This window comes from Carcharodon carcharias, chromosome 7 (assembly GCF_017639515.1).
Source record: "Carcharodon carcharias isolate sCarCar2 chromosome 7, sCarCar2.pri, whole genome shotgun sequence".
In the NCBI taxonomy this organism is placed as follows: Eukaryota; Metazoa; Chordata; class Chondrichthyes; order Lamniformes; family Lamnidae; genus Carcharodon; species Carcharodon carcharias.
This window is the reverse complement of record NC_054473.1, coordinates 130,102,545-130,351,307: the sequence shown is the minus strand read 5'-3', so window position 1 is coordinate 130,351,307 and position 248,763 is coordinate 130,102,545. Positions and strand designations below refer to the sequence as shown.

The window sequence follows — 248,763 nt, the reverse complement described above, 5'->3', positions numbered from 1 at the left end:
TGGAAAACCGTGCTGGAGATATACATGATGAATGCAATGTAAAAGAATTTTAAAGGAAAATGGGTACAACTTAAACATGGTTTAACTTCTGAGTCACTGGTATCTTTTGGGAAGACCAAAGTATAATTTTAAAATCGTGAACTATTTTTTAATGTTACTAATTACCCTCAGAATTTATATATTCTTTTTAATAGCAATGGTGATGAAACCACATTTTAATATGTTGGCCTGGAAATCTGCCTGTGCAGCACTTGTCTTTTGGGCACTAACACAGTCTCAATTCAGCAGGCTGGAAGCACATGCACTATTCCAGCTGGAATTGTCCATTATCCTGCATCAGTTATGATTCTTTCATCCTGTGCCAGCCCTTTACCTTACTTTTATTCCAACCAGGCCACCAAGTTCCAGGATAGCTATTGGGCAACAAGGACTAACTGTCTGGACATGGTTCATTGTAGGCCTGCTTCGCAGCTGTTCCTGAAATGAGAATCATGATGCAACAAGAACCATCATCCAGCAAACATTTGGCAAGCTCAAGCAATGCTTCTGTTGCCTGAACAGTTCTGGAGAAGCTTTGGTGCACAGCCCTGAGCAGCTATTCAGATTTGTGGCTCCCTGTTCCACGACCCGCAACTCCTTCATCATGACAGATGAGCCTTTACCACTGGGCAGCAGCAAGTAAAGGAGGAGACAACATTGTGCCTCGCTTTCTATGCTGAATTCATTGAGGAACACTTCACCGAAATACACCAACAGTTCTACAATCCTTATCACTGTCCTTACAATCCGATTGCTTTCCTTTAGTTCAGATTTATGGATCATGCCCTCACTTCACTACAAAGATAAGCAGCAAATCCAGATCAGAAACCAAATTTACCAATCAGCTCAATTACATCTCTACTAGATTACATAAATAATTAAGAATCATCCTTGAGCCTGCCATTATTTAATGCCTCTCTTTCCATATCCTCAAACTTCTCCAAGATGTTTCCCTAGTGGCTGCAGCTTGGGGAGGTGGAAGGCTGCTGAGCTTCCAATGAGGACCCAGGATGGCCATGAAAGACAACCTTGAGTTCTCGGTCTAGTGGGCTCAGCTGCAGATTACAGCATCTCGACATGGGCCAAAGTAGCCTGGCCTTACTGCCTGTGTGGCACTAACTGCTTGGGCTCGGGGAGCATCTGGCAGAGGAGGATATCCTCCAGATTGTATGTCTTTCCCATGGAGTCAAGCTGTCATCTCCTGGAACTCCTATGGCTCTGCCCGAGAACAAGGTGCAGGCTGCTATGGGGCTTTAAAGGCCCCTGTCAATGTTGGCCTGCAGAATCAAGATGTCGACCATCTCAAATTATATGGCAATTGTACAAACTGACATTGAAGCTGTCTCTGTTTCCATGGCAGTGGCTCGTACCATGGAATCTGTCAGAGCCCAGTAGAAGTCCCTTCAATGATGGGTGTCACTGTGTTAGTGGAGCTGACCACTTGGTTCATGTATACATTAGAATGTCTCTATATTCAGCGAAAAGCCATGAGACAAGTTAGACCTGGAATCCTTCATGCTCCATGAAATTGTGTGCAAGTTCACCAATAGGCTGCCCAGTACACCTAGCATTACCTGGCAGATCCCTGTCAAACGTTTTTGGTATCCAGCCCCTTGAAATAAGCATCTGGATCCTCTGAAGCAGAACTAACATGAGTACCTGTGGCATTCTATTCCCTCCCTGAGCTCCTGTGGACTTATGCATGCTGGTTCACAACATATAGGTGCCTCTTCTGACTTAAGCTCTAAAATTCACAATGCCAGTGCTTGTGAGATTCAGATCAAGTGATTAGTGCATCTCGCTGAAGGCTCACCTGCTCTTCCTCCACTGGCACAGGGGTTTCTACATTCTCAGAACCTGAAATGAAAGAGATGAGGGTTAGCTGGGGTAATGAAGGAGAGCAGAGAGAGAGAAGTGGGTAGTGTAAGCTTCTACAGCTTGTCATGTAGAATGTGATAAAAGCCAGGTGGGGCAAAAGGATAATCCAGCATTGCCAGTTGCCACTACCTTGATTCTGCCCCTCCCCTTGATGGCAAGCATGCTTCCTTTGAAGGGGAAGAGGATATGCAGGCAGCCTTTTACTCCTCTGCAGTCTGTCTGCTGCCTGGAGTTCTGCAAAAAAGAAGGGAACGTGTTACTGACAGTCTTGTGGAGCGTTTTGAGAATACACCTGTCAAACTGTAATAGCTGATAGTCTGTGTGTAAGTATGAGTTCTGGGTAAATGAGGGTTGTATTGGTGGCAAATGTGTGCATATGACAAAAAGGTGATGTGGTGGTTTGCTTTTGTGATTTTAGGGAGCCTTGAGTGCAGTGAGTCTGTGATTAATGTAAGTAGTGCTGATGTGAGCAGAGAGCAAAAGAGTTGCAATTCCTACCTTAAGAACTCCAGTGAGATCACTGAATTTCATGCAGCATTGTAGCCTTACTCTGCAATCTCTTTCCACTGATTACAATTGCTTAAAATTCCCGTTATATCACATTGAGCTCCTTGGAAATGACTTGCTTTCTCGACGTGAGACACCAATCACTAAAAGTTGTGACGCGGGTTATCAAGGCTATGTAAAAAAAAAAAGCAAATCAAGCTTTAGGCTTATTCCTAGAGGGATGAAATTGAAAAGTAGGAATGTCTTTAAAATTATGAAAGGTTTTGATAGTGGATACAGGACAATATTTTCACTTGTGAGGAAGAGCATAAACAGAGGTTATTAATATAAGATAGTCATTGCTGAAAAAAGAGACATGTTGAAGCTTTTCATCTTGCATTCTTCAGGACACTTCAAGAATACCAATATAGAGGGAAGACAACATCCCCTTATATTGGTGTTCTTGCGAAGTGTTCTGAAGAGGGCAAGACAAAAAGCTTTGGCATGTCTCTTTTTTCAGCAATACTCACGTTCTGTACTACCAAGAGACCATAAGATAGTCACCAAGAAATCCAAATAGGGAATTCAGAAGAAACTTCAACCAAAGAGTGGTAAGAATGTGGAACTCACTACCTCAGGGAGTGGTTGAAGTGAATAGTATAGATGTACTTATGGGAAAGTAAGACAAGCATATGTGGGAGAAGGAAATAGAGGGCTACAATGGTAGATTTTGACGAGGAAAGGTGGGAGGAGGTTCTCGTGGAACATAAACGCCAGCATTGACTGAGTGGGTTGAATGGCCTGTTTCTGTGCTGTACATCCTATGTAATCCTGTGAAATAATCTATGTCTATTTCACCATGTAGCACAGACATAGTTTCCTTTATTCATATTTTGATGTAGTAGATCCAGCTGTATTAATAATTGTAATAAACTGCATTTGGCAGCATTCAACATAAATCAAGATTGCCTTGTAGAACTCTCTAAGCAAGTGTGTAGACTTGTGACTTCCAGTTGGCTACCTTATATATAATAAGAAATGCAGTGATACCAACATATGACAATGGTATGTGTTGCATAATGGCATGGAGTGACAGAGCATAGATTTGCAATTTGTGAAGAGCAGTGCAGAATCAAGCTGAGGTACATCTCCAGCACACCAGGCAGCCAGCTCTGAGAGACTAGGCAGGGAAGTGGCGTATAGGATGCACGGGCACGAGATGGTGAAAGAAGCTCCCTAAAAGCTAATAGAAAAATTAATGAAATATTTAACGATTAATAACCCTAAATGTTTATTTTGCCTCATTAAAGCACAAAACTTAAACAAAATTACCAGCTTCATGCAAAGCCAGATTTTTTTTTTAAAATCACCACAGTTACATGGAATAGATTTTATCCAAAGGTGCTGTTGGAACCATAGCATGGTTACAGCATAGATAAGGCCATTTGGCTCATTATGTCACTGTCAGCTCTCTGCATAAGTAACTTAGCTAGTTCCATTCCTCAGCCTTTTCCCTGTAACCCTGCAATTCTCTGACACTACCCTTAATATCTAAGGAGGATTGGAAGATTATGGCCAGAATCTTCGCAATTTCCACCCTCCCTTCCCTCAGCAGCTGATTGCTTCTTATTATACAGCTCTCTCATTACCAATCCCATTAAGTTTTACTGGCAGATTTGGGACTGGGTGAGGCTTCCATGATTTTGAGTTAAATCGTTGTCTAATTCTGGATGATGTCAATGGAGTGTGACTATTACATTTTAATGAGGCCCATGCCAGCCTGTAACTACTGGGCAGTTCGTGTTAAAATCGGCCTTAAAAGAAAACGTTAGTCTTTAAGGATGAAATTGCTAAAATATCAGAGGTGCATGTTGTACCAAAAACACTGCTTAGACCAAATAATTGTCAAATTGAATCTTTAGCTGAATGACATTTATATCTACAATGCACAGAACTTACTGTACTCTTCAATATTTTGTTTCAGTAAATGCTAAGCTAGTACATTAAAACCAAAATTTAAATTATGGCAGCAGGAAGTGGATGGTTTACAGCAATACACGTGCCAAATTTGACAATACAGACTGAGTAGCACAACCCACTAGGCTGCATCTGGCAACTTCCCTGTAGGAAGACAGCACAGTATGTCACTACTTTAAAATAGAAATAGAAAAGACCTTTGTGCAATCAACTCATACATGTTTTATACTTACTGAGCACTAGGCAGGAATGAGAATCTAAATGACTTTTGTTGATCACTGTAACCCATGAGCCTTGAAGCTAAATTAGAGCATCTTTCCCATCAGCCTGGCAAGATCCGGCAATCGCAGAGACCAATAATCAGATCTGGGAATTGCTTCATCTGTATGGCTCAATGACTCACTACCTGACCCTGCTGAAACAACTATATGTATTACCTTTGCAAAAATCCAACATTGCTATTCAATAACGAACCAGAATTTCAGGCCCGCTTCCCTGGCATTGATTATCCTGAGGCAGTTCCATTCATCAGGGTCCACGACTTTTGATGTTAACCTGGAACTGTCTGCCTCAGACAACTCACAATTAGCAGATCATACAGAGTACCCAGCCACCAGCATGTTGTGCATTTAATTTCCTGTCTGGAGCTCCTCTGATCCTAGTTTAGCCATCAAAATGAGTCTGCTCCTGCTGCACAGGAAGAGTAGAAAATATACTTCACCTGAGACAACTATTGCACTACTCCCAGGCTTGTGAGTGGCTAAGCAGCAAAAACTTATTTGGGTTAATGCTCTTATACCTTTGGAGGTTGAAAGGAAATTTAACGGAGCTTTTATCTCAAAGGTTTAGCTTCTGGTTAATAGCCTCTTTTAAAGATTAAATGGCTTGGTAAGTCTCAATGTTCTATCAACAAAATCATAGCAGTAAACCATTTCTGACAGTGTTAAATAATGTGAATCAGACAAGGTTGGCCTTAGACTCGATTACACAATGTACAGCACAGACATACGCCAACTGGTTCACGCCTGTGTTTATGCTCCACAAGAGTTGGAGCGAGTCATACATGGCCTGTGAAAAGAGTACATTTGATGACTGAATGATCACTTCTCATTCCATTTTATCTTACACTACTATATCTTGTCACAAAATTATGTATATAAAGTGCAATGTTAGACATTATTTTTTCTGAACAGTTTCATTTATCTTCTCATACTTTTGGGAAATCTAATCTAACATCAACACTTCAAAGAGTTTTGTTTGTTTACAGAACATGTAACTAGAATTCTGCAACCAAAGAAAATAGAGTTTATGAAGAAAGTGAGATTAACAACGAAGTGTAAATCCGAAGGGAAAATATTGGTAAGTTCAACAATGTTTGAGTTGTTCTGACAACTGATGCATAACACTTATAGTGGGACCTTGTACTCCGTTAACTAATCTCCAGACTTACAGGGTGGTTTGGTGGGGGGGTGGTGCTGCAGGTGGCTTCATTGTCACATGGATATAGAGAGAAAAAAATAAGAGAATGGTTCAGCTTCAATGCTCTTCAAAGTTGAATAACTTTCCATTTTCTAGCTTCAATCATGGAGGTGGCCATTTTGGCAGGCAATTCATCGACATACAATCATTCCTTCAGCGAAAGATTCAAGAAAATTGTGAGGGAGAAAGATTTCAGCTAACATAGGGAGTTGACATTTATTCTGAATGTTATTTAATTATAATACAATATCCCATATTAATGTAGCGCACCTTAGACTGGTGGACTGAGCACTGACACTGAACTAATACTCAACTGATCTTACCTTTGATGCCCAGTTCTAGCCAATTGATTGTTGTCCACAATGCCCAGGTAGGGTGAGGATTCTTGCCAATAGGACACAGAAGCTTCACCTTGGATTTAATGTCAATGTCCTTTGTTGGATTTCTATCATTTGTAGAGTACAAGATGATACTCCTCATCTCCACTAAATTTAGAATACAAAAACCTAAAGGCAGCCATCCGGAGGGAAAAAAGCTAGAAGGAAATATCATTTAAAGACGTAGTAATTTTTAAAAAGTTATAAACTACAACTTGAATGGTAATCCACTATGGAGCCTAAATATATTTATTTTACTTGCAAGTATTTAATTGTATTTACCATTTTAGAAGTTAGATGAAACTTCCTTCAAAAAGCAAATACAGGCTCTGCTGATAGCAATGAGATTTTCACCACTGAGTAACTGAACCATTGAGACCAGGGAGGTCACAGATTCATCTCTAGTCTGTACTGAGTTAACTGATCTCAGTCAGGACTGCAATACAGACATCACAATTGGTGTCAATACCCTAGGCTAGGGAGGATTGGGGATACACCTGATTACTGATCAAAACTTTGTTTTGCTGGAAGTTTGCGCAGATGGACAAGACTGAACTGTGCTTTGGTGACTGTCTGACAAGACTCGCTGTCAAATCTCACACATGACTATTTGGCACATGGCCAAGAGGAGGGAAGTGATGGCATAGTGGTATTGTTGCTAGGCTAGTAAACCAGCGGCCCCGGGTAATGCCCTAGGGACCCGGATTTGAATCCCGCCGCAGTGGAATTTGAATCCCATAAAAATCTGGAGTTAAAAGTCCAATGATGACCATTGCTGATTGTTGTAAAAACCCAATTGGTTCATGAATGCCCTTACCTGGCCTGGCCTACATGTGACTCCACAGCAATGTGGTTGACTCTTAAATGCCCTAGCAAGCCACTCAGTCGATTAAACCACTACGAAGTCTCAAAAAAAGAATGAAGCTGGATGGACCACCCAGCATCAACCTAGGCACTGGAAGCGACACTTGCAAACTCGGCCTCCTCCTTACTAACATCTGGGGGCGAGTGCCAAAAGTGGGAGAGCTATCTCACAGACTATTCAAGCAACAGCCTGACATAGTCATCCTCATGGAATCATATCGTACAGATAAAGTCCCAGGCACTACCATCACCATTCCATCCCTGGGTATGTCCTGCCCCACCAGCAGGTCAGACCCAGCAGAAGTGGCGGCACAGTGGTATACAGTTGGAAGAGAGTTGCTCTGGGAGTCCTCAATATTGACTCCGGACCCCATGAAGTCTAATGGCATCAGGTCAAACATGGACAAGGAAACCACCTACTGATTATCACATACCGCCCTCCCTCAGCTGATGAATCGGTGCTCCTCCATGTTGAACACCACTTGTAGGAAACATTAAGGGTGGCAAGGGCACAGAAGGTACTTTTGGGGGGGGGGACTTCAATGTCCATCACCACGAGTGGCTCGGTAGCACCAAACTGGCCAAGTCCTAAATGACATAGCTGGTAGATTGGGTCTGTGGCAGGTGGTGAGGGAACCAAAAAGATGGAAAAACATACTTGACCTTACCCTCACCAATCTGCCTGTCACAGATGCATCTGTCCATGACAGTATCAGTAGGAGTGACCACCGCACAGTCGTTGTGGAGATAAAGTCCCGTCTTCACATTGAGGATACCCTCCATCATGCTGTGAGGCACTACCACTATGCTATATGGGATAGATTTCGAACAGACCTAGTAGCTCAAGACTGGGCATCCATGAGATACTGTGGGCCATTAGCAGCAGCAGAATTGTACTCAAACACAACCTGTAACCTCATGGTCTGGCATATCTCCCACTCTACCATTACCACTAAGCCAAGGGATCAACCCTGGTTCAATGAAGAGTGCAGGGGGGCATGCCAGGAGCAGCACCAGGCATACCTAAATATTAGGTGTCAACTTGGTGAAGTTATAACACAGGACTTCTTGTGAGCCAAACAGCATAAGCAGCAAGTGATAAACAGCGTCCCACAACCAACGGATCAGATCTAAGCTCTCCAGTCCTGCCACATCCAGTCGTGAATGGTGGTGGACAATTAAACAATTCACTGGAGGAGGAGGCTCCACAAATATCCCCAGCCTCAATGATAGGAGAGCCCAGCACATCAGTGCAAAAGATAAGGCTGAAGCATTTGCTACAATCTTCAGCCAGAAGTGCCAAGTGGATGATCCACCTCGGCCTCCTCCGGAGCTCCCCAGCATCACAGATGCCAATCTTCAGTCAATTCAATTCATTGCACGTGATATCAAGAAATGGCTGACGGCTTTGGATAGTGCAAAGGCTATGGGCCCTGCCAATGTTCCGGCTATAGTACTAAAGACTTGTGCTCCAGAACTTGCCGCACCCCTAACCAAGCTGTCCCTGTACAGCTACAACAGTGATATCAATCCGGCTATGTGGAAAATTGCCCAGGTATGTCCTGTGCACAAAAAGCAGGACAAATCCAACCTGACCAAATACCACCCCATCAGTCTACTCTCGATTATTAGTAATGGAAGGGGTAATCAACAGTGCTATCAAGTGGTACTTGCTTAGCAATAACATGCTCACTGACACCCAGTTTGGGTTCCACCAGGGCCACTTGGCTCCAGACCTCATTACACCCTTGGTGCAAACGTTGGCATAAGAGCTGAACTCTCGAGCTGAGGCAAGAGTGACTGCACTTGACATCAAGGCAGCATTTGACTGAGTGTGTTATCAAGCAGCCCTAGCAAAACTGAAGTCGATGGGAATCAAGGGGAAAACTCTCCGCTGGTTGGAGTCATACCTAGCACAAAGGTAAATGGTTATGGTTGTGGTTGTTGGAGGTCAATCATCTCAGCTCCAGGACAATACTGCAGGAGTTTCTCAGGGTAGTATCCTCAGCCCAACCATCTTCAGCTGCTTCATCAATGACCTTCCTTCCATCATAAGGTCAGAAGTGGGGATGGTAGCTAATGGTTGCACCATGTTCGGCACCATTCATGACTTTTCAGATACTGAAACAGCCCATGTCCAAATGCAGCAACCTGGACAATATCCAGGCTTGGGCTGCCAAGTGGCAAGTAACATTCACACGTCAAGTGCCAGGCAATGACCATCTTCAACAAGAGAGAATCTAATCATTGCCCCTTGAAGTTCAATGACATTACCATCACTGAATCCCCCACAATCAACATCCTGGGGGTTCCCATTGGCCAGAAACTGAACTGGACTAGCCATATAAATACTGTGGCTACAAGAGCAGGTCAGAGGTAGGAATCCTGTGATGAGTAACTCACCACCTGAATCCCCAAAACCTGTCCACCATCTATAAGGCACAAGTCAGGAGTGTGATGGAATACTCTCCACTTGCCTGGATGAGTGCAGCTCCCATAACACTCAAGAAGCCTGACACTATCCAAAACAAAACAGCCCTCTTGATTGGCACCTCATCCACAAACATTCACTTCCTTCACCACCGATGCACAATACTAGTAGTGTACCCCATCTACAAGACACACCGCAGGAATTCACCAAGGTTCCTTAGACAGTACCTCCCAAACCCACGACCACGACCATCTAGAAGGACAAGGGCAGCAGATACATGGGAACACCTCCACCTGGAGGTTCCTTTCCAAGTCACTCACCATCCTGACTTGGAAATATTTTGCCGTTCCTTCATTGTCGCTGGGCCAAAATCCTGGAACTCCCTTCCTAACAGCACTGTGGGTGTACCTACACCACATGGACTGCAGTAGTTCAAGAAGGCAGCTCAGCACCATCTTCTCAAGGGCAACTAGGGATGGGCAATAAATGCAGGCCCAGCCAATGAAGCCCGCATCCCGTAAATGAATTTTAAAAAAACATGGCCAAGATACTAGAAAATGGCTGCTGTCCAAGAACTGGCCCCAAGCAAGTACTCTCTAATACCTTCCAAGAATAAATTTGCAAGGGGAAATCAGTGAGTGTAATTATTGTCCTTCATTTTCCTTCTTAAAACAAAAGTCATGCATGCAACTGAAATAAGATTTAAGGACTATGAACTCATTGTGTTCCTCCGTGAGCTGTACTGAATTGCACACTGTGCTGACATATGTGACTTAGGTTTGTCTGCAGGAGCTGAGAGATTTGATGAAGTAAATAATATATGTACTGAGGTTTAATTGTTTCATGGTGGCTGATGCCTGTAATCTTTATTAGTAAAGTTCTGGTTTTAACCACTCTGAACATGTGGTTGAGGCAAGGTGGTAATGTGCACTCAGTTCTCCTGAGCTACAGCAGACGATGTGGAGATGCACAGTGCAAAAAGAAATCTTTAAAGATTAGCATAATCAAAAGATATTTCAGCAGCACAACCAAATGGTGTACAAGATGGGAGAGCACTGCTAAGTACACAACACAACATGATGAGGAGGTTCCAATCTCAGTTGGTGGAAGGTGGCAAGTGGAAGGCTGGAAACAAATACAGATAATGTTATTACACAAAAAAGCAATAGAATCACCATTCTCCCACCACTTCTTGCTTGGAACTTACACAGACTGTCTTCGCCAGAAACCTAGAATTGTGTTCCCTCTTTGCTCCTTAGATTAGGGAACGGTAGAAGAGGGAAGTTCTTTTTTAAAGAAAATGATTTCGAGTCCTTTCAATTTAAGGTTCTTATTTCATCCTCTTCCGCCTCTCTTGAACCTTGTAATAATATTTGATAACTTCTATCTGCAAGAGGTTCAAACTTGTCAGTGTCATAAAGCAGCCAGAAGGAAGCCAATTTTAAACTAAAATTTATGCTATTATTTCAAGTATTATGAAACTCTGATTCGTCATGTTGGAATGGAAACACCCTGACAGCATAATGGGTGGGTCTGCCAACAACCTTCCTGTTTGATATGATTTGGCCTCCTCTAAGGGTCTGAATATCAATCCTCAACCTCCAGTGCGATTATTATTGATTGAAATCTGAATATTTGATTACATTGAATCTGGAGATCTTTATCTGTGACACTAGTATACGCAGACATTGTATACGTTTGCAAATGCATACATTTTTTGTGTGGGAAGTCATACAAACATACGAATTAGGAGCAAGAGTAGGTCACTCAGCCCTTCAAGACTGATCCGCCATTCAATATGACCATGGCTGTTCTGATTATAACCTCAACTCCACATTCCCACCTACCCCAGATAATCTTTCACCCCCTTGCTTATCAAAAATCCATCCACCTCTGCCTTTAAAATATTCAAAGACTCTGCTTCCACTGCCTTTTGAGGAGTTCCAAAAACACACAACCCCATGAGAGAAAAAAATTTCTCCTCATCCCTGTCCTAAATGGATGACCCCTTTTTAAACAGTGGCCCCAATACTGGATTCTCCCACAAGAGAAAACATCTTCGCCCCATTGACCCTGTCAAGACCTCTCAGGATCTTATGTTTTGATCAAGTCCCCATCTTACTCTTCTAAACTTCAGCAGATACAAGCCTAGCCTGTCCAACCTTTCCTCATAAGACAACCTTCCCAATCCAGGTATTAGTTTAGTAAATCTTCTCTTAACAACTTACAACGCATTTACATCCTTCCTTAAATAAGGAATCCAATACTATACACTATTCCAGATGTCGTGTCACCAATGCTCTGTATAACTGAAGCTTAACCTCCCTACTTTCATATTCAATTCTCCTCACAATAATGATTAACATTCTATTAGCTTTTCTAATTACTTGCTGTACCTGCCATCTAGCCTTTTACGATTCATGCACCAGAACACCTAGATCCCTCTGCCACCCAGAGCTCTGCAATCTCTCACCATTTAGATAATATGCTTTTTAAAAACGTTCCTGCCAAAATGGACAATTTCACACTTTCCCACATTACACTCCATTTGCCAGGTCTTTGCCCACTCACTTAACCTTTCTGTATCTCTTTATAGCCTCCTTATGTCCTATTCACATCTTGCTATCCTAACTATCTTTGCATCATCAGCAAATTTAGCAACCATACCATCGGTGCCTTCATCCATGTCATTCATATAAATTGTAAAAAGTTGAGGCCCCAGCATTGATTCCTGTGGCACACCACTCATTACGTCTTGCCAACCAGAAAAAGACCCATTTATGCCTGTTTCTTGTTAGCTAGCCAATCTTCTATCCATACCAATATGACTTTTATTTTTCCCAATAACCTTTGATGTGGCACTTTATTAAATGCCCTCTGGACATCTAAGTACAGTATATCCATCAGTTCCCCTTTATCCACAGTGTATGTTGCTTTTCCAAAGAACTCCAATCAATTGGTTAAACATGATATCCCTTTCATAAAACTATGCTTACTCGTTCTGATTGCCCTGAAATTTTTCAAGTGCCCTGCTATAACATCTTTAATATTAGCTTCTAACAATTTCCCTCTAACAGGCGTTAAGCTAGCTGGCCTGTAGTTTTCTGCTTTCTGTCTCCCACCCTTTTTGAATAAAATAATTACATACATTATTTTCCAATCTAATGGAACCTTCCCTTAATCTAAGGAACTTTGGAAAATTAAAAGCAATGTATCAACTATCTCACTAGTCACTTCTTTTAAGACCCTAGGATGAAGTCCATCAGGCCCCAGGTACTTGTCATCCCTCAGCTCCAACAATTTGCTCAGTACCACTTCCCTGGTAATTTTCCCGACTTCCTCTCTTCCTTCCAATTCCTGATCTCCAGCCATGTCTGAGATGTTATTTGTACCCTCTGTAGTGAAGGCCGATGCAAAATATTGGTTCAATTCATCTGCCATCTTTCTATTTTCCATTATTAATTCTCTAGACTCACTTTCTATTAGACCAACGCTCAATTTGTTAACTCTTGTCTTTTTTAAATATCTATAGAAACTCTTACCACCTGTCTTTATATTTCTAGCCAGCTCTCTTTCATACTTTAATTTTTCCTTCCTTATCAATCTTTGGTCATTCTCAGTGCATCTGTTTTCTTTTCAGATACAGAGCCTTTTGATGCTGAACTCTTCTTCCGCCGTCTTCGTCTCCAAGCTCACTTCTTTGGGCAGGAGTCCTCTCCCAGTTCAACGGATCCTTTTACCCATCTCCAATATTCTCCCTCCACATGGACACCTCCCTCTGGATTCTTACCTTCTCTTGATCTTTTCATTGAGAACTGTCGGTGCGACATTAGTCGTCTCAATTTCTCTGCTCCTCTCACCCATTCTAACCTGTCTCTCTCTGAACTTACTGCACTCCATTCTCTCAGGTCCAATCCTGACATTGTCATCAAACCCGCTGACAAGGGTGGTGCTGTTGTTGTCTGGCGCACTGACCTCTACCTCGCGGAGGCTGAGCGTCAACTCGCAGACACTTCCTCCTACCTCTCCCTGGACCATGACCCCACCACTGAACATCAAGCCATTGTTTCCAGGACTGTCACTGACCTCATCTCCTCTGGGGATCTCCCTCCCACAGCTTCCAACCTGATAGTCGCCCAACCTCGGACGGCCTGCTTCTATCTCCTACCCAAAATCCACAAACAGAACTGCCCCGCTAGGCCGATCGTCTCAGCTTGCTCCTGCCCCACAGAACTCATTTCTCGTTATCTTGACTCCCTTCTCTCTCCCCTTGTCCAGTCCCTTCCCACCTACATCCGTGATTCCTCTGACACCTTACGTCACATCAACAATTTCCAGTTCCCTGGCCCCAACCGCTTCCTCTTCACCATGGACGTCCAATCCCTCTACACCTCCATCCCCCACCAGGATGGTCTGAGGGCCCTTAGCTTCTTCCTCGAACAGAGGCCCGAACAATCCCCATCCACCGCTACTCTCCTCCGTCTGGCTGAACTTGTTCTCACGCTGAACAATTTCTCCTTCAACTCCTCTCACTTCCTCCAAATAAAAGGTGTGGCTATGGGTACCCGCATGGGCCCCAGCTATGCCTGTCTCTTTATGGGGTATGTGGAACATTCCTTGTTCCAGTCCTACGCCGGCCCCCATCCACAACTCTTTCGCCGGTACATCGATGATTACTTTGATGCTACTTCATGCTCTCGTCGGGACTTAGAAAAATTTATTAATTTTGCTTCCAATCTCCACCCCTCCATCATTTTCACGTGGTCCATCTCTGACACTTCCCTTCCTTGACCTCTCTGTCTCAATCTCTGGTGATAGACTGTCCACCAATATCCATTACAAACCCACCGACTCCCACAGCTACCTCGACTACAGCTCCTCACACCCCGCTTCCTGTAAGGACTCCATCCCATTCTCTCAGTTCCTTCGCCTCCGTTGCATCTGTTCCGATGATGCTACCTTCAAAAACAGTTCCTCTGACATGTCCTCCTTCTTCCTTAACCGTGGTTTTCCACCCACGGTCGTTGACAGGGCCCTCAACCGTGTCCGGCCCATCTCCCGCGCATCCGCCCTCACGCCTTCTCCTCCCTCCCAGAAACATGATAGGGTCCCCCTTGTCCTCACTTATCACCCCACCAGCTTCCGCATTCAAAGGATCATCCTCCGCCATTTCCGCCAACTCCAGCATGATGCCACCACCAAACACATCTTCCCTTCACCCCCCCTATCGGCATTCCGTAGGGATCGCTCCCTCCGGGACACCCTGGTCCACTCCTCCATCACCCCCTACTCCTCAACCCCCTCCTATGGCACCACCCCATGCCCACGCAAAAGATGCAAAACCTGCCCCTTCACTTCCTCTCTCCTCACCGTCCAAGGGCCCAAACACTCCTTTCAAGTGAAGCAGCATTTCACTTGCATTTCCCCCAACTTAGTTTACTGCATTCGTTGCTCCCAATGTGGTCTCCTCTACATTGGAGAGACCAAACGTAAACTGGGCGACCGCTTTGCAGAACACCTGCGGTCTGTCCGCAAGAATGACCCAAACCTCCCTGTCGCTTGCCATTTTAACACTCCACCCTGCTCTCTTGCCCACATGTCTGTCCTTGGCTTGCTGCATTGTTCCAGTGAAGCCCAACGCAAACTGGAGGAACAACACCTCATCTTCCGACTAGGCACTTTACAGCCTTCCGGACTGAATATTGAATTCAACAACTTTAGGTCTTGAGCTCCCTTCCCCATCCCCACCCCCTTTCTGTTTCCCCCTTCCTTTTTTTTTCCAATAAATTATATAGATTTTTCTTTTCCCACCTATTTCCATTATTTTTAAATATTTTAAAATCTTTTATGCTCCCTCCACCCCCACTAGAGCTATACCTTGAGTGCCCTACCATCCATTCTTAATTAGCACATTCGTTTAGATGATATCACCAACTTTAACACTTGTGTTCTTTTGTTCTATTGTTGTTGACATCTTTTGATGATCTGCATCTATCACTGCTTGTTTGTCCCGACAACCACACCCCCCCTCCACTTCTCTCTCTCTCTCTCTCTCTCCGCCCCCCCCCCACACACCTTAAACCAGCTTATATTTCAACTCTTTCTTGGAATCGAACTCCCAAGTTCTGTCGAAGGATCATGAGGACTCGAAACATCAACTCTTTTCTTCTCCGCCGATGCTGCCAGACCTGCTGAGTTTTTCCAGGAAATTCTGTTTTTGTTTTGGATTTCCAGCATCCGCAGTTTTTTTGTTTTTATAACAGAGCCTTTTATTATTTTTGTAACCTCTGGCCTTATCAGATTTGTATTCCCTGTCTCTCCCTGTCACAATCTGTTTATGATTTCCCACATTAATACCTTTTCTCACTTGTCTTTTGACTTAGAACACCTTCCCAAATTTGATCCCTTTCCCCACCTATTTAATTTAAAACCCTCTACTTTCCTAGTTATTCAGCTCGCTAGAACACTTGTCCCAGCGCAGTTCAGATGTGGACCATCCCAACAGAAGAGCCCCCACTTTCCCCAGTATTGGTGCCAGTGTCCCACAAATCAGAACCCACTTCTCCCACCAGTCTTTGAGCCATGCATTATTCTTTCTAATTTCATGTACCCTATGCCAATTTGCACCTGGCTTGATAATCCAGGGATGACCTTTGAGGTTCTGCTTTCAATTAAGACCCTGAACTAAGTGGTGTGACTGCCTCCTGGTACAAAGCATCCAGATAACATTTCCCATCCCTGATGTGTCGCAGTGCCTGCAGCTCAGCCTCCAGCTCAATGACTCTGAGCCGAAGTTCCTCGAGCTGCAAATGCTCACTGCAGATGCAGTTTTGCCCTCAATCACACTGGCATCCAGGTGCTCCCACATGCTGCAGCCTTGACACATCATATGGAAAACAATTCCAAGTAGCTGCCACATTATTAAATAAACACTTTGAACGCTGATTACACTTCTGTGAAGCAAGTTGGGACATTTTCCTATGTTAAAGGCACATCATAAATGCAAGTTATAATTGTTTTCATCCAGGAACATTACACAGTAATGGTGGCAAACCCTGTCTATTAGATCGATGCATGATTGACTGATAAGATGATTCCTAACAGGATCAAAATTAACGATCAATTGAAAGATTTCCATCCTTAATGTGCTTTAATTAATTAATTATGTTATTCACTTATTTATTTTCCCTTTTTATATATTTTATTACATTTATCACCAGTTTGAATACTATTTTAAACCTTAGGACTGGAATAGACCTTAACCACTTACCAGGTACACACCAAACAGCTAGCTTATTTCCCTGTAGTAAAGAACTAATTTCTACAGGGTGAAGAAGGTTGAAAAAGCAAACAGAAGGGAACACCTCCTTCCCCCTCCTCACCAAACTCCCCATTTACCAAACTCTCAGGTATGCACTCAGTTCCAAAGCTGCACTCGTTTCAGTCAACTGTTACAATGCAAATAGCCTGGTGGCCAATTGCCTGACCAATATTTCTGTATCTCCTGATCACCAGCTTCTAACTATTTTTGCAGTAATCTGATTGATTGCTCCAATCATGTATGTCTTCCTCTTCCATTAGACAACTGTTCCCAGGCCATTAGTAAGAAAGGTTGGGTGAGTGGAGTGGGCTGAGTTTGAAACACTACCACATGGCATTGGGTCTCAGGAATATAAATTGCTGTAAGCAACGTTTTAAGCAATCGTTCAATGAAGCTTCCTGTAATTAAATTAATATTTTAAAACTTTTTTTAAAATTCACATTCATTTTAAGAAGGCTTTCTGAAACAAATTTATACCATTCATAGTTCACTGACAGTATTGGCAGGCATTGATTCAATGAATTCCATGCAGTTGATGTTTTGGTAAATTAAATGGGTCACCCAGGATAGTAAAGGATCGGATTACTGTTACATTCTGAATATCAATGCTCAGTGGTAAATCGCTGAAAAGATCTATTCTGATTCTAGAATGGATCAGCCTGCTTGTTAATGGACAGAAAGGCCAGAATTTTCCAGCCCCCGCTCCCCCCACCCACAGCTAGTTTCCCTGCAGCAGAGCCAACGAGCCACTGAAATTTCCATTCACCTCGGCAGAACCGGAAGATCCCACTGGTGTAAGGGGCAGGAAAATTCCGGCCAAAGTGTCAGCCTTGGCTCAGTGGCAGAGCTCCTGTTTCTGAGTCAGAAGGTTGTGGTTGCAAAGTCTGCGCCAGAGACTTGCACACCTAATCTGGGATGACACTTCACTGCAGTAATGAAGAGAATGCTACACTGTCAGAGCTGTTGTTTTACAGGTGAGATATCAAATTCATGCCAAAGCAAAACATTGCGGATGCTGGAAATCTGTAATAAAAACAGAAAATGCTAGAAATACGCAGCAGGTTTGGCGGCACCTGTGGAGAAAGAAACAAAGTTAGCAGACTGACTTTTAGCGCAGGCTTCAAGACCCTGATATTGGGACTAAATAAGGATCCTGAGCTCACTCTTGCTGTGAACCAAACAGGGTAAGTTATTTTCCTGCAGGCAATCTCCTACTGGCCAACTTCGATCCATCCAATTAAGGAGAGCAGACATGTTCCTAATGCTGCTGGCCTGATCAGAGAACCGGCATCTGGCTGAGGTGTGGGCACTATCTGAGGCTGCTTGAGGATCGAGAGGATCCCTCAACATGGAGGTGACCTTGGGGAGGTAATTTAAAATAAATGTTCAGAGGATCCAATCAGCCCTCCAATCAGAGACGAAAACCCTCCTGATGGCCCACTGGAGCTGTGGGAGCAGCCTTCCCTGCCCTTGGCCCCACTTTGGAGCTAGGGGGCCTCTGGCTCTGATTGCCCCTGAACTTCTGCTGGAAGGCAGCCTCCATGTAGGTGGCAGCCTCTACATGTGATGGGGTTGCTCTGCCACCAGTAAGATGCTGATGAGTGCAAAAAAAAAAGTCACCTCTAATTATTACCTGAATTGGTTGCCTGCCTCTGCTGAGCAGACAGCCGATCAGCATGCTGCTCCACTCCCAGAAAACTTCCCTGGCATTGGGGAGCCATCCCTATGTGGCCCCCCACAATTTTTCTGGTCCCTCCGCCTCCCAGCCTACTACTCCGGGGCCAGGAAAATCCTGCCTGTAACATTTTAGGCATGTGACCTTTCATCAGAACTGTTCAGGCCCTGTCTGGAATCTCCGGTGAATATGAAAGATCCTATGACAGTATTCAAAGAAGAATTGGGAGTTCTCCCAGTGTCCGAGTCAATATTTATCCCTTAATCAGAATTTAATCAGGTACCTGCTGATAGGTTCATGACTGTCAGAACATATGAAATTAAGAGACAACTAACAGAACAAATAGCAAGCTGGAAGCAAAACAGAAAACCGTGTAGGAGATAAAGGCAGCAAACCAGACTGCCAAAAGATGGGGAGTGGTTTTCTATATAGACTGGTGCTGCAATCATTGTTGTTCACAATTTACATTAACAATTTGGATTTAGGATTGGGAAGCACAATAGCTAAAATTTACAACTGCAAAAAAATTGAGGGCTGTAAGTAATACAAAGGAAAATTGTGATAAAATACAGGGGGCACACCCAGCAGAAGCGCTGAGTGCTCCCTGTGCAGGTGGGGTGGGGGTTGCTTGACCCCCGAGTGTGCTCTTTCATGCATGTGCGCGAAAGAGCGCAGTAATCTCCCTGAGGCACAGAGATGCCTCAGGGAGATTAGTTTTCAGTCCAAAATGTTTAATAAAGTAATGAGAAAATTTTTATGACACGTCCCCTCATGTGAAACTGTCACATAGGCCAGGATGTTGAGGTCGGGGGGGGTGGGGCCCGCACGCCGATGCGTAAAATGATGTGGGGGGGGTGGGGCCCGCACGCCGATGCGTAAAATGATGTGGGATGACATCGGGCAGAACTCCTGACGTCACCCTGCGTCATTTCAATTTTCAGGTTGGCGGGGGCACACCCGAATCAGCTGTGCACCCACCGACCTGTCAATGGCTAATTGAGACCATTTAAAAAATAGTTCAGTTAATGGACCTGCCCGTCCAACCTTAAGGTTGGCAGGCAGGCCGGGAGCCTTGGCGGGCTTCCGAAAAAGCATGAAACCTCATCCACAGGTGGGATGAAGTTTCACGAGGGTTTTTAAAAATTGAATAAAAGTGATGGACAAGTCCCAACTCATGTGACAGTGTCACATAAGGGGACATGTCAGGGATATTTTACATTTGTCCAATGACCATTTTTAAATTTGGTGCTGATCTCCCTGAGGCAGCACTTAGCCTCAGGGAGATGAGTGCACTCTTTTGTGCGCATGCACGAAAAAGCACATATCCCAGCTGAGGAAATTCGCCCCTCACCCCCCCAACCCACCCACCGCCTGCATTGGGAGCGCATAGCACTTCCTGGTGGATGTCACACTGGGCGGGCTTTAATTGGCCCACCCACATAAAATAGCGGAGTGCCCCCAATTGAGGGCACTGATCGGAGGCGCACCTGCATGCATCCTTTCCTGCACTTCTCTTCCCCCCCCCCCCCCACCGCCAGCAGGGCAAAATTCTTCCTACGAGCTGGGACAAGTGCATTAATTTCAATAAAAATTTTTGTCAAAATTTAAAATCGTTCATGAAACCTCATCCCGCCCGTGGATGAGGTTCCATGAAAAATGCAAAGGCCGCCTGGGCTCTTCGCCTGCCCAGCAACCTTAAGATTGGACAGGCAGCTCCGTTAATTATTTTAACTGAGATTAAATGGCCTTAATAGGCCTTTGACAGTTCCCGACCCGAGTAAGCTGTGTGCCCGCCAAACAAAGTCTGAATGACGCCGGGGCACATGCCCGATGTCACCACGCATCATTTTACACCTCGGCGAGCAGGACCCCCCCCTCAGCTTGCTGAGCCGAAGATTCAGCCCAGAAAGACATTAATACACTTGCAGAATGGACATTTAATTGGCAAATGAATTTCAATATAGATTAAGGATGGAGTGGTGCATTTAGGCAGGAAGAACAAAGAGGTCACGTACTGCTTAGACAATAAGAGTCTAAATGGAATAGAGGAGCAAAAAGATCTTGAATACAGATACACAAATCACTAAAAGTAGCAACACACGTTAACAAGGCCACAAAAAAGCAAACCAAGCACTTGTGTTCATTTCTAGAGGGACAGAATTGAAAAGCAGGGATGTTAAACTTGTATGAAACCTTCATTAGTCCACACTAATCAGTTCTGGTTCCCAAATTATTGAAATAACAGAGGCATTGGATAAGGAGCAAAAATTACTTACAAGGACAATATTAGGACTGAAAGGTTATAATTATCAGGAAAGACTGGAACTCTTCTCTCTAGAAAAAGAGAAGGCTGAGAGGTGACCTGATGGAGGTCTTTAAAATGATGAAGGGGTCCAATAGGGTATGTTTCCACTTGTAGGGTATTCAAAAATCCAGAAAGGAATTCTGGAGAAATTCCTTTACTTGAAGAGCAGTTAGACCCTGGTATCAAAAGTTTCTAAACAATTTAAATGGATCGTTCTACCCAGTCAAGAATAATGCAGGATAAAAGGCAATGGTTTCCCTCTTCCACCATCTCCCTAAACACAAAGGTCTTGCACATCATCAGAATTTAGCACTTCAGTATTAAATAATGCTACAAAAGGTACCAGAGACCAATGCCAGTAAAATGTAGATTTTTTTTAATATCTTGTAATTATCCCATTAATTCTAAATTGGCAGTTTCTTGAAGCCTGTGTATTGCTGTTTAGTTATAAAACTTTAACGGAACCTCATCTTTTCAATATTGAAGTGCTGCGAAACCCCTGAATTGTCACTATTGAGAAAGGCGGAATATATATCCCCTCAGTAACAAGGGCACCACATGCTGTACTGCAAACAGCAGAAAAATGAATCTGTTTCCTGAGCTGCATCATTTCATAAGGGTCAGGAAGTGATGGTGCGGTGATAACAAGTTGGGGGGTACAAGTTCAGCTCCAACCTATGATCTCACTTCCTTCTCAGATGTTCCCTTATATAGTAAAGATTGGTTGAGCAAACAGCATATCTACAGCCTTAAGTAAGCAGTATTTATGCCTGCAGCAACAAATTTAACTTAGCTTCTTAATATATGCATGACATCGCAGGTATTATTACTTGAAGGATTTCTTTGCTGGAAGCATGCGCAATCAAAAACATACTTCCATCACATTAATATCTAGGTCATAGAGCATGTCCTTGAAAGTAGGCCATCTCTGGGCTTCTTACAGTTGCAACACAGTATACTTTTGTTTTACAAAGCTAAGAAAAGTTCAGATTCCTTTGCAAGATCTTGTATCTCAAGTGACAAGGTCACATATGAACTATTATAATCCCCGTGCACTTTAGGCAGAATCTGGATGAAGTGAGCTGTGCTAGATTTAGACTAAAATGGCACAGATGGTGACAATGACCACAGTTACTTGTGAGCAAAGCTGTCTTGCATAAGGCAGTATAAGAAGCCAATGCCATAAACTATATGATTAATGTTTAATCATTATTCATATAATCCATTAAAATACACAAAATAAATCCATGCGCTGTCAGTCAGTTCCTGGCACTACAGGGTTATTTTGACTTTGAACATTACCCTTCCTTTATTATTTGTCTGTAGGATGCATGTGAAGCTGTTGAGGCCAAATTTATTGCCAATCCCATTTCAGTCAGTATTCCTGAGCTTGGACCTTGACCCGGCAAGCCTGTTTGTTTTAGAACTGAGCACTCCCATTCCCCTGCACTCCTTCTTCTCCCCAAACAATTCTGGGACTAAAATTACCTCTTCCTCTTCTGGGAATATATAATTGGGCTTTAACATCCCTCATCCCCAACTCTTGCAATTGCTATATTTGTCTACAGATTTGACTTCTCATGAATCTACAGTGGCATCATCACAAACATCATTGGTGAATACTGCAGGTTTTAGGTTTAAAAATAAAGGCACAATTTATCTGTGATTTTCCAACCAACCCTTCAAACCTGTTTTTATGAAGGCCTGCCACATGTAGGCTATTTGTACCCTTGTTATGACTTTGTGGGAATCTTACCAGAATGATTATACTTAAATGGACCATGTCAGTGCCTTGCAGTGACGATGTGTTCCTGCCTATTCATAGGGAAAACTATTCCAAGTAGCTGGTGCATTATTAAATAAACACTTTGAATGCTGATTACACTTCTGTGAAGCAAGTTGGCACATTTTCCTATGTTAAAGGCACAACATAAATGCGAATTATTATTATTATTTTCATCCAGGAACATTGAACAGTAATGGTGACAAACCCTGTCTACTAGATCGATGCATGATTAACTGATAAGATAATTACTAACGGGATCAAAATTAACAATCAATTGCAAGATTGGGAGGATGCTGCTTCATTCTTAAATTTTATTTTGGCAGGAGGCTGCGGTATTCTTCTGGTAATTCCTGATCATATCACATAATCAGCTGTCGATCCATTGCAAAAAACCTGCAAGGACCTGAAAAAATGTCCCTTTAAACAATTTTTTAAAATAACAAATTATTTGAGGTTCTTCTACTGGGCTTTTTAAAATCACAGTTATTAATGAAAATAAAAATATTTTATTCACCTACCTAAAGCGTGCATTTTATAGAGAGACTGCAGAATACTTACAGCTTCCTACTTTTGCATTGCTTTCAGTTGTAACCCCACAGGTTTAAATGGTAACACTGGCTTAAAATCCAAACATACAACCCATAACAATAGAAGGGAGTGAGTTAAGAGATATACTTAATCACAGAGTTTCAACTAAGTTTATAAACTGCTAAAGATTTGTTACTCAATATAATCAGAGCACACACTGTTCCTGGATTTGATTAAACTTCATAATCATTCCTTATTGAGTGGTTCTCTGTTCCTTGAAATGATTGAAGTAGACCATTCTGGTCCTCAAAAAATTGCTTTTTGTAGTCCACTTCAAAAATAACTTGAGGCCTGGAGATTACTTTTATTTTGTTGCATCATTTTCCCCTATTTCCTCAATCTCACCCTTCACCTGTGCTTTTTAATTTTGATAGAGGGAGGGGAAGCAGTCTGGCACCCAAACTCCTCCACTGGTTTTTAGGAGTTCTCTGTCTCTTGCCAGACTTGAACCAGGCGTGCACTCTTGTGAAATTTCAGAGCCCAACTTGGAATTAAAAATGAGGAGCGGTGTATAACAAGCAGCTGGATCAATATCATCCATTTTACATCATCAGACAAAGGCAGAATTACCCCATTTTTAGTGTTCCTTTCGAGATGATAACATTCATGCCATTATCCCATCTCGCCGAAGGTGTGCACTTAAGCTACCTCTTCAAGGACAGGTAACCAGGATTGTGCTACTATATCTTAAAAATAAAAAAGAGCAGAGACTGTGCAATTGGATTGGGCACTCCTCAGGCAACAAGGGATGAAGTACTGCATTCTACTGCATTCGTTGCTCCCAATGCGGTCTCCTCTACATTGGAGAGACCAAACATAAACTGGGCGACCGCTTTGCAGAACACCTGCGGTCTGTCCGCAAGAATGACCCAAACCTCCCTGTCGCTTGCCATTTTAATACTCTACCCTGCTCTCTTGCCCACATGTCTGTCCTTGGCTTGCTACATTGTTCCAGTGAAGCCCAACGCAAACTGGAGGAACAGCACCTCATCTTCCGACTAGGCACTTTACAGCCTTCCGGACTGAATATTAAATTCAACAACTTTAGGTCTTGAGCTCCCTCCTCCATCCCCACCCCCTTTCTGCTTCTTCCCCCTTCCTTTTGTTTTTTTCCAATAATTTATATAGATTTTTCTTTTCCCACCTATTTCCATTATTTTTAAATCTTTTATGCACCCCCACCCCCACTAGAGCTATACCTTGAGTGCCCTACCATCCATTCTTAATTAGCACATTCGTTTAGATAATATCACCAACTTCAACACCTCTATGTTCTTTTGTTCTTTTGTCTGTGACATCTTTTGATTATCTGCTCCTATCACTGCTTGCTTGTCCCTACAACCACAACCCCCCTCCACTTCTCTCCCCCCCACTCAAAGCACTGCACCCATCCCCCCCCCCCCCCCGCCCCCCCCCCCCCCCCAACCCCGCCATGTTAAACCAGCTTATAGTTCACCCCTCTCCTTGGATTCACCTAGTTCTGTTGAAGGGTCATGAGGACTCGAAACGTCAACTCTTTTCTTCTCCGCCAACGCTGCCAGACCTGCTGAGTTTTTCCAAGTAATTCTGTTTTTGTTTTGGATTTCCAGCATCTGCAGTTTTTTGTTTTTATTTTTGATTTTATCTAAGGGATGAAGTACAAACTCACATATGGGGAACTGGCCATTTTATATTTAAATACAGCTTCAATGCTTATTTTAGCTAGGAAAGGCTAATATTATCAACTGAAGAGCAGCATTTAATACTGTAATTTTGAAATCCAGATGAAGAACACGAAGATTAAAGTTTGATTTGCCTAAGTTTTTATTGCTCCTCTGGACCACCAGGACACTTTTACACAAGTATCCCAGATTAGGGACATGTCTACATGCTGTCATTTTTCAGGGGAACTGTTTAATTACACACTTTGAGGCCAATGTGACCCAGCACTGGGCAAAAGCAGCTCACGTGAAGTGTGTTCCAACTCACCAGGCCCAGGTCATGTTCCTGGCCATGAACACAGACTGGGGAATCTCCCAAATACACCTCACTGCTAGTTAGACAGTGCCAGAAAGCAGATCGAGAAACAAAAGCTCAGTGACCAACTTAATGCTGGTACAGTAACAGGGAAAAGGTCTCATGGCACAAAGATCATCCTGGGGAGTTAAAAAATAAACACCTTCCCTCCTATCTTTGATGTGTTCAAATATCTCCACGGCCTCCCTTCTCCCTGTATCTGTAACTTTCTCTAGCCCTACAATTCTCCGGGAACTTTGCATTCCTCCAACTGTGATCTCTTTTGCTCCTCCAACATCCTTTACTCCTCCATTGACAGCTGTGTCATCAGCAATCTAGGGCCCAATCTCTGGAATTTCCTTCCTAAACGGCCCCCCCTCTTTCTACTCCTTTAAGACCCTCCTTAAAGCTGAACATGTTTTCAGTTACACCCCAGTGTCAAATGTGTCTGATTATACTTCCATGAATTATCTTGAGATATTTTCCTATGTTAAAGGTGCTACAATTACAAAATGTTCTGTCACCAGTTCCCAAGACACCCAAAAGCCATCTATTCTGTGGAGGTGCTTTCTGTTGTTCCTGAAGCCTGTCTCTGAATCAATGCCTATGCTTTATAAACCAGGTTATGTGCAATTCTCAAGATCTACAGGGCATGTAACTTTCTGTAGTTTAATTGAAAAACATAACTTCAGAAGTGATTTCACGGTACATCAGCAGCAACTCCTCTACGTCATCTGGTTTGGTTTCTGCTGCAGCGTTCAGTAGCTTGCTAAGAGTTTGTACTTGTGATGATTATGGCAGCATCTCTTCTTGTTCACTCCTTTGCTAGTCTCCAGGCAGAAGTAAGTGTATGAGGCAAGTATGGATTAACAAGGTGCTACACTTCATCAAGGAAGTACCGCAGCTGGCCTGTGAGATACAGACTGGCTACTGCAAAATAGGAGAAAGTTAAGCCTGGATCTTATAAATGGCAGATGGCCTCTCCATCGTTGCAAAAATTGTAAAAGAGGCTGAAATCCAGAAGTCCCATCCCAGAACACAGCACCTGCCATTTTCATGGGAGCTGGAATAGGCCCAGATCAGGACTTGCCTATGTGTGTTTCGTAGAAACAGGTGCTCATATAAAACAGCAGCTGCCTCCAGATATGTCTGATATTCATTAGGCAGGAGTGGGAAACATGACGTGTGCAGATTAGACCTGCTAAACTTGGTGTCATGAAGAGATATTAATGTGTATAATATTACTGGAAATTATTTTTAAATTGGAATTGTAGTGGGGTCTGTGTCTATGTGTGTGTGTGCGTGAGTGTGTGGATTAATTGGATTAAAGCCAGCTAGTCTGGTGCTTTGATGTATAGTAGTTTTGAGATGTTAATTAGATACACATAAGGAGGAAAAGATAAAGTGTAAATTTGCATTTTTAAATAAAGCATTCAAGAGTGGGAGTAAAATCTTGCACCTAGCTGGGAGTCGCCAAGCAATGTGTTTATATTACTAATAAAATTGATGGAATGAAAGGGTTATTGTTAGGAGAGGTAAAATTTTTTGAAAACAATGGAAAATTTACATTCAAAAGGAAAGCTAGGTATAAACCAAAAGGAGCTTTGTGTGTGAAGGGTAGAGGCACTTAAGATCTAACCAGCCTGTAAGCTTAGGACTGTGTCTGCAAAGGAAACAAATTGAAAGGAACCTCATTTTGAATTTGTAAGGTCAAAAGTGCTTTGCCTGGGGTCTGTTTAAAGTCTGTGAATTATTGTTGCCTTGGTGAAGATTTACCTGGGAGTGATTAATTTGGGGATTTGTTTAAAAGTTATTATGCTAGTAATTTGTAGAGATGCGTAAATTTGTTGTTAAATTAATACATGTTTAATTTAGTTTTATATAAAAAAAACCTCTGGAGGCTTGATGGTTTTATTTCTGAATTCAGAGCTGCATCTCAAACATACCAATTGAAAATATAGGTTATGACAGTTCTTCAAGTTTACCTCTGGGATTTAAACAACTCAGCCTTTACCAACCGCTGTGTCATTACACTTGATCACTCGATTACCAAAACACCGTTATTTTTCTTAAACCTTCCCAAGGCATCTCAGATGGACAGTGAGAGGAGGGGAAGGGATGGTGAGAATTAAAAGGGCACAGCACATTCCTGCAGGTCTAAACTTTGCAGGGTCCTTTGGGGAGGTGGGGTACCCTTTTGGAAAGTTAGGATACCCCTTTGGATTAGATCCTGGGACATCTTTGGGGAAGGTCAGGTGGCCCTTAGGCTTGTCAAAAATAGGCATGAATTTGCATAAAAAGTGCATTAACTCAATAATTGTCTTTCTTATTGGAACTGTCAAAAATGTCAAATCAACTGTCAGAAATTACTATCAAAAGTGTCAAAATGAACTGTCAAAGGCAACTTTCAAAAGCGTCACAATCAACTGTCCAAGGCAACTATCAAGCTGTCAAGGGATTTAAAACTCCTGCCCTTTAAGTCTTTGAAAAAACTGTCTGAAATGTTTAAAAAATATCATTGCTTGCTATTTCACTCTGTCTGTTGATAGAGGGCAACATTATTGTATTAGTGCTGAATGACTGATTTGACAACATTCCATTATCACAGTAGGGTTCCTTGCATTTCACAGTTTGATTGGCTAGAGACTCTTTGAAGTGGGAATATGAATTCAATTGTTTTTTTATAAGGGATAGGCACTAGAATGGAATGTTTGTTGTTATAAGGCTTTATTTAGTTGAAGGAATGTAAATGTAGTATAATCGGTTTTTATGAAGAAGAGCTTTTTCAATTTAGGAAATTCTGCAAAGACACAGAATTTTATTTTATAGAACTTTATTTTATCTAATCTCTGCATGGGTCCTGAGATCTGCCCATGGTGGATACTAGCTGAGTTGGCATGTTAGGTGTAAGGGCAAAAATGGTGATTAGGGGCATAGATTGGCATGAGTTGGCACTAAATTGGCCTAGGGCGAGAAGGGTCATGGGGTGGGTAGAGGGGCATAGCTTGGTATGAAGGGTATGGCAACCATGGGGATGGGTAGAAGGGCATAGGTTGGCATAGCAGCTATAAAGGGACATGGGGGAATAGGTTGGCATGGAGGGTATGAGGGGCTGGGGTAGAGAGGCATAAGTTGGCATGGGGGTATGAGAGGTCATGGGAGTGGGTGGAAAGGCATAAAGTGGCATGGGTTTGATGGATGGGGTATGGTGAGTATGTGGGTGGTGAGGAGTGAGGGCTGGAGGGCTGTTTTTTATTTTATTGCTCTTTTTAAAAAATCTTGGACACAGTGCTGAGCACATAAGGCAGGGCTTCCGCACAGCCAGCAGCATCCAAACTCATTCCAGGGGCAGTGGGCCTGACTTTTAGAGAACCCTGCCAGGTCAAAACAAAAATTCCAACTTCTGGGGCATTTTTCTCTGGGTTGAGTTTGCAGAGCCAGGAATTGTCCCGACTCTGTGCTCCTGACACAGGAGTGAAAATCCAAATCTTTATAATAACAAACAAGATAATGTTTAAAAAACACATGTTACTAAAATACTATAATTATTTTATATTCACTGTTTAAAAGTATGTAGAAATTGGAAAGGAACCCGGGTTTTGATTTGGTATTCACGTTTCCCAGGACGGTGGGTGTAGACTGTATGTATTATGATTCATAAGTTAGTACAACTGTGTGGGACAGGCTGAATGGGGCAATAGGTTTTTTTTCCTGTCCATCACTTTTGTGTATGTGATATATTTTGCATAGCAAAAGTCTGGTATTTCTTAATAATAGGTGGCTGGCATATTATTTAATCTTCTTTATGTTTCAGGCCTTGACATTGTGGAGAGCATTTCTGCTGCCTGTTCGACTCCCTGCCAAGGTAAGCCCTGAAGGCTTCTTAATCCTTGTCCTTGTTTTCCACACGTTATGCAACACTCAGAAATGTTTTCAATCATCTTCATATTTGAATACAGATGTTTAAACTATTAAGCCAATGGTAATCAATAAGCCAAAAATTGCTTTATTGTTAATATTTCAATACCCTGATGTGGCAGTAACAGATATCATACAGATTTTCCTCGAATTACCCGATTTGACATTCATCTCATAGCCTCACTCTAATGCACTCTGGACACGTGGAAGAACTTCCAGGGTGACTCATGGACCAATAGTGTTGAAAGGTGGCCTGCATCACATACTGGTGCGCCATCTTAATCTGCTGCAATTGAGAGAGGGGCCAGCCAACTTTGGTTGATCTGTGCCTCTCTATGGTCAAGAAATATCCAACCAGATGAATGTGAAAGTTGTTAAAATCTCACAAGCAGCCCTTGTGTTTGAGATGTTAATGCTGGAAACATAGAGCCCGATTTTCATGTTAGAGTCGGGAATCACGAGTCGGGCCATTTCCTAACGTCGCATTCCCAACGCCTAAATAAATCCGCACACACGTGTTATTTTCCTCCCTCGGGTTGGGGTCAGGACATTTGAAGCCACTGCATCCTGTGGCAGGCCCGAGGTGGGATGAGTGGAGGGCAGATGCTGAGGCTGACAGGTCAGAAGGCCTGCTTCCGTTCACTGAGGCATCAGCCCAGTTCTATGCAGGACTGTTGGATCCCCTGGTCATCATTTCTCACCCTCCCCCCACTCCTATCCAACACACCCCCTGCTTATCATGCATCCTCCATACCCCTCGTAATCCACTCCATGCCCCCCATAACCCTCTCCATACCCCCTCATAATTCCACACTCCCTCCATTCCCACCATGCATTTTCCATACCCACTCACCCAGTATCCACTATGAACAGAACTCATAAGAACACAAAAGACAGAATCAGAAGTAGACCATGTGGCCCATTGAGCCTGCTTCACCAATCAATACAATCATGGCTGATCTTGGGCTTCAACTCCACTTTGCCACCCACTCCCCAAATCCTTTGATTCACTGAGAGACCAAAAACTGTCTATCCTAGCCTTAAATACAGTCAACAATGGAGCTCTATAATAACATTGGCAAGTCATTGAAATGCTCATGAAAACATCAAAATAAACAATCATCTACTCAAACTCCACTGGAAACCAATTGCTCCTCTTAGAAATTCATAAACTGTCAATCAAACACATAACCATTCAAGATTCACTTGAAAAAAACTTACACCCCTTCTCATAAATCTGTCAAAACAAACAACCATTCAAAACAACTTCCAAGAAATAGAACCCTAGTAAATGGTCATAAAACTGTCAATCAAACAAAACTCACAGTCCCCTTGACAGCTGTCTAAACAATCCCTGCTGAACTAATCCATTAGTGAGTATTCTAAATGAAAACAAAAAATTCTGGAAAAACTCAGCAAGTCTGACAGCATCTGTGGAGAGAGAGACAGAGATAATGTTTTGAGTCCGAATGACTCTTATTCAGATCTATTCTAACTCAGTGTGTATATTCTAACTCAGCTAAGCATCCATAGTGAGATTCCAATGCACAATAGTATAAACAGTCCTTGCACAGCTGAATAAAATTGAGCCTTTGAAGTTGCCTGATCAAATGGCTAGCTATCTGGTCAGTTTTTTCATAGGCTAAACTGCTGTCTAGGCTTTAGATCAATGTAAAAATCAAAGCATAGGGTCCAGATGATACATTCATATCTGATCCTCAATACTGTTGAGTGCATAAGAGCCCTTTATCCACTGCAGCAAGTACTCTAATGCATTTGAACACTTACACAATGCTGGTCAATTTAGTGGCTACTTACCTGTTAAGGACAGAGCCCTGTGACCAATCACTGCATTAAAAAGATTTAACCTCATGGAAAATTATGAAAAAACTGAAAAGAAAGGAGAGCCCAGGAGAGGCTATTAAAGTCTCCAGAACACAAAATAGGACAGAGTGTTTGGAAAGGACTAGGAGTCTAACTTCAAACACATCAGACAAAGGGACGACAATGAGAAGGGGGACGGAAATACAGGACTGAAGGTGTTTTATCTGAATGCACGCAGTATACAAAATAAGGTAAATGAGCTTGTGGTGTAGATTAAAATTGGCAGGTATGATGTGATGGGCATCATGGAGACATGGCTGCAAGGGGATCAGGACTGGGAGCTAAATATCCAAGGATATACATCCTATCGAAAAGATAGGCAGGTTGGCAGAGGGGGTGGGGTTGCTTTGTTAGTAAGAAATGAAATTAAACTGATAGCAAAAAACGATGTAGGGTCAGATGATGTAGAATCTGTGTGGGTAGAGTTGAGGAACCGCAAAGGTAAAAAAAACCATAATGGGAGTTATGTACAGGCCTCCGAACAGTAGTCAGGATGTGGGGCACAAGATACACCAGGAGATAGAAAAGGTGTGTAAGAAAGGCAAGGTTACAGTGATCATGGGGGATTTCAATATGCAGGTAGACTGGGAAAATCAGGTTGTTAGTAGATCCCAAGAAAAGGAATTTGTGGAATGTCTATGAGATGGCTTTTTGGAGCAGCTTGTCGTGGAGCCCACTAAGGAACAGGCAATTCTAGATTTAGTGATGTGTGATGAGGCAGATTTGACAAGGGAGCTTAAGGTGAAGGAACCCTTAAGAGGAAGTGACCAAAATATGATAGAATTTACCCTGCAATTTGAGAGGAAAAAGCTGAAATCAGATGTAACGGTATTACAGTTGAATAAAGGCAACTACAGAGGCATGAGGGAGGAGCTGGCCAGAATTGACTGAGAGATGAGCCTAGCAAGAAAGACTGTAGAACAGCAATGGCAGGAGTTTCTGGGAGTAATTTGGGAGACACAGCAAAAATTCATCCCTAGTAAGAAGAAGCATACTAAAGGGAGGATGAGGCAACCATGGCTGACAAGGGAAGTCAGGGACAACATAAAAGCTAAAGAGAAAGCATACAATGTGGCGAAGAGCAGTGGGAAGCCAGGGGATTGGGAAGCCTACAAAGGCCAACAGAGGACAACTAAAAAAGGAGGGAGAAGATAAAATATGAGGGTAAACTAGCCAGTAATATAAAATAAGATTACAAGAGTTTTTTTTAGATATATAAAGGGTAAGAGAGAGGCAAAAGTGGACATTGGACCGCCGGAAAATGACGCTGGAGAAGTAGTAGTGGGGAACAAAGAAATGGCGGAGGAACTGAATAGGCACTTTGCGTCAGTCTTCACGGTGGAAGACACGAGTAACATCCCCAAAGTTCAAGAGAGTCGGGGAGCAGAGGTAAGTATGGTGGCCATTACCAAGGAGAAGGCGCTAGGAAAACTGAAAGGTCTGAAGGTGGATAAATCACCTGGACCAGATGGATTACATCCCAGAGTTCTGAAGGAGATAGCTGTAGAGATAGTGGAGGCGTTAGTGGTGATCTTTCAGGAATCACTGGAGTCAGAGAGGGTCCCAGAGGACTGGAAAATCGCTAATGCAAAGCCTCTGTTTAAGAAGGGAGTGGGGCCAAAGATGGGAAATTACAAGCTGATTAGCCTGACCTCAGTCATTGGTAAGATTTTAGAGTCCATTATTAAGGATGAGATTTCAGAATACTTGGAAGTGCATGATAAAATAGGGCAAAGTCAGCATGGTTTCATCAAGGGGAGGTCATGCCTGACAAATCTGTTAGAATTCTTTGAGGAGTTAGCGAGCAGGTTAGACAACAGAGAGCCAATGGATGTTATCTACTTGGACTTCCAGAAGGCCTTTGACAAGGTGCCACACAGGAGGCTGCTCAGTAAGATAAGAGCCCATGGTGTTAGAGACAAGGTACTAGCATGGATAGAAGATTGGCTGTCTGGCAGGAAGCAGAGAGTGGGGATAAAGGGGTCCTTCTCAGGATGGCGGCCGGTGACTAGTGGAGTTCCGCAGGGGTCAGTGTTGGGACCACAACTTTTCACTTTATACATTAATGATATAGATGAAGGAACTGAAGGCACTCTGGCTAAGTTTGCAGACGAGACAAAGATAGGTGGAGGGACAGGTAGTATTGAGGAGGTGGGGAGGCTGCAGAAGGATTTAGACAGGTTAGGAGAATGGGCAAAGAAGTGGCAGATGGAATACAACGTGGGGAAGTGTGAAGTCATGCACTTTGGTAGGAAGAATAGAGGCATAGCCTATTTTCTAAATGGGGAGAGAATTCAGAAATTTGGAGTGCAAAGGGACTTGGGAGTTCTAGTCTAGTTTTCTCTTAAGGTTAACTTGCAGGTTGAGTCGGTAGTTAGGAAGGCAAATGCAATGTTGGCATTTATTTCAAGAGGACTAGAATATAAAAGCAGGGATGTGCTGCTGAGACTTTATAAGGCTCTGGTCAGACCACATTTAGAATATTGTGAGCAATTTTGGGCCCTGTATCTCAGGAAGGATGTGCTGGCCCTGGAAAGGGTCCAGAAGAGGTTCACGAGAATGATCCCAGGAATGAAAGGCTTAACATATGAGGAACATTTGAGGACTCCGGGTCTATGCTCGATGGAGCTTAGAAGAATGAGGGGGGATCTGATTAAAACTTACAGAATACTGAAAGGCCTGGATAGAGTAGACGTGGGAAAAATGTTTCCATTAGTAGGAGAGACTAGGACCTGAGGGCCCAGCCTCAGAGTAAAGGGATGACCTTTTAGAACAGAGATGAGGAGAAACTTCTTTAGCCAGAGAGTGGTGAATCTATGGAATTCCTTTCCACAGAAGGCTGTGGAGGCCAGGTCATTGAGTGTATTTAAGACTGAGATAAATAGGTTCTTGATTGATAAGGGGATCAAAGGTTACAGAGAGAAGATGAGAGAATGGGGTTGAGAAACTTATCAGTCTTGATTGAATGGCCAGGCAGACTCGATGGCCTAATTTCTGCTCCTATGTCTTATGGTCTTATGGTCTAAAAACCTGTCAAAATATTTATTATTCCACAACAGCTTCCCCCAAGATTCATGAACAAATCTGACCTGACGTGATTCACACAGGCTTCAGGAACCCACTGGCCTTGTTGAAGATCTCGAACTCAGGGAAATTAAAACTTGAGGCAGGCATTCAAAAGACCTTTGAGTGCACTTTGGGTGGTGACCTGCCACGTTTCCTGTGTCAGTCAAAATGGCAATGGCAGGAACGGCTGGGAAATTTAAACTTATAATTCTCCCACCTCCATTTTCTTCTCAGCATCAGGAAGGCAATTCATTTCATTAGAATCTAAAAGGTAAAGATGGGTTGACAACTTGGATGTGATCCTTTGTCACGATGGGCTTGGACAAGTACAAGGAGAGCATTTGTCTGGAGTTTAGTTAATGATATATTAAAAGTTAGTCACTCCGTGAATTTGTTGAAAGAGTTTTATATAATTAAAATCGTTAAGCTATTGCTGGAGTCTTGACATTGTGAGCCAAATTTACTCTCTTAATCAATGTACTTAGCCAATGTAACATATCGGGTCATGCGATACTCAGTAATAATCATTACTTTATATGTCTAGATGGATTTCAAATCTAGTTCAGTCTTTAAAGGGGTTTCCCTCCAAAAATACTCAAACTGAATGACCAGTGACTTTGCCCATAACCATCAACCAAGGTTCTGTCCAAGGACATCTTGGATAGGCTCTGAGACCCTGGCAAGTTTGGAAAGGCGACCTCACTGATTTCAATGCTTAAAAATATTTAGATCTCTGCTTTAGGTGATTAATCTGGAAAAGCTAGTAAGTGTCATGGTACCGTAACTATTTGGGCCACGTTTGCTACATACTACTGTATATGTTTACAAAAGTCTGGCTATTTACCTGACTCAGACTGTTGAATCAATAGGGTGGAAGTTTGAACAAAAAAAATAGAAATTTCTGTAAACATATAGGCCTGAACTTTACCTTTGGCGGGCACACACGATCTACAGGCTCGGGAGCAGCCGGGAAACAGATCACTGACGGCGATTGGCCCCCAATATCATCTTGTGCGATTTTATGCCCAATCGGGTTGGGCGCACACCTGGAAGGTAGAATTCTGCCCACAGTCTTTCAACAGAATCTGAAAGGTAAAGATGGGATGATATCTTGAAATAATCTTTTGTCACAATGGGCATAAGCAGACAGGAGAGAACCTGACTTCTGCCTGTCTATACTGTCATGACCAGGTGAAAAAGGGCTCCCCTTTTTTCAAACTCCTTGGTTTGTCACAACGAAGGTTTAAGTTTCTTTTTCGCAAAGATATGCCTTTTCCAAATCAGAATGTAGTTAACTATTTAAGCTGTGTGCAATAAGGAGCCAATCAAACAAAGGTTTTCTTGAGTCAAAGGGCAAGCTTATTAACCACTAAAGCCAAGAAAAATAATAAAAATGCGATATCAAGCATTCGGCCCTCATGCAATCATTGGGCACTCACACAGGCACACGCAAGCTCAGGTATCGGAAATAAGGGGAGTTAGAGTCCAATAAAATGAGGTAAAAGAATATGCCGTTAAGAGTCCTTTAATTGACCTTGAGGAGTAGATTTTGAACACTGGCCAATTTAGGTTACAAAAACAGAATTACCTGGAAAAACTCAGCAGGTCTGGCAGCATCGGCGGAGAAGAAAAGAGTTGACGTTTCAAGTCCTCATGACCCTTCGACAGAACTTGCGTTCGAGTCCAAGAAAGAGTTGAAATATAAGCTGGTTTAAGGTGTGTGTGTGGGGGGCGGAGAGATAGAGAGACAAAGAGGTGGAGCGGGGGGGGGGCGGGGGTGTGGTTGTAGGGACAAACAAGCAGTGATAGAAGCAGCTCATCAAAAGATGTCAACGACAATAGTACAATAGAACACATAGGTGTTAAAATTAAAGTTGGTGATATTATCTAAACGAATGTGCTAATTAAGAATGGATGGTAGGGCACTCAAGGTATAGCTCTAGTGGGGGTTTTTTTTTATATAATGGAAATAGGTGGGAAAAGGAAAATCTTTATAATTTATTGGGAAAAAAAAAAGGGAAGGGGGAAACAGAAAGGGGGTGGGGATGGGGGAGGGAGCTTACGACCTAAAGTTGTTGAATTCAATATTCAGTCCGGAAGGCTGTAAAGTCCCTAGTCGGAAGATGAGGTGTTGTTCCTCCAGTTTGCGTTGGGCTTCACTGGAACAATGCAGCAAGCCAAGGACAGACATGTGGGCAAGAGAGCAGGGTGGAGTGTTGAAATGGCAAGCGACAGGGAGGTTTGGGTCATTCTTGCGGACAGACCGCAGGCGTTCTGCAAAGCGGTCGCCCAGTTTACGTTTGGTCTCTCCAATGTAGAGGAGACCACATTGGGAGCTACGAATGCAGTAGACTAAGTTGGGGGAAATGCAAGTGAAATGCTGCTTCACTTGAAAGGAGTGTTTGGGTCCTTGGACGGTGAGGAGAGAGGAAGTGAAGGGGCAGGTGTTGCATCTTTTGCGTGGGCATGGGGTGGTGCCATAGGAGGGGGTTGAGGAGTAGGGGGTGATGGAGGAGTGGACCAGGGTGTCCCGGAGGGAGCGATCCCTACGGAATGCCGATAAGGGGGGTGAAGGGAAGATGTGTTTGGTGGTGGCATCATGCTGGAGTTGGCGGAAATGGCGGAGGATGATCCTTTGAATGCGGAGGCTGGTGGGGTGATAAGTGAGGACAAGGGGGACCCTATCATGTTTCTGGGAGGGAGGAGAAGGCGTGAGGGCGGATGTGCGGGAGATGGGCCGGACACGGTTGAGGGCCCTGTCAACGACCGTGGGTGGAAAACCTCGGTTAAGGAAGAAGGAGGACATGTCAGAGGAACTGTTTTTGAATGTAGCATCATCGGAACAGATGCGACGGAGGCGAAGGAACTGAGAGAATGGGATGGAGTCCTTACAGGAAGCGGGGTGTGAGGAGCTGTAGTCGAGATAGCTGTGGGAGTCGGTGGGTTTGTAATGGGTATTGGTGGACAGTCTATCACCAGAGATTGAGACAGAGAGGTCAAGGAAGGGAAGGGAAGTGTCAGAGATGGACCACGTGAAAATGATGGAGGGGTGGAGATTGGAAGCAAAATTAATAAATTTTTCCAAGTCCTGACGAGAGCATGAAGCGGCACCGAAGTAATCATCGATGTACCGGAGAAAGAGTTGTGGAAGGGGGCCGGAGTAGGACTGCAACAAGGAATATTCCACATACCCCATAAAGAGACAGGCATAGCTGGGGCCCATGCAGGTACCCATAGCCACACCTTTTATTTGGAGGAAGTGAGAGGAGTTGAAGGAGAAGTTGTTCAGTGTGAGAACAAGTTCAGCTGAACTTGTTCTCACACTGAACAACTTCTCCTTCAACTCCTCTCACTTCCTCCAAATAAAAGGTGTGGCTATGGGTACCTGCATGGGCCCCAGCTATGCCTGTCTCTTTATCGGGTATGTGGAACATTCCTTGTTGCAGTCCTACTCCGGCCCCCTTCCACAACTCTTTCTCCGGTACATCGATGATTACTTCGGTGCCGCTTCATGCTCTCGTCAGGACTTGGAAAAATTTATTAATTTTGCTTCCAATCTCCACCCCTCCATCATTTTCACGTGGTCCATCTCTGACACTTCCCTTCCCTTCCTTGACCTCTCTGTCTCAATCTCTGGTGATAGACTGTCCACCAATATCCATTACAAACCCACCGACTCCCACAGCTATCTCGACTACAGCTCCTCACACCCCGCTTCCTGTAAGGACTCCATCCCATTCTCTCAGTTCCTTCGCCTCCGTCGCATCTGTTCCGATGATGCTACATTCAAAAACAGTTCCTCTGACATGTCCTCCTTCTTCCTTAACCGAGGTTTTCCACCCACGGTCGTTGACAGGGCCCTCAACCGTGTCCGGCCCATCTCCCGCGCATCCGCCCTCACGCCTTCTCCTCCCTCCCAGAAACATGATAGGGTCCCCCTTGTCCTCACTTATCACCCCACCAGCCTCCGCATTCAAAGGATCATCCTCCGCCATTTCCGCCAACTCCAGCATGATGCTACCACCAAACACATCTTCCCTTCACCCCCCTTATCGGCATTCCGTAGGGATCGCTCCCTCCGGGACACCCTGGTCCACTCCTCCATCACCCCCTACTCCTCAACCCCCTCCTATGGCACCACCCCATGCCCACGCAAAAGATGCAACACCTGCCCCTTCACTTCCTCTCTCCTCACCGTCCAAGGACCCAAACACTCCTTTCAAGTGAAGCAGCATTTCACTTGCATTTCCCCCAACTTAGTCTACTGCATTCGTTGCTCCCAATGTGGTCTCCTCTACATTGGAGAGACCAAACGTAAACTGGGCGACCGCTTTGCAGAACACCTGCGGTCTGTCCGCAAGAATGACCCAAACCTCCCTGTCGCTTGCCATTTCAACACTCCACCCTGCTCTCTTGCCCACATGTCTGTCCTTGGCTTGCTGCATTGTTCCAGTGAAGCCCAACGCAAACTGGAGGAACAACACCTCATCTTCCGACTAGGGACTTTACAGCCTTCCGGACTGAATATTGAATTCAACAACTTTAGGTCGTAAGCTCCCTCCCCCATCCCCACCCCCTTTCTGTTTCCCCCTTCCCTTTTTTTTTTCCCAATAAATTATAAAGATTTTCCTTTTCCCACCTATTTCCATTATATAAAAAAAAACCCCCACTAGAGCTATACATTGAGTGCCCTACCATCCATTCTTAATTAGCACATTCGTTTAGATAATATCACCAACTTTAATTTTAACACCTATGTGTTCTATTGTACTATTGTCGTTGACATCTTTTGATGAGCTGCTTCTATCACTGCTTGTTTGTCCCTACAACCACACCCCCGCCCCCCCGCTCCACCTCTTTGTCTCTCTATCTCTCCGCCCCCCACACACACACCTTAAACCAGCTTATATTTCAACTCTTTCTTGGACTCGAACGCAAGTTCTGTCGAAGGGTCATGAGGACTCGAAACGTCAACTCTTTTCTTCTCCGCCGATGCTGCCAGACCTGCTGAGTTTTTCCAGGTAATTCTGTTTTTGTTTTGGATTTCCAGCATCCGCAGTTTTTTTGTTTTTATCCAATTTAGGTTAGCTGGTTTCTTGCAGACGGTCAGATGTCGAAGATGTTGCAATTATTACAAGATCTCAGTTCGCTGGTAAGTTTCTGGTAGAGTTGGCTTCTTGAACCAGACAATACTCTTATTTCAAAAGATAGAGAGGGAGAAAAAGCAGCCTTCAATCTGTTTCCTCTGCTGAAGACCTTCCTGACACTGCATGTGTCACTTGCAATCTCTCTATAGTGGCTGGGCAGCCTTGCCATGAAATACTTCACCCATTGTGTATTTCCAAGAGGTTTTGGGTGTGTTTGTCTGTGGCAGCCATTGTTTCAAAATCCAGTAGGACTTTGCATTTTAATATCATTTCCTTAGACAGTTACATGGGTGTCTGGATTACAGGTAATGTCTCTCTCTTCACACTCTTGAGGATGATTTGTTTGTTTCTCATCCTCACCTAGGAATGTGGTCTTACACTTTTAAGCAGTTTGTTCTGCCTCAGTCCAAACTGCAAAATTTCTGGTCAGTTGAAAGTCGAAAAATCATATTTTCAAAAATAAAGGGGCGTAGCCTCATGACAATACTTAACAAAATAGGTTCTGCCTGCCTGGTCAATCTTGGAGCCTAACAGCAGCCTTTAGCCTTGAACAAGCCATTAACAATAAACCACAGGCTTCCCTAAGGGTAGGGGTGGGGGCAGGTGGTGGGAGGGCATTTCCTCCTCTACAATGGCTGTCTGGCAGCTGTAGATGTGTTTATTTTCAAAATTTTTGGAAGTGTTGAAAGGCCGCCTCCAACTTGAGGCGTTCTCTCTCTCCCTAACCTGCACTCAATCAGATCCAACAGAAGAGCTAAGAAATGCTATTCAGCAGCAAACACTGGCTATGTTTTCCACTGAACTGAGAGGTTAAACATCAACTCATGGAGCTTTTAACTGGGAGTGGGGTTCAAGGCAACATCAAGCCATCTTGATGTCATCAATTTGAGGCCCTAACCATTTAACTCTTAAATCTCCTTTACAGCCCATCGGCTGAGTGCCCGCCTGAAACAAGCAGAGAGATAATCAGTTGGCTGTCGGTAGGTGAAGATTGAGTGCCTTCAGAGGCTGCTTGCTGACACTGAGTTAGGTTGGGGAGAGGTAGGGTTATGATAGGGTCTTGTGGGTGGAATGGGTAGTAGACCAGGGTAGCAAAGGTCCAGATTTTCCTGTGGAGCTTGGAGCAACAGGCTTGTTCCTCATTGCCCCACAGTGTGTAGTTCAACACTTAACTCCTCAACCCTACTAGACACCTTGCTCAGCCAACAGTTACAAATCATTGGACTCCAGTTTGCACATATCGCTGAGGCTTCTGTCTGAGGCAGGTGGGCACCTTGGCTACCTCAGAAAGCACCAGTTAAGGTAGTGGCAAGCAGGATTAGACTGAAAATGGGGCCATAACTTCTCAGAATTAATTTTATCTGTGCAATCACTCCCATTACTGCTCGGAAATGTGGGTTAAAATTGCCCCATTTTTTTCTGTCTTTAGGTTACTGGATAGACAATGTGATTTGCTGACTTTAGAAAGAAATATGACAAAAAACATTTTGGACAGAGATACACCCTATAAACTACCAAGCAGACCCAGGCCAGATTTTAAGGCCCTGTTGACATCATGCATCATGGAAGGTGGGGGTACAATATGGTGAGAACGTCAAAAATAAGTTTCATGCCGTCATGAAGCCAGTTTGCGATTGTCCGCTCCACCTGTTAATGGCTGGCCGCATTTCCCACCATTGCACGTTGGGAACCTAATTTCAATATTTTAGTGTTCAAAACTATAGCCCTGCTCGCCAGAATCACTCCCCACGCACTGTATCATCCAGGCATGTCAGCATGATTGCACACCAATATGTTTCATAAATGTACATAAGCAACATGCAGCTGGTGAGCTGCACTTCACTCGGGACTTCAAGGTTTGTTTGCCTGCCTCGCTTCGGTCAGCACTCGCAGTCATCAGCGCCAGGCTTTGCAGGCAAAACCACATCACTTTTAGGGCTGGGGGGGGGGCTCACAGGACGAGGGCTGTACTGGGGAAGGGGGATATCCCAGGTGTGTGTGGGGGCACATGTTGATCTGTGCAAGTGGCTTCAAGATGGTGAGGGCTGAGGAGGCAGTCTCCAGGGGAGATGAGGCCAGATGGAGATGTGAGGATGTGTGGGAGAGAATGAGTGGTGATGTCCATGATCTGGCAGTGAGTGAGATGCCAGTGAATGTTTGATGAGCTTGTAAGTGTGTGAGTTTAGAGTGATGAGATGTTTGCCTAACCCTGGCGACACAGATGAGATCATTCATCCATTTTCTGCACAGGATGGCTGACCTCTTGTGTGCAGCATTGACACTGTCCACCTCTGCCACCGTCTCCCAAGCCAGAGTGGTGAGACTGATGGGCCTCCAGCGGCCAAAGCGGGGGTCAAGGATATTGCGGCATGCCCCTACAGCGTCCAGAAGGCATCCCAGGGTCTCCACTATTCTTGGTTTTTTGGGGCCGTGTCTTCAACGGAACAATCCTGGGCTGCAAGCATTGAGAAGTGTGCATGCAGCTGCAGTTTAAATGTGGTGCCCTGCGTGAGGAAGCGACAAGGCAATAGTGTGGCAGGCAACTTGGAGGCCGTCCGCCAGCGAGAGTGTGTTTCGTGTAGCTGCATAATTAATGAGGTGGGAATGGGACGATGCAGCATGAAAACCTGCCATCGCGGCTGGCTGGTAAAACGACTTTGTTCCTGCCCACTACCGCACTTTGTGCAAATCTGGGATGATTCCACCCCCAGTGACAATAATAGCAAAGATAGACACATGTTAACAGTAATATATAGAACCTAGCTGCTCCTTAGAATATAGAAAATCACGAACAGTTGCGCCTGCCCTGCTAAAACTCAACGCAAACCAACCTGACATAAAGGGATGAATTTTGAAGCTCGATGCGGGCGAAACTGGAGACAGACAGGCCCAGAATTACCCACTGCTGGCTGGCGGACAGATTGTTGGAACAGTCCCACCCCAAGACGTTTTCAGAAAGGCTGGGACAGGGCGAAACAGCTGTTCACTTGCAAGTAGCCAATAAAGGCATTTAAAGGGGTCCATTAAAGTCCCTCCCTTGCACCAGCTGGAATTTTCCAGTTGGCAGGCAGGCCCCTTACAGTGGCTGAAACATGGCCGGTGAGAGGAGGCAGCCTACCATTAGTGGACCAGGGGGCTAGCGTTCCAGTGGGCTTTATAAAATGCCTCGTAGCCACAAATTATAAATTATCACAACTGCGGCCACAGGCCGCCCTGTAGAGAGGCTCCCTCTCCACGATCAGGGTCTGGCAGCTGTGGGCATGTTTATTTTCTCTCTCCCTTATCTGGTAGGCTGCCAGTCTCTCGGTTCTGGAGGGCTTCCTATTGGGCCTCCAGCACCGAGCTCCCACTCACTGTCCTTAATTGGACTGCGGGCTAATTGGCCATTCCTTGGAAAATCGTGTTGGGGTCTACTTCCAATATATGGGGTTGGGACCTAGAAATGAACCCAATGTCGGGGTCCTGACCCCAGGCTGAAAATCTAGCCCAGTTTCTAACTAGACGTTTTTGCGTGGGTTAATTTCTAACCTTCTGCAGAGGCAGTTGCCTGTAAGTTTTGTCCGTTTGTCTGTCTCTCTCTCATAAATTCTGTATGGGGTCAGCTAATTGTAAATGTATGCAAACCACCAATAACTGCTGAAACAATCTGATTGGTGCTAAGTGATACAACAGGGTTATAAACTAAGGTAGCATCTGTGAAAGCTCTCTCCACAGATGCTGCCAGACCTGAGTATTTCTAGCATTTCCATTTTTTATATGTAACATAAGGTATTTGCATATTATTATTTCTTTGGTACTTAACACAAAAGAATTTTCCTTCCTGAGTGTCAGCTGGGCAGCTGATAGGTGCAGCATATCAGAAGTAAGCTGTGCCTATCACAGGATTTGGCTTTTGTCTCGTGTCTGGTGTACGCCTGGCACAGATTCAAACCATCGCACTCACTAACCCTACACCCACAACCCCGCTGCCCTCAGATGTACTTTGTGTCTTAAAACTGGGGAGGAAATAGCAGTGCAATTGTACAAGGACCCTCAAGTCTCTTTGGATCTCCATTGTTTCTAGCTATTTCACCATTTTGAAAGTATTCAGTTTTACCCTTTTTAGGCCCAAAGTGAATGACCTTATATTTGCCTGCATCATAGTGCCAGCCACAGCATTTGGTGGTGCTCTTGCCTCTGAGTCAGAAGGTTGTGCGTTCAAGTCCATCTCCAGGACTAGAGCACAAAAATTAAAACTGACATTCTAGTGCAGTACTGAGGGAGTGCTGCACTATCGAAGACACTGTCTGTCAGATAAGACATTAAACCATGGTCCCATCTGCCCTTTCAGATGAACATAAAAGATCCCATGGCACTATGCTGAAGAACAGGGGAGTTATTCCTGGCATCCTGGCCAATATTTATCTCTGAAACAATATACAAAAGCAGATTATCTGGTCATTATCACATTGCTGATCGTGAGAACTTGCTGTGTGCAAATTGGCTGCTGCATTCTCTACATTACAACTGAGACTACCACTTTATTTGTACTTGGCTGTAAGGTGCTTTGGGACTTCCTGTGGTCACGACAAGATTTTCTTTCTCCATTTAAATCCACTTGCCACAGTTTTGCCCATTTGCTTAATCTATTAATGTCGCTTTCTAATTTTATGCTTCTATTATAATGTTTGGAATGCTGCCAATCTTTGCCAATCAGTGGCAAATTTTGGTATGTGGATCTCTAACCTATCATCTAAGTGATTAATAAGAACAGTGAATGGTTGAGGCCCCAACACAGATCCCTGCAGAGCCTCAGTAATCAATGAAGAGTATTAATCTACTTCTTTTGTAAAATAAAGTATACTGGAAGTGAACTGCATTCATCATGCAAAGTATTGTGGAGAAAGCAGGGAGCGGAGACATGTATTAGAAAATGCTGGTTTTTCTCTAAGGAGAGCTGATGCATTTTCTGGCCAGCTTAATTAGCCACTTATATTCCTGATGAGCTAATTAGACATTGACTCTGCAGTGAAGTGCATGTTTCCATCCAAATTTTTTTTTCCATCCTAAACTTCCTCTTGACTCATACACCTGGAACAGCACCTCACAAGTGGTAAAAATTTGTAATACATTTTCTGAGCGTTGCCTTTTCATTTAATTTATCACTGCACCAGTTTTTAAAATGGAAAAGGAGGAGCTGATGCACCCTTCATTTAATACAATATAAACAGTTCAGCACCAAGCTATTGCTGCTTATGGGAGCATTCAGTGGAAAGTGGTGCACAGCCAAACAGCAGGAAATAATGCAAAACAAAATCAAACAGACATGCTACGTCTCACACAAAAGCTTTGAAATTTTTTTGTTTTTAACTGGTTTCATACTTGCTAACAGAAAGCAGAAGGAAAAAGGGGCACTGTCTCCTGAGTGCCTTAACCTGCAATAATGTGAACCATTTCATTAGACAGAACTGAAACCAGTTTTACTTAAGATATGGTATGTTTAAGGCATGATTTTATATGCTTAATGTGTATTTCTGTGCTCCTTTATGTTGAAGAAAATACTGTACATATGGAACAGATTCCCAATAAAAATAGTGAATGCGTTGGTTAACTCATTTTAAAAAGAAATAACTGGTTAGAATAGGTTTTAGGAATTTAAGAACAGATGTACACTGAGATCATCAAATCCTCTGTGCGATGTAATGGCTCTAATGCTGTTAGGATGCATTGGAAAACAAACACTCAAAGCTAAAACATTTATGTCAGCTGTGGCTCAGTGGTAGCACTCTCCTTAGAAAGTTGAGAGTTAAAATCCTACTCCAGGGACAAGTATAAAATTGCGGAGACAGGGGTGCAGGACGTCCTGGATGGGAAAACCGGAAACACAGGCTTGATGGACTTCCTGGTCAAATTAACAACAGGATGCCGTGATGGAGTTCTGTTTCCATTAAAATGGTAAATAAACCTTTTCCATGGGGTGTAACTCATGAGAGCTGAATTAATTAAGATGGTCTTTAGTTGGTGAGATACTCAGATGGTATGCCACCTCTTGTAGAAACTGCAATTGAATTCTTGAGTGTCAGTACTTCTAGCTAACAGGAAATGGTCATCTCTGAAGAATAAATAACTGCTTTTTAACTGGCTCACTGAAATATTGTGATGGAGATGACGCATCAGCCGGGATCTTACTGGCACCCCATGGTCCTGATGTTGGGACAAAATGAGGCTCCTGAGCCTGCACGAGTGAACAGCAGGACCGAGATGGCAATTTTACTAGTCGAGCCCAATCAGAAGGCTGGCAGCTCTGCAGTCTTTGGCAGCTACACCAATAGAGATAGCCACTGCTGAGGCTACTGGGGTGGAGAAGCGCCACTGAAGGCCTGGTACAAGAGTTACCAGGAGCATAGGCCCCAGCAATCAGAGGGGTGAATCCTCCAGTGGTGTCGGAACCATAGGAACAGCCATTGTCTCCAGGGACCTTTCCTTGGACCATGGAGCTTCTGGAAAGGAAGACCCCTCCCCTGGGAAGCTGTTGGGAGGCAGACTCAATGTAGTTGGTGGACTCACCATTTGGCAGGCAGGGGATTCTGCCACTGGTAAAATCCTCTAGGCCTGGTTTAATGGCTGTCTATAGGCCAATTAGTTGATCGCTCGCTTCCAGTTAGTGGACGCCAGACATGTTGCTGTTCCCGCTGCTAAAAAGAGCCCCTGGCGGCAGAAACATTTTGAGCTTCCGTTTTGATGCCATTCACTGCCATTTCACCACTCCTCCTGCCTCCCAGCCCATCTCCAAGCAGCTGGTAAAATTCCTGCCATCATATCAACAAATTAACAAATAGAGAAGTAAACAGTCTTGATCTTTAAATATTCAAATACCAATAATTGAGCAAAGATCCTTCACTTCCTCTACTTTTCCTCAAGCATTGACAAATATAATGCCTTATTGCAAAGGCCCAATTGCTGCAAAATGTGAACAGTCTCTGATTAACCACAGTTCGGAGTTGACAGGGGGTAAGCTTTATGCAGACCACAGTTCTATTTATATGAATGCTAACAAACAAAGTGACCTAGGTCAAAGTTAGCTACTAAACCCAGTTCAAAGTTCCAAGCAGAAAATGATGTTGGCAGCAGCCAAGGTGCAAGAGACTTATTGGTAGTAGAGAAAGCATAATAAAGTGTAAGCATCCCAAAGCAGGGTACAAGATGCTCGAAACATAGAAAGGTGGATTGGTTCATTGCTGCAAACCTGCCTATGTCCAGGCTATTTCTTTAGTTGCTTATTTTCATGCAGATATGCTGCAAGACTAGTATGAACTATCCTGTTTGATCTCCTGCAGTGAATGAACCTTTGAAATCTGAAAGATAGATTCTAATGAAATGGGGCCTCCATTGTCAATGATGTCAGTCACAACTTTATGGGCAAATATCCAAATATTACACTGTGTAGGTGTAGAACAGCTACCTTCATTTAACAGTATATAGCCATTCATACAGAACTTTAGACACATGTTTTTATATAGCTTATTTCAGCCCAAAAAGAGCAATTCTAACTTGCTCCATCTGGTGCAAATAGAATGGGAGTGGCTAAAAAATTGTGGTGCTGTTCTTATCTTATCTTCCCATTCTAATCCCAATGCCATGTTCACTATCATTAGCAGATCTGCCTAGTTTACAAGAGTAAGTACACTTTAAAAAAACTTATTTAGCTGTAAAGTACTTTGTGTTTTCCGTCACAATGATGTGATTTGTGCATGAGCGATATTAATCTATATTGATGCTACCATCTAGAAGAACTAGGGCAGCAGACACATGGGAAAACCACCACCTAAAGATCCCCTGCAAGCCACTCACCATCCTGACTTGGAAATATATCGCCGATACTTCACTGTTGCTGGGTCAAAATCTTGGAACTCCCTCCCTCTCAGCACAGTGGGCGTACCTATCCCACATGGACTGCAGCAGTTCAAGAAGGCAGCTCACTACCACCTTTTCAATGGCAATTAGGGAGGGGCAATAAATGCTGGCCTAGCCAACAGTGCCCACATCCTATGAATGAATTTTAAAATAATTCACCAACTGACCAAACATATACTGAACTGTTTAAAGAGGACTTTAAAAAAAAAACAAGAAAAGACATTGACTAAAGATGGCTGCTGCAAGTCACCTGACATCTGGTATGACAAAAACAAAAAACTGCGGATGCTGGAAATCAAAAACAAAAACAGAATTACCTGGAAAAACTCAGCAGGTCTGGCAGCATCGGCGGAGAAGAAAAGAGTCAACGTTTCAAATCCTCATGACCCTTCAACAGAACTGGGTGAATCCAAGGACAGTTCTGGATGAAGGGTCATGAGGACTCGAAACGTTGACTCTTTTCTTCTCTGCCGATGCTGCCAGACCTGTTGAGTTTTTTCTGGTATGACAAGTTGACCAGGTTCTGGAAAGTTCCACTGTGAATTCAGATATCCCACAATATCCTTCTCTGGAATTTCACACCTGAGGGTATCAAGAACCATTTCAAAGAGATTTACTGAAATGTACTGGATATAGCATTTACATTCCAAAAGACTACCTCTCCAGCAGGCACACAGTCTGCTAGAACCATGGTTATATGGAGATATGTCTTCCTATCTCGTCAGGATGGATAATGATTAATTCAGGATGTTAATGGACTTTTGGCTGGGCTGTGGCATTGCCCACAGCGGGTCTTTTGTTGCTTTGCTTGTTCCATTACACTCCATCTGAGCTTGCATTGTGAATTCTTTTGTCATTTAATTTCTCTTGCTCTCCCTCTATCACAGACCTTTTTTGTTCTTTTTTCCACCCTCTCCCCTTTCACTTGCTCAAAATCTATTGCATTTCTAACTTTTCCCAGTTCTGGTGAAAGTTCATAGACCTGAAATGTTGGACAGTGGGCTGCAAGGCAGGTTGGCTGTCCATTCCAAGGAGGCAGGCAACCAATTAGCATAATCAAATGACCTATTAAGGCCATTTTAAGGAGCTGTTGACGCTTGTGGCCCCTTGCCACGTGGGATGGCTGCCAGCTTCATGGAAGTGTCTTCCCTGCAGCAATACAGGGGTGGGGGGGTGGCATGGTGGGGGTGTCATTAGAGCTGGAAGCTCCATGTCCAACAGAAAGCCCATGGACAGGAAAGACAGTGATTGGTGAGGCCTTCCCCTTTAGCCATCTGCCTGAACTTTATTTGAACTTACTGTCTGAGGGTGCCTCCATGATGAGTCACCCTCTTGACCCTCGATCTGCCTCAACAGTGCCTATCTCTTCCGATGGCATTGCTGTGGCTTCAGTGCTGCCAACCCTCAGGAGCCTGCCTGCCATCCTTAATAGGATGACAAATTAGGAAGCAGCCTCACTGAATCACTAAACCACTCTTACTGCTGGCAAGTGTGGGCTTGAGACCCATTTCAACCTGGCATCAGGGTCCTGAAGCCCATGATAAAATTCAGCTCATTAATTTTCCAGAGATGCTGCCAGACCTGCTGCATTTTTCCAACATTTTCTATTTTTATTTCTTTCTTTACTATTGGCGTTCAACATGAAATAGCAGTTGGGGTTATTATTTGAAAGGGCGTTCACCTTGTAAATACTCAGGTCATTAGTATCTGTGTGCATATCTCCTGGCTGGATTACTTTAAATTCCCATGGAGAGACTTTCAATGATTTTAATTCCTTCCCTTCAAACCCCACAAGAGGTCTGGGACTCAATCATCCTGCTCACTCTACTGTAGTTGGAGGAAAAAGAGTCAAGGGTCAAGGAACCTCAAGGATCTGCAGCTAGGGCTGTGAGGAGACCACACAAGGTGCAGGCTACTGGCAGATGTCCTTACCCTGCCCATAGGGCTTTCTGGGGTGCTGAAGAGGATGTTACAAACTTTTGCCCGGCTCTTACCACAAGAGCTGGAAGTCACTCTCAGCTTGCAACACATTGTCTTCAGCAGTTAAGCTGACTATGAGCCATATTTTCTTTCCACGTTGGGCTATTTCCAAGCTGCAGCATGTATCTTCAGTGCCATTAGTCAGTCTTTATCCATGCCTGCATCAAACAGATCACTGATGCTTTCTTTGCTAAGGACACCAGCAGTCAGCAGAAAATGATTGACATAAGATCACATGGGATATACAGCACAGAAACAGGCCATTTGACCCAGCCACCCTGTGCCAGTATTTATGCTACCCTCAAGCCTCCTGCGGTCTTTCCTCATGAAAGTATTCCCTATTGGATTTCCTGGTGATTATTTTACATTGATAGCTGTTGTTTTGCTCTTCCCTGAAAACGGAAACATTCTCCCTGTGTCTATTCTATCAAAACCTTTCATAACTATAAAGATTTTTGCTGGCATCCCTCAAGGTCAGGCTGTGAATGATTGCACTCAGAAAACCATCAGGACACTTCCCTATGAGTCAGCCACCTTCATGAATAGCAAGTGATCACCACCAGTGTGTTGTACTGGTATGCACCAACTTTCCTGGCAGTTGTCATGATGTCTCCATATTGCACCAGATGAACAAGAGATGTGCCCTCTTGCGGTTGATGGAGGTCCACATGGAGGAAGAGAGGTATTTGGAGAGCTGGGGAGGGGGAAGTGTTGTAACCCAGGTCTAATACAGCAAAATAGAGTTAGGAAGTTATCATTCGGACCCTTGCTGTTCAGGTCAGGCTGTTGAAACACTTGTGGCACTGAGTCCCTGTCCCAGGTGGTGCTGCAGGTGTTGACATTGTTGTCACCTTCTTTAGGATTGCCTCAGCGCCTGCTTGGGCACCTTATTGACACCTGAGGTGAACAGGACCTGCTTGTGTGTCTCTATGAGCTCCATTAGTACCTCCTCCTTTGTCTCAGAATCAAGACGACCTTGCTTGCATAAAAGGATGGTTTATCTTTATGATTTTAGATGTACTATCTATTCATCAGATTCAATAAGACTTTTAAAATGTTGAAGTCAAAGGTTCATAGATTTATTAAGCATAAACTATATAGAATGGTACTTAAACATACACTTAAAAGATAATAGTTGGCAATTCAGTATTACAGTGATACAGTATTTTAGACTGATCAAACTCCTAAGAATGAATGCTCATTGCTAACTGCCACTTTGTATACATTTATTTCACTCTGGCTGTGTGACTATTAATATGTTTCTTAATTACATGATTATACCAAAAGCTAAAATACATTTCAATTTAAGGAGAGTTTAATTGAATTTTTTAGTAAATTCAGCTGGTAACCTGGTTTCTTTACTAGCAAGTTCTTCTTGCAGTTCAGCTCTGTGTAATTCCCTTACTTTGTTACCAACAATTTTGCTCTTAATTGCGATTCAACCAAATGAAGCCTTCAATTATAATTTTGGCTTTAATCCTGTACAATTCGGCACCAACTCACTCCTTTCTTCTACAGAAACTCCAAATGTTTTTTGTTTTACCAATACCTTTTCTTTTGCAGGACTAACTGTTACAAACTCGTACAAGTTAGGAACCTGTGTTCAACAGTATCTCTTCATTAAGTTCCCTTATTAAATAGGTGATTACTTTACATTCAAATTTACCAGTAAAGTAGGGTCAGCCTTCGTTCAAAAGTTCAACGTTCACTAGGTTAAAATTTAATAATTCTTCCTGCTAATAAAGGCTAAAAGCTAACATTTACGGCAATATAAAGAAAAATCAATCGCTCTTTAACATGAGTGGACTTCAAGTCAGTCAGTTTTGCATACACTAAGATAAAAGCAAAATAATTGCAGATGCTGGAAATCCAAAACAAAAACAAAAATACCTGGAAAAACTCAGCAAGTCTGGCAGCATCTGCAGAGAGGAACACAGTTAACGTTTCGAGTCCGAATGACCCTTCAACAGTTCTGAACTCACCTCTCCGCAGATGCTGCCTGACCTGCTGAGTTTTTCCAGGTATTTTTGTTTCAGTTTTGCATACACGTTGCTTCCCAGAAGCCTGTCCGTTGCAGCACAAATTTCCACAGGATTGAATGACACCTCGTTTCAAGCCGTACCCTTATTCTTTAAATGGGCACTGGGCTTAGTGGGTATCCCACTTACCAACTGCTAGAAGCCCGAAGCTGGAATCTTTTGGGGATTCTCAATTGATTGTACTCCAGGCTACATACTTGGCAAGTATTTGTTTTCTTGTTTATTCAGATGCATCTTTGCGGTTGCGATTTGCTGGGAAATTCGACCATTAAACTTCAACATTAAAACGGTACAGCCCATCCGCCCTTTGCCCTGCCCACTTTCCACCCAAAAACATCCCATGGTTAAAAAAAAGAAACTGACCCTGTATTTCCTTCGCTGTGCATCCAAAATGAAGTAGTAACCCTGTAATTTCTATTTCAAGGAAATCAGGCTTTCGCTTCCCACACTCCTCTTCCTACGGTGCTTTCTCTACGTGTCAAACATAAACAGGTTGCCATAGGGCAATGCTATTTTTGTAAACAAATGACCTTACACTTAATTTGTTTAGCTATCTAAACACAAAGTAACTACCAACCTCCATCAATTTTTGGTATGAGTTGGTTGCGTTGCTTGGCTAGGTAGGTAGCTGATCTGATGGAAACCCTAGTTTCACCAGTGCGAGAATGATCCGTTAAGAGCCTGTGCTCCCTCATGATGAACTGTTGTTTGTGGTTTTCGTGGAATTGATCGACATTCCGTCCTCTCTGATGTACCCTGCCTACAGTTCTAACAATCCATGCATTCGCCTTTGCTTCCAGGTAGAAAGTTCTTTCAATTACTTGGAGATCAACGCGATCAATGCTATCGACCACACTCAGGTAAACACATTAATCCTTACGTAGAATGTTGTTAAGTAACCCCCACTATTAACACTGAAGGGGTTCTGAAGCGCAGCTACATGTTTGTATTCAATAATCAAACCCCGTGAAGAACGTGACAAAAAGGTGCTAAGATAAGATGTCAGATTTTTTGTCAGCCCTTAAAATGTGCAATGCATTTTATGTAAATTTGCAAAAGACTCCTGCGTAATCCACCTACTATCGCGTTTTTAATCTTAACTTTCATGAGAGTTGTGAACATTTCTAAGAAGGTGTTTGCTGAACGTTTCGGCTAACATTGCTTGCACTTTTTTCCTACACATTATTGAGGAGAAAATATATTTTCGTTGCTTATATTTAAACCTGTCAAGGGTAACTCCTTGTTAAAATTAATTATGATATGGTATATGATGTAGGATGGATACAACAACCTGCTGGGATTGGCTAGCATTTAGAATGTTTTACCATAAAATGATGCTCTGCGCTGCAAGAAATTGCTGCTCTTCCTACCTGCTGCATTTCCCCAATCAACCAATGCAACTACCTCACGTGCTTTTTGCAACACTGGCCATTTTCGCGCAGTCTGGGTTTGGGTTGGTTAGAGCGTAGTTAATAAAGGAAGAGAATTTGCATGTTACTGTTAGAAATATTGCATTCTCTGATTCGTCTAAATAAATTTAACAGTAAAATGTAGATTGACTTCATTTGTATAATGTGCAAAGCCCTTCCAGAATACAAGAGCAGGGTTGCAATTGTCTAGACACTGTGACAAGGTAAGGGAGTTCGCATTTATCTTTAAATGCTAATGTTAAATGTTACACGGACAGGTCAATTAGAAAGATCTGTATCTGGACTACAGAACAGTGATAGTCACTGGTGCAATTTACAGGTAGCCTTCTAAATTGTCTACTGCCTTTTTTACTCCCCTAATTCATAATTATTTTGCATGTTTAATGCTACTGTAATGGGATAAACTGAATGAGAAGCAAAAGATAACAAGAGCCCCAAGCCAGGAGGAAGCTGCAATCGCTTTTATTATGGAACACAACAAATGAGAAGATAAAAACAAAAAACTGCGGATGCTGGAAATCCAAAACAAAAACAATTGCCTGGAAAAACTCAGCAGGTCTGGCAGCATCGGCGTCAGGAGGACTCGAAACGTCAACTTTGTTCTTCTCCGCCGATGCTGCCAGACCTGCTGAGTTTTTCCAGGTAATTTTGTTTTACAACAAATGAGAAGCCATCCAAAAGGCACTTCAGCTGTTGTAGTTATTTTCACATTTCTGAAATTTGTGAAAGCAATGGTACAACTTACAGACAAAACCTGAGATTGTGTCTCCTGTGTAAACCCTACGGTGCATAGTGGTGTGTAATCATGACTCATTAAAGCTGGGTACAATTGAGATGAGCAATATCTTGCTAAACCTAATGAGCCAATTTAGGGTTTGGGAAAAGTAACAACATTGCTAGTTCAGTTGGTAAAACTGAATCTGAATTAACAAACCCAATGGGGTACTATAGTCTAATTGACGACTGTCAACTGTCTTTTGTTTAATTCATTCATGGGATGTGGGCATTGCTGGCTGGGCCAGCATTTATTGCCCACCCCTAATTACCCTTGAAAAGGTGGCGGTGAGCTGCCTTCTTGAACTGCTGCAGCCCATGTGGTGTTGGTAGACTGACAGTGCTGTTAGGGAGGGTGTGCCAAGATTTTGACCCAGCGACAGTGAAGGAACAACGATATATTTCCTAGTCAGGATGGTGAGTGGCTTGGAGGGGAACTTCCAGGTGGTGGTGTTCCTATGGCCCGAGTTTTCAGCTCAGTGGGCGGTCATGATCGACGGGCCCGGGATCAGCCAGGAAATGGACCTCCGACCGTGATTGGCCCCTGACTGCGATTTCGTGCTAGCTGGCCAATTAACAGCCAACCACTGTGAAATGCGCTGAAAAGCTCAGCGCTGCTGGGGTGGGGGTGGGAAGAGGGCAGGCTGTGATGTCAGCGCAGGCCTGGGCCAGCCTGATAGAAAGCTCCCTGTAGGCAGAGAGCTGAGGGCCTGAAACAACAAAAATAAAGGTTTCAAAACCTGAAAAAAAGTGTCATCATAATCCATCACCTGGGGGAGAAATATTCAGCTTGGTGGGTGGGCATGCACCTGACCTGCTTGAGTGTGAAATGACGTATGTTGACCTCAGCTGAGCATCCCAAAGTCAGTGCACAGTCACGCAACAGTTCCGTCGGTGGGTGTGCGCTGGAGCCCACTGACAATTAAAAGATCTGTTAAGGCCATTAAGTAATCAATTTCGCTGCTGGTCCAACCTAACGGTTGGCGGTTAAGGAAACCTCATCCACGGGTGGGCTGAGGTTTCCAAAAGCAAATAAAAATAAAATAAAAACTTTAATTTTTCATTAGTAACATGTCCCTGCTCATGTGACAGAGGGACATGTTTCATTACATTTTTATTTATAATTTTTTTTTCATATCTCTTCATCTCCCTGAGGCAGCTCCATGCCTCGGAGATTATGAAGCACTTACTTGTATGCATGCATGAAGTTCGCACTCAGCCTGCTTGTCCTCCTCACCGACCCCCCCCCCCCCTTGCACAGGCAGTGCTCAGCGCTGCTGCTCACGTTTCACGCTGGGCGGGCATTAATTGGCCTGCCAGCACAAAATCGCGGTCCAGTGTTGATTGCAGGTGACAGCTGGCTTCCTGACTGCCCCTGCCCGCCCCCACCCAGCTCCCCTCACCAAGGGCAAAATACTGCCTCTGAAAATTTAGCTAATGAAAATGCCGTCCACAGAAATTTATTTATATTTCATTTTATCATAGACATCTCATTCTGCCTGTGGATGAGGTTTGATGAAAAATGCAAAGGCTGCCTGGCCAATTCACCCGTCCGCTTACTGTAAGGTTGGACGGGCTAGGTAAAATGACAGACAATTGCTCCATTACTGGGCTTAATTGCCCTCTTAATTGTCGGTGGGCATGCTTCTGACTTTTGTGCTTTCCTGCCGACCGAAATATCGTGCAAGTGCGGAATGACGTCAGGACACTCACCTGACATCATCTCACACAATTTCACGTGTAATCGGGTCAGGTGCACGCCCGCCCGATCAGCATAAAATTCAGCTCCATGTGTCTACTATCAAGCAGGCAATGCTGTTGACTTGCCCTTTCTCCCTCTGGTGAAGTGTATCCCCTTCCTGCAGCACATCTACCCATCGTCGGAGGCAAGACCACCATCCTATATTTGAAATACTGATGATGAAGACTAATACTTGTTTCAGGAATTCAAATGAAATTGTTTACCTGGCCATTGTTTATGTGGGATTCTTAGCAGTGTCAGCCAGCTATCCAACTGCAAGGACCATCACAGCTGAGCCTGACCCTGTTCTCACTTGGCATCCACACCCATGGGGCTCTGTGAGGGACTTTTGGATAGCAATCTGCAACAATAGCCCTGGATAGTTTCTCCTCACCCCAAAGATATAGGGTGTTATGACATGGCGGATGATGTGCACTAGCTGGATCAAATCCATGAAGGAAACTTGATCACACGGTCACAACTGTTTTGCAATTTCTAATTTATTTTGAGATGCATGCCCTGAATTCAGAAGTAATAAAACTACCATGACTACAGAGGTTTTTAGAAAACTAAATTAAACGTTTATTGACAAAAGAAATGATTTCTACAAATTAGTACTATAATACCTCCTAAAACCCCTAATTACTCTGGTTTCCAGTTACACCCTCTTTAAGACAACAGTAAAAACAAATAGATTTAAACAGATCCAGGCAAAGCCACACATTACCCTGAATGGTCAAATTCAAAGTGAGTTTTCTCAGCTTCAGTTCCTGTAGACAGCAGCTTGATGCACAGAGGCTGGAGGCTTTTCACACTTGTGTAGGTACCAATGACATAGGTAGGACTAGGAAAGAGGTTCTGCTGAGGGACTGCGAGCACCTCGGGGCTAAATTAAAAAGCAGAACCACAAAGGTAATAATCTCTGGACCACTACCTGAGCCAAATGCAAATTGGTGTAGGATAAATAAGAGTAGAGAGGTAAATGTGTGGCTCAAAGATTGATGTGGGAGAAACGTGTTCTGATTCATGGGGCACTGGCACCAGTTCTGGGGAAGGAGAGAGCTGTTCCATTGGGACAGGCTTCATCTGAACCATACTGGGACCAGTGTCCTGCCGAATCACATAACTAGGGTATAGATAGGACTTTAAACTAATTAGTTGGGGTGAGGGTTCAATTGACGGGAAGTTTAAAAAATCAAAAAGAAACAAGAGGTGCAGGGTAGCGAAGAGGCGAACGATAATCAAACCAAAGAAAGGGGCAGAAAATATAAGCAGAAGAATGCAGCAGAAATTAGAACCAGAATGAGTAATAATGGTAACAAGTCAAAGCTTAAGGCTCTTTATCTGAATGCACGCAGCAGATAGATGAGTTGACGGCACAAATAGAAATAAATGAACATAACTTGATAGCTATTACAGAGATGTGGTTGCAGGGTGAACTCAATATTCAAGGGTATTCGACATTGTGGAAAAATAGCCAAAACGGAAAAGGAGGTGGGGTAGTTTTGTTAATAAAGGAAGATATCAGTGTGGTAGTAAGTAGAGATATCGGTGCAATAGATCATGATGTTGAATCAGTTTGGGTGGAAATAAAGCATAGCAAGGGGAAGAAGTCACAGGTGGGAGTCGCCTATAGGACCCCGAAGAGTTGCCTCACTGCAAAGTATAAATCGGGAGATAATGGAGGCATGTAAGAAGGGCGCTACAATTGTCATGGGTGATTTTAATCTACATATTGACTGGACAAATCAGATTGGCAGGGATAATATGGAAGATGAATTTGTAGAGTGCATCAGAGATTGTTTCTTAGAGCAATATAGGCATAACCTACCCGGGAACTGGTTATTTTAGATCTGGTAGTATGCAATGAGGTGGGATTAATAAGAGATATCGTAGTTAAGGATCCCCTACGGGATAGCGATCACAGCATGTAGGATTTCAAATTCAGTTTCAGGGCGAGCAACTCACGTTTCAAACCAGTGTCTTCAACTTAAATAAGGGCAATTACAGAGGTAGAAAGAAGGAGAAGTCCAAAGCAGGCTGGGAAAATAGTCTAAGGGGAAAGTCAGTGGATGAGCAGTGGGAGACATTTAAGCAGATATTTCATAACGCTCATGACTTGTTTTCCCTCGGTCCTACAATCTTGCTTCTATTTTTATTTTAATTACATTTTTACATTTTGTAAAATTTACTTATTTCTACTTTTGTTTTTATTTTAAAATGCTAAGTCTTAAACAGTTTCTAACATCCATTTTTTGTAGCCAGTTAAAAGCCTGATTAACGAATGACGTTGTTATGACACAAAGATAGATAGGAAAATAAGTTGGGAAGAGGACATAAGGAGGCTACAACCAGATATAGATGAGTTAAGTGAGTGGGCAAAGATCTGGCAGATAGAGTATAATGTGGGAAAATGTGAAATTGTGCATTTTGGCAAGAAGAGTAAAAGAGAAGCTGGTTATCTAAATGATGAGAGATTGCAGAGCTCTAAGATGCTGAGGAATCTGAGTGTCCTAGTGTTTGAATCACAAAAGGCTAGTATGCAAGCACAGCAAGTAATTAGGAAAGCTAATAGAATGTTATAATTTCTGGCAAGGGGAATTGAATACAAAAGTAGGGAGATTATGCTTCAATTGTACAGGACATAAGTGAGACCACATTTGGAGTACTGTGTACAGTATTGGTCACCTTATTTAAGGAAGGATGTAAATGCGTTGGAAGCAGTTCAGAGAAGGTTTCTCAGACTAATACCTGGGATGGGTGGGTTGTCTTATGAGGAAAGGACAGACTAGGCTTGTATCCGCTGGAGTTTAGAAGAGTAAGAGGTGACTTGATTGAAATATATAAGATCCTGAGGGGCCATGACAGGGTGGATGTGGAGAGGATGTTTCCTCTTGTGGAAGAATCTAGAACTAGGGGTCACTGTTTAAAAATAAAGGGTTGCCCATTTAAAACAGAGATAAGGCGAAATGTTTTCACTCAGTGTTATGAGTCTTTGGAACTCTCTACCTGTAATGGTGGTGGAAGCAGAGTCTTTGAATATTTTTAAGGCAGAGGCGGGTTGATTGTTGGTAAGCAAGGGGGTGATAGGTTATTGGGGGTAGGTGGGATGCAGATTTCAGGTTACTATCAGATCAGCCACGGTCTTATTAAATAGTGGAGCAGGCTCAAGGGGCTGAATGGTCCACTCCTGATCCATGTTCGTATGTTCATATGCACTCAATATGGTCAAATATCAAAAATGTGTCAAAACAAGAGGAGCAGCTAATGGACTAATTTACTGATCAGAGGCCCACTGAGCTGCACGTGCACTTTACACTATGCCGAGGATTGAAGAGTCTTTGCTCAATATGATTTCATATTTCATAGTGATCCATCACATTCTAGCTATTAGAGTTAGACTTTCTTTGATTAGTTCTGCAGAGGATGTGTAAAAACTGTTGTCCACACTAAACTACTCATCAGTTCTATCAGTTCAGCCCACACATAGACTGTAAACTCTGCCCCACTCCAGCACTTTATAATGCATCATCTAGATATAGCAATTTCAGAAGTCAATGGTCAATGCCTGAGGTAAGGAGTGAACAGTAGGAGGTAAAGCAGAGCACTGGATAGATCATTTTTTCCAAAACTAATAACCATGGAATGTACGTAAGTGTAAGTATTTGAGGCTGGAAGGAGAATATTGTTGGAGTATCCCAAGGATTGGTCTTGTGACTTTTACTATTCTTAATGGGATCAAGAACCTGTAATTCTGGCAGAAGTATGCTGGAAGGACTTGACAATACATTGGAACCCTGATATTCCAAGTCCTGGCCTACACCACAATTTGCAGCAAATTTTACAAGTAGATGTCTTGAATGCACATTTAGTGGTGTGGGCAACCACTAATGGCCTCCGAATCATGGGACCTTCCAGGATAATTCAACGCAGTCAGCAATGAAGGTCAGTGGTGAGTCAGAACCCTGATTTAGCCTAAATGCCAAAATCAATGGCTTGCAGACTTTCAGGCCAAATATATTGACATCTTGGAGGAGGGCACAGTAAGCAAAATCTCCAATTTGTAGCCGATACAAAATGAGCAGACAAAGGTCAATAATGAGGACCAATGCAACCAGGACCTGTGGAACCTTAGATGGTTTAATGTGCAAAAGGAGGCTGTTCCGTCAATGTGTCTGTGGTGGCAGTTTACGGGAGCAATCCAAAAATAATCCCTTTGCCCTGTTCTCTCTGCATATAACTCTAATATTGTGTTTCCTGTCCATCAACTACCTTTCTATTGATATTCCTATGTGTCCTCTTGTATCACAGCTGTAAATGTTTGTAAAAATCTCCAACACACCTTACTGTAGCTGTCTTCTGAAAATTCACATATGTTATAGTTACTGCCATTCCTTTGTCTAACAAATCTGGAACTTCTTAAAAATACTCTTAAATTTTTCTGACATGAATATGCTTCACCACCTCTGCACTGGTTGTTCTTGATTAACCTATGCATCTATCTGCATACATTAATAAGGATTTGGATCTTAAAGGTAACAAGATACAGTTCAATATAGGTAAGCTTAAAATAATTATGATGAAACCAAAAGAATCAATTTATGTTAAATGAAGGTGATGCTTAATGCTGATTAGAAAAAGGGTTAAAAGGATTAGAAAATGGTTAAATTAAAGAAATGATGACAGTGAAAAATGAACTGTAGAATATTTATATTGTTGTGCTATCAGATAATAGTCCATCCTCTTTTGGAATGCTGTATAGTTATGAAGTTTTGGTTACCTAATACAAAGATATGAAAATGGTAAATAATACATAGCTTTTCTTTGCCTGCAATTTAAAAACAAAATGGAATTCTAGACACAATTTCAGTCCACAGAATGTGCAAAGTTAATTGATTTTAGTTGGGGTGATGCTGTGGACACTGCAGTTTACTGCAGCAGCCCCAAAGAAGCAGCTGAGCCTTACAGGTGAGGAAAATACCAAGTTTGCACCCGGTCTCTGTTGAGTTGGCTATAATTGGCTTCAGTGCCTATGTTTTAATAAATGAAAGCAACGCCTGGGTTCTGCTTCTAATTGTTATCTGCCGGCCCTCTGCAGGAAAGTGTAGATTTATGCATTGTGGTTTGGCCTGGCGGTGATCTCCCATCCACTTCACAATGGAACAGCCTTTGCTGATGCACTCAAAAAGATCACATAAATAATAGCCGTTCAGGTGAGGTATCAGCGGATGCCTGGTCCACAGAACCACACCCAGGCAACCCCTAGGGAAGGGTGAAACATTTGTGGATAATTCTTTTTTAAATTACCAAACAAATGGACCCTTTCAAGTGAAATGCCATCCTGTTAAAGTACTGTACCATTCAAATTTTGTGGTTTAGAATTCTAAGGGACAAAAAAATTATGAAACAAAAAGTTCGAGATGATGTTCATTGATCAGGATGACACTTAGGTCGCAATAAAACCACTAAAATGGCAACATATATGTCTGTTGATCTCAATCTGCAATGTAGCAGGAAATAATGAGCTCGGGTCAAAAGATTTTATCGTTTACACAATGGAAAACATACTTATTACCTCTTGGGCAGACGTGCGTCACACTGCTTTGCATAACCACTAATTTTACTTAAAAGTTCTCCCTCTCTTGATCTTTGGTAGCTCTGTCCTTGAACATATAATTTAGGCAGTTTATTCTGCAACAATTTTCAACCAGGTTGTTTTCTTGTTTAAAAAAAGTTCTCTGAGTTTACAAACATGTGGAAATTCATCTATGATGTGGGGATAGTAGCACATTATAGATCTGTTTTATGAAATTGCACTTCCTTTGTTTGCTGGAGTGCATATTCTGATCTGCAGCCTATTATCTTCCGACATGCACAAACATTCTTAAAACCAACCCTTAACGTTCTCTTTTGGACGTGGATAATTCAGTATTAAACAACCGATGTTCCTTGTTTATTTTTGCTTATTTGAGAGCATTTTGTATCTTAGTTCCACAAGGCACTTTTAAGCTGTTGAAATTTTTTTAAAAAATCCTCTTTCGCCGGTTTACTCCCTTCCCATGAAGGCGTGGATTCTTTGCTAGTGTTTGGCCCATTGGGCCCAGCCACTATCCAGTAGCTTGTCCAAGTGACCGTGCTGCTTGTTTGAGTTCAGACAGCGAATGTTCAATGGCATTTGATGTGTGGCGGTACTGCAGCCAGGTTCAATCCTATTCTTATATAAAAGCAAAAAACTGCAGATGCTGGAAATCCAAAATAAAAATAAAAATACCTGGAAAAACTCAGCAGGTTTGGTAGCATCTACGGAGAGGAACACAGTTAACATTTCTTGTCGGTATGACTCTTCAACAGAACTAACAGATCCAATCCTATTCTTCCTTGATGTCCAGACATGTAAACTTTCCAGCAGGAATAACAGGATATCATTCAGGTTTGGGGAATCTTGACCTTTTATTTTTTTTTTCAGCTCAAGGGCATTGTATCGCCCTTTATTTCCATACAGACAAGATCAGCTAACTCAGCACAGACTGACAGTTGAGCTCGAGACCTTCCTGCCCTGTATTGTTCAGATACATAAGTGCCGTGTAAGATATCACACCAGCTAATTAACATGTTTTAGATTGAACGCAGGCAAGGAACATAAATTGATCAATAGCAATATCTGCTCAAAGTGGGATGAAGAATATCTTTAGCCTGTTGCTTCAGACTGTTAAATATTCCAAGGACCTGATTGTTTCAATTCTTCAAGTAAAATGGCTGACGTCTTTTCCACTATGTCTGAAATTACAGATTTATAATCTATGTATTACTGTGACTAAGGTATCAGTGATCAAGAGGGTGTTACTCCCTTGATAGCCCAATGAGCTTACTCACTAATAACTGAGCAATTCACACTCAGATGATTCCTTAGTCATCCCTGGTCTGTGCTGAGTTAACTGATCTTAGCCAGGGCAGCAGTCGGGACATTATAATTTACCTGTGTTGGGAGAGGAAAATTAACCAATGCTCCATTCCTGATTGCTCTTCAGCATACCATCCAGAAGGACCCATTGGCATTGGGCCAGCAAGGGGTGGGCTCATCTGTACTGGACCTTCATAGTCAAATACACTGTCAACAATGATTCGCAAGGATCACCCAGGAACAATAATTACTTAAACAAAGCACCCAGTAACTGTTGATCCATGCAACAGCAAAGAGTCAGTGGCTTTGGAAGAGGGGAGAAAAGTGGGAAAAAAATCAGTGAAAGAAATTAGGGACTGTATATTACTTAGGCAATAATATATAGATTGATGAAATTTTAGATTTTAATCATTGAGAGTTTACCATCTAAACTGAAAAAGGATTATCTACTAATCAAGGATATAGCACAGAGCTAATCCCTACATACATCTAATCCATGCAGCTCAGTCAGTTACACATTTACCATTTATGTTAATTGTGCCCATGATGTGTTTTTTTCTGAAATCCCAGAATGAAGTTTTTTTTATATAAGAAACAAAAAGGGAACTGGTAAATTGGTTGTTAGAAAATAGAAATAGATTAAGTAAGTTTATTGGTGTTTGTGAGTGTAAGGAATGAGTTATCTTAATGTATCTGTGTTAAGAAAAGGTCAAGTTAAGTTTTAGTTTCACTTTAAAACCTGCCAGCATTTCTAATGAGAGTTTACGACTGTAAGAGAAGTTAAGCAAACATGAGTAGAAAAACTGGGTTTTGCCTAGCAACAGGGGTTCAGAGAAGCAGGCCCCTCCCACAGACACACACACAGATAGACAGAATTAAAAACAGCAGTTTTTGGGTTCAGTTTTGAAGACAGCTACCAGGCAGCAGCAGCCTAGAAGGGGCAGAAAATCCTCAAATCTAGGGGAGTGGAACAGGAGAAAGTCCCAAACAGACCTACTAGTCAAAGGAAGGACAGGAACCTGGAAAAAGTTAAGTTAAGTGAAGTTAAGAGTGAGGGACAGAGAAAGGCTCAAGCTTCAAGCTCCAAGCTGCAGGAAGCAGAATCAAAGCGATATAAAGGCTTGTGAGAAGTCAGAAGGTCCAAAGAGACAACTGAAGGTCTGTAACTCTTTGCTATGGGCACATGAAGCAGTGGTGTACTGTTAACGGCTGAGTCAGTGAGAGAGTGCATGGAAGACAGCTTGAATGCAGGTGGTGCCCCATGGGAGAGGAACATCAGAAGGACAGTCCGAAACCCTGGAGATGAACCTTTGCGGAAGGTATCTGCGAGAAAGTGTTGGTTTGGAAAAGATTCCAAGGCATGTTCTTGGAAAGTGGAGATTGGAAACCCTCAGTGTGAAAGCCGGAGTTCAGTGAGACTGGTTGGCTCATGATATAACAAGCATCTGGGGGCGGAAGTTGAGGAGAGATCCTTAGCATTTGTTTGGGGTGGCATCTGTCACTTGGGGGAGAATTTTCTCCCCGTCGGAGGGGTTGGGCGGGGGCAGGAGTGGGCGCAGGTGGGCACGCAGCTGATCGCTGCCCGTGATTGGCTGCACGTTGCCATTTTAGGTGGATGGGCCAATTAAGGCCCGCCCAGCATGACACACACCCGGAAGCGCTGAGCGCTCCCTGTGCGGGCGCAGGGAGTAGGCTGAGTCAGGGCCTGTGTCCTATCGCGCATGTACGTGAAAGAGCTCAGAAATCTCCCAGAGGCAAGGAGCTGCCTCAGGAAAATCAGTTTGATTTTTAAACATTTTAGTAAAGATTAAGACATGTCCGCTCATGTGACAGTGTCACATGAGCTGGAACATGTCAATGAATTTTATTAAATAATTTTATTAAACTTTAAAAACCTTCATGAAACCTCATCTCGCCCCCACCCGGATGAGGTTTCATGATAAATGCAAAGGCTGTCTGGCTCTTCGCCTGCCCGCCAACCTTAAGATTGGACAGGCAGCTCAGTTAAGTATTTTAATTGATATTTAAATGGCCTTAACAGGCCTTTGACAGTTCGGCGGGCGTGCAGCTGACTCCGGTGCACTCCCACCAAACTGAATATCTGAATGATGCACAGCGACATCAGGACGCACGCCCGACATCACCGGGCATCATTTTACGCGTCGGCGAGATCAGCCCGTTCCCGCTCGCCATCCTGAAGATTCTGCCCTTGGTTTCAGACTGTGGTGTGTCTGACCATAGGTCGCTAATTGATTTACTTAATGTACTTACTGGACTGTACTTACTGTGAACATTAGAGTATAAGGTAGCTTTTGTAACTTATGAATCTGTATATATCTGTAAAGGTACAGTTGTGGGTGAAGGAGTATTGTAAAATAGTTCACCTTGTCTTGTTTAATAAAGGTTTTATGCTTTTGTTAAAAGTTCATTAGCTGACTCTGTTCAGTAGCTACTCTCCACATATCTAAACAAACAAATAGAAGTTAGGATCTATCAAGCTGGGTTCCACTGTGGGATCAGGCTTGTCCAGTGGTAACCTCAGCTGGGGATCGTAACAGGGTTAATAATTAAGCAGGAATTGATTGAACTGTCCTTTCACCATAGGTTGTCATAGAAACTGAGAAAATTTCATACCATCTGAAACTCATGTCCCTTGAAGACCTGGAGCAGGTGGTTAGTCATGTCACCGCATCACTCAAAAAAATATTTCCAGATTCATCACCTGGGTAAGTCATTCCCCACATGGATGCTTTTTGTGTCTTTCCTTCACTGTTTTGTGTTTCACGGCAGTGCTGTGTTTAAACAGACTCTGCTGTTTATAAACCTATTTACAATACAGAGAATGAAGGTGTTGAAGGAGCCCCTTGATTTTGGCAATAGTGCTGTAATGCAAATGAAGGCAATGCAACTGTTGCAGGAGAAGCAAAGAGCCACATCAAGAGACTGGTAGGCAACTGCTGCTTTGTAGGCAAAGCAGTCACACATATGAGACAGCTGCCACCCCAGCCCTTAGGCATTCTGGCTGTGAGATAGGTGGATGGTTGACCTGCTTCTAAGAGGCCACTGATATGATTTTTCATGTGTAGCTGATTTTTTGTAACTCTTGGTGCTGTTGATCCCACCCTGCAGCAGCAGCATCCACAGACTGCTTTGACTAGAGAGCACGGATATTTTCAACCTCCCCCTGCCACTTCCTTCCTGCCTCATTTGCCACCACATCCTTACAAAAACTCAAAGCAACAGTAAGGGATTTGCAGATGGTTGCAACTGATTCCATACTGAACTCCCTCGGGTACTGCCCAGGGGAACTCCTTTTTGTCAAATGCTTTTCTGGCAGGCCGCTGGTTCTGTAGATTTCCAACCTATCTCGAAAGGCCCATGCATTTTGACAATTCTATATCAGGCCACCGTGTGCATCCCCGATTCAAATTAATCAGTCATTCCCCATAAAGCACCAATACAAGAGCAGTCTAATACCAGTCAGATGCATTATCAGCATTGTGTACCGCGATTGATTAGGTTTTTTCTGTGTAAAGATCTCAGCAACAATTACTCTCCAGTAATAACTCTTCAGTAGCTTTTGACTACTTTGGGCAGCTCATGGCTGTTGCTTAGTGCTAGACAGTTGGTTATTCATTTGCGTGTAACCTGGTCTCAAGATGTCATTCACTTTGTTATTTAAATAAGAATTTTGAAGAGTAAGTTGATTTTCAGTTGCCTTTTAAATTGATCCATAAAGATGACATTGGGTTTTGCCTCATGTCATCAGAGAAACAAATTTGTACATGCCTCTTTGTATTAAGAAAGCACAGTTAACAAAAAAAAAATTCAAGCATAAAGCTCAATTTCAACAGAATTAAAAGAAAATTTATAAAACTAAATCATACTGTTGTTATGCCTGTCTATTAGATACTCTATTCCCTGCCATGCCCACTTAAGCTCTAACTCACCACATGCTCCCTCTCCAGGGCTATCCAGGCACAGAAAATACTGCAGAAGAGAAGCAGGCAGAGCGACCCCTTCCCACTCCCCCATGGGCTGGAAGATAGCTTTATTTAATTGTTCATTCTGCCAGAAATTATGGCCAGGATTTTATGGCCCCGCCACAGTGTGTCTCCCCACCCTGGCGAATGCGGCGAGCCATTTAAACCTTCATTCAGTTCGGTGGGACCATAATGTCCTGCTAGGCGGAAGGGGCCATAAAATCCTGGGCCATCTTTTACCCAAAACTGGTATAAATTAGCCTACTGCTTCACTTTCTTTAACTAATGTTTTCTTGCATGTTGTACCATAATAGATTCAAGAGGAAGAATGAGTGAGTACAGGGCCTGACTACTTTCTAACTGATAGTTATATTTGGGAGATGATTGTGTGTAGTGCCTGGCATGTGGTGTGAGATAGTCTTCACTTTCATGGTATTTCGTGGACTTCAGCTCAAAATATTTTAGTCTAAGGCTGTCCTTTAGGTAGTGTAATCCACACTTGTGCTCCACGTCCTTGATGAGGCAAAATTGGTGCAAATTAAATTGTGCAACGGGCATCAGGCCCTCAGAAAAATTCTGTTGGTCCTGTTTGTTGTTCCTATCTCCTAGCTGAAAACAGGTTGAACAGCAGATTATCACAGTTCAAAAAAGTTTGTAAAATTCCTGAATCTGATAATGCCCCACGGGAGAGGTGTCAGTCGGATTGGGAGAAGAAATGTGGGGTAAGCCTTGCCTTACCGTGTTAGGGATGTTACTGCACTGTTTATGCCCAGTGATGTCAGTGAAAATCTAGCCTGAAGCCATGTGTGTAAAGATATCGTAAAGTTTCCAACACAGAGAAACATAACCCAGCATGAAAGTCAGCACGTTATGGAGCAAAAATAAAATGGAACACTAATTGATAAAAAGGGCGAAGTCTAAAGTTTCAAATGACTTTTGCAAACTGCTTACCCCTTGATTAAAATATAGCATTCTAACCATCTGTTATTTTATGTATAATAATTCATGTAAATATCTGATAAATTCAGAGAACACTTAGTTACTTTAAGATTGAATGCTGATATAAACTGTGACAATGATTCCCTTCTCTTTTTTAATCCATTTTCTTAGAAAGTTACTCAAGAAGAATTCCCCTGAGCTACAAGAGAGAATCAAAAAAATCACATTAGCACTGGATGAACAGACTGACACTAATCAGGGGCCATGTGGTATGTAAATGAGCTAATTCTCTACGGAGTCAACAGTTAATCTGTATTGTGGGCCCAACAAATTGCGTATGTCTGATAAAATAACAAGAAATTAAACTAAATAATCTAGTAGATTTACCATACCAGTAGAGCATTGTTTGAAAGTGTTCCGAGAAAGCAAGGCATCTCATTAAAGCCAAAACAAAAACAGAATTACCTGGAAAAACTCAGCAGGTCTGGCAGCATCGGCGGAGAAGAAAAGAGTTGACGTTTCGAGTCCTCATGACCCTTCAGCAGAACTGGGTGAATCCAAGGAGAGGGGTGAAATATAAGCTGGTTTAAGGTGGGGGGTGGGGGGGCGCGGTTTGGGTGGAGGGAAAGAAGTGGAGGGGTTGGTGTGGTTGTAGGGACAAGCAAGCAGTGATAGGAGCAGATAATCAATAGATGTCACAGACAAAAGAACAAAAGAACACAGGTGTTGAAGTTGGTGATGTTATCTAAACGAATGTGCTAATTAAGAATGGATGGTACGGCACTCAAGGTACGGCTCTACTGGGGGTGGGGGGGCATAAAAGATTTAAAAATAATGGAAATAGGTGGGAAAAGAAAAATCTATATAAATTATTGGAAAAAACAAAAGGAAGGGGGAAGAAACAGAAAGGGGGTGGGGATGGAGGAGGGAGTTCAAGATCTAAAGTTGTTGAATTCAATATTCAGTCCAGAAGGCTGTAAAGTGCCTAGTTGGAAGATGAGGTGCTGTTCCTCCAGTTTGCGTTGGGCTTCACTGGAACAATGCAGCAAGCCAAGGACAGACATGTGGGCAAGAGAGCAGGGTGGAGTGTTAAAATGGCAAGCGACAGGGAGGTTTGGGTCATTCTTGCGGACAGACCGCAGGTGTTCTGCAAAGCGGTTGCCCAGTTTACATTTGGTCTCTCCAATGTAGAGGAGACCACATTGGGAACAACGAATGCAGTAGACTAAGTTGGAGGAAATGTAAGTGAAATGCTGCATCACTTGAAAGGAGTGTTTGGGCCCTTGGACAGTGAGGAGAGAGGAAGTGAAGGGGCAGGTGTTGCATCTTTTGTGTGGGCATGGGGTGGTGCCATAGGTGGAGGTTGTGGAGTAGGGGGTGATGGAGGAGTGGACCAGGGTGACCCGGAGGAAATGATCCCTATGGAATGCCGTCGGGAGTGGGGGGGGGTATGAAGGGAAGATGTGTTTGGTGGTGGCATCATGCTGGAGTTGGCGGAAATGGCGGAGGATGATCCTTTGAATGCGGAGGCTGGTGGGGTGATAAGTGAGGACAAGGGGGACCCTATCATGATTCTGGGAGGGAGGAGAAGGCGTGAGGGTGGATGCGCGGGAGATGGGCTGGACACGGTTGAGGGCCCTGTCACGACCGTAGGTGGGAAACCTCAGTTAAGGAAGAAGGAGGACATGTCAGAGGAACTGTTTTTGAAGGTAGCATCATCAGAACAGATGTGATGGAGGCGAAGGAACTGAGAGAATGGAATGGAGTCCTTACAGGAAGTGGGGTGTGAGGAGCTGTAGTCGAGGTAGCTGTGGGAGTTCATAGGCTTGTAATGGATATTGGTGGACAGTCTATCAGCAGAAATTGAGACAGAGAGGTCAAGGAAGGGAAGGGAAGTGTCAGAGATGGACCATGTGAAAATGATGGAGGGGTGGAGATTGGAAGCAAAATTAATAAATTTTTCCAAGTCCCGACGAGAGCATGAAGCAGCATCGAGGTAATCATCGATGTACCGGAGAAAGAATTGTGGAAGGGGGCTGGAGTAGGACTGGAACAAGGAATGTTCCACATACCCCATAAAGAGACAGGCATAGCTGGGGCCCATGCGGGTACCCATAGCCGCACCTTTTATTTGGAGGAAGTGAGAGGAGTTGAAGGAGAAATTGTTCAGTGTGAGAACAAGTTCAGCCAGACGGAGGAGAGTAGTGGTGGATGGGGTTTGTTCGGGCCTCTGTTCGAGGAAGAAGCTAAGGGCCCTCAGACCATCCTGGTGGGGGATGGAGATGTAGAGGGATTGGACGTCCATGGTGAAGAGGAAGCGGTTGGGGCCAGGGAACTGGAAATTGTTGATGTGATGTAAGGTGTCAAAGGAATCACGGATGTAGGTGGGAAGGGACTGGACAAGGGGAGAGAGAAGGGAGCCAAGATAGCAAGAAATGAGTTCCGTGGGGCAGGAGCAAGCTGACACGATCGGTCTACCGGGACAGTTTTGGTTGTGGATTTTGGGTGGGAGGTAGAAGCGGGCCGTCCGAGGTTGGGCGACTCCCAAAGATCTCCAGAGGAGATGAGGTCAGTGACAGTGCTGGAAACAATGGCTTGATGTTCAGTGGTGGGGTCATGGTCCAGGGAGAGGTAGGAGGAAGTGTCTGCGAGTTGACGCTCAGCCTCCGCGAGGTAGAGGTCAGTACGCCAGACAACAACAGCACTACCCTTGTCAGCGGGTTTGATGACAATGTTGGGGTTGGACCTGAGAGAATGGAGTGCAGTAAGTTCAGAGAGAGACAGATTAGAATGGGTGAGAGGAGCAGAGAAATTGAGACGACTAATGTCGCACCGACAGTTCTCAATGAAAAGATCAAGATAAGGTAAGAATCCAGAGGGAGTGGTCCAGGTGGAGGGAGAATATTGGAGGTGGGTAAAAGGATCTGTTGAACGGGGAGAGGACTCTTGCCCAAAGAAGTGAGCCCGGAGACGAAGACGGCGGATGAAGAGTTCAGCATCGTGCTGAGCCCGAAATTCATTGAGATGAGGGCGTAAGGGTATGAAACTAAGTCCTTTGCTGAGCACTGAGCGTTCAGCGTCAGAGAGGGGAAGGTCAGCGGGTATAGTGAATACACGGCTGGGGCTGGGATTGGAAGATGGCATGGGGACAGAGGGACAGGCAGGGGTGGAGGGTCCTAGATAGGTATTGGTTTCGATGAGTTGTTGGAGCTTGCGTTCCTTAGCACTTGAGAGAAAGAGAAATAGTTTCTTGTTGAGGCTATCAGCTTCCAACCTGATAGTCGCGCAACCTCGGACAGCTGCTTCTACCTCCCACCCAAAATCCACAAACAGAACTGTCACGGTAGACCGATCGTGTCAGCTTGCTCCACGGAACTCATTTCTTGTTATCTTGACTCCATTCTCTCTCCCCTTGCCCTGTCCCTTCCCACCTACATCCGTGATTCCTCTGACACCTTACGTCACATCAACAATTTCCAGTTCCCTGGCCCCAACCGCTTCCTCTTCACCATGGACGTCCAATCCCTCTACACCTCCATCCCCCACCAGGATGGTCTGAGGGCCCTTAGCTTCTTCCTCGAACAGAGGCCTGAACAATCCCCATCCACCACTACTCTCCTCCGTCTGGCTGAACAATTTCTCCTTCAACTCCTCTCACTTCCTCCAAATAAAAGGTGTGGCTATGGGTACCCGCATGGGCCCCAGCTATGCCTGTCTCTTTATGGGGTATGTGGAACATTCCTTGTTCCAGTCCTACTCCAGCCCCCTTCCACAACTCTTTTTCCGGTACATCGATGATTACTTCGTTGTTGCTTCATGCTCTCATCGGGACTTGGAAAAATTTATTAATTTTGCTTCCAATCTCCACCCCTCCATCATTTTCACACGGTCCATCTCTGACACTTCCCTTCCCTTCCTTGACCTTTCTGTCTCAATCTCTGGTGATAGACTGTCGACCAATATCCATTACAAGCCTACCGACTCCCACAGCTACCTCGACTGCAGCTCCTCACACCCCGCTTCCTGTAAGGACTCCATCCCATTCTCTCAGTTCCTTCACCTACGTCACATCTGTTCTGATGATGCTACCTTCAAAAACAGTTCCTCTGACATGTCATCCTTCTTCCTTAACTGAGGTTTCCCACCCACGGTCGTTGACAGGGCCCTCAACCGTGTCTGGCCCATCTCAGGCGCATCCGCCCTCATGCCTTCTCCTCCGTCCCAGAAACATGATAGGGTCCCCCTTGTCCTCACTTATCACCCCACCGGCCTCCTCATTCAAAGGATCATCCTCCGCCATTTCCGCCAACTCCAGCATGATGCCACCACCAAACACATCTTCCCTTCACCCCCCCCCCGGCGGTATTCCGTAGGGATCATTCCCTCCGGGACACCCTGGTCCACTCCTCCATCAACCCCTACTCCTCAACCCCCACCTATGGCACCTCCCCATGCCTGCGCAAAAGATGCAACACCTGCCCCTTCACTTCCTCTCTCCTCACCATCCAAGGGCCCAAACACTCCTTTCAAGTGAAGCAGCATTTCACTTGCATTTCCTCCAACTTAGTCTACTGCATTCGTTGCTCCCAATGCGGTCTCCTCTACATTGGAGAGACCAAACATAAACTGGGCGACCGCTTTGCAGAACACCTGCGGTCTGTCCGCAAGAATGACCCAAACCTCCCTGTCGCTTGCCATTTTAACACTCCACCCTGCTCTCTTGTCCACATGTCTGTCCTTGGCTTGCTGCATTGTTTCAGTGAAGCCCAACGCAAACTGGAGGAACAGCACCTCATCTTCCAACTAGGCACTTTACAGCCTTCTGGACTGAATATTGAATTCAACAACTTTAGATCTTGAACTCCCTCCTCCATCCCCACCCCCTTTCTGTTTCTTCCCCCTTCCTTTTGTTTTTTCCAATAATTTATATAGATTTTTCTTTTCCCACCTATTTCCATTATTTTTAAATCTTTTATGCCCCCCCACCCCCAGTAGAGCTGTACCTTGAGTGCCGTACCATCCATTCTTAATTAGCACATTCGTTTAGATAATATCACCAACTTCAACACCTCTATGTTCTTTTGTTCTTTTGTCTGTGACATCTTTTGATTATCTGCTCCTATCACTGCTTGCTTGTCCCTACAACCACACCACCCCCTCCACTTCTCTCCCCCCACCCCACCCCCCCCAACCCCCCCCAACCCCCCCCACACCCACACACACACACACACACACACACATATACACAAACACACACACCCCCCCCCACCAACCCTCCCACCTTAAACCTGTTTATATTTCACCCCTCTCCTTGGATTCACCCAGTTCTGTTGAAGGGTCATGAGGACTCGAAATGTTAACTCTTTTCTTCTCCGCCGATGCTGCCAGACTTGCTGAGTTTTTCCAGGTAATTCTGTTTAAGTTTTGGATTTCCAGCATCCGCAGTTTTTTTGTTTTTATCTCATTAAAGCCAAATTTGTTTTTTGAATTGCAAAACTTCTTCTGTATTTGTGTTTTGAGAGGCTTAGGACAAAAGAAACTAAACCTGTGGTGGTTTTAAAGCTGCAATATACTGTCATTATATTTTACTGATATAGAGGCTTGAAAGCATATATTTATTCAAAAAAATCTTCCTCTCACAATTTGTTAAAAGTATCATCACAGTAGAGGTGGGGATAAAAGTGCAACATTTGTGTTCCACCTTGATTGTGCCTTTGTAACTGGAAGAAACTGAGATGCAAAGAGGTCAGCAACATGAGTATGTCTCTGTGTTCATGACCTCAATCTCATCTGAAAAATGCACATTTTCAGAATCTAATGGAACTAAGCAGTAAGTTCATTAAACAGATGAGAAGAGATCTGATAATATTAGATTTGCTTCCCTTTGCTACACTGGACAGTTAAGCCCACTTTTTCAACCAGTACCGCCTCCACTATGAGGATGTTGGAAGTCACTGTAATGATAAAGGGCAGTCCACATCCCTCCAATTTTTCTTCTTTAACCTATTAATTTTCTCTAATAAATGCTGATGGGTTCCATCACTACTGGGTTGAAGAGAAATTTTTCCTGTTCTTTATTCAGCTCAGTACCTTGCCTGTGCTGGACGTTGCTCCTGCCGACCCAGCTGAGATCAGCATGTGGTTAAGACAAGGTTGTGAGAGGGGGGAAGGAGAATGGCTATTTTACTTGCCTCCATTCAATCCCTAACTGCCCTCTTTGCATTGCTCAACTTTTATCTGGTGGAATTCCTGTCTCCAGTCTGCTCAGTAACTTTGTCCCAGTGTCTGCTGCACTGACCAAGTTTAGATCAGCAATTTGGAAGAATAGGGGTATGAATCTATGTCCATTCAGAGCAGAGTTTTGATGTACTGCACCACAGACTGGCCAGCTAGTCTCATGTTTCTATTTAAATTGCAGGTGGCTATTCAGAGACTTACGCTGCGTTGTGTGATTACAATGGGTTTCCCTTCAAGGAAGAGGTCCAGTGGGTATGTCTACATTAAACACAAGTATTTCAAAATAGCCAGCTAGAGCTACATAAATAAGTGCAAAATATGCAACGATCATGTTATGAAGGAAGTGAGGAGAATGAGGATGACGTAACTGCTGGCACAGACACATGGAAACATTGCATGGTACAGCATGTAATTACCACTACAATCTTTTGTATGATCAGACCAACGGGGAATTTGTCACAGTAAAAAAAAAAGTTGGGAAACTTGTAGAATGAAAGATTAAACTACTCTTCCACATTACTCCTCGGAGTCTGTTACAGATGGGTATGGGGCAAGGCCTTATAATAATAATGATTTGCATTTATATAGCATCCTTCAGGATCATATGACACCCCAAAATACTTTTTTGAACTATGGTCACTCATGGAATGTAGGAAATGCAGTAGCCAATTTGTGCTCAGCAAGATCCCACAGATAGCTGTGTGATAATGACCAGATAATCTGTTTTTATGAGGTTAATTAAGGGATAAATATTGGCCAGGATGCCAGGGATAACTTAAACAAAAACAAAAATACCTGGGAAAACTCAGCAGATTTGGCAGCATCTGCGGAGAGGAGCATAGTTAACTTTTCGAGTCCGAATGACCCTTCAACAGAACAGTTCTGTTGAAGGGTCATTCGGACTCGAAACATTAACTGTGCTCCTCTCCACTGATGCTGCCAGACCTGCTGAGTTTTTCCAGGTATTTTTGTTTTTGTTTTGGATTTCCAGCATCCGCAGTTTTTTGCTTTTATGCCAGGGATAACTTCCCTGTTTTTCTTCTAAGTAATGCCATGAGATCATTTACGTCCACCTAAAAGGGCAGACGGGACCTCGGATTGATGTCTGATTTGAAAGATGACACCTCCAACAGTGCAGCACTCCTTCAGTACTGCACTGGGGTATCAGTCTTGTTTTTTGTGCTCAATTTCTGGAATGGGACTTGTACTCATAGCTTCTGACTCAGAGGTGAGAGGGTTTCAGATTGAGCCACAACTGATACTCTAAAGTAGTGCATATTTCATAATCAGAAGAGTGGCTAAAAGTTGGAGGGAAAAACAATCAAAATATTAAGATTGGCCAATGTGGTGTAGAAGTTACATATTTCCTGTAATTGAGAATTTCCTGAAGATAATGAATTCTCATCATTTTCTCCTGTAGGAGCCCATGATGAGGTTATATTTCCACAGATGCTGGCTACTCTCCAGTAACTTTTATTTTCTGTGTGGCAGTGAGTTTTCCAGCTGTTTGATCATATGGCCATAACAGATAAGCCCAAACCTAATATTACCCAATGCCCCACTTTTTATTAGGGTTCACTTGATAACGATGGTGAGCGAGGATGCTGGCTATGATTTTTTTCCCTTTCATAGGCTCGAGGTGTGAGGTCAATTGTAGTACTTTAACTGAAATCAGCTGAATCAGCCCTGGTTGACGATTTTTGTCCAAGGTTAGTTGGTTCACAACATTTCCTACCACAGCAGCAAATATTTACATGCATTCGTCTCATTTAACATTTTTCTTCGCTCTCTATTGCACTGAGTTAAGTTCAGAAATGAATTGAGAGTGAATTGTCAGTTTGACAGCTTCATAAGGAACTTAGTAACAAGAGTAGACCATTCAGTTCCTTGAGCCAGTTCTGCTATTCAGTTAGATCATGGCTGATCTGTATCTCAACTCCATTTACCTGACTTGCTTCATAACCCTTATTATTCTGGCCAACAAAAGTCTATCAGTGCCAGTTTAAAAATTTTCAATTGACTCCCAGCCTCAACAACATTTTGCAGGAAAAAATTCCAGATTTCCATCACCATTTGTGTGAAAAATTACTTCCTGCTTTCATACCCTAGCTCTAATTTTGTGGTTATGGTTCCTTGTCCTGAACTTTCCAACCAGAGGAATTGAAAATTTCAAAACTGAGATTGATAGATTTTTGTTGTAATAAGTGAGTAATAAGGGTTATGGAACTAAGATGGGTAAATGGAGTTGAGATACAAATCAGCCATGATCTAACTGAATGACAGAACTGGCTCAAGGAATTGAATGGTCCACGCTATCTGCCTTAGCAAATCCTTTAGTCATCTTAAACACTTCACTCAGATAAGCTCTTCATCTTCTGTATTCAAAGGCTAACCTTTGTAACCTGTCCTCACGATTTAATCCTTTCATCCCAGTATCATTCTGTCTGCGCTGCACTCCCTCCAAATCCAGTGTATCCTTCCTGAAATACAGTGCCCAGAACTGAATGCAGCACGACAGGTATAGGCTAACCAGAGCTCTGTACAGCTATTGGGGAGTAAAGAGCAGTGGGGCATGAAAATTCACGCTACCATCTGGTGTGCCATTTGCTGGCGCCATCCCACACCCTGGGCATTTTCCCAAAGATGGAATCAGCAATGGAAGGGCTACTGACTTACAAATGGCAGATAGGCAATTATTTAATTTAATGGCCTCTTAATGTCAGCCTATGCGTTCCCAAAGTTTCAGGGACTAGGATAGCTGCATGATGGTGTCCCTCCAATGGCAGACCCCAGGTGCAGCCAGTGCTGTGGGCAGTCTTTGAGACCCTCCCTGGCTACCGCAGCCACAGGTCATCCAGTGGAGACGCAGGTCCCTGGCTGCTGACAACATTGTTTAATTTAAAATTTTCTGATGTTGCAGAGAGTATGCCTCAAGATGGAGACACCCTCTCTGTCCTATCTAAATGCAGGCTGCAGGCTCTTTCCATGCTGGGGGGGGGGCCTCTTCTTGGCCCTCCAGCTTCACGAGACCACCAGCAATGAACCTGCCATCTGGCCAGTAAGTAACCAATTCATAGGAAATCACTCCCATTGACTATTTCCCCACACAGTGCAGGTTTGTGACCCCCATTTCACCCTGACAGTAGGGCCCTGACCCAAAACCCAAAACCTGCCCATAACTTTCACCCTTTGCTTTTCATCCATCTTGAGATAAAGGTCATCATTCCATTAGCCTTTTTAAATTATTATTTGAACTTGTTCACTAACATTTAGTGATTTTTGTACCTGGACCTCTAAATCTCTCTGGTCACACACGTTTCCTACCGTGTCATAATTTTGAAGATACTCTGATCTATCTTTCTTAGATCAACAGTGAATAATCTCACACTTACCCCACATTAAACTCCATCTGCCACAGTTTTACTCACTCACTCAACCTAGCTTCCATCTTCTGTTGCCTCTATTGCCTCCAATGTGCCAGGTCAGCCTTTGACCAACTGAGGAAAAGAGTATTTGGGGACTAGGATCTCAAACCAAAGACTGAGGTCATGGTTTACTGGGTAGCATGATCCCTGCACAACTATATGCTGTGGAGACTTGGACAACTTACAGCAGACACCTCAAAGCATTTGTTATGATTCTGTTAGGGACCATTAATGTTTAAGAAGAAATCCAAGCAATCATTTTAATCAATATAACAATGCCACCAGATTTCATTATTTTAAACGAAACACAAACTTTATTGTATATAAAAGAATTACAAATAGTTGTTTGGTAGTACAGAACTTGTGTATTGCTGAAAAACGACACATTGTCGAAGCTTTTCATCTTGCACTCATCAGGACAATTCGCACGATTACCAAATGTAAAGGGAACAACAATTTATACTTCATGAGAATTGGGTGCTGATTGATTGGCAAGTGAACTCTGATCGGTAGAGGTGTTGCCATGGAGAATGCACCAGTTTTGCATCACCAATAAAATAATTAAATAAAAGAAGCACTATTATCTTAACAATATGATCTATAATCATGTATGTATGCACTCTGCTTTACTTCTTACTTATCCCAAGAATTCTCTTATAAGACACATCAATCTTAAAGTTTATTACTTCTGTAGGGATCACCCACAGTCCCTTGGAGAATTCTCCTCAGTTCCAACTATTCTCAAAGGTTCATTTACCATCTCTTGACTGAGGATGCATCAATACTTCCAAGCTCGTCTGCTTATTGCTTTCTTTACCAAATGATTTCCTTTCCCTCACAAAATTTAAAATGAGATTAAGCCTCATCCGCTTCCGGATTGAGGCAGGTTGAATCTTGTGCTCTCACTGGTGGCAAGCTTGGAGGTGGGAAGGGCATATACTTAGGCTGGATGATGGTGTAACGGAATCCCACTGCTCTCCTGCCTCTGCCAGAATTAAGTTCTGGGCGGGTTGGCCCAGGGTTGAGCTTACCACCCCACCTCCAACTGAGGCCCTTAAGTGCTCATTCAGGGCCTCATTCTGCTGCTGTTGGTACTAACCCAGTGGTGGGTGGGCCTGTCGCCATGCGGCCTGTGCAGTGGCTAAAACAGTGCAGTCAGCTTGTCACTTCCGGGGTAGGGGGGGGTGGGGTGTTGCTTCGATGAGAGGCACTCAGTGCCTGAATGAGAGACTGGACATCAGAAAGTGGGAAGCTCACAGAGAGCCACCCCCATGCCCTTGCTGCCAAACCCCCCTGCACCGCTCTCCTCATGAACCCCATCCCGCGAAAGCCCCTGCCCCCCCTCTCCCCACCCCACCACATTATTTACTTGTGGCCTGGGTCCCTGTACGATCCTGGGACTCCAGTACCTGTCCTTCCGGCAGCAGCCATGGCCTCCCCACTGACGCTGCTGAGCACAAGGGCTGCTGGTCTCCGATTGCCTGGCCATTCTTGGTAGGCAAGAGTTCCACCCCCAGGGTCTTGTTTCTTGGAGAAGGCCGCCTGATTGGCATGTGATTCAGAGGGCCTTGCTGAAAAAAGGCAGCGCGGATTTATCACTGGCTCTCCAGCCAGCAGGTGAGACCCTCACTGCTTCAACAAGATTCCGGCCTGTGAATGATGAAGTTAGGTTTTTACTCTGCTTACAGTGCAGGTCTATCTAACTGTCATTTACTTTGGCTACCTTCTCTCAGTGAGCTGCAATCCACACGAGGTCTAAATTGCAACTAACTTTTACAGCAAACACCCAGATAAATTGAAACAGAGAACTTTTCCAAGTTCCACCTGTTCCCATAGTAATTAAGCTTGCTCTGGGATGTCCTCAAACTGACCTTTAGATAAATTATCCTTCATGTACAATTTCTTCTTTGATCTGATGAACAACCTTCAGGGTTTAGTGAATACTTTTAAGTTAAATTAGTTCTAAGTCCCAAAATAAAAATATCTCTCGGGACTGCACTTCTTACAAGCTTTTCAGACATCACAGCTCCAGCTCTTTAGCTAAGTAAGCCCACCTGCTGCCTTATGGCTCTATCTGTTCTATTCTGACTTTATTAACAAACCTGGATCATCAACTGCCATTTCTTGAGCTTCTGGCAATCAATAAAGTCCAACATTTAATTCACTGACTGTACAACTTCAATCTTCCCAGAGCTAAAAATTATCTCTAAAATATTAACAACCATGAACTAGATATTTGCAACACAATGGAGTACTAACACCCGTGGTGTCTATGTAAGATCCTTCAAATCCGATGGCAAGAAAGGTAGTCCAACAAAAACGTCCTTTCCCAAGCCAAGTTGCACAGCATCGAGGCATTGATCACTGAAGACCAGCTCTGCTGGACAGGACATGTTGTTTATATGCCTGACACCAGACTCCTGAAGCAACTGCTCTCCTCAGAACTTGGAACCAGGAGACTCCCAGGAAGACAGTGGAAACTCTTCAGGGATGTCCTCAAAGCATCCCGCCGACTCATGGGTGTCCCTGGCTTGTGACCGACCAAAATGAAGAGGGCTCATTCAGTAAGGCATTGAACACATCAAAAGACTTCATTGGGTATGTGCAGAGGCAAAGTCGAGGCATCGGAAGGAGTGCACAAACCTCCAAACAACCCATCTACCCAACCCTTCAAGCACCACTTGCCCCACTTGTGGCAGAGTCTGCAGATCGCACATTGGACCTATTTGTCATCTCAGAACCCATCGAACCGGAGTGGAATCAAATCATCCTTGATTCTGAGGGGCTGCCTAAGAGAAGAGCTCTTATCTACGTAATTTACTGTGCCCGCCTATCTTAGAGTCATCAGCAAACTCAGGTATATGGCTATTTCTTTATCCAAGTCATATATAAATACAGTGAAAAGCTGAGGACCCCAGTACAAGATCCATGCGGGAATCCTCTAGTCATATCCTGCCACTTTAAATACATATTCATTATCTCTAATCTCTTCTTCCTACCTACTAACCAATTTCTCATCCAACTCAATAACTGGTGTCTCATTCCAATTTTGTGAGGAACCTAGTTGAATACCTTCTGGACCCATATAAGTAACATCAATGGACAATCCCTTAACCACCATGTTACTTACCTCCTCAAAAAATTCTGCTAAACTCGTTAGACCTGGACTACCCTTTATAAATCTGTCATCAGCTCATATTTGTTCAAACGTTCAGTAACTGTCCCTAATAACAGCTTCTAGTAACTTTCTCACTGCTGACATTAGACTAATGTGCCTATAACTTCCTAGTTTATCTCTCTAGCCCAGGTGTCTTCAACATGACCTTCAGAAAAGTAAATTCTCTTGAAGCTGATATGTGCAGTTAGTCTATCTTCAGCGCTGCAGCTTTTTGTGACGCAGTTCAAATGTGATCAGTCAACTGGACTCTCTTTATCTCCCTCAAGGATGTAGACACCATCTACCATAGCCAGAATACCAAGGAGTTTAATCTGCTAGACTTCAGCCACTTGGATACTAGGTGAGTTAAAGCCAATTCTTCCTTTCAGATCACTTGGGTGAGCTAAAATTAAAAGTAAAGTTTCTATCAATAGGCTCAACCTAGATCAGAGCAGAAATTTGTCTTTGTTGGTAGCCCAAAATGGGTAGTGTTGCCCCTCCCTATATTGAGTCCCATTGACTAAAGGTGGGTACTGGGTATCACATAGTCCGTAATCATGGGGTGACTAACACTAGAATGAAAAATAATTGAAATATAGGAGGATATTAGTAAGTGTAAAAGGTGTACAAAAATGTATTCCCTATACCAGATAGTTATCTGAATAGTATTCATTTCCCCCCACCCCGTTTTATGCTGAAGGTGGCCTTGTTGTTGATACGATTCCACTGATGCTGGCTACCCTCCAGTGGACATTCTTTATGTCTGAGTTCTATCATGACTGGACTTACTGTTGTTTCTGATGGTAATCCACTGGCACTTATGTTGTGCAAACAACAACAACTTATATTTATATAGCACCTTTAACGTGACAAAATGTCCCAAGGCGCTTCACAAGGAGCATTATATAAAGCAAAGAATGACACCAAGCCATGTAAGGCAATATTAGGTCAGGTGACCAAAAGCCATTTCAAAGAGCTAGAGTTTTAAGAAGTATTTTAAAGGAGGACAGTGAGGCAGGGAGACAGAGAGGTTAGGGGAGGGTATTCTTGAACTTAGGCCGAAGCAACTGAACGGTGGAGCAATTATAATTGGGAATGTGCAAGAGGCCAGAATTAGAGGAGTGCAGATATCTTGGAGAGCTGTGAGACTGGAGGAGGTTACAGAGTTAGGGAGCATTGAGGTCATGGAAGTATTTGAAAACAAGGATGAGAATTTTAAGACCAAGAGTTGTTTGACGGAGAGTCAATATAAGTCAGAAAGCACAAGGGTGAAAGGGGAATGGGACCTGCTGCGCATTAAGACATGGGCAACAGAGTTTTGGATGACTGTAAGTTTATGGTGAACAGAATGTGGTAGACCAGCCAGGAGCACGCTGAAATAGTTGAGCCTAAAGGTAACTAACGCATGAATGATGGCTTCAGGAGCAGATGAGCTGAGAGAGGGCTGAAGTTGGTTGATGTTATAGAGGTAAAAATAGGCAGTCTTAGTGACAGTGTGGATATGAGGCCGGAAGCTCATCTCAAGATCAAATGTAACACCAAAGTTATGAACAGACTGGCTTCATCTCAGACTGTTGCCAGGGAGAGGGTTGGAGTCAGTAGCTAGGGAACTGAAAATAGTGGCTTCTGTCTTCCCAATTTTTAATTGAAGGAGATTACTGCTCATCCAGTACTGATGTCGGATAAGCAGTCTGATAATTTAGTAACAACGGAAGAGTCAAGAGAGGTGATGGTGAGGGAGAGCTGGGTGTTGTTTGCATTCATATGAAAACTAACATTCTGCCTCCAGATGATGTCAAGAAGTAGCATGTAGATGGCAACTAGGAGAGAGAGCCAATGATAGATCCTTGGAGGACACCAGAGGTAATCATGTGGAAGCAGGAATAGAAGCCGCTGCAAGCAATATTCTAGGTACAATTAGGTAGATAAAAATGGGACCAGTGGAGAGATGTTGGAGGAAAATGGTGTAGTCAACCATGTCAAAGGCTGCAGGCAGGCCAAGATAAACAAGGATAAATAATTTACCTTTTTTATAATCGTCATTTAGAATGTTCTCTACCACTTCTCAGCCTAAGCTTATGTGTTATCCAAGTCCTTCTATAGGCTGATCTGGGTAGTTTCATCATTGGAGGAGCTATGAATGGAGTTGAATGACCCACTCCTGCCCTTAGGATGGAGAAGACTGTAAGAAGATCACAGGTTACTCTCTAGAGGGAGGGAGGAAAAACCAAAGGAAAAGTGATTTTAGGCCGTTCTCGAATCCCTCATGAGTAGAGCAGTTGGAGTAAAGAGACTAGAAACACCAAACAGAAAGAAGGCCTTGCCAAAAAATCCCCCAAGCGGCTTCTCATTTATACATTCAACCATTATTATATCTTCACTCTTTGGGAGGGGGAAAGTGATTCCTGGTGAAATTACATTTAAGTAGATTGGAAATTTAACTGCAAAGTGATCCTCTGAATCCATTAGGCTTGTCTGAATACGTTTAATGATGTTTATTGTCTTGAATAAACATGACTAACTTTCCTGTCTAACAGAGATGTGGCGTTGAGTGTGGCAGCCTTGGCATTTAACCAGTGGTTTACAAAGCTATTCTCCAAGGATTTACGGCTGGTGAGTCCGATTGGAACAAATTGGATGTTTAAACCAAGAATTAGTCAGGCAAATACTCTGGGTAGCATTACAGTAGAGTCCTGAAAGCAATTATGTTTACAGCCTGGTCATTAGTGGCTTTAAGTCCAAATTAACTGCAACTAAATACAGTGAGTGTTGTACGCCAAATTATTTCCTTTGTGTGACCCACTGACGGACTGTAATGAAGGAAATAACTGATACTTGGTTGATGCCAATACTACATATTCACACTACAAAATGTAAACTCAGCATGTAAATAATGGCGAGCCAATCTCTTGTAGTAACCTGATCCATACAGCCCTGTTTTGTTCTGTTTCTCCAAAGTCCAAGATAATCTGAGAAGTTATATTTGTCCCTTAACTCAAAGAAATATAGTCCAAGTATTTTAGTGTTGTTTGCCAGCAACAGAAGATATCCGACCAAAAACTAAGTAACTCAGTGACATTTCCAAAACTCTGTGGTTCCCATTCCAAATCCAAATGTCCAGCGAGCACTATTCTACACAAATTAACATTTATAACTGCTTCTGAGGTGAAATAGATCCTGCAAAAAAAATTTCACTTGGATTGTGTTAGAGGAAATTGGGGGAGTGAGATCTTCAAGGAAGAGATTCTCATTTCAAATTGTCAAAATTCAGCAGTCTGCTAACAGTCACATATTTTAGGAGGTAAACTTTCTTTTATGTTACCAGTCAGATCAGGTGAACTACAATTAACATTCAGGAAAGGCATGTCTGGGCAACACTTGCTTTACTTGGAATCCCTTTAGTTTGGGTGGAAGTGGACTGAAGGAGTTATTATAGCAGTATATGCAAATTCTAGTTTTGAAGGCTAAATTGGTTGGGGCTAATTTGCAAATTTGGGGATCACAATGTGTGATTAGCCACACCTGTTTGACGTGATGCAGGTAACTTGCAAATGTAAAGTAGGACCACTAGGATAGGCAAAGACACCTGCAAAGGAAAGTACAACCTTAATAGTTGAGATAGAAGTGTTGTTGGAATAAATTGTTATGGAGTAATTTTGTAGAGGCTTTCATTTTGAGATTTTGGCCAAGTGGACATTGTGAATGTCCATAACAGCAGAATGGAAAGGTGGGAAAGTGAGGAGCAATGGTGCTGTGGGAATGTTTTCAGAGAATCAAAGTCTGAAGAGCCGCTCATGAAAAGCCTGTCTGGAGTGATGATGTCCCAATTGCCTCCTCCCTTCATCCTCCTCCCTTCATCTTCCTTCCTTCCTCCTCCCACCCCCTCTTCCTTCTGAGGTACTTGTCAAAAGTCTGGTGGCAAGGGCTACATCCTTAAGATTACCAGGTTGTGCAGGACACAGCAGACCAGTAGGAATTTGGAGACACACCCCCGTGAGTATTGAAGGGCTCTCCAGAGTGGTCCAGGTAGAGGAACTGTTGATGGAGATCACTGATGGTTAGCTCCATAACTTTTCTGGTCTCAGCATGGCTCTCATTGTGTGAGCCCTGTCCACCCATGATCAGGTGGTGAAAGGGAGTTATGAACCCAGTGTAGAGTGGTAGCCCTTCTCGCCTTCTTGTTTATTGTGGTGGCTTGAAGATAATGTGATCAACTGACTACCACAGGATAAAAACACTGGGGGGTTCTGCCAGAATAGCCAGCATTTACCAAAATGATTCTCCGTGCATGGTCACACGCCAACGGCACATTCAGGGAGTTGTGACTGTGGTGCATCTCCCCATTGAAGTGTGGACCCACAGACCTATGTACGTGCAGCCACTGGTTCCCTCCACCATTGCGAATCCCACTATCCTGGCAAAGTCACAGGCCCGCTCCTCCTGTTTCTCTCTGATTAGAGAGAAAACCGTAAAATCCCCTCTCCTCACATACAGGATCTCAAAGATCTCCCAGATGCAGCGAATCACAGCAAGCTGAGAGATGTTGGTGATGTCACCAGCTCCAGCCTGGAAGGATCCTGAGGAGTAGTAATTGAGGGCGATGGTGACCTTGACAACCACTGGCAGCACCTTGGTCGCTCTGCTCTGCGGCTGCAGATCTGGTTGGAACAGGTTCTATAGTTAAGTGACCATCTTCTTGGTGAAGTGGAGCTGCCTCAGACACTACTGCTGAGGGAAGACAGGAGGAGTGCTCTCTGAGAACCATTGGTGGCTTTGTCCTTCTGTGGATCACTCTCCCCCTCCTCCTCCTCCCTCTGTGCACAGCTTCTCCTCTATGCTCCCGTGCTCCATCTCCCCGTGGTGCTGCAGCCCAACAGGAACTACAACTGTAGCCCCCAGGACTGAGAGCAATCTTTCTGCTCAGAGACCTTCAAGATCCACACAATTTCTTGCAAAGGTTCAGCACCACTTCCCTTCCAACCCAGAGAACCTGTGTGGGCTCCAACAACACAGTACACAGGACTTCCACTAACTGTGCAACTGTCAAAAGTCAAAAACACTTTACTTGAAAATCTAATGCTGATGCCTTTAAATATTTTAAGTGGGGAGTCCTTGTGAAGTGGCATATTCAGCTGTGCACATTTAAAAGGAGACATTAACAGGACTTGTACTGTTAAAAAGTTGACATGGCAGGCACCAAATCAGCATTCGACACTGACTGGTGTCACAATCTGCCCAGTCTGCATAATTCTGTTGTGCACATGGCATGTCCATGGCGATCAGTGTGCTTTACGCCATACATTACCCAAAGCAGACCCTCCACCATTTTAATCACATCCAGGCTTCTGCAGCACCGAAACCAGGGGTGCCACGGAGCTGAATGTTACAATCACTGTATCTAATTAACATCCGACCAGTGACCTGCTATTGACTGAATTGTATTTTTTTAAAGGTAAAAAATATTACAGTTAAATTTTAGTAAATTTAAAATGCAATTGCTATTTACCACTGAATTTTCACCTTCACCCAAATTCCTATTTGTCCAGCCAATCCAATTGCCTGGACAATATGTGTCAGTATAACTGGAGGGGGCTGCAGCCTGGGCTCTGGAAATCCAGGGAATTGGCCAAGTGCTTCCTGAGTGTATTTGATTATGAATGTAGATTTAATCTCAATTCTACTGACTTACACACGGGGCAGGATTTTTAGGTCAGCGGGCGGGCGCGATTGACAGGCACGATTGGCAGGCCTGGGAGTAGCCGGGGAACGGACCGCCGACCACGATCAGCCCCGACCGTGATTTCACGCTGGCTGGCCAATTAACAGCCAACCAGTGTGAAGCGCGTGCTGGAATGGTCAGTGCTGCCATGGTGGGGGTGAGAGAAGGGTGAGCGCTGAAGTCAGCGCAGGCACGGGGAGCCTGGACTGAAAGCTCCCTGAAGGCAGAGAGCTGCCTCAGGGAGCTGAAGATTTCAAAAGTATTAAATAAAATCAGAACAAAAATGTCCAAGCATCACAAACAGTCACCTGAAGATATACATTATAAAAATTCTGTCCATAGGTTTTTATATTTTTTGTTTAATAACGGAAACCTCATCCCACCCTTGGATGAGGTTTCATGAAAAATTTAAAGGCCGTCTGGCCAATTCGCCCGTCTGCCAGCCATAAGTTTGGATGGACCATGAAAAATCGGGAACATTTACACCTTTAATGGACTTAATAGCCCTCTTAATTGTCGGCAGGCATGCTTCCGACTTTTGCCCCCACCGACCGAAATATCACGGGCTGTTTTACACTTGAGTGGGTCGGGTGCACACCCGCATGCCAACCTGAAAATTCTGCCCATGGTGATTGATTAGTCAATGTGATTATGATTGATTCCTATGACAGACAGCTTGTCAATGTAAGATTAATGTTTACATGATACTCAAGTTTCCACACATGAGACCAAATACTGGGGAGTCCATACTCGGTCTATTTTAAGCCTATTGCACCCAGACCTCTACGGGGACTTACTGCGAGTCTGATTTAATAGTTCTATAGTGAAGACAGTTCAAGCACAGAGCATACTGGAGTAAGTGAGGACTTTAAAACAGGAATTTGGTGAGAGTGGAAACTCAGTTATAAATTGTATGTAAGTAGTACATCAATTGTGTTTTTATCAAACTAAAATTTAGCAATTTGTTTTTTAGCTTAAAAGCTGAAAATCAGTTGCCAGTCAGCTGTCGGTAAACCAGTGGCCAGGATTTGTGTATCTGGTTGCTGACTGACCAGCCATCGTGGCAGTGTCTGAAAGGTATTTAACAGAGGGAAGAACGTTCAGCACAGTGAGCTGGGAATGTGAGTGAGAGAGATGGTGGAAGCAGATAGTATTGATTCATTCAAGTGCAAATTATATAGGTATAATTCGGGATATGTATGAGTACTTTGAGGTGTGACATGTGGTAATTATAGCAGGCTTGGGAGGAATAGGTAACTTCGGACTTACAGAGCTAGAAATTTGTTGCCATAGCAGCGCTCAAGACCTACCTGCACTTCCTGGTGAAGCAATGCACCACTGGCCACTTGCTGTGTTGCTGATGTGATATTGCTGCAATAGAGTGCAGACCCGTCCCATTGAATGGTTGCAATCCTGAACTCACATAGCTGAATTGGCAGATGTGATGACATGATCCCTAACTCCAATTAATAACCAGTTAAGGGTCTCCTCCCACACAAGAAGTACCTTACCAGTGGCAGAGAGTGCATATGTCACGTGGTGAAACCCAGCGGCATTTTTGTGGGCTGAGGTGGGACCCTCCTATTTGGGCACCTCCCCAAGGTACTTCCCACCCCCTCACTAAGTGTTCCCTCCTTTGCTCCTAAACCTGGTCCTCCACACTCCCACCAGCAGGGCCTGCCAGACTAGCCCCCAACAAAATCCAGCCGCTCATCTTTGAATCTAGCTTTCACAACTTCTTGATGTTGAAGACTATCTACAATCACAACCGAGGCCTCTGCTCCTGATGGATCTGCTGGGACTAAAGAGCTGCCAACCATCTGATTGGTCAAAAGCTCTCAGAGGCAGGACTTTTTCCTTGATAGGGATGGAAGCCTCACCCTGAGCCAGTTAATGCTTCAACGGCTGTAAAATCAACTTGGGGTGACCCAGCCAAGCAGAGGCGGGCTCACCCCCAACTTTTAAGGGGCGGGGCCACCACCGCTGTAAAATCCTGCCCATGGTGTTCACTTTGCAATAAATTACATTGCAGCAATAATGTGCTCCCTTTAGTGTACAGCCTGCCCTTAAGCAGAGCAGGCTAGCTGGACCACTTGGTCTGCAAACAATTCTGCTGGGGCCCTTTTCACAGACGCTGCAGACAGAATGGAGTACAGGAGAAGCAGTGGTGGAGCTGCACAAGCCAATGCAACAATCATTCAGATGAGTTCAAGTTTATGGGCTAGATTTTACCGTTGGCGAGTGGGGGTGGGGCCCGCTTGCCGACACAAAAATGATGCGCGGTGATGTCGGACGGAACTCCCGACATCACCACGTCCCATTTAAATTTTCAGGAAGGCAGGGGCGCAGCAAAATCAGTTGCGCACCTGCTGACCTGTCAGTGGCCAATTGAGGCCATTGACAGAGCAATTAAAGTAGTGGACCTGCCCGTCCAACCTTAAGGGATGAGGAGTCATGTAAGGTTTTAAAAATTTTAATAAAGTTTTTTTGGAAATTATGAACATGTCCCAACTCATGTGACATTGTCACATGAGGGGACATGTAAGGTAAATTTTTTTTCTCTTTTTAATATTTTTGAAAGTAGAGGCAATCTCCTTGAGGCAGCACTTAGCCTCAGAGAGATGAGTGCGCTCTTTCGTGCGAATGAGCGCACTCTCGATTTTAGGCATTCCCCCCTGCCTGCACAGTGAACGCATAGCGCTTCCCTGCAGACGTCACGCTGGGCGGGCCTTAATTGGCCCGCCCACGTAAAATGGCAGCGCACAGCTGATCACAGATGGCGATCGGCTCCACACCCATTCCCGACCGGCCTGCCCGTAAGGGAGAATAATTCTGCCCCATGTTCCGACATTCATCTTTACCACACTACATTGTTAGACCATATTTTTGCAAACCTTCTGAGCCAAACCCACAGGGTTACAATATGTTCGGCATTGCTTAGAATACCATTTCCTGTGCTTTTACCATCATCAGTAGATCTTATACCACCACAATGTTGAGCAGTCTAGCTGTGCAATTTAAGAGGTTTGACTATACAGTCTAAACTTAGAAATATTTGCTGGTCCTAGTGCTGTGAGCTACCAGTGTTGGCATTCTGTGAAATTTTTGGTTTCTGACAGAACAAAGGAAATTATTCAAAAGATACAAGATCAAAAGAAATAAGAGTAGGAATAGGTCATTTGATCCTTCAAGTGCACTCCACCATCCAATAGGATTGCGCCTGATCTTAGACCCACATTATCCCCATATCCTTTCATTCCCTTTGTAATCTCTCTTGAATATATTCAACATATGGAGAAGAAAATGTGGAGCCAGTATTTCCAAGGGGTACAAGAAAGAGCAGCAGACACATCTAAACAAAGTAACAAAATTAAATAAAATAACTGAACAGAAGTTGTTACTTTCAAATAATTTTATGTTAAGTATGAAAACTAGTTCAGCCATGAGACATGATTTAACTTTTTACTCAAACAGTCTGCAGAGGTGGTGTTTCTGAGCTTTGAAATCTTTCTGCAATTGGGACTAAAAGCCAGTGTCAACTGGCTGCATGGCATCATGATCTTAAAGGAGGCGGCCCATTAAAAGGTTGCCTTCGTGTTTGCTGTCCAATTTTGGATGGCAGGCGGGTTCCTGAGGCGGGAGACCCAATCAGACGGCCCATAGGTATGGACGGCTCGCAGCCCCATCAGGAGAGATGGATGCTGCTGAGGCAGGTAGGAGACAGTGAGGCAACTTGCAGTGGCTCAAGAAGGCAGCTCACCACCACCTTCTCAAGGGTAATTAGGGATGGGCAATAAATGCTGGCCTCACCAGCAAAGCCCACATCCCATGAATGATTCCTTGTACCTGCAGACTCCAGGCTCAGTGAGAGGACCATCCAAGGACCATTCGGGAAAATCCCGACAATGTCAGCAACTTGTCCCATTTGTTTCGCTAATTGACCTATTGTCTACTTGTTACCACTGGGCAGGTAGCTCCTCACATGTCGATCCCACCTCCAGCAAGATTGCTCAGAGACAGGTAGGCCAACTGACCCAATGTGCTATGTTCAAATTTTGCTCCTGGTTCTGCATCTGCGGGACTGATAAGATTCCACCCTCCTCTCGCTGAGGCTGGAGCCTGCAGGTTCATGGAAGCAGCCTCCCAATCCCATCCCAGATCAGCATAGATCGAAGTTCTACAGCTGCAGCCACAAGCAACACCTGTGGCTCCCCTGCACAACGATGAACTTGCAGCTGCGGCTATTCCTGATTTTTAAATTTTCAGAAGGCATCAGAGAGCAAGCAGCTCCTTGTTGAAGCTAATTTTTATTCATTCATGGGATATGGGTGTGGCTGGTGAGGCCAGCATTTATTACTCATGTACAGCAATTTACCAAAAGATACCTGATAATAAAAAATAACTAATAATCTCAAAATTATTATGATAACTGGCAAAGTTATTTTGAATGAAGCTCAAAGTAGATCAATTTACAGAATTTGACTTCTTCCTTCACATTTAACAGCCCTTGAACTCCCATTTCTTCCCAATGTAATTCAGATCTTAATGTCTTAATGTAGCCATTTTTTTTGTTCCAGTTTCAATTTTTTGCCCATTTCTTGGGGAAGAGAGAAATTTACCGCTTTATGAGAAATATAATTTTAGTGTTTGCCAATACTTTGGACAACCTGTAACTGTATCAATCAATCAGGAAAACTGGCAATTGACAAACCTGAATACAGATGACACAAAAGTGGGTAATGAAAGGAAGAAATCTACCTGATGGCATTGCTAATGATGTATTCTTTTTAATATTCTCTGTCTCCTTCAGAGCCCCGATGTGATAGAGCAGGTCCTCTACGTGATCAGTTTGTCCACTAAACTGGAGGAGCTGGTTTTAGAAAATGCTGGAATGAAGTTGTAAGTAACCTATCGGATTAAATTGTGTTTCCATTATGTTAACAATTATTAATGCATTTTTCTTCCCACTTTTATCTTGCAAGTTACTTCCTATTTTGATGCAGTCCCATTGGTGTTTCCTTGTATAACATTCATACATGCTCACTCTGGCAGAGGTTGTGAATAATGATAAGTGGGAATTTTGGCTGCTATGCCTGAAGGGATTGAATCTGAGACTATTCAGATCTTAATAGTTTAGCTATTCATTGCCTTAACCAGCTGAGCCATTAGTGTAGCCCCAATTGCTCATAACTGTCAGGAATAATGGACCTCTAGTTCAGTTTGTGAGGTGACAAAAGGGTAATGAAATATTCACTTGGCCTATCTATCTCCAAGAAGAATGAAATCGTCCATTGTCACCCTGTCAGGAAGATATAATAATTCTCATAATATTATTGGAATTTATTGTAAAATAGAATAATAGTGGGATGTGTCCATGTGTCTGTGTGTGTGTAAGACTTAATTGAATTAGAGACAGCTAGCCTGAGTGCTTTGATGTAAGGGGAGAAGTTAGGTTTGAATTGTTAATTAGGTAAACATAGGGAAATTTAGAAACTTAGGTGTCAAGGGAAGATTTGCATCTTTAAATAAACCAGACTAGGTTGTTTTCAAAAGATAGAGTGAAATGTGTCATCTAACCAGATGAAGTTTAGAAACAGTGTGTTTATTTTTCCCAAAGATTACTGGTGAAACTTAGTGCAATGAGAGGTTTTTATTATCAGAGGCATGAAGTACAAAGACATAGAGTGGAATTTTCCCAGAATTGCAATAAGTGCGGTAGCGGGCAGGTAAAATGGAGTCCTACCTGCTGATGAAAATGGCAGGTTTTCACAACGTATCTTCCCAAGGCCGCCTCATTATATATCCACTCCCACGAAACACGCTGTTTCCATGGCGGGCGGGCTCTCATTTGCCCGTTCACCATCACCCCGCTGTTGCATCACTCTGGCCATCATCTTTAAAAGGCAGCTGCCAGCACAGCGCTCATTGCCACCAGCTCACCACCGCTGCCCAGGAGACATGGCCAGCAAAGGCAAAAAGACTGCAGCCCCCTGCTTCAACAACAGGTCCATCGAGCGACTGCTGGATGTCGTGGAGGCCTGATGGGATGTGCTCTACCCCCACTCTGGCCGCAGGATGGGTAGCAATGTCACCAACCCGGCTAGGGAGGCGGTGGTCAGCGCGAAAGCCCTGCAGAGGAGGACAGCCACCCAGTGCCGCAAAAGGATGAATGATCTCCTCCATTCCACCAGGGTAAGTCACTGTTTTCATCACTCCCAACTCACACACTCACAAACCCATCACACATCCACAGGGCCCTCACTCACTCACTCCAGTGCAAGGGGCATCACCATTCACCCTTTCACATGCACCGTCATCGTCTTCGTCCTGTCCATGGGACCACTCTCCACCCACACAGGCCAGGCATACTTATCATCTGGGCCAGCAGGCATCCTGATCCACTCTCCCCATCTCTATCCATGCAGGACAAATTGGCTGACAACAGGCGGGAAAGGTCGCAGACAGGTGGAGGGATGCCGGAAATCAAAATTCTGACAGAATTCGAAAACAGAGCCATGCAGCTGGCCGGCGATGACTGGGACCGGTGCTGTGCTAACGGTGAGGTCGGCGCTGCTTTGCCAAGTGAGGATCCAGCAGTGCTACATCCATCAGACAACCATGCTGTGAGTGATGTGTCCTCTTTCACAGGCCACTGCCATGCATTAATTATCTCCCCTTGCTTTCGCAGGCACATCTGCCAAACAGCCGACAGAGTCCATGACCCAGGGCGTCCAATAAAGCTCCGAAGAAACCTCTGAAGAGGAATCTGAAGGCACCTGCCCTGAAGTCCTGTCACAGCGCTCACCCACGCCCTCTACCAAGGCAGAGACACGCACCTCGGTGGGGCCTAGTTTTAGAGTAACCTCGGGATCACAATCTGGTGAGCACATTGCACTTTCTGATCCACAGCAGGTGGAAGCAGGGACTTCCCAGGTGCCCGGCACTCAGACGACTGCTGGAGGCCAGAATGTTGCTGAGTCCGAGTCAGATGACGAGCCTCTGGACTCGGTCATGTCTCCGTTGCTGAAGCTGCGAAGGCAAGCTTGGGAACTTCAGGAAGTGATGTCTGCTGCACTCCTCAGATTGCAAGGCGCGATGATTGATTCCATCCATCTTCAGGCTGAGGTGTTAGCGCTGGCATTGCAACGCACCGAGGTGAACACTGGCAGGATGGCAGCCACCATGGAGACCTTGGTCCAGGACATCACTCCTGCACTGCTGCATGGGCTTAATGCCATCAGTGATGCCATAGTTGGCCTCCAGCAGTGAGTACTCAAGAGGGGTGCTGGGCAGCTCGATCTCACTCTCCAGCTACCCCTTCCATTCACTGAGTCAGCCTGGGGCCCTCGGGCACCCATAGGGAGGAGGATCAGCAGGTGCACGCTCTGGGGCCATTCATCCAGGTGACTCTGGGGGTGACCAGCCCATCTGACTCCCCTCTTCTTGTGACCTCCGCAGCTCCAGCTCCACAGGCCGAGGAGGGTGCCACTGCCACACAGCAGGTCCCCGAAAGTAGGCCGGGGCCCTCCAAGTCTCAGCCCCCCAGAGGATGCCCACCAAAATCATCACAGACAGGGTTTCACAGTCAGCAGGCTGCCTCCACCTCCGCTGTGGATGTCCGTGGAGCAACAAGATGTAGCGGCAGGATTAGGAAAGTTAGGTAAAAGTAATTGCACAGCCTGGGCACGGGTGTTGATCACTTGTACTTCCTGTTCACTATTGTCAATAAACTCCCAAGAATGTCACCCTGCCTGTGGCTCCTTGTTCTGATGAGCAATGTTCTTGTCACTCAGATGTGAAACTTTTCTACACAAGATAAAGGCAGGTGTCTCAGTCCAGGGTCTCTTCCCTTTGCTCTGTGCAGCCTTCAGACCACAATGATGGTCCAGTCGCACACTGTCTGGAAACATTACTGATGCCTGCACCTCAGCAGTGCTGGTCATTACTGCCAGAATGTAGGGGGCAGGTGCCAAGAGTTCTCTCATTCTTTTTGTGTGCTCTCAGCACCTTTAAGGTGGGGCTGGCCCCCATCACACCAGCATCTGCAACCACTGATGCTGTGCACCATCTCCTCAAGGGCTGAGGGGCTGGAGCTGGACACAGCAACAGATGCATCTAAGGTTTCATGTCTGCGTCTTTGAGATGGCCCTGATCATGGAACACACGTGAGCTGCCCTCAGCCAGAAAGGAGTCAGACATTCTCAGAGGCTATGTGAAGATCTATGGAGTGTCCTCACTGCATGTTGTCATCATCCTTCTGCGATCAAGCGACTATTAGGGCCTCCACCGCATCTCCATGATAGGAGCATTCTCACAGAGGGTATTGGTGCTGCCATAAGCCAGGCTGCAGTCAAGCATTCACAACTGTGATGTGAGAATCTTTGGGGACACCTCACTGCATGTCATCATCATCCTCCACAAATCTGGCAGCTATGAGGCCTCCCAAATGCGCCTGCCTCGTCTAGCCCAGTGTGAGAGCCTCATCCCCATTGTCGTCATCACAAAGGACCCCCTCACCCTCATCCCTATCAGCATCCTCCTCCTTGGAGGAGGCGTGCAGCTCCCCCATCTCCTCCTCACCCTGTTGCAGCGCCAGGTTGTAAAGGGCGCAGCAAACGACGACGATGCGTGACACCCTCTGTGGACTATATTGCAGGGTACCACTGGACCGGTCCAGGCATAGGAACCGCATCTTCAGCACCCCGATGATCTGCTTCACCAAGTTGTGAGCTGCTGCGTGAGCCTCATTATATTGTTACTCTGCTGCAGTCTGAGGTCACTGCATGGGTGTCATCAATCACGGCCTCTGTGGGTAATCATTGTTCCCAAGGAGCCAACCCTGCAGCCTCTGTGGATCCTGGAAAACTGCAGGGATTTGTGAGTGACTCAGGATGTAGGCGTCGTGCACACTCTCTGGAAACCATGCACACACCTGCAGGATGCGTTTCTGATGGTTGCATACCAGCTGTACGTTCACTGAGTGGAAGCCCTTGTGGTTGATGTAATCCACCGAGTGTAGTGATGGAGACCTGAGCACCACATGAGTGCAGTCAATCGCATCCTGCACCTGTGGGAATCCCGAGATCAGGGCGAATCCAATGACCCTTGTATCCTGGCTGTCCCAGTCCCGGGCGAAATGCCATGGAGAAGATGGCATCCATGACCTCATGGATGCATTTGTGGGTGGCGGATTGTGAAATCCAATAGTGGTCCCCTGTGTATCCCTGAAAGGAGCCACTGGCATAGAAATTGAGCGCCACAGTCACTTTCACAGCCACTGGCAGTGGATACCCTCCATGTCCCCTTGGTGCCAAGTCCTGCAGTAAGTGGCAGATGTAAGCCCCCAGGTCCCTAGACATGCACAGTCGTCGGTGACACTGGTTCTCAGTCATCTACAGGAACAGCAGGCAGCATCTATAGACCCTGGATGTCGCTAGGCGCCGACCAGCCACTGCTCACTTTCTCATGGGCAGCATGTGTGGGAGCACCTACTGCCCCTTCTTCATGAGGTTGCTGCTCCTGCCTTTGCACAGCCAGGAGCCTCAGTCACTGTCCTCCATCTTCTATGGTCTCTGTCAGCCATCAGGCATACAGCTAGGTCACCAGGATCCATGATCCTGACATGGTCCTCCTGCAACATGAAAGAGAGAGAGACGTGGTTATCATGGTTGTACTTAGCACCTTTCCTGGCTCTGTGTGACTGCCCCTTCCTGCTTCCCAGAGAGTGAGGGTCACCTCTCGGATGGCCAGAGATGAGTGCACTGCATGGCTGCCTTGTCAACCTGTGACATGGGGGACATTGGTCCAAACCAGGATGCTGAGATTGGAAGGGGCTGTGATTGCCTCCAGCAGTGACTGCTACGTGGCCAGCATTGGTGAGGAGATTGTACAACGTGTGCAGTCCAACTGCTCCACGGTCCAATAAAGTGGTGGTGGACTCGAAGTCTGTGCTGGGTCGGGGGGATGGAGGTATGTAATGGAGCGATTGGTGGCCCTTTGGTGCCTCCGCGATGCTTGCATGGGCAGGCAGGCTAGGAGCCTGACCCCAAACAAATCACTGTGGCTGCGGCTGATCTGTCTTAGTTGCAGAGGCATGGCCAGTTTATACAGGTGTCCCTAATGCGTGGCCACTTCCCTCACTTACCCTGCCCCCCAACCTGTGCATAGGATGCAGTGTCATGGCAGTACTTGACACCAACCCCCCCTCCACATTCTCCTCTGAGGCTGGGCCAGCACTTGCCCCCCAGACACCCCCCACCCCTCAGCAGTCACCTCTAGGGCCAGGCATCAGTTTCCTCACACCACGGGCGCCTCTGAGACCTGTAAACAGCAGGCGCGCTGTGGAGAATGCTGCTGCTCACTCACCTCAGTTCCCCCAAAGTGAAGGCCACCAAGAGCACGTTGCACTGTTATGAAACAAGTCAGCGTGCTTTCCTGCCCACATGGACGGACGATAGGGCAGGGTTCCAAGAGCCTGGTGGTATGGCCCTTTAATTAGATGCTGATGCATTACAATTCACTCCCCGCCAACCGGGAAACGCAGCCTGCTGTTGGTGGGCTGAGCAGAAAATAGCGACCTGCCTTCATGCTGTCATGAAATGGGTCTCGCCATATTTTCTGCACACGCCACCAATCACACTCACCACCAGCGGGCTCGGAAAATTCCACCCATAGTGAAACAATGGGTATTTGCATTCAAAGGGGAAAATATGTATAAAGAAGCAAAGGCTGTGCGTAAGGGTCGGCATTTTAAGATGTTACAAGTGTGCGAAAAGCCTTCAGCATCTATGCCTCAAGCTGCTGTCTTCAAAGGACTGAAGTTAAGAAAACTCACTTTGAATTTGACTTGTTCAGGGTATCATGTTTCTTTGCCTGGGTCTTTTAAAATCTATGCGTCTTACTGTTGCCTTAACGAAAGTATAACTCGGAGGTAGATTGATTAGGGGATTTAGAAGTTATCATAGTAGTAATTTGTAGATCCATGTGTGTATTTAAAATCATTTCTCTTAAAAGTAAATTAAACATTTATTAATATAAAACCTCAAAGACTTTGTGGTCTTATTACTACTGAATTCAAGGCATGCATCTCAAAATTTATACAAACTGAAAACAAGTTGTGGCAATTTGTTTCAAGTTTCCCTTTGAGATTTGAACAACTCAGCATTTACCATCGGCTGTGTCATAAGACACCCACCCTATTCAATACCCTTATCAATGATGTACCAAATGGCATTAAAAGGGATTACACTGGAGTGTCTTTTCCAGGTACTTCTGGAGCAACCTATTTAATCCTTTTAAAAAACCTCACTAGTCTGTTGTGGTTTCACAATCACAATAGCTTGATTTTAGCTTGAAATGAAATTATATTTAACTTAGTTAATGGTTGAACATATTAATTTTTACTTTATACAAATAAACCATTCTTTACATCAGTGTAATTCAGAGTGTGGCTCAAATGGGCAAAGCTGTTCGTACAGGTGCTGTTGGGAGAAGTTATTTTAAATAATTAAATGCCAGGCCATGAATTTGCGTGTTGCCTGCATCACCTCAATCAACCATAGGGCAATCACACACCGTGATACCTGTGGCAGCAAACAAGCCATATCTAATTTTTAGCCCAAAGTACCTTCACTGATTGGACTTGAGAGAAAGATCTTCACATCTCACTGCATGGGATAAACTGGGTACTTCCTTGAGTTTATTCCAGCGAAATTTTAGTCTTGTGATCTAGCAGCAGCTGTAGGTTATTCCTTTTCTTCATTTTCGACTGTGCGCTGTCATCATTCTATCCTAAGTAAAAGAAGGAAAAGAGTGATCCAGGGTTACAGGCCCCCAATTTTTATGTTGCTGCAGTTATGTTGCGTTTTAGTCAATCAATGTGTATGTTACATCATGTCTTACTGTTTCAGTGATGCTGGGCAGAAAATAGCACTGGCTCTAGAAGAGAATTTCCACCCTGTGCTTCACACGATAAACCTATCAAACAACCAGCTGGAGGATAGAGGTAAAGATCCTCACTTTCATTGATTTATTTCTTACCGGTAAAATTGTTACACAGCTATTTTGATACTGGTCAGAATTTTTTCCAGTTTTAGTCCAGTTCAAGAACAAATTTACCACCATGAAAAAATTCCATGAATGCAACTTTAGGAACAGCCAGTAGCAACCATACATGATACAGGTCAACCTGGACAATGTCAGTCCCAGTATCCTCATAAGTCAGCCCTCTCCTCCATTTGATAGAGAAGCAAATCCTTTGTATTGCATCCAATACTAAGGAATTCTGCCATCAAACTGGGAATTATAAATCTGACTAAGAGGCAGTCCAGAGACTTGAATCATTTCCTTCTGGATGAGAGTTAAGCAGCTGAATTACCAGACCTCAGGCATCAAACCTTTCCAGAACTTTGTGTCTAAATTCAAGCAGCCACTCCCACATGAAATTTGCCTCAGCTAAGGTTGGGCACAGCAGCTTTGGGTTGAAGGAAAGATGCATAGAACAACATGGCTGCTGTAGGACAAAAGCAAAATACTGCGGATGTCTGAAGTACAAAATAAAAAATCAGTTGTGATGAAAGGTCATTGGTCTAAAACATCAACTCTGTTTCTCTCTCCACAGATGCTGCCAGACCTTCTCAGTATTTCTATCATTTTCTGTTCCTATTTCAGAATATCCATTGTCCACAGTGCATTAGTGTTTAATTCACTGCCACGAATCCCCACCCTGAGAAAGTCCTGTTTTTCTCTCTGATGGGATTTCCAATTGTCTCATCTACCATATGTTCACCTTCAAAGCTTTCTATTTCCCTTCTCATGATTATGATTGGTTCAGTAGACTGCATGCAATATTAGAAAAAGGGTTATGTTAGAGACATGAATACGCACACTGTTTTAGAGCATAGTTGTGGTTTCTAGTTACAAGAAGGAAATTTCTAATGAGAGCAAAACTACTGAGAGATCTTGCTGATAGCTATGGTTCTTAATTGGCTTTTTGAGTCATTGTGGATGTGATGGAGGCCTGCAGTGTTAGCAACAAGGAGGAAGCTGGATTTCAGTCTTGCAAAAAATGTGAGCAGCAGATTGTGGCTTCACAAAAGCTCACAGAGCCCCACAACACTTCATGGAAACCTACTTGTTGCTTGAACTGATTTCAGTTAAACTGTGCCCATCCATTTTGTTCATATACTAATTGGAAGGAAGTCCACAGGGTGACTTCTCCTCCATTATTTTCTTCTTCCTCCCTTCCTTTGCTTTTGGAAATATTCAGCCTATTGCCTGCTACAATCGTTACCCTCGTTCAGAACTCAGACTGTGAGGATCCTATGGTCAGGCACTTATCTTACCAATTGTACTTGCTTCCCTAACCTGTTACACTACCAAGTCACGTTTTAAATATCTATAAATGGTCCCATTAATGAGTTAAGAGAACGTATGCTTACCTTGTTGGAGTTAGCAGCTTTTCCTTCTATTTTAGTTCTTGCTCTTTCTGTGGTCAGTTATGTGTTAAGACTTTAATTGTATTTCATGAGAAACTAGTTTCAATGATGGCTAAGCTTCAGATGGGCACTCCCATGTCAAGAGTGACATAAAGGTAGATGAGATATTCACTTGACCGATCCCTCTCCAAAGAAGAGTGAAATCATCCACTGTCATCCATTCAATATCTTCATCAATGATGTATCAAATGGCATTATAAGGGTCTACACTGGAATATCTGCTCCAGGCACTTCTGAAGGGTTGCAGTGCTTCCTTTCAAGGATGATATTGTGTTGTTAATACATTCTCCTAGGGCTGTAATACATTTAACTTACCAGTTCGATCAACAGGCTAAGCAATGGAATATGATGTTGCTTCATCCGAATGCAATATTGTAGGTTCAGATGGTTAAACTCTAGCAGCATTTCTATAGAAACTTGGGTGTCCCTATGCCTTGACTCTGTTAACGTGGCAGTGGGTTCCTGCATGTGTCAGACACATAACTGATCACAGAAAGAGTAAGAACTAAAATAGAATGAAAAGCAGATAACTTCAACAAGGTAAAAGGATGTTCTCTTAACTCATTAACTGCAAGAATTATTTATTTTTTCATTCATTCACGGGATGTGGGCTTCACAGGCTGGACCAGCATTTATTGCCCATCCCTAGTAGCCCTTGAGAAGGTGGTGGTGAGCTGCCTTCTTGAACTGCTGCAGTTCATGTGGTGTAGGTAGATCCACAGTGCTGTTAGGAAGGGAGTTCCAGGATTTTGACCCAGTGAGAGTGAAGGAACGGCAATATATTTCCAAGTCAGGATGGTGAGTGACTTGGAGGGGAACTTCCAGGTGGTGGTGTGCCCATCAATCTGCTTCCCTTGTCCTTCTAGATGGTAGTGGTCGTGGGTTTGGAAGGTGCTGTCTAAAGAGCCTTGGTGAATTTCTGCAGTGCATCTTGTAAATGGTGCACACTGCTGCCACTGTACATTGGCAGTGGAGGGAGTGCATGTTTGTGGATGTGGTGCAAATCAAGCAGGCTGCTTTGTCCTGGATGCTGCCAAGCTTCTCGAGTATTGTGGGAGCTGCACTCATCCAGGCAAGTAGGGAGTATTCCATCACACTCCTGACTTGTGCCTTGTAGGTGGTGGACTGGCTTTGGGGAGTCAGGTGGTGAGTTACTCATCGCAGGATTCCTAACCTCTGACCTGTTCTTGTAGCCACAGTATTTATATGGCTGGTCCAGTTCAATTTCTGGTCAATGGTAGCCTCCAGGATGTTAATAGTGGGGGATTCAGTGATGGTAATGCCATTGAACATCAAGGGTCAATGGTAACCCCCAGGATGTTAATAGTGGGGGATTCAGTGATGGTAATGCCGTTGAACATCAAGATGCAATAGTTAGATCTCTCTTGCTGGAGATGGTCATTGCCTAGCACTTGTGCGGCACGAATGTTTCTTGTCACTTGTCAGCCCAAGCCTAGATATTGTCTAAGTCTTGCTGCATTTGGACATGGACGGCTTCAGTGTCTGAGAAATCGTGAATGGTGCTGAATATTGTGCAATCATCAGCGAACATCCCCACTTCTGACCTTATGATGGAAGGAAAGTCATTGATGAAGCAGCTGAAGATGGTTGGGCTGAGGACACTACCCTGAGGAACTCCTGCAGTGATGTCCTGGAACTGAGATGATTGACCTGCAACAACCACGACCATCTTCCTTTGTGCTACATATGACTCCAACCAGTGGAGAGTTTTTCCCCTGATTCCCATTGATGCCAAGGAGCTAGGGCTCCCTGATGCCACACTCGGTCAAATATGGCCTTGATGTCTCACATCAACCCGGGGGTTCAGCTCTTTTGTCCAAGTTTGAACTAAGGCTGTAATGAGGTCAGGAGCTGAGTGGCCCTGGCGGAACACAAACTGGAGGTCAGTAAGCAAGTTACTGCTAAACAAGTGCCACTTGAAAGCACTGATGGTGATCCCTTCCATTACTTTACTGATGATTGAGAGTAGACTGATGGGGCGGAGGTTGACTGGGTTGGATTTGTCCTGCTTTTTGTTTACAGGACATAGCTGGGCAATTTCCCACATAGCCGGGTAGATGCCAGTGTTGTAGCTGTACTGGAACATCTTGGCTAGGGGCGAGGCAAGTTCTGAAGCACAAGCCTTCAGTACTATTAGGTATGTAAAATGTGACTTGATAGTGTAACAGGTTGGTGAATCAAATACTATGCCAACACAGGTAAATAAGTGGTTGACCACATGATCCTTACAGTCTGAGTTCTGAACTAGGGCATGGATTTTAGAAAGTGACAGGCTGAATATTCCTAACAACAAAGGAAGGAAGGAAGAAGAAAACAATGGAGAAATCACTCTGTGGACTTCCTTACGATTAGCTTATGAACAAAATGGAGATAGGGCCTGGAGGCAGGTGGCTTCCTTGCTCTCTCCGGCACAGTGAAGGTCCATGGAAAGGGGACGGTAACATAAAAAGCTAACAAAGATAAACTGATCAATAATACATTGTAATATCAGCCTCCCTGCCTTCAATAGGGGTGTCAGCACTCAGTCAGCAGTTTGAAAGGCTGTCCAAAGGACTGAAGCACCTCAACCTCTCCAGAACATCACTGACTACAAAAGGTAAGTCTTCACCAAGCCACCAAGTTTCAGTCAGCTATAAGTTTGATTGCAGTTGCTTGTATGTGGACCTCATACACTCTTGAAAAATAAACAGCCGTTATCCCTAAGTATATACCTCTGCTCTACAAATGACAGAGGAACATGACAGTAGTTGGAGTATGAGAATAAGTTGCAAAAAGCCCTTATTCTGAACTATAGTTGGGCTCAGTTTGCAGCTTTGCAAAGCAGCTCTCAGTTTTATTCAATGCAATTGTATAGGAAAACGAGCTTTAGAGCGGCTGTATTTCATTCTTTGTGGAATACTACATAACAGATCCCTGCATTGTACTGTTGGAATAATTCACAAAATATTTTTAAGTTGCTAGGTGAGTTAAAGGGAGCAGCTGTCACTAACTCCCTCCCTGAGTTAAAGAGGCATTTCACTGCCATTCAGAGAGTTCAAGGGCGGCTAATGTTAGATTTAAAAATGTATAACTTGATGTAACTTTAAAAGTGTCATGAGGAAAGAAATAAAACCATCCTTCAACGTGAAATATTTTCTAGATAATTCTTAATGCCTACCAATGATTTAATTTTCATTCTTTATAGCTGCAGTTTTTTTTATGGCACTTTAAGTCCCCTTAGGAACTTGGTTTGAAATTTAATGTAAGCAGATAATTTCTATACTGCATATGATCAAAAGCATTATCCTCTTCACGTGACTTTGTGCTGCCTTATGTGATAGCTCATAGTGTGATGGGCAGAGCATCTGTACGCTGGGTTGATATAGCAACACTGGTTCATTGATAGATTGGCAGTACACATAATAAGTGTAGGAAGGGAAGCACTGTGATTAAGCACAGGTATGTTGGATGTGCATATTAGCAAAAACAAAACTATCATTTAGGCTACTTACGTAAATGTAGTATTAACTAATGTGGAAATATTCAGGAAAACAAATTGAATTGTTACCTATCCCTGTCTGCGAATCTAAACTTGGTAGCCAAAATCTTCAAATAATGTCACTTGTGTTTCCCCATTTTTTTGTGATCCTCAAAAGTGAATGCTGGACGCAGCTCAGTGGGGGCTGGACGCATCTCAGTTGGCCAATCTTCACCTGTCATTAACACATGCACACACATTTTCCCAGCGGGACTCAACTGGACAGTGATTTAGGAAGGAGTCATGTTCTCCAGCCTAGAGACACTGGCACTGTATTTCCACAGGATTTTCCAATTTCCTGTTGTAACTTTGGTGGAAGATTGGCAGAATTCCTAGGCCAGGATTTTCGGGTCAGCGATCGATGCGTGCCCGTCTCTGCCGGCCTGTGCCCGCTCCTGCTCAGCCCCCCTGACGAGGAGAAAATTCTTCCCCTAGAGAAATAGAGTAAATGGCTGTTTTTAACCATCTGTGCTGTTTTGAAAGGAGTTCCATTCATCTCTGCCTCAGTGACAATAGTCTAGTTATAGATTACAGCCTCAATGGGATTATCACAGTTATAGATTACAGCCTCAATGAGATTAGCTGAATTATAGATTACAGCCTCAATGCCAATACTCCAGGCATAAAGTGTTGCCTTTCCTACTTAAATAGTATGTTCTGTAGAGATATTAAATCTTTTTTTGTTGCTAATCTCTTTCTTTGCACTAGTTTTTCACCTTTTCTCTTCACCGTTTCAGGTCTTAACTCTTTGGCTCAGTCATTTATTGCTAATGAAACTTTCACATCTTCTCTTGTTCACCTGGACCTCTCTGGAAACCCTGGGATATTAGCTGCTGAAGACACCTGTGTAAGTGAATTTGTTTTTTTTTAATGGGATGTGAGCATTGCTGGCAAAGTCAGCATTTGTTGCCCATCCCTAATTGTCCTTGAACTGTTGCTGTGGATCTAGAGTCATATGTAGGCCAGACCAGATAAGGACCCTAAAAGATATTAGTGAACCAGGTGGCTAATAATGACAATCGATGATACTTTCATGGTCACCATTACTGAGAGTAGCTTTTTTTTCCAGATTTATTAACTCAATTTAAATTCCACCAGCTGCCATGTCTTTTCTCATCCAGTCTCTAACTCATTGAATCTAAGAACATACATAGGAACCTAGGAACAAGAGTAGGCCATTCAGCCCCTCCAGCCTGCTCCGCCATTCAAACAGATCATAGCTGATCATCTACCTCAATGCCATTTTCCCCACTATCCCCATATCCCTTGAAGCCATTAATGTCTAGAAATTTATCGATTTCTGTCTTGAACGTGCTCACTGATTGATCTTCCACTGGCCCTGGGGTAGAGAATTCCAAAGATTCACCACCCACTAAGTGAAGAAATTCCTCCTCATCTCAGTCTTAAATGGCCTGCCCCTTATTCTGAGAATGGCAACTGAGCTCACTATCAATAAAGTACTTGCTTTCAGAAAGATCAGTTGGGAATTAGTAATCTGTACAATGAAAGTTAAAGCTGAGAAATTTTCAAACTCCTGTTTATAGAAAGCTTTTTGCTAAGGTCTAAACAATTTACTTCTCAAAAAACATTCTCAGATCACTCCCAGTTCCAGTTTACAAGTGTTAGGTGAATATTGGCACTAATATTTCTCATCAGTAAAATTTGCCTAGCTTGCAAAACAGTGTCCAACTTTCCACATTGATTTTAGCTGATCTGTTTAAAAGTGAATGGGAGTAATGTTGACTCTGTGTGATAGTGTAAAATGGATGACAGCAAATTAGCAGCCCATGTTATATTTTTCAGGATCTTTATTTTCACCCCTAATGACTAATAACATGCTGCACAAAACCACACTGAATAATTCAACACTTCCTCGTATAGATTTTCTGATATTTTCCAGCAGGAAGAAGCTTCAATTAACCACGGATGGGAAAATAGATCAAAGCACAATTTACAAGCTTGTTTAGTACCCTTTGTAGTTCTTTAAGTTTCTGACTCAAGCTTTCTCAATGGTGTTTTTTGCTAGATATTGTAGATGATTTTCTCAGTTGAATTTGTATGCTAATTAGGAAAATAGAAAACCAATTCCCATCTCTCTGCAGGATCAGAGTAAATCTACACTTTACCATTTTCAACCTCTGAACAGTGAAAGGCATTTTGAAATCTGAGTGATTATTGCTGAAAGTCCCCAACTTAAAAGGAAATGGAGATTTTTTAAGACAGTAAAATACGTTAACAGTAGTATTATATTGCACATTTTGTGTTGCTGTGGAGCAGATTTGCTTTCACAGTAATTGTAAAGTGTACAGTATAACTGTAGCTGATCCAGGTTTCAGTTTTGGGAATAAGACAATCCCCAGTATGTGATATACTTTAACGAAGCTTCCTGGTAGTCTGTTTCATTGTCTATAATTTACTATTTATTATTAAAAAGTGACAATGGCCGGCTTTCTGTGAACATTAGAAGTGTTACTTGCCTTTAGACATTGGTTAGCAAAGCTCTGTGTCTGCATTACTCCTCATACATTGCTGTTAGAATACATTAGTAATTTGATTTAAACCTGATAGTCAAGTCTCCCAACTTGCTTCATGCCAAACATTTTAACAAAAGGGTGGGTGTCAATGGGGGATAAGTGTTGTTTCTGAGTGTGGACGAAGGCAGTTTGTAAGCAGAGAGAGCACTGATTTATCAAAATATTGCCAGGGCTCAAGGATTATAGTATGAGGGCAGGTTGCATAAACCTGGCTTGTATTCCCTTGAGTTCAGAAAGTTGAGGGTTGTAAGAAAGTTAACCATGGCCTGAATTGTACGCTCCCCCTCTAGCGGTGGGGGGTGGGGGGTGAGCATAAAATTCCTCACATGGTCTTCCTGCTGGGTTCTAGCCTGCTAAAGAGGAGGGGCTGGGACTCCATCGGAAGTCCCCTTATAACTCCAAGGCGGCCCCTGCCCTTAAGATCCAGTAACTGCAGGACCTCTGTGCCCCTCCGGCCTGTTGCCCCAACACCTCAGTCCCCCATTATCAAACCTCTTCCCCCCAGGACTCCCCTACCTTTCCACCCTGAGACCCCCAAAACTTTCCTCTTCATGGAATCCCAGGACTTATGTGCTGGGGATTGCATGTAGTCCCAGTCCTGTCCACTGCAGCTTCTGGTGCTGCAGGGACTAGAGAGCTGCCAGCCAATCAGATTGGCCAGCAGCTCTCAAAGGTGGGACTTGCTCCCGAGTGACGGGTGGAAGTCTCGCATGTGACCAATGAACACTCGTTGGAGCATGAAATCCTTGTGAGGCAGACAGTGCCGGCGGGACAGGAATCCCTGCCATCCTAAAAATCCTGACCCATAACTAGTTGACGATTTTTCCCATCAGAGAGCAAAGTAAAATCCTTACGATGTGCTGGTTCTTGATGCACTGGCCAAACTCGTCCTATTTGTGAACAGACTGAGCTTGTGGCTAAGAGGACCAAACACTTACAAACAACAGAACAACAGATCAGGGACAAGGCCAGAATATACAAACTAAAACCCTGGTTTACTGAGTATAATTATAGTATTGGTAGTCAGTGGTTTTTAACATTCCCTACAGCTGAGCAGGCAGTTTACAGAAGTCAGGAGTGATCACCTTGAGCCTAGGAACCAGGTTGTGCTACTTGCCATTTAATGTGCTCCAAACATGGTTGTTATTATAACACTGTAGTGAGTCAATATTCATTAAACTATGTTGTTGATAACCTCTTGGACCTGAGTCCTGCAGACATTATTGTTGAAGGACTCTGTTGCGACAGTAAAAGGAAAGAAATCTACTAGCAGAAATGCGTTCATTTTATCTCTGAGAACTGTAGAGAAGCTGACAATATAATTGTGTACTGTCAGTTTGCATCACCGCCAAACCAGGTGCCTCTCCTAAGTTAGTACTTCTGTTGTAACAGCTGCATTAAAAAAAATGCACTGTGCTGGCCGTCTCAATGACACAGACACAACTTTGAACAGAAAGGGTGCTGGGAGCATTTGATTTGACACTGATACATTGCATCAATGTGCCCAGCTTTTTAACCGCACCTAGGAAGCCAGCCGTTAAAAGAATTATTATAATCTTTATTTAGGCAGGAAGCAAATAAAGGGAGGAATAGAAATGTTGTTTTATGCTCAAAGATTCAGCTTTACAATTAAATATTTATCACTTAAACATGTCTCCAGATATTTCTGACAAAAGGTTTACAAATATGGCTTCTGCTTTCTTTTTGTGCCAGAATTTTTATAATTTCATTTCCCATCCGAATGCCCTGGCTCACCTTGATCTGGCTGGTACAGATTGTGCCCTGGATTCTGTAAGTATTGCATTCTTTAGATGCAGTTCTCCAACTTTATTCCAATCTTCCAGAACTAGCTAATGATTGTCAGTTTAGCCCCTGTAGTAGTTCCTGTCTTATTTCAGGAGCTGACCGTTTGAAATCTCTACACAATGTATTAAAATTTTCCTGATGTGAGTAGCATCATACTGTTTTTCTGAAAGATTATTTTTCCTTCTTTGGAATGAGGGGAGGGAAATAAATGAATATGCTGTTAGCTGTGTTAATGTACTAAACCAGAACAAGAGACATTCCTTCTCAATTTTCTTCCATTCCCCTACATCTTTCCATTTCCACCCTCCTCCACCCCACCTAATGTGAGGCCCCATCTGCCCCCTCAGGTGGATATATAAGATCCCATGGCACTATTTTGAAGAAGAGCAGAGGAATTATCCCTGGTGCCCTGGCCCATATCCCTCAATCAACACTACAAAAAACAGATCATCTAGTTATTATCGCATTGCTGTTTGTGGGAGTTCACTGTGCACAAATTTCCTACTTTACAGCAATACTTCAAAAGTATTTCATTGGCTGTAAAGCATCTTGAGGCATTCAGTGGTCATGAAAAGTGCGATATAAATGCAAGTCAAGTTTTTCTTTCTTTGTGTACCCAAAGAATCAGAGGCCTATAACTGTGACCTGGGGAAAGCCCCCTTTCACCTTGTTTTATTGTCCCTGCCCTATCCCTACAACAGCAAAATTCAGACCCAGAACTTTGCATTTAAGACATTCATCTGTCCCCATATACAGTATCATCAAAAACTGTTTATCGGGCCATTTATCTCATTGCTGTTTGTAGGATCTTGCTGTGCACAAATTAACATTCTCCATTGACCTACGATGCAACTGTGACTAGGTTTCAAAATGCTTCATTAGCTGTGAAGCCCTTTGGGACACCTTGAGGCCATGAACAATGTAAGTTCTCTCTTTTTCCCCCAACTTCTTTGTTGAAGTGCATGAAGGCACCAACAGATGGTGCCATTGCATCATCATACCTCTATCAGCTGACAGTCCATTCAAAATAGCTGGATCATCAGTTATTACATTTCAGCTTTTCAGCTGTATTTGAAAAGGCTAATTCGGGTAAACCACTTAGGTATTTGTCAGAACTCAGCAAAACTGTGATGCATCCACAATAGCACCTTTTCCCTACTTCCAATCCTCCTGCCATGCTGCCTTTGGGAACTTTGATGTGCGTTTAGTGTGGGTATGCCCTTGTAAAGACCCTTTGATGGGAGAAGCAGTTATATATTCGCAATTAGTGAGGAACCATGACAATAATTATTTTCTCAGAAGTTGAGACATCAAAAAGCTTTGCAAAGGGGTTTTATGTAATGATAAGTTGATACCTCTCACAATTTTTATTCTGATCTTCCATGACTGATTTTGTTTCCTCTCTCTCAGCTTTTTGGAGCATTAAATCGTGGATGTTGTACACATATGACCTCCCTAATCCTCAACCGAAATGTATTTTCCCACAAGTAAGTACAATCTATTGAAGTGAAACAAGGTTTAAATTCTTCAGCTGATTTCCCTATGGGGTGATGCCCATTAAAACAGGGTTGGTCGAAAAATAGATCCCAAATTCTTCGATTTTACGTGACCCCTGATGAACTCAGATATCTTCGCAGATTCAGAGCGATGTTAAAACCAAATCATGTGGTGGCTGCCAATTAAACTTTAATTATGAGGCGTGTCTGTGAAATCACAGCTATAAAATTGAAGAAAACTCATTTTAATTCCTTAAATGCTGCAACAATTGAAAGCTTCCTGGTTGTGAGAACCAAATGTACTGTTCTAATCTGTAAGTGTATAATCAGAGGGCGTCTTGTCCTCTCACTATTTACACTGAACCTGTTTCTCACACCAAGCCATGCATTGCTTAGATTATAACTCATACTAAACCTCAGTTTGGATGAACAAGTAACAAAAGTGACCTCCCAAATTGGCCTTGAGATCAGGAGCATATCACAAGGGGACCCATTGTCATGGATTTCAAAGCGACCCTATTGCCTAGAGTATGGCCCACCTCTCCATCCATTGTGCATCTTAACAGACTTGCTGTTCCATCTATTTGTGAACTTGTGTTTGTAGCTTTTGGCTCTGGGATGGTTCTTGGAGCTAGGATCTTTTTTATTCATTCATGGAATGTGGGCTTCACTGGCTGGACCACCATTTATTGCCTATCCCTAATTGCCCTTGAGAAGGTGGTGGTGAGCTGTCTTCTTGAACCGCTGCAGTTTATGTGGTATAGGTACACCCAGGGTGCTGATAGGAAGAGAGTTCCAGGATTTTGACCAAGCGACAGTGAAGGAACTTCCAGGTGGTGGTGTTCCCATGTATCTGCTGCCCTTGTACTTCTGGATGGTAGCAGTCGAGGGTTTGGAAGGTGCTGTCTAAGGAACCTTGGCGAGTTCCTGCAGTACATCATCTAGATGGTACACACACAGCCATTGTGCGTCAGTGGTGGAGGTGCCAATCAAGCAGCTGCTTTGTCTTGGATGGTGTCAAACTTCTTGAGTGATATTGGAGATACACTCATCCAGGCGAGTGGAGAATATTCCATCACACTCCTGACTTGTGCCTTGTAGATGGCGGACAAGCTTTGGGGAGTCAGGAGGTGAGTTACTCACCACAGGATTCCTAGCCTCTGACCTGCTCTTGTAGCCATAGTATTTATATGGCTAGTCCAGTCCAATTTTTGATCAATGGTAACCCCCAGGATGTTGATTGTGGGGGATTCATTGATGGGAATGCCACTGAACATCAAGGGGCAATGATTAGATTCTTAGATTCTCTCTTGTTGGTGATGATCATTGCCTGGCACTTGTGTCATTTGCCATTTTTAGCACAAGCCTGGGTATTGCCCAGGTCTTTCTGCATTTGGGCATGGACAGCTTCAGTATCTGAGGAGTTGCAAATGGTGCTGAACATTGTGCAATCATCAGCAAACATCCCCACTTCTGACCTTACGATGGAAGGAAGGTCAACGATGAAGCAGCTGAAGATGGTTGGGCCAAGGACACTACCCTGAGGATCTCCTGCAGTGATGTCCTGGAACTGAGATATTTGACCTCCAACAACCACAGCCATCTTCCTTTGTGCTAAGTATGACTCCAACCAGTGGAGAGGGCTCTCCCTGATTCTCATCGACTCCAGTTTTGCTAGGGCTGCTTGATACCACACTCAGTCAAATGCTGCCTTGATGTCGAGGGCTGTCACTCTCACCTCACCTTGGGAGTTCAGCTCTTTTGCTCATATTTGAACCATGTTAGATTCCATGGAAGAGAAAGAAAAAAAATATCAAGCCAGAAAACCAGCAAATGTTGAGACATTTGTAAAGATGCTGAGCTCAAAATAGCCCTGGCATGTAATTACACTGAAAATGCAGAAGAGTGCAGGCTTGTGTTCACGGTTGGCATACCACCATTTCATCGATTGGGGAAGACTGTGGCAAAATGTTATTTTATTTGCTGCAGAAAACTTGTGGACAGGTATTTGTACTCTCTGTTGTTCAAACAGATCGTTAAACTGTTCACATCCTGGTTCCGGTGACACAGCCACACTCGTCATCCCTTCACCGCCTCAGCCTCACTCCAACACTCTTCACTCCCTCACTCCAACACTCTTCACTCGCTCACTCCAACACTCTTCACTCCCTCACTCCAACACTCTTCACTCCCTCACTCCAACACTCTTCACTCCCTCACTCCAATACTCTTCACACTCTTACTCTGACACTCTTCACTCCCTCACTCCAACACTCTTCACTCCCTCACTCCAACACTCTTCACTCCCTCATTCCAACACTCTTCACTCCCTCACTCCAATACTCTTCACATTCTCGCTCTGACACTCTTCACTCCCTTGCTCTCAATTTGACATTCTTCACCCCCTCACTCTGACTCAACCCCCTCACTCCAACACTGTACACATCCTCACTCTAACACTCTTCACTCCCTCACTCTCACTCTGAAACTCTTCACTCCCTCACTCTGACACTTTTCACCCTCTCACTTTGACACTCTTCACCCCATTCACTCTGACACATTTTATTCCCTCACCCTCACTCTAACACTCTCCACTCCCTCACCCTCTCACTCTGACATTCTTCACCCCACTCACTCCGACACTTCACTCCCTCACCCGCACTCTGATACTCTTTACTCCCTCACCTTCACTCTCACACTCTTCACCCCCTGACCCTCACTCTGACATTCTTCGCTCCCTCACCCTCACTCTGACACCCTTCACCCCTTGGCCTCTGACACCCTTCACCCCCTCACTCTGACAATCTTCACCCCCTCAATCTGACACTTCTCACTCCCTCACCCTCACTTTGACACTCTTCAGTCCCTCAGCCTCGCTCTGAGACTCTTCACTCCCATGCCCTCACTCTGATATTCTTCACTCCCTCACCTCCATTCTGACATTCTTTACCCCCTAACCTTCACTCTGACACTCTTCACTCCCTCACTCTGACTCTCTTCATCCCCTCACAATGGCACTCTTTACCACCTCATTCTGAATCTCTTCACTACCTCACCTTGACACTCTTCCCCCCCTCACTCTGACACTCCACTCACTCACCCTTATTCCGACACTCTTCACTCTCTACCCTCACTAAGACACTTTTCACCCCATCACTCTGACATTTATCACCCCTCAATCTGACACTCCGCATCCCAAAAACCTCACTCCAACACTCTTCATCACCTCATTCCAACACTCTTCACTCCCTCACCTTCACTCTGACACTTCGCCCCCTGACCCTCACCCTGATACTCTTGGCTCCCTTGCCCTCACTCTGACACTCTTCACTCCCACGCCCTCACTCTGACACTCTTCAACCCCCTCACTCTGACACTCTTCACCCCCTCACTCTGACATTCGTCACTCCCTTGCCCTCACTCTGACACTCTTCACTCCCACGCCCTCACTCTGATACATTTCACCTCCTCACTCTGACACTTTTCACCCCCTCACTCTGACACTCTTCACTCCTTCACTCTGACACTCTTCACTCCCTCATCCTCACTCTGACACTTTTCACTTCCTCACTCTGATACTTTTCACCCCCTCAATCTGACACTTTTCACTCCCAGGCCCTCACTGTGACATTCTTCAACCCCTCACTCTCATGCTGGCACTTTTCTTCCCCTCACTCTGATACTTTTCACTCCATCATTCTGACATATTCGCCCCCCCCCCCCCCACCATCACTCCGACACACTTCACTCCGTCGCCCAGACACTCATTACACCCTCCCCTCACTCTGACACTCTTCAGCCCCTCACCCTGACAATCTTCACCTCCTCACCCTTACTCTGACACTTTTCACTCCGTCACTCTTCATTCCTTCACCCAGACACTCATCACACCCTCCCCTCACACTGATTCTCTTCACCTCCCTGACCATGGACCTGTGAGGTTTCATTTTTGGAGCCTATCTGTGTTAGGGTAGATTTTCCACCTGCCGCTCTGCCATTAGACTGTTGTTGCGATCAGTCACTGATTATAAAAACTGCCCAATTTTCATTTGCGTTGATTTCTCTAATGGATATTTAATTACTAATGCCAGTTTTACTGTCCTGTGGCAAGCTTGAGAATCTTAACCCAATCTCTATGTTCAGTATTGATTATAGGTGAGCGGAATGTCTTCTCTTGCAGGAAAACTCGGGAAATCCCTCTTTCATTGAAGCAGTTCTTCAGCAACTGTTTGTCATTAAAGTGCGTTACACTGTCGGGTATCAAGCTGCCACTGGAAGCTGTAAGGTATGTTTTTATGATCAGCAAAGATTTGGAAATGTAACACTATAATAAATGTCCAAATTATTCTGAAAGCAGTCATTAATTTTCCATTATAAAAACTTCTGCCTGATGGAAATAACACAATAAAATCAGTTCCGTGTTCCTGAGTGTGACAGGAACAGGCAGCAACTGGGGCAGAGGAACTGCTGAATTCTGAGAGCTGGTTCTGCAATAGTTTTCTTTATCAGCTTAATTAAAGAGAGATGGCAGCAAGGTTCAGAACAGTGACTCCCTCTCCCACGCAGCAACCCTCCTCCCCTGCCAAGTGTCCCCTTCTTCTGCTCAGTGCCGTTCCAGAATCCCCAAGGCACCCCCTTACCCAATACACCCCCAATCCTGCCCAGCACCCTCTCTGCCGCTCTGCTCAATACTCCCAATGTCCACCCAGTGTCCCTCCACTCCTGCCCAATATTCACCCTCTCCTGACCAGTGGCTCCATTCTAAGATGATGCCATCTAATTCTGGATCCTCCCACCAGAGGACTAGGATCTCTGCATAGAATCCCCTTTATTTTTTTGACAACTCAATTAGATTACTACAGTAATTAAACTCAAATCAATCAGAGAATCAGCCTTAATAGGTACTTGCAAAAGGTGGCTCCCATTTTACTGACATCAGAATAATATGAACGTCTGATAAGGAGCTCAGATAATGATGAGCTAGTCTATCAAAGCCCCTGTCATCCTGCTTGGGATGGTTTCTGAAAACAGTCATCATCCCACCCCATTCAAATTCAGCCATGCAATCTCTAGAAAACCAAGAAAACAGAGAAGGAAACATGAGGCCAAACTTAGGAACAAACTGTAAAATTGCAATTTCACTGCCAAAGGCAATCAAACAAATTCCAGGGGGTGGATTTAACAGGGCAATGGGTGACCCGCCCACCACCTGCCACCCTGTGCTGAATATCAGTCGGCACCACGCTGACTAGAAATCCGTCTGCCTCGTGACGATAATGGGCTGGGGCACCCTTAATTACATGAGAGTGGGGCTCCTGTCCCCATCAGGGAGAAAGTCCACCCCACCCCCGAGACTTGCCAGGCAACCTGATTGGTCAGCAGCTCCGTAGTCCCAACAGTGTCAGAAGAGAGTAGTGGCCATTGCTGGGACTACAAGCAGTCTCCAGGAAGGAAGAAGATGCCTCCTGGACTTGGAGGTGAATCCTGGTATTTCGAATTTTAGAGGCTGGTGGGGGGAGCTGATGGTGGTAACATCTTAGGTTTGGGTGCCCCCGATGAGTACAGGGGACACCCCAAAGGAGGTACCACCCCCCACCTTCGTTCCCGAAAGCATCCTGAGTTGTCAAAGCTGCCCAGCTGGACACCTTCCTTCTGCCTTCCCCTACAGGCCATAAAATTGCTGCGGAGGTGGAATGAGGTCCTTAAATTGTTGTTAAATGGCCAGGTAAAGGCTTCAATATGCATAAGGGTGGGTGGGCTGCCTGACGTTTACCCACCCTCCTGTAATATGGGGGACACCTTGGGGATAGGCGGCAAGGTGGTGGGATGGCCACCTGCTTTATTTTAAATGCCCCCTTCCCCACTGCCTTCAAATACACCACTATAAAATTCAGGAGACATTTATAATAACACACCTGCTGTTTCCTCAGATAGTGCTTTGATTGAGTCTGTATGACATTTAATGGCAAGTTATTTTGTTAAGTCTTTTTTTTAACTCTACAGAGCCATTCTTCAGGGCCTGGCCTGTAACACTCACATCTGTGACGTACACCTGGATCTTAGTAACTGTGAGGTAACGAATAAAAAGCTGTGCGATCAGATCAGAATCCAGTATTTCCTGTAGAGGTTCCATCCAATCATTTTCTTTTTTAAAGGAAATGCTTTTTTTGCATCTTGCTCCGTGTAGTCAACCTTGTCAACAATTGTAATACTTATCATCGACTCATTGGTTTTTCACTTTTCTTTCAATGCAGCAGTTCACAGGAGCGAAGGAGAAAATCAGCTGCATTAAAACTATAGCATAAAATCAGTAAATTGTTAACAATTGTTTACCCTGTCAGAACTAAAAGGAAGTGCAGAAACTAAGTGGGCAGAGGTGTGAGCTAACTCTTTTAACAAAAGGCCAGAAAAATATTTCTGCATAATTAATATTCCCTTAAAGTAAATCATGGAAATGCTCAACTTTGAAATATGCATGTTCCACAAATGCAGTTTTATTTGTGCATCCAGTCTCTTGTTTACATTCAAACAGGAATATTACCATCAATTTCTCATACGGTATGCCCTTGACCCCCATGATACTCCAGTGGGGAATTGCTGAGCAGAGGTTACATTGTGCCTCACAAGTGAAGACTCGGTTAGGAGGGTACGTCACCCTGAACTCCTTTTTCACATTTCCCAAGTTGCTACTTTTTAAAATAGCAATGGGTGAGAGCGCTATACAACCTGCTACCAGGAAGCCCAGTGAAACATGCTGCAATGGAAATGCTTCAGAAGAACCTCCCAGCTGCTATCTTAACAAAACCAGCAAATATACCCCAGAGTTGCCCTCGGTTCTATGAGATCTTTGTATTGGAAGCCAGCAGCATTGGATTGTCCATAAATAATTGAAAAGGATAATTAGAACACTGGCCCTTCATTCTAGGAAAGTACTAGGAAAACTAATGGGACTAAAGGCTAACAAGTCCCCTTGGCCTGATGGCCTACATGCCAGGCCCCTAAAAGAAGTGACTGCTGAGACAGTGGAAACATTACTTGTAATCTTCCAAGATTTCCTAGACCCTAGAAAGGGCGTGGTGGAGTGGAAAGCTGCAGTTGTAACACTACTATTCAAGAAAGGAGGGAGACAGGAAACTATAGGTCAGTTAGCCTAACATCTGTCATTGGGAACATGTTAGATTCCATTATTAAGGAGGTAGTCGCAGGACATTTCATAAATGATAATATAATCAAGCAGAGTGAACAGGATTTTATGAAAGGGAAATGGTGTTTGACAAATTTATTAGAGCTCTTTGAGAATGTAATGAGCAGGGTGGATAAAGGAAAAACAGGAGATGTAGTGTATTTGGATTTCAAAAGTTATTTGATAAGATGCAAAGAAAGTTTCTACACAAGCTAAGAACTCAAAGTGTTGGGAGTGATATGTTAGCATGGATAGAGGATTGACTAACAGGAGAGAGTCAGGATGTATGGGCCATTTTCATGTTGGCAAACTGTAACTAGTGGGGTGCTAAAGGGATTACTGTCGAGGCCTCAATTTTTTACAATCTATATTAATGACTTGGATGAAAGGACCAAGTGTCTTGTAGCCAAATTTTCTGACAATGAATAGGTAGGAAGGTGAGTCGTGAGGAGGACATAAAGAGCCTGCAAAGGGATATAAATATCTAAGCGTGTGGACAAAATAATTGGCAGTTAGAGTATAATGTGAGAAAATGTGAGATTGTCCACTTTGGTGGGAAGAATAGAAAAGCAGAATATTATTTAAGTGGAGAGAGATTGCAGAATGCTGTGGTACAGAGGGATCTGGGTATCCTTGTACATGAATCACAAAAATTTAGCATGCAGGTAAAATATTTAATTAGGAAGGCAAATGGAATGTTCACTTTTAGTGCAAAAGGGATAGAGTATGAAAGTAAGGAAGTCTTGCTGCAACTTCGGTTGGTGAGACCTCACCTAGAGCGCTGAATTTTGGCCTCTTTTCTTAAGATGGGATATACTTGCATATATTGGCGTTGGAGGGAGTGCTGTTTAGATTTATCAGAATGACACCTGGACTCCAAAGGATATACTTGCATTGGAGGCTGTTCAAAGAAGGTTCACTAGGTTGATTCCTGGGCTGAAAGGGTTGTCTAATGAGGAAAGTTTGTGCAGGTTGAGGGCTATACTTTATAAGAATTTAGAAGAATGAGAGGTGATCTTATGGAAACAAAGAAAATTCTAAGGGGCTTGACGGGATAGATGCTGAGAGGATTTCCTCCTTGTGGGGGAAACTAGAACTAGGAGACAGTTTAACAATAAGGGTTATCCCATTGAAGAGAGAGAGATGAGAAGGAATTTTGTCTCTCAGACGGTCATTAATCTTTGGAATTCAGTGGAGTCATTGAATATATTCAAGGCTGAGTTAGACAGATTTTTGATCTATGGGGGACAGGCAGGTAAGCTGGAATTAAGGTCACAATCAGATCAGCCATGATCTTTTTGAATGGTGGAGCAAGCTCAATGATCCAAATGGCCTATTCCTGCTCCTATTTCTTAGGATGGATGTTATGTTCTAATCCATGCTTGAACTATACAGAGCACTGGTTTAAACCATACATGGAGTTACTGCGAGCAGTTCTGGGCATCAGAAGGATATACTGGGGTGCAGTGTAGATTTTTTTATTCCAGCTTTTATTGCTTAATTTAGTGCCCATCCCTAATTGTTCAGAGGGCACTTAAGAGTCAACCACATTGCTGCTGTGGGTCTTGAGTCACCAGGTAAGGATAGCAGATTTCCTTCCCTAAAGGGCATTACAACAATCAGCAATGGATTCATGACTGACCTCATCAGACTTTTAATTCCAGATTTTTATTGAATTCATACTTCACCATTTGCTGTGGTGGGATTTGAACCTGGGTTCCCAGAGAATTACCCTGGATCTCTGGAATACTAGTCTAGTGACACTTCTGCAATACTACTATGCCACCACCGCCCCTTAACTGAATGATACCTGGACTCCATAGGATAAAGTTACGAGGAGTTTACACAAACTAGTGTTGTATTCCCTGAATTTAGAAGGTTAAGGGGGTGATTTGATCAAAGTTTTCAGGATATTAAGGGGAGCAGATAGAGAGTAGATGGAGAGAAATTACTTCTGCTGTTTGGGGAGTCTAGGACTCAGGGGCACTGTTTAAAAATTAGAGCCAGATCTTTCAGAAATTAGGAAACATTTCTACACACAAAGGATGGTAGAAGTTTGGAATTCTTTTCCACAAATGGCAATTGATGCTAGATCGTCTGTTAATTTTAAAACTGAGATGGATTTTTTTTGTTATCCAAAGGTGTTAAGGGATATGGGGCAAAGGTGGATAAATGGAGTTAGGTCACAGATCAGCCATGATCTCATTGAACGTGTGAACAGGCTCAAAGGGCTGTATGACCAACTCCTGTTCCTAAGTCCTACTGGCATTTATCCAATAACAAAGCAGCTCATGTACCTAACTAGGAGACCTGTCTGTTATGGGGATGCAGAACCTTAACTCATTTTGGAATACATTTTAACAATAAAACAAAAGGAGACCATTGTTTAATTACTCTCACTTCCACACTCTCATTTTGTAATTATTTTATTTTATTCTTGTCCCCTCTCTTCAGCAGTTCTTGGGCTGCAGTCCCTTTCCAACATGTTAGCCAGTCAGATCTTTTCACGCACAGCCGTCGAGCAGCACCACTGCTGAGATTTGTGAGAGTGTCCCAGGGGAAAAGCGAATCACCTGCAGGTTTCATTCCCCCCCTGTGGAAGTAAATGGCTCCATCTTACTGCCTCCATCTCATCAGCTATCATCTCCACTGGGCAGTACAGACCAGCAGGGCAAGTGCAGGCTAGGATACCTGTTGACAGAATGAAATGGTTGCAGTATTTTAGAACAGACTTCTTCCCTTTGTTTTTCTTGTAGTTGAGATCAGCAGGTGCCCAGGTGATTCAGGATCACATCATCGATGCCAACGCTATCAGTAGCCTGGACTTATCAGACAATGGTAGGTGACTCAGCACAAAGGTATTTTGACTGGGACAAGTGGAAGACAGTGTTTAATTTATCCTTTGTGTCTTTTCAGGGTTTGACTCTGACATGGTGACACTGGTCTTGTCTATTGGAAGAAGCAAATCCATCAGACATGTAGCACTTGGCAAGAATTTCAACATAAAGTCGAAGTAAGCTCAGACACACTGATATGTTTACATTAGTAAAATACTACAGAAGGGAGGAGGTATATCTCCTGTGCTTGCCATGGAAAGGTGTTGTGGGAAGGGGAGGAATTGTTGGGTGATTGAGGACTGAACCAGTGTGTCACGGGGGAATGGTCCCTTCAGAATTCTGAAAGGGGGAGGGGAGGGGAAGATGTGTTTGGTAATGGCATCATGTTGCAGGTGGCAGAAATGTCAGAGGATGATCTGGTGGCATGGAAGGTAAGAGCAAGGGGAGGTGAGAGCAGAAGTGCGTGAAATGGGTTGGACATGGTTGAAGGCATTGTCAACCACTGTGGGTGGAATCCTCAGTTGAGAATAAGGAAGACATATCAGAAGTGTTGGTATGGAAAGTTGCATCATCTGAACTGCTGTGGCAGAGATGGAGAAACTGGGGAATGGAATAGAGTCCTTACAGGAAGTGAGCTCTGAGGAAACATAGTCAAGGTTACTGTGGGAGTCAGTGGGTTTATTGTGAACTTTGGTTGATAGCCGAGCCCCAGATATTGAGATAGAGTGGTCAAGGAAGGGAAGGGCGAGTTGTAAGTAGCCCAGGTGAAGGCGAGAGAGGGGTGGAATTTGGAAGCAGATTCAAAGAAATTTTCTAGTTCGGGGCGAGAGCAGGAAACAGGACTGTTGGTGTCATCAATGAACTGGAAAAAGAGATGAAGGAGGGGACCTGAGCAGGACTGGAATAAAGAATACTCCACAAAAAGTCAGGGGTAGCTAGGACCTATGTTGGTATCCATAGTAACACCTTTTATTTTGGAAGAGGTGTGTGGAGTTAAAAAAGTTGTTCACTGTGAGTACAAGTTCAGTCAGGCAGAGGAAGGGGTTCTCAGATGGGAACTGGTTGGGCTTCCATTCAAGGAAGAAGTTGAGGGCTGTCATACCATCCAAGTGGGGGATGGAGGTGCAGAGAGATTGATCAACATGGTGAAAAGGAGATGGTTTGGAAACTATTAAAATGATGTAGGGCATCAGAAGAGTCACCAAGGTAGATGAGAAGAGAATTGACAACTAGGGGAGAAAAGTAGAGTCAAGGCAGGAAGGAATCAGTTCAGTTGTGCAAGGACAGGTTGAAACACGTTTGCCTTTTTTGGAAAAAAGAGCATTTGTGCCCACGCCTTGACTAACTTGAATCAGTTGTCTTACATGTGTGTTAATATTTTCAGAGCCTTGGCTGATGTTCTTCACAGGATTGTCCAACTCATCCAGGATGAAGAGTGTGTAAGTTTATTGTCAACCAGTAAAATAACTGAAGTTAATACAGGGAAATAAAACCGAAAATGGTGGAAACACTCAAGGTCAGGCAGTATTTGTGGAGAGAGAAACAAAGTTAGCGTTTCAAGTCAATAACTTTTTGACAGAACTAGACGTTAGATATTTAATAGTTTATAAGCAAGTGCAGGGAAAGGCATGGTGTGGTGGAGGGAGGTGAAAAACAAAACAGATGGCCTGTGTTGGAGCAGAGGACAGGAATGATTAAATGGAAAAATGAATGATGGTACAAAGGAAAATAGGGAAATGATGGGACAATAAAGAAACAGAAGATGAGTCTATAGCAGGTGCAAATGATACAGCAAAACCACTAGCAGCACCTGCCACCTGAGAAAATGGGAGGATTGGTTTATGATCTGAAATTGTTGAACTCATTGTTGAGGCTGGAAGACTGTTAAGTGACTAATTAAGAGATGAGATGCCGCTTTTTCAGCAGCAAAATACTGCGGATACTGGAAAACTGGAGTAAAAATGGAAAATGCTGGAAACTCTCAGCAGGTCAGGCAGCATCTGTGGAGAGAGAGACAGTTAACATTAACATCAATCCCTTCAATGGCCTTCTATCTGAACTGGGAAAAGTTATAAATGTAATATGTTTGAGACAAATGAAAGTGGAGAGGTTGGGGAAAAGAACAAAGGGGAACATCTATGACAGGGTACAAGGCAGGAGAGATTAAATGACAAAAGGTTTCATGGTTCAGAACTGATGGAAAGTCCCAGATCGGAAACATTATCTCTGTTTCTCTTTCCACAGATGCACCAGACCTCCTGTGCATTTCCAGCAGTTTCTGTTTTTACTGCTGTTTCTTCAGCTTGTGTTAACCTGATACAGTGATATGTGTTCAACTGACCACTGTTACTTTGGATCCAGATAGAATTACAGCTTGAAAAGAGAGACACTTTGTAAATATTTTCAGGATCTTTGGTGAAAGCTTCCCATTGCAGGTTCACAATATCTTCCAGCAAAGATATTATGACAGCTTATATTAAAAAAAATCCTACATGCGGGAGATCCCAATTCAGCTTTGATTTGAGTGGCTGACCAGAGTCTTCTTCCAGATACTTCAATTCACAGATCAGATTTGGAATTGTTGGCTCCATTTCACACTATTTCAAATAATTTGGATAGAGCCAATTTAGGGACAGATTTTAGAAGTGATTGTTATTTAAGACAATAGTGTGACTTTAGTTGGTGCAGTGGTGTGGAATGGTCAATATTCTAATTTACTACTCCAGCGGAGTGCACCTCAGATTCCTCACAGGGGGAGTGCCCAATCTCCAAACTGCTGCTAGAGGGAATCAGAAGTGGAGGATAGGTGCTCCTTGGCACAGTGAGAGTAATGTCTTCTCTTCACAGCTGGTCACAAAATGGCACTGACTGAAACTCACAATGAACCCAGTTGCTGTCACTTTTAGCTGATGTGGATCATGTAGGGAGGCAAAGAAAAGGCAAGGGGACAAAATGCGATAAATGCTCCTTAACGTAAGAATAAAACAAACCATCCCTGCTTTTACTTTCAGCCCCTGCAGTCACTGTCAGTTGCTGATTCACGATTAAAATCTGGAACAAATGTCCTCATTAATGCTCTGGGCAGCAACACCTGCTTGAAAAAGATTGATATCAGCGGCAACGCCATGGGAGACACTGGAGCGAAGATGCTGGCCAAAGCTTTACAGATTAACACAAGCCTTGGGTATGTGTGGTGTGTGTTTAATATAAGTCAGCTCCTCCATATCACAGGGAGTCCATGTCACATGGGCTATTTTTGAAGATCAGCAGCCGATAGTTTCCCACACCTCAATGCTTTACAGGAGTGCAAAGCTGCTCGAAAAGATAAAACTGCACCATGAGCATAGCACAATGCAAGCTACAGCATACATAGCATCCTCATTTCACACTGAGCACGTAAAGCGAATAAAACTGCCACACTTCATAATCTTCTTTCATTGGGCTTTAGGAGCAATAGCTATCATCACAGTTTTAACGTCAAGTTGCCAAACCAGACCAATGCCCTGCTGGAGAGCAAGTATAATTCCAGGATGTTGCCTTCATGTGCTCCATGGTTTGGTCAGGACTTCTGCAGTCACAGCCGGACGAGGTTTTGAGATGCCACTTGTACATCAGGTGGCCACATCTACCATGTCCAGTTCGTATTTTATTGAGAGCTGTCCACATGGCTTGAGGGGAGATTGAAGCCTGGTTGTCTCTGACCCAACATCTCAACAATGTGTTTATTTGGGAGGGTGCTTTCTGCTCAAGTTTTCCTCCAGGTTTCATCAATGTATTGGAGATAGGGGTGTTCGAGTTGCATCCAGAGGGGGTTTCACAGAGCCAAGTGGTGAGTTGGGGGCCTAGAAGGTCCCTATGGATGGGGAGGTCTAAGTTGCTGCTGATGCAAGTTATTTCTCTGTGTGTTGCTGCACCCCATCAAGTGGTGGAAGGGACAATATTTGAAAGGACTGATAATCACTGAAATGGAGTAGATCTCAGAGTTCCGGAGATAATCCTTATTACTGAGCGAAGCTGTGTGTCAATGAATGTAAACGATATTTTTACCTATGCAATAAATTCTTCATCTTTGAAATGAAGGAGGTAGTGAGCAGGTGGAAAGTAGCTAATGACAATTTTGATTTTCTTAATGGCAGAACCGTGATTTGGGACAGAAACAACACTACAGCCGTGGGATTCCTGGATGTTGCAAGTGCTCTAGAGAGGTAATTGGGAAATAATATGATGTTAATATTTACCTTATTTACCTGTTCAATTCTGTAATAAGATGTCAGAAGACAGGAAAATGTGGCTTTTGTTATCTATATTGACCAGATTGAAACAAATCAAAGATCATAAGGTCAGACGTAGGGATGATTGATATTAATTGCACAATGTCCAGCACCATTTGCAACACCTCAGATACTGAAGCAGTCCATGCCCATATGCAGCAAGACCTGGACAACATTCAGGCTTGAGCTGATGAGTGGCAAGGAACATTCACACCACACAAGTACCAGGCAATGACCATTTCCAACAAGAGAGAATTTAACCATCTCCCCGAAACATTCAATGACATTAACATTGCTGAATCCCCCATTATCAACATACAGGGGGTTACCATTGACCAGAAACTGAAATGGACCAGCTATATAAATACTGTGGTTACAAGAGCAGGTCAGAGGCTGGGAATGCTGTGGCGAGTAACTCGCCTCCTGACTCCCCAGAGCCTTCAAGGCACAAGTCAGGAGTGCGATGGAATACTCCCCACTTGCCTGGATGAGTGCAGTTCCAACAAAATTCAAGAAGCTCAACACCATCCAGGGAAAATCAGCATGCTTGATTGGCACCCCATCCACCACAATATAAATTCACTCCCTCCACCACCAATGCACAGTGTCAGCAATGTGTACCATCTACAAGATGCACTGCAGCAACTCACCAAGGCTCCTTTAATAGCACCCTCCAAACACATGACCTCTACCTTCTAGAAAGACAAGGGCAGCAGATACATGGGAACACCACCACCTGCAAGCTCCCCTCCAAGCCACATCCTGACTTGGAACTATATCACCTGTTCCTTCACTGTCATTGGGTCAAAATCCTGGAATTCCCTAGCACCACTGTGGTTATTTCTACACCAAATGGACTGTAGCGATTCAAGAAGGCAGCACACTACCATCTACTCAAGGGCAATTAGGGATGGACAGTAAATGCTGGTCCAGACATGCCACTGAATGTCAAGAGGAGATGATTAGGTACTCTATTATTGGAGATGATCATTGCCTGGCACTTGTGTGGAGCAAATGTTACTTGCCACTCAGCAGCCCAAACCTGAATGTTGTTCAGGTCTTACTGCATAGGGACACGGACTGCTTCAGGACCTGAGGAGTCACAAATGGTGCTGAACATTGTGCAATCGTCAATGAACATTCCCACTTATGGTGAAAGGAAGGTCAACAATGAAGCAGCTGAAGATGGTTAGGTCGAGGACACTACCCTGAGGAACTCCTACAGTGATGTCCCAGGACTAAGATTGACCTCCAACAACCACAACTATCTTGCTTTGTGCTAAGTATGACTGCAACCAGTGGAGAGTTTTTCCCCTGATTCCCATTGACTCCAGTTTTGCTAGGGCTCCTTGATGCCACATTTGATGTCAAGGGCAGTCACTCTCACCCCATCTCTTGAGTTCAGTTCTTTTGTCCACCCTTGGACCAAGGCTGTAATGAAGTCAGGAGCTGAGTGATCCTGGTGGAACCCAAACTGAGCGTCAGTGAGCTGTGTAAGTACCATTTGATAGCACTGTTGATGACCCCTTCTATCACTTTACTATGATCAAGAGTAGACTAATGGGGCAGTAATTGGCTGGTTGTATTTGTCCTGCTTTCTGTGGACAGGGCATACTTGAGCAATTTTCCATGTTGCCAGGTAGATGCCAGTATTGTAGCTCAACTGGAACAGTTTGGCACTGACAATACAAAAATTTATGAATTAGGAAAATCTACCAAATCTCCACTGCGCTGATCTTGGTATTGAAGGACTTGAGATTTTGAAGTGGGGGAAAGGAGGAAATTCATTAAATATCAACATCCAAACAACTCAAAACATGAAAGACTGGAGGATCATTGTCATGCAGTTTAGTCTAAGATCTAATAGCCTTTCATCATTGTTAATGTTTATGATAAAAGCCTTGAAATAAGCAATATGTGGAATATGTTCAAGCACTCAACAGCTCTTCTTGAACTGGAGTTACTTATTGTATGAAACAAATATTTAAAAATCTTAAATTCAAAACAGTGAAAAAAACTGAATAACTTTGAAGCCTGAGTTTTGGTCATGGGTAACCAAGATGGGTAAGGCCCATCTCAAGTGCTCATAATAAGATGAGGTAAAATAAAATTGTTATGGTGACAGAAAGGTCTTGTCTGTTCTGTGTCAGTGTCTCCCCAGTCCCTTTTGCTATTATTTTGTGACATGAATGAAATGAGTCATCACTCACTTTTTTCTCAGGAATTATACGCTAAAATCAATGCCTTTACCAATGAGTGATGTGTCCCAGGCTTACCGCAGCTACCCGGAAAAAACAGAGGAAGCCCTACAGAAGGTAAAAATGGCCATGATTCTTTCTGTGACAGCACTGGACGTGGGACTAGGTTGTGATTTTCAATCCTCATATGGTACAGCACTAGCTTGGAAATGTATAACAGAAAATATAAAACTTAAGTGGCCTATTTCTGATTTCTAGATACAGTCAAATCTCCTTCGGAACAATCAGATGAAGAAATATTCTCCAGAACAGGCCTTTCGACTACAAGAGAGAATTGTAACTAGCTCCACACAGCAGGTAAGAAGATGTTTCATTATTGATAGGAAAATCAGAGTTTATTGTTAGTTTGCGCCTAACATATTCTTGTTGTCAATAATCATTTGCCACCCCTGCATTTATGATGTGGAAATGCATACAGAAACCATGTTGATTGCTATCTTTAGCAGTCAATAGATAAATTGGCTTCTTGCCCCCAGACAGAGATCTAGGAAGGCCTTCAAGGATCTGTCCTCGGCCGCATGCTCTTCATCCACACGCTGCCCCTTGACAACATTTTTCACAGACATGAAGGTTATCTTCTACATAAATACTGAAAACACTCAGCTCTAGTTCTTCACCATCCAATAGAGATCATTACCTTACTGCTCTCTATTTGAAAACAAATAACAGTAACTAGGATGAGAGGAAAATGTTGAGTTAATTTACATTGCAGCATTGCTGGTGTTAATGGAGCCAAAAAATCTTAAAACTAAGGTTTACCAGGTATGGTCATTACCATAACTTATGTGCTCTAAGATCAAACCACAAAAATAAGGTTTAAGCTGAATTAATGTTTTTGTATTTATCGAGGTTCTGCCCAATGTAAGATATTAGCAACTTATCAATGGTCAGTTGTTGAACATAACATTTATTTTATATACAGACGGTGATAGAGTTGTGTAAGAGCCTTCAGAAACCTATTCCACAAAACTACCCAGTGGCCATAGCCCACAACTAACTTGTGACATTGAACGAAAAATTTGATGTAGAAATTTACAATGGTAAATGTTGATAGGAAAACATGACAACAGGAAGCATGGTTTGTGAACAGGAAGTACACACCCTATATAGGACATGGGATAATGTATAGTGTCAAGCAATCTGCAGTAACTTGTTTTCTTTCTGTACAGATGGTGGACAGTATGTGTGAAAAGGTACAAGAAAATTTGAACATCATTAACAACGAGTCTGTGAAAGAAAGGCAAGAAGATGTCACATTTGCTGAAGAAATCATAAAGGATGCTAAGACATTAACTGCTGTGAGTCCCTGAAAAGGCTGCTGCCATTTTAAGTACTAAATGTTTAAAAGTGTATCTCTTACTTCAGTATCCTACTGGAATAGTGTATCACTATTGTGGAGTATTAGTCGATGTAATCATTTAATTGGCCCTTGGTTCGAGGATGGTGCCTACTCAGGGTCACGAGTTTCTGCCATGGGTCTTCATGTGATTGAACAGACCAATTCTTGACCACAGGCGAGGGAGTGAGATCCAGAGTGCAGGATTTGCTTCCTTTTTTTTCCCTTCTCTGCCACCACTCTGCCTCATCATTAAGACATTGGAAATCAAAGTGTGATGCAGCTTGATGGACAAGTTGTCGACATTTTGATCGATTGGTATCAAGCTCCTTCCAGTCATTAATGCAATACCACCACTCTTCAATGAGAGCTTCAGTGCGTTTGAAGCCTTTTCTTCGTCCCCCCTGGAATGTTGGCTGTTTGAGAGTTGAGAAAACAGGACCTGGTAGGGGAGGCAGTTTTCAGCCCTGATACACAATCCAGGTCTCATTCAGTACAGGAATGTGGTGATGACAACTGCTCCCTACACTTGGAATTCTGCCTTTGTTTTTGTCTTTGTTGTCAAACATTCACTACCATAGTCTACAGAAGGCTGAGCTGGCACAGCTGATCCAGTGTTGGATCTCCTCATCAATAGTGGCCTTTTGAGAGAGTGGCTGCCAACATATTCACGAGTCTCTGCTGCACATACATGGGAGGTGGAATATTTGGCTGACCAGGTAGGTGTGGGTTGATATGAGTTTTGTTTTGGCAACATTCAAGGAGAAGCCGAGTTTTTTGTATACAGAATTGAAGAGATCAAGAGTGGCTTGTAAGTATGGTGGATGACAGCATTACAATCATCTGCAAACCGTAGATCATCTATGTCTATGGCGGTCAGTTTATTTTTGGCACAGAGGCAATTGAGATTAAAGAGTTTTCCATCTTTGAAGTGAATAACCGCTGTCAGGTAGATTGTAAATAGTGTGGGGGCTAGCACACAGCCTTGCTTGACTTTGGTCTGAATTTTGAAGGTCTCTGTTTCAGATCACCCATTGAAAACAGCTGCAGTCATACAGCAAGTCCCTATTTTAAGTTCCCACATTTAGCATCTTTCCGCTTTAATGTTGTGAATATAATAGAGCAGGTATGTGCACTTGGTGTTAGGACTTCCATTTTAACACTGTTTCATGCTGGGGCCTATGTAGAGTTGCATGATCCAGTCAGTTCCATTTTGGAGCAAGTGCGAGGAGAGGTCTCTCCTCACACTTGGAGCAACAACAACTTTTTTCTTAAAACTCTGCAGTGCAGTTTTGCATAAAAACTATATAGCCGGGGCATTCACTATGTGGCCTACATTTGTCTTTCCTGCGGCGTGCTCACCAACCCCCTCCCACTCGCCGACCCCTCCCACTCACCAATCCTCCTGCTTACTGACCGTCTCCTGCTCACCAAGCCCCACGCTCGCCAATCCTCAGGCTCGCCGATCCTCACACTCGCCAACCCTCACGCTCGCCAACCCTCACACTCGCTGACCCTCACGCTCTCCGATCCTGACGCTCGCCGATCCTCACACTTGCCAATCCTCATGCTCGCCGACCCCCACGCTCGCCAATCCACACGCTCGCCAATCCTCACGCTCGCCAATCCTCACGCTCGCCAACCCTCACACTCGCTGATCCTCATGCTCACCAATCCTCACGCTCGCCGACCCTCACGCTTGCCAATTCTCACACTTGCCAATTCTCACGCTCGCCGACCCTCACACTCGCTGATCTTCACACTCGCTGACCCTCACGCTCGCCAATCCTCATGATTGCCGACCCTCACGCTTGCCAATTCTCACCCTCGCCAACCCTCACACTCGCTGATCCTCACGCTCGCTGATCCTCACGCTCGCTGATCCTCACGATCGCCGATCCTCACGATCGCCGACCCTCATGCTCGCCAATCCTCACGCTCGCCGACCCTCACACTCGCTGATCCTCACGCTCGCCAATCCTCACCCTCGCCGACCCTCACACTCGCTGATCCTCACGCTCGCCAATCCTTCCACTCATTAACCACCACCCACTTGCTGACCCTACTCGCTGCTTCCCTGCCCAATCTCCCACTTGCTGACCTTCCCGCTCCCCACCTCTCCCCTATTCACTGCTTCCCTCCCTAACCTTCCCACTAGTCACATCTTACTAACCCTTCTGCTTACCAACCCTCCTGCTTGCCACTATTCTCCCGCTCACCACTTGCCTCCATGACCCCCCCTGCTCTGTGATCCTCCTGCTTGGCAGCTCTTCCAAAAGCCAATCCTCCTGCTCTCTGTTGCACTGACTTGCCGCTACCCTCTCTGACCCTCCTACTCCTTAACCCTCTCACTCCCACAGTCCCACTGCCTGCCTCTCCTTGCAGCTCGCTTACCCCTTCCCGGCTCACCGTCTATCCCTCTTGCCATCTCTCTCTCCCACTCACCGATACTCCCACTTGCCACCCCTCGTTCCCGTTACTTCCCTGTTTGACCTTTCCACTTGCAGCTCCTCTTGCTCCCTCAATAGTTCCCCCCCCCCTCTTGCCAGCCCTCTCCCAAACTCTAGCTCACAGCAAGGGTTCAGAAGAAGGAAGCAGCAAGCGGGACGGAAGGTCAGGGAGGCAAGTGGTGGTGGGAGAGACGGTGAGCAGGAGGATCAGGGAGAGGGAGTGTTGGCTAGTGGGAGGGTCAGGAAGGGGAGAGGCCATGATCAGGAGAGTCTCAAAGGGGTGGCTAAGCGGGAGGATTGGGGAACAGGAGAGGTAGTGAGCAGGAGGTAAGCAGAAAGTGTTAGCATATTTCTTTTATATTTTTAAAATTTATTTTATTTTAGAAGTTATTTCATTGACGAATATAGGAATTTAGGAATATATAGTATTTGAGCTTACAGGTTATAATGCTTTAATATTTCTTTTTTGAGAAAGGTCCTACAGAACCTTACTAAAGCCTTAGTTATCCTGGGAAAATCTGATTCACTTAATTAACATTCCCCTCAATGTTGCATTTTTGAGGAATAACTACAATGTTAAACAAGGAATTACCGTATCATCAGAAAGCAGTTGTAGGATTGTAATGAAGCTTTTTGGGTATCCAAATCTTTGGAGGCTCACAGTTTAAGGAGTCAAATGCTTTGGTCAGGTCAATGAATGCAATAAAGAGTTTCTGGTTTTGTTCTCGACATTTTTCTTGGATTTATCTGGCAACAGAGACCATGTTGGAGATTCCTCTGGAAGATCTATAGCCGCACTGTGCCTCTGGGAGAATTTCCTCAGCCAGAGGAAGTAGGTGATTCGGGAAAATGCATGTCAGGATTTTCCCTGCTATGGACAAGAGGGAAATACCTCAATAGTTTCTACAGTGTGATTTATCTCCCTTCTAGGTTGTTTCATTACTGAAAATTTGGGGGGGGGGGGGGGGGGGGGGGGGGGGGGGGGGGAGGGAGTGAGTTCTTTTTCCTCCAAAATCCGTAGGATGAGTGCATGAGTCTTGATGCAGACAAAAGTTCAGCAGCTTTGAAGACCTCAGCAGGAACACCGTCAGGCCTGCAGGCTTTGTTGTTTTCCACCCGTTTGATTGCTTGTTGCAGCTCTCCCATTGATGGTGGTTCACCCATGGATTCCACCACAGGACAGTGGGGGATAGCCTGGACAGTATTAGCTGCCACTTCACAGTTGAGGAGTTGTTGAAAATAATCTTTCCAGCATTGATGGATGACATTGTCATCCTTAAGAGAAACACCATCCTGTGAGCGAAGGGGATTTTGTCCATTCAACCTTAGTCTATAGATGGCCCTAGTGGCTTCAATAAAGCTTTGCGTATGATGACAGACAGCATATTGTTGAATCTCTCAGGTTTTCTCTTCCCACCGCATGTCCTTTATCTTCTGCTTTTGTCTGTGGGTGTCAGCCTTGAGCAATTGGAATGCTGCCTTCTTGACTTGTGACCTTGAGTTGTTCTGCCAGGCAATGAAGGCTGCTCGATTTTGTTCTAGGAGGTCACATATTTCAGCATTGTTTTTGTTAAACCTGTCCTGGTGATGACAATGCTCAAACCTAATGGGCTGGACACGGGAGTCTAGTGCAGTTGACTTTATTTGATATCTCTGTTCTGGAATTGAGGTGGATGTGTGAAGGCTTTCCAATGCTTTAGAGCTTAGATATTGATCTTCTTCCTTTTAGACTATTGGGCCTTGCAATATCTTGGTACTAGGTGGATATTCATCACCCGTTGAACAAATTTATGATTAGTCTATCGGTCCCCAGTCTCCCACATGGATCGAGTGATACAGACATCACTAAGATCTTTGACCTGAAAAATGACATAACCTAAGAGGTATTAATGCTTTGCCCTTTGATGTCTCTGTGTGGTTATGTATTTGTCCTTCTGACGGAAGAGAGTGTTTGTTGTAATGAGGCCATGCTGAGCACGCTTGGTCAGCAGGAGGACACCATTTTCATTGGCTTTTCCTGCGCTGTTTTTCCCAATGGTTCTGCTCGAGACACTGGAGTCACAGCCAACCCTGGCACTAAAGTCCATGAAAGGAAAACCTTTTCTTCTTTTGGGATAGCAGCGAAGCAAGGTTCGAATATTCTTTGGTGTCAAGGGTCAGGGCATAATCACTGATGGTGATCATTAGACATTTTTCTGTGAAAGGAAACAGGCAATCCTTTTACAGAAGAGTCCTGCTTTTGACAGTCTTGTTGAAGTGCAGCATGGAGAGTGCAAGTGAGTGAGAGTGCGATTAGACAGGATGTCTTATGTGGAGGAGAAGATATGCACAATCTAAAGCTTAATTTTGTAAAATTCTATGATCTCGGGGATGGCAAGTTTTTCCAACTCCTGGTAATTAGCTGGTAGTGTTGTAGAGAAGCAACATTCTAGACATTCAAAACGTGGCAGATAGAATTCTTTGCTGGACTGAATGACCTTTCTTGACCTTCATCTTTTTTCATATTCTAATTAGTTGACAACATCAAAGAAAATCTGGCCGTTGACTTGCCTCATTGCCCTAAAGTGCATTTATGTCACTAGATCTTGGAGAAATCCAGTACATTGGTACCTCCGAATTTCAATTTCCTCACCCATCCTGATACAGTTTGGCCAAGAATTGAAGAATTGAGGGATGTTGTAATGAAAAGTTCAGTTTAACAATATTTTTTAAATGTTTAATGATTAGGAAACATTTTAAATTGTTTCATTTACATGGTATACTCGTGGTATACCACCATGAGCTTCTTGTTTTCTCTCTTTCCACCTCCAACTTCTTGTTTTACAGGTGCTACCAACCTTGTACCAAGTGGGTAACATTCCACCTTTAATAAGAACAGTGCAGCACAAGTTGGAGTTGGCCGCTGAAGAAGTCTCCCAGGCTCTAAATGAGGAAATCCAGGTATGCACTAGAGAGGGTGCAGAGGAGATTTACCAGGATGCTGCCTGGGCTGGAGGGTCTGAGCTATGAGGAAAGATTGGATAGGCTGGGGTGGTTTCCCTTGGAACAGCGAAGGTTGAGAGTGGACCTGATAGAGGTGTATAAGATTATGAGGGGCATAGATAGGGTGGATAGGAAGGCACTTTTTCCATTACTAGAGAGGTCAATAACCAGGGGGTATAGATTTAAGGTAAGAGGTAGAAGGCTAAGCGGGGAGTTGAGAAACTTTTTCACCCAGAGGGTAGTGGGAGCTGGAACTCACTGCCTGTAAATGTGTTTGAGTCAGAAACTCTCAAAACATTTAAGAAGCATTTAGATGTTCACTTGCGTTGCCATAGCCTCCAGGGCTATGGATCAAGCACTGGAAAATGGGATTGGCATAGTCAGATCTTTGTCGATCAGCGTGGACACAATAGGCTGAATGGCCACCTTCTGTGCTGTAAACATCTATGAGTCTATGAATCAGCTGATTTTTTTTTATTCGTTCATGGGATGTGGGTGCCACTGCTAGGCCAGCATTTATTACCCACCACTTGATCAGAGGGTATTTAAGAGTCAACCACATTGCTGTGGGCCTGGAGTCACATATAGGCCAGACCAGGTAAGGATGGCAGATTTCCTTCCCTAAAGGACAATAGTGAACCAAATGGTTTTTTCTGACAATCGGCAATGGTTTTGTGGTCTTCATCAGATTGTAATTCCAGATTTTTATTGAATTCAAATTTCATTATCTGCCATGGTGGAATTGGAACTCAGTTCCCCCAAGCATTACCGTGGGTCTCTAGAATACTAGTCCAGTGACAATACCCCTACGCCACCACCACCAACCAATCCCCCACCCTCCCCCTGTTTGGGTCTTTAAAAGTTCTGGACCCCATTTTCCCCTCTCAGATTTTGTGCTGACAGTTTTCTTCTATGTTTACAATATGCCACGATGTGGGAAATCATGATAACCCCTTATTCAACTGATTCTATGATGCTCAAGAATATGGGGATGATTCAACATCGTTTGAGTTCTTGCCTCTGGAATGTCTCATCTTTCATTTACTAGTTTTTGTGTTCTTGTAGGACTCTCATGTAGTTTGATCTGAGGTAGCAGATTTCATGTGGGCCTTCCCTTCAGGACATTCAGGCTGATTTGTTAATATATCTCCAACCATTTGCCTGTTCCATTGCCAGATGGGGAATTTGGACAGTGGGTGAAGCTTAGACATGATTGACCTGCTCACACATACATGGAACCTCCAATGGAGCAAGTAGCACGTGCAGAGGATCAAAACTTATTCTGCTTGTGTTTGCATTGAGCACTTTTGGATATGTAAACTGAAAATTGTCCTTCAGTTCTGAAAATTCGGTCAGTCACTTCTGAACCTGGATTGTTTGATTCAAATCTGGTGGTGAGGGGCTGCACAGGAGTGGGAAGGACGTTGCTCATAACAGAAGAGAAACTCCCTCCCTGCAGTACATGCAGTCCTGTGTTGAAGGATTGTAACAGGACTGCTGTGTTTTAATTAAATTGTACAGGGTATACTGTTCTTCCAACTCTTCTCTTTTGGGTTTTTGACATGTGAATTGATCCTGAATAAACATATTATCTTTAGTGCAAATGGTATCCAGAATCACATTTAAATTCAAGTATATAAATTTAAGTTTTAATCTCAATTGACTGGTAAGTGAGGCTTAAGTTGAGTTAAAAACAAAAAAACTGCGGATGCTGGAAATCCAAAACAAAAACAGAATTACCTGGAAAAACTCAGCAGGTCTGGCAGCATCGGCGGAGAAGAAAAGAGTTGACGTTTCGAGTCCTCATGACCCTTCGACAGAACTTGCGTTCGAGTCCAAGAAAGAGTTGAAATATAAGCTGGTTTAAGGTGTGTGTGTGGGGGGCGGAGAGATAGAGAGACAAAGAGGTGGAGGGGGGGGTGGGGGTGTGTGGTTGTAGGGACAAACAAGCAGTGATAGAAGCAGATCATTAAAAGATGTCAACGACAATAGTACAATAGAACACATAGGTGTTAAAATTAAAGTTGGTGATATTATCTAAATGAATGTGCTAATTAAGAATGGATGGTAGGGCACTCAAGGTATGGCTCTAGTGGGTTTTTTTTATATATATATAATGGAAATAGGTGGGAAACGGAAAATCTTTATAATTTATTGGAAAAAAAAGGGAAGGGGGAAACAGAAAGGGGGTGGGGATGGGGGAGGGAGCTTACGACCTAAAGTTGTTGAATTCAATATTCAGTCCAGAAGGCTGTAAAGTCCCTAGTCGGAAGATGAGGTGTTGTTTCTCCAGTTTGCGTTGGGCTTCACTGGAACAATGCAGCAAGCCAAGGACAGACATGTGGGCAAGAGAGCAGGGTGGAGTGTTGAAATGGCAAGTGACAGGGAGGTTTGGGTCATTCTTGCGGACAGACCGCAGGTGTTCTGCAAAGCGGTCGCCCAGTTTACGTTTGGTCTCTCCAATGTAGAGGAGACCACATTGGGAGCAACGGATGCAGTAGACTAAGTTGGGGGAAATGCAAGTGAAATGCTGCTTCACTTGAAAGGAGTGTTTGGGTCCTTGGACGGTGAGGAGAGAGGAAGTGAAGGGGCAGGTATTGCATTTTTTGCGTGGGCATGGAGTGGTGCCATAGGAGGGGGTTGAGGAGTAGGGGGTGATGGAGGAGTGGACCAGGGTGTCCCGGAGGGAGCGATCCCTACGGAATGCCGATAAGAGGGGGTGAAGGGAAGATGTGTTTGGTGGTGGCATCATGCTGGAGTTGGCGGAAATGGCGGAGGATGATCCTTTGAATGCGGAGGCTGGTGGGGTGATAAGTGAGGACAAGGGGGACCCTATCATGTTTCTGGGAGGGAGGAGAAGGCGTGAGGGCGGATGCGCGGGAGATGGGCCGGACACGGTTGAGGGCCCTGTCAACGACCGTGGGTGGAAAACCTCGGTTAAGGAAGAAGGAGGACATGTCAGAGGAACTGTTTTTGAATGTAGCATCATCGGAACAGATGCGACGGAGGTGAAGGAATTGAGAGAATGGGATGGAGTCCTTACAGGAAGCAGGGTGTGAGGAGCTGTAGTCGAGATAGCTGTGGGAGTCGGTGGGTTTGTAATGGATATTGGTGGACAGTCTATCACCAGAGATTGAGACAGAGAGGTCAAGGAAGGGAAGGGAAGTGTCAGAGATGGACCACGTGAAAATGATGGAGGGGTGGAGATTGGAAGCAAAATTAATAAATTTTTCCAAGTCCTGGCGAGAGCATGAAGCGGCACCGAAGTAATCATCGATGTACCGGAGGAAGAGTTGTGGAAGGGGGCGGGAGTAGGACTGCAACAGGGAATGTTCCACATACCCCATAAAGAGACAGGCATAGCTGGGGCCCATGCGGGTACCCATAGCCACACCTTTTATTTGGAGGAAGTGAGAGGAGTTGAAGGAGAAATTGTTCAGTGTGAGAACAAGTTCAGCCAGACGGAGGAGAGTAGTGGTGGATGGGGATTGTTCGGGCCTCTGTTCGAGGAAGAAGCTAAGGGCCCTCAGACCATCCTGGTGGGGGATGGAGGTGTAGAGGGATTGGACGTCCATGGTGAAGAGTAAGCGGTTGGGGCCAGGGAACTGGAAATTGTTGATGTGACGTAAGGTGTCAGAGGAATCACGGATGTAGGTGGGAAGGGACTGGACAAGGGGAGAGAGAAGGGAGTCAAGATAACGAGAAATGAGTTCTGTGGGGCAGGAGCAAGCTGAGACGATCGGTCTACCGGGGCAGTTCTGTTTGTGGATTTTGGGTAGGAGATAGAAGCAGGCCGTCCGAGGTTGGGCGACTATCAGGTTGGAAGCTGTGGGAGGGAGATCCCCAGAGGAGGTGAGGTCAGTGACAGTCCTGGAAACAATGGCTTGATGTTCAGTGGTGGGGTCATGGTCCAGGGAGAGGTAGGAGGAAGTGTCTGCGAATTGACGCTCAGCCTCCGCGAGGTAGAGGTCAGTGCGCCAGACAACAACATCACCACCCTTGTCAGCGGGTTTGATGACAATGTCAGGGTTGGACCTGAGAGAATGGAGTGCAGTAAGTTCAGAGAGAGACAGGTTAGAATGGGTGAGAGGAGCAGAGAAATTGAGACGACTAATGTCGCGCCGACAGTTCTCAATGAAAAGATCGAGAGAAGGTAAGAATCCAGAGGGAGGGGTCCAGGTGGAGGGAGAATATTGGAGATGTGTAAAAGGATCCGTTGAACTGGGAGAGGACTCCTGCCCAAAGAAGTGAGCCCGGAGACGAAGACGGCGGAAGAAGAGTTCAGTATCATGCCGAGCCCGAAATTCATTGAGGTGAGGGCGTAAGGGTATGAAACTAAGTCCTTTGCTGAGCACTGAACGTTCAGCATCGGAGAGGGGAAGGTCAGGGGGTATGGTGAATACACGGCTGGGGTTGGGATTGGAAGAAAGGGTGGGGACGGAGGAACAGGCAGGCGTGGGGGGTCCTAGATGGGTGTTGGTGTCGATGAGTTGTTGTAGCCTGCATTCCTTAGCACTTGAGAGAAAGAGAAAAAGTTTCTTGTTGAGGCGTCGGGATGAAGTTGAGTAATGGTGTTGAAAGTGGTTGGTATAATAATGCCAGTCATAACTCATTCAGTCAGCTGCTCCTGGGATGAGTCAGAACTCACTGACAGCGAGACACTGTCCTCAGGCTTATTGCCCTCAAGGCTTGCTACCATGAGGCCTCTTGACCAAGCAGAGTAGGTATCCACTTGAGGCTTGGCTGCTGACCCAGAATCCTGCAGGTGGATGCCACATATGGTTGGCTGGTCTTCTGTGGGCACAAAACATAAATTGCAGTGTAACTAAGATCTGCCTCCCCTTATTCCAAGAGTACTGTTATAGGGAAGACTGCTCCAGAATGGGATAGATGATCCTGACACTTCAATTCTAGGCTACCTGGTTGCAGGTGGGCATGTCGTCGAACCAAGTCTTAATGCCTCCTCTCTGCCTGAGGCATCTCCAGAAAGAGGTTTTGCTTCTGTCAGAGCAGCAGGGTCTGTCTGAGCCATTGAAAAGTAAAGGCAGAAGAGAACTGGCTCTCTTTGTTGAGCAGTAACCCCCTCAATGACTGATAGCCTCAGAGACTGAAAAATTCTATTGCATTGAACAGGGGTTGCAAGGTCCTGAATGGGGCAGGGAAGGACATCACTTATAGCAGAGGAGAGAGCACCCTGCAATATGCAGTCTCACAGAGAAGGATTGCGGCAAGACTGCTGTATTTTAGTTATAACATATTGGGTGTAATTGACCCCTAGCAAAGCTACAACACTGGCATCTACCCAGCAATGTGGAAAATTGCCCAAGTGTGTCCTGTACACAAAAAGCAGGACAAATCCAACCTGGCCAATTACCGCTCTATCAGTCTACTCTCGATCATCAGTAAAGTGATGGAAGAGATCATCAATAGTACTATCAAGCTTGCTTAGTAATAGCCTGCTCACTGATGCTCAGTTTGGGTTCCACCAGGGTCATTCAGCTCCTGACCTCATTACAGCCTTGGTTCAAGCATATACAAAAGAGCTGAACTCCCGAGGTGAGGCAAGAGTGACCGCCCTTGACATCAAGGCAATCGTGGCGTCGAGGAGCCCTGGCAAAACTGGAGTCAATGGGAACCAGGGGGAAAACTCTCCACTTGTTGGAGTCATATCTAGCACAAAGGAAGATGGTTGTAGTTGTTGGAGGTCAATCATCTCAGTTCCAGGACATCACTGCAGGAGTTCCTCAGGGTGGTGTCCTGGGCCCAACCTCTTCAGCTGACCTTCCTTCCATCATAAGGTCAAAAGTGGAGATGTTCACTATTGATTGCACGATGTTCAGCACCATTCGTGACTCCTCAGATACTGATAAAGTCTGTACCCATATGCAGCAAGACCTGGACAATATCCAAGCTTGGGCTGACAAGTGGCAAGTAACGTTCACACCACACAATGTGAATAGATGCTGAACAAGTGTAGATTTGTGATTATGAGGGTATTTTTATAATGGAAAGAGATAGATAGGGCTGTAGTCTGATGTTCTGGGTTGCGAATATTTATTTATAGAGGCAAGAACTGATTGTGGTGTTGAGGTAAATTGTATATGTGTTACTTCTGACTTTCTGTTTCTCAACTGAGATTAACTTTGCCCTAACATTGTACCTATACTGCTCAGGGTTTCCCAGGGATACCTAGCACATGGGTACCTGTTCTGGTAGTGTAAACAATAACTGTATACTATTCCAGAGACGACACCTGGCAATACGACCATAAAAGAGTGTCACAGCACAAATACATTTTAAGAAGAATCCAATCATCCTTAAAATTATTTGCAAGTTCTCACAAACATTTCATAAAAATAATCATCTCTTTTTGATTTTCTTCTTAGACACTTATTCAATCCTTCGTGAATTCCACCAGCATCCTCTGTCCTAATGTTCTCCAGAAAGTCAACATTCAGGAACAGCTTGTTAACATAGTATCTGGTAAAATCTTCATTCCCAAGGACTTTACGAGGAGCGTGATTATTGAACAGGCTGGATTGGAGATTGTGAATAAACTCAGGTCTGGTTAGTCCTCCACCCCAGAGTTACTTTGTGGTCTTCCGTTAACTACATTTAATAAAGCAAAGTCTAGAGGAGATTTTTGTTCAAAGCGCCCCTGGCCCCATGTATATTCAGAAAACATGTATTTAATCAGATATGACTTAATATTTTTCTTTAAAGTAAATTTTTAAGCTCAACAGAGGCTGATCATCTTTTTGATAATGCATAATTTACGAATGGACAGTAAGAAGCATCTAGAGCAAAAAGTCTAGAATGGGGAAAATGACTTTCCTCATTCATAACTATTTTGTGAAAAGTGGTCCCCCGAATTACCCTTCCCTTTTAATTACCCTAATCCTAACCCTAATGCAAATTTCCCTGAGCCTATCTCTGCCAGAATGTTTTTGTCTTTGTTAATTAGCAGACAATAATAAAAAGCTTATTTCCAAAAGCAAATAATTTTTAAAGGTATTTGCATTATTAACTTTAGAGACAAGGGCTGAAACATTTTACCTTCTTAATACTTGGTCATTTTAACATGGGAACAATGAATTAAAATGACAACCTTTAAGTCATTAATGAATAACCCTCTTTCTTGGCTTTGGATCAAAAGTGAAATGAGTTGTGAAAGTCTCCATCCTATGTGCAGTGGATAGTAATAGCACTAAGCTGCCTATTTGAAGGTAATTAGCTTAAAAAAGAGAGAGAAAGAGAATTGGAACAGGAAATGTCAAAGCCTGTGTGGGTGATAGAAACTCTTCTCAAGCTGTGGCTGAAAGTGCATTGTGAGAGGTAACATGGGAAATACTGACCTCAGGTGGTCACTGTGGAATTTATCACTAGTTTAAACCAGTGACGTATTTTCTCCTCGATTGCAGCTGTGACCATTCACCTAAAAAGAGCGTAGAAAGCAATGAATTACATTGAAATGTGAAATGTTTGGTTACTGTTCTTTTTGTCAAGTACGATTTCACATTTATTAAACCCATGCTTATCAAAGATAGTGGGGAGGGAATGTCCAGCCAAATAAAATGTCACATGTAAGCTGGCCTGCTTGTGAAGTGTGAACATGCCGATACCCTTTGCTCTGGAATGGGTGAGGAGGACATGGGTTTGTGCCTACGCTACAGTAGGACAATGTTAAAATATTTGCAGCATATCTCATAGGTGGTGCCTCTACCTCTCACTTTGGAAATATCTGCAAGATTACTGTTGGATCCAAACACATATTTGATTTGTTTCCAGTCACTTTTTAAAATATGTTTTCTGAATTTACAGACATTGCAGGGAGAGGCAGGGTAGTAATGACCCCTTGATGCCATTGCTTTGTAGACCCTTTCCTGTCCAATGGAGCTGCAGTTACATTAGTGTCGTTACTAACTAGCTCACGATGCAAAGTAAAATTGTACCATGGAATTTGTGTTCACCTGTAGCATTGTTAGGAAGATGATTCCAGCAGCAGGAAAAGTTCTTGATTAGCTCCAATAAATAACAAATAGTGTTTGCTTTGTGTTGACACAGTGAAGTGAAGCTCAGTGTCACTGCTGCTCTAATCGATCACTTTGTGGACCACATTCTGAAGGATCTGACCATTGCTCAGCAGAAGCTTGTGAGTGTTGCTATGTGCTCCATTGTGTTCTGTGTTTTTATTTACAGTGATAGACCCAAACCTTATAGAAAACTAACCGTCCAGTTTACGTAAAGGTACACACTTTGTATAGTCTGCCTGCCCCCAGAGGGCTGTTCCCAGCCTAACACCCAGTCATTCTCATCCTTTCCTTACCCTGCACAGGAACTATTTAGATCTTCCTCATCTCCCCCACAGGGGCCACTCTCCCATCTCTGGTACAGGAGCCAGTTTCCTGTCCCCCATTTCCCCCTCCACACCCCTGCCACCCACAGGAGCCAAACACCCCCCCCCCCATCCCCAGCCCCCACTTTTCCCACCCCTCATAAGGCCACCCTCCCATTCTAAGGCTATCCACCTGTTGCCCACAGGGGCCACCCTCCCATTCCCTAACCCCCGCAAAGTAGCCACCCTCTCATTCCTCATCATCTCAGAAGGATCTCCCTCTCCTTTTACTGCTAAAGGAGCTGAGCTGCTATCCTCTTCCCTTGCCCTGCTATGTAGCTGCCTCCTTCTTTTCCCAAACCCCTGTGGGTTCTAACGTCATCCTTATGCAGCCTGTCATAGAACCACCCTTCCCCTTCCCCTCACCTAGCTGCCATGGAAATGCTCCCCCCATTTGTCTATTAACTTTCATGGTACCATGCAATATCCTGTGCATTATAACCTATTTTACCAGGGACCTTACCTAAACTAGTTGTCATAGCAGGAAGAACAATCCAATGTCCAAATTAACATAATAACTCTGAGGGAATGTAATCCTGCTGCAATGGTTACATACAATATTCCATTGAGAATTACATGGAAATTTAAATACTAGTGTTCATCTTCCACCCAATCAGTCATCCTAAGTGCCCGCCCTGTTTCTTTCTGTGATGTGTATTCAAATAGATCTCTCAAGAAGTGAAAGCAAAACATACATTTTTTTTTTATTAATTCATGGGACATGGGCATTGTTGCCAAGGCCAGCAATTATTGCTCTCTACTAATTGCCCTCGAGAAAGCGGTGGTGAGTTCGCTCCTTGACAGGTGATTGACTGCTAGGCCATATGAGAGGGCAGTTAAGAGTCAGCCACATTGCTGTGAGTCTGAAGTCAAATGTAGGCCAGACCAGGAAAGGATGGCAGATTTCCTTTCCTAAAGGATATTAGTGAACTAGATAGGTTTTTATGAAAATCTGGTGGCTTCATCCATTACTGATTCTAGCTTTTAATTCTACTTTTATTTAACTAACTAAGTTTAAGCTCCCCAGCTGCTATGATGGGATTTAAACTCATGTCTCCAGATCATTAATCCAGATCTCTGGATTCTTAACTCAGTAACATAATCACTATTCAATGTTCTCATATAACCAAATAAAGGCTTCTCTACGAATTTAAGATTGATAACCTAATTAACATTAATGATATGTTGCTCCGTAGTTGTTTAGCTAGGACCTATTGGATAGCTCCAAACGGTTAATGACATGATAACATTAATTTTGAAAGCTTCTTCTTTGAATCTGATGCCCGGTATGTGCTGTGGGAGCTCATTTCTACCATAGTATCACCAGATTAAAGTGGAGAAAAATCATTCCTTATTTCCTCTGCTAACATCTTTCATGCTGGCAAGTGTGTGAGTATGAGTATCAGTTGAAGACAGGATCAATCTCAACTGTAATTCCCCATGTGTCCAAATAGCATGAAGGTTCAGGTGTGAAAAATGGCCACAGGTTAATCCTTGAAGACAGCCAGCAACTGTTAGCACCTTCAGAATGGGAGAAAATATTTAAAAAAGAAATATTTTTGTAACTTGACTTTCAGTTATGTATACATGGACATGAGTGCATCTATAAATCTAAAGGGCTTGGGTTAACCTAATCCACCTGGTACAAAATTACAAGAAAGCATCAGTCGATTGTTTTACACACCATATAATTTTCCATTCCACTGTAGTCAATCAGGGCAAATGGGTAAAATCGGCAGCTGATTTATGGGGTAGTCATAGTGAAGGAGTTGGAACAGCTCCTAGGAAATTCCCAGCCAAAATATTTTATGCAGTGTTTAAGAAGGAAACCAATAAACATTTCCACCAGGATATGAGATACAGCCCTTAACGGTGAAATTCAACAAGTAACAGGAATCGTTGTCCAGTAACAAGAACTTTAAAACGTTCAGGAGCAACTCTCATTAATGATGAATCATTATCAATCATGAACACTGCTCATTACTAAATCGACCTATCAGTTATTTAATGATAAGCTTTTTAGTTTTCTAAGTCTCACTTCGCAACTGAAAGCACCACTTATTGTTTTTTTGCTATTTCAATTACACACACAACTAAGTCTTTCTCCATTTAGGCATCTTATGCATCAAAACCACTAAATGAAACATCATCCTCAGACAACGCAAGTGCAGAAAGCTCGAAAGATGACTCCACAATCAACAAAACCAAGGATTTTTTAAATTTACCCAACAACGATTTGGCACCAATTGAGGTATTGTTCACAGCAGCTGTTCAAATTGGGATGCAACTTAATTTGAGAATTGTTTTTTTCCTCTGATACCTTCTTGTCCTCGGGATCCTTGCATGTGTTTTTAAGCCGAGAAAGTAACAAGCTCTTGCCTATTTCATGATTTTTACAACAATTTAATATAGTACTTTTTTCATGGCTCATCAAAGACTGAAAGATTGTTAATTAAGTTGTTTTCTTTAGTTAAGTATTCTTTACAGTGTAAATGAAGAAAGGTTTAGTTCCAGGGAACACCAGAAGAGTTTGCTATGTAATAATTCAAACCAGACTTCAGATTGACACCCAGTTGAAAACTCAGTTTGTCCTTTAGGTTCAAGCCAATTCTCCAATTGAACATTCTCATTGTGGGTCTGATGTGCATCAGTTTGAACATAGGAAGTAGGAGCCATTTGGCTCCTCGAGCTTGCTCCACCATTCAATAAGATCATGGCTGATCTGTTTGTGTTTCAAATTCCACATTCCCATCTGCCCCGATAACCTTTCATTTCCTTGCCTAACAAGAATCTATCTACCTCTGCCTTAAAAATATTCAATGATCCCGCCTCCACCAGCTTCTGAGGCAGAGAGTTCCAAAGTTGCACAACGTTCAGAGAAAAAAATTCTCATCTCTGTCCTAAAAGGGCTGATTTTAAAACAGTGCCCACTAGTTCTGGACTCACCTGCAAGAGGAAACATCCTTTCCACGTCCACCTTGTCAAGGCCGTTCTGGATTTTATAAACTTCAATCAAGTCACTCTTCACTCTTCTAAACTCCAGTGGAAACAAGTCCAGTCTGTCCAACCTACCCTCGTAAGACAACCCACTCATTCTAGGTATCAATCTAGTAAACCTCCTCTGAACCACCTCTAATGCATTTATATCCCTCCTTAAATAAGGAGATCCAAAACTGCACACAGTATTCAAGGGCAATTCGGGATGGGCAATGACTGCTGACCCAGCCAGCAATATCCACAACCCACAAATGAATTTTTAAAAAATGGTCTCACCAATGCCCTGTATAATTGAAGCAGAATATCTTTACCTTTATGTTCACTTCTCTCCGTAATAAAGGATAGCATTCCATTAGCCGCCTTAATTACATGCTGTACCTGTATACTAACTTTTTGTGACTCATGCACGAGAACATCTAGATTACTCTGCACCTTGGAATTCTGCAGCCGCCTTCCATTTAAGTTATACTCTGCTTTTTCATTCTTCCTGCCAAAGTGAACAACTTCACATATTCCTACATTATACTCCATCTGCCAGATTTTTGCCCACTCATTCAACCTATTTATATCCATCCGCAACCTCCTTATGTCCACTTCACAACATAATTTCCTACCTATCTTTGTGTCATCTGCAAATTTAGCTATCATGCCTTCACTCCCCTCATCTAAGTCATTGATATAAATTGTAAAAAGTTGAGGCCCCAGTACAGACTCCTGAAGGGCTCCACTCATCACATCCTGCAAATCATAGAAGACGCATTTATACAGACTCTGTTTTTTGCCAGCCAGCCGATCTTCTATCCATGCTAATATGTTACCCCCTACACCATGAGCTTTTATTTTCTGCAGTAACCTTTGATGTGGCACTTCCTGCAGTGGCATCCTGGAATTGAGATGATTGACCTCCAACAGCCATAATAATCTTTCTTTGTGCTAGGTTTGATTCCAACCAGTGGAGAGTTTCGGCCTGCTTCCCATTGACTCCATTTTTGCTAGGGCTCCTTGATCCCATACTCGGTCAAATGGGTCCTTGATGTCAAGGGCAATCACTCTCACCTCACCCTCAACTCAGAAGAGTTCAGCTCTTTTGTCTATATTTGAACCAAGGTTGTAATGAGGTCAGAAGCTGAATGACCCTGGTGGAACCCAACCTGAGCATCAGTGAGCAGGTTATTGCTAAGCAAGTGCCATTTGATAGCATTGTTGATGACCCCTTCCATCACTTTACTGATAATGTAGAGGAGACTGATAGGGTGGTAATTGGCTGGGTTGAATTTGCCCTGATTTTTGTGTACAGGACATAACTGGGCAACTTTCCATATTGCCGAGTAGATGCCAGTGTTGTAGCTGTACTGGAACAGCTTGGCTAGGGGGCATGGAAAGTTCTGGAGCACAAGTCTTCAGTACTGTTGCTAGAGTATTGTCAGGGCCCATAGCCTTTGTAGTATTCAGTTCCCTCAGCCATTGCTTGATATCATGTAGAGTGAATCAAATTGACTGAAGACTGGCATCTGTGATGCTGGGGATCTCCGGAGGAGGCCGAGATGGATCATCCACTCGACCCTTAACTCTGTCTAACACTTGATGCTTATGCTGTTTGGCATGCAAGTAGTCCTGTGTTGTAGCTTCACCAATTTGACACCTCAATTTTAGGTATGCCTGGTGCTGCTACTGGCATGCCCTCCTGCACTCTTCATTGATCCCTGGCTTGATAGTAATGGTAGAGTCATGGATATGCCAGACTATGAGCTTACAAATTGTAGTTGAGTACAATTCTGCTGTTGCTGATGACCTACATGGCTTCATTGATGCCCAGTCTTGAGTTGTCAGATCTGTTTGAAATCTATCCCATTTAGCATGGTGGTAGTGCCACACAACACGATGAAGGGTATCCTCAATGTGAAGATGGGGCTTTGGCTCTACAAGGACTGTGCGGTGGTCACTCCTACTGATACTATCAGGGACAGATGGCAGGCAGGTTGATGAGGATGAGGTCAAGTATGTTTTTCCATCTTGTTGGTTGCCTAACCATCTGCTGCAGACCCAGTCTAGCAGCTATGTCATTTGGGACTGGGCCAGCTTGGTCTGTGGCGCTCCCAAGCCACTCTTGGTGATGGGCATTGAAATCCCCTTGCCACCCTCTGCTTCCTCCAAGTGGTGTTCAGCATGGAGGAGTATTGATTCACCAGCTGAAGGCAAGATGGGGGATGTGGGGGGATGTGGTGCTGGGGAGTGGATGGTATTCAGCATGATGTTTCCTTGCCCATGTTTGACCTGATGCCATGGGACTTCAAGGGGTCTGGAGTCAATGTTGAGGACTCCCAAGGCAACTCCCTCTCTGTGCACTGTGCCACCACATCTGCTGGGTCTGTCCTGTCCTGCCCACGGGACAGGATATACCCAGGGATAGTGATGGTGGTGTCTGGATATGGTGGGATTCGAGAGCATTACCCTGGGTTTCCGGATTACCAGCCCAGTGACAATACCACTATATCACTACATCACCACCTCCCCGCCTTTTGCTGAATTACTGAAGACACTGGTTGTAAGAACTAGTTAAATCTGCTGTCATCACCCCCTCCTCAAAAGGCCAACACTTCCCCCTTTTGTCCTTGCAAACTGCCATCTCATCTCCAACTTCTCTTTTCTCTGCAAAGTTTTTGAACATGTTGTTTCCCCACAAATCCATGTTTATCATTCCTGAAACTCTAATATTTGAATCATTTCAGTCTACTTACCTCTCCACCACAGTGCCGAAATGGCTCTTAACAAATTACATCCTATGTTGACAGTGAAAAAAATAAACTAGCCCTCCTTATTATTCTCGACCTGCTTGCAGTCCTTCACATGGTTGATCACACTATTCTCCTCCAACACTGTTGTTGAGCCAGCTAGGATTGCACTCACCCGGTTCCGTTCTTATCTATTCATTTGTAGCCAAAGAATCACCTGCAATGTCTTCTCTTCCTGTTTCCCCACCTGCTCTGTCACATCTGGTGTTCCCCAGAGACCTATCCTTAACTCTTTCCTATTTCTATCTACATGCTGCACCTTGGCAACAACACCTGAAATCACGGTGTCAGTTTCCACATGTATACTAGTTATAGAAATTTACAGCATCGAAGAGGTCTATTTGGCCCATTGTGTCCGTGCTGGCTGACAAGTAGCCATCCAGCCTATTCCCATTTTCTAGCTCTTTGTCTGTAACCTTGTAGGTTACAGCACTTCAAATGCACATTCAGGTACTTCTTAAATGTTATGAGGCTTTCTGCTCCTATCATCTTTTCTGGCAGTGAGTTCCACATCCCCACTCATCCTCTGGGTGGAAAATCTTCCTCTCAAATCCCTTTTAAACCTCTTCCCTCTGACCCTCAATCTATTCCCCCTAGTTGTGGTCCCCTCAACTAAAGGAAATAGGATCCTCCTATCCACTCTATCCATATCCCTCAATTTTATACACTTCAGTTAGGTTCCCCCTCAGCCTCCTCTATTCCAAAAAAAACAACCTTGGCATATACAATCTTTCCTCACAACTAAAATTCTCCAGTCCAGGCAACATCTTCATAAACCTCTTCTGTATTCTGTCTAGTGCAATCACATCTTTCCTTTGGTGCGGTGACCAGAACTGCACGCAATATTTCAGCTGTGGCCAAACTAGTGTTTTATACAGTTCCAGCATAACCTCCCGGCTCTTATTTTCTATGCCTGGGCTAATAAAGGCAAGTATTCCATGTGTCTTCTTGACCACTATATCTACCTGACCAGCCACTTTCAGAGATCTTGGAACTTGGAATTTGACATATTCCTGTTAGTATACAGTTCTTGGTATCCTACTATTTATTCCCTTGACCTGTTAGCCTTCTCCAAATACATTACCTCGCATTTCTCCGAATTGAACTCCATTTGCCACTGTTCCACTTGCCTGACTAGTCCATTGATACCTTCCTGCAGTCTACAGCTTTCCTCTTCATTATCAGCCACAGAGCCAATTTTTGCATCTTATGCAAACTTCTTAATCATACCCCCTACATTCAGGTTCAAATCATTGATATATATATCACAAACATCAAGGGACCTGGTATTAAGTCCTACAGAACCCCACTGGAACAAGCCTTCCGGTCACAAACCATCAACCATTATCCTTTGCTTCCTGCCTCTGAGCCAATTTTGGATCCAACTCGCCAATTTGCCTTAGATCCCATGGAGTTTTACTTTTGTGCCTGGTCTGCTATGTGGTACCTCATCAAAAATCTTGCTAAAATCCATATAGAGGATATCAAATACACTACCCTCATTGACCATCCTTTTGCCTCCTCAAAAAATTCAATCATTTTAGTCAGACATGATCTCCCCTTCACAAATCTGCACTGACTGCCCTTGATTAATTGTGTCATTATAAATGAAGATTTATCCTGTACCTCAGAATTTTTTCCAATAATTTCCCACCAGTGAGGTTAGACACCCAGTTGTACTTCACCAGCCTTCCATTGTCTCCAAATTGTCTAACATCCAGTAGTGGGTGAGCAGAAATTACCTCCAATTGAGTATTGGGAAGACTGAATCCATTGTCTTCAGTACCCAACACGACCCCCATTTCCTAGCCAACAACTACAGTCCTCTTCCTGACAACTGTCTGAGGCTGAACCAAACTGTTTTCAACCTAGATATCATAATTGACCCTGAGATCAGCTTCTGACCACATATCTGTGCCATAACTAAGATCGCCTATTTCTAACTTGGTAACCTCACCCAATTCTGTCCCTATCTCAACTTATTTGTTGCTGAAATCCTCATCCATGCCATTTTTTTTCCTTTAGACTTGACTATTCTTCTTCAGGCCCACCTCCGATGTACTACCCTCCGTAAACTTGAGACCAACCAGAACTTTACTGCATGTGTCCTAATTCACACCATGTCCCATTCACCCATTACCTCCTTTCTGACCTACATTGGCTCCTGTTTAAGCAATGCCTTGATCTTAAAATTCTCATTCTTGCTTTCAAATCCCTCCGTGGCCTTGCCCCTCCCTAATTCCCTAATCTCCTCCAGCCCTACAACTCTCCGAGATATCTGCGCTCCACCAATTCCGGCCTCTTGGATATCCCAAATTTTATTTGCTGCACCAGTGGCAGCTGTGCTTTCAGCTGCCTAGGTCCTAAGCTCTGTAATTCCCTCCCTAAATCTCTGCACCTCTCTCCCTCCCTTTTCTCCTATAAGATACCACTTAAAACCTAATTCTTTGGCTAAGTTTTTGGTTATCTGCCCTAATATCTCTTCTTATGGCTCAGTGTCAGATTTTGTTTGATAATGCTCCTGTGGGATGTCATGGGATGTTTTACCATGTTAATGGTACCATATTAATACAAGTTGTTGTTGAGGGTGTTCATGTTCAGAGGCAAATGGCTTTTCAATAAGGGCATGAAGCAGCTAAAATTAATTCATAATTGGATGAATTTATGACAATTTTAACTCAGTTATGGATACTAACTATACATTCCAACCAGAATATTAAAAATGCCAGAATAATGGTGCAATGCTTTCAGTTTTAAATATCAGTAATATTTACAGATGTAATGTCTCTTCTATAGAGTGTGACTAAGCTTCGCAGGAAGACAATACGCTCTAGAAGAATCAGGCCAACCGCAACCTTGAACCGTAAGTGGTACTGTTAATATATTTATTTAAATTGATTTGCTGTTTTTTCTGACCCAGGCAAACAATTAAAGTCAATATTAGCTACAAGAATAAGAGTAAATGCACTGTCCACCTGAGCCACACAGACCAGGGGAGTCCCAAGTTCAGTTCAGTCTTTGTCCTCAGCTTGGCTTGCAGAATGACCATTAGAATTGATGTCACCGTTTGGGGGTTCAAGATGAGCAAAAATCATCCAACTGCTTACTAGGGGATCAATATGCAACAGCCCCTAATGGAAAACAATCACATCTGGACATTGAGTAAACACAGGACTAGGTGTGAAACTCCAATGGTTGAAAGTTCTTTTGATGTTCAGATAAAGAGTGGTCATTTGGATGAGATGCCCGAGTAGAATAACACCAGTGAAACCCAGCCCAAGTCAGCAGCTTCAGTAGAGGAGGTGGGGGTGGAGAGAAGGGGTGTAAAATAGAATAAGGAATGAGCAGCATATTTACAATTTGCTGAAATAAACAATTGTGAAGGAAAACTAAGTCTTGTCATCTTCTTTCTCTCAGGAATCTCAGACATAGAGTTAGAAAGACAAGTCGAAGAAACAGATTCTGCAGCAATAGAAGAACTGTTGACAGTCAGCAGTCGGTCTGTTAAATCACATCCGGCCTCCACCGACATGAATGCTGTAAATAACCCACCTGCAAATGTAGAGACAACTTTTATAGATTCTGTTACAGATTTGCCAACAGAAGGGATGAAACTGAGGCATTGCACCAGGAGCAGGCCAAGACCAAACAGGACCAGGAAACAACCACCTTCCAAACCTAGTGTAAGTCACTTCTAAAGCATCTTTACAAGGAGACAAACTAGCAAAGATTCAAGAACATTTAGCCAATCACTGACATTGCACAATCCACTAGTTTACTTGCTATTAATTTATGTTATAAATAAGAATGATCAGGGAGAAGTAAAGACTAAATAACAACCATGAAAGGAAACCATTCCTTCCTTTTCTTGTCACTTCACTTGTTCTATTGTCAAAAAGATAAATGATCAAGGGCACTGTTAGACCAGTGAAGACTAAGGCTGGAGTGTTCAATTTTTCAATTGTTTTTCAATTTTAGGATAAACTTTGCAGGTGTCTGGAGAGCTTTTATTTGTGCCAAGCCAGATTTAGAGTTGTCAATACTCGTAATTTTATTAAACTTTCTATTGATCTTGGACTAATTTTTAATGTGTGCTTTTAGCTGAGATCACAAGGAAGCCTGAAAGGAAAGGTCTGTATACCTGTCTGATTTTTTTAATTCATTCAGTGGATGTGGGCTTTGCTGGTTGGGCCAGCATTTATTGCCCATCCCTAGTTGCCCTTGAGAAGGTGGTGGTGAGCTGCCTTCTTGATCCGCTGCAGTCCATGTGGTGTAGGTACACCACATTGTTGTTAGGGAGGGAAGTCTAGGATTTTGACCCAGTGAGAGTGAATTAATATTGATATATTTTCAAGTCAGGATGGTGAGTGACTTGGAGGGGAACCTCCAGGTGGTGGTGTTCCCATCTATCCACTGCCCTTGTCCTTCTAGATGGTAGAGATCATGGGTTTGGAAGGTGCTGTCTAAGGAGTCTTGGTGAATTCCTGCAGTGCATCTTGTAGATGGTGCACACTGCTCCTACTGTGCGTCAGTGGTGGAGGGAGTGAATGTTTGTGGTGGTGCCGTCAAGTGGGCTGCTTTGTCCTGGATGGTGTCAAGCTTCTTGAGTGTTGTAGGAGCTGCGCTCATCCAGGCAAGTAGGGAGTATTCCATCACATCCCTGACTTGTGCCTTGTAGATGGTGGACAGGCTTTGGGGAGTCAGGAGGTGAGTTACTCACCGCAGGATTCCTAACCTCTAACCTGCTCTTGTAGCCTCAGTATTTATATGGCTAGTCCAGTTCAGTTTCTGGCCAGTGGTAACCCCTGGGGTGTCGATAACGTGTGTAGCTTTCTCTGTCTCTTCCTTATCCTAGTGAATCACATGCATTAAATAATAGGGCAAAATTAATAAAACAGTGACAAAGTGGTGGGAACCGGCAACTTAGCGCTTCCACTGGTGTATTTTGGTACCAGTCAATCACATTTAAATAGTTCCAGCAGGCATTCAGAGAAATGAACAACCATGTCTTCAAATCACTGTATCTTTTATTAAGTTTTGTGAGTATTGCGGGCAATGCCAGCAGAAATTAAAATCAGATTTGTACAGATGATGATTACTGAGAATTGAGGTGCTAAAAATCTCCTTTCATGAAGCATCCAACACCCTCACGGGAGATGTAGGCAGGAAAATATTGAATTTCATTTTAATGAATAGCAAGAAAGAGTTCTGAGTGGGATTAGGGATTGGAGTTAGACTGAATGGAATTTTGCAACAATATCCACCCCTGGGGCAGGGTGCTGGAAACTGGGCAGCTAATTCTCCTTTTCAATATACCTGGAGAATGCCCAGTAACCAGGCACAAAGGAGAAGACAATGCTGGGTTTCTGCTCCCATGACATTCTTCCAGGAGAGGTGGTATTTCCCCTGAAGGTGGGCACTTTGTTATTGCATTTGCAACAGGCAACAATTAAAAAACAACAGTGATAATGAAATGTGACCGGGGTGTTCCCATTTGTCCATCTCATTTCCCTCCCCGTAAAAGCTGCCAGTGTGCCAGAAGTTTGTGGAGGTCTTTCTCCCACCCTCTTTCAGATTGGAGGGCCTGAGGGGCCAGGCAGCAAGAGTGGGCAAACCTAAAAATGTAAGTTTTTTTTCACCTCTGCATCATCAAGATCCTCTGCCCAAAATCAGGTTTCTACTTGAAGACCATGAATCCTACTGCAGGCCTCACATGCACACTCGGCCTCCAGGAACCCAGGTCTTACTAGGAACAGGAAGATCAGACCCATTCTGCATATTATTAGCTCTGTGCTTCCCTGTTCCCAGATTGTGGTGTCGCTGTTTGGAAGGGAGTCACTATGAGTTGAGTCACTATGAGTTGAGTCACTATCAGTTGAGTCACTATCAGTTGAGTCACTATCAGTTGAGTCACTATCAGTTGAGTAATTTATTTAGCATTTATTGTTCATTGATCTTGTAGCAACATCTTCCATGACAGTGTAATGGGCTTGTATTGTTCTGCTGATTCCTACTCTCCCTCGAATGTAATGCTTCCATGAAGGTCATCATTATGGTCAGGAGAGTTTAGGCCTCAAGTCTGAATTAATCAAAAAACCCAATGGCTGTAAGGCTGCTATATGTGACATTAACTCGAGTGAAGGGTGGTTTCACTGTTTTATTGAGATTCTTACTAGAACAGAAATGATTATCAGTTGGGATTGACATGATGATTGAAATTGCGAGTGGCTCATTCTGGGAGGAGACTCTTTAAAAGCATTTTGGTATTCTGCCGTTTGGATGCTGTCAGACGGGGCTGTTCATTGTGTTCTGTTTGTGCCTGGAACAGGTACAACCTGTAGACCAGGAGAAGGGGGAGAATACAACCGAGAACAATCTAGATCTGGGACTAGAAGAATTCTTCACAAAGAAGATAATTGAAGAAGAAACAAGTTATGTGCCTGCTTCTTTGAGCAATTCACCACCCAGGTGAGTGACGAGTTGTCTCATCACATTTCTGACTTGAGCTTTAGGAGCAAAAGAATTGAGCTATCAGAAGGTGAGCCATTTGCCACAGAGTATCCAGCATGTGTCTAGCTCTGATAACAACAGGGTTGTTGCAGCTGGTCCAGTTTGGCTTCTGGTCAATGATAATGCCTAGGTTGTTGATGGCGAGGAACTCGGTGATGCTGGTGCCACTGAAGGTTATGGGGAGGCGGGTGAGCTTTGTGTCATTCGAAATGGTGTTTAGCTGGCATCTATGGACCGCTAATGTTATCCACCATTTGTATGCCCACGATTAGATGTTACCCAGCCCAATTGTAGGTCAGTGGGAGCTGTTTATTAGTGTAGCTGACGTCACATTTGGAAATGACTAACCTAAGTTGTGGGGGTATTAATGTTTTTATATTGCTTCCTCCAAACTGCCTGATGGCCATGAGAGCCAGGAAATGTCAGAGCAAAAAAAAACAGAAAATATTTCTGTTTTTAACAGACGTTATCACCTTTTGGAGGAGTATTTGCCAAAATTGAGGCTGAATATTTTGCCCCCAGTATGAGGTTAAATAGGAGGTGGGCAGGCATGAGAATTACACGCTGGCTGTTGTGTCTGTTTTTCACCACCAGCCCGCCCCAGGCCATTTTCCAAGAGGCGGTAATGGAAAGGTCTACCCACCCACTAGGGGCAGCATCTAAAACAGGCTGGCTCCATATAGACTGCCTCCTGGTGGCTGACCAAGGGACCACTACTCCAGGCAGGCTTTCAGGCTCTCCCAAACTGCACAGGCTGCCAATGGTGAACCCGCAGCTATGGCCATTTGTTTAAGTTAAAAGTTTTAAAAATTGATGAGAGGCTGTCACAAGATGGAGGCACTGCCTGTCTCTACCTGAACCGGAGGCTGCAGCTCCTTCTGTGCTGGAGGCCTTTGAGATCCCAGCCTTTGACCTTAATTTCATGGTGAGCCCGCCCTCTGGCCACAAATTGGTCAATTTGGGGAAAATCATTGTCGGTAGAGCGGATTCGCGATCCTAATATCAGAGTCCTGACCCAAAACCCCAAATCCTGCCCTTGGTTTCGGCATTGCACCAAAAGTTGAATTTTTCACAGCTACCACATTGACTCCAGATAAAACCTGCACTTGTGGGTCTTATCAAGAGCAATTTGTTTATTTAAAACATTGTTTTTAATTATTAACTTAAGCTCATTTAACCAGTGGCATTTCTAATTGGGTTATTACAATTCCTTCTGTTTATAAAAACTTTATCAGGACCACATCATCTCTTCAAAATGGAACCAGATGACATAATTAAGCTTGCGTTTGTGCAGTTACTGAGTGCAAGAATGAGTGAAAGGCTTGATCCACAGAGTCAGCCTTCAGTCTGCCTACCCATTATTTGATGCATTTCATGCAGACAGCCAGTGAATCAGAATTATTATGGTGCAGAAGGAGGCCATCCGGCCAATTGTGTCTGCACCAGCTCTCCAAATGAGCATTATGACTCAGTGCCATTCTCCAGCCCTTTCTCCATAACCCTGCACATTGTTTCCATTTAAATAATCATCTAATACCCGCTTGGATGCCCCAATTGAATCTGCCTCCACCACGCTTCCAGGCAGTGCATTCCAGACCCAAACTACTCGCTGTGTGAAAAAGTTTCTTCTCACACCACATTTGCTTCTTTTGCAAATCACCTTAAATCTGTGCCCTCTCATTCTCAATCCTTTTATGAGTGGGGACAGTTTCTCACTATCTACTCTGTCTGGCTGCCTCATCATTTTGAACACCTGTATCAAATCTCCTCTTAGCCTTCTCCTAGGCAAGGAGAACAATCCCAACCTCTTCAATCTATCTTCATAACTGGTTCCAGGAATGAGAAACTTCATTCTTGTAAACCTGTGCTGCACTCTCTCCAATGTGTTCACATCCTTTCTAAATTGTGTCACCCAGAACTGTACACAATACTCCAGCTGAGGTCTAACTAGTGTCCCAAACAGCTTCAGCATAACTGCCTCGCTGTTGTACTCTATGCCCCTATTAATAAAGCCTGGGATACTATATGCTTTATTAACTGCTCTGCACACCTGTCTTGCCTCCTTCATTGATCTATGCACATATAAACCCAGGTCCCTCTGCTCCTGCGCATCCTTTAGAGTTTTACCCCTTATTTCCTGTTGTCTCTCCATGTTCTTCTGACCAAAATGCATCACCTCACTCTTCCCCACATTGAACTTCATCTGCAATCTATCTGCCCACTCCACCAATGTGTCAATCTCCTTTTGAAGTTTTATATTGTCCTCCTCACAGTTTACAATGCTCCCAAGTTTTGTATCATCTGCAAACTTTGAAATTGTCCTCTGCACACAAGACCTGGGTCATTAATATATCTCAGGTAAAACAAAGGGCAGCATCATCCCAGAATTGCACTAAGTGCGTTAGCGGGCGTGAAAAATGATGTTTTACCCGCCGGCTGCAATGGTGGGTTTTCACACCATATCGCCTGCCTCCCATCTCATTAATTATGCAGCCACAGGAAACATGCCGACTCATTGGTGGGCAGCCTCTGAATTGTCCGCCACGCCACTACCTCACCGTTTCCTCATGCCGGGTGCCATATCTAAACTGCAACCATGCACACAGTTCTTGATGCTTGCAGCCCAGGATTGCTCCAGTGAAGACATAGCCCTGAAAGTCAAAAAAAGTTCAGTGGCCCATCACTGGAATGTCTTTTGGAGACCCACCATGATGTCCTCCACCCACTCTGGCCACAGGAGGTCCAGCAATCGCAGCATTCTGGTTTGAGAGGCAGTGGCAGTGGTGGTCAGTGCACAGAACATGTTTGCCATCCAGCACAGAAAGAGAATTAATGATCTCATCCATACCACCAGGGTAAGGCAACCATTTCATCACTCTAAACTCACACACCCACATCACTCTAAAATCACACATTCTGGCATCTCACTCACTGCCAGATCAAGGGACATCACCACTCACTCTCTCACACACACTCTCACATTTCCATCTGGCCTCATCTCCTCTGGAGACTGCCTCCTCAGCCCTCACCATCTTGAGGCCTCTTGCACAATCAACATATGTCCCCACACACACCCTGGGATGCCCCCCTTTCCCAGTACAGCCCTCGCCCTGCAGCCTCTTCCCTTGCCTGAGGCCATTTCTCCCCCTTCCCGAAGCAAGCCCTAGCCCTGCAGCTGTTGAAAAGCCTTACAGTTGGTCTGGTAGGTAGAGACCAGCTGTGACCACCCCCCTCACACACACACACACACACACACCTAAAAGTGATGTGGTGCTGCCTGTGAAACTTGGCACTGATGATCGCAAGTGCTGCCCAAAGCAGTGTGGGCAAACAAACCTCAAAGTCCCGAGTGAAGTGCAGCTCACCAGGTGCATGTCGCTTATGTACAGTTGCGAAACACGCTGACGTGTCCGGATGACCCAGTGTGGGGGGGATGATTCTGGTGAGCAGGGCTTAAAATGAGATGTTAAAGTATTTAAATTAGGTTCCCGATGTGCAGTGGTGGGAAACGCAACCCACCATTGATGGGTGGAGCGGACGATCACAAACTGGTTTCACCACAACGTTAAACCGATTTTTGTGACCTCCCGATACTTTCCGCTCCCGCCCGCCATGACACCCACCACAAATGGGTGCGGATGATTCTGCCCAAGGGTCCCAATACTGACCCCTGGAGAACTCCACGACAAATCTTCCCCCCAGCCCAAAACATATCCACTAACCAGTAAAGGTTAGTGTCTGCTTGCTTCCCTGTGTAGGTGAAAATCAGCTCTGCTCGCTAGTGTGGCTCCTATCTGATGATGCAGCTGTGGGTGGGAATAATGATAGTGGTTTTGCGAAATCAGAATTCCCATTGGAATGTCACAGCATTATCAGGCCGACAGCAACGATGAATAATTCAGGGGATAAATTCCTAGTTGCTTATAACAATCACTAAACATAGGCAAAATAATTCTTTAATTTGAGTATATTTTGAGGCTGATTCCTGGGATGAGGGATTTGTTTTTTGAGGAAAGGTTGAGCAGGTTGAGACTGTACTCTTTGGAGTTTAGAAAAATGAGAGGTGACCTTATTGAAACATGTAAGTTTCTGAGGGGGCTTGACAGGATAGATACTGAGAGAATGTTTCCTGTCATGGGGGAATCTAGAATTAGAAGGCACGGTTTAAAAATAAGGGGCCTCCTATTTATCACAGAGATGAGGAGGAATTTCCTCTCTCAAAGGGATGTTAGTATTTGGAATTCACTTCCTCGGGGAGCAGTGGAGGCTGGGTCATTGAATATATTCAAGACTGAGTTAGACAGATTTTTAATTGACAAGGGAGTCAATGGTTATGAGGACAGGCAGGGAAGTAAAGTCAAGGTCACGACCAAATCAGCCACAATCTTATTGAATGGCGGAGCAGGCTCAATGAGTCAAATGGCATACTCCTGCTCCTATTTCTTAAGATCTTACACCACTAGGGTTAAAATCCACTTCTGAGAATCTATGGGAATCTGGGAATCACTGGTAATAGCAGTTGTAAACTGATGTCCTGCCAGTTTGCAGTACATTTGTCTTGCCATGCTTGCTGACTATTCTCCAGAAAACTTTTTTTACTTATATTTTCTTCATAAATGTTGAGAAAATGTGTGAATAAGCAGCAAGAGAATCTTTGGGCTGGATTTAAACCAGCCACTCGTGGCGGGAACCATAGCAACTGGGCCACGTAATCATGGGGAAGGCCCCGCGTCTGTCTCTGGGCAGCATGAAAACTTCCCTTGATTAAATCGGAAAGGGGAAGGGGCTGATGTGGGATTGCTGGCCGCTGTGGCCAGGATGTCATTAATGCGCCAATTATCACCCATTTTCCCTGAGCAAACCTTGTCCCCTTATACCCAAGCCCGTGTCATTAAAGTAAAACAAAAAGAGCAGTTGTCCTAATACGAACTACTGGAAGCCACCACTATATATTTCCCTCATGGTCTGAGAAACAACCACTGCTCTCACCTTAACCAATTTAATATCTGCACTGCCGCACTATCTTTAAATTCATGTGCTTCTATTTTGCTAATCGGTTTAGTATGTGGCTCTTTATCAAATACCTTTTCAAAGTCCATACACAAAACACTGCTTTCATCAGCCTTTATTGAAGGCCTTAATTAAAACAACTTTAATTAGAAAATACTGAAAATACTCAGCAGTGCAGGCAGCATCATTGGAGAGAGAAACAGAGTTAACGTTTCAGGTGACCTTTCTTTTGATATAAAAAAGGTACTTTCACCACAGGGAAATGATTCCATACAAGGAACAGGAGAGATCAACTTTCTCAACATACAAGGAAGGACCAACACCCCCTCCCCCACTCCCCCTCCCCCACTCCCCCTCACCCTTTCCCCCACCTTTGCCCCACAGTCTGATCTGATCTGATCTGATTGTTTCTTCTTGTGTTTTGGAATCTTGTTAACATGTATTGCATGGAGTTCTTGAGTGTTTCCTACTCAATCTACTTGTCATCCATCACTAGTTGTTCTTCGGAGCACAGGTTTGTAACCTGGGGGATCCTGTGCTGCATGTGAAATAACAACAGAAAGTGTTGGAAAAATTCAGCAGGTCAGGTAGCATCTATGGTGAGAGAAAGAGTTAACATATCGAGTCCAATATGGCTCCTCTTTGAAACTTTTGTCCCGCACTGTGCCAAATGTGACTCTTTTACTTGTACTGAGGATCTTTGATTTGAAATCACCTCATTCTCTGAACTAGTGAATGTTTCCTCAGTTGCCATCTGCTTAAACAGAGGTTAAGTTCTTCAACACTCAAGGCCATTCATGTCTCTGAATTTCCAATACTATATTCAATTACACTGATAGTTATAGAAATCATGCATGAAAACAAAAACACCGGCCTGATCCAGTTTGACCTTAAACAAGCAACTTGATAATGCACTTGGATGCAGCATTGGGTACAACACAATAGAAGAGACAATGATTCTATATTGTGAAGTAATTGAATTATTTTTAAGGAGATATTTCAGACCCCTCTTCTCTAACCCCATGTTCATTCACCTTTCATACTCTAGCTGATTTTACTCACTGCTGACTTCAATAGAAGCATAAAACAGGTGGCTGATCTGATCTTATTGATTATCTGTCAGGTGGGTTAGGTTAAAGCTACTGCACCACTCCCATGTGCCCCCCCCCCCCCATCCCCCACAACAGCCTGGGTCATCTGTGCAATTGATGTTGTGAAATTGCAAGGTGGCAACTTCAGGCTGAGTCAACATTGTTAAGTAATCTATTATTAACTATGATTTCAAACAATAAATAAGCCCCACTTTTGTTGGTCAGAACAATCTAGTTTAAAGTCTTGATTTAAGAACCTGATTGGCTGAGGAATCCAAACAAGAGAAGGTGTTTGTACTCCAGGGGACCTACATCGCTGATGCCTGACTAGGTCTTTTTAACCTATTTCTTTGCTTCTTGCAGGAAAAGCCAACCTCCAAAGCAAGAAGAACTGAGCACTTCATTACTGGCGCTCCCAAAAACAAAAAAGAAATATCCCAAACTCAGTGACTTATTTGTTTTCAAGAAAACCAGGTTCCATAAAATGCAGAAGGCAGAGAAGGACCCTGAGGGAAACCAGCAGAAAAGCAAGAAAAGTTCATCCACGGATACCCTGAAATTCCTGAGTAAATCTGAGGAGATGCATGGCCAAGCTAAACCACACGAGGGCAGTGCAGAACAAGCCAAGCAAGAAAGTATGTCCAGGCGCCAATCACTGTTAAGAGGTGTCAAAACACGTTCATTGATTCTATTCCCTGAAAGCAAGGATGCCGAGGAATTGTCTGTGCAGTTCACAGTACATGGCAAGGTGTGTTAAAAACAATGGAGATACTCGTAAAAATTTGCTGCAAAGTAAAATGTGCATGCACTATGGCTAACAGATCGAAAAACAAGTGCAAATGCTGGAAATCTGAAATAAAATAAATCATCATGCATTGTCCAAATCTGATGAAATGCTTTGGAAAAACATTAATCTGTTTTTCTCTTTTCAGATCCTAATGGAACTGTGGTTTATTTCCAGCAGTTTCTGTTTTTTTAATGGATAACACACAGCTTAGGCATTGCATCTCACCTTTCGCATATATCATTATCAGTGATAACATTACCACATTATCTGAAAGTTGTCACCTGATGTTAATTTCTCTCCACCCCCAACTTCAAACACTACAACATTATTGTGCTTGGCCTAAACAGCCAAGTGGTTATGGTACTGGGTTTGTAACCCCAAGATCAAGAGTTCAAATCTCACAATGGCAAACTATGAAACAATGTAACTTCATCTGAAACAGATGGAAACAGGTTTACTCAAAAGAGTATCAAGAGTTCAAATCTCACAATGGCAAACTATGAAACAATGTAACTTCATCTGAAACAGATGGAAACAGGTTTACTCAAAAGAGTATCAAGAGTTCAAATCTCACAATGGCAAACTATGAAACAATGTAACTTCATCTGAAACAGATGGAAACAGGTTTACTCAAAAGAGTATCAAGAGTTCAAATCTCACAATGGCAAACTATGAAGCAATGTAACTTCATCTGAAACAGATGGAAACGGGTTTGTACTCGAAAGAGTTACAACATTATTGCTTGGCCTAAATAGCCAAGTGGTTATGGTACTGGTTTTGTAACCCCAAGATCAAGAGTTCAAATCTCACAATGGCAAGCTATGAAAATCAACATAACTTCATCTGAAACAGATGGAAACGGGTTTGTACTCGAAAGAGTTACATCTTGCTTGGCCTAAATAGCCAAGTGGTTATGGTACTGGGTTTGTAACCCCAAGATCAAGAGTTCAAATCTCACAATGGCAAACTATGTAACTTCATCTGAAACAGATGGAAACGGGTTTGTACTCGAAAGAGTTACAACATTATCTGGCTGAATGGATATGCAGGTTAACTCATCTCAAGACTGCTCTGAAATTTAGGGCAGCTCTCCCATGGGAGCTCTGCTGCCAAGTTCAAGGACTACTGAGGGAGTTGCAGACACCATATTTTAGTTCAATCATTCTATGAGAGACGAAAGACATAAAACTTACTGACACACAGTGGCAGCAGTGTGTATCATATACAAGATGCACTACGGCAACTCACCATGCCTCTTCTGACATCATCTTCCAAACCTGCAACCTCAACCACCTAGAAGGACAAGGACAGCAGACCTGTGGGAACACCACCACCTGCAGGTTCCCCTCCAAGCCATATGCTACCCTGACTTGGGACTATATTACCTTTCCTTCACTGTCACTGGGTCAAAATGCCAGAACTCCCTTCCTAACAACACTGTGGGTGTACCTACACCACATGGATTTCAGTGATCCAAAAAGGCACTCACCACCACCTTTATAAGTGTAATTAAGGACGGGCAACACATGATGGCCTAGTCAGCGATGCCCACATTCTGTGAAAGATTTAAAATAAAGACCCAGCATCCCTCCACATTTGGATTCCTTGCTGCCCAACAAAACATTGGCAGGGCCAAGGGGAATCCCATAGCCCAGTCTGGTCGAGTGAAATTGTGAGACTGTGAGTTTGAACTGTAGAAGTGGAGAGAATTTATGGTTGGAGAGAAACAAAAAATTAGGACCTAATGGTTGGTAATTGCATTGAATGATTGACTCATGCAAACCAGAAGACTCACGCTTTTATTCGCATTCCGTGCTCAATTAGCTGATCACAGCTATGGTGGGGGTCAGGCTCCACCCTTAGTCCCAGCACCTTAGGCCTTGACCAGAAGGAAAGAGGATTACTCTAGACAGATGCTGGCACAGAAAAGTGTGATGTTGGGACAGGATCAAACTCGGGTGTGATGCCCTGTAGGGACACTTTGGGAAAAGTACCAGCACCCATAGAGCAGCAGCCAGCATGAGTCAAAAACATCTGGAGAAGGTAGAAGGGAAAGAAGACCCACACATTGACAGTGAAAAAATATTGCATCAGTTTTATTTTTCTTTTTTTTGTGTGTCTTACCTGTAAAGAGCTAGTGATGGTACAGCAATGCCTGAACTTTGTTTAAACTGAATACTGCATTGCCATTGAAACCTATGGTTTTGTGAATTAATATTAAGACTGTATCATTTCTGTCAACACACAGGAATCTAAATCAGAGCTGTGTGAAAGAAGTCAGTTGCTCAGATCTGAACAGCACATACACCGAGTGCTAGACAGAGCGGGTCTGAAGGTGATGCACTCTGACCCGAAGATGAAACTGGTAAGCGATAGCTCATTTTGAAAACAGCATGAGAGTGTTTGAAGTTTCTTTGTTTTCCAGGCCCTGCAGCAATCTTTCTGATATTGCAAGGAAACCTTTATCATCACGTTGGCCTGTGTAACAACTGTGATTGCACTTCTTAAAATAACTCACTGGCTGTGAAGGGCTTTGGGACGTCTGAGGGATGTGAGAAGGCAACCCATAAAATCAAGTTCCTTTATTTCTCTAACATAGCTCAAATTGTACAGTTTATCTGAAGAATTATAAACCACAATGTCTTTCAGTTGTAGCTCTGTACTAGTACTTTATGTGATGAAAGTAACAAGATTGAGATTTGATATTCCATCTCAATGTTGATGAGATTATTTGAATGCTCACACGATCGGGATGCCACCAGCTAATGTAGGTAAAAGCTGCACTATGTAAAAGGGGCGGGGAAGGGCATGGGCCATTTGTGGCCCACAGGTATACTCGACACCAAATTGCCAGTGTGTCCAGTGAAACCACCAGCCCTGCAGATTTTTCCTGTTCAGATAATGATCCAATTCTCTTTTAAAAGCTATGATCATATCTGCCTCTACCACACTCTCAGGCCATGCATTCCAGATATTAACCACTCGCTGCATAAAACATCATGTCACCATTGCTTCTTTTGTCAATCACCTTAAATCTGTGCCCTCTGGTTCTTGATCCTTTCATCAATGGAAACAGTTTCTCCCTATCTACTCTGTCCAGATCCCTCATCATTTTGAATACCTCTATCAAATCTCCTCTCAACTATTCCTTCAAGGAGAACAGCTGCAGCATCTTCAATCTATCTAAGCAACTGAAGCTCCTCATCCCTGGATCCGTTCTCGCGAATCTTTTCTGCACCCTCTCTAATGCCATCATGTCCTTCTTTAAGTGTGGTGCCTAGAACTATAAATTCAGCACTCTAATTGAGGCTGAATTAGTGTTTTATGCAAGTTTATCATAACTTCCTTGCTTTTGTACTCTATTACTTTGTTTATAAAGCCCAAATCCCATATGCTTATTTAACCACTCTCTCAAGCTGCCCTGCCACCTTCAATGATTTGTGCACTGAAAGCCCCAGGTCCTTCTGCTCCTGCAGGCTGAATAATTACTTTGTTTCACTATTTACAGTTGAGGAAGAAGTACAGTGCAGCATGCCAGATATCCCAGGGAAACTATTATTGAATCAGGGACAGGGACTCAACAAAATTAATGTAAGCAAGATAACAGTAATGGAGAAATTGATAGTTTAAAGAGTGACAATTCCCCAGGAACGGATGGTTTCCATCCCAGGATATTAAAGGAAGTAGGTGAGAACATTGCAGATGGCCAAACTATGATCTTCCAAAATTCTCTCGATTCGGGAACTGCTTCTTTATATTGAATTTTTCAATATAAACCTCTTATTTCAGAAAGGTGAAAGAGTGAAAGAAGGAACTTATAGACCAGTTTGTCTAAAGTTGCTAAGTCTGTAATTAAGGATGGGGTTACTAAAACGTTGAAATTTTTCAGCTGATCACACAGTGCCAGCTTGGATTTCTAAAGGTGTCATGCCTGGTGAACCTGATTAAATTTTTTTGAAGAAGTGACTAAAGTAGTAGGTAGGGGAATGTCTATGGATGTTATTCACATGGACTAGCATAAGGTAAAGTTGAAGATCATGGAACTGAAGGCAAATTGTTGATCTAGTTAGGAAATTGGCTGAGAGTAGGGATAATGGGCAGGCATTCTAATTGGCAGGATCTCATTAATGATATCCGCAAGGATCTGTGTTGGGCCCTTAACAATTTACTTTATTTGCTAATGATTTAGATGATGGGATGGAAAGCCACATATACAAATTAGCTGATAACATAAAGATAGGCAATGTTGCAAACAGTGTAGATGGAAGCATAAAATTACAGAACAATTGATAGATTAAGTGAATGGGCAAAACTGTGGCAAATGGATTGCAATGTAGGCAATGTGAGATCATCCGCCTTGGACCTAAAAAGCATAGAACAGGGTACTCCCTAAATGGTGAAAAGCTAGAAACAGTGGAAGTCCAAAGAGACTTGGGAGTCCAGGCACAAAGATTATTAAAATGCCATGAACAGGGAAAGATAATTCAAAAGGTTAATAGAATGCTGGCCTTTATATCTTAAGGAATAGAATACAAGTGGGTAGAAGTCATGCTCCAGCAATCCTGGTTAAACCTCTCTTGGAATACTGTGAACAGTTCTGGGCACCACACCTCAGGAAGGATACATTGGCATTGGAGGGAGTGCAGTGTAGATTCACCAGAATGAAACCTGGTTTCCAATGGTTAAATTGGAGAGATTGCACAAAATATGGTGTATTCCAGGGAATTTAGAAGGTTAAGGGGTGATTTGGTCAAAGTTTCAGGATCCTAAAGGGAACAGATAGGGTAGACTGGGAGAAACTATTTCCGATATCAGGGAGTGTAGATCTACAGGGCTGAGACAAAAAATTAGAGTCTGACCTATCAGGTTGGAAATTAGGGAACACTTCATCACACAAAGGGTGGTGGGAGTTTACAACTCTTTTCTACAGCAATTGATGCCAGATCAATTGTTAATTTTAAAACAGATTGTTAGATTTCTGTTATCCAAAGGTATTAAGGGATAAGGGCAAAGGCAGGAGTGTAGAGTTAAGTCACAGATCAGCCATAATCTCATTGAATGGCAGAAATTGATTAAGGGGCTAAATGGCCCTCTCCTGTTCCTATGTTCATACAAGACCTCACCAGGCATTTAAAAAGTCCTTCTTATCCCCCATAAATCCCAAATTCCATCATAACTGGTGAATTATTTTTGAAGTGCAGCTACAGCCCAAGGCCCACTCTGTTCAGAGCAGCCCAATTTCTTGCAGGGGTCCTAAGTGCAGGGGTAATCAGCTTCTCATTAGCATATATGCAGGGGACCTTAAAACTTGTTTTAGGTGATTGTTTCAAGCACCAGAAAGATGGACCACACCAGTCTGCATTTAGACATTTATTATGCATCCTTGAAACACATGATAATGCACAGTGAAATTGGTCCTTTTTGTACCTGTTGTCAAACGAGCACAATAAGGAACAATTTTTATTGCAGGAAGTTTCAAAGACCCATGTTTGGAACGAATAGACTGTACAGTCATTGGAGGAAGGTATAGTATAGGAGCATGTCACCAGGGGCAGGTGGGATGTCCGCATACACATTCACAGATTCATAAGGGGGGGAAGGAAAATTGGCTGGAGAGCCATTTTTTGAATTGCTGTCAAAAACTTCCTCATGGACGGTTGCACTGCCAGTACTGAAGGCTCATTTGAAAGTCGCACACAACTTATGAACATTTTTAATAGCTAATGATGTAAGTGAGGAATTGAAACATATTGGAAGCTATACTTAAATTTCTCATGTGAATTACACAAGTACATCTAGAAATTGTGGGGATGCAAGGTATCCATGAATATTGATAACCCTACCAGTTTCAGAGTCATGTAAGCAGAAGTCAGGGAGAATGTTCATGAGTCAGCCACAGACACTGCAGAACGCAGAATGACCCAAAAAAGAAAATGATCATCATCTGATTTGAAAAAGGGATTAAAGTTAGTTGCTCATTTATTGTTGGTTTTCAAAGAGTTTGTTTAATGCTGTTTTGATGGCTTTGGATAAATGGAATTAACTTAGCTAAATACATGTACCAGACACAATGTATACTGTGTGCTCATTTATTCTTTCCTTTTTGTGCTTTTTAGGGTGTAGAATCAGAATTAAAAGGAACAAACTCTAATGGTAAGACGTAGCAAACTTAAATAATCATTTAAATATTGGCAATACTTAAAAACTCCTCTTGTTCTTAATAGAATTCTGCAGCCACCACAAATGGAACTAAAATTCGCTACATGCAGTTTCTGCGCTCAAAATTAAAACACAAGTGCTGGTACTACAATATCACATGATGTTGTTTCATCTCTGAGATCAAAGCCAGGGATCAAATCCACCTCGGTGTTAATGAGATGTAGGTGCCCATTGCTGGCTGCCTTTGCTGTTAATGTTGAATCGGAGCCCAGTTCCTCCTGTTCCTATTTCAAAAATGCAGATTAAATACAGCATGAATCCTAGATTGGAAAGTGCCCATTATCAGTGGTAAAGATCTTGTTCCTTGGTTCTGCATTGAGCATCTTGATAATCTAGTTAAAAGCAAAAAACTGTGGATGCTGGAAATCCAAAGCAAAAACAAAAATAAAAATACCTGGGCAAACCCAGCAGGTCTGACAGCATCTGCAGAGAGGAACACAGTTAACATTTTGAGTCCGTATGACTCTTCAACAGAGCTAAGGAAAAATAGAAGAGAGGTGAAATATAAGCTGGTTTAAGGGGGATGTGGGTGGGAAAAGTTGAGCTGGATAGAAGGCCAGTGATAGGTGGAGTTTGCTAAAAGATGTCATAGACAAAAGGACAAAGAGGTGTTGACAGTGATGATATTAGCTAAGAAATGTGTTAATAGGTGACATTAAGGGTAGAAAGCAGGACGAGCAAGGTACAGATAGCCCTAGTGGGGTGGGGTGGGGGGAAGGGATCAAAATAGGCTAAAAGGTAGAGATAAAACAATGGATGGAAATACACTTAAAAGTAATGGAAATAGGTGGGAGAAGAAAAAATCTATATAAATTATTGGAAAAAAGGGGGATTGGAAAGGGGGTGTGGATGGAGGAGAGAGTTCATGACCTAAAATTGTTGAACTCAATATTCAGTCCGGAAGGCTGTAAAGAGCCTAGTCAGAAAATGAAGTGCTGTTCCTCCAGTTTGCTTTGAGCTTCACCGGAACATTACAGCAGGCCAAGGACGGACATATGGGCATGAGAGCATGGTGGAGTGTTGAAGTGGCAAGTGACAGGGAGGTCTGGGTCCTGCTTGCGGACAGACTGAAGATGTTCCCAAGATAATCTAGTTCTCTGCCTTTTCTAAACCCTTCAGTCTCTTGTACAGATAAGTATTTTTTTTGTAGCATGTATGTTAAGTTTTGTTTTAAAATAATCTGTTGGTTATTTTCCTGGTAGTGTTAAAACACGAAAGAACAGTTAAATGTCACACTTCTATGTAATGTTTGAACCTTCTCTGCCTTGTCCCTTTGCTGCCATGCGAGTTACCAATCTCAGCCTGGTCTTTGGAAGGAAGCATTGAGTGGACAGCAGGCATTTAGCCACACGGGAAAAGGAAAACTCAGGCTAAAGAAGTTACCCCATGCAATTTTTGACAGGCAGCTGCAGAACTTAAGTGGAAATTGCCTGAGAACAAGGATGAGATTAGCAGCCTGCTACCCCATACAATGACTAACAAAGTTAAATTAAAAGCAAAATACTGCAGATGCTGGAAATCTGAAACAAAAACAAAAATAGCTGGAAAAACTCAGCAGGTCTGACAGAATCTGCAGTGAGGAATACAGTTAACATTTCAACTCTGTATGGCTCTTCAACAGAAGAGTTCTGATGAAGAGTCATATGGACTCGAAACGTTAACTGTGTTCCTCTCCACAGATGCTGTCAGACCTGCTGAGTTTTTCCATCAAAGTTAAAAATTGTTTTGAACTGATTGCCCCACTGCAAAGATAACATTTCTGGTTTGCGATGCAAAATGTCAGCCCAGTTTTTAAGTGAGGTATGTCACTATTGATGCAAGCAGCCCTCTGGCACTTTGCCCATTCTTCATATGTGAGTCTAGACAATGTATAAAGGAAATCATGGTTAACTTAACAATTTGAACAAAATGCATAGAATCTCCTTGCAATGAATGGGTTATTATTGAATAAATGCAATGTAAAGTGCAAGTTAACACAGGGGATCCATTGGTGTGTTCAGCACTGTTGAATGCAATGATAATGCTTCAATTCATCATATTATACTCCTTTAACAGATGTCTGAGGACCAAGAGTTCTTCTAAAAGCAGATCATTTTATTTAGAATCAGCATGCACTTAAGTATCAGCTTTCTCATGTTTTATTGCACTCCAACAAGCAGTGGGCTAACCTCCATGAAAAGAACAGAGCCCATAGAATCTGATTATATTGCATTAGCAATTTTGCACTCAGGATTGTATGATGCACACATGCTGTCTGAATAATTGCTAGTTCAGACACAAAGCTGTACAGGGATCAGAGGATCGAGACCCGGCTTGTCCAACCTTTTTGCGTGGGGTGGGGCAGAACAAACTTTAAACATGAATTTAAACAAAAAGCTGACATATGAAAAGAAACAATTTGCTGAGCAAAAAAAGTCAAAAAAATAAATTGATAGTTTTTAAAACAAAGAATAATATATAAAGATGACCATTAAAACAGTCTCAGGTGCTCACTCACCAACCCTGACCCACTGTGAAAGTGGGTGAGAGTGCATGAAGGTCTGTAGGGGTGAGGGTGAATGAGAACCCTGAGACTGGGAGTAAGCTAGACACATACACTCGCCGCCTCCTCACCCTACACACACACGCACATACCATTCCCCCCTCACATACACACACTCACTCCTCTCACACACTTATGATTAACAGTATAAGAATGGTCTGCCCTGTATTTGGGTGGGTAATAATAGTAAACATTAGGTCAGTCAGGTATCTGGATTGGATATTTACAGTAACAGCGATGTCAGTAATCCATATGGTTGGGTGTTCAACGGTCCAGTTTGCTAAGACAAATTGGATCATGCTGTAACAGAAGCTTAGTTGAAAATCCACCAATGTATGGTTCAAGGACATTGTTTGTGTGTAAATTTACTAGTATGGTTCCAGGGATGAGGGAATTTTGCCATAAGTTTAGGATTGAGAAGCTGGGGCTGTTCTTCTTTGAGCAACGAAGGTTGAGGGCAGGTTTGGTAGATATGTACATGTCTATGGCAGACTTGGATATGTACACATCTATGGCAGATTTGGATATGTACACGTCTATGACAGATTTGGATATGTACACATCTATGGCAGATTTAGATCATGTAAACAAAGAAAAGCTGTCCCCATTAGCTAATGGTACAAGGACTAAGGGACACAGCGAGTGGTAATAAGTTAAAACTCACTGCCTACAATGGTGATGGAAGCAGAAACAATCAATAATTTCAGAAGGAAATAGGGTAGATGCTTTAGGGAAATAAACTTGCACAGCTATGGGAATAGAGCCAGGGAATGGGACTGACTGGATTGCTCTACAAAGAGATAGCATGGACTGGATGGGCTGAGTGGCCACTTTCTGTGCTGTAATGATGCTATCCTGCACTTGGATCAGCACTTTTAAAACAAAGTTTGAAACAATTTATATTTAACCAATACAAAATTCAGGATGAAGTTTTCCACAAGCACATTTCTCACTGAATTTAGAACATGACTTTAGGAATAATTCTCTGAGGATCTGTATGTGGAGTTATTAAGCACAGTGTATTTGTGCATCAAGCTGTGCAGTGCTCTACTCAGACTCACATCTTAAGCCCATTTCAGACATAGAGGAGATATTAGAGCCCTGGGACTGCAATTTCCCCTCGGTGAGCGGGAGCATGCATCCCAATGTTATCCTGCGTCATTTAGATTTTCACTTCGGTGGGCGCACAGCCGAATCAAACTCTCAAAGACCTATTAAGGCCAGTTAACAAGCAATTAAAACAATCAACTGAGCTGCCTTTCAGACCTTAAGGTTGGTGGGCGGGCAAAGAGCCCAGGCGGCCTTCAGAAAAAACATAAAACCTCACCAACAGGTGGGATGAGATTTCATGAGGGTTTTCAAATTTGTAAAAAAAATGTTTAAATAAAAGAAATTGACATGTCCCAGTTCAGGTGACAGTGTCACATGAGGGGCCATGTCAGGAATATTTTTTCTACCTTGGATTAACTTTTGAATCTTGAGCTGATCTCCCTGAGGTGGCACGGCTCCTGGCTCAGGGAATACACCCCCGCCCGCACAGGAAGCGCACAGCGCTTCCAGGCAGATGCCACGTTGGGCGGGCCTTAGTTGGCCCGCCCACATAAAATGGCAGCACGTCCCCACCTGGGGGTGCCAATCGGGAATCCACCCGCTCCCGCACAACCCCTCCAATGGTGGGAAAATCCTGCCCCTGGAAATGATGCATAAGCCACATGACTGATCCTTTGTGTCAAGGAGACTGAGCTAAGAGGGACATGTGGAGAAACCTTGAAGTTTCAGCTCTCAAGGAAGGTGACTGAGAAGCAGCACTACTACAAACTAAACCTTGATAGTAGGAAATTAGCCAATGGAAAACTTAGGACCAGTGCCACAAAACTTCACTGCACCAAGAAAGATCAACACAATGGTCCTGAATTTCCTCAGAGTGGCAATCAGCTTCAGATTGCCACTCCATGCCCAATTGCTTGTGTTAACTTTTTTTCTCAGCCTGTCTCGCCTGACTTGCTGACTCAGGCCGGGCGAGGTCCAGGCACTGCACCCACACCTGGTAGCATCGGAGTGCAGGAGAGTCGAAGTGAAGGAGACCACGTTCCCTTTTTTACAGCTCCAGCTGCCTTAAACCAGGTAAGTTTAAAGGTCCCTTGAAATTTAAAGGTCCTTACCAGGCCAGGGAAAAAGTAAGCGTTTAAGGTAAGTGAATAGGATTTGGGGTGTGAAGAGGATCAGAGGTCAGGAGGGAATTGGAGGTCATGGGGGGTCGGAAATCAGGGGGAGCTGAAGTTGGGGGGTTGAAAGTCGGGTGTCGGAGTTTGGGGGGTTGGATGTCGGGGGGGATCAGATGTCAGAGGTTGGGGTAGTGTGTCAGGCATCAGTGGTGGGGAAAGGTGTGGGAGGGGGTGTCGTGCTTTGGGTGTGGGGGTTTGTCGGTCCTTGGGGGGATGGGGGAAAGTATCGGTGGGGGGGTTATCAGGCCTTGGTAGGGTGGATGTAGGGCCTGGGGGTGGGGTGGGGGGGTGTGGGGCGGTTGTCGGGCCTAAGTGTTGGTGAGGGGTCAGGCCTCGGATTGGGTTGGGTCTGGAACGCGCGAGTTTGGGGATGTAGGGCCTGCCGTTGCAGGGAGGAATCCTGTGCAGATGGGGGAATCCCATAGGGCCGTGGTGGGAGACTTCTGGAGAGTCAGGGGTAGGGGAGTTCAGCTGGTGGGATAGTCACGGGGTGGGGGAGCCCCCCCCCCCCCCCCCCCCCCCCCCCGCCACCGCCAGGGGCGGGCAGGTGGGGGAGTCCTGTGGGGATCTGTACAATAGTTACCCAGAAGTCAGAAGTGGTTTTAATTCTAACTTTTTCTGGGTAACTAATGATGTAACCCAGTCGGAACCATCCAAGGTTTGTGATTTAAATCGCATTTTCGGATAGTTCCTAGCACAGCACAATTGCCCATCGGAAGTTTGCACTTCTGGGCAATTGCCGAGTAAACCTTACCTGTGAAGCTCCGAAGGGGATCCCCCAGCGCGGACCCGTGGGGTACCCCCCCAATCCGACACTGGGGAGCTCAGAAGTTATGGCCCAATGAGTCGGCATGCCATGATGGGGGAAACTGGATGCTGTGATGGGAGACTGTAGGATTTTCCCAGATGGACAAGCTAAAATGGATCATCTGTAATTAGATTGTAATGAGTAGTTCCTTTGTGAAGGCATAGTATAAATATGTACCATGTTTGAGATACTAAAGTGTATCTTTTACACTTAATGCAGTTGTGTGTGGTTTTTTTAAGAAGGAATCTCTGGCGAGAACAAACCACAGCCTCCACCTCAATCTCTGAAACTTTCTGCACTAGCCAATATGGCTAAAGCCTGTACAGGCAGTACTGCAGGTAAAATTTGATATTCCTCCAGCTTTTAAAATTTATCTACTGTGGAGGGTGGCAGTTATTGGATTTTTGCAGTTATGAAAGTATGTTACCCACCATGTAATTTTCTCACCTTTCCCTTTCTTGCTGGTTACAGTTCCATGGGCATCAACCACCACATTTTACCTCACACAAGAGGTACCCCGCTTCACGTATGAACCCTTTCATTGATTTCCAGCAGCCTACTTGACAGTGGGCCTATTGCAGCCAAAATGTTATCCTGATTTTAACTACATGAAAACAGTGACTCCTGCAAAAGTAATCCATCCCTTGTGGAATGTTTGGGATATTTGGAGGATACAATAAGGTGCTAAACAATTGCAAGTTTGTCTTTGTCACCTGACATTGACACCTATGCATTTTTAGCAGCGGTCCCTGGATTGAGATCAGTTCTAGTGGCCCTGCTCCCTCATGTGAAATGAGCTAACTCACTATGGAATCTGTATGGCTTAGTTCCACTTTGGGCAGAAGCTATTACAAGCTAACTGCATCTTGTACTAACAAATACAGGAGTTGTATTGCAAGTACAGAATTTATATAGCATATCATTGGTTGGTTTGCATTTAATTTACTGTATCAAAACAGAAGGCACACCAACCCTGATTTTCCCTTTCCCTTTCATAAATAATAATTCCAGCAGTAATCCGCCTGACCATTTCTTAATTCTTTCATGGGACATGTGCATCACTGGCTATGCCAGCATTTATTGCCCATCCCTGATTGTCCTTGAGAAGGTGCTGGTGAGCTGCCTTCTTGAACTGCTGTAGGTACACCCACAGTCATGTTGGGGAAGGAATTCCAGGATTTTGAGCCAGTGTTAGTGAAGGAACAGCGATATATTTCCAAGTCAGGATAGTGTGTGACTTGGAGGGGAACTTGCAGTTGGTGGTGTTCTCATGAATCTGCTGCCCTTGTCCTTCTAGATGATAGAGGTTGTGGGTTTGGAAGGTTAGATTCACATCATGCAACTGGATCTGTGAACTGGAACTAAGGCAATTTAATGATGGCACAATATGGTTTGATGAAACTTTCATGTTGTAAGGAAGGTTTTGTGGTAGATACCATTCCTTATAGTCAATGTCAATTGGATGGTGTACAGATAACCATAAAGGTTTAGGGAATGTTCAGATTGAATGCCCTCCCATCTTGGCTTGAAGTTAACTAACTGTACAATAGAGCATGACGTAGAGACACCCAATGATTTAGTGATTAAATATGCCCATGTGGTATGGATTTGTACAGACTGGAAGGTGCCAAGTTCAGTCCTCAATTTCTAGCATGGTAATAGGATGCTACAATTGGTACTTTTAGCTAAGGAGGAGGAAAGTCTGCCAAAGTACCTGAGAACTGTGAACTGTGAAAAGTTGTTGCTTTCAGGAGAGGAGGGACACAAATTGAAACAATAACAATTATCCCAGGTACAAATGTCATTTGTGCAGAAGAACTAAGAAGAGAAGAAAAAGAATTTGGAAACTAGGATCCAGATATTTGAATATTTTTTAATAAAGTGTCTTCATTTATTTATTCAGATAAAGAAGAAAATTCTGAAGGACAGTTGTTCAAGAATGCAGAATCTGACAGTGAAGAAGAAAGAAAAATACAAGAAATTACATCAGGAGGTGTCCAGAGAATCCTGCTTCCTCTTTCACGCAGGAAACATTTGCAACAAGGGAGCAAAGAGCAGAGTTTAAATCCTGTACCAGTTCCAAGAAAGTTTGTAGCATTGCAAAAAAGCATTGTTCAGGATGAAGTTCCCAGCACTGAGAAGCATACATCACCAAATTCAACACCAGTGATGAAACTGGACAATGAGGAGAAGAATGAAGAATGTTCAGCTTTTGAAGGTATAGCTAACCATTTCATTTTTGTTTGAAATTCAGAAACGTAGCTAAAGGGTTAAGACACAAAGTTAGGGAAGTGATTTGTTATCACTCTGTTTTCATGGCCTGGACCATTTTACATAGAATTTCAATACAGGTAGCATACTATCTGTACCACTTAGTACACATAGAAAATCATATATAGGCACATACAACAGCAAATCACATACACAACACATACTATACATAGCAAATCGTATACACAACATATACTATACATGGCAACTGTGGAATTTGTTGTGATATACTACACCATACCAAGTCAATTGCACTACTTATGGTATAAATCAAAGTAAGGAGATAATAGCTAAACTAAGAAGCTCTGGTGCCAAACTCAGGTTTAGTAGGTAACTAAATTGCAGATGTTAGCATGAATTCATCAGTTTCCTGTCTGTGGAATATAGAAAAAACCTATTTCCACCATCTTACTCGTTGTTTGTTTGACCAAAGGCCTCAGGGAACTCTTAGGATCCATACGCCACCATGTTTGAGGTTTTACTTGAAGTGGTGCATAAAAATGTTCCATGGCTGTAAGAAATTAAAAGCAAAATGTGTAAATAATAGCCTACAGAATTTAGCAGGTAACCATTACTCTTCAGTGACAAATAGATGAACCCCCGTTCAGTGATTGTTAGATGTACCTCAATTTCAGACTTAACTCATTGTTACTCAGTATCTATCATTGAGACTTTCTCCAGCTCAGATCCAGGCCAGAAGGATGAGATGAAGGCCAGAAGTTAATGCTTCCTACGGAGGCGAGTTTGGAGATGGAGGTGGATTGTCAGGTTGGCTTATGCCTTCCTTTGGGTGGGTTGGGGGGGGGGGGGGGGGGGGTGCCTTGTTCAAAGGTACTTAGTGCCTGATCAAGGGCCCTGGCATTGGGAAGGGGGCCCTGTTGAGAGCCACCCCTTCCCTTCTGATCCCTCAACCCCCAGCCGGCAACACCCATCCCGCTCTCAGTCGCCTATGGCCTGGGGCCCTTGGTGATTCTATGCAGCCACCACTCCCAGTGGCACTGCTGGCAGTAGAAAGCTGCCAGCCTCTGATGGGGAACTTAATTCCATCAGGCCTGCAATGGAGGCAACATGGGACTCCCCATCTTTCTCCAACAGGCAAGCGAGTCCCCCATCACCAAGATTAAATTCTGCCTAAAGTGTTTTCTTCTCCTGAGTGCCTCGGAGATACATTGAATGCTGCTGTGGAGACATCAAAGGTACAGAACACTTTATTCTCTGACCTGGATGGAATGTGGTGCTGGATTTGCAACAAGGCTGGGTGGGAATGGAAATCAGCTACTTTTTATTAAAAAACTTGCCTGTGTTGATCAATGCGTATTTCCCTATTTCTAGATATAAATCACCTTGCTTCACAACCACATGAGAAGCCCTTTCTCCAAAAGAGAATTCTGTCTGTCTCTGAAGAACAGTTGGATCAGCTGAGCAGCCCAGTAGAACCAGAAGGTAGGAAATTGGCAGATCTTCTTGCTTGGAAAAGGAAAACTAGATTCTTATTTATTTTCAAGATAATTTATGCAGTTTGGTTTTCGTCTACCATGGCCCCATCCCCAGGCATGCAATCTGCCATCACCAATCTGAAACCAGCCGCTGAGTTGAGTGGTGGTGATCCTCTAGTTCCCTCCCCCTTCCTGTGGAACAGGCAGGTTTTCTGCTCATTGGGCCATTACCTCACTGCATTCTAACGATATATAATGATTTGAAACTGGCAGCACACAGAGGCTAATGAACTGTGAATATGGATTGGTAGCACAAGCCTCCACATTAATTTCCTATTGATCATTCAATTTTGGAACATCAGATACCATTCAGCTTAGTGTATCTGTGCCTCCTCTTTGCTAGTGCATTAGTCTGCTCACTCCCCATTGCCTATACATCTTTATACCACATGGCAACATGATCAGGAACTTTATAAAATTATGAAGCATTTTTAAAGAGTGAATAGGGAAAGGTGGTTTCCTCTAGTTGGGGAATCAGTGATAAGCAGTTACCAATTAAAAATTGTACATAGAAGAGTGAGAAACTAGGAGAAATTTCTTTATTTGTTGGAACCTGGATTTCTTTTCTGTAAGAGTGGCTGAGATGGAGATGATTTCAGCTTTTAAGGAAAAGTCAAACGCTTGAAGCAGCAAAAGGAAAATCAGAAGTCATTCATCCCAAATTACCCACATGCAGTTCCCCCTCAGCCAGCCATAAATTAGCAGTTAGATCATGATAACAGTTCTCCAGCCTGCCGCTGTGGCTGGAAAAGATGTGTGTTTAGGGAAACCAGATGAGGAATAAAGAGGGAGAAAATAAGTGCAAACAAAATGAGTAAATTAATGCTGTGAAAAGCAGCAGGCCAGTGTTTGAGTCATGTAGATGACTCAATGAGTGCCCTGGAAGGGCTGTTCCACTTTCTGAAGATGATCAGGTGTGGCAACTGGCAGCATTCTAGTGTCGAGCTGATGTGGCCATTCTTCACATGGAAACCATCAATGATTTCCCCCTCCCTAATTCAGTTTGCTGATGGCAGTTGCAGCATTCTACTGCGACACTCGCTGAAATCAGTTAACATGGCATAGACTGAAAAATGCATCACCATATCTGTCCATTAACATACCGTGCCATCAGAGAAGCCTATTCTGGAGTTTCGCTTGATAACTTTTCAAAATTGCAGCGTATTTATGTCAAACTTTCTCCGGGCAGATTAACTGGATGGAGTTGACTCCACAGAGGTGTAAACTGTGTACAATTTGTGGAAGGTTCCCTTCACGGATCAAATGGCTTTCACTCGCTCCACATGTCGTAAGCCAATGACTCCTCCATTTTATGCCATGTTGTTTTAAATCGAGAATCTACTATATTATTGTCATAAAACTCTTTATCAACAATAGATTTAAAGGCTCCTTTGCCAAGAAAACCAAGAACCCTTATCAGGGCAAGAGTACAATTGGAAGCAAGTAGAAAAAAAGAACATCCCAGATCAGAGGGTGAGTTTTTTGCCCAGTAGGGTATAAGTTTGGTGGCGTACACATTTCTCAACAGCTGCCTATATTTTTGGGATACTGGTTCATGTTGAGGCTATGGACAGAGGCCACAGAGAGAAAACACTGACCATGCTGAAGCTTTTTCTCTTCCCCCTCAAAATAGACTCTCGAGCTTGGAATGTGGATTGGTACATATTGAATACCAGATATTATATTGTCATTAACAGCCTGGGTACTAATTAAGTTCCTATAGAACAAACATTTGTCCATCATAAACTATTTTACTTGATACTTCACGGAAGCCATTTGATACTCATTTAAAAAATTAAGTCTGGTGACCTTACATTTGTGAATGTGAAGAATGTTAGCAGTGGGAAATGGAGCACGTTCCCATTTTTGATTGGAAAGTGATCCACTGCATTTTATAATGATTTTCTTTATCTGTCTTTGCTATAATAATATCAAATATAATGAATATAATCACTTACATTTTGTGATCTTAATACTTGAGAATCTTAGTGTTATTAAGGTCATATACTTAAATGATTTTGGACGTCATATATGAAAAGTCCTTGGGCTTCTGCCATGAGAACACTTTTGGACTATTTTCTAAATGGGGAGAGAATTCAGAAATCTGGAGTGCAAAGGGACTTGGGAGTCCTAGTCCAGGATTCTCTTAAGGTTAACTTGCAGGTTGAGTCGGTAGTTAGGAAGGCAAATGCAATGTTGGCAATTATTTCGAGAGGACTAGAATATAAAAGCAGGGATGTGCTGCTGAGGCTTATTAAGGCTCTGGTCAGACCACATTTAGAATATTGTGAGCAATTTTGGGCCCCGTATCTCAGGAAGGATGTGCTGGCCCTGGAGAGGGTCCAGAGGAGGTTCACGAGAACAATCCCAGGAATGAAAGGCTTAACATATGAGGAACATTTGAGGACTCTGGGTCTATACTCGATGGAGTTTAGAAGGATGAGGGGGGATCTGATTGAATCTTACAGAATACTGTAAGGCCTGGATAGAGTGGACGTGGGGAAGATGTTTCCATTAGTAGGAGAGACTAGGACCCGAGGGTACAGCCTCAGAGTAAAGGGAAGATCTTTTAGAACAGAGATGAGGAGAAACTTCTTTAGCCAGAGAGTGGTGAATCTATGGAATTCATTGCCACAGAAGGCTGTGGAGGCCAGGTCATTGAGTGTATTTAAGACTGAGATAGATAGGTTCTTGATTGGTAAGGGGTTCAAAGGTTATGGGGAGAAGGCGGGAGAATGGGGTTGAGAAACTTATCAGCCATGGTTGAATGGCGGAGCAGACTCAATGGGCCAAATGGCCTAATTTCTGCTCCTATGTCTTATGGTCTTATGGATCTTAAAAAGTGAAAATTGAGTGCGGAATGGTAGACACTGAAGTTCTTACAAGCATTAAAACTTTTCATTACTTTTGTCCCTTCTTGTTTGGGGTTTATATACAAACATAAAGGTTACAAAAATTATGTATTCATTTTATCCTTAACTTTTTGTTACAATGGCCTCTATACACGATTTCCAAACCTGTGTCAACAATAACAATTTGCAGTTATATATATATCAACATAGTAAAAGGTCCAAGGCACATCACAGGAACATTATCAAATAAAACATGTCACTAAGCCACGTTAAAAGATAATAGGACAGATAATCAAAAGCTTTTTTTAGAATTCTTTCAAAGGACGTGAGCAGGTGTGCATCCCTAATTACCCTTGAGAAGTTGGTGGTGAGCCGCCCTTTTGAACCACTGCAGTCCATATGGTGTAGGTATACCCTCATGGAATTCTAGCTTTTTAAACCCCAGTGACAGTGAAGGAGCAGTTATGTAGTCCCAAGTCAGAATGGTGTGTGATTTGGAGGGGATCTTAGGGTGGTGGTGTTCCTGTGCATCTGCTGCCGTTGTCCTTCTAGGTAGTAGAGGTAGTGAGTTTGGAAGGTGCTGTCAAAGGAGGCTTGTCGAGTTGCAGCAGTTCATCCTGTATATGGCGCACACAGCTACTGGTGGTGGTGGAGGAGAGAGTGAATGCTTAAGGCGATAGATAAGGTGTCAATCAAGATGCTAGGGCTGCTTTATCCTGGCTGGTGTCGAGTTCTTGAGTATTGTTGGAGCTGCATTCATCCAGGCATGTGCAGGGTATTCCATCACACTTCTAACTTGTACCTTGTAGATGATGGAAAAGCTTTGGGGAGTCAGGGGGTGATTTAGTTGCCGCAGAACTCCCAGCCTCCAATCTGTTCTTGTGGCCACAGCATTTATATGGCTGGTCCAGTTCAGTTTCTGGTCAATGGTAACCAGGGCCAGGAGAGAAAGCATGGGACTGATGCTTCTCCAGGTTCCTTATTCCAACCCCCCGCCCCCCCCAAACACCCATTTAACCCTTCCCCTCACACCCTTCTGGTGCATGGAATTGGGAACTATTGTCACAGTGGGGTCGAACTGTTTTATATCAGTTTAGTAATTCTTAGCTTTTGTACGCTATGCTTCTATTTATAGAGCCCATTGAAAGCCCAGATACACTTTATAACCACGGTTTTGTAAAACAATTACACACATTTGGTCATTCATATTATGCAACCAACTCCACTTCTTTGAACCTGGCCCTATGCAACATTCAGATAGCAACATCCAAGAGACTTGAAATTCGCAAGCACCTCAAACAAAAATCCCACGCACAAATGAGAAAATCTTGAACGAACAGTGACGTATTCTATTGGTGCATGTCTCCTGGTTTCATTTCCAAGTTTAAAAATGGCAAAACCTTCCTGTAAATTAGCACCAACCAATTCACCTGCAATAAAGTGCAATTTCTGGCTACACAAGTGGGCTTTGTTAACAGAAAAATTACATTTTTCATTGAGTAAATTTTTTTTCTCATTTTAAATTAAAACTAACCACACTTACAAATGGTCAGCATGGAGCGTATAATGGGACAGCAAAGTACTGCAGATACTGGAAATCAGAAAAATAAACAAAGAATGTTGGAAATACTCACTAGGCCAGGCAGCATCTGTGAAAAGAGAACGAGGGCCAGCGCTTCAGGTCCACGATCTGCACTAGTTCTGATGAAGGGTCACTGACCTCTGTTGCTCTCTGCACAAATGCCATCAGACATGCTGAGCATTTCCAACACTTTCTGTTTCTATTGGAGCAAACATAACCCTTTTTGCCAGCCCTCAAAAAGCAATCAGACTTCTTGTGAGCCTTTCATTCCCCTTCAGCAAGAAACCTCGCAGCAGCTGCCTGAGATCTGGTTTGGCAAAACATTAAACATGAATTTTTTTAAAAAGGCTAAGGAATGAAGAAAACATAAACAACTGCTCAGCAAGTAAAAATCAATGTCAGTGCAATAAATTGATAATTTAAAAAATGAGTAATTAATAGAAATGACCATTAAAAAATGCCAAGCAGCAGAGCTAACTAATTAAACCTTTTTACCTCTTCACTTAAGAAGTAGAACTAGAGAGCGACAGACTAGACTCCAAGTCCTGATCACCCGGGAAGGGGCAGGGGAGCAGGGCTGAGCTAAGGAGTTGGGTTTAAGTAACACCAATCTTGTGTTTGCCTCTGTTGACGTGCACTCTGAGCTGGCCTTGGCAAAATTCATACAAAACGGGGATAGGAAGCATGTTGCTCTTCAGCCTGGGTTTTCATCCTGTCCCAGCCCAGTGTGTGATAGGTATTTTGGGGAGGGTGTATGTGTTTGTGTGTGTCCACACCAAGCAGCCTGTGTGTGTGTGTATGTGTGTGCGCCTGTGTCCAGCTCAGTTCCAGTCTCAGGGTTCGTTCTCATTCTCACACACCCACTCACTACCCCGACCTGGGCTCGGGAGGTTTGGAAATTTCCTCACTCAGGAGCAGTTCGGGATGGCTGTGAAGTTGGCAATACGCACTTCCTTTCCACCCTGTCTAACACTCCAGCTGTCCCACGCCTTGCTGTTGCTCCAGCTGCTGCTCCTCCTGGTCTCCCCGGCCTGTTCCACCATCTTGATGTCAAGGGTGACTCCTGTAGTCATTTAGTCGGCTGGTGCCTGTGCAGGTGAACAAGAGCGTGGCCAAGGATAGCCTACATCCTCCAGAATGTACCCTGACTATCAAAACAAATGGTTGTATGGATTTTGGCTCTTGTTCCAGGACAATTGGATCTCACATACCAGAACTTTATCCTGGAGCAGAGCACCACTGCATGCTTATGTGCAAGTACAGTGAGAGGGGGTGGTGCTGCCAGTAAACCAAAGGCAAAGGCTGCAAGTTGAGACAGGGTCCTGGCACAGGGTCCCCTTTCCTGGTACTTGATGGTAACCCCCAGGATTCAGCAATGCTATTAAATGTTAAGGGGAAATAGATGGTCATTGCCTGGCACTTGTGTTACTTGCCACTTGTCAGCGAATGTTGTCCAGGTCTTGCTGGATATGGACAAGGATGGCTTCAGCATTTGATGAATTGGGAATAGAACTGAGCATTGTGCAATCATCAGCGAACATCTCCACTTCTGAGCTTATGATGGAGGGAAGGTCATTGATGAAGCAGCTGAAGCTGGTTGGGCCCAGGACACCACCCCGAGGAACTCCTGCAGTGATGTCCTGGAGCTGAGATGATTGACGTCCAACAACCACAACCATCTTCCTTTGTGCTAGGTATGTCTCCAACCAGTGGAGAGTTTTCCCCTGATTCCCATTTACTTCAGTTTTGCTAGGGCTCCTTGATGCCACACTGGGTTAAATGCTGCCTTGGTGTCAAGGGCAGTCACTCTTACCTCATCTCAAAGAGATTTCAAGGAGGATCTTATCAGAGGATAGAGAGGCAGAGAGGTTTAGCTAGGGTATTCCAGAGCTTTGGGCCTAGGCCCTGTAGGCATGACTGGCAATGGTGGAACAATTAAAATCAGGGAGATGAAAGAGGCAAGAACTAGAGGAGCTGGATTGTAGGGCTGGAGGGTGTTGCAGAGATAGGGAGGGGGCAAAGTCATGGAGGGATCTGAAAACAAGGATGAGAATTTTGAAACTGCACATTGCCAGACCAGGAACTGATGTAGGTCAGTGAGCACAGAATGATGAATGAATGGAGGAGTAGGTGCAGATTCAGATAAGACAGCAGAGCTTTGGACAAGTTCAAGTTTATCTAGTCTGGAAGATGGGAAGCTGGCCAGGAAAGCATTGGAATAGTCCAAACTTAAGTGTCATAAAAGCATGGATGAAGGTTTTGGCAGCAGTTGAGCTGAGACAAGGACAAAGTGATGTTCTGGGGGTGGAAGTAGATGGTGTTAGTTATGGAATGGTTATGTGGTCAGAAACACAAGTCAGGGTTAAATAGATGTCAAGATTGCAGCCTCAGTGGCCAAGGAACAGAGTTTGTGATGGGGGCCAAAAACAATAGCGTTGGGCTTCTCAATACTTAATTGGAGGGGGTGGGGGGGCAGATTTCTGCTCATCCAGGACTGGATTTTGAACATGCAGTGTGACAATCAGAAACAGTGGACAAGTCAACAGAGATGGGTGTCATCCATATATATGTGGAACCTGACATCATCACTGAGTGAGAGGGTGTATGAGAAATTCAGGGTGACACAGAGATAATTAGCCTTGAAGGACCATAGGCATCTCTCTCTATTAGAGAGGGATAATTGGTTTTACAGCTTGAGAGGCAACATTCCACATTAAGCATGGGGAAAGGTAAGGAGGCAGGCCTTCATGATCTACCACAGCCAGGGGATTGAACCTATGCTGTTGGCATTGTTTTGCACCACAGTCTAGCCATCTTATAACTGAGGTGACTGACCCCCACGACTCAAACAGCTGATAAGGCTTTCTGCCTGCGCTGTACTGTAAAGAGGCTTTCTGGTGGATCTTAGCTACAAATTATTTGTGATTACCCTTTCTTCAAGGGTAGCAGACATGGAACCAACCAGTTTGAGCAAAGTCACTCATGGCTAATAGAAATAAGACAATCCCCTAATCTGAGCTTTGGTGAGGCTGTAGTCTTTCTTATTCAAGGTTCCATGGGGGCATTAGTCCTGACATCCATGATCTTTCAGTGAAGCCTCTTACCTAACAACATGCAGAACAGATAAAACTTTTCAGATCTGTTAAAATGATGCTGGAATTGAATGCCACGTATGAATTCCACAGAAACATGGCTACCGACTTATCTAAAACTTTAATTGCAGCAAAGTACGGTAACATACTTTCAAATCATCCAAAATAGCTGTGAATCAACCATGCAAATCTCTCTATCTTGTGCTACATTATTTAAAAACAGCAACCCTGACATTTCCAAGGCTCCAGCTCTGCCAAATTGATGAGGTCATGTAATGTTATCAGGAGGTCAGTCCAGGCCGATCTCAAATAGAAATTCCCCATGACATTTTCCTCCTCCATCACCAGGTCCCCCTCCTCCCCCCCACCCCCAGTGATTTAGGATGGAGGTTAAACAGGACAGACATTTAGCAGAACTGGTTCTTCTGCCATCTCCATCTATTCTCTACCTTCTCTGTTGTATTTTTTTCCAAATAGATGATTAACTGCAGATAAACTGTTCAAAAGAGGAGTGTCTACTGCATTCTTGTTCTGTATTAATATCTGACCATTAATTTACAGATGAATGTGAAACCCACACAGCAGAACTGTTACCTCCAGTGACCTCTAAAGACACAGAAGAAACAACTGCAATTTTAAAAGAAAATATTTCTGATCAGTGCTAATGGACAGAACACCTAACAGACTTTCTAGGGTAAAACGCTTGCGTACTATTGGACTAGATTTTGGAGAATTGTGGAGATTGTGTCCCATATAGCTGCTTGGAATATCTCTGCAAAAACCAACAGGGACAGGAAATTATTTCCATTTAATCAAATTTTTGATAAATATAAACCAGGAAGTGGGGAAGGAAGTCAGGAAAATTACAGTCACCAGAGAAGTGGTACTGAGTAAATTGTTGGAGCTGCAGGCTGACAAGTCCTGATGGACTTCACTCTAGGGTCTTAAAAGAAGTATCTAATGAGATAGTTGATGCATTGGTTTTAATTTTCTGAAACTCCCTAGATTCGGGGAAGGTTCCATTTGATTGGAAGATAGCGAATGTAACTCCATTATTCAAAAAGGGAGGGACACAGAAAGTGGGAAACTACAAGCCAGTTAGCTTAACATCTGTCATAGGGAAAATGTTAGAAGCTATTATTAGAGAAGATATAACAGGGCAGTTGGAAAAGCTCAGGATCATCAGGCAGAGTCAACATGGTTTTGTGAAAGGGAAATTATGTTTAACCAACTTATTGGAGTTCTTTGAGGAAGTAATATGTACTGTGGATAAAGGGGAACCGGTGGATGTACTGTACTTAGATTCCCAGAAGGCATTTGATAAAGTGCCACATCAAAGGTTATTGCGGAAAATAGAAGCTCATGGTATAGGGGGTAACATATTGGCATGGATAGAAGATTGGCTGGCTAACAGGAAGCAGAGTAGGCACAAATGGTCTTTTTCATGTTGGCAAGATATAACAAGTGACATGCCACAGGGATCAGTGCTGGGACCAAAACTATTTACAATTTATATAAATGACTTGATTGAAGGGTGGTTGCCAAATTTGCTGATGACACAAAGGTAGGTAGGAAAGTAAATTGTGAAGGGGACATAGGGGACTACAAAAAATATAGTTAGGTTAAGTGAGGGCAAAGATCTGGCAAATGGAGTATAATGTGGGAAAACGTGAAATTGTCCATTTTGGCAGGAAGAATAAAAGAGAGGCATATTATCTAAATGGTGAGAGATTGCGGAGCTCTAAGGTGCAGAGGGATCTGGGTGTCCTAGTGCATGAATCACAAAAGGCTAGTATGCAAGTACAGAAAGTAATTAGGAAAACTTACAGAATTTTATCATTTATTGCGAGGGGAATTGAATACAAAAGAGTTTATGCTTCAGTTGTACAGGGCACTAATGAGACAATATTTGGAGTACTGTGTACGGTTTTGGTCACCTTATTTGAGGAAGGATGTTAATGCTTTTGAAGCAGTTCAGAGAAGGTTTACCAGACTAATACCTGGAATGGATGGGTTGTCTTATGAGGAAAGGTTGGACGGACTAGGCTTGTATCTGCTGGAGTTTAGAAGAGTAAGAGGCAACTTGATTGAAACATATAAGATCCTGAGGGGTCTTGACAGGGTGAATGCGGAGAGGATGTTTCTTCTTACGGAGGAATCTAGAACTAGAGGTCACTGTTTAAAAATAAGGGGTCACCCATTTAAAACAGAGATGAGGAGAAATTTTTTTCACTCAGAGGGTTGAGAGTATTTGGAACTCATCCTGAAAAAATGGTGGAAGCAGAATCTTTGAATATTTTTAAGGCAGAGGTGGATAGATCCTTGCTAAGCAAGGGGGTGATAAGATATCGGCAGTAGGTGGGGTGCAGATTTCAGTTTACTACCAGATCAGCCACGATCTTATTAAATGGCAGAGCAGGCTCGAGGGGCTGAATGGCCTACTCCTGCTGTTGCTCATATGTTCGTATTTTCACATAAATTGTATCACAGAAAGGAAGGATATAAAATATACATAAGCTGCATGTACATAGATTTGACCATCTAATGATCGTTTTTATAGATACTCTATTGGCTGCATTATACCTATTTTATGTTTGGAACTGGAACAGGAATTCAGAAACAAGCAACTGGATGCACTACCTCTTTTTCCTGAAATTGTCCAGTTTATCCTTCAAGATGATTTTGCAGACTGGAGATATTAAAGTAGGTCCTGGTGGAGAAAAAATTGCCATTCAGAGCTCCCCATCTCCGAGCAGATTTAGCAGTACCTCATCGTACCTGCCATAATAAGTCCTTGAAGGGAAAAGTAAAATATATCGTTATATATCTGTCCTGATGTGCTTGCTAATATTTTTTGTTATAAGTTTACCAAAGCAAAAAGAGAGGCCAAGTGTACTAAAGAATGGTACACAAGGTGCTGCCACTGTCAGAAAATATGGCAAACCTTTGGAATCTGTAAGTGGCACAAACTCCTCATTCAGTCTACTTGGAATGAACAAAATCCAGGGACAAATTAGTGATATTTACAGCCATAATTAAGGATCAAATTGACAAGATAATATTTTTATTCGTTCATGGGATGTGGGCATTGTCCATCCTTAAATTGCCCTTATTTTCAGAGGGCATTTAAGAGTCAATCACATTACTGTGGGTCTGGAGTCACATGTAGGCCAGACCAGGTAATGACAGCAGATTTCCTTCCCTAAAGGACATTAGTGAACCAGATCATATTTTACAACAATCGGCAATAGTTTAGTGATCATTATGAAACTTTTTATTCATCAGCCATGGTGGGATTCAAACCCAGGTCCCAGAGCCTCTGGAATACCAGTTCAGTGAAAATACCACTATGCCACAGCCTCCCCGTGATCCTCCTGTGTCGACAAATGATTTTGGATGACCTCTGTTACAGCATTTGAGAGGTGCACCAAATCAATATGGGGCAAAGGATGGGATCAGCTTTGATTGTTTAAACTTGCCTTGCCCTCTTCCTCTTGTCTATTAGAGAACCACAGTGGAGGGTTAGATGGCAAAATATAAAACATGCATTAAAAAGATGGGAAATATGCAAAATAAGTTTCCTGGAGAAGGAATTGTCATTGTACTGGTACAGATTTTTGAAGCACCAATGGCCATTTCCAATAAAACAGGTCTCTCAAGAAGCTGTTTTAACCATCAGTTTGGGGATGCAACATTTAAACCCAGCTCCAATAGATAGTCAAAAGAGTAATGGATGTAAGGGAGAGATTGTCCCAAAAATAGTCTCAGTGACAAAATATTACAAGTATTAAACCCGACAGCAGAATCATGAATTTCAGTAGAGAACTGAAACTCTCCTCCCATGCAAATCTTACAAAATATATTTTGTCAATGTGCTTTTCCAGAGCAATTTTCATATTAATAGCAACATGGTAAGGCTCAGGACAATTCAAGATTTATGATCCATAATATTAATTTCCGAGAAACTACAGAGAAGATCTTACTGCATTTCTTTCCCTCTGTGTGACTACTTGAGAGAACACGGACATAAATTTTGTCCCCAGAGCAATTGGGCATTGCAGAAAATTGCACGTTACAGGGCTTGCCTTGACAGTGCAGCACAATCATTGCTCACCATAACACATCAGAATCTGCAACTCTGCTATTATTTATACAATGTACCAACATTTCAAAGTTGATTTTCCCCAGCTTCCGGCCTGTGTCATAGGAATTCGAGTAAAACTTTCAGCCCCTCCAGCCTGCTCCATTTAATTAAATCATGGCTGATCTATACCTCAACTCCACCTACCTTCCTTAGCTTCATATGCTTTGATACCATTACCTTGCAAAAATCTATCAATCTTGGTCTCAAATGTTTCAATTGTCCCAGTATCCCTAGCCTTCTGGGAGAAGAGTTCCCAATTCCCAGTACTTGTCAGTAGACTATTTGATTACAAAGGCTAATTGGAAATCACATGCACAGCCATTTCTGCCCTCACCCAACATCATTGCACCTCCACTTTCTAGCAGCAGCCATTGTGCGGCAATCATAAATTGGAATACAATCTTACAATCTGACAATGTCATTAACTTCTTTATCCCAGGCATACTGACATCAATCACAAGAACAGAGTGGTCAGGCACTAGCAAATACATTTAGATGGAATGTTCTGGCTAGTACACTGGTATTGCCAACAGATTACAATAAAAGCAACTCACCTGTTTCACTCTCCCGTAACAAACAAAAATAAATTATTACTATAAACTGAGATGACTATTTTAGTGGGTTAATTCAGGATTAACGGATTGATCAACCTTTGTTTAAATATACAGTACTCATGCATTTTAAAATATATTAATTTAAAAAAAATAACATTTTTAAAAGCTCGCAACAGGGTAGATTACAATCAAAATGTTCACATATTTAATACCCTGGGTCTATAATAAAGTGAGAAAAAATCCAAGGGACAGACACACCATCCGTGGCTAACTAGAAAGGTTAAAGACAGTATCAGACTTCGAGAAAAATTATATAATTGTGCAATGATAGGTGGAAGGCCAGAAGATTGGACAGAATATAAGGAATAGTAAAAGATGACTAAAAGATTAATAAGGAGGGAAAAATTAGAGTACAAGAGAAAGCTAGCTAGAAATATAAAAACAGATAGTAAGAGTTTCTATAAATATTTAAAAAAGAAATTAGTTAAAATGAATGTTGGTCCTATAGAAAGTGAGTCTGGAGAATTGATAATAGAAAACAAGGAAACAGATGAATTGAACAGGTATTTTGCATCAGTCTTCAATGGCCTACCCCTGCTCCTGGCCGAATGGCCTACTCCTGCACTTGGCCGATTGGTCTAAGAGGTGACTTGAGTCTTTTGAACTCTCCTCCTGAATAAGCAGTGGTGGATAGATTCTTGGTAAGCCAGGGGGTAATAGTTTATTGGGGGTAGGCGAGATGCAGATTTGAGGTTACTATCAGATCAGCCATGATCTTATTAAAATGGCGGAGCAGGCTTGAGGGGCCTGATAGCTGACATATGCTCCTTGTTTGTATGTTCATATGTAATTCATGTATATGTCCAGATTTATAATGCTCATTTTTAAAAACTAATATGTCTGTTGTTACAGTTCAACCCTTCTCCTGGCACTCTTTACTGATGTTCATCCCAAAAGGCAGCTCCCACAACTACATTTGTATTTCTTATTAACTGAACCATACCTTATGAACGTAGTTATTTTTGGATTTGTTCTCAGAGTGTAGTGATTGAGTGGTTATAGTACAATTTAATGCACTAGTAAAAGTTGTTTGTCCAACACAACATATTGCCTTGAGATTCTTAGTCCTTTAAATGGATCTTTGTACAGAAAGTATACACATTTACCATCATGGAGTTATCTTGCCATGGTGACCTGGGAATGCAGTTTGTCCCAGGGAACTGAAGATGAGCAGCTTTCAAGGTCTTTACTCTTTTGAGTATAGCAATAAAACTATTTAAATATATTAACTAATTAACAGCTCCTTAAAAGGGTACTGTAGCAAAAATAATATTTAAAGGGAATGTATCAAATTTTAAATTAAAGTGACACTTTGTGGGCTGATGATGGACTCCTGCCCCTGCAGCTCCCATCAGTCACAGAAGCCTCAAGCATACCAGTGGACACCGCAGGCTTCATCTCCAAGGATATAATGACAGAAGAGGGGCAGGCAATCAGGATGAGCAACCTCAACTGCCCACTGCCTGGACCTCAAAAGGTCTTTATATTAAAAGATGCCCATAAGTCAAAAATGCTAACTGTGAGCCAGCAACAGCTTTCCTGACAGAGCATCCATCTCCTCACAGTTGCAAACACCATTCATTTTCCATCCTTTCCATGCCATCCCTTCGAGTAGCAGCTCTACACCAGACATTTTTATGTACTTTCCTCATCACATTCATAAACAGAATTGAAACCCCTTCCAGAAAGCAGTTAATAGAAATTTAATGCTTCCAGGCAGAGGCATCCATTTGTTTTGTCTACCAGACCTCTAAACAAATATAATAAGAATGTTACAACCCAAAACCGGGTAAGTCAAGATTATTTCATTGATCAAAATAGCTTAATGAGGTACGATGGGTAAATTCTCCTAAAACATATGGGAAGTCGGTGAAAATTAATTTAATGTACTAATCAGGCAACAAAAAGTCCAAGTCCAAATGGCTGGGGCCTTTGAAAATGGTTAGTACACAATTAAAAGAATTTTGAAGAGCAAAAGCCCTTCACAACTGATCAGTTCCTGCCATCCTCCAGTAATGTGGTCCATATAAAAGAATAAATTACCACAAGTTTGGCAATACCAAGAGTAGATACAAGATGTTGGGTGCTTGTGATCTTTACAACACAAGTTTGCATATAGGTTGCTATGATTTGCTCTTTTGGCCATATTTCTGCCAATCAATCAATTAGAACTCAGATGTAAAATATAAAGCATATTAGCAATGCAGAGAACTGGAAAACACATTGTGGACCATTTGCTCAGTCCTAAAGATAAAAACAAAACTATATCTATATTCCCTTACACCTGTCATTCACATTTTTCACCAGAAAAATTATCCACATGAGGAGCTTCCTTCCACCTTATACTTCTTTACGTTGCACTGTTCTATTTCAAAAGTCCAATTATTAGCTCCAATGATATAGTTCTCAATTCAAACATATTTACCAGTTCTTTATCAGTTTCACAAGATTTAGGGTGAAATTTTCCCAGAATTGCACTAAATGCAGTAGCGAGCAGGTAAAATGGAGTCCTACCCACCGATGAAAATGGTGGGTTTTCATTGCCATATCGTCCAGAGCCCACCTCATTATTTATTCACTTCCGCGAAACACACTGTTTCCATGGCGAGCGGTCTCTCATTCACCTGGCTGCCATCACTCCGCTGTTGCAAAACGCTGGCCACAATCTTTAAAAGGCAGCCGCCAGCACAGTGCTCATCGCCACCAGCTCATCACCGCTGCCCGGGAGACATGGCCTGCAAAGGAAAATAACCGCAGCACCCCCCCCACCACCAGCTTCAATGACAGGTTCCTCGAGCGACTGCTGGATGCTGTGGAGGCCCACTGGGATGTGCTCTACCCCTGCTCTGGCCTCAGGTTGGGTAACAATGTCACCAACCCGGCCTGGGAGGCGGTGGTCAGCGCGAAAGCTCTGCAGAGGAGGACAACCATCCAGTGCCGTTCTGACAAGGTAAGTCACTCTTTTCATCACTCCCATCTTACACACTCACAAACTCACCTCACATCCAAAGGACCCTCACTCACTGCCAGTGCAAGGGACATCACCATTCACTCTTTCACACACATCTGCATTGACCATCCTGTCCATGGGACCACTCACCACTGAGACAGGCCAGGCATACTTTTCATCTGGCCCGGCAGGCATCCTGATACATTCTCCCCATCTGTGTCTGTGCAGGACAAACTGGCTCATAACAGGAGGGAAAGGTCGCAAACAGGTGGAGGGATGCCGGAGATCAAAGATCTGACAGAATTCGAAAACAGAGTCATCCAGCTAGTCGGCGATGACCGGGACTGGTCCTGTGCTGTGCTGACAGTGAGGTTGGCGCTGGTCTACCAAGTGAGGATCCAACAGTGCAACATCCAAGAGATAAGCATGCCGCGAGTGATGTCTCCTCTTTCACAGGCCACTGCCATGCACTAATTATCTCCCCTTGCTTTTGTAGGCACATCTGCCAAACAGCCGACAGAGTCCATAACCCAGAGCCTCCAATCAAGCTCCAAAGAAACCTCTGAAGAGGAATCTGGAGATCCCTCCCTGAAATCCCATCACAGCACTCATTCACACCCTCCACCAGCGCAGAGACACACACACCTCGGTGGGACCCAGCTTTAGAGTAGCCTTGGGATCACAATCTGGTGAGCACATTGCACTTTCTGATCCACAGCAGGTGGAGACAGACTTCCCAAGTCCCCGGCACTCAGAGAATTGCTGGAGGCCAGAAAGTTGCTGAGTCAGATGACGAGCTTCTGGACTTGGTCATGTCACAGTTGCTGGAGCTGCAAAGGCAAGCTAGGGGACATCAGGAAGGGGTGTTCGCTGCACCCCTCAGATTGCAAGGCACGAAGGAGGAGTCCATCCATCTTCAGGCTTGAGGTGATAGTGCCAACATTGCAACGCACCGAGGTCAACACTGGTAGGATGGCGGCTGCCATGGAGACTTTGGTCCAGGACGTCACTACTGCACTGCTGCGTAGTGTCAACTCCATCGCTGATGCCATAGTTGGCCTCCAACAGTGTGCACGCGAGAGGGGTGCTGAGCAGCTCGATCTCACTCCACCTACCCCTTTCACTCACAGAGTCAGCCAGGGGCCCTCAGACACCCTCAGGGAGGAGGATCAGCTGTTGCAAACTCTGGAGCCATCCACCCAGGTGACTCTGGGAGTGACCGGCCCATCCGAATCCCCTCTTCCTGTGACCTCCGCAGTTCCAGCTTCACAAGCTGAGGAGGGTGCCACTACCACACAGCAGGACCCCAAAAGCAGGCCAGGTCCCAAGTCTCAGCCCTCCAAAGGACAGCCACCAGAGTCATCACAGACAGGGCGTCACAGTCAGCAGGCTACCTCCACCTCCGCTGTGGATGTCCGGGGAACACCAAGACGTAGCAGCAGGGTTAGGAAAGTTAGGTAAAAGTAGTTGCACAGCCTGGGCACAGGTGTTGATCACTTGTACATACTGTTCATTATTGTCAATAAATTCCCAAGAATGTCACCCTGCCTGTGGCTCCTTGTTCTGATGAGCAGTGTCCTTGTCACTCAGATGTGAAACCTTTCTGCACATGATAAAAGGCAGGTGTCTCAGTCCAGGGCCTCTTCCCTGTGCTCTCTGCAGCCTTCAGATCACAGTGATGGTCCTGCCTCATGCTCCCTGGAAACATTACTGATGCCGCACCTCAGCAGTGCTGGTCATTGCTGCCAGAATGTAGTGGGCAGGTGCCACAGAGTTCTCTCACTCTCTCTGTGTGCTCTCAGCACCTTTAAGGTGGGGCTGGCCCCCATCACACCAGCATCTGCGACCAGTGATGCTGTGCACCATCTCCTCAAGGGCTGAGGTGCTGAAGGCAGACACAGCATCAGATGTATCTAAAGTTTCATGGCTGCATCTCTGGGATGGCCCTGATCATGGAACACAAGTGAGCTGCCCTCGGCCAGACAGGAGTCAGACATTCACAGAGACTGTGAGAAAATCTATGGAGTGTCCTCACTGCATGTTGTCATCATCCTCCTGCGATCGAGCAACTATGAGGGCCTCCATTGCATCTCCATGACAGGAGCATTCTCACAGAGGGTATTGGCGCTGAAATAAGCCCGACTGGAGTCAAACATTCACAACTGCGATGTGAGGATCTACGGGGACACCTCACTGCATGTTGTCATCATCCTCCACAAATCTGGCAGCCATGAGGGCCTCCCGAGCGCGCCTGCCTCATCTAGCCACTGCGATAGCCTCATCCCCGTCATTGTCACCACAAAGGACCCCCTCACCCTCACCCCCGTTGGTGTCCATCTCCTCCTCAGACAGCTGCACGTTCAGTGAGTGGAAGCCCTTGCGATTGATGAAGTCCACCGAGTATAGCGATGGAGACCTGAGTGCCACATGAGTGCAGTCAATCACACCCTGCACCTGTGGGAATCCCAAGATCAGGGCAAATCCTGGCTGTCCCAGTCCTGGGCAAAATGCACAACGTTGTGTGCCATGGAGAAGATGGCATTTGTGACCTCATGGATGCATTTGTGGGTGGTGGCTTGTGAAATCCAACAGACATCACCTGTGGAGCCCTGAAAAGAACCACTGGCATAGAAATCGAGTGCCGTGGTCATTTTCACAGCCATTGGCAGTGGATGCAATCTATGTCCCTTTGGTGCCGAGTCCTGCAGTAAGTGGCAGATGTGAGCCACCAGGTGCCCAGACATGCACAGTCATTGGTGACACTGGTTCTCAGTCATCTGCAGGAATAGCAGGCGGTGTCTACAGACCCTGGGTGTCCTTGGGTGCCGACCAGCCACGGCTCGCTGTCGTTCCTGGGCAGCGTGTGCAGGAGTTCATGCTGCCCCTTCTTCATGAGGTTGCTGCTCCTGTCTTTGCACAGTCAGGAGCCTCAGTCACTCTCTCCTCAGTCTTCTACCATCTCTGTAAGCCATCAGGCATACACCATGATCCTGACGTGGTCCTCCTGCAGCATGAAAGAGAGAGAGAGAGACGTGGTCATCATGGTTGTACTTAGCACCTTTCCTGGCCCTGTGTGACAGTCCCTTAACATTTCCCGGTGAGTGTTGGTCACCCCTCGGATGGCCAGAGATGAATGTGCTGCATGATTCCCCTGTCAAACTGCGACAAGGGGGACACAGGTCCAAACCAGGATGCTGAGGTTGGAAGGGGCTGTGAGGCACCTCCAGCAGTGACTGCTACACGGCCAGCGTTGGTGAGAGATTATATAAGGTGTGGAGTCCAACTGCTTCGCCGTCCAATAAAGTCGTCGCAGTCTCGAAGTCTGTGCCGGGGATGGGGTAAGGTGGCCCTTTGCATGGGAGGGCAGGCTAGGACCCCAACCCCAATCATATCACTGTTGCTGTGCCTGATTTGTCTCAGTTGCAGAGGCATGGTCAGTTTATACTGCTGTCCCTAATGCATGGCCACTTCCCTCACTTACCCTGAACCCCACCTCGGTTGCCTGTGCTCGGGATGCAGCGCCAGGGCAGCACTTGAACCCCCCACCCGACAAGTCGCCTCAGAGGCTGGCCAGCACTTGCCCCCCTGGCCACCTCCCCCACTTAGCAGTCGCCTCAGAGGCTGGCCAGCACTTGCCCCTGCCCCACGGAGCCCCTGAGGCCTGTAAGCAACGGGCGAGCTGTGGAGAACGCTGCTGCTCACTCACTCCAGTTCCCCCAAAGTGAAGGCTGCCAAGTGCATGTCGCCTCTGTGCTGTTGTGAAACACGTTGGCGTGCTTTCCTGCCAGAAGTGGATGGACGATATGGCAGGGTTCCAACAGCCTGGCGGAATGGGCTTTTTAATAATATACTAATGTATTACAATTAGCTTCTGAATGTGGGAACCGCAGCCTGCCGTTGGCGGGATGAGTGGACGATCGCGACCTGCATTCATGCCATCGTGAAGCAGGTCACGCCATGTTTTCTGTGCACGCCACCTATCACGCCCACCACCAACGGGCTTGGAAAATTCTGCCTTTAGTCTCTGTCTGACAACAGTTAGCAACTAACAGATATTTACTGCTGCTTAGAGACAAGACACAAAGAGAAAAATTAGGTACTTACCTCAGAGTTCCAGCGTCTCTAGTAGCGCTGGTAGGTTGTCAGATACAATGAAATAGTCATGTTCGTCTCTGCCCATTGAACCTCACATTACAAATAGATTGTTAGCTATTGGCCAATTCAAATCATAACACATTAAGGAGCGACTATTTTCAAGAAAACCCACATCAGAATAATGATTATTTTATCAATAATATTCAATTTTATTATTAGTTTATTAGGTTTCAGTTATTCTATACCCCTCAGAACAGGCCTGTCCAATGCCTGGGCTTGTGGGCCGGATGTGGCTGGGAAGCCTCTCAATGTGGCCCCTGGGTGGTTTTCAAAATGCCATTGTGCATTGAAAGCTTCAGAAAGAAACTGCTCCTCCAATCACAGACTGGTCCTCTCCTCTGTTTGCTGCTGATAGGCTCATGAGTGAGCCTATCAGCAGCAAACAGAGAGGACCAGCCTGTGATTGGAGGAGCAGCATTGCTGGAAGCAGCGAGTGGATTCCGGGGAAAGAGAGGGGCTGTTGTGCTGTGTGGGGGACGGAGAGACTCGGTGCTGGGCTGGAAGGTACTAGTTGCGATGGTGTGGGTGAAAAGACTCAGCCCAGGGGAGTGGGGGAGAGTCTCTGCGCCCAATCTGGAGTCTAGGCTGGCACATCATGCGACAGAGGGGTTATGCCGCAAACAGTAAGTCCATCACGGCAACAAATTCCTATCTTAATCTCTCTATATTTCTTATTGGAGGCACCAAAAATTAATAAATGTCAAAAAAATGCAGGTGATGGCCCATTCACCAGCAGAATCTGCTGCTACTTGCAGCTATGCTGCCAGTGGCAGTTCCTCTGTCCTTGTGCTGCTTCATCACACCTGCTGGAGAGAACTCCCAAACTTTTCCTGTCTGACCCCTGATAACACGGTGGGCAACGAAAAATTCCATGCAATTGGCTCTTTAACAAGATCTATAGCTTATTAATTGGTGATTTTAAAATGGCAGGTGGACTTCCAATTTACATGCCTACTCACCTTGCGTAATATAAGACTGTGATGCTTGGCCTAAATAGCCAAGTGGTTATGGTACTGGGTTTGTAACCCCAAGATCAAGAGTTCAAATCTCACAATGGCAAACTATGAAACAATGTAACTTCATCTGAAACAGATGGAAACAGGTTTACTCAAAAGAGTATCAAGAGTTCAAATCTCACAATGGCAAACTATGAAACAATGTAACTTCATCTGAAACAAATGGAAATGGGTTTGTACTCGAAAGAGTTACTACAAGGTTAAGATAAGCAGAAGAAGGAACTAAACTAATCTGCAAAATGGGTCACACTACCAAAGCTAACCAGAAGCATTTGTGGATAAGGACCTGTTTGATTTAAACTTTTGGTCGGGTCTCGGGGCGCGTTCGTGAGGTCGCGGATCCGGTTCCTCAAGGAGATGGACCGCGGCTCCCCCTTCTTTTACTCGCTGGAAAAAAGGCACGGGGTCCGTAAGCAGCTCTTTACGCTGCTGGCCGACGACGGATCCCTTGTCTCGGATCCGGAGGGCATCAGGGCCATTGCCCGAGATTACTACACTGCCCTGTTGTCTCCGGATCCGTCCAGTGAGGAAGCTTGCAGAGTTTTGTGGGAGGACCTGCCGCAGGTCGGCCCGGAGTGTGCCGGAAAGCTCGACTCCCCTATAAGTCTGGGGGAGCTGACCGGCGCACTCGACGGTCTTTCTAGGGGCAAAACCCCAGGACTAGACGGGCTGACCGTGGAGTTCTTCAGGGCGTTCTGGGACGTCTTGGGGAGCGACTTCGTGGGGGTCCTGGGGGAGAGCATTGCTACCGGGGAGATGCCCCTTTCGTGGCGCAGGGCCGTGATTGGCCTGCTGCCAAAGAAGGGGGATCTCCGCCTTCTGAAAAACTGGCGCCCGGTCTCCCTCCTCAGCACGGACTACAAAATCTTCGCCCGAGCCATGTCTTCTCGGCTCGGCACCGTGCTGGACCACATGATCCACCCTGACCAGTCCTACACCGTCCCGGACCGAACCATTTATGATAACATCCATCTGGTCCGGGACATCATCCACCATTCCCAGAGGGCTGGTCTGTCGAGCGCCTTCCTGTCTCTTGATCAGGAGAAGGCGTTCGACAGGGTGGATCACGAATACTTACTCGGAACTCTGCGAGCTTTCGGGTTCGGGACGCATTTTGTCGCCCGGATCCGACTTCTGTACACCGCCGCGGAGTGTCTAGTGAAGGTTAACGGGTCCCTGACGGCGCCCCTTCGCTTTGGGAGAGGGGTATGTCAGGGCTGCCCCCTGTCTGGCCAGTTGTATTCTATTTGCGTGGAGCCTTTCCTGCGCCTCTTGCGGAGGAGGTTGTCGGGAATGGTTCTGCGCGGGCCGGGCATCGGGGTGGTCCTTTCGGCTTACGCCGATGACGTGCTCCTTATGTTTAGTGACCCGGCTGACCTGCGGAGGATGCGCGAGTGCCAGGAGGTCTACTCTGCCGCTTCTTCTGCCAGGATCAATTGGGGTAAATGTCCTGGACTCCTGGTCGGTCAGTGGCAGATGGATCCCCTACCCGAGGAGCTCAGGCCTTTCACCTGGAGCAGGACCAGCCTCCTCTACCTGGGGGTCCATCTCTGCCCTGCTGAGGAATCCTGGCCGGCAAACTGGCAGGAACTGGAGACGAAAGTCACCGCTCGCCTGCGGTGCTGGACAGGACTGCCCTGAGTGCTATCTTACCGAGGTCGAGTTCTGGTCATAGAACAGCTGATCGCCGCCATGTTGTGGTATCGGCTGGTCACTTTGACCGCTCCCCCGGACTTTGTCACAAGAATCCAGAGATTGTTAGTCGACTTCTTCTGGGACAAAAGATTGCACTGGGTCGCTGCCGAGGTTCTGAGTCTCCCGCTTAGGGAGGGTGGTCAGGCGCTAGTGTGCCTACGCACACAGGTGGCGACTTTCCGCCTTCAGACCCTGCAGCGATACCTCTACGTCGAGCCTCCTCCTAGATGGTGTGCCCTGATGACGTATTTCTTCCGTCAGGTGCACGGCCTGAATTATGACGTGCAGCTCCTGTTTATAGAACAGCTGGGCCTCGGTGGTTCCTTGCAGGCGTTGCCCGTCTTTTACCAGGACCTGATCAAAGACTGGAAAGTGGTCGCCTCGCGACGCAGCTCTCCCCCGTCAGGAGTAGCGGCTATCGTCAGAGAGCCGCTGCTCAGGAATCCGCCCCTCCGTCCTTTTCAGTGGTTGGCGGAGAGGAGGACTGTGGCCGCAGGGGTGACCAGGATCGGGGACGTGCTGGGTGGCGGAGGACTGGGCTGGATGCTCCCGCAGGAGTTGGCGCGACGCACGTCTGTGAGTGTCCAGGTCGCAGCCGATGCCATCCAAGACCTGAGAACGGTCGTGCTCGGACCCGACGTTATTTTGGGTCTTGAGGTGGCCCAGGTGCGCGGTGGTCTTCCGTCTGAACGTTCCCCTGTTCGGACGGAATTCCACATTGGCCCCAAGCCCCGAACCCTCCCTCGGGTGCTGGTGCCCCGCAATATGAGCCGCCTCGGGGACATGCCCTCTGTGCCTTTTGGCACGGCAAAGAGGGGCTTTTTGTACGGACTGCTGCTGCACACCTTCCATTTTCTCGCCCTTGTCCGTCGCCCAGACACGCCCTGGCGTGCCTTGTTGCCGTCCGGTGGCGGAGGCCCCCGATGGGAGGCCTTCTACGGAGGTGTCCTCCCCCTTTCTATCGGGGACCTGGGTTGGAGGGAGTTGCATGCAGCAGTCCCTTATAATAAGAGGATGCATAGGTTCACGGACTCTCAGGACACGTGCCCTTTTTGCAGTCTTGTGGAGTCCGTGGACCATGTATACATAGGGTGTTGTAGGCTGCACTCCCTTTTTAGTTATTTGAAAAACCTTTTATTGATGTTTTGTTTGTACTTCAGCCCCACGCTCCTGATCTATGGGCACCCGGTGCGGAAGGGGGTCGGGAAGGAGGAGGACCTCCTCGTGAACCTGCTCCTGGGCCTGGCCAAGTTGGCCATTAACAGGTCCAGGCAGCGGGCGATCGACGGGGGAGTCCCGCCCGATTGTTTGTCCCTCTTCCGTGGCTACGTTCGCTGCCGGATGTCCCTGGAGAAGGAGCACGCGGTGTCTGCTGGCACTCTCGAGGCCTTCCGTGCTCGGTGGGCACCGCGGGGACTGGGGTGTTTTGTTGACCCCTTTAATCACATTTTGATTTAAAGTTTGTAAGTTTCCTTTAAACTTGGTTTTACAGCTGACCTGAATTAGGGGCTGTGCCTGATTTATCCCAATTTTGTTGATTTGGTTTTCATTTAAAAGATTATCAAGAGTTCAAATCTCACAATGGCAAACTATGAAACAATGTAACTTCATCTGAAACAAATGGAAACGGGTTTGTACTCGAAAGAGTTACTACAAGGTCAAGATAAGCAGAAGAAGGAACTAAACTAATCTGCAAAATGGGTCACACTACCAAAGCTAACCAGAAGCATTTGTGGATAAGGACCTGTTTGATTTAAACTTTTGGTCGGGTCTCGGGGCGCGTTCGTGAGGTCGCGGATCCGGTTCCTCAAGGAGATGGACCGCGGCTCCCCCTTTTACTCGCTGGAAAAAAGGCACGGGGTCCATAAGCAGCTCTTTACGCTGCTGGCCGACGACGGATCCCTTGTCTCGGATCCGGAGGGCATCAGGGCTATTGCCCGAGATTACTACACTGCCCTGTTCTCTCCGGATCCGTCCAGTGAGGAAGCTTGCAGAGTTTTGTGGGAGGACCTGCCGCAGGTCGACCCGGAGTGCGCCGGAAAGCTCGACTCCCCTATAAGTCTGGGGGAGCTGACCGGCGCACTCGACGGTCTTTCTAGGGGCAAAACCCCGGGACTAGACAGGCTGACCGTGGAGTTCTTCAAGGCGTTCTGGGACGTCTTGGGGAGCGACTTCGCGGGGGTCCTGGGGGAGAGCATTGCTACCGGGGAGATGCCCCTTTCGTGGCGCAGGGCCGTGATTGCTCTGCTGCTGAAGGAGGGGGATCTCCGCCTTCTTAAAAACTGGCGCCCTGTCTCCCTCCTCAGCACGGGCTACAAAATCTTCGCCCGAGCCATGTCTTCTCGGCTCGGCACCGTGCTGGACCACATGATCCACCCTGACCAGTCCTACACCGTCCCGGACCGAACCATTTATGATAACATCCATCTGGTCCGGGACATCATCCACCATTCCCAGAGGGCTGGTCTGTCGAGCGCCTTCCTGTCTCTCGATCAGGAGAAGGCGTTCGACAGGGTGGATCATGAATACTTACTCGGAACTCTGCGAGCTTTCCGGTACGGGACGCATTTTGTCGTCCTGATCCGACTTCTGTACACCGCCGCGGAGTGTCTAGTGAAGGTTAACGGGTCCCTGACGGTGCCCCTTCGCTTTGGGAGAGGGGTACGTCAGGGCTGCCCCCTGTCTGGCCAGTTGTATTCTATTTGCGTGGAGCCTTTCCTGCGCCTCTTGCGGAGGAGGTTGTCAGGATTGGTTCTGCGCGGGCCGGGCATCGGGGTGGTCCTTTCGGCTTACGCCGATGACGTGCTCCTTATGTTTAGTGACCCGGCTGACCTGCGGAGAATGCGCGAGTGCCAGGAGGTCTACTCTGCCGCTTCTTCTGCCAGGATCAACTGGGGTAAATGTTCTGGACTCCTGGTCGGTCAGTGGCAGATGGATCCCCTACCCGAGGAGCTCAGGCCTTTCACCTGGAGCAGGACCAGCCTCCTCTACCTGGGGGTCCATCTCTGCCCCGCTGAGGAATCCTGGCTGGCAAACTGGCAGGAACTGGAGACGAAAGTCACCGCTCGCCTGCGGCGCTGGACAGGACTGCTCCGAGTGCTATCTTACCGGGGTCGAGTTCTGGTCATAAAACAGCTGATTGCCTCCATGTTGTGGTATCGGCTGGTCACTTTGACCCCTCCCCCTGGACTTTGTCTCAAGAATCCAGAGATTGTTAGTCGACTTCTTCTGGGACAAAAGATTGCACTGGGTCGCTGCCGAGGTTCTGAGTCTCCCGCTTAGGGAGGGTGGTCAGGCGCTAGTGTGCCTACGCACACAGGTGGTGACTTTCCGCCTTCAGACCCTGCAGCGATACCTTTACGTCGAGCCTCCTCCTAGATGGTGTGCCCTGATGACGTATTTCTTCCATCAGGTGCACGGCCTGAATTATGACGTGCAGCTCCTGTTTATAGAACAGCTGGGCCTCGGTGGCTCCTTGCAGGCGTTGCCCGTCTTTTACCAGGACCTGATCAAAGTCTGGAAAGTGGTCGCCTCGCGACGCAGCTCTCCCCCATCAGAAGTAGCGGCCATCGTCAGAGAGCCGCTGCTCAGGAACCCGCTCCTCCGTCCTTTTCAGTGGTTGGCGGAGAGGGCGGCTGTGGCCGCAGGGGTGACCAGGATCGGGGACGTGCTGGGTGGCGGAGGACTGGGCTGGATGCTCCCACAGGAGTTGGCGCGACGCACGTCTGTGAGTGTCCAGGTCGCAGCCGATGCCATCCAAGACCTAAGAACGGTCATGCTCGGACCCGACGTTATTTTGGGTCTTGAGGTGGCCCAGGTGCGCGGTGGTCTTCCGTCTGAACGTTCCCGTTTGGACAGAATTCCACATTGGCCCCAAGCCCCGAACCCTCCCTTGGGTGCTTGTGCCCCGCAATATGAGCCGCCTTGGGGACATGCCCTCCGTGCCTTTTGGCACGGCAAAGAGGGGCTTTTTGTACGGACTGCTGCTGCACACCTTCCATTTTCTCGCCCTTGTCCGTCGCCCAGACACGCCCTGGCGTGCCTTGTTGCCGTCCGACAGCGGAGGCCCCCGATGGGAGGCCCTCTACGGAGGTGTCCTCCCCTTTTCTATCGGGCACCTGGGTTGGAGGGTGTTGCATGCAGCAGTCCCCTATAATAAGAGGATGCATAGGTTCACGGACTCTGACACGTGCCCTTTTTGCGGTCTTGTGGAGTCCGTGGACCATGTATACATAGGATTTGTAGGCTGCACTCCCTTTTTAGTTACTTGAAAAACCTTTTATTGATGTTTTGTTTGCACTTCAGCCCCACGCTCCTGATCTATGGGCACCCGGTGCGGAAGGGGGTCGGGAAGGAGGAGGACCTCCTCGTGAACCTGCTCCTGGGCCTGGCCAAGTTGGCCATTAACAGGTCCAGGCAGTGGGCGATAGACAGGGGAGTCTCGCCCGATTGTCCCTCTTCCGTGGCTACGTTCGCTGCCGGATGTCCCTGGAGAAGGAGCACGCGGTGTCTGCTGGCACTCTCGAGGCCTTCCGTGCTCGGTGGGCACCGCGGGGACTGGGGTGTTTTGTTGACCCCTTTAATCACATTTTGACTTAAAGTTTGTAAGTTTCCTTTAAACTTTGTTCTTGGTTTTACAGCTGACCTGAATTAGGGGCTGTGCCTGATTTATCCCAATTTTGTTGATTTGTTTTTCATTTAAAAGATTATCAAGAGTTCAAATCTCACAATGGCAAACTATGAAACAATGAGACTGTGATGACATATTGCTGACCCAACATTATCACGCCATATTTTACTTTCGTTAGGAGGGCAGCCTGCCCCAAGTATTTGATCAGGAGACAGTATAAATTTCTTCGAACTCTATTAAACACATACTTTCAGATGCAGACACTGAGCCCAAAAATTATTTCTCTGCTCTGAAAAAGTCATAAGGGCTTAAAACATTAACCCTTTTTTCTCCACAGATGCTGAGTTTTTCCAGCACTGTATTTTTGAATCATTTCTACATCTGTGCAGCGTGGATGTGGTCTGTAGCTGGCGATATCACACTGGCAGTGCATAGTGAATGACTTTAGTACTCACCCATCTTGGCACAGGGCAAATATATTTTAATGACATTTGACTCATTTTTAATACATACTCCTATTAAAATAAGTAAATAGGAGTACTGCAGGTAAGCAGCTTACATGTGCTGAACCACTTACATCTTGAACTTCATCTTAGATGCCCTAGTCTCCATGAAAACCATTACCCTCTCTCACCCTGGCTGTTTCCCTGGAATGGCCCTTATTTCTGCTTCCTTAAGTCCAAGGGAGACAGCTGCTTCAGTGATTCATCACCCGCCTGCCCCCTCAATGCTATTCCCACCGCTGACCACCCAACCTCCTTGCTGAAATTAAGAAACTAAAATGGGGAGGTGACAAATTGTTGGAACAAACCAGTAGCTGTAGAGGTATCATGGTGAATTTAGGGTTAAGTGTTAGAGCAAAGTTTGAGCAAATTCACATTAAACCTTGGTAGGTATTTGATAGCAAAACAGCCTTCTAAAAGAAAATTAAATATTCACTAAAAATATTGTTTTTATTTACTATCAAAGAACAGTAAAAGGACTTCACTGTGTATGTCACATATATAGAAAAAAACATTACACTGCTGAACAGCTCTGAATAATAACAAGGCACTAATATATAAGAAACTATTTCAGTTATATTTGTTATCTATTGTGATAAGTATAACCTCCAATACAAAGCTAATCTTTCATTTGCTCCAAAATTCCCCTCAGAAATTAAACTTTCTTTTTTAGTAAAGGCATGGAATCTCTCATGTTTCTCCGATCCTCCTAGTCTTCCAGGGCTGTGCACCATCTCTGTCTGGGAAGATGTATGGACAGCATGCCTGTTCCAGTCCATAGCTCCGCTGAGTCAACAGCTAGGAGGTGCCAAGAGCAGCCCATGGATGCAGTGTCATACCAGTATCCCTGATGTGTGTTGGTTTATTATTACACCTGTGGTAATTGTACTCAATACTGCAATAAATAAACTAACATGGATCAATATAAAAAAATTCAAACAATCCCATTAACACAAGTTGCTACAAAATAAATGACTAATTGCATGCAAGCAATGAACAACAGTCAGTCTTGTGTCAAAATTGGTCCAGCGAGATATGAAATTGCCCATTTCAGCAGCCCATTTGGAATCCTGAAAAATACAAAAAATGTAGATTGTGAAATTAATGCAGCGCACAAGAAAACGTTAGCAGTTTCTGCATCCAGCAATGTGAGAACTGAACTAAAAAGCTGTATACAACTGAAATAGTAATTATGCTTACTATCATTTCTGTTTCTGTTCAGGCAACAATGCATTTGAAACTAAGGTATTGCTACTAATGTTTTTGGTAAAAATCTAAGTTTGTAAATCGCAGATAAGTAAATTTGGAGTGCTAGGATTTAGCAATTACTGAACAAGCAGTAAAACCACATTATGGAAAGAGAACTAACTCCAATCATCTCTTTGGGCTTCTTACTGCATTTTCCAGCATGACAGCAAACACCAAATGTGGATAAAATTAAAGTTGCAACTACTTCCTCAAATCATTCCTTTCCACACTGCAGTCCTCTTCCTGAGTCCCCCTTTCATTACTCCACAATGCTTCCATCATTTCTCTCACCTAACCCTCACTAAACGCATATTTGTCCACAAAGCCCACTAAAATGCTCCTTCAAAACAGCCACCTCGCAGCTCTTGATTTGCTTATCCAGAGCAACAGTGGTCACTTTCTGGCCTTATTGTCCGAGGATCCCACCTTCTTTGACAGTGTTGACCCAATCCATCCTCCATTATAGGACACTGTTACAGTGCTCTCATATGATTACAATCTGGTATACAATCTATTCCTCCAATAAGATTTCCTCCTCTGCTCATTTGTGATTTCTTTTGTACTGAAGGCCCCAACCCTTCCATTCTCATCATCATTGATGTACCCCCTTTCAACAGCAACATGGAAGTTGTTCTAAATGTACACAGCACTAACTTGTTACTTCCAGCATTGAACTCAAGGCTACTGCCATCCTCTTCAACAGCCATTTAACATCAAGACCAATACACTCTTTTTGACTTCCAAATGCATTTAAATAACTCCGGCCTTCGCTCCATCAACCTCCCCAGTGTTTCACCTCAGGTTTAGATTGAGATATAAAATTTTGGCAAGCTACTCGTCCCAGAACTCAGCACCTCTCCCCATTTACAGTCTATTATTAGAGCTGAGTGCTTCCACCTTCAAACCCTTGGCATACCTCTGTCCCTACTGCTCACCCTCTTCTGCTAAAATCTTAATCCATTGTTCTAGTATATTGCAACTCTTTCTCCACACTGGCTCTTTATCCAGAATCTAACGAACATACAAGTTAGGAGTAGGCCAATCGGCCCCTTGTGCCTCCTCCACCATTCAATAAGATCGTGGTTGATCTGAATGTAACCTCAACCCCCCAGTCCTGCCTACCCCCCCAATAACCTTTCACCCCCTTGTTAATCAAGAATCTATCTAGCTCTGCCTTAAAAATATTCAAAGACTCTGCTTCCACTGCCTTTTGAGGAAGAGTTCCAAAGACTCAAGAGAAAAAAATTTCTCATCTGTCTTAAATAAGTGACCCCTTATTTTTAAACACTCCTTAATTCTAGATTCTCCCACAAAAGGAAACATCCTCTCCAGTTTCGTGCGTTTCCCACTTTAAAGATAATAAAGCCACTCCCCGTCGGGGAATTGAACCCCGGTCTCCCATGTGACAGGCGGGGATACTAACCACTATACTAACGAGGAGATATTCACCCTGTCCAGACTCCTCTTAAAGGTTCCAATTAAGTCGCTCTTACACTTCTAAATTCCAGTGGATACAAGCCTAACCTGTCCAGCCTCTCTCATATGACAATCCACCCAATCCTGGTATTAGTCAAATAAACCTTCTCTGAGCTGCTTCTAACACATTTACATCTTTCTTTAAATAAGGAAGCCAGTACTGTACACAGTACTCCAGATGTGGTCTCACTAGTGCCCTGTATAACTGAAGCATAATCTCCCTACATTTGAAATCAATTCCCCTCACAACAAATGATAACATTCTATTAGCTTTCCTACTTATCTGCTCTACCTGCACTAACCTTTTGTGATTCTTGCATGAGGACACCCAGATCCCTCAATCTCAGAGCTCTGCAATCTCTCACCATTTAGATAATAAGCTTCCTTTTTATTCTTCCTGCCAAAATGAACAACTTCACGTTTGCCCACATTACACTCCATTTGCCAGATCTTTGCCCACTCACTTAACCTACCTATGTCACTTTGTAGCCTCCTTACGTCCTGTCCTCTCCATAATTTACTTTCTTACCATCTTTGTATCATTGACAAATTTAGCAACCATTCCTTTGGTCCCTTAATCCAAGTCATTTATATAAATTGTAAAAAGTTGAGGCCCCAGCATTGACTCCTGTGGTACACCACTTGTCACATCCTGTCAACCAGAAAAATACCCATTTATGCCAACTCTGTTTTCTGTTAGCTAATCAATTTCTATCCATGCTAATCTGTTACCCCTATGCCACGAGCTTTTATTTTCTGCAATAACATTTGCTGTGGCACTTTATCAATTGCCTTCTGGAAATCTAAGTATAGTACATCCACCGGTTCCCCTTTATCTGCAGCACACGTGATTCCTTCAAAGAGCTCCAATAAAATTGGTTAAATATGATTTCCCTTTTACAAAAACATATTGACTCTGCCTGATTGCCTTGAATTTTTCTTAAGTGCCCTGCCACAACATCTTTAATATTAGCTTCTAACATTTTCCCTATGACAGATGTTAGGCTAACTGGCCTACAGTTTCCTGCCTTCTGTCTCCCTCCCTTTTTGAATAAAAGGTGTTATATTTGCTACTTTCCAATCTAATGGAACATTCCCAGAATCTAGGTAATTTTGGAAAATTAAAATTAGTGCATCAGCTATCTCACTAGCCACTTCTTTCAAGACCTTAGGGTGAAGTCCATCTGGACCTCGGGATTTGTCAGCCCGCAGCCCCAACAATTTGCTCAATGCAACATCCCTGGTGATTGTAATTTTCCTGAGTTCCTCCCTCCCTTCCATTTCCTGGATTTACAGCTATTTCCGGGATGTTACTTGTGTCCTCTACAGTGAAGACTGAAAAAAAAATACCTGTTTAATTTGTCCACCATCTCCCTTCTCTCCATTGTCAATTCCCCAGACGCACTCTCTATAGGACCAATGCTCACTTTGTTACCTCTTATTTAAATATCTGTCTTTATATTACTAGTAGCTTTCTCATACTCTAATTTTTCCCTCCTTATTAATCTTTTTGTCATTCTTTGCTGTTCTTTATATTCTAATCCTCTAACCTACCACCCGTCTTTGCATAATTATGTGCTTTTTCTTTACATTTGATGCTGTCTTTAACTTTTTTTTAGTTAATGACAGATGGTGGGTCCTTCCCTTGGAATTTTTCCTCTCATTGGAATGTATATATTCTATGTATTCTGAAATATCTCTTTAAATGTCTGCCACTGAACTTCTTTTGACATATCCCTTAGCCTCAATTGCCAGTTCATTTTAGCTAACTCTGCTTTCATGTCCTCATAATTGCCCTTATTTAAGTTTAAAATACTAGCCTTGGATGCACTCATTTCTCCCTCAAAATAAACGTAAAATTGAATCATGTTATGATTGCTGTTATCTAGGGGTGCCTTCACCAGGTGGTTATCAATTAATCCTATCTCAATGCTCAATACCAGGTCTAGTATAGGCTGCTCTCTGTTTGGCTCCAGAATGTGCTATTCTGAGAAACTATCCCGAAAACATTCTAAGAGCTCCTCATCTCAGTTACTTTTGTCCATCTGATTTTTTCAGTCTATATGTAGATTAAAATCCCCCATGATTATTGCTGTACCTTTCTGGCAAGCTCCCATTATCTCTTCTTTTATACTCTGTCCTACTGTGTAGTTACAGTTAGGTGGCCTGTGCACCACTCCCACGAGTGACTTCTTGTCTTTATCATCCCTCATCTTAATCCAAACCACTTCTACATCCTGATTTCCTGAACTTATGTCATCCCTCTCTAATGTGTTAATACCATCATTAATCAACAGAGCCACCTTCTCCACCTTTTCCTAACTTCTGGTCCTTTCTAAATGTGACATACCCTTAAATATTCAGGTCCCAATCTATATCATCCTGTAGCCATGTCTCTACAATGGCTATCAGATCATACTACTTTATTTCTATTTGCACCATCAGTTCACCTGTTTTGTTTTGAATGTTACATGTGTTTATAGAGCCTTTAGTTTTGTCCTCTTATTACTTTTGTAATGTCTAGCCTTATCTGAATTGCTTTTAGATTTGTACTCTCTGTCCCTTCCTGTCACAGTCTGTTTATCATTTCCCATATTAATACCTGTCTCTCGAGCCTTGTCTCTACTCTTTGGTTTACCATATCTTCCCAAATTTGATCCCTTGCTTCTACTATTCAGTTTAAAACCCTCTCTACTTCCTGAGTTAGTTGGGCTCACGAGGACACCAGTCTCAGCACAATTTAGGTGCATATCGTCCCAATGGGTACAGATCTCACTTTCCCCAAAACTCTTGCCAGTGCCCCACAAACTGGAACCCACTTCTCCCACACCAATCTTTAAGCCAAGCATTCATTTCTCTAATCTTATTTGTCCTATGCCAATTTGCACATGGTTCAGGTAATAATCCAGAAGTTATTACCTTTGAGGTTCTGCTTACTTTGGTGCCTAGCTCATCATACTGGCTACGCAGAGCCTCCTTCCTCATCCTGTCTATGTTGTTGGTATCTACATGGACCAGTGGATCTTCCCCCTCCCACTGCAAGTTCCTCTCCAGTCTTAAGCAGATATCCCGAGTCCTGGCACCGGGCAGGCAACAAAACCATCTGGACTCTTGCTCTTTGCTACAGAGAACAGTATCGATCCCCCTTACTATACTGTCCCCTACTACCACTACATTCCTTTTTGCTCCCTTCACTCCACCCTAACTCCATGATTTATTCTAACTACACATCACTTCATAACCCCCTGCTCCTCCACCACCAGCTTACTCTTCATTTCCCACTCCACCAATAGCAGCTGCTGCTTCAATTATAATGTTCTCACCCTTTGGAACTTTTTCCACTTTGTCACCTCTCTCCTTACTTTCAAAAGGCTCCTCAAGGCCCTCCCAGTTCAGTCAGGCTTTCACCTTTCCTATCCTTTATGTCTTCTGATCAGCTTCCGCTATCCTACAAGGCTGTCAACATTTCTCTATACTTGAAAAGCACTGTAGAAATGTAGTTTCTATCATATGCAAAGGTTTAGGTAATGATGTGCAATGCAGGAGATGAAAAGGGGCTCATTCTCAACTGGCATTCCTACTGGCACTACACTAAGAGGAGGCTTTATCACTCTTATGTGGTCATCTGATTGAGGGAAGGAAAATGGTTGGTTGTAAGTGAGTTAACCAAAGAATATTAATGGCATTTGGGTTCAACTCACTGAGAGGGAGTGCAAATAGAAATGGGGGGATACTTTTTAAAAACAAGAACATTTCTGTTTACAGAATACAAACCTTACAGAGTTCACCTGAGAGATCAGCTCGGCATTGGGCACTGGATAGCTGTACAAAAATTGACTTCCATCAGGATGTCTCTGCAAAGATTACAGAAAGATATTTATGGCTCATGCAAGAAACCTTTCACTAGCTCCCACAGTGAGGTGCTGAGTTAACAAGCAAAGGCTCAAAAGGTATATAGTCACCAGAGTGACAAACTTGGCAATGATGGAAGGAATTAAGCAGGCTGAAAAGAAACCACTGATTAGTAAAACCTTCCTATATTAAACTTCATTACCACCTGCTCATAACATAAACATTACCACTAGGAATATTGTGTTTAAACTTGATTACTACAAACACATGTTTGTTGAAGCCTCCTGCCCTCTAATAATGATACAGTTCATTCATTCATGTGTACTCTGTCCGAAGGCAGGCTTTGGCTCATCATCTGATCCTTCAGCCCGAGCCATTTCCTTGGTAGTTTTAATGTTAAACAGTGTCAATGTTAAGTAGCAGCTGTTTGTAAGGCCACTGAAAGCTAATTCCTATCTTATGCTACATTTATATTGCAGAACTACTTCCTGAAATGGGACATCAGCCACCACTCCTATTGCTTTGGGAGCCACCTTGGCCTAGCCATCTCAGAGCTCTGATTTACTTTAGGAAGACTGAATGTGTTATTTGCTGGAAACTGCAAGATGAGTGAGAACAAAGCTGTGTCACTGGCATTTACAGGAAAGATGTCATTTACAGGAAAGATGTCAGCACTGTAACCACTTAAAGCATAAAGTTTGAACACCTGTGTCTTCAAGCTACTGTGCACTTATTCCAGGTCAGGAATGTAGGTTGAATGCTGCACATCAAATCTGTTGGCATGAGCAGTTACAATGCAAGCCTGCTACAATCTTCAGAATTGCTGCAAATTGTCATCTGGCAGTGTAATCATGCAACAGTCAATCCTTATAATTAGCCTAGTGCAAGTTAAGATATCATCTAAGGTTCTGTACATCTTCCTAATTAAAAAGAGAGAATAATGATTATAGAAGCTATATGGAAATAAAGTATATTTTTTAAAATGGTCTTTCAATAAGCAAATAATAAAAACAGTAAGATAAAAGCAGAATACTGCGGATGCTGGAAATCTGAAACAAAAACAAAAATTGCTGGAAAAACTCAGTAGGTCTGACAGCATCTGCAGAGAGGAAGACAGAGTCAACGTTTCAAGTCTGTATGATTCTTCCATCAGAACTAAAGAGAAATAGAAATGTGGTGAAATATAAGCTGTTTAAGGGGAGTTGGACAGATGAAAACAGTAATGCTGTGATCAGCCTCTCGCACCTCACTTACATTGACCCCGAATGCAGCTTAATCCAGAGGGAACATGGTTGTATCCCAGTTCACCTGATACAGTTTGCAAAATCACCAGCAAACCTGCTCCAATTCCCCCAGACTTCAAAATCATCACATGTAGCTTACTATTACACTACAGTGCTGCCCAGCATCAATATGTGTTACAGTGCAGCGATGAGAATGGCAAAGAAGGGGGACAGCTTTCTTTCTTCGATCATTTTCCTGGATGCTCCATTTTAACAGACATTGGCTATTTTTGTTTTCTCCACCAATAGTGGTGATAAAGAATTGGTGTACGCTATTATCAAAAGATTTGTATACAGAAACTGGAAAGAACTGCAAGGCTGGAATCCAAATTGACAACAGTGGAGATGTCATTAAGTTCACACTAACACACAAAAACCTAACTGTACAGAAATTAAGAAAAGCTCCTATTTAAGTGACAGCATAAACAGCGTTTTAGAATTCAAACAGAACGAATAATCCTGTAATTACAGACTACACAGCTTGAGGTTTCTGTTTGTTAGATGGCTTACCAGAGGTTTAACTTTGTCCTGCTTAGCATTTGGAGAAAGTGCATGTTTCACACCAGCAGCGACATCCTTTGTGGGCTGCACAACAGGAGCTTCTGAGGATGCCTCTCTTCTACAATCTCTGACTTGTTCAGATGGTCTCTCAGAAACAAACTCAAGTTCATTATACTTTAACACCATTCTCATTTTGTTTTCTGGTATATTTCTCAAATCAGCATCTTTAAACATTGTATTCCTTCCACCTTTTTGCCTTCTGCAAGACTCTTCATGGCTAGTAATGGTATTCATCTGACAGACATCATTAGTTATTTCATCAAAATTATCTTTTCCAATGAAAGTTTCATCACTACTGATGTTCCACGAGTTCTGATCCTCACTTACAGCCACAGTCTGTTTTAAGGAAGTGCCTGGCTTAACTCGGTTTCCAGCTCCTTCATCCTCTGAATCCACAAATTGCCTTTTCCTTTTTGCAGCTCTCAAGATTGCATAGGGCTCTTCATCTTCACAATAATTTGTTTGCTGCTCTCCTGCTTCCAGCACATCGTTTGTGGCTGCTGTTGAGTAATTGTATGCCACTGTACTTGGTCCACATGGGCCACCATTTAGATTTGTGCGACTACCTCCTGCTGTTGATAACACAGGGGCTATGTTTTTAAACAGGCTCACACAACTCAAATTACTGTAATTGTTAGCTGCAACAGATAGAGGAGATATATTTTTAAACAAGCGTTTGAAGGCAGTCCTGCTGCAATTTAGAGTTTTCTCTATCTTGTCCTCATCAAGATTAACAGGTGGCTCCTCAGGCTCAGTCACATTTGTTCTGACCCTTCCACTGTCTGCAGATGTGTTTGGAATGTGCGAGGGGCTTGCAACAAACAGCACTTCTGAATGCAACTGTTCTTGCTGGGATCCATCTGTATACAACTCTAATGATTTCTCTGGATCCTGCATGCTGCTATCAGGAAACTGAGGCTCAATGGCTTGCCTGCTGTAGGCAGAACTATCAGAAAATATGGAAGACAGCTGGCCATCACATTTACCAACATGCTTCTTACACGGTTCTGAAGCACATGAAACACAAGTTTCTGAAACAAAATAAAAGATCAGGTGTAAATTAATTACGCCACTTTATTCAATCCAAGTATTAAAAATCTTACAATCACAAATACTTCCAGTCAACATTTTCATTACAAATTCCTATCGGCACATTTATAGTGGAAACTCCAATACCACCACTGGGGGAGGGTGTAATTATGGCAGGACATGTTTGCATTCTTATGTTATTTCCATGATCAAGGTGGACATAGGAATTTATAAACAGAAATAAACGAGAGGAGTGTGGGACTGAATTATATCTGTATTCCCTGATTCACTTTCTCCCGTCCTCTGATTCCAGTTCACCTGAGAATTACATGTTGAGTTTTACTCCCATGTGCAATGCCCCAGGAGATTGACTATGTAATTTCTAAATCATAAGCACTTCAGAAATGTATTTATTCACCTGTATATAACCAAGTTTCTTAATTACATTGCAATAAATGGTTGAAAAATAATTTAAAAGAAACAAACTGCACTAACCCCATCAGTTCTACAATTCGCTATTATAAATAGAGGTTGGGGCAGTCATGGTCTAAAAATTAAAAAGGATCAACTAACTAACAGACAAGGGATTGAACCTGCCACTTCCCAAGGACATCAAAGGACTAAAATATTTCAGTTTTTTGTTCTTTATACAGCCAAATTTCCCCCCTCATTTGCTCCTCTAAAGTCATTGAATCCTTACCAGAGTACTGGTCCAAGGGTTAACATCTGGTACCTGGCTATGGTGGTGAGTGCTGTCAGGCTAATCAACTGCAGAGCATCACAGCTGAATATGATCCCACCCGGACCTGACATCCACAAATATACATTTCCAGGAGAGGTAAATTAATACTGATTAGAATGGGAAACTGCCCCACCCAATGTTAACATCACCCTAAATGCAGGGACACTGAAGCAAAGTGTTGCAAACCTCCCTGCAACATGCAGTAGCAAATTTTACAGGATAGAGCTGATAACAGATTCTGGTAAAAATAGAATAAGTCTTTTTAATTAACACCTTGCAAATCCTCAGGAAGCCACAAAGCGTTTTACAACCAAGGAGTTATTTTTGAAGTGTAGTCATTGTTATATGTAATCAATCTATGCACAACAAAATCCCAGAAAAAAAGCTTGAGATAAATGACAGTCTGGTTTGGCGAAGTTAGTTGAAGAATGCATTTTGCCAGGGCACCAGGAAAACTCCTCTCTCCTTCAAATATTGTCTTTGGACATTTCACATTGCACAGGCATAGACTGGCAGTTCAATCGCACATCATCTCTGGCAATGCAGTACTCCTTCAGTACTGCACTGAAATGTCAGCTCTGATTACATGCTCAAACACCGGAATAGGCTTGAAGCCTGAATCGTCTGTCAGAAGAGTGCTCCCACTGAACCAATCCGACAGTAGTAAGGAAAACATTAAATAAAGTCCTAAACATTTTCTGAAGCTGATCAAACAAATTAATGTACGTAGTCAAAGCGATCATTTCTATACAATTTTGTGCTGTCAATATTTGAGCCGTTCCATTATACAAAAATAATTTAGTGGCCAACAGTGACAATTATTTTGCCACAGGGGATGGTTTTACAATCATTAATCTTTGGTGCATTAGTCCAAAAGACATTACTTGAATGATCACACCTTGCATTGAAGACAATCTGGGTCAGAATTTCTGAGGAGTGGCAATCATAGTCGGTACGGGGTGGGGAGGGTAGCCTCAATCAGAAGAACACAATCTTTAAAACCATAAGCAGAAGCAGCATTGCCCATATGAAAACATGGAATTCAACAGAAGATTTCAACCTTTTGATGAATTGAAAATCCCTGCAAAAGGGGAAAACAATTTCCTGATGTATGCACAAGAAACATCAAAGCAGAAAATCTCTCCTCAGAGATACAAAAGAAAGAATTCTGTAAAATGCAAACACACAACAATTAAGTTTTGCGGTATATTGTTTCCCAAGTCATAGGATACAATATAATTTTCAGTTTCCATAACACAGGTCAGACCTCAATCTAAGCTAAATCCAGAAGTAGAAACATAACAGAATTGATATTTGCAAATAACAGCTAACCTACAGGGCTTTTAACATCTTTTTGTAGACAATCACCAATTAATTTTTTTAAAAATTCACTGCTCAGCACAAGATATTAAACCAGCCAGACTTCAAAGATTGGTTCTGCCATGTACACAGCTGAATATCTGACTACGTGATTGATCACTTCAGTAAACATTGAGCCTTTAATGCTCAATTATTCTTTTTGGAAATTTGTTTCTAAAAGCTGAAAATCAATCCAAGCATATTACTCACCACATGAAGATGGAATCCCAGCAAGACACACAGGTGATACTGCATTCCAAGGATTCTGTGAAACTGCTGCTTCCTGTTCATCTGTAATTCATATTACAACAAATTCTCCTTATCTGTTCTATCACAGTTTTTAATATATTAGACAGTACTGATGCATGTTTCTTTTAAGGATTTGATGGCATCCCTCTTTCCCACTTCTTCAATCTTCTCCATTCTCCTCAAAGATGCTGATTCACATTTGCATATAGCTTCATATACACCTTGTAATATCCTACTCAAGTGACTGATTCTTATGCACTTAGACAGCAAGTATCTGCAGTATTTTAACCACAAGTCTATAGACAAGACAGACAATCATATCCTCACTCAATGCCCACACACATACGTTTTTCAACCACAATCATCTGACAGTAATCAAGACTCTGGATTCTGATTGCTATGTCTCTAGACCGAGGACAACTGCAATGTCAAAAACAAAAACAGAATTACCTGGAAAAACTCAGCAGGTCTGGCAGCATTGGCGGAGAAGAGATGGATTTCCAGCATCTGCAGTTTTTTGTTTTTTACAACTGCAACGTCCCTTGTGCTACCATTTTTTAAAATCCCAAGCAGATGATCTAAAACTTTCAAAGACTTAGGTTAACTGCTTACTTTAAACCAAGTAACTAGCAGTCATAGTCAGGTGGGATAGTGTTTCTTGTGGATTGGAGTCAAGTCAATTCGCTAGTCAGCTTACAAGTGCAGACAGAATTCAAAAGTGGAAATAACATATTTCATTTTGTCCCATTAATCTCTAGAAATTTGCTTTCCCCTATTGCCATCAGTGTTGGTTATCAGATACTGTACCAGTCCTCTAAGTTTCTAAATTCTACTTCACTGTGCTTAAAGTTGAATTTTGAAAATTTACTGTCCTAGTATATGACTTTCCAAAAGCTGTTGTCCTCATTGTGTGAAAACATACCTGCATTATTTAAGAACGCATCTGTGTCACCATTATGCTCCACCTCAGAGTCATCATTTTCAGTGTGTACAAAATCATCCTTCCATTCTAATAATAAAAAAAAATGAAAGCAGATTAGTTTTCTCATCAGTTCACAACAAATTAATTTGATTTCTTGGTTAGATCAAGAAATGGGTGTGGGCACTGGATTCAACAAAAAAATATGGACACTGACAACAACCTGAATTGTAGTGCTGAAGACTTGTGCTCCAGAACTGGCTATGCCCCTTGCCCAGCTGTTCCAGTACAACTACAACACTGGCATCTACCCAACAGAATGGAAAATTGCCCAGGCATGCCCCACCCACAAGAAGCAGGGCAAATCCTATCCACCCAATTACCACCCGTCTTTTCTCATTAATTAGCAAAGTAATGGAAGGTGTCATCAGTGCTATCAAGCTGCACTCACTCAGCATTTATCTGTTCACCAATGTGGAGTTTGGGTTCCACCAAGGGAACTCAGCTCCAAATCTCATTACAGCCTTGGTACAAATAAAGGCAAAAGAATTCCAGAAGTGAGAGGAGTATGACTGTCCTTGACAGCATTTGAACAAGTGCAGCATCAAGAAGCCCTAGCAAAACTGAAGTCAATGGGAATTGGGGGAAAACTCTCCACCAATTGGAGTCACATCTAACCCAAAGGTAAGGTGGTTGTGGTTACTGGAGGCCAATCATCTCAGTCTCAGGACAATGCAGGAGTTCCTCAGGGTACAGCCTCCTGACCAACCATCTTCAGCAGCTTCATCAATGATCTTCCCTCCATCATTAAGATGAGAAGTGGGAATGTTTGCTGATAACCAAAGTGGTCAGCACCCCTCAATGCCTCAGACACTGACGCCAGTGCCCACATACAGCAAGACCTGGACAACATTCAGGCTTGGGTTAATAAATGGCAAGTAACAGCTGTGCCACAAGTGCCAGGAAATGACCTTCTCCAATAACAGAGAACCTAACCATCTCCCCTTGACGTTCAACAGTATTACAAATCTGGCTCCTTCAACATCCTGGGGGTTACCATTGACCAAAAATTTAACTCGACTAGCCATATAAATACTATGGCTACAAGAACAGGGTCAGACCAAGAGCTGGTGATTTTACAGTGTGTAACTTACCTCCTGACTCCTCAAAGCCTGTCCATCTACATGGCACAATTCAGGAGTGTAGTGCAATACTCTCCATTTGCCTGGATGATTCCAGCTCCAACAACACTCAAGATGTTCAACACCATCCGGGAACACGCAACCTTCTTGATTGTTTAAAGGTGTGGGTGGAGTGTGACATGCACTCCCTCCATCACTGGCGCACTGTGGCAGCAGTGTGTACCATCTACATGATGCAGTGCAGCAACTCTCCTTTGACTACACCTTCCAAACTCACGATCACTACATCTATGAGAGCAAGGGCAGCAGACACATGGGAAAACCACAATCTGCAAGTTCCCCTCAAAGTCAATATTCAGGAAATTAAAGTAACGTTGGAGATTTTAAAAATGTCTTGTAATTCCATCTATGTTTCCCAATCTTTAATTTACTTTATGTACATGACTTCGAGCTAATTTATATTTCTTGGTTTAGACGTTGTGTATTAATGAGCGCTCTTCAATCTGATTTGTTGAAGTTTTTTTCATGCATTCATTCATGGGATGTGGGCTTCAATGACTGGGTCAGTATTTATTGCTCAGCCCTAGTTGCCCTTGAGAAGGTGGTGGTGAGTTGCCTTCTTGAACCACTGCAGTCCATGTGGTGTAGGTACACCCACAGTGCTGTTAGGAAGGGAGTTCCAGAATTTTGACCCAGTGAGTGAAGGGATGGTGATATATTTCTTCTAGATTTCCAAGATATCCAGCATCCGCAGTATTTTGCTTTTATATATTTCCAAGTCAGGATGTGAGTGGCTTGGAGAGGAACATCCAGATAGTGGTGTCACTCAATGTCACCAATGCCCCCAATCAAAAGTGAAAAAAAATCTTTTTGGGCAACTGTCAGCAAGGTGAATGGCGAGCAACATTTGTTTGTGGCCATTTAGTCTTTGAGCTCAATTCGCAGAGTAAGCTATTCAATTCAGTTATATTGGAGATAAAACATCAAAGTTCTGCGAGTATCCAACAATAATACACTTTCCATAATATTAAAATAAAAGCTTACAAAAATTGGGCAAAATTTTTATCCAGAAAGAGTGCCTGCCTACTCACGACAGGCAATGTGCGGGCAAGTGAGAAAAATAGATGCAATTTTGTCCATGAAAATATTGAAATAAAAAGCATTTATAATGGTTCCGCAAACAATGTTTTAGTTAATACCTAACCAAAACATCCTGCTTACCTCATGCAATCAGGCAAGTGCATTCATTTTCTTTAAAAGGGGAAAATTATTTAAAACAACAAACTCATTGATACAAGATCAATACCACCATTGCTTTCCTACTATAATAATCAATTTGAACAGATGTACACATGTTGCTTATTGGCACTTTACTCTCCTGTCTTTTCTGTCCCTGTGAGCATGGACTTGGATGGACCATAAAATACTGTATCTGTACATGTTTAATGTGAATTACAGAAACAAAGGAAGCCCAGCAGCCCAACCACTTTTGTTCAAAAAGAAATCACAACTCTCAGCATGATTTTTCCAGATTTTCATTGGGTGACTTGCACACCATTCTCTCCATTAATCACTTCAAAAAAGAACTGACGGAGTCTGCAAGTCCAACAACCTCATTTTGCTGACGGACAAAGCATACCAATAGGGGAGAACACAGGGAGCAATATATTTTAAAACAAAGAATGAGAACACAAAACTATAAAAATCTTGATATGTTTATAATTTCCACAGAATAAATAATGGGTACTGTTCAGTTTGCTTACCTTTTATATTATTTAAGACTACTTCTTGATTAGACGAAATCATAAGCATAGCTTCGGGAATAGTGAAAACATCTTTGTTGTTCTATAGGAGAAAATCAAGTGTTAGCATGATGACTACATAAATACCATCTTTACTACCTCAGGACGTTGTTATTTTTCATACATTATCAGACATGTAACAATCCTAGAAAAATGATCAATTCTCACAAAATGACGAAGTTACAACATCATGTATATATAACACTATACAAACACATTAACTCTCTGATTTCATTCATTGCCAATGATATCTGAACTATAGAAAGTTAATGGCACTCACCAGCTTTTCTTGCATCCTGAAAATAATGCAACAAATGTGCAGCTATTTATAGGGGGCACTACAGATCTGAAATTCACAGTGTACCTTAATATATGTTTGCAATCATAATGACACCCTATCAGACATCTACTAGAAAGCAACTTGCATAACAGCATCCATTGCTCCTAATTAACTCAAATCTTTTTATGGTGAATATTTATTTTATCTCGTATTATAGTTCCAAAAGCTTACTAACTACTGACATTAGGTTGAATTGCCTTTTACAGGTACTGGCTGAAAGCCCTCAGATGGATTTCCCAAGCATCAAATTGGAAAACCACACCTTTCTCTTTGGTGTAAAGCCACTCAACCATAAGCAAAGACACTTAAAAGCAGCAATTCAACCAAGTGTGATTCTGATCATTGACTGATGAGCCATTTACATTAACAATTAGTGCAAGCCTCTGAAACAAGCAACAGGAAAAGATGACTAGTCAGAGAGTCCCAAATGGATAGTGTCAGGTTTTTAGGGGAAGGTAACAATTAGGTTAATTACATAAATTAAGCAGGTGAGTTCAGTCAAAAGTTGAGCAATTATAGTGATTTAACTCATGAAACTCCCAAGACAATGGTTAAATATGGTGGTACTGAGATAACTAGGCAAAGAGGTCCAAGGTTTGATTCCTGCCACGTGCTGAGTCAGCCAACACATTGCCCAATTGCACACATGAGAAGGGCTGTTTGGGAAATCAATCTGAAGGTTACCAGTTGTGGTGGCCTAGACAAATAGGGAACCCACTTAGCACTAAAAGGGTTAATGGAGAAATTGAATTAAATGCTTAGGCCTGAGAGAAAAATACTACAACCTTGAAGAACAATACCATCTTGTCTGACTACTGTTGTAGGATGAGCCCTGAGACATTCCATGTTGTTCTTCTCTGGCCGAATGTAATCAAAGTTGTGATAACCAAGTGCATAGGCACCGCAGCTGTTGTGGTGGGAATGGGAATTAACTAAAACATAGATTGGTCAGTTAACATATGCAAATAAGCGGATTGAGATGTGCAAAATTTACTGATTGGTTGTAAAACTCTTTTCAGCAAATGTTTGTGTATTCTGCTTTGAGACAGTACAATAGCTCTCGTTGTATTGTTCTCCCTTGTGCACAAGTAATAAATGGGGTTTCTATGTATTAATGATGCCTTGGTTTGATTAATCTCCAACACAGTCAGTACCTCAAAGGGAATTCAACTTAATGTTAGTAGTTGGTAAGCTTCTGCAACTATAATGAGATAAAATAAATATTAACTCAAATCTTTTTAAGTGAATCAGGAACAATGGATACTGCTTTGCAAATGGATTTCCAGCAGGTGTCTTGATAGGGCGTCAGATGATTGCTAACATATATTAAGGTACACCGTGAATTTCAGATCTGTAGTGCCCCTGGAGACAATGTTAAAGAAGATGGATGCCCTCTGAGTAGAGCGTGTAGTGCTTCCAGAGTGGCCCGCATGGTGCCCATGCTCGGAAGCATGCATGTGCCCATGTCCCATGCATATGCTGGAAGTCTCCTAATTGGTACTGTCATGATTCAAACAGCTGGACCAGTTGATTTGATGCTCTGAATTGTCCAAGTTTGTAAACAATTTATTCGCTTGTCACTCATCAAAGAACATGCTTGATGGTAAAAGCAGAGTGAGGGATATGTCTGACTAGGAGGTTACAGATTGTGCTGGAATATAATTCTTCTGCTGCTGCTAATCATCCATGGTGCTTCATGGATGTCTAGTTTTGAGCTGCTAGATTTGTTCTGAATCCATCCCATTTAGCACGGTGGTTGTGCCACACAACGTGGCAGAGTATATTCTCTGTGTGAAGAAGAGACTTCATCTCCGCAAGCCCTGTGCAGTGATAACTCCTATCAATATAGTCTTGGGCAGCTGCATCTGCGACAGGTAGATTGGTGAGGATGAGGTCAAGTACTTTTTCCCGCCACTTGGTGGTTCTATCACCACCTACTTCTGGCTCAGTCTGGCAGATAAGTCCTTCAGGACTCGGCCAGCTCAGTCAGTAGTGGTGCTATCAAGGCACTCTTGGTGATAAGCATTGAAGTCTCCCCAGAGTGCATTCTGTGCCCTTGCTACCCTCAGAGCTTCTTCCAAGTGGTGTTCAATTTGGAGCAGCACTGTTTCATCAGTTGAGGGTGGCTGAGCCGCAGGTAAAACAATAGCCAGGTTTTCCTGGAGACTTATGGCTATCATGCCACTCCATAAGCTCCTACAACTTTTATGATGCTAAACATTACCTCACAATGATAACAGTTGGAAGATAATTTTCATAGCTCTGCCTCCCCACTGAAAATGGTGATTATAATTCTACTGGGTTCTCACCAGTTTTCATGCTGCTGCATATTTTACAGCAAACAGATTTTTTTTTTAAATCGCTCAAACAATTGAACATCAATCTACCCGAGGCTTGGCCTGTTCAAAATCTCCGTATTCAAATTCATGACAATGGAGGGGTCAAAAGAAGTGATGTGAGGTAGAACTGAATGTCATCAGTGTACATGTAGAACTTGACATGTTTACGATGGGATCGCCGAGAAGTGGACTGTAAATGAAAAATGGGATACGGCCAAGGTTTTCACTTCAAACCCTTAGTCGCCAGGACTCTAGAAGACTTTCATCCTGTCAGTTTGGACTGACCATGAACCCAGGTCAAAGTTTTATAACCCACTAGAACCAGACTGAACCTCAATCCTCCTCAAGCAACATACCCAATACCATATCAACTGAAAATAAATGAAAAAACAATTGAAACTGCTGTACCTTATCTTTTCTGCTCAAAGTTTTCCATCCTGTAGGTGGATTAATTGATGGTAACAAAAAGGATGATGTAGATGTTGAAGCTTTGGAACCATCAGTTAAATCAAGACAGAATTCAACTGCGTTTTTTAATGAATTATCTTCATCCTCTACTGCAGCTATCAGATTTGATAAACAGAGACCTAAAAACACAACATTAAATAATCCTTCATTCTGGCATGGGTTGCCAGCAAAAGTACCATTTCCAAGTCACCAAGCTTATTTACAACACACCATTAAATGTGAAGTTCCATCAATATTTGTTGAAGAAACATTGATTTGCCAGTCCAGGTCAGGTAATGGTAGACATGTGTCCAATCTCTTATTGTTCAAATGCACCTCCCAGACACATCTATCACATAATAGAAAAAGTCCTTGGCCTAGACAAAAGGTGCATGTATGCTAGGAGCGATTGAGAAAAAAAACTAGGCTAGAGAAATTGTTTCAGAGTAAACAATAATTTGTCCAGAGTAAAAACCACTGTAAACACATGGATTTATGGTCCTGCAATGAAATCGCTTGTCTACATCTCACAATTAATGAAGCAACAGTTCAAGTAGGTCAGTAGACAGATAAAATACTCTGCAATAGGAAACACTGGCATTTTACTACCATGCCCTGAGGAAACCCAAAACCTAAAATCTAAAGTATTGCATAATGTGAAAAATTATTTCAAAACCATGCTCTAAATTAATTTTCAGCAAGCTAATTTAGATTAATAACCTGTAAAACTTTGTTAATTTTTGTCTTCATCTTTTTAAGCAGTGTGTGATGTAGCCAAGCTGTCCTGATGGCTCCATGGATAAAGACACTGAAGTGTAGTAATAATCATAAACTAAAAAAGAGTTCCAGTTTAATTCCTGGTCTGTGCTGAGTTAACCGACCTTAGAAGTTAGGCAATACAATTTGGCACAATGGGGTGGGGGAAAATCAACCATGCCAATGATCCCTACTGGCATGAATTAAGGTGGGATGATGACAGAAACAAGTAAGGCTGTGATGTTCTTGCAGGTGAATTTCTTGCAAGTATTCACTGTCTTAGTCTCATGCACAAAGAACAGCCACATGGGCTCAGTAAAGGATGGCTGCAAGTGACTTTGACATTATACCCAGCATGAGTCAGTGTCTTCAGAAAAGGGGAAAGAAGCAGGCAATTTTCAGCACAAGCTTACAGACTTAGTAAGGGATTTAATTTCTAACTGTTAACTATGTCTCTCCAATATTGGTCACACCAAAAAAAAAATCATCTGCCTCTATTGCACTGCATCACTAAATGCAATATATAAAACATGAATCTAATTTTACCTTGTAAAGACAAAAATCATATTTTCAGGCTATCATGCACTTTTTCTGCCTAAGCAAGTGGTCTTCTACAGGGCCTCAGGCAATGTCATCCTTGAGTCAGTAGCAACATGTACAAAAGTCACACAAAACAGCTGATCTGCCTTATTCACTGTAAGGAAGAATTGGACCTCTTTCAGCATCAGGCTGGATCCCTGTGAACAGGACTTAACTGGTCAACTTACTTTCTTACTAAATTATATTGTGGGACAATGTGGTGATATAAGTCTCACTTCAGATCTGGGTATTATTACTGACACGAAAGTCTATGATGTCTCTAAAGCTTGCACATGAAGTTAGTTTGGGCTATCTCAATCCATCAATTGGTGAGCATAGGCCCATCCAAGTGCCTATAATTGGCCATAGGATAGTTAATGCGCAAATAAAAACAGTAGTGTAGCCATGGGAATTCCCTTAAGGTTGGAGTCGGGTACACTTGATCAGGAAGTGCTCGATGCTGACACTGGGCACCTGACATAGGAAGTGTTCCACTGCTCAGCATCAACACAGCCCATTTTTAAGAGTTCAAAATTCACCAAAAAAATTAGAAAGATATCCATAAATGCAAGTTCTGATTTCTGCTCTAAAATTTCCAATAGTGCTGACAAGGTTATTTTTCTTCCAACTAAAACACAACTTGTGCATGCAAAGACATGCTCAAGTCTTCTCTACATACAATAGTTTTTTTTTTAAAAAAGGATCCCTCACAGATGTTTCCATATTCCAACTTTACCCTGAATTCAATTACACTCAAGTTTCATGCTAAAGCTGTTTATCAGTTGACCACTAAACTGATGTGGATTTGGACACCAGTGCTTTCACCATATCAGCCACACAATTTAAAGCAAAATTTTACCAAAATTAAAGATAATAAATTATCGGAATTGCATCATATATAACACAGGGAAAAAAAATCAAGAGGAAGCTTACCAGAAAATGATCCTTTTTGCTCTGTCATGTTATTCACATGGCTTCTACAAAATTATGAGAGTGTTAAGTTTCAGTTCATCAACTGATAATCATATATATTTTTCTAACTGTTTTATGAAATAATTGAAGAATCATGGTTCTACATGAAAATAAAGACCTGTTGACTTTTGACATCTGTAAAAGTCTGGTTAAGATTATTAAGGAAAATTCAGTGGCCCCTTCTCATTATTTTTCCTCTTCTCAAGGCTTGTTTCTACTTGCTTCAATGTCATTACGTAAATGGTCCACAGTGATGATCAAGAATGCCCAAGGTTTGTTTATCCTGTAAGTTTTCATCTCTTCATTCAGAAAGTGACTGGATTATCTTTGTCCGCTCTACTGGCCAAGACAGTATAGATGATACTGAGGGATTTCCATTTGGGGAAAACTGTACTCTTTGTATCACTGATACATCAATGTGCTGTGTCTCTAGATCACTTCTCTTACTAGAAATTTTATAAAATAATGTGTTCTTCATCTTAATTCAGAAAAATAAAATACAAAAGGGGACAAAGAATGATTTCTGAAATAGGCTGAAGCCTTGAAGCATAAATAGGAGCTAAATTCAGACTAAAATTTTAATTTTATTTTCACAGAGGATTATTAAAAATATAAAAAATAGTGGGGGTTTCAAATAGGATCGAGGTGCAATCAAGTACAAAGTAACCTTGGTGAATTCTAGTGTGAAAATACTTTAGATTGGAGCAATGTGGAAAGATTCCTTTATTCCATCCAGGCTGGCATTTATAATGGGAAGTAAACCAACAGTGACAACAATTGCACTTATATCGCAAGTTAATGAGACAAAACATCCCAAGCGACTTCACAAAAGGGAGCAGAGGGAAACTGATTGAAGACTTGGTTAAGAGTCAGACTGAGAGGGGAATCTCGAGGGTAGGAGAAATGTCACAAGATGATGGGGGTAGGGCTAGGGAAACAGAATTACAAATAACTCAAAAGATAGTCACCAATCACTGGCTCCTCCTAGAGATCAGCTGCAGATGGAACTGATGGAGCCCCTTTGTCATCTCTCACTGATTATTATTTCAATCAAATATTTATCTCTATGAAATCATAGGAAGGCTCGCAATCTTTAGAAGTCTACTTTGTTTCTAAATATTTACTTACTGCCAGAATTCTCTCAACTTCTTCTGCACAGCAGGATCCAAGTTGCTGAAAGTTGAAGAGATGTGAAACTTCAGCTACTTAACAAAAACATTAAAAAACAATGATTGTACAACTATGTATATACAGAACACCTCCTACCATGAACATGCTTCAGAAAAATCTGTTTCTGCTGGCAGGATCTTCAACTCCTGAACTACAAGATAGAATTCACAATCTTCCTGAAGTAAAAAAGCAAAATTAAGTATTACTAATAATTGCAGAAGGCAGTTGATGAGGTTTCAGCATCTCATGGGTAAGTTGACCCTTGGATGTCTCTGTTCACCATGGCCAAGATTGATAAATAACTGTGCTGAGAATCCCACACCACCCAACACCCTCCCACCAAAGACCTCTGCACCCTTAAGTCTAAAGTTCACAAGGTTTGAGCAGATCTGGTACATGACTGGCCAGGTCTTCCAGAGTCAAATTATTACTCTTACTCCAAGATCATTCTTGGGAGTGAAGATAATCTCAGGATGCTCTTCTCAAGAACCAACAACTCCCTCTGACCCTTTCACCAATCCTCCATCCTCACCTCCACAGCCAAGTGCAACATTCTAATCTCAACAAGTGAGCGTATGAAGTGGCTACCATAGCCTCGGAACTCTTTCCCATCTCCGGCATCCTATGTATCTACCCCTCCAGCTATTCCATCATTTGGGCAAAGCCTTCAGCCATCATGCTTTTACGCTGGGTTTCCTTCACTAACCTCTGTAAATAAGAATGTAAAAAATAAGAGTAGGAGTAGGCCATTCAAAACTTTGAGCCTGCTCTGCCATTCAATAAGATCATGGCTAATCATCTGCTTCAACCCAAAGTTCTCACACCACCCCCTTTTACCTATACTCCCTTAGTATCCAAAAATCTATTAATCTCAATCTTGAATATACTTGATGATTGAGTTTCCACAACTCTCTGAGGTAGAAAATTCCAAAGATTCACAAACTTTCAAGGGAAGAAATTTCTCCTAATCCCAGTTGTAAATGACCCTTGGTCTGAGATTGTAACCTCATGTTTTAAATTCTCTAGCCAGGGTAAACATCTTCCCAGCATCCACCTGTCAAGACCCTTAATAATTTTATATCTTTCAATGTAATTACCTCTCAGAAGGCCTAGTCTACTCAATTTCTCCGCAAAGGACTATCCCATCAGCCCAGGAATCAGACTAGAAATATTTTGTTCTCACACTCCAAGCCCTTTAATAAATAAAGTTAACAAACCATTTGCTTTCCTAATTACTTGCTGTACCTGCATACTAACTTTCTATTAATTGTGTTAAAGGACACCTAGGTCCCCATGAAAGTTAGTAAGCATTTTCCAGTCTCTGACCTTTGAAAAATATTCTCCTTTTTTAGGGGAGGAAGGCAGGGGAAGAGGGAACATATGAATTAGTAGCAGCAGTAGGCCACTCGGCCCCTCAAGTCTGCTCCACCATTCATTGAGATCATGACTGATCTGATTGAAACCTCAACTCTACATTCCTGCCTACCCTTAATTAGCAAGGGGGTGAAAGGTTATCAAGAATCTATCTAGCTCTGCCTTAAAAATATTCAGACTCTACTTCCACCACCTTCTGAGGAAGAGAGTTCCAAAGATTTTCTGACAACCCTCAGAAAAAAATTCTCTTCATCACTGTCTTAAATGGGCGACCCCTTATTTTTAAACAGTGACCCCTAGTTCCAGATTCTCCCACCGAGGAAACATCCTCTCCACATCCACCCTGTGAAGAACCCTCAGGACCCTAAAGGTTTCAATTAAATTGCCTCTTACTCTAAATTCCAGTGGATACAAGCCTAACCTGTCCAGCCTTCTGTCATAAGACAACCCGGCCATTCCTGATATTAGTTTAGCAAGCCTTCCCTGAATTGCTTCTAATGCATTTACATCTTTCCTTAAATAAGGAGGCCAGGACTGCACACAATACACTGGTCTCACCAGTGCCCTGCACAACTGAAGCATAACCTCCCTACTTTTGTAATCAATTCCCCCTCACAATAAATGATAACATTCTATTAGCTTTCCTAATTACTTGCTGTACCTGCATACTAGCCTTTTGTGATTCATGCACCAAGACACCCAGATCCCTCTGAACCCGAGCCCCACAATCTTCTACCACCTAGAAAATAAGCTTCTTTTTCATTCTTCCTTCCAAAATGAAGTACACATTCGACCACATCACACCCACCAGATCCACGCCCATCCATGTCATGCCACACCCTCCCCAAATCCTCTCCACAATCCACCCTACCACTAATCTTTGCGTCACCAGCAAACCCAGCAAACCATTTCTTTGGTCACTTCATCCAAGTCATCCACACAAATTGTAAATGTGGAGGCCCCAGCACCAATCCCTGCAGCACACCACACGCCAACCAGAATAAGACCCATCCATGCCAACTCTGACTGGCAGTCATTCCATCTCTATCCATGCCAACATGCCACCCCCACACCACGAGCCATTTTCCACAATAACCTTACATGTGGCATTTTATCAAATGCAAGTGATTAGGAAAGCAAATGGAATGCCATCATCTATTGCAAGAGGAATGGAATACAAATGCAGCTGAAATTGGTGAGATTGTGCCCAGAACAACGCATTTTGTGGGGCCAGGCAAACGGGCGGGGGGCGAGTGGATGGGGACAGGGGGAGGGGCAAGAGTGTTAGAAATTGCCTCCAAAGCAGTGAAAGTGTTCTCCCAGAATAAGACCTGCAAGCAAAATGTTTAGGCAAGGTAGCATCTGGTCTGGTACAATATTTATAGGCAACCCAGCCTGTCAATTTCACATTTATCAATCACCACTGTGCTCTTACCTCGTTAACCTTCAAACAGGGATTTTCAGACTGCTTGGGAAATCAATGTGCTTGTAGTTAATGCCAGAATACAGGGTTAAACCTTCATTCAGCTGTCAGCATCTGTGGTCCACGGGAGTTTTCCATGTACCTCCAAACATGCACTGCTTAAATGCGGAATTGGGCAGGAAGGTATTAAGGTTTTTAAACTTCCAGCACTGACACCCACCTGGCCGCTGCCCACTTAGGGTTAGAATTCAATGCAAAGTGGTAAGGTAACTCTCTCCACTCCACTGCCTCACCATGTCTGCACAGTGAACTCCAGCTCAACAGCTCTTGAGCTGAAGTGCCTCAAGTAACAGATGTAGATGTAGTTACTTCAGATGTAGTTGTCGTGGATCGGAAAGCTCTCTACAAACTCAAATGTTGCACTTGCAGCATACACCACATCACTACCTAATCTTGTTTCATTTAGTTAAACTTCATGTTCCTAATCAATTTTGGATACATTTAAATTTTAACTGATTATTTGATCTAATTTAAGTAATGGATAGGTTACATTAAATATGTACTTGTAACTTACCCAACAGCCCCTCCTTGTGTTGTGATGTCACTTTGCGATTTTTCTTCTGTGCCACTCACAGCCTCTCCAATGCTCCATCTCCACCTGGCCCCCTCCAATGCTCCATCTCCACCTGGCCCCCTCCAATGCTCCATCTCCACCTGGCCCCCTCCAATGCTCCATCTCCACCTGGCCCCCTCCAATGCTCCATCTCCACCTGGCCCCCTCCAATGCTCCATCTCCACCTGGCCCCCTCCAATGCTCCATCTCCACCTGGCCCCCTCCAATGCTCCATCTCCACCTGGCCCCCTCCAATGCTCCATCTCCACCTGGCCCCCTCCAATGCTCCATCTCCACCTGGCCCCCTCCAATGCTCCATCTCCACCTGGCCCCCTCCAATGCTCCATCTCCACCTGGCCCCCTCCAATGCTCCATCTCCACCTGGCCCCCTCCAATGCTTTACTTGCGGCTTTTCCCCCTCCAATACTCCACCTGCAGCCTCACCCTTTGCTACCACTCCCCTTGCAGCCTCACCTTTTTCAATACTCCGCTCTTGCCTAGCCACTTCTCTCCCCACCATCTTTTTTTAATGCACTCTCATGCTTTAAGTAATTTCTCCTAACTTTGCAGAGGAACTGATGGTGAGCAGTTGCAAAGCATTTTGAGACATTTATTACTGTTCAAAGCACTGCATAAATGAAAGCTGCTATTGTAGAAGCCCATATCTCATGCTCAGTGATTTTCTGCATTATCGCCCAATATGTTGTACTATGGTCTCAAAACATTATTTTGCTGTAAAAATCTTCATACACATTACCAAAATTTTCCAATCATTTGAAATATACACCATTAATCTACTTAAATTTTTACGTTCACAAGAATTTCTAGAAAGTCTTGTGGGCTTCAGAGTAACCTCTGTTCCACTCACTATATTGTAAGTCAAAACCAAAATTAATCTCAAATATCATCAGTGTACTATTAACTTCATTACTTACCAGCTCCAGTTCCAATCTGAGCAGAACATTGAATTTTCTCAAAATAACAATTTTGTTTTTGATGTCACTGAACGTATAATTTTCTTCCTCGCTAAAAATTGAAAACAGAAATGCAAACATCTGATATGCAAGTGTATGCAATGAGCTGCTCATGTCAGGGGAACACTCACTGAAGAAAATACGAATTTCTATTAGTTCATGTATCTATGGTGTCTGAACTCATTTTACATAAAGTACAATATACGCCATATAAAATTGAAATACCTGAGCCAGATAACATAAAAAATTTGTTTTAAAAAAAAAACTGCACTTATATGTCCTTTGATCACATTTCTGAAATACCTCAAAACACTAACCAGGGAATCACTTTGTGACAGCAGTCACCGCATTTCAATACCAACATATTCCATAACAAAAATCAATTAATCTGTTTCATACTTTGACCCATACAAAGTGGTAAAGCCAAGAGTGTGAGACTGACGTGCAACTTCCAACAGGATATTTCAATTTATCATATCAAGTCTTTACACAAATTGAATGAGCCTCTAGCAGTAAATTTTCTGTTTTTCTTTACACAATCTAAAGACTGCAGCCTTGGGTGAAAACAGGCGAGGAATTCAAAGCAAAGTAGGGCAATTGCTGCAATAAATGGCAGAGGCCATCAGAAAGTGGTAAACCTAGGAAGCAAGGACTGTGGTTCAGGTGGGATGGGGTGGCAAAAGAGCAGACATAGATTGTAAAGTGAACAGAGCACATGCAGGCTAGGTTGCAACATGGTTTTGCCCAATTTGATTCTCCAAGATCCAACTAGCTCAAAGTGGGCAGGTGACTGTTAATATTTACATTATTAATATGGATCAAACAATAATAAATTGATAGAAATAGATAATTAAGTTGCGTACATGTCATCACGCATTGTTTAAATGAAAGTTCTATGTTTCACCAGCAACAGATAAAGACTTGAGCCAAAGTAAATTGTAAAAAGCATGTGTTGCTTGTGGGTAACAAAAAAAAACTGTATCCATCTCACCTAAATGTGAGCGCCTCACATAATGCTATTACCCACATAAATAAATCTCTGCAGGCAATATGAATAAATGTTTGTCATGTATTACAGATGGATATGAATAAATGAAAGACCCCTGATGAATAGGTGATTAGAAATAGGATGGAATGATCTCTGTTGAGTTACAGAATCATTACAGATGTGTTGTACCAAATATGCAGGTGACAATCATATATGGTTGACAGTTGTGTATATGTAAGTGAGCCTGGTGTAAAAGAAAATATCAATCCAAAATTAATAAAGAAGAATTACTTGTGTTACAGAGCACAACTTTAAGGCTGGAAAGCACACTAGGAGAAGCCACTATGCACAAAAATGGCAGTAGCCGGGAAAAAAAATTAAAGCTGAGGTCAATAAGAGGCTGATGATCTTTTAAAATTCTCTTAATAAAGCATTCCTTTTGCCTGTTGAATTGTTCTGTTGTGATTTGTTGCTGTTGAATATGATACTTCAATCAAAGAAGTGCCAGTGTGATATAGCCTTTCATGCATGACGATTTGAGGATTAACAATTTAAGTGTGTCAGATACATACCAGATGTAATTTTTTTTTCAGGCAGAGAGAGATAGATAAGCGTATAGTTTTTGCATCAACAACATGCTGCACTGCTTAAGGACTTGGTCTTTCTGAGGTCACCAATAGTGTTATTACTACATAAAGCAAATTAAGTTTGAGTTTTTATTTGTAACCACTTACTGCTCTAGGTCACGTTTGGCTCCCTTTGTCACCACAGCCTTAATGTAATATTTGGGATCTGATACTTGGACAACAGCAGCAGGTTCATGTTCAGCTTCTTTAGTCCAGTTCTCAGGTAGAACACACTATAAAGAAACCCACACTTAAGTTGATGTTCTAAAAACGCGTTGTAATTACTAATCTGACATTTGAGAATATCAACTTCACTACAAAGCTTCTATTTGACAAACAACCTTAACTCAATTTGCTTAAATCACTAATATAGTATCAAATTGTCAATGTACATGACTGAGCAAAGCAGTAGATGTATATAGTAAAGTGCACTAAAACTAGACAGGGAATATAATATGGTGCTATTCAATTTCAGTCACAGCTCCAAATTAAATTACCTCCAATTACTTTGTTCTGTGAAAGATAACCAGTACCTTCCTAAAATGTACTATATTTTCTGCTAGCTCTATAGAATGACCTTTGTCTGAGTTAATATATTTTTGTACGGTTACACAGACCATCCATAATACCTGACAGCATGGTATCTCAAAGCATCATCTCAAAGGATAGCAAGACAGCAACCCTGCTGTTCACTCACACAAGTCAACATGGAGGCAGCATTGTAATTGCTAGATATGCAAATACATGCAGGAGTTAATTAAGGGTGACAATTTACAAATGAAGTTACACTCAACATCAAAAATCTCTCTGATTACGACCAAAAGCCGAGGAGGCATGTTTCCAGCAAAAGTTTATATGGTTAAGAGAAGGTTCTCAAATTTCTGTCATTAAATTCTGAGATTGCATAAAGCTTACAAATACTAGGAGTAAATTCCTGCCCTTTCCAAATCAACAATACATGTAACAGCTATAAAGCAAGTGCACAAAAAAATTATACACCACACACAGCACCTGCACTTGATTAGTTATATAATCAGAAAATCTGAAGGCACAGTCATTATTACAAGATCTCAATGCGTACATCAGTATAAGTCCCAACTGGCCGGTAAGCATAAATGCATTAAATTCATTGATTGCCAATTGCATTGACAACTAAAACCATTTGGAGTTGCATTTGATAGATGACTTTTGTACATTATTGAAATTCAGTGCAGTATCTGTTACATCTAATTTTTTCAACTTTTGTATGCATAGTTTATGGCATGTCGGTTTCATGGACAGTACATGTTTGCATGATTTAATTGAAAAAATAATTGCATAACATAAGGCAGTTTATGATATCAACTCATTAATGGTACAAAACATTTTCAAAGCTTGGGTGAGCTGTGTATATCATGCTGACAACTGCACCTCCAGTAGTATTTCCACTAATAAAATACTTCAGCATAAATAAAGAAAACTTTTAAAAAATCTAACCATCCACTACAGATTCAAACAGGAACAGAAGTCGACTGATTGATACTCACAGATGGCTACCTTTTTCAGCTCAGCATGTGCTGTTAGCAAGCATCTGGTCCCATTTCTGAAACTGTTATTAAATAAGTTGAAGAGTATATTGTATCTACATAGCCATGTTGAATTAAAAAAGTTGGTCAGTTTAACTCAATTTGAACATGGGTAACACATGCATTTCAAAAGATACATAACAAAGATGGTATGCATGAACTGAGTGTCAAAATGTAATATCATAGCTATAATTTAGGTTTGAATCAAGTCACACTGATGAACTGACTCTCTGTTTCAGCAATTGTTAGGTTCATAAGTGAGATATTTAGTTAGACCTCAATTCCATTCGAAGCAAACAAGTCCACAACACAAAATTAACCAGTATGGAATCAAATAGGCTGGCAAAGATAATTGATCTGCAAGGCAGCAATGATGCAATTTATTGCACTTTTCAGAGAAGCAGATTGCAGCAAAGGTAGCCTACGGGCAATCTATAAAGGCCCATCCATCTTCAAATCATACATCTTTCTCAGCTCATTTCTATGTGTGCATGGGTGGAGTGAAAGAGGGGATTCACTGAGTATTCTATGACCAGCTTGGGTTAAAACTACATAAGTATATAAAAAATGTACTTGAAAAACTCAGATTTTCATATTTATACAATGTACCATCACATGGTGATCTATAATACACGAACTTTAATAATGTACTGAATGTTATTCATGCTGCTTTGTTTTTGCTTGTGTTTCAGGTCAAGTTCATTTTCAAGTGCTAAAATGCGGTCACATTGGAAAATAGTTTGGGAAGCATTAAGAGCACTATATGAATACAAGTTATTATATTCTGTCAAGTTCTGCTGTGGAGTTTGAACTCCCAACTTTCTAACATAGACTAGGGCGCTACCAATTAAGTCAGGCTGACAATACATCAAGAGCGCGCTCTAATTTCTAAAACAAAAACGAAAACAGAATTACCTGGAAAAACTCAGCAGGTCTGGCAGCATCGGCGGAGAAGAAAAGAGTTGACGTTTCGAGTCCTCATGACCCTTTGACAGAACTGGGTCTAATCTCTAATTTCTAAACTCCACGAACCGCTCTCCTTAATTAGCCACCGGCAGATAAGATCACCCATGGGTTTTCCTGATCATATTCTAAGCTTTCATATTTAATAGCCGTTGTTGTACCCTAAAACAAATATTCTGAAAAGGTTCCGTAATATGCAAGGGAATCCAAGTCACTGTAACCTAAATGCTAGTAGTTGGTGGGATTATCAGTGCGCGGGTCTGGTGCGTGCCATTACCACATATTGAAGTTACAGCGAGAGTCTCCCTCCAAGCAAGCGGCTGCTTTACCTCAGTGACCTGAGCTGCCACCGGCCGCTGTCGGCTCTTGGCTGCTCCGTATCTCAGCAATAGCTCCCTAATCCACGGCCGTCCAATGTGCGACTTGTGGCATATCATACCGAGAGGCCTGGGTTATAGGGATAGCCTCGATGTTGCTCTGAACGTCTCCAGGCCAGTCCCAGGCCCTTTATGCCTACTTGGTGCCAGCAGGCCCCAAACACAACCTCGCACATGCGTAGTGCATTTCACCTTGCCTGAGTACGCATGCGCGCTGAGCCGGGGCCATGTTGTCCAGATTAATTAGACTGACAGATACCTTAATGTGCGGGAGATTCTGACATTTAAAGGTATTAAATGACACGGGCGTTTCGGTATGACAAAAAGAACCTTTTAGGATTTAAATACGCCTTAAAAAAATCTTCATATGAATCTCTATGCATTCCACTAATATACATTTATTGTGTTGTCCCAATTTAGGCAATACTCGGTGAGATCATAAATAACTTCTCGTTAACAGGACAGAAGCCATCCTGTTCACTCTTGCCAAACTCTGCCCCACCACTCTTCCTCTCCTGAATAATATCAGTATTCTGTTTAACCCACAACCTCACCGCTACCACAAATCAGAGGTAAAGTTTTTTTCTGTCCAGCTGAAGTTAAGTAGTTTATATTTAATGTATACTTAGTTTCAGGGATTTTACCAGAGCTGTACGACGAATTTCTAGATCCAAGATGTGTTTATTTTGAAATATGGGTGGATTTCATTCAAAGTCAACATAATCAATACAGAATTTTTAAAGTCTTCAATTCTGATGAAGAATTACCCACCTGAAGCATTATAACCTGTCCTTTCTCTTTACAGTTTCTATGTCAGTCTTCAGTAAAATTGTAGCTTTAAAGTTACTTGCATCAGAATTGCTGAAGGATAGGCAACCTGCTGCTTACTTGGTCAGGTGGGTGACCAGAAAAGATAATGATACTTGAGAGATTATTTCACAAATTCACTGACGGAAACAACTGCTATAACTGGAATAGAAGCAACACAGAGAGGGACTGAAGGTAGAAGGGTGTGTAGTTTTTTTATTCATTTGTGGGATATGGGTGTCACTGGCTATTGCCCATCCCTAATTGCCCTTGTTCAGAGGGCATTTTTAAGAGTCAACCACATTGCTGTGGGTCTGGAGTGATGCAAGATTCACTTCCAAACCAGTCAATTTATTTTACTTTGCTTTTTTTCAATGTAACTGATAACAAGCACTGTCTTTCAACTATGCATCTAGTGTATTGTCCATCATTGTAAGATAAACAGAACAGAATTCACTATATGCAAATAAACAGTACTTTCCTAGTCTCCTGACCAAAATTCTTCCCTTAACCAACACCACTAAAAACAGACACAACACCAGGTCAACCATTCGTTTATTACTCATGGGACTTTGCTGTATACAAATGTGCTGCTGCAATGGCAACAGTGACAACACACTTAAAGGAATGCATTAGTTGTAAACTCCTTTGGGGCATCCTAAAGCCAGACAAGACATCAAGCTTGCCCATTACTTTCTTTCTTCCTAAACCTTTTATTGAATAAGTTAATCAATCCTGGGTCAGTGGGGGCAGGGGTGGGGGTGTGGGGAGATCATTCATCTTCTCTAGTCAGAATTGCTCCAGTGGCAGCCAAGGACAGAAAGACCCCTTTGTGCCTGGGGGAGCTCTGCTATCTTTTAGAAGTCTGCACCAGTTTGGCCTGCCCCAGGTATGCAAATGCCTCAGTCCCAGCCTTGAGCAATGGGTCAAATTGGGGTCAAACAAGGCTGTGTCATCACACCAACCTTCTTCTCCATCTTCCTCACTGCGATACTGCATATCAACTCCAGCAAATTACTCACAGGCGTAGAGATAATTTACAGAACAGACAGGAAACTGTTCAACCTACTTCAACCCAAAACCAAAATCGTGCCAATTTCAGTCTTTGAGCTCCAGTATACAGGCGACGCTTGTGTATGTGCTCACTCAGAAACTGAGCTCCAGGTCACTGTCAACTCCTCTGAAGCTTATGAGAAAATGCACCTTTCACTGAACACCTGAAAAACTAAGGTCCTCTTCCAACCAGCTCCCATAGCACAACATCTCCCCACATTGATTAAGATCAATGTGGACCATTTTCTATATCTTGGGAGCCTCCTCTCAACAAAGGCCAACACAGATGATGAAATTCATCATCACCTCCAATTTGCCAGCTCAGCCTTTGGTCAACTGAGGGAAAGAGTATTTGAAGACCAGGATCCCAAATGCATGACAAAGGTCATGGTTTACCGGGCAGCAATGATCCCCATGCTCCTATATGCTTCAGACACTAGGACAACCTACAATAGGCACCTCAAAGCACTGGGACACTGTGGGGGGTGGAGGTGTGAGGAGAGTTGTGATACTGAACAAGTCAGTAAACTGTCTCAATAAAGAAAAGCTTTGTGTCTTGGTTTCGACTTCACCAACCAACTTGGATCTATTAATAGCTAGAACTTCCCCAGGATCCAGTCCTGGCCTTGAGTAAGGGTAGGGTCCCAGGAATGTCACAGCCAAAGTTCTTCTAGCCTATGAGAAACAGGTAATAAGCAGGCTGTGACAATAACAAGGACAAAAGAGCCAAATTCAAGAGTGACTGCCCTTGACATCAAGGCCAAGTGTAGCTTTAAGGAGCCCTTTGATTGAAGTCAGTGGGAATCGGGGAAAGCTGGTTGGAGTCATACCTGACACAAAGGAAGTTGGTTGTGGTAGTTGAAGATCAATCATCTCAGTCCCAGGACACCACTGCAGGAGTTCCTCAGGAAAGTGTCTTAGGCCTGACCATCTTCATCTACTTGTTCAATGACCTTTCCACCATGATAAGGTCAGAAGTGGGGATGTTTGCTATTGATTACACAATCTTTAGCAACATCCATGACTCCTCGGATGCTGAAGATGTGTATGTCCACTTGCAGCTAAACCTGGAAAGCATTCAGGCTTGGAATGATAAGTGGCAGTTAACATTCCCACCACACAAGGGCCAGACAATGACCACCTGCAACCAGGGAGGATGTAACAACTTCCCCTTGACATTCAATGGCATTACCACTGCTGAATCCCCCACTATCAACATCCTGAGAGTTACCATGGATCAGCCAAATAAATACTGTAGCTACTAGAGCAGCTCAGAGGCTGGGAATTCTGCAGAGAGTAACTCACTTCCTGACTCCCCAAAGCCTGTTTACCATTTACAAAGTCACAAGTCAGGAGTGTAATGGAATACGTTCCACTTGCCTGGATGAGTGCAGCTTCAACAACATTCAAGAAGCTTAACACCATCCAGGACAAAGCAGCTCACTTGATCATCCCCTATCCACTATTTTAAACATTCAGTCCCACCGCCACCAGTGCATGGTGGTTGCAGCATCTACCATCTACAAGATACCCTTAATTCTTCAGAAGAAAAGTCATACAGACTTGAAACATTAACTCTGTTTCTCTCTCCACAGGTGCTGCCAGACCTGCTGGGTTTTTTGAGAATTTTCTGTTTTTATTCCAGAACATTGGTTGGGCGAAACCTGTTTTAACTCAAAGCTCAACAGGGGTCAGAAACTTGGCAAGGGTGTGTCCTCCAATCGTGACCTGGCCTTCAACAAAAACCTTAGGCCTGTGAATGAATGGCATTCGTCATGGTCCTGCCCAAGCTCACCCAGGTCTTGCCCGAGCTCACCCTGATCTTAAGAACATCAGAACATAAGAAATAGGAACAGGAGTAGACCTTTCGGCCCCTCAAGCCTGCTCTGCCATTCAATAAGAACATGGCTGATCTTGTGTTTCAATTTCCACATTCCCATCTAACCCCAATAACTTTTGATTCCCTTGCCTAACGAGAATCTACCTACCTCTCCCTTAAAAATATTCAATGACCCCGCCTCTACCAGCTTCTGAGGCAGAGAGCTCCAAAGTTGCACAACCCTCTGAAAGAAAAAAATTCTCCTCATCTCTGTCCTAAAAGGGTGAACCCTAATTTTAAAACAGTGCCCCCTAGTTTCCAGAGGAAACATTCTTTCAACGTCCACCTTGTCAAGGCCGTTCAGGATCTTGTATACTTCAATCAAATCACCCCTCACTCTTCTAAACTCAAGTGGAAATAAGCCCAGTCTGTCCAACCTTTCCTCATAAGACAACCCTCATTCTAGGTATCAATCTAGTAAACTTCCTTTGAACCGCATCCAATGCATTTACATCCTTCCTTAAATAAGGAGACCAAAACTGCACAAAGTATTCGAGGTGCAGTCTCACCAATGCCCTGTATAACTGAAGCATAACATCCTTACTTTTGCTCAATCGTCTCGTAATAAAGGGTAGCAGCCATTAGCCTTCTTAATTACTTGCTGTACTTGCATACTAACTTTTTGAGACTCGTACTACAACGCCTAGATCCCTCTGCACCTCAGAATTATGCAACCGTTCTCCATTTATGTAGTAGTCTGCTTTTTTGTTCTTCCTGCCAAAGTGAACAACTTGACATTTTTCCACATTAAACTCCGTTTACCAGATCTTTGCCCACTCACTCAATTTATCTATATCCACCTGCAACCTCTTCATGTCCTCTTCACAACATACTTTCCTCCCTACCTTTGTGTCATCTGCAGATTTAGTTATCATGTCTTCACTCCCCTCATCTAAGTCATTGATGTAAATTGTAAAAAGTTGAGACCCCAGTACAGACCCCTGTGGGATGCCACTCATCACATCCTGCCATCAGAAAAAGACCCATTTATGCATACTCTCTGCTTTCTGCCAGCCAGCCAATCTTCTATCATCTGTATGTGAGGTCTTGTCCTCATTCACCCTCGAACTTCCCTCAATGACCCTCGATCTCCCTTCAGTCACCCTTGACCTCCCTTCAGTCACCCTTGACCTCCCTTCAGTCACCCTCAACCACCCAGCAATGCTTCTCAGCCTCCTCCCCCCTCCTCCAACAAAACCTCCGATTGGTGACAGGCAGCTCGAACTGCCTCACTTTTCACCTCAAAGAGTGACTCATCTGCTCACATCTAGCTTTGACCAGTCAAGGCCCATGATTCTTGTTCACCCCCAGCTTAATCGTAAAGGTATCAGTGAATTACTGAATGTTGTGGTTTAACGCATTACATGTAAAACCATTAAAATTACATTCCAGCCATGTGCCCTTGGTATTGCTGTCCCACTTCCTGCCCGCCACCGAGATAGTTCAATGTTTCCCTCCCAATGTCGGGTACTTGACATTGCACTAACCACGTAATTCAAAGTCCCACCTATGTCTTTTCCAGTTTTCTCACCCAGCATTAAATTCTGCCCATTTTCCCTACTCTCTGGGCTGAATTTTGCCATCGGCGAGCAGGGGGTGGGGCCCGCTCGCCAACGTGTAAAATGACACAGGATGACGTCGGGCGAAACCCCCAACGTCATCCCGCCCCATTTAAATTTTCAGGAAGGCGGGCGGACAGCGAAATCAGCTGCGGGCCTGCCGACCTGTCAATGGCCAATTGAGGCCATTGACAGGATCATTGAAACAATTAAAGGACCTGCCTGTCTAACCTTAAGGTTGGCGGGCAGGCCAGGAGCCCCAGCGGGAAATAGAGAAAACATGAAACCTCATCCACTGGCAGGATGAGGTTTCATGTAGGGATTTTAAATGTTTAATAAAGTTTTAGCAAAATTTATGAACATGTCCCATCTCATGTGACATTGTCACATGAGGGGGACATGTTAAGGATTTTATTTTCTATTTTTAATGTTTTCACGGCTGTCAGCGATCTCCCTGAGGCAGCACTTAGCCTCAGGGAGATGTGCGCTGTTTCATGCGCATGCGTGAAAGAGTGCACTCTTGCATTTGGGGAATCCCCCCTCCCCCGCCCACACAGGAAGCGTATAGCGCTTCCCGCTGGGCGTCACGCTGGGTAGGCCTTAATTGGCCCACCCACTTAATATGGCGGCAGGGCCCGCTTCTCCGGCGGGGATAGGCTCCCCGCCTGCCGGAGATTGGGTCAGGCCCGCCCGTCAAGTGAGCAGAAAATTCTGCCCTCCGTCTTCTACCATTTAGACAATCCCCTAACCTGGTCAATAATCTACTTTTAATTTTAATTTTACTTAACAATCTTTTATGTTAGTGATGCTCAAACTTGGGTCCCTTGACCCATGGGCTCCACAGAGACCTTCCAGGGGTCTGCAAAATAATCTCTCCAGAGGGTGTGACAGAGAGAAAAATACAAAGATGAAAAAAAAAAGACAAGCTGCTCACTTTGTGTAAATTAACAGTAATGTTAGCCTGATACAATGTCTGACAAGATGTTCGTCTCTGAAGCTCCTGAATACTCGTCTCTTGGCTGCCATGGTTTTCAGCCAAGAGCTTTGTGTTCAATTTGCACTCATGCAGTGAACAAGTGCCATGACAATGCTGCCTAGCCTGCTGAGTACTTCTAGCGCTTTCTATTTCTATTAATCTCTTGTTAGTTTGATTCCTGTATGTGTGTAAAAACTGTCAGTTCAATTTACTTATATCTTCCACCAAATTGCTGTATGTAAATCCCTCCCATGACTAACTAACACTCAGAAATTGGGCTTGGTTTGCAAAGGTCTGTAAAATGTTTCAGACAATGTCACTTTCAGGTAAGTATATGAGAATTGGAGGGAAGGAAATTTTCATGTTTATGGGAACTTACTTTTTAAATTAAAATAGTAACTTGCTTTGAGTTTGTTAAACATCTAAATAGAGTAAGACTGCAGTTAATACTGATTTGGACATTAGCTGCTTGTATTGGGAGCAATCTGTGAACTGCTTCTGTATGTATGCTACTAACAGCCAGTCTTTAACTATATTAAAAGCAGTTCCATTGGCATGCTCTGGAATGTTAGTGGAGTTCCACTTATCCTTGATCTCTGGTTTGTCTCATCATTTTCTACATCAATGGAACAGTCCTCAAATTGCTGCTCTAAGTAACTAACCATTTTCATAAAAACATTAAGATACTCTTTATATGGAGCACTTTTGTATTATTATTAGTGTATAGTTTTATAATTTAGATGGATGGTTCATGATTACTAATCTATTTGAAAAAAGGATCCTCCAACCAAAACATTTTGAGAACTATTGACTTATGTTAGTAAAACATAACTAGTTTGTGTCTTATTGAGTCCCAGGCTGTGATATTTGGTGGTGCAGAGCAGACAAGAGGTTGCTCCAACAGAAAGGATGAGAAAATAAACATGCCTTCAGACATCAAAGGGGATGGTTGTAGAGCAGTGTTGACAGAGGTTTGGGAACAGGTCAGGGAAATAACGCATGTATAGTTTAACGAGCTTGAAATGTTAAGGGAGAAAGAAATTAGGAATTAAAATACTGAGAAAAGTTAGGGGCGTATTTTCCAGTGAGCAAGATACACTTAATGCACTCATACTACATTAATTACTCTGTGCACTATTTTTAAGTGGGCTATAAAATATTTGTTTTGAATATTAGGCATTTGTATCTGAACTTCACTCGCCAAAATATATACCTGCCACTAGTGCAAATTTGTAACAAAAATAATCTTTTCTGGGGTGCATGAGACCATTGCTAAGGAGTCCTTTATCTCTATAGTAAAAGTAAACCTGTCCATGTTCTTTCAAAGATTCTTCTTTTATTAATTACATGCAAATGAATCCTTTAGCAAAGAAATAATTAAAGACAACTGTGTGTGTTTTAGGGACAATTCCAAGATGTATGGTATGTCTTTCAATCTAATCTTTCCACATGGCCCCTATGTTGTTACCATCTCTCCAGAGGTCACTTTGTTCCTGTAATTTACATTGCTCTGTAAAATGTTTTCAAAGATAAAGGGATCCTTGTGATTCTTCTGATTTCATTGTTTGTCAACAGGATTCTGAGGTGCCCTGATGGGATATAAATTAAGTCCATCCACACATATACATATGCACAATCCAATTGACAAGGTGTAACATAGAAGCAAATTAAACTACTAAAGGACCTGTGAAAGGGATCATCATTGTATATCACATAGAATAATATAACTCTAAGCAGGTGTTAAGAGGCTATGATGTATATAGGACATGCTATTCCTCTAGGACATGCAGTGAAATAAAAATTAATTGTGAGTTACTGCACATTTATTACTGATCATACTATGGTGCTGATTTTAACTCAGTGCCAAGGGTCACATAAGCAAAGACCAAGACAGCCACAAAAACAGAAAATGCTGGAAAAATCCTAGGTCATACGGACTCGAAACATTAACTTTGTTTTTCTCTCTCCACAGATACTGTCAGACCTGCTGAGTTTTTCCAGCATTTTCTGTTTTTGTTTCAGATTTCCAGCATCCGTAGTATTTTGCTTTTAATCAAGAGAGCAAATTGTCCAAACCTCTGCAACATGACACCTAGGATATCTTAATTCCAGAGACTCATCTGCCTGGGCTCTGTCAGCCTCCTGCCTAATCGTGAAGGGAGTGCTAGCCAGCTGGTGAGAGGCAGGAGTGTTTCGGGCAATAGGAGGCCACTAACAGAGACCCGAAGAAACTGTCCACAACACTCAAGTAAATGGTTGGAAGAGGAAAGAGTCAAGATGGCCTCTTGAGGACTTCTGTCCCTCCTATCCCACAAGGAAACTTAACTTTCTGGAGATTATTTTGGTGTCAGTTCCTCTTGCATCAGGTTGGCCTGATGAGGAAGCCACAACAGCTTCCCTGCATAGAGTCTGGTTAAAATTGTAGTCATGCCCAAAGGATGTATTCAGAGCAAGATCTGCATATTTAAAGATGGACCCCATTACCTTCTGGCAGGAATCCCTCTTGTTCACTCAGAAGAACATAAGAACAAACAAAATAGGACCAGGAGTAGGACATTTGGCCATTCAAGCCTGCTCCATCATTCAATAAGATCGTGGCTGTTCTTCTACCTCAAATCCACTTTCCTGTCCTGTCCTGAAATCCCTTGCTTCCCTTAGTATCCAAAAATCGAATGAGCTTTGTCTTGAATATACTCAATGTCTCAGCATTCAGCCATTTCAGGTAGAATTCCAAAGATTCACAGCCCTTTTAATGAAGAAATTTCTGTTCATCTAAGTCCTAACGAGCCAACCACTTACTTTGAGACTGGGACTCCTAATATTAGACTACCAGCCCAGGGAAACAGCCATTTAGCATCTACACTGTCAATCCCCTTAAGAATTTTAAATGTTTCAATGAGAATTTCTTTTCAACTCTAGGGTATATCAGCTTAATCTACTCAGTCTCTCCCTCAGAGGACAATTTCCTCATGACAGCAATCATTTTCACTTCCTCCAGGGCAAATGTATCCTTCTTTTGGTGAGGAGACCAAAATTGTACACAATGCTCCTTGTGGTCTCACCAATGCCCTATATAATTGCAATAAGATTTCTTTATTCTTATGCTCAAATCACTTTATAATAAAGGCTAATATACCATCTGCTTCCTTAATTTCTATATCTACTTGTCAATTTTCTGTGATTGGTATACAAGGCCACCCTCTGAATAATACATTTCCCAGTTTCTCACCTTTTCAGAACTATTCTGCTTTTCCACATTTCCAACCAAAATGGATAACTTCACATTAACCCACATTAAATTTCATCTTCCACATTCTTGCCCATTCAGTTAACCTGTCTAGATTCCTTTTCAGCCTCTTTGCACCCTCCTCACAGCTTACTTTCCCAACTAGCTTTATTTATCAGCAACCTTGGATACATTACACTCAGTCCCCTCATCTAAGTAATTGATATAGGTTGTAACAGCTGAGGCCCAAGCAATGTTCCTTGCGATACCCAACTAGTTAAAGCCAGCCAACCTAAAAATGACCCTTTTATTCCCACTGTTTTCTGTCTGTGATATAATTATCACGCTAATATATTACCCCCAATTCCATGAGTCCTAATTTTGTACAATAACCTCTTGTGTCACCCCTTACTGAATGCTTTATGAAAATCCAAATAAAGTGTACCTTTGGTTCTCCCTACTAGTTACAACCCCAAAAATCTCTAACAGATTTATCAAGCAAAGGGAAGAGCAGGATTAGTTCACAATCCACAAGTAGGAAGGGGGTTTGGTGCAGATAAATCACAATGGCCATTGTTAACTGCCCACACATTTGCTTTCAAACAGACATGCAGAGTTAAAATTGTCTCAATGTCACCACTAGTCATAATGAATATCTATAGTTACTGATGTAAGCAATTTTCCTATTATATTTTGCAAAATACAAAAGTGGTACAACAAGAGATTAAGAAAACTCAAAACACATAAAATAAGGAGATGAACTATAAGTGAAAAATATGTGAGTTGAAGAAGCCATTAGATATGCTACAAAGAAGGAAAAAAGACTTACATTCATATAGCACCTTTCAGGGTGTCCCAAAGCATTTTACAGCTAATGAAGTACTTTTGTTGCAATGCAGGAAATGCAGCTACCTATTTGCACACAACTGGCTCCCACAAACAGTAATGTGATAATGACTCAGAGATCTGTTGAAGAGGTGTCAGTGAAGTATAAACATTCAGTAGCTTCAGAATCAACATTATAGAGTCTGGAAAGTCCACCTGTTGGACCAGCATGAAATGAACAGCCTTTCAGTAGATGTGTGTAATCCTGAACTGAATGACAACTTTGATTACATTGGGCGGAATTGTCACAGATTTACACTAAGTGCAGCAGCGGGTGGGAAAAAGGACATTCTACTCGCCAGCTGCAATGGTGGGTTTTTGCACCATTTCATCCCATTCCTGTCTCATTAATTATGCAGCCACAGGAAACATGCCGTTTTGCTCGATTTGCCCACCATGCTATTACCTTGCCACTTCCTCACACAGGGCATCATACTTCTCAATGCTTGCAGCCTAGGACTGCTCCAGTGAAGACACGGCTCCAAAAGCCAAGAAGAGTGCAGGCCCCCAATTCAATGACGCATCCCTGGGATACCATCTGGACGCTGTGGAGGCCCGCCATGATGCCCTCTATCCCTGCTAACCACAGGAGGTCCATCAGTCTCACCACTCCAGCTTGGGATGCAGTGACAGAGGTAGTCAGTGCCAATGCTGCAAGAGGTCGGCCATCCAGTGCTGAAAACAGATGAATGATCTCATCCATGCCACCTGGATAATGTAACCATCTTATCACCCTAAACTGACACACACACAAGGCTGTGACACATTCACTGGCATCTCATTCACTGCCAGCTCAAGGGACATCACCACTCTCTCTCACACACACACCCTCACATCTCCATCTGTCCTCATCTCTTCTGGAGACTGCCTCCTCAGCCCTCACCACCTTGAGGCCACTTGCACAGATCAGCATGTGCTCCAACGCACACCCAGGGATACCCCCTTCCCCAAGCAAGCCCTAACCCAGCAGCCATTAAAAAGTACTCCTGCCTTTCGGCTGGTCTGGTAGGTAGAGACCTGCCTGCGAGCTCCCCTGAAAGTGATGTGATGCTTCCAGCAAAGCCTGGCACTGATGACTGTGTGTGCTGCCTGAAGCAAGGTAAACAAACAAATCTTTAAGTCCAATGTGAAGTGCAGCTTGCCAGGTGCACATTGCTTGTGTACAGTTGTGAAATTATGCCAACCTGTCCAGATGATCCAATGTGGGGGGGATGATTCCAGTGAGCAGGGCTTATAATGAGACACTAAAGTATTGAAATTAGGTTCCCAGCAGCGGGAAACATGGGCCACCATTGCTGGGTGGAGTGGACGATCACAAATTAGTTTCACGACAGCATAAAACCAATTTTTGGCCTTCTCGGCATATTGTTTACCCCCCACCCACCATAACGCCCATCGCCAGTGGGGCTGGAAAATTCTGGCCAATAACTAAAACGGACCAGAGCCAATTATTAGGGCCATACCTTATTTGAAGATATATGCTTTGGGAGTGCAACAAAGCACATACCATCTCAAACACACTCTTAATACTACTGAATTATTTTGTACCTTATCACAGTAATACCTAATAGATTTCATAAATTTTTCCACTGAATGTAAACGTGCTACAAGTTATTGGAACTCTAAGAATGCATTAACACTAACAATGATGCAATCATTTAGGGTTTGTGCAATGTCATAGCATGTGACCTATTAAAGACCCCTAAAATTCATTGTTTTAATGTAACATCAATGGAAGTTACACAATTACACACAAGTTTACTCCATAAACTTGTGGCAACCCAAAGCTCTGTTGACTGTATCTTAACTCACAGCAAGTCCTGTTCCCCTATCATCCCTGTGCTTGCTGACCTACATTGGCCCCCAGGCAAGCAACATCTTGGATCTTAAAATTCTCATTGTTGTTTTCAAATCCCTTTTTGGCCTTGTCCCTCATTATCTCTGTAATCTCCTCCATCCCCACAATGTTCCAACCTATCTACGATCCTCTAATTCTGGCCTCTTGTGCATCCCTGATTTTAATTGCTCCATCATTGATGATCGTGCTTTCATTTGCCTAGACCCCAAGCTCTGGAAAACCCACGCTAAACCTCTCCACCTCTCTACATTGCTTTCCTCCTTTAAGATACTCCTTAAAACTTACCTCTTTAACCAAGCTTTTGGTCATCTCATCTAATACCTCCTTATGTGGCTGAGTGCCATACTTGTTTTACAATGTTCCTGTGTAGTGGCTTGGGACATTTAATTATGTTAAAGGTGTTATATAAGTTGTTGTTGTTATAGTTCTCAACCATTCTCAAAAATTTCTTGGCACAAGGCAAACCATCATACATAAGTATACTGCATACAGTAATAAGGAAATCTAGACCAAAAGCATGAAACTATCACATGCTGGCAGTGAAATTATATATGGCCACCTACCATTAGCACCTTTGAATTTTATTATTTTTTATATATGAAATGGTAACTGTTTCCAGCTTTGAGGTAGTCAGCAGATAGACTGTACAGTCAGTCTGCATGGATACCTTTCCTCCATCCTAATTGCATACCCCAATGCAAAGATGTGTTCTCTTGTGCATAGACTTCAGCTGGAGTAATGAATTATACTTTAAATGGTTTTTATAGCAGTGATACACCACCAGGTGGCAGTCACAGAACCATAAAGCTGAACATACCTGTTCTTGTATTGTTCTATTCAGATTTAGAAAAGAGCAACGTATAGTGTCCCATGCTGTAGTTTATGGGTCTATCCCTAGAGTTTGTTCAGATGGTGAGTTCTCAGATAAGAATGTACAATAATGCACTTCACTAGAAGTAGGGAAATAATCTGAGGCTGAGTATACCAAGAAAACAGGCACAACGGCCCTAATATTTACATGGAGGTAGTGAGGCCGGAAATGCAGCGGTCTTGCTGAATTTAATCGCAGGACCTCACTAAAATTTTTTTCCCGTCCCCCCCACCAAGCAACCAGCCAAATTGGCAGGCCAGCTTGAAGACCAAAGGCAAGAGAGCGCAGTTAGGGAGCTTTGGGGATGGCCCCTGGCAATTGTGGGGGAGTGAACTAAGATTAGGGCTGGCGGTAGGTGCCACCATCTGGGGACAGAGGGAGAGAGAGATGTGCGTGGATTGTGGTACAGAGAGGCTGTTAGATGAGGCCCTTTTTTGAAGGACCAATGTGTACACTATTGCTCCTTCTGGCCCACAAGGAGTGCTGTAAAAGGCATTTATCTTCTTGAGCAGCACTTGCCTCCCTTTTATTGGCAGGTTTCCTGAGGTCTCAGAAACCGATGCAGCAATTGTTAAATTTGAATCAGGTTCCTAATTATATGGTGTTAAATACATAAATGAAGTGTCCTACCTCTCAATGGTGGATACCCTTCCTCTCAATGGTGGGTACATGGCAGGCTGAGGAGGTGTTCCCCATTTTTAACTTTTAATTCACTCATTGGCCCTCTCCTGGTCGTCATGGATGTTTTTAATCTGAAGGCCAATGAAAGCATTGGCAAAATTCCAGAAATGTCTCACTTGTCCCCTTGGTAGGCAATTGGCTCTAGGCAAAATCTGAAAACTGAAATAAAGGAGAAGACATCAACTGTAAAATGTTATCATTGTTCGCTTCTGTTAATCTACTTCTGTTCCAAGAAGTCAAACTTGTCCTTGAATTTAATTACAATCAGCCCAGTGGCAACATCATATTTTTCTGAATGGAGAAGCCAGAGGAGAATATCAATATATTTGGTTGCTTTGGGACATTTATGTCTCCACTCATATTATCCTCTATAATTACACTTTATTCTCATGTAGCCAGACTCTGCAAAGCAGACTATTTGGTCTCAGTCAGTGTGCCTTTTTTGTTGCCACAGCCTTGTGAAAATTGACCCAAAAATTCAGGCTGCAATGCAAACATGCCCAATGGGCAAAAGTACAGCTATGAAAATGAACACATTAGAGCTGGTTGTCTCTGTCGCCAGCCACAACAGTGAGTTTGCAAAAGAATCCCAAAAGAACAATCATTAATATATTACACTGTTTACTGTAAAACTCTTTAAACTAAATATTAATTGGTTAATTATAAACAGTTTTTACGGTACCTTATTTGGGATCATTGAATTGTAAATGGTTGTCATTCCAAATTTTTGACAGATTCAGACTTCAAAACATAAGGATCTTTACAGCATTTTTAAAAACTTCTTAGACTATTTTCCTAATACTTAGAATTTATGGCACAGGAACAGGCCATTCAGCCCAACAAATCTATGCCAATATTTAAGTTCCTTTTGAGCTTCCTCCCATCCTATTTCATCTTACCTTGTCAACATACCTTTTCCTTCCATGTTCTTATCTAGATTTCCCTTAAATGCACTGTTGCGATTTGTCTCAACCACTCTATGTGGTAGCAAGTTCCACATTCTAACCACTCTCTTCTCCCACTTGAAGTCTGTGGATTTTACTGTTGGGAGCTAGTGATGGTCTGGAACACAGGTTACTTTATGATACTGTTCTTTGATTGACTTTCTGAAATTGTAATTCAAGTAGGTCAAATTTTTTGCCCTTCTAAAATTTTAAATTGGCTATTTCTTGCGGCATTTTGTCAAGTAGCCTGACGGAGTTCCAGTGATAGGTAGCTCAGTTACAGCAACATTTTCATCCCTTCAGCTGAGAGCTTTCATACTCATCCCTCTGAGCCACTGGATTGCTATCCTGGCATTTTATATGATTTGATGCAGCCTCCAATGTGAAATGCAGTCAAGTCCCAGGTTCAATAAGCAGGCTGTGCTAAGTTAGTTGATCTGAACTGGGGCAGCAGTGGGTCACTACAAAGGGTCTCAGTGTCTCTGAGCATGAAAGGGATGAGTGTGAGTGTGTGGCAGAAACAGAGGGAATAAAAAAGATTAATAACAGTGAAAAAATATATATATATGCCTTTTATAGAGATTGTTAATTGCTATTGTAGCTGTAGTCAAGTGGATTGGATTTTTTTTCTCTCTAGGTTTCTCCAGACATATTGGATAGCGAGGTTCTCAAAATTGAACTTTTAACTGTCCATCTTCCTTATTGGGAAGTACCTTCCTTCCCTTGGCAGTCTGGCATCCATCAGGAATTCCGTCGAAGAGGTATAATGGACACTAATCAGTATTCAGGCTGAAATAGTTTATTTCTGTTTCGAAGGAATGCTTTGCTTTGCAACAGTTAATATGAATTATCTATCTGC

General features: G+C 43.5%; 2 protein-coding genes and 1 long non-coding RNA gene across 3 annotated transcripts; 2 read left to right on the top strand and 1 right to left on the bottom strand.

Moving 5' to 3' along the window:
- Positions 1-29,020: 29,020 nt before the first annotated feature.
- carmil2 (capping protein regulator and myosin 1 linker 2) lies at positions 29,021-209,525 on the top strand. The gene is made up of 39 exons (XM_041191410.1): positions 29,021-29,066; positions 51,929-51,988; positions 64,579-64,700; positions 67,068-67,165; positions 73,315-73,385; positions 80,003-80,076; positions 82,253-82,328; positions 90,245-90,333; positions 97,344-97,438; positions 101,461-101,547; positions 103,206-103,315; positions 106,716-106,793; positions 108,219-108,295; positions 112,485-112,589; positions 114,308-114,377; positions 118,244-118,325; positions 118,404-118,500; positions 119,709-119,763; positions 121,336-121,508; positions 122,461-122,529; positions 124,817-124,910; positions 125,052-125,150; positions 126,023-126,151; positions 131,466-131,579; positions 138,008-138,183; positions 139,686-139,773; positions 142,130-142,267; positions 148,602-148,668; positions 149,223-149,488; positions 152,134-152,273; positions 158,780-159,164; positions 161,452-161,568; positions 165,320-165,356; positions 171,237-171,335; positions 172,901-173,215; positions 174,601-174,711; positions 176,142-176,237; positions 182,852-182,984; positions 209,053-209,525. The coding sequence occupies exons 3-38, from the start codon at positions 64,621-64,623 to the stop codon at positions 182,953-182,955; spliced, it is 4,161 nt and encodes a 1,386-aa protein (XP_041047344.1). The 5' UTR covers positions 29,021-29,066; positions 51,929-51,988; positions 64,579-64,620; the 3' UTR covers positions 182,956-182,984; positions 209,053-209,525.
- Positions 201,955-233,334, bottom strand: LOC121279889. The gene is made up of 13 exons (XM_041191412.1): positions 233,118-233,334; positions 230,369-230,493; positions 228,608-228,698; positions 224,359-224,438; positions 224,221-224,265; positions 223,054-223,097; positions 220,747-220,925; positions 217,621-217,702; positions 214,719-214,805; positions 213,758-213,838; positions 210,367-211,448; positions 208,496-208,575; positions 201,955-203,067 (listed from the first exon to the last, which is right to left on the bottom strand). The coding sequence occupies exons 1-13, from the start codon at positions 233,223-233,225 to the stop codon at positions 203,001-203,003; spliced, it is 2,151 nt and encodes a 716-aa protein (XP_041047346.1). The 5' UTR covers positions 233,226-233,334; the 3' UTR covers positions 201,955-203,000.
- Positions 233,335-233,401: 67 nt separating this feature from the next.
- LOC121280513 lies at positions 233,402-241,990 on the top strand. The gene is made up of 4 exons (XR_005943627.1): positions 233,402-233,455; positions 233,586-233,737; positions 233,971-234,175; positions 241,412-241,990. It is a non-coding gene; the product is annotated as an uncharacterized LOC121280513 (long non-coding RNA).
- Positions 241,991-248,763: the final 6,773 nt, after the last annotated feature.

Bases quoted from the DNA above. Each gene is read 5' to 3' on its own strand.
- carmil2 (XM_041191410.1), top strand. From the start codon at position 64,621: ATGTCCCTTGAAGACCTGGAGCAGGTGGTTAGTCATGTCACCGCATCA. The intron at 124,911-125,051 runs GTAAAAATGGCC...TCTGATTTCTAG, and splicing joins CAGAGGAAGCCCTACAGAAG to ATACAGTCAAATCTCCTTCG. The intron at 148,669-149,222 runs GTAAGTGGTACT...TCTTTCTCTCAG, and splicing joins GCCAACCGCAACCTTGAACC to GAATCTCAGACATAGAGTTA.
- LOC121279889 (XM_041191412.1), bottom strand. From the start codon at position 233,225: ATGATATGCCACAAGTCGCACATTGGACGGCCGTGGATTAGGGAGCTA. The intron at 224,439-228,607 runs GTAAGTAATGAA...TTTTTACTTCAG, and splicing joins TCAGATTGGAACTGGAGCTG to GAAGATTGTGAATTCTATCT. The intron at 208,576-210,366 runs GTAAGCCATCTA...TAATCTTTGCAG, and splicing joins AGGACAAAGTTAAACCTCTG to AGACATCCTGATGGAAGTCA.